The 278,955-nt window shown below is 52.2% G+C and overlaps 11 protein-coding genes and 2 non-coding genes across 27 annotated transcripts; 9 read left to right on the top strand and 4 right to left on the bottom strand.

The window, feature by feature from the left end:
* The first annotated feature begins 9,120 nt into the window (after nt 1-9,120).
* LOC114816787 lies at nt 9,121-9,258 on the top strand. Its single transcript, XR_003764594.1, has one exon. It is a non-coding gene; the product is annotated as a small nucleolar RNA SNORA7 (small nucleolar RNA).
* Nucleotides 9,259-36,279: 27,021 nt separating this feature from the next.
* CBX7 (chromobox 7) lies at nt 36,280-60,495 on the top strand. Of its 2 annotated transcripts, XM_039914024.1 has the most exons (8): nt 36,280-36,420; nt 40,000-40,043; nt 41,125-41,169; nt 49,874-49,939; nt 52,450-52,516; nt 52,909-53,275; nt 55,054-55,766; nt 60,144-60,495. In XM_039914024.1, exons 1-7 carry the CDS (start codon nt 36,352-36,354, stop codon nt 55,206-55,208), a joined length of 813 nt encoding a protein of 270 aa, XP_039769958.1. In that variant the 5' UTR covers nt 36,280-36,351; the 3' UTR covers nt 55,209-55,766; nt 60,144-60,495. The 2 variants fall into 2 exon arrangements, with proteins under 2 accessions (XP_039769958.1, XP_028934617.1); XM_029078784.1 differs by lacking the exons at nt 41,125-41,169; nt 60,144-60,495 and having other exon boundaries at nt 36,282-36,420; nt 55,054-55,232.
* Nucleotides 60,496-66,711: 6,216 nt separating this feature from the next.
* CBX6 (chromobox 6) lies at nt 66,712-84,865 on the top strand. Its single transcript, XM_029079199.2, has 7 exons — nt 66,712-66,874; nt 67,042-67,085; nt 67,263-67,328; nt 67,538-67,604; nt 77,352-77,541; nt 77,591-78,531; nt 84,616-84,865. The coding sequence occupies exons 1-7, from the start codon at nt 66,806-66,808 to the stop codon at nt 84,787-84,789; spliced, it is 1,551 nt and encodes a 516-aa protein (XP_028935032.1). The 5' UTR covers nt 66,712-66,805; the 3' UTR covers nt 84,790-84,865.
* Nucleotides 84,866-90,268: 5,403 nt separating this feature from the next.
* NPTXR (neuronal pentraxin receptor) lies at nt 90,269-108,232 on the top strand (the record flags this gene model as incomplete). The annotated part of the gene is made up of 5 exons (XM_029078682.1): nt 90,269-90,817; nt 102,309-102,531; nt 104,188-104,435; nt 105,217-105,396; nt 106,317-108,232. Coding segments are annotated over 5 exons (1,425 nt in total), but the record flags the coding sequence as incomplete, so codon positions are not given.
* Nucleotides 108,233-114,690: 6,458 nt separating this feature from the next.
* DNAL4 (dynein axonemal light chain 4) lies at nt 114,691-126,543 on the top strand. Of its 3 annotated transcripts, none has more exons than XM_029079518.2 (5): nt 114,691-114,750; nt 123,132-123,330; nt 124,127-124,210; nt 125,317-125,415; nt 125,876-126,543. In XM_029079518.2, exons 2-5 carry the CDS (start codon nt 123,259-123,261, stop codon nt 126,005-126,007), a joined length of 387 nt encoding a protein of 128 aa, XP_028935351.1. In that variant the 5' UTR covers nt 114,691-114,750; nt 123,132-123,258; the 3' UTR covers nt 126,008-126,543. The 3 variants fall into 3 exon arrangements, with proteins under 3 accessions (XP_028935351.1, XP_039770048.1, XP_028935352.1); XM_029079519.2 differs by lacking the exon at nt 114,691-114,750 and adding an exon at nt 118,560-118,624; XM_039914114.1 differs by having other exon boundaries at nt 114,693-114,750; nt 125,317-126,543.
* Nucleotides 126,544-134,496: 7,953 nt separating this feature from the next.
* Nucleotides 134,497-146,026, top strand: LOC100090261 (extracellular serine/threonine protein kinase FAM20C-like). Its single transcript, XM_029079539.1, has 9 exons — nt 134,497-134,667; nt 135,307-135,385; nt 137,989-138,081; nt 139,509-139,624; nt 140,831-141,011; nt 142,107-142,216; nt 142,805-142,886; nt 144,334-144,393; nt 145,563-146,026. The coding sequence occupies exons 1-9, from the start codon at nt 134,502-134,504 to the stop codon at nt 145,792-145,794; spliced, it is 1,119 nt and encodes a 372-aa protein (XP_028935372.1). The 5' UTR covers nt 134,497-134,501; the 3' UTR covers nt 145,795-146,026.
* Nucleotides 146,027-151,254: 5,228 nt separating this feature from the next.
* SUN2 (Sad1 and UNC84 domain containing 2) lies at nt 151,255-176,405 on the top strand. 5 transcript variants are annotated; one of them, XM_029079188.2, is made up of 18 exons: nt 151,255-151,434; nt 157,688-157,849; nt 158,626-158,819; nt 159,518-159,655; nt 160,016-160,078; nt 161,156-161,249; nt 161,996-162,066; nt 166,864-167,000; nt 168,538-168,807; nt 169,343-169,420; nt 169,895-169,938; nt 170,899-171,064; nt 171,489-171,710; nt 172,314-172,398; nt 172,806-172,921; nt 173,019-173,186; nt 174,338-174,430; nt 174,629-176,405. In XM_029079188.2, the coding sequence occupies exons 1-18, from the start codon at nt 151,382-151,384 to the stop codon at nt 174,740-174,742; spliced, it is 2,268 nt and encodes a 755-aa protein (XP_028935021.1). In that variant the 5' UTR covers nt 151,255-151,381; the 3' UTR covers nt 174,743-176,405. The 5 variants fall into 5 exon arrangements, with proteins under 5 accessions (XP_028935021.1, XP_028935020.1, XP_028935022.1 ...); XM_029079187.2 differs by having other exon boundaries at nt 151,257-151,434; nt 160,016-160,111; XM_029079189.2 differs by lacking the exon at nt 151,255-151,434 and adding an exon at nt 154,557-154,652 and having other exon boundaries at nt 160,016-160,111.
* Nucleotides 176,406-179,529: 3,124 nt separating this feature from the next.
* GTPBP1 (GTP binding protein 1) lies at nt 179,530-203,142 on the bottom strand. 2 transcript variants are annotated; one of them, XM_029078797.2, is made up of 13 exons: nt 202,902-203,142; nt 195,347-195,458; nt 191,945-192,125; nt 191,027-191,375; nt 189,631-189,754; nt 187,867-187,981; nt 186,485-186,629; nt 186,038-186,220; nt 184,960-185,095; nt 184,343-184,521; nt 182,090-182,293; nt 181,539-181,580; nt 179,530-181,313 (listed from the first exon to the last, which is right to left on the bottom strand). In XM_029078797.2, exons 1-13 carry the CDS (start codon nt 203,085-203,087, stop codon nt 181,221-181,223), a joined length of 2,049 nt encoding a protein of 682 aa, XP_028934630.1. In that variant the 5' UTR covers nt 203,088-203,142; the 3' UTR covers nt 179,530-181,220. The 2 variants fall into 2 exon arrangements, with proteins under 2 accessions (XP_028934630.1, XP_028934631.1); XM_029078798.2 differs by lacking the exon at nt 181,539-181,580 and having other exon boundaries at nt 202,902-203,141.
* Nucleotides 203,143-206,317: 3,175 nt separating this feature from the next.
* JOSD1 (Josephin domain containing 1) lies at nt 206,318-227,662 on the top strand. Of its 3 annotated transcripts, none has more exons than XM_029078800.2 (5): nt 206,318-206,565; nt 213,587-214,425; nt 223,794-223,922; nt 224,093-224,287; nt 225,345-227,662. In XM_029078800.2, exons 2-5 carry the CDS (start codon nt 214,241-214,243, stop codon nt 225,442-225,444), a joined length of 609 nt encoding a protein of 202 aa, XP_028934633.1. In that variant the 5' UTR covers nt 206,318-206,565; nt 213,587-214,240; the 3' UTR covers nt 225,445-227,662. The 3 variants fall into 3 exon arrangements, with proteins under 3 accessions (XP_028934633.1, XP_039769957.1, XP_028934632.1); XM_039914023.1 differs by lacking the exon at nt 206,318-206,565 and adding an exon at nt 211,614-211,633; XM_029078799.2 differs by lacking the exon at nt 206,318-206,565 and adding an exon at nt 211,699-211,879.
* Nucleotides 227,663-229,543: 1,881 nt separating this feature from the next.
* Nucleotides 229,544-233,600, bottom strand: TOMM22 (translocase of outer mitochondrial membrane 22). Of its 2 annotated transcripts, none has more exons than XM_029078472.2 (4): nt 233,450-233,600; nt 231,199-231,319; nt 230,874-230,991; nt 229,544-230,257 (listed from the first exon to the last, which is right to left on the bottom strand). In XM_029078472.2, the coding sequence occupies exons 1-4, from the start codon at nt 233,571-233,573 to the stop codon at nt 230,183-230,185; spliced, it is 438 nt and encodes a 145-aa protein (XP_028934305.1). In that variant the 5' UTR covers nt 233,574-233,600; the 3' UTR covers nt 229,544-230,182. The 2 variants fall into 2 exon arrangements, with proteins under 2 accessions (XP_028934305.1, XP_028934304.1); XM_029078471.2 differs by having other exon boundaries at nt 231,199-231,317; nt 233,445-233,599.
* Nucleotides 233,601-237,547: 3,947 nt separating this feature from the next.
* CBY1 (chibby family member 1, beta catenin antagonist) lies at nt 237,548-242,694 on the bottom strand. Its single transcript, XM_001509666.5, has 5 exons — nt 242,561-242,694; nt 240,973-241,090; nt 240,176-240,281; nt 239,964-240,082; nt 237,548-238,222 (listed from the first exon to the last, which is right to left on the bottom strand). The coding sequence occupies exons 2-5, from the start codon at nt 241,048-241,050 to the stop codon at nt 238,142-238,144; spliced, it is 384 nt and encodes a 127-aa protein (XP_001509716.1). The 5' UTR covers nt 241,051-241,090; nt 242,561-242,694; the 3' UTR covers nt 237,548-238,141.
* Nucleotides 242,695-243,082: 388 nt separating this feature from the next.
* Nucleotides 243,083-278,328, top strand: FAM227A (family with sequence similarity 227 member A). 4 transcript variants are annotated; one of them, XM_029079205.2, is made up of 18 exons: nt 243,084-243,229; nt 246,676-246,727; nt 249,917-250,074; nt 252,015-252,106; nt 253,750-253,819; nt 255,747-255,838; nt 257,716-257,862; nt 259,689-259,790; nt 260,937-261,041; nt 262,598-262,721; nt 264,546-264,653; nt 267,309-267,385; nt 271,669-271,783; nt 272,311-272,450; nt 272,686-272,843; nt 275,217-275,369; nt 276,928-277,045; nt 277,966-278,328. In XM_029079205.2, exons 3-17 carry the CDS (start codon nt 249,954-249,956, stop codon nt 277,037-277,039), a joined length of 1,716 nt encoding a protein of 571 aa, XP_028935038.1. In that variant the 5' UTR covers nt 243,084-243,229; nt 246,676-246,727; nt 249,917-249,953; the 3' UTR covers nt 277,040-277,045; nt 277,966-278,328. The 4 variants fall into 4 exon arrangements, with proteins under 4 accessions (XP_039770015.1, XP_028935038.1, XP_028935039.1 ...); XM_029079204.2 differs by having other exon boundaries at nt 243,085-243,229; nt 276,928-277,073; XM_029079206.2 differs by lacking the exon at nt 259,689-259,790 and having other exon boundaries at nt 276,928-277,073.
* Nucleotides 246,738-246,875, bottom strand: LOC114816860. Its single transcript, XR_003764665.1, has one exon. It is a non-coding gene; the product is annotated as a small nucleolar RNA SNORA7 (small nucleolar RNA).
* Nucleotides 278,329-278,955: the final 627 nt, after the last annotated feature.

Raw genomic sequence — 278,955 nt, 5'->3', positions numbered from 1 at the left:
TGAACCTGTCCCCTTAGACTGTGAGCCCAAGGGGGAGGGAGAACGGATACTGACTCCCCAGTTCATCCCCTTGATTCTATTTATTGCTACTGTTTTTGTCTGTCCGACTCCCCCGCTTAGACTGTAAGCCCATCAAAGGGCAGGGACCGTCTCTATCTGTTACCGATTTGTCCATTCCAAGCGCTTAGTACAGTGCTCTGCACATAGTAAGTGCTCAATAAATACTATTGAATGAATGAATGAATTTTACAGATGAGAAAATGGAGCCACAGAAAAGACATGTGACTTGCCCAAGGTCACACTGCGGGCAAGAGGTGGAACCTAGCTTAGAGCCCAGGTCCTCTGACTCCCACACTGCTTCTCTGATGGATGTCCATTTTAGCTGAAACCCTGTCTGGTGGCGAGGTGTTATCTCCTTACCCTCTTTTAAGTGGTAGTTTCCAGGCTCACCTCCTCCATGAAGTCTTCCTAGATTAATCCCACCATCAGTCAGTGGTAGAGCATTCTTGGACCCCTGCTGAGTGCTTGGCCAAGATAATATAATCCATAGACATGGGTGTTGTTGTCCTTTGTATTCGAAGAAGACTGACAGTGACTGACAGTGAAATTCACCTGTGAGTCCCTGAGCAGCTGAAAAGGCCTGTAATCTAGTGGGAAAAGACAGAAAGTATGTGTGTACACAGGTTAATGCTGAAATGAGTTAGAGCTTGGGTAATAGGGTATGTAAGATATAAGGTATGAAAGGTATGCATCAATCCTTCAGGTACTGCTTCTACTCCCCAAATCCTGCCCACTCCTCCCTGGTCAATTCAGTCTTGTACTTCCATATCTCTTGGACTTGGATCTCTACCCTTTGGGCACCTGGTATTCACCCCATCCTCAGACCCGAAGCACTTGTGTCCACATCCATAACATTTATTTTTATTAATGGTTGTCTCCCCCTCTAGACCGTAAGCTTCTTGTGGGTGGGAAACGTATCTATCAACTCTGTCGTTTTGTACCCTACTAGCAACTGGAGAGTTTCCAGTACTCTACCAAAATCAGCTATGGGAGGGAGAGTCAAGCAGAGGCCTATCCATTCCATTCCTAGCTTGAGCAGTGGCTAGAGAGTGGAAGGCCATCTGCTACAAGTCAAAACTCACCCGGGTTGGGCAGCAGCGGCACGGGAGAGAGTCATTCAATAGTATTTATTGAGCGCTTACTATGTGCAGAGCACTGTACTGAGCGCTTGGGATGAACAAGTCGGCAACAGATAGAGACAGTCCCTGCCGTTTGACGGGCTTACAGTCTAATCGGGGGAGACGGACAGACAAGAACGATGGCAATAAATAGAGTCAAGGGGAAGAACATCTCGTAAAAACAATGGCAACTAAATAGAATCGAGGCAATGTACAATTCATTAACAAAATAAATAGGGTAACGAAAATATATACAGTTGAGCAGACGAGTACAGTGCTGTGGGGATGGGAAGGGAGAGGTGGAGGAGCAGAGGGAAAAGGGGAAAATGAGGCTTTAGCTGCGGAGAGGTAAAGGGGGGGTGGCAGAGGGAGTAGAGGGAGAAGAGGAGCTCAGTCTGGGAAGGCCTCTTGGAGGAGGTGAGTTTTAAGTAGGGTTTTGAAGAGGGAAAGAGAATCAGTTTGGCGGAGGTGAGGAGGGAGGGTGTTCCGGGACCGCGGGAGGACGTGACCCAGGGGTCGACGGCGGGATGGGCGAGACCGAGGGACGGTGAGGAGGTGGGCGGCAGAGGAGCGGAGCGTGCGGGGTGGGTGGTAGAAAGAGAGACGAGGGTGGAGACTCAAGTTTACTGCGCAGAAGGAGGCGATGGTAAACCCCTTACTGATTTTGACCAAGAAAACTCTACGGATCCACTACCAGAACGCTTGCAGATGGAGAGCAGGGCGTTCTGGGAGAGATGTGACCGTGGTGTCGCTATGGACCGGAAACACTCGACGCAATAAGACAAGAACTTAATACAGTACTCTGCACGCAGTGAGTGATCAATAAATACCATTGATTGATTGATTGACCTAGGTATATGTAGATATGTGACTGTCCAGTCTCCCTTGTTGGCCCTTGAAGTCCCAAGGTACAGGGATGGAGTCTATGCTCCAACAGACCCCAAGTGCTCAGCCATGCTGTACTCTTGGGTGGAGAGTCAGGCCTGGGACTCAGGAGCCCTGCCTACTCCTCTTGACTCTACCTTGGACTGGGTGGTCTTGAATGAGTCATTTCTGTTTGCCTCAGTTTCCTCAGCTATACAATGAAAGGAAAAATTACCGCACCCTTCCCACTTTCCCCGTCTCTTCATCCCCTCCTAAACCCACCTCATGGGATTATTACAAGAAGGAATTAGATAAATATGGGGAGCGCTTTGGCCTCTTAGGGAGCGATAGGGTCTATTATTAATAATAATAACAATAATTGTGATATCTTTAATGTGCTTACTATGCATCAAGCACTGTGCTAACTACTTGGGTAGATTCTTGCCAACTGTGTGACCCTGGGCAAGTCACTTAATATCTCTGTGCCTCGGTTTCCTCATCTAAAATGGGGACGAAATGACCTGTTCTCCCTCCTGTGAGCCCTGAGCGAAACAGAGACTACATCCAACCTGGTTATGATGCTCTCTGTTGCCGAATTGTACATTCCAAGTGCTTGGTACAGTGCTCTGCACATAGTAAGTGCTCCATAAATACTATTGAATGAATGAATCTTGTATCTACCCCACTCTAGTGCAGAACTTGGCACGTAGTAAGGGCTTAACATGTCCCATCATCACCATTGTTCTTAATTTAGCAAGCACTTAAAAATACCACAGTTCTCATTATACAAGAAATTCAGATCAGATACAGTCTGATGGTGCTCACTGTATAAGGGGAAGGGAAAACAGATATTCAATTCCCATTGTATAGATGAGTTTAAAAGAAAGATCCTATCATGTTGAATGATTGATTTATTGATCTTGGAGTGTCCACAAGAATCCACTTGCCTTGCCCATGACTCATGGCTTCCTCTTAACAGTTCACGATCCCTCTAGACTGCAAGCTCATTATGGGCAGGGAATGTGTCTACCAACTCTGTTATAGTGGTTAGTACAGTGCTCTGCACACAGTAAGCGCTCAATAAATATGATTGACTGATAAACTCTTCATTGTGTAGCAGTAATAATGATTATTATTCATTCGTTCCTTCAAACGTATTTATTGAGCGCTTAGTGGTAGTAATAGTTATGCTTGAGCTGTGTGACTGTGGGCAAGTCACTTCACTTCTCTGTGCCTCAGTTTCCTCATCTGTAAAATGGGGGTGTACCCCAGCGCTTAGAACAGTGCTCTGCACGTAGTAAGTGCTAAACAAATACTAACATTATTATTATTATTTATTGAGCTCCCACTGAAGTAAGTCACTGCCCTAAGCATGTGGGAAAGCGAATCAAAGCAAAGGACACATTCCCCATCCACCGAGAGCTTCCATTCATTCATTCATTCATTCATTCATTCATTCAATTGTATTTATTGAGCACTTACTGTGTGCAGACCACTGTACTTAGCGTTTGGGAAGTACAGTTCAGCAACAGAGACAACCCCTGTTCACACTGGGCTCAAAGTTTAGAAGGGGGGAAACATCAAAACAAGTAAACAGGCATCAGTAGCATCATTATAAATAAATAGAATTATTGATATATACACATCATTAATAAAGATAAATAGAATTAAAATTATAAATATGTACATATATACTATGTATATTCCACTCGAATGGGGGAGAAAGCTGTGCATAATCGCCTCAGGTGATGATGGCCACAGGGGCCTCGGTGATGGTGCTGAGGGCCAGGTCTGGGCCAGCTCTATCCCCAGGAACAGCCAGGGTGACCTGCCCTATCAGTCAGTCAGTCAATCAGTCAATCAATTGTAGTTATTGAGCACTTACCGTGTGCAGAGCCCTGTACTAAGTGCTTGGAAGAGTACAGTGTAACAATAAAGAGACACATTCCTTGCCCATACGAGTTTACCGTCTAGAGGGAGAGACAGACATAAATATAAACCAGTAAATGACAGATATGGACATAAGTGCTGGGAGGCTGGGAGGGGTGATGAATAAAGGAAGCAAGTCAGGGTGAGGCAGAAGGAAGTGGGAGAAGAGGAAAGGAGGGTTTAGGCAGGGAAGGTCTCTTGGAGGAGATGGGCCTTCAATGAAACTTTGAAGTGGAGGAGAAACGACTGTATTCGTTCATTCAGTCGCATTTATTGAGCACTTGTATGGTTGGTGTGGGTGGGACTGCCTGTTCCCCATCAGCCTTTTCAGCCACGCTTGCATCCAGAGATGCACTTCACCACTGGTGGTAACAATAATAATAACTGTGGTATTTGTTAAGCACTTACTATGTGCCAAGCACTGTTCTAAGCACTGGAGTAGATACAAGGTAATCAGATCAGACACCGTCCCTGTCCCACATGAGGCTCACAGTCTTCATCCCCATTTTACAGATGAGGTAACTGAGGCTCAGAGAAGTGAGGTGCCTTGCCCCAAGCACACGGCAGACAGGTGGCAGAGCTGGGATTGGAGCCCAAATCCTTTAACTCGCAGGCCCATAATGGAGCCAGCGGTGACAATTCTGTGTGTCTGCACGTATGTGTGGGCATGTGGGTGTGGCTGCTTGTGAATGAGTAGTTCCCTTTTGGAAGGGGGAGGGATGGAATCCCCTTCTCCAGGGAGAAGAGGGGTTTCTAAACCAGAAAATATCTTCACCTGCCTTGCATGGGCTTGGGAAGGGAGAGTAAGAAGGCAGGGGGATGGACCACATAGTCTCTCAGGGCCCCTTAAGACCCAGAATTCTGGGGTTCAGACTCCCGTTCAGTGATTTCTCCTCTGGGCCCTGATACATCACTCTTCCTACCTCTCTCTTCCCCAGCTGTTTCTCCTTCTTCCACTAGCTGTTCAGGCACAATCAATCAATTAGTGGCACCTATAGAGCACTTACTGTGTGCAAGACACTGTACTAAGCGCTTGGGAGAGAACAAACAACAATTCGAGGTCCCTGAGACATCTTCCCTTCTTGGGTGTTGATCTCCTCTGAGGGCTCACCAGCCCTGGATGGGCATGGCCTTAGAATGGGCAGGAGGGTGGGTACTGTTTTATTAAAAATAATAATTGTGGCTTTTTTTAGAGTTTGCTATGTGCCAAATACCATTCTAGATGTAAGATAATTGGGTCGGACACAGCCTCTGTCCCACATGGGGCCCCTTAGTCTAGGGGTGATGGAGAACGGATATTCATTCAATAGTTCATTCAATAGTGTTTGTTGAGCGCTTACTATGTGCAGAGCACTGTACTAAGCGCTTGGAATGAACAAGTTGGCAACAGATAGAGACAGTCCCTGCCGTTTGATGGGCTTACAGTCTAATCTGGGGAGACGAACAGACAAGAACAATGGCAATAAATAGAGTAAAGGGGAAGAACATCTCGTAAAAAACAATATTTCATCCCCATTTTACAGATGAGGAAACCGAGGCCCAGAAAAGGGAACTGACTTCCCCAAGGTGACACAGCAGCCGAGTAACAGAGCCAGGACTATAACCCAGGTCTCCTGGCTCCCAGGCCCATGCTCTTTCCCCTAGATGATGTTGCTTCTCTGCATCTTGAAGATAGGGGAACTGAGGCAGGAGCCAAGAAAGGCAGCACATGCCTTAGTGGACAGAGCACGGGCCTGGTAGTCAGAAGAACCTGGGTTCTAGTCTCAGCTCTGCCACTTGTCTGCTCTGTGACCTTGGGCAAGTCACTTTACTTCCTCTGTGCCCCAGTTACATCATCTGCAAAATGGGGATGAAGATTGTGAGCCCCATGTGGGACAAGGACTGTGACCAATCTGATTAGCTTGTGTCTACCCCAGTGCTTAGTACAGTGCCTGGTATCTAGTATGTGCTTAACCAATACCATGAAAAAGTAAATTCAAATAAATATTTACTCAAAGCGACAGAGGGAGTCAGTGCTGGCTCCTGAGACCCCCTAAACGAGAACGTAGCCCCCCGCCCCCCCCCCAGACCAGAACTAAGGCTCCAGAACAGATTCTCTGCCTCTGAGCCCCTCTGGGTCATTCTGCTGGAGAAGCAGGCCTGGCAGCCTCTATTTCCGTTCTGTGTCCATCCCATGACATTCGCACAGGCCCTAGATCAGGTTTTTCCATCCCGCCAACCCCCAGTCTGGGCTCTGGGGAACGGGGAAGCATCTGGCAGACAGTGGGGTATTGTCTGGCCCAGCTGTGGCCAGATTCCCTGGCCATTTAGCTTGTCTGGGGCACCGGGTCTTGAGAACCAGCCCCGGGACACCCCGCCAGCCGCCTGGTTGCTCTGGGAGACCGTGTTGCCCTCGCCCTGTCGGGCCCCTGTGGGTGTCCCCGGAGTGGCCTCTGGAGCCCTGCCTGTCCAGCCCCACAGAGGAGGCTGAGGCCCCGAACTGTGCCATTGGACAGAATCATCATTTGGCCTCGGGGCTCTCCGTCTGCCTGAGGACAATAATAATAATAATAATAATAATAATGGTGTTTATTAAGTGCTTACTTTGTACCGGGGTACTGTACTAAGCTTAGTACAAGCAAATCGTGTTGGACACTGTCCCTGTCCCTCGTGGGGTCACCGTCTCAATCCCCGTTTTACAGATGAGGTAACTGAGGCCCACGGAAGTGAAGTGGCTTGCCCAAGGTCACACAGCTGACAAGTGGCGGAGACGGGATTAGAATCCACGACCTTCTGACTCCCAGGCCCATGCTCTATCCACTAAACCATGCTGCCTTGGTAGGACCCCGGAGCCAGTGTCCACACTGGGCGGCAAGAGGGGACCAGTCAACCCCTCTGCCAGGGAGCAACCCTTGGCTGTTTTTATTATTATAAGAAGATTTGAGTGGAAACCCCTGGCCAGGGTTACTGTGGGCCTGACCTCTATCCCACTGTCTCCAGCATCACAGGGAATCATCTCAGGATACCCAAACTGTGCCCTCTCTTCACCCCTAGAGCCCCAGCTGGGCAGGAAGGGGATTGGGCTCTGCTCCAGTATGGGATGTGGGTCTCACCCAGGTTAACATAATCCCAGTTTTGCCCTGCTTGTGCCCCCAGAGAGTCTGGCTCCCAGCTCCCAAACCTGCCCTGCAATCCCAGGCTTTGGCTTTGGCTCTCCTCTGGGGATGGCGGAGGGCAGTAGTGGGAGGGAGTGTTGATAAACAGCTCCCCTCACCACGCCACACTGAATGGACTTCAAAAACACCCCCTCTTTTTAATTTATTTTAAACTGGAAACCTTACACCTAGATTAAACCCATCAATGCCCTTGTAACCAGATTTCCAAAGGAAAAAAACCTGGGTATTGAAGTTCCAGGGAAAAGAGCGGGGAAGCAGACACTTTGACATCCTCCCCCACCACCTGCCCTCCTTCTCCCTCCACCAGTCCCCCCAGGGGCAAACCAGGCTCCGGCTGCCTCTCCCCTTCCCCCTAATCCCGACTCCAGCCCACCACCTGTTCTCCATGGCTCTGACCCGCATTTTAGAAAGAAGGCTGCCTAGAATTTTTTCTAAAGCTCTCCACAGGTGGCAACTGGGGGACCAGTTCCCAGTCCACTATTATACATTTCTATAAATAGCTTCCTAGAACATTTTGTCAGAGGTAAAATAATTTTAGTTCTCACCTTTCAACCGACAAAGAGGGAACAATTTTCTAGCAATTTGGTCCTCGACAATAGGAATTTTTCTAAATCAGAAAGAGAATCTGAAAGAGCTCAAAAAGAAAAGCAGCAGGATCTAGTAGAAAGAATGCAGGCCTGGGAGTCAGAGGACCCGGCTTCTAATGCCGGCTCTGCCACTTGCCTGCTGTGTGACCTTGGGTAAGCCACTTCACTTCTCTGTGCATCTATTACTTCATCTGTAGAATGGGAGTTAAATACCTGTTCTCCCTTCTACTTAGACTGTATGGCCCATGTGGGACGGGAACTGTGTCTGGCCTGCCTAAACTCTACCAGCTCCAGCACTTAGTACAGTGCTTGGCACAGACTAAGCCCTTAACAAAAATCAATCAATCAGTGGTATTTATCAAGCACTTACCGTGTGCAGAACACTGTACTCAGCTCTTGGGAAAGCACAAGGACTTTCCTTACTTTAGAGGACTGCGTGGCTCAGTGGAAAAGAGCCTGGGCTTCGGAGTCAGAGGTCATGAGTTCGACTCCCGGCTCTGCCACTTGTCAGCTATGTGACTGTGGGCAAGTCACTTAACTTCTCTGTGCCTCAGTTACCTCATCTGTAAAATGGGGATTAACTGTGAGCCTCACGTGGGACAACCTGATTACCCCGTATCTACCCCAGCGCTTAGAACAGTGCTCGGCACATAGTAAGCGCTTAACAAATACCAACATTATTATTACAATACAACAGAGTTGGTAGACAGGCTCACTGCCCATAAGGAACTTACAGTCTAGATGGATTGACAAGCATTAATATAAATAAATTACGGTTAAAAGTGCTTAAGTGCTGTGAGTCTGAGGATGGGTGAATATCATGTGCTCAAAGGGTACAAATTCAAGTGTATAGGCAATGCAGAAGGGAGAGGGAGTAGGGGAAAAGAGGGCTTAATCGGGGAAGGCCTCTCGGTGGAGATGCGACCACAGCGGTACGGTAGGAGCCGGTGAGCTGAATGAATGCTTGAAAACCGATGGTAAGGAGTTTCTGTCTGATGCGGAGGTGGACGGACAACCCCTGGATGTTCCTGAGGAGTGAGGAAACATGAACTGAAGGTTTTTTAGATAAATTATCTAGGCAGCAGAGAGAAGTATGGACTGGAAAGGGGAGAGACGGGAGGCAGAGAGGTCAGCAAGGCGGCTGATGCAGCAATCAAGGTGGGGTATAAGTGCTTGGATCCGGATCATAGCAGTTTGCATGGAGAGGAGAGCATGGATTTTAGTGATGTTGTGAAGTTAGCACTGAAAGGATTTGGTGATAGATTGAATATGTAGGTGGAATGAGAAAGATGAGTTGAGGACAATGCCAAGATGTTGATGATGATGAGAGTGGGGGTATTTGTTAAGCACTTACTATGTGTCAAGCACTGTTCTAAGCATTAATTATGGGCTTTTGAGAAAAGGACTCCCCTCTCAGGGTCACACCTGTAGAGTTTCCAGTACTCTACCTGTCTCGGCTATGAGAGGGAAAGTCAAGCAGAGGCCTACCTATTCCATTCCTAGCTTGGGCAGTGGCTAGCGAGTGGAAGGCCATCTGTCATAAGTCAAAAATCACCCATTCTGGGCAGCAGCAGCATAGGAAAGAGTTGAGGGCGGAGACTCAAGTTAACTCACAGAAGGAGGCAGTGGTAAACCACATCCATATTTTGACCAAGAAAACTCTATGGATCCACTACCAGAACGATTGCAGATGGAGAGCGGGGCGTTCTGGGAGAGATGTGTACATGGTGTCGCTATGGGTCGGAAATGACTCGATGGCATAAGACAGGACAAGACAAGGGAGAAGGAAAATAATGGTATTGTCTACAGTGATGGAAAAGACGGGAAATACAGGGTTTGGGTAGGAAGACAAGAAGTTCTGTTTTGGAAATGATTGGTTTGAGGTGTCATCAGGATATCCAGGTAGAGATGTCCTGAAGGCAAGAGGAAATGAGAGATTGCAGAGAAGAAAGAGAAGTCAGGGCTGGAGATTTGGGAAATTTGGGAATCAGGGGAATCAGAAAGAGAAGTCAGGGCTGTAAATTTGGGAATCATCCATGTAAAAAAAGTCTTGGAAGTGAATGAGTTCTCCAAGAGACTAGGTGTAGACTAGACTAAGACTAGAATTGAGCTTTGAGGAATTTCCAGTTAGAGGGTGGGAGGCAGAGGAGGAGCCTGCAAAAGAGGCTGAGAAGAAGCGGCCAGAAAGACAGGAGGAGAACTATGAGAGGACAGTGTCAGTAAAGCCAAGAATAGGTAGTGCTTCAAGGAGAAACCGCTGTGTCAAAGACAGCAGAGAAGTTGAGGATGATTAAGATGGAGTAGAGGCTGTCGGATTTAGCGAGATGAAGGTCATCGGTGACCTTAGAGAGGGCAGTTTCCTTGAGTGGAGGAGGCAGAAACCAGATTGGAGGGGGCAAAGGAGAAAATTGATGCCCTCAATTGATTCTCCCCATTCCCTCTCCAATTCGTGGACAGACAGGAATAAATCAGAAAAGCTTTTCAGCATAGGTTCCCCAAACTGCTCTGGAAGCCAAGCAGCAACCTGGCTTTCAAGGGATCGATTTACCCTTCGTATTTCTTGGTAATAAAAAGAATCGACTCGCCTATCGCATTAAAAGGCCAACCTGAGGGAGGTGAGAGGAGCTCTCAGCCGGTACCCACATTCAAAGCCCCTGGCCCAACGTGGCACTAAGAAAAAATCTTATAGACAACTTGTAGTAATAATAACAATAATAATGAATAATGGTATTTGTGTTAAGCACTTACTATGTGTCAAGTACTGTACTAAACACTGGGGCAGATACAAGTTGATAGGGTTGGATTCAGTCCCTGTCACATTTGGGGCCTACGGTGTAAGCCGGAGGAAGAACAGGCATTTCACCCCCATTTTACAGATGAGCAAACTGATTTCCCTGGCCTAGCAGATACTGCACGGGCCTGGGAGTCAAAGGACCTGGGTTCTAATTCATAGTAGTCATAGAAGTAATGGTAATAGTGAGGGAGTACAGAGTCATTCATTCATTCGTTCAGTCATATTTATTGAGTCCTTACCATGCGCAGAGCACTGTACTTAGCGCTTGGGAAAGTTCATTATAAAAATAAGCAGACACATTCCCTGCCCACAGCAAGCTTATGGTCTAGGGCAGGGGGCGGGGAAATGAAGCAGCCTGGCCTAATGGAATCAAGTCAAGGGAATCTGGGTTCGAATCCTAACTCCGACAATTTCCTGCTGTGTGACCTTGGACAAGTCAGTGCTTCAGTTCCATTATTTGTAAAATAGGGATTAAATAGCTGTTACCTACCCCGCTTAGACTGTGAGTTCCATGTGAGGCAGGAGCCGTGTCTGATCTAATTACACTGAACCTACCCAAGCACTTAATACAGCACTTAGCACATTGTAAACTTTTAAGTACCAGATTTATTAATTTTATTATTATTAGTAATAGTAGTAGGCAGTGTGGTGTAGTGGAAAGGGCAGGGATCTGGGCATTAAAGGACCAGGATTCTAGTCCCAGCTCTGCCAACTGACCCATTATGTGACCTTGGACAAGCAATCAATCAATCATATTTTTGAGCACTTAATGTGTGCAGAGCACTGTACTAAGCAGTTGGGAGAGTACAATATAACAGAGTTCTCTATTCTAAATCAAAATCTCAATCTATTCTCAAATGAAGCCACTTCCTCCTCTACACCTCATTTTTCCATCTGTAAAATGGGGATAATAATACCTACCTTTCCCTATCTCCCAGCCATTTTGTGAGGATGAAAGTGAGATAAGAAACACAAGAACACTTTGGAAACAAAAATTCTATATAAAATCAAGGTGACGGTAGAGTTGAGGAAGTGCATGGGACCGGAAGTCAGTGGACCTCGTTCTAACCCCTGCCCCACCACTTGCCTGCTTTGTGACCTAGGACAAGTCACTTCACTTCTTTGTGCCTCCATTTCCTCATTTTTAAAATGGGGATTCCATACCCCTTCTCCTTCCAGAATATGATCCCCTCTTGGGAGAGGGACTGTTCCTGACCTAATTATCTTGTATCTACCCCAGTGTTAAGACAGGAAACAGAGTACTGTGTCCAACCCAATTTTCTTGTTTCTACCCCTGTGCTTAGAAAAGTTCCTGGTGCATAGTAAGTCCTTAGTAAATGCCATAATGATTATTATTATTCTAGTAACAAATACCACAATTATTATGCTCGTTATCATTGTTCTTCCATGCAAAGGTGATGCCAACGACATGAGACCTTGTCCCTTTAAATGTGTGTCTTTGCATTTGCAAACTTACACACTTGGTCCATGAGAATGGAGCAGTGCACTGTTTCTGGAGATCAGGAGAGCACTGCTCAGACATCAGAGATTAAGAAGGAAGATATAAAGAAGCAGGCCACATGGTTCTCTGGCTGGCAGAAGCTCACAGTGGAATGGAAGAGAAAGACAGACAGCGACTATTTACACAGAGTGTGAGGAGCCGAGGGGAAGAATAAAGAGAGAAAAGGAAAAAGGACCAGGTTAAAATAGCTGAATGAATAATTGAATGACAGATGAAGGTACGGATAAGATTTGCGAGTATCAGGAGTGCAAGGGCCAGGGGCGGGGTGACTGCTGGGTTGGTGGGAGGAATGCTGTGGAAAACCCAGGGAAGACCGATCTGTTTTCATCAAACCATTCGATCAGTGGTATTTATTGAGCACCTACCATTCATTCATTCATTTATTCAAATGTATTTATTGAACATCCGTTCGTTCATTCAGTCACATTGTTGAGAGTTTACCATGTGCAAAGTACCATACTCAGATTTTGGGAGAGTGCAATATAACAGTAAACAGACACATTCCCTGCCCAATGTGCAGAGCTTTGTACTAAGCACTTGGGAGAGTATAATAGAACAATAAACAGACACATTCCCTCCCCACAGTGAGCTTACAGTCTAGAGGAGTGAGCAATCTGGTGAGAGGTGGCTGGAGCTTGTGCATTTTATTGAATTTTCCCTGGTAGGCAGAGCTTGGGGAGAGGTAACGGAAGTTCTCCACAGTGTTTGGGAGCTCGGTCTCTCTTCCCTTTTCCTCCCAAGCCGCCGAGATCTCAGTGGGGGAGGCTGTGGCTAAGAGTTGGGTTTGGAGGAAAGGGAAGGAGAGGGAGGGCCGGCCGATCAGATGTACTGTACTCTCCCAAGCACTTAGTAGAGCACTCTGCACACAGTAAGAGCTCAATAAAGATGAAAGAATGAATGTGGGTAGGAGGGACCTGCCTTTGGGGTCGGCGGGGAAGGAGATGGCACTGGAGCCACAGAGCGGCGTCTCCTCTGTCGGCTGGAGGGTGAGGAGTGCCGGGCCGGGGAGTGCCAGGCACCACGGCCTGGGCTGGGCGTGGAGGCCGGCCCGGCTGGACACTGGGCTTGGAGCCACCCGTTGGGACTGCAGGACCTGAAGAGTCAGGTCAGCCCCAACTCTCCCTGCCCACCCTCTCCTCCTCCTCTTCCTTCTCCTTCCTCTCATCTTCCTTCCCCTCCTCCTTATCCTTCCTACTCCCCTCCTCTCTTTTTCCTCCCTTTCCTTCCCCTCCGCTTTCTCCTCCCTACCCCTCTCCTCTTCCTTCTCCTTCCTCTCTTCTTCTTCTCCCTCCCTCTTTTCCTTCTCCCACTCCTCCTCTTCCTTCTTTTTCCTCTCACCTCCCTCCCTTTCCTTCTCCTCCTCTTTCTCCTTCCTCTCTTCTTTCTTTTCCCTCCTTCTCCTCTTTCTCCCCCTCCTCTATCTCTTCCTTCTTCCTCCCTTTCCTTTCCCTCCTCTTTCTCCTCCCTGCTCTTCCTTCTCCTTCCTCTTTTTCCTCTCCCACCTTCTCCTCCTTCTCCCCTCCTTCTTCTCCTCCTCTTCCTTCTCTTTTCTCTCTTCTTCCTCTCCCTCCTCCCTTTGCTCCTTCTCCTTCTCCTCCTCTTCCTTCTCCTTCCTCTCTTCTTCTCTCCCTCCTTCTCCTCCTTCTTCCTCTCCTCCTCCCCCACCTCCCCCTGTTCCTCTTCCTCCTCCTTCCTCTCTTCTCTCCTCCTCCTTCCTCCAGCCCCGGGTTACTCCCGAGGCCCGGGCCTGGCACCAGCAGTTTTGCCATCTGGAGCAAGTGTACTCATTCTAGGAAACGGTTGTGTAATCGAGAGGGGAAATCTCCATCCTCCATTGTTTGCAGCCCGGACGACCAGGCAGCGAACAGAGAGGCAGGTCAGGGGCGGTTGCAACATCTCCCCGGCCCGCGTGCTTTGTGGTACTTTTAATTTTAGCCACGGCGGCGGCGGCAGGAGGCAGGAGGGCGACTGGCCATGGAGCCCCGCCTGATTCAGAGGAAAGAGGAAATCTATCTTCTGACCATACAAGGAGAGGACTCAGGCAGAGGGGTTTCACCAGCTTTGGCTCCAGCCCCGGGTCTTCCAGGCCCTTCTGGGGAGTCTGCCCAGACCTCCCCGGGCCTGGGGGTCTATCTGGGGACTGGGGGCGAGCAGCTGAATGGTTTGTCAGGGAGCTATGAAAAAGCCTCTCAGGCTCGCCCCTCTTGGGTTCGGGACTTGCTAAGCTGTGGCATCCGTGAGTAGTGAATAGAGCATGGGCCTGGGAGTCAGAAGGTCTTGAATTCCAGTCCTGGCTCTGACACTTGTCTGTGTAACCTTGGGCTAGTCACTTCACTTCTCTGAGCCTCAGTTACTTTATCTGTAAAATGGAGATTGAGGCTGTGAACCCAATGTGGGACAGGGGCTGTGTCCAACGTGATTTGATTGTATTCATTCATTCATTCATTCAATCTTATTTATTGAGTGTTTACTGTGTGCAGAACACTGTACTAAACGCTTGGAAAGTACAATTTGGCAACAAACAGAGACAATCCCTACCCAACAACAGGCTCACAGTCTAGAAGGGGGGGAGACAGACAACAAAACAAAACAAGTAGACAGGCATCAATAGCATCAATATAAATAAATAGAATTATAGATACACACACATCATTAATAAAGTAAGTAGAATAGTAAATATGTACATATACGCGCAAGTGCTGTGGGGCTGTGTCCATCCCAGCACTGAGTATAGTGCCTGGCAAAAGTAAGCAATTAACAAATACCACAATTATTATTATTGTTATTATCATTATAAATAATATTACAGGGGGATTGGAGTCTCCACTCTATACTACTCCGCCATGATGGGGAGAGGGAGGCCGTGTGGTGTAAGTGTATATATGTGTGTAAGTGAGAAGAATTATTTTTTACGATTCTCATTAAGCAGTGTGGCCTAGTGGAAAGAGCACAGCCCTGAGAGTCAGGAGGACCTGGGTTCTAATCTCATCTCCACCATTTGTCTTGTCTTGACCTTGGGCAAGTCATTTAACTTCTTTGTGCCCATTACCTCATCTATAAAAATGGGGATTAAGACTGTGAGCCCCATGTGGGACAGGAACTGTGTCCAACCCTATTATGTTACATCTACCCCAGTGCTTAGAACAGTCCTGACACATAGTAAGCACTTAACAAAGACCACAATCGTTATAAATAATAATTATAATAATATTGATTATAGTATTTGTGAAGTGCTTACTATGTGCCAGGCATTGTACCAAGCCCTGGAGTGGATACAAACAAATCAGGTTGGACACAGTCCCTGTCACACATGGGGCTCACAGTTTCAATCCCCATTTTACAGATGAGGGAACTGTGTTACACAGTGGGCAAGGGGTGGAGCTGGGGTTAGAAGCCAGGTCCTCTGACTCCCAGGTCGGTGGTGTGAGTGTGCATGTGTGTCTGTGAGTGAGCGTGTGTGTCTGTGAATGAGAGAGAGATGTTGGAGAAAGACTCTTTCTTTGACCAGCACCCTTCCCCATGCCCACCCCAGCTACGCAGCAGGGTCAAGGAGGGAGGATACTTGAGGAGTTTGCCTCCATAATCCCCACATGCGCACACACACACACACACACACACACACACACAGAGTCTTCACCCTCACAGCACCCCGAGGTAGAGGGAGACCTTAAAGGAAAGGCCAAAGCAAGCTGAAACGATTGGCTGCTGCCCTTGTGCCACTGGGGAAACTGAGGCTCTGAATAGTACCAGGGCTAGAGGCAATCAGGGAGTAGGTGAGTCAGGCATCCTGATCCCTCCCACCTTGGGATCAGCCTAAGGCTTCTTGGGGGATGAGTGAGAGAGGGTGAGGAGAGGGATTGTGTATGTGGGAGTGGTTGGATGCTTGCTTAATTTGGCCCTGAGTGGCCTGGAACGTTCCTGGATCAACCAGGGAACAGCCTGGAACAGCCTGGAATGTTCCCAGAACAGCCAAGGAACAGCTCAGGAACAGCCCGGAACATCCCCAGAAGAGCTAGGGAACAGTCTGGAAAAGTAAGTCAACATCAGCTGCCTCTTAGCGCTTAATACAGTCCTCTAGACTGTAAACTCATCCTCTGGACTGTAAGCTCACTGTGGCAGGGAATGTATCTGTTATATTGTTGTGTTGCACAGTCTACCAACTCTGTTATATTGTACTCTCCCAAGTGCTTATTACAACAGCCTGCCCACAGTAAGCACTCAATAAATTCGAGTGACTGATCTATTGATCGATCTTGCCAGAGCCAGTGTGCTCCCCCTCTGCCATTCCCTGCCCCCTAGACATCAATCAATCAATGGTATTTATCAAGCACTAAATGCATGCGGAGCAGTGTAATAATACTAATGATGGTATTTGTTAAGCTCTTACTATGTGTGCCAAGCACTGTTCTAAGCACTGGGATAGGATACAAGCTAATCAGGTTGGACACAGTCCCTGTCCCACATGGGGCTCACAATCTTGATTCCCATTTTACAGATGAGGCAAATGAGGCACAGAGTAATGAAGTAACTTGCCCAAGGTCACACAGCAGACGTGTGGCAAAGCCAGGATTAGAACCCATGTCCTCTGACTCCCAAGCCTGTCCTCTTTCCATTAAGCCTCTGGCCTTTCTCTCCCCTCCGAGACCTAGTTCTAAACAGTCACCAATGGGCTGAGGCCTCGGGGGAGACCAGAAGGCAGAGACATTGGGGTTGCGGGGGGGGGGGGGACATCCAATGTTACAAGGGGGTCCCTCTGGTCCCAGGAGGGGACCGGAAAGCCTCCAGGCTCAGCAAGCTGACTAGGAACTTTGAGGAAGAGGTAAAGGGGTGAGGACTCCCAGAAGAGGGAGGTAGGCAAGGGGTGGGGGGCAGAGTGAAAAGGAATAGGCCAAGTTGGATGGATCCACAGGAAGGGGGCAAGATAGACATCTTCTGTTCCCATGAGGGGAGGAAGGGTGTGGTCTGGAAAGGCGGGCACGAGGTATCCATCAGGGCAGTCTCCTGGACAATCAAGGAGGTCAATCTTGTGGTCCAAAAACCTCATCTTCTCAGGCATAGGTGCAATCCAGAGGTTTTCAGACCAACCGTGAGCCCATTCAGAAAAATCTGCCATTTCCCGATCCCCTTTAATAATAATAAATGATAAATAGTTATGGTATTTGTTAATCCGCTTACTATGTGCTGAGCAGTTCTAAGCGGGGGGGTAGGAACAAGGTCATCAGGTTGTCCCATGGGGGACTCACATTTTATTCCCCATTTTACAGATGAGGTACCTGAGGCACAGAGAAGTTTAAGTGGCTTGCCCAAAGTCACACAGCAGTCAAGTGGCAGGGCCGGGATTAGAACCCATATCCTTTGACTCCCAAGCCCATGGTCTTTCCCCTAAGCCATGCTTTAGACTGACTAGGATGTGTCTTCTAAGAAAATCTCAGGGTTTGGGATTTCTACAGGAATTGAGTTAGTTTTGCCCTGGGCAGAGTGGCAGGTGAGCAGGTGGGTGGACAGGCAGGTAGATACATGGACAAGTAAAGGTGGGGGGGCAGGAGGTGCCATTCTTGGAGGTCGATCCATGGTATCACCCTAAGAGCCACCCTCCCACCCCCATCTACCCTGGCAAAACCCGGGTCAGCACCACTGCACCACAGGGGAGGAGCGGAGCCTCTTTCCTTGGGTTTGCGTGTTTCTGTGAAGGATTCACCCAACCGCAGGCCCAGCATCAGGAAGTGGCACATTGTGAAAGCGGAAAGCCTGGGTCTCGACAAAAAGGAAAGGGAAGAAGCTCGGTCTGGAGGCTCATCAGCCCTCTTAGACCTTCAGGTCCCCCAGGACGTCTGGCCCTCCAGTCCCCCCGACCCCCGGACTCTGGGCCTCTCCAGTCAGCTCTCAAGGGAGCTACTGGGAAGGAAGACCCGACTCCATGAGGGACTGCAGCTTTCTCCAGAAATGTCTCTGTGTTCTGTTTTCCTCATTTGTAGGTCATGGGTTCTAATCCCACCTCTGTCACTTGTCTGCTGGGTGACCTTGGGCAAGTCACTTCACTTCTCTGGGCCTCAGTTACCTCATCTGTTAAATGGGGATTAAGAGTGAGGTTCACATGGGACAGGGCCTGTGTCCCACCTGATGAACTTGTTTCTCTCCCAGCTCTTAGAAGAGTTCTTGGCACATAGCACTTAACAAGAACCATTATTATTATAATTATTATCATAGTAAATGCTTAGGAAACATAACAGAAAACCTAGGGGGAAAGGAAGGCCCAAAGATGCTCAGAGGCTTTAGAGTCCTCTAAAGCCCTTCCAGCCTCATCTCCCCCCTAGCCCCTAATAATAATGATGGTGGTATTTTTAAGCACTTACTATGTGCCAACCACTGGGGCAGATACCACACAATCCCTGGGCCACATGAGGAATTGCATTCTCATTTTACAGATGAGGAAACTAGGGGACAGAGAAGTGAAGTGACTGAGTTGAGGTCTCAAAGCAGGCAAGTGGCAGAGCTTGGGATTGAAACCCAGGTCTCCTGATTCCCAGTGTGGTGCTCTATCCACTAGGCAAGACTGCTTCTCCCATCCCTTCAGGTTCCCATTCTGGTTCCCAAGGTGGGCAAAGAAGCCTCAGTAGCCACTCATTCAGCTGCCTCCTGGCCAAAGCTGGAAATGGGATCACTGCCCTGAACGTGGGAACCCCAAGCCAGGAACTGGGGGAAGGAATTGGCCTGGATTCCCTGCATTGTTCAGCAACTGAGGGGGGCAGGGGGTGGGGACATGACCGTCGTCTCTGCACCCCATAAATCAGGGAAGGTTCCGTTCACCTTTCTACGAGGTCACTGGGGCTCGGTGCCAGGGTGCCCCCAGCAGCGCCAAGGTAGCTGGATGGGCCGGAGGTCAGGAATCCCAGGAATGCAAAAACGCTCAATGGTCCTCCCCGGGCCCCGGCCCCTGCCCCCCCTTCCCCCCCCCCCCCCCCCCCCCCCCCCGGGGAGAACAGGATATTCGCTATCCAGAGAGGCCGAGGTTTGGATTGTTATCAGACAAAAACACCCCGTCGTGGTCGTCGGTGTCTGGAGGGCAACGGCTGTGAACCCCGAGAGGCAGGGGCCGCTCCGTGTATGTGTGTACGGGGGAGGCCACAGGTTGCCCCACCCTAGGACTAGAGACCTAATGGCAGGGGGCTCTGGGCAGCAGTCCAAGAGAGAGACACTTGGGCAACGAGTCGGGCATAGAGGGTGCCAGTGAATGACCTGAGAGTCGGGCTGTCCCTTGGCCATCATTCGCTCCGTTCCCCTCCTGTCTTCCCCCACCACAATATGGCCGTGAATGACCTTGCCTGGTGGCTGACCACTTCCCCTTGGTTCCAATTCCCACTTCCTGTGTCGGGGTTTGAGCCCGGGGTCTGTGGCCGCCTGGCAGGGGAGACGGGATTGTGAAAGCTGCTGCTTGCGGCTCTAGCACGAAGAGAAGCCGAGTGGCCTAGTGGATAGAGCCCGGGCCGGGGCGTCAGGAGGACCTGGGTTATAATCCTGACTCCACCTCTTGTTTGCTGTGTGAGCTCAGGCAAGTCACTTCACTTTTCTCTGTCTCAATTCCCTCATCTGTAAAATGGGGATAAAGACTGTGAGCCCCATGTGGGGCATGAACTGTGTCCAACCCAACTTACTCGTATCTACCCCAGTGCTTAGAATAGAGTCTGACATATACTAAGCACTTAACAAACACCATAAAAAAATTGCATCTGGACATGTTTCTTTCTTTAGGGTCAGCCTGAGTTATCGCCCCATCACTCCACCCAAAAAATGACCACTGAGACCCACTAACACCCAACTCCGAGACCACAGGGCAGGAGCCAGGGCTGGATGGCTACAGCGGGTCTGTGGGCAGGCCTAGTGAATAGAACCCCAGCCTGGGCATCGGAAGGATCTGGTTCTAATCCCAGCTCCGCCACTTGTCTACTGTATGACCTTGGGCAAACCATTCACTTCTCTGTGCCTCCGTTACCTCACTGGTCAAATGGAGTCTGTGATCCCCAAGTGGGACAGGGAGTGTGTCCAAGCCAATTTGCTTGTCCTGATCCCAGAGCTTAGTGTAGTGCCTGGCACATAGTAAGCGCTAAACAAATATCACCATTATAATCAGGAGAGACAGGCAGGCTGAGCCCACCCTGGCACGGAGCCCCCCAGACTCTCAGGGAGGCCTTGTCTTACTGCTACGGGGGGGCCGGTGGGCTCCAGGATGGATGGCAGCCTGTTGTACCGCCCTGGAGCCTCAAAGAGCAACCTCAGGAGCTGAAGATGGTGGTGGTGTGGGGAACAGGGGGGCATATCCTGCTTCCCATCCACTCTGGCCTGCGGGGTTGGGCAAGGGGCCGCCCTCTCCCAAGCCCTTAGGTCATTCATTCAATCGTATTTATTGAGCACTAACTGTGTTCAGAGCACTGTACTAAGTGCTTAGTGCAATACTCTAGACTCTAAGCTCATCCCTCTAGACTGTAAGCTCACTGGGGGCAGGGAATGTGTCTGTTATACAGGGTGATTCAAAAAGAGTTGAACACATGTCTGAGGAAGCCGTGAATCGCATTCGTGTCACCACTCAGAGAAGTCCCAGGAATAACTGTGATAGTTCCTTCACCAATTGGTTTTGACTACATGTTCCTATATAACCTAGTTACTGAAAAATACATTTTTAAAAGTGTTCAACTCTCTTTGAATCACCCTGCATTTTTATATCGTTTTCTCCCAAGCACTAGGAATGGTGCTCTGCACACAGTAAGTGCTCAATAAATCCCATTGATTGATTGATGGTAGTCTAGTCTACCTCATCTGTAAAATGGGATTCAAGACAGTGAGCCCATGAGGGACAGGGGCTGTGTCCTTGTTACTACCTCAGCACTTAGTGCTTGGCACCTAATAATAATAAAAATTATGATATTTGTTAAGCGCTTATTATGTGCCAAGCACTGTTCTAAGCGCTGGGGTAGATACAAGGTCATCAGGTTGTCCCATGTGGGGCTCACGGTCTTAATCCCCATTTTTACAGATGAGGTAACTGAGGCCCAGAGAAGTTAAGTGCCTTGTCTAAGGTCACAGAGCAGACAAGTGGCGGAGCCGGGATTAGAATCCTTTTCCTCTGACTCCAAGCCAGGGCTCTTTCCCCTAAACCACACTGCTTCTAAACGCTTAACAAACACCGCAGTTATTATTGTCATGTCCAACTTGGAAAATCATCTGGTCAGCCAATCGGTGTGATTCTGGGCCCGCCCCTCTACCCGACTCCCTTCCTCTTCTTTTCTAGGGGTGAGGGTCTCTCCCAGTCTCTGCCTCTCCATCAGTGTCTCTGACATGCTCCTTGCTTTCTTTTTTGGCCCTGCCCCCGGATACTCCACCCTTGGCAGCCTAGCCCAGGCCCGGTTTTTTAAGGTTTCCGAGGGGCCATGGATCCTGATTAACCCAGACCCCTTGCGGGCCAGCATTAGCCCCAGCCCACCTAGCCCTGACCGGTCCAGCCAGGAACCTCCCCGCCCCCTCCCTCGGACTCCTCTTGTTTTGGAGTTTCTCCTGGGTTCCCATTCCCCCCCAGCGGGTCATTTCCAGGCGGTCAGTGGCTCTCAGGCTCATAGGTCAGGTAAACAGGATCCCGTTGCACTCTCTGACCTTGTTTACCTCCCTGAAAGAATGTGATTGGAATTTATTTTTTTTTTTACAAGCAGATGACTCAACCCTCAGAAATGCTCTGGCCTTTCCACACTGAGTCATTCCCATTAGCCTCTGCTCCCCCCACCAGCCCCCCAGCAAATACACACATCCTCCATACACCCACCCCCTACACACACTCTCTCTCCATCTCCCGGGCAGCCTCCGCCTTCTCTTCCTACCAGACGGTCAAGGCCGCCCGGGCTCCTCCGTCCCCCACCCCCGGCAGCCTGTCCGTCCGTCTGTCCGTCCGCCCCAGTGATGTCACACCCTCCCTCGGCCACCCCACCGAGGACCCTTGTTGTTGCTGTGGCGATTGTCGCCGTAACAGGAAGTGAGGCCTAGTGACCGGGCTTGTGCTTTTGTGCCAACACAGGAAGCTGGCTGAGCAATGACCATCGGCGGCATTGTCCAAAACAAAATAGAACAAAAAGACTTAATGAGAACAATTACCAAAAGAAAAAGAAAAAAAAAGCGCCAAAAAAACAAAGCCTAACGACCCAAAGCCGCCTGGACTGGCTAGAGGCCAAGGACCCCGTGTTTTTGCTTTTAGACACAATGCGCATTAAATAATACTTCCTTCTCGCAAGGAGGCTCCTGGTGTTTTGCTCGGTTGCTCCTCATGTCAGCAGGGGACCTACCGGAGCCAATGCCAAGGAGCTCCCAGCACCAGGAATCCAGTCTGAGAGTCAGAAGGAACTGGGTTCTAACTCTACTTGTCTGCTCTGTGACTTAGGGCAAATCATTTAACTCCTCTGTGCCTCAGTTATATTTATATGAACGTCTAGACTTTAAGCTCCTTTTGTGGGTAGGGAATGTGTTTATTGTTATATTGTACACTCCCAAACGCTTAGTAGGGTGCTCTGCTAAGAGTAAGTGCTCAGTAAATACAGTTGACTGACAGTTACCTCATCTATAAAATGGGAATTAATACGGTGAGACTCATGTAGGACAGGGACTGGGTTTAACCTGATTATCTTGTATCTACCCCGGGCACTCAGTACAATGGCTGGCACATAGTAAGCGACTCTAAGCCCTCCCATCCCCACGACCCTTCCAGGCTGTAAGCTCACAGTGGGGAGGGAATGTGTCTGTTTGTTGTTGTGTTGTACTCTCCTGAGCACTTAGTACAATGCTGTGCACACAGTGAGTGCTCAATAAATGTGATTGAGTGAATGAATAAGTGCTTAAATACTTGAGAAGCAGCATGGCTTAGTGTATAGAGCATGGGCGAGGGAGTCAGAAGGTCATGGATTCTAATCATGACCTCCTCACCTCCGCCAAACTGATTCTCTTCCCCTCTTCAAAACCCTACTTAAAACTCACCTCCTCCAAGAGGCCTTCCCAGACTGAGCTCCTCTTCTCCCTCTACTCCCTCTGCCACCCCCCCTTTACCTCTCCGCAGCTAAACCCTCTTTTCCCCTTTTCCCTCTGCTCCTCTACCTCTCCCTTCCCCTCCCCACAGCACCGTACTCATCCGCTCAACTGTATATATTTCCATTACCCTATTTATTTTGTTAATGAATTGTACATCGCCTTGATTCTATTTAGTTGCCATTGTTTTTACGAGATGTTCTTCCCCTCGACTCTATTTATTGCCATTGTTCTTGTCTGTCCGTCTCCCCCAATTAGACCGTAAGCCCGTCAAACGGCAGGGACTGTCTCTATCTGTTGCCGACCTGTTCATCCCAAGCGCTTAGTACAGTGCTCTGCACCTAGTAAGCGCTCAATAAATACTATTGAATGAATGAATGAATGAATGAATAATCCTGACTCTGCCGCTTGTCAGCTGTGTGACCTTGGGCAAGTCACTTAACTTCTCTATGCCTCATTTACCTTATCTGTAAAATGGGGGTGAAGACTGTGAGCCCTACGTGGGACAATCTGATTACCTTGTATTTACCCCAGCGCATAGAACAGTGTTTGGCACATAGTAAGAGCTTAACAAATACCAACATTATTATTATTATTATTATTAAATACCATAAAAAAGGGAAAATAGTTCTGACAACTTTATATTGGAGACCTGTTTTTCTATCTTGGCTCTGCCACACGCCTGCTGTGTGACCTCGGGCAAGTCACTTCACTTCTCTGGCCCTCAGCTTCCTCATCTGTAAAATGGGGATTCGATATCCATTCCCCTTCCCCGCTAAGAGTGAGAGCCCCATGTGGGACAAGGACTCAGCCGGATCTGGTTGCTTGTATCTGTCATAGCGCTTGGCCCATAGGAAGCACTTAACAAATAACACAATTATTATTATTTTTTAATTTTTAAAATTATTACTATGGAGAGTTCTGAAACCATCCCCATCTGCACTTCTCCTGCCCTTCTGACTTGGACTTCGAACCAGCCCTAGAGAGGTTTGTGTCCAAGGAAGCGGTTTGCAAAGTTAAAAGATAGAAGAAGATGAAGAAAAAGAGGAGCATTCATTTATTCATTCAATTGAATTTCTTGAGTGCTTACTGTGTGCAGAGCACTGTACTAAGCACGTGGGAAAGTACAACAGTAAACAGACGCAATCCCTGCCCACAAGGAGCTTACAGTCTAAAGGAGCAGCATGGCCTAGTGGAGTCAGAAGGACCTGGCTTCTAATCCTAGCTCCACCGCTTGTCTGCTGCGTGACCTTGGGTGAGTCACTTAACTTCTTCTGTGCCTCAGTGACCTCATCTGTTAAATGGGAATTAAGACTGGGAACCTTATGTGGGACATGGACTGTGTCCAATTTGGTTATTCATTCAATCGTATTTATTGAGCGCTTACTGTGTGCAGAGCGCTGTACTAAGCGCTTGGAAAGTACAATTCTGCAATAAAGAGAGACTTACAGGGCTTACAGTCTAGAAATTACCTTGTATCTACCCCAGCGTGGCTTAGTAGAGAAGCAGCGTGGCTTAGTGGCAAGAGCCCGGGCTTGGGAGTCAGAGGTCATGGGTTCTAATCCCAGCTCCGCCACTTGTCAGCTGTGGGACTTCGGGCAAGTCACTTCACTTCTCTGTGCCTCATTGACCTCATCTGTAAAATGGGGATTAAGACTCTGAGCTCCACGTGGGACAACCTGATTACCTTGTATCTACCCCAGTGCTTAGAACAGTGCTTTCCACATAGTAAGTGCTTAACAAATACCGACATTGTTATTATGACAGTGCTTGGCACATAGTAAGTGCTTAATGGGTACCATACAGTTCTCAAGACTGTAAACTCATTGTGGGCAGGGAACCTGTCACTAATTCTATTGTACTCTCCCAACGGCTCAGTACAGTGCTCTACACATAGAAAGAGCTCAATAAATATTACTGATCGACTACCAAGTACCATTTAAGAAATAAAGATGTGTCAGACTACTTCATTAATATCCATTTAAACCAGACGGGCTATCATCGTCAATACTTAGTGAGCCCTGACTTCTCTACTAAATGAGGCCCTGGGGAGCTCCCGATAAAAACAGACAATACATCTCTATCCTTGAGGAGCTTATTGCGATAAGTCAGTCAGTCGCATTTATTGAGCGTACACTGTGTGCAGAGCACCGTACTAAGGGCTTGGGAGAGTGCAATATAGCAATAAAACAATATAACAGACACAGTCACCACCCAGTGAGCTTCTCCCTCCCACTTAGCCCTGTGTGGAACAGGGGCTGTGCCCAAGCTGGTTATCTTGTGACGTCTTAGTGCTTGGCACAGTGCGTGACGCATCAGTCCGTAACAGATTTAAGCATTTACTTAAGTAAATGTAAGCACTTAATAAATATTATCATTAATAGTAATATATGTATTGGAAAGTGAAGGGTGCGTGATGAGAGAACCAGAGAAGTTGAGACAGAACAGAGTCATAATAATAATAATGACGGTATTTGTTAATGCTTACTACCTGCCAAGCACTGTTCTAAGCACTGGCGTAGAGACAAGGTAATCAGGTTGTCCCACGTGGGGTTCGCAGTTTTAATCCCCATTTTCCAGATGAGGTAACTGAGGCCCAGAGAAGTTTAGTGACTTACCCAAAGTCACACAACTGACAAGTGGCGGAGTCGGGATTAGAACCCACAACCTTTGACTCCCAAGCCCATGCTCTTTCCACTGAGCCACACTGCTTCTCTAATGGCAGCTAATGGCAGAGCCAAGGGAAGGGTTCTGACTAAGAAAAGGTTAGAACCCGGGCCCGGGACTCAGAGGATCCCCCATTGTCTGCTATGTGACCTTGGGCAAGTCACTTCACTTCTTTGTGCCTCAGATACCTCATCTGTAAAATGGGGATTAAGACTGTGAGCCCCAAATACCAACATTATTATTATTATTAAATGGGACGTGAACTGTTTCCCACCTGATTAGCTAGTACCTACCCCAGTGCTAAGAACAGTGCCTGGCACAAAGTAAGTGCTTAACAAATACCATTTAAAAACAAAACAAAAAACCTCTTGGAGGAGGAAGGGGAAAAAGAAAATATGCTCCAGAAGAAGTCAGGAAAAACCAAAGCGGTTCAGAGCCAGTGGCTAGTAACAAGGTATCTGAGAATGCTGTTTGGCAAGAGACAAGTGAAGGGCGATGGGAAAGTGCAAAGTTGCTGCCTTTTGACATTTTTCCAGATGGTGTAAGGGGGTGGCTGAAGGCATCATATGGTCTTGCAGCCAAGGCCTGCTGGCAATGAATGGCCTCTCAGGGATCGCAGAGAGTAGAGAAGCAGTGTGGCCTAGTGGATAGAGCACAGACCTGGGAGTCAGAAGGACCTGGGTTCTAATCCCGATTTGGCCACTTGTCTGCTGTGTGACTTCACTCACTTCACTCTGGGCCTCATTTACCTCACCTGTAAAATGGAAGTGATGACTGTGGGACAGGGACTGTATCCCACTGGATTTGCTTGTGTCCACTCCAGTGCTTAGTACGGTGCGTTGTAAGTGCTTAACAAATACCATCATTATTAGGAGGAGATGCTTAGGAGAAGCAGTGTGGCTCAGTGGAAAGAGGCTGGGCTTTGGAGTCAGAGGTCTTGGGTTCTAATCCTGGCTCTGCTGCTTGTCAGCTGTGTGACTTTGGACAAGTCACTTAACTTCTCTGGGCCTCAGTTCCCTCATCTGTAAAATGGGGATTAAGACCGTGAGCCACACGTGGGGCAACCTGATCACCTTGTATCCCCTCAGGGCTTAGAACAGTGCTTGGCACATAGTAAGCACTTAACAAGTACCGCTATTATTATTATTATTACATGGAGCCCGGCACCAAGGCCGCCATTTCTGTCCTTGCCCCTCCATCTTCCCTTCCCTCCAGCAAGGAGGTCCCAGAGCAGAAGCAAGGATCATTCAAATCCACCCTTCTACAGAGTCTTTGGGTCAACTGCCTTTGGGGACTCAACCAACTGGAGTGACCAACCAGGGACCGATCAATTTGACTTCTTTCCTCTTTCATATTCAAATAGAAGTCTTAACGAGGGGGAAAGAAGCTGAAAGATGAACCGTGGGAGGGAGGAGAAGGCAATAGCCTAAATATGCCCCAAAGTATAAAACAAGGCCCTGAATAATGGCCCATCAGTCTTCTTCTCTACCCTAACCAACTTCCTCTCTGCATGACAGTGCAGCGGTAAAACGGGAATTAGAAGGAGAGAAGAGATGGATAAGGGAGGAAGAGAAGCAGCCAGGTTGGCCTAATAGAAAGAGTCCGGGCCTGGGACTCAGAACTACCTAGCTTAAAATCCCAGCTCAAAATCCCGGCTCCTCCACTTGTCTGCTGCATGACCTTGAGCAGGTCGCTTCACTTCTCTGGGCCTCGGTTCCCACATCTGTAAAATGGGGATTAAGAGTTTGAGCCATTCCAAGCGCTTAGTACAATGATCTGCACATAGTAAGTGCTCATTAAATACTATTGAATGAATTAATGAATAGCCTGGGTTTCATGGTATGACTCCCGGGCTTGGGAGTCAGAGGTCATGGGTTCTAATCCTGGATCTGCAGCTTGCCAGCTGTGTGACATGGGGCAAGACACTTCACTTCTCTGTGCCTCAATTACCTCATCTGGAAAATGGGGATTAAAACTGTGAGGCCCCATGTGGGACAACCTGATCACCTTTTATCCCCCAAGTGCTTAGAACAGTGCTTTGCACATAGTAAGCGCTTAACAAATACCAACATTATTATGATAGGGACTTTGTCCAACCTGATTTGCTTGTATCTACCCCAGTGTTTAGTACAGTGCCTGGCACATAGTAAGCACTTAACTAATACCACAGTTATTAGAAGAGAAGTTATTAGAAGTTATTAGTTGGAGAAGCAGCGTGGCTCAGTGGAAAGAGCACAGGCTTTGGAGTCAGAAGTCATGAGTTCGAATCCCGGCTCTGCCACTTGTCAGCTGTGTGACTGTGGGCAAGTCACTTCACTTCTCTGGGCCTCAGTTCCCTCATCTGTAAAATGGGGATGAAGACTGTGAGCCCCACGTGGGACAACCTGATTCCCCTGTGTCTACCCCAGCGCTTAGAACAGTGCATGGCACATAGTAAGCGCTTAACAAATACCAACATTATTATAATTATTATAGTGTAGAGGGGTAGATAGACATGAATAGAAAGAAAAGCAGCATGACTTAGTGGAAAGAGCCCGGGCTTGGGAGTCAAGAAGTTGTGGGTTCTAATCCGGCTCCGCCATTTGTCAGCTGTGAGATCATGGGCAAGTCACTTCTCTCTGCCTCAGTGACCTCATCTGGAAAATGGGGATGAAGACTGTCTGACAATCTGATGACCTTGTATAATAATAATAATAATGTTGGTATTTGTTGAGTGCTTACTATGTGCCAAGCACTGTTCTAAGCACTGGGGTAGATACAAGGTTATTAGGGTGTCCCACGTAGGGCTTAGTCTTCATCCCCATTTTCCAGATGAGGGAACTGAGGCACAGAGAAATGAAGTGACTTGCCCAAGGTCACACAGCTGACAAGTGGCAGAGCCGGGATTAGAACCCATGACCTCTGACTCCCAAGCCCAGGCTCTTTCTACTGAGTCATGCTGCTTCACCAACAGTGTCTACCCCAGTCTCTACCCCAGCGCTTAGAACAGGGCTTGGAACATAGTAAGTGCTTATCAAATACCAACGTTATTATTATTACCACAATTATTATGCTGTGTTCAATAAATATGATCGATGGATTGACTGAGTGTTATTAAAAGTTGCCCTGATGGAAGTCGACCAGCTTGAGGGGGGAACTGCCCTGGGCAGCGAGAGGAGAAGCAGTGTGGCTCCGTAGAAAGAGCCCCGGCTTAGGAGTCAGAGGTCATGGCTTCTAATCCCGGCTCCGCAACTTGTCAGCAGTGTGACTTTGGGCAAGTCAATTCACTTTTCGGTGCCTCAGTTCCCTCATCTGTCTAATGGGGATGAAGACTGTAAGCCTCACGTGGGACAACCTAATTACCTTGTATCTACCCCAGTGCTTAGAACAGTGCTTGGCACATAGTAAGCGCTTAACAAATACCTATATTATTATTATTATTATGTGGGCACAGGTCGCCACCTGGTGGGCAGATGCCAGATGCCCACTCACGCACTAATTGGCACAGGCTCCAGTTGGCTCGTCCCTAATGCCATTCAGACACTGAGGAAAGCCAAGCTGAAGAAGGAGCACTGAATTAAGAAAGCAGCAGCACCACGCTTGCCAGGACCAGACCAGCAGAGCCATTCTGCCCTCTGAACCAGCCCCCCGCCTCCCAAGGAGGAGGAGAAGGCCCGTGGCCAGATGCTTAAGGGAGAGCGAGACCCCAGACTCTCACTCTCCCACCCGTGTCATCTTTCCCAAAGTGGCACGGGCTCCTTAGCTCTCACCCATGGACCGGCCACGGAGGTGCCTTCTCGCCTTGGCCCAGATGGGCCCAGGGGAAGTCCTCCCAGGGATGGAGGCTCAGGAGGCCTGGTCAGGAAGAGAAGCCGGAAAGAGGAACCCTGGAAGGCTGCCCTGCTGGATGCACCCAGAGGAACTCAGGACTAAGGGACCCGGTCCTGTAGGTGGGATGCAGGGGGCTGCGTTTTGAGTGGGTGAGGCCGGAAGGGGTGAGGGGACAGCTTGGGGGTGGAGCAGGGACGGGGTGAAAGAGTGCCGGCTCTGAGGGGATGTGGGATTGGATTCCAAGCTCCCATCCGAACCCGAGGTTCCTCTGGCCAACAGGGACCGGGTGGGTAGCTGGGTGGAGAGGAAAGCCCTCATGAGATCAATGGGATTTGGGTATGGAATTTCTGATTTCCTGTCTCCCCTGATTAGGCTGGGGTCAGATCAGGCCACTGAGAAGAGAGGCGAAGGGTTCCCTTCGGCTCATTCTCTCTCCTCGTCTCTCCCAGGGCTTTAACTGGTCCGGGAAGGTGCGTTCCATATTTCTGGTGTGTTTCGTACAATTTTTGGCGCACAGTGCACCCTCAACATGAATCCAGGGAACTGGAGTCTTCCCGCAGAGCTGGGACACAATGAGGTAAAGATGATGGGTCTTCTGGGAGGGATGTGACAGTTTCCCAGGAGGTAATCAAAAGATGAGGGGAAGGGTCCTCTCTGCCGGCTGATGAGACTCTGAATTGTGAGCCGCTCGCTTATGCTCCCTGATCCTACAGAATCTTCTCCACAGAGAGAACGGTGACTTCCTTAATCGATCAATGGTATTTATTGTGCCCTTATTGTGTGCGGAGAACTGTACTAAGCAGTTGGGAGAGTCCGATATAACAGAGTGGGTAGACGTGTTTCCAGCCACTGCCCTTGTGCTGGGGCAGTGTGGCCTGATGGATAGATCAGGGGCCTGGGAATCAGAAGGGCCTGGGTTTTAATCCACTTGTCTGCCGTGTGACCTGGGGCAAGCCACTAAGGTCCTCTTTGTCTCGGTTACCTCATCGGGACTACTGTGTTGTATCTCTAGATTGTAAGCTCCTTGTGGGCAGGGAGTTTTCTATGTGCCAGACACTGTACTAAGTGCTGGGGCAGATAGATATAAGCTAATCAGGTTAGGCACAGTCTCTGTCCCACATGGAGCTCACAGATGAGGTAAACTGAGTTCTCCCAAGCTCATGGTTTTTCCACTAGGTCATGTTACTTCTCTCTCCCTTTTCCTCTCGCTTTCTCTTTTCCTCTCTCTCTTCCTTTCTCTCTGACTGGCTGTAATAATATCAATCGATTGTATCTACTGAGCACTTACTGTGTGCAGAGCACTGTACTAAGCGCTTGGGAAAGTACTAATGATAGCGGTATTTTTTTAAGCCCTTACTATGTACCAAGAACCGTACTAAGTGCTGGGGTAAATACAGGATAAACACAGTAGGCCTGGGTTCTAATCACGGATGCTTCACTTATAATAATGATTATGGTGTTTGTTAAGCGCTTGCTATGTGCCAACCACTGTTCTAAGCACCGGGAAAGATACTAGGTAATCAGGTTGTCCCACGTGGGGCTCACAGTTTTAATCCCTATTTTACAGATGAGATAACTGAGGCACAGAGAAGTTAAGAGGCTTGCCCAAGGTCACACGCAGACAACTGGCAGAGCCAGGATTAGAACCCACATCCTCTGCTTCCTAAGCCCATGCTCTTTCCACACTGTTGCTGTGTGATCTTGGGTGAATCACTTCACTACTCTATGTCTCAGTTACCTCATCTGTAAAATGAGAATTAAGACTGTGAACCCTATTTGGGGCATGGACTGTATCCAACCTAAGCTTGAATCTACCCCAGTGCTTAGTACAGTTCCTGGCACATAGTAAACACTTAATAAATACCATTAAAAAAGAGAGGAGAGAGTGAGAGAGAGAGAGAGAGAGAGAGGGGAAGAGAGGGAGAGAAAAGGGGAGAGGGTAAGGAAGGGAGAGAGGGAGAGGAAGGGAGAGATATAGAGAGAAGAGGGAGAGGAAAGGAGAGAAAGAGAAGAGGGAGAGGAAGAGGAAGAGAGAAAAGAGTGAGAGAAGGGAAAAGGAGAAAGGGAGAAAAAAAGGGAGGAGAGAAAAAGAGAGAAAGGGAAGGAGGGTGAAATGAATAGAGGGAGAGGAAGAATGAGAAGGGAAGACTTGCTTCCTTTATTTAACTTGCTTCCCAGTCCCACAGCACTTATATACATATCTGTAATTTATTTATTTACGTTGGTGTCTGTCTCCCCCTTTAGACATGAGCGCGTCATAGGCAGGGGCTGTGTCTGGTTATTGTTTTATTGTACTCTCCCAAGGGCTTAGTACAGTGAGCGCTCAATAAATACGATTGAATGAATGAAAGAAGGAGAAAGGGAGGAAGAGAGGGAAAGAGAAGGTGCATGTGGTGCATGTGAGGATTTAGGAGTGTCTGATAATAATGTTGGTATTTGTTAAGCGCTTACTATGTGCCGAGCACTGTTCTAAGCGCTGGGGTAGACACAGGGGGAATCAGGTTGTCCCACGTGGGGCTCACAGTCTTAATCCCCATTTTACAGATGAGGTAACTGAGGCCCCGAGAAGTTAAGTGACTTGCCCAAAGTCACACAGCTGACAAGTGGCCGAGCAGGGATTCGAACCCATGACCTCTGACTCCAAAGCCCATGCTCTTTCCACTGAGCCACGCTACTGCCCATATGCTGGGCAGCATGGCCTAATGGACAGAGCATGGGCCTGGAAGTCAGAAGGCCCTGGGTTTTAATCCCAGCTCTGCCACTTAGGTCCTCTTTGTCTCAGTTACCTCATCTCTAAAATGATTAGGACTCTGAGCCCCATGTGGGTCATAACCTGTACCTAACCTGTTTACCTCATATCAATCTACCCCAGCACCTAGTACAGTGTCCGACATATAGAAAATTCCCTGCCCACAAGGAGCTTACAATCTAGAGATACAATATAGTAAGTGATCAATGAATACAATTGAATGAATGAATGATCACGATCATCATCACCATAGAGAAGCAGCGTGACTCAGTGGAAAGAGCACGGGCTTGGGAGTTAATAATAATAATGTTGGTATTTGTTAAGTGCTTACTATGTGCAGAGCACTGTTCTAAGCTCTGGGATAGATACAGGGTAATCAGGTTGTCCCAAGTGAGGCTCACAGTTAATCCCCATTTTACAGATGAGGTAACTGAGGCACAGAGAAGTTAAGTGACTTGCCCACAGTCACACAGCTGACAAGTGGCAGAGCCGGGATTCGAACCCATGACCTCTGACTCCCAAGCCCATGCTCTTTCCACTGAGCCACGCTGCTTCTCATAGCCACGGTCATGGGTTCGAATCCCAGCTCTGCCGCTTATCAGCTGTGTGATTGTGGGCAAGTCACTTAACTTCTCTGGGCCTCAGTTACCTCATCTGTAAAATGAGAAGCAGCGTGGCTCAGTGGAAAGAGCCCGGGCTTTGGAGTCAGAGGTCATGGGTTCGAATCCCTGCTCGGCCACTTGTCAGCTGTGTGACTTTGGGCAAGTCACTTAACTTCTCGGTGCCTCAGTTACCTCATCTGTAAAATGGGGATTAAGACTGTGAGCCCCAAGTGGGACAACCTGATTCCCCCGTGTCTCCCCCAGCGCTTAGAACAGTGCTCGGCACATAGTAAGCGCTTAACAAATACCAACATTATTATTATTATTAAAATAGGGATTAAGAGTGTGAGCCTCATGTGGGACAACCTGATTACCCTGTATCTATCCAAGCGCTTAGAACAGTGCTCTGCACATAGTAAGCGCTTAACAAATACCAACATTATTATTATTATTATAATCAATGCAGATCACTGTATTAAGTGCTTGGGAGAGTACAGTGCAACAAAAATTGGTAGGCACGTTCCCTGCTCACAAAGAGTTTAAAGTCTAGAGATACAGCAGACATGATCGTCATCATCAGTGGTGTTTATTGAGCACTTACTGTGTGCAGAGCACCATACTAAGTGCTTGAGAGTGCTTGACAGAGTCGGTAGACTTAATTCCCTGCCCACAAGGAGCTTACAGTCTAGAGATAAAAAGGACGTGATCATCATTATTAAATGTGTTTATTGAATACTTCCTGTTTTAAGTGGTTGGGTTTTGTGTTAAGTGGTTTTAAGTGCAGCATGTCATTGACAGGAGAATTAATCATTTGTATTTATTGAGTGTTTATTCTGGGCAGAGCACTGTACTAAGCACTTGGGAGAGTACTGTGGAGTTAATAGACACAATCCCTGCCATCAAGGAGCAGCTCCGCCACTTATCAGCTGTGTGACTTTGGGCAAGTCACTTCACTTCTCTGGGCCTCAGTTACCTCATCCGGAAAATGGGGATTAAGACTGTGAACCCCAAGTGGGACAACTTGCTTACCTTGTATCTACCCCAGTGCTTAGAACAGTGCTTGGCACATACTAAGCACTTAACAAATACCATTATTATTGCTATTATTATTATTAGACTCTGTCAAAGGAGAAAGATGTTAATAAATAACAGGTAGTAAGGAGCGACAGAGGTGAGATTCTGACACTGCTTCATTGGAGTGTGCATTGGTGGTGTCAAAGCAGAAGTGTAAAAGCTTGATGCTTTTGATACCTGTTTACTTGTTTTGATGTCTGTCTCCCCGTTTCTAGACTGTGAGCCTGTTGTTGGGCAGAGATTTTCTCTATTTGTTGCTGAATTGTACTTTCCAAGAGCTTAGTACAGTGCCTTGCACACAGTAAGCGCTCAATAAATACAATTGAATGAATGAATGAAAAGCTTCCGGTGGAATCCATTTCCCATTACCAGTGGGAAAAGGCAGGTTTGGATAAAAGACTCTGACCTGAACAGGACAAGGGACTTGCATCAGTTCATCCATCAGTGATATTTATTGAACACTTACTGTGTGCAGAAAACTGCGCTAAGAACTTGGAAGAGTAGTATAAATTATATATTATAAATTATTTGTATTAATGTCTGTCTCCCCCTCTAGACTCTATGCTCATTTTGGGCAGGGAACATGTCTACCGACTCTGTTGTACTCTCCCAAGCTCTTAGTACAGTGCTCTGCACACAGTAAGTGCTTAATAAATACCATTGTTGATGATGATGATGATGATGACACAACAGAGTAGGTAGATTTGACCCTTGCCGTCAAGGACCTTACAGTCTAGTGGATGTGGGTTTTTGAATACACCTCCCCCCACACACTTCTCTGGGAAGCTCTTCCAACTCAGCATGGTATAATGGATAGAGCCCGGGCTTGGGAGTCAGAAAGTCATGGGTTCTAATCCCAGCTCGGCCACTTGTCTACTGTATGACCTTGGGCAAGTCACTTCATTTCTCTGTGCCTGTTACCTCATCTGTAAAAGGGGACCATTACCGTGAGCCCCACATGGAACAGGGACTTTGTCCAACTTGATTTTCTTGTATCCACCCAATGCTTAGTATAGTGCCTGGCACATAGTAAATGCTTAACAAATGATATTATTATTATCATTATTAGTTTATGGGCATCATTCAAAATCCTAGAGATAGGGCAGTTCTATTGAGTGCTGTACTATATGCTCAGTAAATATAATTGATTGATTGTCTTTCAAGAGTTGCTAAATGCAGAAGAATGCACCCTAAGGGCATGCAGTCAAATAGACATGCAAACAAGAGTTAACTATTGGATTGAGGCAGATGAACAGATGAAAAATCTGAAGCAAATGAAGTAATGTACCAGCCTACACCAGAGAAAGCCTTACAGATGATCAAAGATCTTCATGGGCAACCTAGAGCTAAATGCCATTTTAAAATTCAGTTACATGGATAACTTGGGTAACGGGAGATGAGGAAGTAGAAAATGGAATCAGAAAGCCAGCACCTTTATTCTCCCCTCAATGCTCAATAAATACCACCGATGACGATGAACAGGGACTGTCCTTTGGCACATGGTGAATGTGTCGGGAACATTATTTGTTGTTATTGTTGGGGTCTTTTGGTGAATGTGTCAGGAACATTATTTGTTGTTATTGTTAAGGGTCTTTTGGTGAATGTGTCAGGAACATTATTTGTTATTGTGAAGGGTCTTTTGGTGAATGTGTCAGGAACATTGTTGTTATTGTTAAGGGTCTTTTGGATGCACACTGACAAAAAGGAAGCCGCCCCATTTGGCGAAGCCCTGTTGCTTTTTTTTTCCCCCGGGACTGCAGCACCGACTGTCATGATGTCATAGTCGAGGTTGACAAGTTGCACTGGCTCCAGCCGGTTCATTCACCCATCCATTCGACTGTATTTATTGAACGCCTACTGCAGGCAGCATCCCCCCATTCTTCCCTTCCTATCTATTTATTCCACGGAGCCCAACTGTCCCCCAGCGCCCCCTCACCCGCCCCGACTCCCCAACGTAGGCCCCACCGCCCCTCCTAAAAGTTAGCGCGCCAAATATGTCCCGGGGGGGGGGGGGGGTCCGTCGAGGGCGGGACTTATTTCACGCTCCCAAGGGGGCGGGGCTTCCTGTCGGAGGGGGCGTGGAGCGCGCGTGCGCGCGTGGAGGGGGTGGGGCGCGTCTCCACGGCAACCCTTCCCTCGGCCCCGCCTTTCCGCCTCGGCGCGCGCCCGGGAAAACGTTGCGCAGGTGCTAAAAGGGGACGGCGGCGGGAGGGCGCGCGTGAGGGGGTGTGTGTGTGTGCGCGCGCGCGCCTGTCAGTCAGTCAGTGTGTGCGCGCGCGCGCGCCCCGCCCGGGCCGCCTGAGCCGCAGCCGCCGCCGCCGCCGCCTCCTCCTCCTCAGCCGTCGCCTCAGCCGCCTTTCCCCTCATGGAGCTGTCGGCCATCGGGGAGCAGGTGTTCGCCGTGGAGAGCATCAGGAAGAAGCGCGTGAGGAAGGTAAACCCTTTCCCCCGCAGGAGGGGAGGGCGACCCTCGCCTGGGACGCGCTTCGGGGTCCATCCCTCCCCACCCCCTTCTGGAAGCAGGAGGGAAGGCCCTGCCTCCGCCCCCGCCCCGGGAAGGACGATGAAAACCGCCCCCCCCCCCCCCCCCCGGCAAGGGGATCCGACGGACAAATTGTTGGAATTTCTGCATTCATTCGGTGGTATTTAGAAAGCGCTTCTTAAGTGCAGAGCACTGGACTGAGCGCTTGGAATGGACAGTTGGGCCGTTGACCATCCCTGCCCCAGAGGCTCACGGTACCACCGCCCCCCCCCCCCCCCCGCCTCAGTGACTCAACCGCATTGTTGGAATTTATTCATTCAGTGGTATTTATTGAGCGCCTCTTAGGTGCAGAGCACTGGACTGAGCACCTGGATGGACAGTTGGGCCGTTGACCATCCCTGCCCCAGAGGCTCACGGTACCACCGCCCCCCCCCCCCGTGACTGTACCACACTGTGACCTTGAGGGAGTCTCCTCCTCCCTCGGTGCCTCAGTTTCTCTCCTTGGAGAAGAGAGGGCATCAACAGGATGACGATGATGATGGCATTAAGGGCCGGCTCCGTGGAAGGCCCTGGACCGAGCGCTGCGATGAATGCAAGCACGGCCGGTTGGACGCAGGCCCGGGTTGCGCGTGGGGCTGTCAGGGTTGGGCCCCGTTTTACAGATGAGGCAACTGAGGCGCAGCCTCATCATCATAATAATGATGACGGCGTTCGTTAAGCGCTTACTCTGTGCCCAGCACCTGTTCTGAGCGCTGGGGGAGATACAAGGTAGGCAGGTTGTCCCACGTGGGGCTCACATTTGTAATCCCCGTTTTACAGATGAGGCAACTGAGGCTCAGAGAGTCAATAATAATAATAATGGCAGCATTTGTTAAGCCCTTAGTAGGGGCCAAGCACTGTTCTAAGTGCTGGGGTAAATACAAGGTATGCAGGTTGTCCCACGTGGGGCTCACATTTGTAATCTCTGTTTTACAGGTGAGACAACTGAGGCTCAGAGAGTCATAATAATAATGATGATGATGGCATTTGTTAAGTCCTTAGTAGGGACCAAGCACAGTTCTAAGCGCTGGGGTATTTGTTAAGCGCTTACTAGGGGCCAAACACTGTTCTAAGAGCTGAGGTAGATACAAGGTAATTAGGTTGTCCCATGTGGGGCTCACAGTCTTAATCCCCACTTTTCAGATGAGGCAACTGAGGTACAGAGGAAGGGAAGCGACTTGGCCAAGATCACTCGGCAGACAAGTGGCAGAGCTGGAATTAGAACCCAGGACCTCCCGACTTCCAGGGTCTATCTGCTAGGCCATGCCACTTCTCTAGGACTTCTCTGGAGCCAGACACCAGTGGTGTCCAGTGCTTTGAGATCTGCGGGTGAATGGGGCCCCCAGGAAAATGACTTTTAAGTTGGTGCTGGAACTTGAAAAGAGTATAATCATTCGTTCTTTTTCATTTTCCTCCCTCTAACCAATCCCTCAAGCACCTCCTAATGCCAAGTGACTACTTGCTTCCTGAGCAAGCCAAGCATCTCAGGGGCCTGGTTTATGTTCTCTTAGGATTATCAGTTGGGATAACTCTGCTTTCCTGCCATCCCTCAAGCTCCATTTCCTCCTCCGAAATATTTGGAGGCATCTGCTTTTAGTTCCATTCAGAATGCAGCGCGTGGGAAATCTATAACCGGAAAGCATCTTGGCTTGTCTAACCCTCGACCTTTGCCCCCAGTGGCCCATAGCAGCCTTAAGGCCTGTAGTGTGTAAATTTGTGTATCCACGTGGAGCCCGGAGGAAATTTCAGGTTTCTTGGGAGTGGAGTGGAAGCAGGGGTCCTGTCTGTCAGAGTGCAGTCACTCAGTTGTATTTATGGAGTCCTTACTGTGTGCAGAGCACTGTACTAAGTGCTTGGGAGAGTACAGTATAATAGACGCATTCCCTCTCCACATTGAGCTTGCAGGTGGGGAGAGCCGGTGGCCAGGTAGCATAGTGGGTAGAAGACTGATCCACAAGGTCCTTTGACCTGTCCTGTTAGTCACAGGAAAGTTACGTTCTGAGACTATTTGGCCACAATTTACATTTGCCCTCTCCTACCCGTTAACTCCTAGGAGAAGAGTTGCACAACACCACTTACTTTTTCCCTCCCCTTTTCACTTGCGGCTCATCCAGGGGGACGAAATAAAACGGTACATTTTCCTTGGATTGTCGGCACGCTTCAGTTGACTCCTACCTGGGATTTGTAGGCTACACTTCACCCTCACGTCATCCCTTAGGGGTAGCAGCATGACCTAGTGGGTAGAACACGGGCCTGGGTTCTGATTCCGGCTCTGCCACCTCTCTGCTGTGTGACCTTGGGCAAGTCGCTTGACTTCTCTGGGCCTCGGTTTCCTCCTCTGTGAAATGGGGGTTTAACCTGGGAGCCCTCTGTGGAACAGGGACAGTGTCCAACCCGATTAGCTTGTATCTACCCCAGCACTTAATACAGTGCTTGGCACATGGTAAGGGCTTAACAAATACCACATATTTTTATTATGTTGTTGTTGTAGGGTGCAGGGGGGGCAAGTAAGTAGTTCTCTTACCAGGCCCAGAACTGGTAAGCCACTCGCTTGGCATTCATTTATTCAATCCTACTTACTGAGCGCTTACTGTGTGCAAAGCACTGTACTAAGCACTTGGGAGAGTACAATATAACAATAAACAGACACATTCCCTGTCCACAACGAGCTTAGAATGAACGGTGGCTATTTGGTTCCAGACCTCAGACCTCCAGCCACCTCCTAGCTCCATGCCCCTCAAATCCATAGGCCCAGATGTAGTCAGAGGAGGGCAGGATCCTCCTGAGAATGAGGATGGGGCAAACTCCTCTCTGGACCTGCTGCTCTGTCCCATCATCGAGCCCTCTAACGTTTCCGTTTCTTTCTGACAGAGAAATAACTTTGAAAGTACTGAACGCCTGGAGTGGGCTCTGTTGCCTCCCACTTCTGGCTTGGTTTTTGAAAGACTGCCTGGTCTTCCTCTGGCTCACTTCTTCACTACTTGGGCCCTCTAGATTATAAACTAATTGTGAGCGGGGAACGTGTCTATCAACTATGTTGATTGTCTTCTCCCAGGCGCTTAGTTCAGTGCTCTGCACATAGTAAGTGCTCGCTAAATGCCATTGATGATGAAGAGTGGTAGGGTTCTTGAGCCTTCAGTAAAGGGAATCCTTGTGAGCATCTTGTTGGCGAATTGGCTGAGTTGAAGGTACTTCAGGGTTATGGGTGTACCTCAAGTGGTTGGCATAAGGTTTGGGGGGAAGACGTGTGTGTGTGTGTGTGTGTGTGTGTGTGTGTGTGTGTCTGTGTGAGAGAGATGATCTTTCTACCCTGAGGGTTGCTAGAGTGGCATGAATAATGATGTCCCCTTATGCCCATTGGTGAGGTGTTGTGGGTGGGTCTTGGTTTGGTTTCACTCTAACGTAGGACTTATCTCTTGGTGCTCTCTTCTTTCTTTCTCTCTCTTCTCTCTTTCTCTCTCTCTCTCTATTTCTCTTGCTCTTCCTTCCTAGGGGAAAGTGGAATACCTGGTCAAGTGGAAAGGATGGCCCCCAAAGTAAGACCTATTTTATGTTTTTTCTCGAAGCAAAACCCGGACAATTTCCCATGCCCGACCCCCATTCTCACCCCCTCTTCCACCTTCCTCCCACTCCCCAACTGTATCCATCCATCTGTTGGCTTCACCTCATTTGTCAAACTTGGAGAAGCTCGGGGAGTGGCCCCTTCATCATGCTGCATCACTCGCCTGGCTTTCTGTATAGACCCATTCCCCCACCCCCACTAAAATGGTGGTCCTATTGCAAGCCGAGTAGGTCCTCAACTAGTGGTCCCTTTGGCCGAGTGGATCTTTGGGCTCTCGTTGCTTGTGGCCATTGATGCTTCCCACGGCAACAGGTGCACCGCGGCCACTAGTCTGCATCTCCATGTTTAACACGAGCCTGTCAGATCTCTCCTAGCCAACTGCAGTACATTGGCAGCCTCCCTGGGATACTGGCCGAGACCCCAAACGTCCGGACCCCGGTCAAGCCCTGAGAGCCACAAACAACAATTCCTGCAGCTGCTGTGACGATCCGTTCTGCTGCTGGATTTGGGACACTGGGGTTGGAGGAGGAGGGGAGACGAGATTGGGGAGAGGGGCTGTCTTAAGAGGACAGGGCTTACCCCAGTCTTCTGCACCCTGAGGGGGAGCTGAAATAATCATGTCTGCCTATGATTCGGGGCAAACCCACCAGTGGTATTTATTGAGCGCTTACTGCCTGCAGAGGACTGTACTATCAACTTGTTAGAGTACAGTGTAACAGAGCTGGTAGAAACGTTCTCTGCCTCCAAGGAATTTACAATCTAGAGGGGGAGTCGGACGTTACCATGAGTAAAATATGGATAGGTACCAAGTGCTGTGAGGAATTTCTGGTTCGTACAGTCTTAGACCAGTGAGCTCACGGGCTCAGCTCCTCTCAGTGCAGGCTCCCTCGAAGGTGAGGAGGAGGAGGGGGCTGGATCACCCTGATTGGCATCACCAGGTTGTAGGCCCCAGCCCTGCCCCGCCACCCCAGCCCCCAGATCTAAGTTCAGCCTCCTCCTCCCTCAGTTTCCCGAGGGGACCAGAAACCTAGTCACACAGGTCTCTGCTTTGACAGCTGCACAACACGGGGGCGGAGCCAGCAGAGTCTGCTGCTCCCGAGGTGAGTGTGATGTACTCGGCTGTTTCAGCTCCCCCGATTGGTCGGATTCTCCAGCCTTCCCTCCCCTTTTGTGCAGAGTGGTGGAGGACCTTGCATTTTTCCACCAAGCTCATCCTCCAGCGTGGCCTAGTGGAAAGAGCACGGGCCTGGGAGTAAGAGGACCTGGGTTCTAATTCCAGCTCTGCCTCATGTCTGCTGTGTGACCCTGGGGAAGTTACTTAGCTTCTCTGGGCCTCAGCTACCTCATCTGGAAAATGGAGGTTAAGAGTGAGAGCCCCGTTTGGGACAGGGACTGTGTCCAACCTGATTTGCTTGTATCCACCCCAGCACTTAGTACAGTGCCTGGCACACAGTAAATGTTTAACAAATGCCACAGTTATTATTATTATCATTATTATTATAATTATATTCACTTCTCTGCCTGTTACCCCATAAGTAAAATGGGGATTAAATCCCACTCCCTCCTACTTAACCTATGAGCCCATGTGGGACAGGGTTTGTGTCCAACCTGATTAGCCTGTATGTACTGCAGCGCTTAGAACAGTGCTTGGCTCATAAGTGCTTGATGATACTATTTTATCATTATTATTATCATCATCATCATCATCTCTGTAGGCCCTGGAGGGTGCAGCCAAGGACCTCAGAGTGCCCAGCTTCTGGCTGGTGATCCTTCCGCCAGGAGCTGCCTTGGAGGTGACTGGAGCCCTGGTAGTGGATGAGCGACCCTTGGATAAGGAGCATGTGTTCCAAACTCTTTTAAGTCTCCTCTGAGGTGATCGAGGGCTGCCCCCCAACTCCGTTTATCTTCCGGCTTCAATTCTCTGTTCCCAGGGAATGCCACCCTTCTCCTGCCCCCCTACTCTTACTATTATGATATCTGTGAAGCGTTTTCTCTGTGTCAAGGACTGTCCTAAGCTCCTCGGTGGATACAGTTTAATGAGGTTGTCCCACACGGGGTTTATGGGCTTCTAAAGGGTTGGGCGGGAGCCTCGGGCCGACTCCAGGTGGGCATGGGGACGGGGTCTCCAGCGGGAAGGCCACCGTCCCTCGGGCCAACTCCCCCCACGTTTCTTTTTCGGTGGGAACAGTCTTCGCTTGGATTTCCTCTGCCCTCATCTGCCTGCTAAGAGTGTGGGAGAAGAAGGCCAGCAGGAGAGGCTGAACAAAGATTTCTGAGTGGTAATAATAATAATCATGCTATTTGTTAGGTGCTTACCATATGTCTGGCTCTGGTTTGGATATAGGTAATGGATGGCCTTTTTTTTTAACGGTATTTGGTAAGCTCTCATGTTTCGAACATTGTGCTAAGCACAGGGGTAAATAGAAGTTAGACTGCAATACAGCCCCTATCCACATTGGGCTCACAATCTAAGTAATAAAAATAATAATCATGGTATTTGTAAAGTGCTTACTATGTGCCAAGCACTAAGTAGGAGGATCAACAGGGACTTCAATTTTTTTTAATGGTATTAAACGATTACTATGCGTCAGACACTGTTCTAAGCACTAGGATAGGTACAACTTAATTAGGTTGGACACAGTCCATGATCCAAATGAGGCTCACGGTCTAAGAGGGAGAACAGGGATTTGAAAACTCTTTTATGGTATTTGTTAAGCTCTTATTATGGGTAAAACACTCTTCTAGATGCTAGGGTAGGTACAATTAATTAGGTTGGACACAGTCCCTGACCACAGTCCCTTAGGTAAGGACTGAGGCTTACAGTCTAGGAGGGAAAACAGGTATTGAAATAAATAAAATTATGGTATTTGCTAAATGCATATTATAGGGTCAAACACTGTTCTTAGCAAGAGGGTAGGTACAAGTTAATTAGGTCAGACACAGTCTCTGACCCGCAAGAGACTAACAGTCTAAGTAGGAGGGAGAACAGGTATCGAATCCCCATTTTGCAGCTCATTCAATTGTATTAAGCACTTACTGTGTGCAGAGCACTGTACTAAGTGCTTGGGGGAGTACAGTATAACGGTAAGCTGATACATTCCATGTCTACAATAGTTTACAATCTAGAGGGAGAGACAAACATTACAATATAAATTACAACTACGTACATAAGTGCTGTGGAGCTGGGAGGGAACTGAATAGAGGGAGCAAATCAGGGTGATGCAGAGGGAGTGGGAGAAGAGGAAAGGAGGGCTTAGTCAGGGAAGTCCTCTTGGAGGAGTTGTGCTTTCAATAAGGTTTATAATAATAATAATAATGGTATGTTTTAAGTGCTTACTATGTACCAAGCACTGTTCTAAGCACCGGGATAGGTACAAGCTAATCAGGTTGTCCCACGTGGGGCTCACAGTCTTAATCCTCATTTTACAGATGAGGTAACTGAGGCACAGAGAAGTGAAGTGACTTGCTGGTAAGTGGCGGAGCTGGGATTAGAACCCATGACCTCTGACTCCCAAGCCCGGGCCCTTTCCACTGAGCCACGCTGCTTAGAAGGTGGGGAGAGTAATTGGTGGTTGTGAGGCGGGAGGGCGTTCCAGGCCAGAGGCAGGACGTGGGCAAGAGGTCGTCGGCCAGATAGACGAGATCGAAGTACAGTGAGGAGGTTAGCCAAGTGTGCCGGCTGGGTTGTAGTAGAGTAGTGCAGTGAGGTGGGGGGCCAAGGTGATAGAGACAACTGAGGCACAGAGAAGGGAATTGCCCAAGGTCTCACTCACAGGCAAGTGGCGGAGCTGGGATTAGAACCCAGGTCTTCCCTCTTTTCCCTAGCCTTTGCAGGAAGGTTTGCGTCTCTGCAGCCAGGATGGGGGCTGTGCCCTGGGCATGGGGAGAGGGGGGTTGCTATGCTCTGCTCCCCAGTATGACTCTGTGGGGTGCTTCATCTGGAGGGGAGAGGAGAATAAAGTACAGAAAAAAGGAGAGTTGGCAGGCCCCTTCCCTCCCTCCCTCTCTCCTTCCCTCCCCCTTGCCCCTGTGCAGGGAACATGTTCTTACTGATCAGATCTTCTCACCTCAGGGATCAGAATCCCATGGGCTGCAGTTCTGGCTCTTAGGATGAAAGGGAGTCAGGTCAACGTGCTCCCGGAGATTTGTGCGGGTGCAGTAGGGGGTGGGGGTGCCAGGGCGACAGACCGCCCCCCGCCACCAGCCGTATGTGCCTTCAGCCCGCTCTCCCTCTTTTCTCTCCCCTGCTTCTGCCCTTGCATCTCTCCTCACCTCCCAGTCCAGCCCAGGAGACCCTCCCCCCCACCCCACCCCGTGCCACTGTCCTTTGACCACCACCACACCACCCCAGCTTCTGTTCAAAGTGCGCTTTCTCCAAATGCCCGCCTCCTGCCCCCCCACCCCCGCCGCCTGGGCACTTGGAGCCAGCAGAGCTAAGGGTTATGGCTTCCAGTCAGCTACAAGCTTGTTTACAACTTCCTTTGAGCCAGCGAAGCGGGGGAGGGGAAAGCAAGGTCACGTGGCCTTCTGTTTTCCAGAGTTCGCTCAGCCTCTCTCCTCTCGATTCCTCCCCCCACACCCCCCCTTCCCCGCCTTTTCTCCTCTCATCACCTCCCCTCCTTTCCCATCCCCGGTTCTTTCCACAGAGTGTACGCGCACACAGGCCGGAGCAGCTCTGCACGTTTACATACGTTGCGTACATACGTTCTTTACATCCGTTCTGGTGGCGCGAGGCCCCAGCCGAGCAGGCAGGGTTTGCCTCTGCCAGGGCTGCAGCCCAGCCCCGTGCAATGCAGCAGGGGAGCTCTGGAGGGAAGATCAAGAATCCAGCATGCTCCCTCCTCGCCTCCCCTCTCCCCCCAAAACAAACGCAGCAGCTCCAGGCCTGCTCTGTATGCCCCTGTCAATCAGTCGATCGATCGCTTATATTTGAGCCCAGACTGTGTGCAGAGCACTGTATCTATTCATTCAATTGTATTTATTGAGTGTTTACTATGTGCAGAACACCGTGCTAAGCTCTCGGGAGAGTACAATACGACAGTAAAATAGACATGTTCCTAGCCCACATGAGCTAACGGTCTAGAAGGGGGAGATTACTAAACACACTATTACAGATTACTTGCCGTCTAGAAGGCGGAGATTACTATTACAGATAAATTTCCTGCCCACAGCGACCTCACAATCTAGAGGGGGAGACATTAATATAAATAAATGGTAGATTTGGGCACAAGTGCTCTGGGGCTGGGAAGGGGGATGAATAAAGGGAGCAAGGCAGGGTGACGCAGAAGGGAGTTGAAGGAAAGGAAGAGAGGGTTTAGGGAAGGCCTCTTGGAGGAGACATGCCTTCAGTAAGGCTTTGAAGTGGGGGAGAATTGTCATCTGTCGGATATGAGGAGGGAGGGACTTCTAGGTCAGAGGCAGGACGCGGGCAAGTGGTCGGCGGCGAGATAGACGGAGGTGCAGTGAGAAGGTTGGCATTAGAGGAGGGAAGTGTGCGGGCTGGGTTGCAGTAGAGTAGCGAGGTGAGGTAGGAGGGGGCGAGGGGATGGACGGCTGTATAGGCTCTGTGGGGGTCTGTGTCAGATTAAAAGACAGAGCAGCCCAGAGGGACCTCCCTCTACATCTGGCATCACGCATTGAGCCCCGGACAGGTTTGGGAGCAGAAGAGGGGAAGAAAGCAAAGGGTGGAGAGGCGGTCCGGTCCGGTCAGTTCATCGCGGATTGGTGCATCATGACTCATTCCTGTCTGCTTCATCCCTCCCTGCCCTGCAGGTGGGAAGAGGAAGCTATCTAGAACTATCTAGAAGAAGTACCAAGGCCTAGTGGGTAGAGCGCAGGCCTGGGAGTCAGAAAGGTCATGGTTCCGCCACTTGTCTGCTCCGTGACCTGGGCAAGTCACTCCACTTCTCTGTGCCTCAGTTACCTCATCTGTAAAACGGGGATTGAGCCAGTGAGCCCCACATGGGATGGGACTTGATTTGCTTGTGTCCACCCCAGCGCTTAGTACAGTGCCTGGCACATAGTAAGCGCTTAACAAGCATCATCATCACTATTATCAGAGCCTCCCTGGAACCTCGGGGGTCCTCTGAGAACCTCTGGGCCCCAGGCCACACCCACACCCCCTCCCCAACCCCCACTTGCCTTCCTAAGGCCCAGAGCTCTACTAGCATCTTTTACTCCTCTTCCTGGGGCTCCTTTTTAAAATCAGAATAATTGTGGTATTTGTGAAGTGTGACTGTGGGCAAGTCACTTAACTTCTCTGTGCCTCAGTTACCTCATCTGTAAAATGGGGATTAAGACTGTGAGCCTCATGTGGGACAATCTGATTACCCTGCATCTACCCCAGTGCTTAGAACAGTGCTCTGCACATAATAAGTACTTAACAAATGCCAACATTATTATTATTATTATTAATAAAGTGCTCACTATGTGTTAAACCCTAAAGCAAGCACTGAGGCTCTTCTCTCCCTCCCCTTCCCCTTGGGACACCTGTTGGCCCCGGGTCCCAACTGAACCTTTTTTCGTCCTGAAGATAAATTACTGGTAGCACCCTGTTCTAAAGCGTGGCTCAGTGGAAAGAGTATGGACTTGGGAGTCAGAGGTCATGGGTTCGAATCCAGCCTCTGCCACTTGTTAGCTGTGTGACTGTGGGCAAGTCACTTAACTTCTCTGTGCCTCAGTTCCCTCATCTGTAAAATGGGGATGAAGACTGTAAGCCTCACGTGGGACAACCTGATGACTCAGTATCCACCCCAGCACTTAGAACAGTGCTGTGCACATAATAAGCGCTTAACAAATACCAACATTATCATTATTATCATTACTATTATTATTATTATTAAAGGGGCTCCAAGCTTAGATGGTTTTCATGGTGGTCCAGACCACCCCAACCCCTCCATCCATCCCCACTCGCCTTACCCTCTGTCTTTCAAAACACTGAAAGGCCAAGTCTCCCCTTACTAATAAGGCCCTGAGTGCTAGAACAAGTAGAAACTGGGGTGGTTTCAAAGGGTGTCATCAGCTTAGTGTGGGCCTCAAAATGGCTTTCACCCTCAGTGTAACCGGATTCTCCTAAAGCTGGCGAGGGGTTGATGTGCAGTAGCTCGATCAGTGGTGTTTACTGAGCGTTTACTGTGTGCGGAGCACTCTACTGAGTGATTGGGAGAGGACGATACAACAGAGTTGGTAGACAGGTTCCCTGCCTGCAGTGAGTGTACAATCTAGAGGGGCTGCTGCTGTGAAGATGTGGAGCTGGACAGGAAATGGAAAATCAAGCTAAAGAAAGGGCTTGACTGCTCTACCCAAGCAAAGGATAATAGCACCTTAGTGAGAAAAAGCCATTCAGATTCAAGAACTCTCTTTGAGTCTCCTCAAGAATTACGGTACTTGTTAAGTGCACAGAATCATCAGCGTGGCTCAGGGGAAAGAGCATGGGCTTTGGAGTTAGAGGTCATGAGTTGGATTCCCAGCTCTGCCATTTGTCAGCTGTGTGACTTTGGGCAAGTCACTTAACTTCTCTGTGCCTCAGTTACCTCATCTGTAAAATGGGGATTAAGACTTTGAGCGGGGATTAAGACTGTGAGCCCCACGTGGGACGACCTGATTCCCCTGTGTCTACCCCAGCGCTTAGAACAGTGCTCTGCACATAGTAAGCGCTTTACAAATACCAACATGATGAATCATCAGGAGCTCATAGTCTAAGCAGGAAGGAGAACAGGCATCGATTGAATCCCCATATTGTAGATAAGGGAACTGAGACCCTGGGGAGTTGTGACTTGCCCAAGGTCACACAGCAGATAAGTAAAGCCAAGTCCAATGACTCCCAGGCCCTTTCTACTAGGTCGTGCTGCTGTTTGCTTCTAACTGACATCACTCCCGTGATTCCTTTACACAACAGACTCTCCGCGCTTCCTCTCATTCAATCATTCATTCAATAGTATTTATTGAGCGCTTACTATGTGCAGAGCACTGTACTAAGCGCTTGGAATGAACAAGTCGGCAACAGATAGAGACAGTCCCTGCCGTTTGACGGGCTTACAGTCTAATGGGGGGAGACAGACATACAAGAACAATGGCAGTAAATAGAGTCGAGGGGAAGAACATCTCGTAAAAACAATGGCAACTAAACCTTATTGCTTTCCATCTCATCTCTTGCCCTCTCCTAGGGTTGCTCATGTCTCCGGTTTTTGCCTCCAACAGGAACTTTGAGCCCCATGCGGGGCAGGGACTTGGGTCCATCCTGATTATCCTGTATCTACCCCAGCGCCTAGTAAAGTACCCAGTGCATAATAAGCACTTGAGTTCCAATAAAAAGAAATATATAGATATATGTATGCGTGTGTATATATATATATATATATATATCTGTATATATATGACATATATATAGATATGTATAGAACGGGAAGACTGAACTAATTTGTGCTCTGCAGCAGCTATCCTCCCTCCCACCCCATCTCCGCATCCATTGCCTGTTACAATATCATCATCATCCATGGTATTCAAGCACTTACTGTGTGCAGAACACTGAATACAATTCAGCGTAATACAGAGTCAGATTCTTGATTATCTCTGACTCTTCCTACCATTCCTGTCTCCCCTTCCTCCCCAAATCGCACACACACATACTCCCAGCTGGTATTAAAGCTACATCCCCCACCCTGCTCTTTATTAATAATAATAGTGGTATTTAAGTGCTCATGTGCCAGGCACTATTCTGAGCACTGGAGGTGGATATGAAAAAATCCAGTTGGACACAAACCCTGTCCCACATGGGGCTCACAAGTCTTCACTTCTCTGTGCCTCACTCACCTCATCTGTCAAATGGGGATGAAGTGGCTCTCTAATTACCAGAAGGTTCAAAGGATTACCAGAAGGTTCAAAGGATTTAACCTCTGAGCTTACAGTCTAGACCCTAACATAATTTAGAGACTGGAGGAAGGAGGAAGGGAAGAATCAGTCAATGGTCTTTTTTGAGCGCTTGCTGTGTGCAGAGCACTGTACTAAGCGCTTGGGAGAGTACAGTAGGACAGAGTCGTTAGAGATGTTCCCTGTCCACAGAGAGCTTACAGACTAGAGTGAGAGACAAATGTTGATATAAATAAATTACGGTTATAGACATAAGCGTGGCTTAGTGGCTTGGGAGTCAGAGGATGTGGGTTTGAATTTCGGCTCTGCCACTTGTCTGCTGTGGACCTTGGGCAAGCCACTTCACTTCTCTGTGCCTCATTTACCTCATCTATAACTGCGGGGCAGTTACCCCCATTTAGACTGTGAGCCAGTCATTGGGCAGGGATTGTCGCTATCTGTTGCCAAATTGACCATTCCAAGCGCTTAGTACAGTGCTCTGCACATAGTAAGCGCTCAATAAATACGATTGAATGAATGAATGAAATGGAGATGGAGAATGAGCCCCAGGTGGGACAACCTGATTTCCTTGTATCTACCCCAGTGCTTTGAACAGTGTTTGGCACATAGTAAGCACTTAAGTACCATAATTACTATTATTAAAAGTGCTGTGGGGCTGAGGGAGGGGTGAGAAAAAGGGGCAAAACTCAGTACAAGGATGACGCAGAAGGGAGCGGGAGAAGAGGAAATGGAGGGCTTAATTGGGGAAGGCCTCTTGGAGGAGATGGGATTTCAATAAGGCTTCGAAGGGAGGAGTTGGCAGCTGATGTTTAGGTGAGAAACGTGCTACCAGAGTGGCCTGAGCATCTCCAAAGTCGGTCCTTCCGGGCACCGAGCGGCAGGAGCACTGACCGCTGGAAACGAAGATGGGTGGTGACCTCTTGTTTCTCTCCCCAGGTACAGCACGTGGGAGCCGGAAGAGCACATCCTGGACCCCCGCCTTGTCATGGCCTATGAGGAGAAGTAAGGAGCCCCTTTCCGTGTGGACACTTTTGGGGCGGGGGTTGCCGGGCTCCCCTCCCTCCCTCCAAGAGTGGTTAGGACAGGCTGTCTTCCTCTCCTACAGGGTGGGCAAATGAGAAGGGCCCCAGTTCCATCTCTGACCAGGTGCCTGGATGCGGGCACCTCACCCCATCTGTGTCTCTCAGGGGTCTCCGGGCAGGTGCCACACCAGTCACGGTGAAGCCGGAGACCGCCCCCAGATGGGGTGGCTTGGGCGTAGAGAGCGTCGTGCGGTAGAGAAATCGGCCTCCTGAGTTTTAAGACCTTCTGGGTCCTTGGAAGCCAAGAAAATCGGTCGACGGTATTTAGCGAGCTCTTCCTGGGTGCAGAGCACTGTACTGAGCATTTGGGAGAAGACGGAAGAGTTGGTAGACCGGACCCCTGTCCTCCAGGGGCTTACAGTCTAAGTGCAGAAGAGTTTCCTAGCACGGGGAGGAATAAATCTAAAACACAGGCAGCTCCACAGCTCATCCCCAGCAGTCGGGCAGCAAAGGCTGTCGGACGGGCCGGAGCCTGAGAGACTGCCCCTTGAAGTTCAGACGTCCAGGTCTGTCATCTTCGCCTCCACCCTTGCCGCGGCCCAGTCCTTGCAGTTCCCACAGGGAGATCCTGCCTTCCCACCCTAAATTCTCTGGAGGTTCAGATGCCAATCGTGTCTCTTTCTGCTTTCTTTTACAAAGGATCATTCCTTCATTCACATGGAGCTCTTACTGTGTGCAAAGCACTGTACTAAGCGCTTGGGAGGGTACAATATAATAACAAACGGAGACATTCCTGCCCACGACGGTTCCCCTGCTTTCCCTTCCCAGCCTCTCCACGGAGGAGTGAAGGGCCCCTTCCCTTGTCCACAAGCTCCTCCTGGATGGGGCCGAGCCCCATCACAGGGAATTCCAGGCCCAGGACAGAGCATGGAGAAAGGTGCCGGAGAAGGGAAAGAGAATAAAAATAATCATCATCACGGTACTTGTCAGTCGCTTACTATGTGCCAAGCACTGTTCCGAGCCCTGGGGTAGATACAAGGAAATCAGGATGGTCACAGTCCATCCCACATGGGCCCCATAATCTTAATCCCATTTTACAGGTGAGGGAACCGAGGCACAGAGAAGTGATGACTTGCCCAAGGTTGTACAACAGATACGTGGCAAAGCTGGGATTAGAACCCAGGTCCTTCTGACACATAGGCCCTTGCTCTATCCACTGGACCATGCTGCTTCTCTGTGCCAGAATCAAGACCGGAGTTCTGTGAAAGCGGGAACCGCGCGCTGTTGAGAAAGCCAGAGGACGGGCCCGCCTTGGGTCCAGAGAGCCACCACTTGAGTTACGGGGCGGGGTGGGCAGGGCGCTTGATCGGGCAGGACCCCATCCTTTGTTTCCCACAGAGTGAGGTTAGAGCTGCCCCGGGCACCCGGTAGAGTGAGTGTGACTGCCAGAGCTCAGGCCAGCTTGATGCTGAGCCTCCTGGGCAATGCCACCCCACCAGGTACGTCCACCCAAGCCAGCCCCGTGGTTTCCGAAGGGGCACACGTAGTCTACACCCGGGAAGGGTCAGCCTCTCCCGGCGACCCGGCCGGCACCCTCCGCCGTTCTCGGGGAGGACACTGGGGGCTCCGCTTCCGACCGGGAGTGCCGTCGGGCCAGGCAGCTGGTGTCCGCCGGTGGCAGAGGGCGGTTTTGGGGGATCCTGGCCTGACTGAGCCCCAGACAGAAGTTCCAGAACGGGAACAGAGAGTGCCGAGGAGGCCACAACCTTCCGGCCTACGGCGTCTTTCCTGCCGCTCGGCGTATAGTAATGTTGGTATTTGCTAAGCGCTTACTATGTGCCGAGCACTGTTCTAAGCGCTGGGGTAGACACGGGAATCAGGTTGTCCCACGTGGGGCTCACAGTCTTAATCCCCATTTTACAGATGAGGTAACTGAGGCACCAAGAATTTAAGTGACTTGCCCAAAGTCACACAGCTGACGTATCCAGTGTAGCCGGATGCCGGGCGGCCGGGAACGCTGTGGTTTTCCTTGGTCCGGTCTCGGGGCCCGACGGGTCACCGTCGTGTCGCAGACCCCGTCTCTCGGGGTTTCCCCCTTGAGTGCGTGACGGGGGTGTGGTGCCCCCCGCCCCCCAACAATTCTCTCATTCCTCCAGCCGGGGCCTGAGCCAAGAGCCCAGCCTGATCCAAACCCAGACATCCGGGCCGAGGGCCTGCAGTCTCAGCCAGTCAGTCAGCCCCGGCGTGACCCCAGAGGGCAGCCGCCAAAGCAGCGCCTTCCCCTCACGCCCCCCTCCCAGGAAGAGGTGGGGCCGCAGCTCCTCGTTGCGGGGGCCGACCGGTTCCTCTCCCTCCTCTGAACCTCTAGGCGGGGGGGAAGGCGAGCGGGCCGCCCCCCGCCCCAGCCAGGGGGTTCTGTCCAGAGGGATGCTTGGCCCTCAGTCGTAACCGGCATTTCCTCTTTCTCTTCCCACCTACTCGGTTCCTCAGAGAAGAGCGAGATCGGGCCTCCGGGTATAGGAAGAGGGGGCCCAAGCCCAAGCGTCTCCTGCTGCAGGTAACGGTTTGCCCCTCGGCCCTGGCAGTGCCCTCTCTACCCCGTCCCCGATCCTGGAGATCTCACCCCAGAGATCTCCTGCCACCGCCGTGGCTCTCCGGTTGTACAGGGGTCGAGATCTCCTCCCCTCCCCCGGCCAGGACCGGCCCACCTCTCCCCTCCCTCTTCCCCTTGGAGATCCTAGAGCTCTGCGTTCATATTTATTGAGCGCTTACCGTGTGCAAAGCACTGTACTGAGCCCTTGGGAGAGTACAGTATAACCGTAAACACATTCCCTGCCCACGACGAGCTTCCAGTCTAGGGGAGATTGGGGGGCTGGCAAGAAGGAACCCTACGGTGACACTGACCCCCACCGGTCGTGTCCGCCCCCTTCCCTCCTCTCCCCGCTGCAGAGGCTGTACAGCATGGACCTGCGCAGCGCCCACAAGGTCAAGGGGAAGGAGAAGCTCTGCTTCTCCCTGTCGCGGCAGTTTGGCGGCGGCGGCGGAGGCGGGGGCGGCGGCGGGGCGGGGAAGGCGGGCCCGGCCGAGCTGGCCCCAGAGAAGAGCGGAGTGGGGCCGGCCCTGCCCTTCCCGTTGAGAAAGCAGCGCAAGTCCCAGAAGTACCTGCGGCTGTCCCGCAAGAAGTTCCCGCCCCGTGGGCCCAGCCTGGAGAGCCGCAGCCGGCGCCGGGAATTCTTCTTGAAGGAGCCGGCGGCCCGGGAGGCCCTGCAGGCCCCCGGCGAGTGGGAGCCCGCCGAGCCGCACCCCGGCAAGGAAGGTGAGGCAGAGCCGTGGCTCGGGGCCCCCTCCCCAATCTCACCTCTGCCCGGCAGCCCCAGTCCGCCCGCTGGCTCCGCTGGGGGAGGGGACCCTGCCGGTGGCCCCTCGGTGGGAGAGGGTGGGCCGGGACACTTCCGAACCGACCCGGCGGTCGACTAATTGTAATACTATCTGTGGCATTCGTTAAGCGCTTACTACGTGCCAGGCACTCTACCACGGTGGGTACAGGCAAATGGAGTTGGACGTAGTCCCTGTCCCATGTGGGGCTCACAGTCTTAAGCACCGTTTTACAGATGAGGGAACTGAGACTCAGTGAAGTGACCGGCCCCGGGTCACCCAGCAGTCTAGTGATGGAGGGAGCTGGGATTAGAACCCAGGTCCTTCTGTTTCCCAGGCCTGTGCTGTAGCCACTAGGCCACCCTGCTGCTCTACCGAGCGCCTACTGGAACAGAGCACTGGACCGAGCGCTGGGGTGAGGGGAGGCGATAGGGTTGGAAAGCACCTCCAGGAGCTGGCGAGCCAGGCCAGTCCAGCCTTTTCACCCCCACTGGAAGTTGATTTGGGGATTTGTTCCAGGTTGAAGGCTCTGTCTCCAATTTTGATAGGATGAGGTCAGCAACCCGCCCCCCGGGATGCAGGATGAAGAGAGGTGGGGTCCGGACCCCCGAATGGTCAAGTTAGCATTCAGTCAATCAGTGGTATTTATCGAGCGCTTACTGTGTGCAGAGCGCTGTACCGAGATTCCATTACAGCAGTCGGTAGGCACGTTCCCTGCCCAGTCTAGAGGGGTCAGAGGGGTCAAAAGTTGCCCTTCCCTCCGGACCCCTTGCAGGGTGGTGTTGGAAACGAGAGTGTGGAAGGCAGGCGAGACCTAGTAGAAAGAGCCACGGTCCCGGGAGGCCCGGGGCCTCGTCCCAGCTCTGCCCCTTGCCGGCTGGGCGACCTCAGGCAGGTCACTTGAGCCTTCTGGGCTTCGGTGTCCACATCTGTGAAATGGGGATAAGATCCCCGTCCCACTTCTCCCCGCACTCTTAGCTTGTAAGCGCTGGAGTGGGTCTGCGTCCAGCCTGGTCATCTGGTCAGAGTCAGGGCATAGCAAATGTCACGACTCAAGGGGACCCGCCCACCCCGCACAGGGCCGCCGGCGGTATTACTCCCCTCTCCGTGGCATCTCTGACCCGAGTCAGTCTGAAGAGTTTGCCACCTCGCCCGTGTCCTCTGTGCCGGAGTGGCCGAGGATCTCAAGTGCTTAGTACCGTGCTTTGCACACAGTAAGGGCTCAGTAAATACGATTGAACCCCCGTGTCAGATTGCACGGCACCCTCCCTTGCCGGTGGTCCCGGCACAGGTGCCGAACCAAGCGGGATAAATAGACGGGAGTCTACCATCTTGGCGGAGAAATAGTCGTGGGCCCACCGGTGACCGAGACCCAGCAACCAGAAGCAGCGTGGCTCAGTGGAAAGAGCACGGGCTTTGGAGTCAGAGGTCATGGGTTCGAATCCCGGCTCGGCCACTTGTCAGCTGTGTGAATTTGGGCAAGTCACTTAACTTCTCGGTGCCTCAGTTACCTCATCTGTAAAATGGGGATGAAGATTGTGAGCCCCAAGTGGGACATCCTGATTCCCCTGTGTCTACCCCAGCGTTTAGAACAGTGCTCGGCACATAGTAAGCGCTTAACAAATACCAACCCCCGCCGTCTCTCCCGCCCTCCGGGGTCCTGGCGATATCTGTACATTGCCCCCGTTCCTCTGTGTCTCCCTGGCGTGGGCCCGACAGGTGCGGACCTCCCTGAAGGCGGAGCCCCCTGGATCCCCGTGGTGCCCCCCAGCGAGGTGACCGTCACCGACATCACCGCCAACTCCATCACCGTCACCTTCCGAGAAGCACAGGCGGCCGAGGGCTTCTTCCGAGACCGGAGCGGGCAGTTCTGAATCACCGTTTTTACTCTTCTTAAACGGTTTTTCTTTTGGCTTGGGGAGGGGCTTGGGGCGGGGGAGGTGGTGTAATTATTTTATTTAAAAAAAAGAGAAAACACACACAAAAAGGGGGGAGGAAGAGAAGGAGAGGAGGAGTCAAGAAGGTCTCAGTTCCGGGCTCTGCCTCACTAGGAGGTTTTCGGGGAGGTTTGGGGCCCTCCGGGCGGATCGCCTTGTTTCACAGCCCTGGTTGGTTACCTGGCTCATCTGCCCTGAGCCACGGGAGGAGGGGCGGAGGCGGAAAGGAAGCGGGAGCGGACACTTCTCCGAGTCCGAGTTGGGGCTGTCTATTCCGTGGCCGTTTCCTCACAAGGGCTTCCCCCTCCACGCCCCCGTGGCCACACTGGGGCTTCGGTCGTTTTGGAGCGGGGGGTCTTGGGCACGGCAGACCGGACGAAGCTGCCATTTGAGGTTCCTCCCGTCCCTCCTCTCCCACCCTCTGCCCTCAAGATGCCATTGGTCCTTGCTGATCTGGCCCTTGCCAGAGAGTCCTCAACTCGGTTCCAGAATCAGGTATTTTTTCCAATTTTTTTTTTTTTGTTTTTTTCATTTTTTAAATTGGATTTGGAACACGCTTTGAGCTGTGCTATTTTAAAGAAGCAGAAACTTTAGACGTCCCACGCCTAACCCTCCCTCTTCCTCCCTCTCCTGTTGGGGGAGCCAGGAAGTAAAGCCGAAGAGCTGGATTTGACCAGCCCGAGTTTGGGAGCCGAAGTTATCCGCGTTAGGGGAAAAGTAGGAGGAGTTTTCCCTCCCTTTTCGGGGTCGAGGAGACGGTTCCTTTGGGGCGGCGTCTGAGCCCACCCCTTTTCAAACAACCTCTTACGGCTTCCTTCCTCTCACCCCATCCCCTGTCCCAGTTCCCCGGAATCCCTCATCTCTCCCCGCCTCTCGGTCTCTCCCTTGGAAGGGAGGCTGGCTATGGGTGGCGGGGTTGGGGGCAAGACAAGCCGGCTCCTCCCGTCCCGTGGAGTTGCCTTTTTGAGACCCAGGGGTGTGTGGAAGGAAAGTGCCCTCTAGTTCCGTTTGGGATACTGATTTCAAGTGTGTGTGTGTATTCACACGTGCGTGTGCACGCGTGCAAATTTGCCCCTGTAACGCACACATTCCCCGAATCAGTTTCCGTGACTGCTACATAGGGTCCCTTCCCCAAGCGGATTCTGTAATCTGGCTGCGGCATTTGGGGGAACATCCAAGCCTCCTGCTAACCGCTTACAAGTCCTCAGTGCGTGCGCACGAGCGTGAGAGAGAGGGAGAGCGAGATGGATGTGAGGTCCGTGATTACCCATGTTAATCACAGAATACAAGGATGGGTATATGTGTTTAGCTACCTGTACCGATCTACCTAGTGAAGTGTGACTGGAAGGAATTGTTCCCCCGGTTCTCCAGTATCTCAGAAAAGGGTCAATCGGGCAAGGGGGTTTTGCCCCCCCGGATCTCAGTGGCGGAGAGTCTGAGGTTCCGGCTCTCTATGGTAAGGGGCTGAGGGGGCCGCTACAGTTTCATCTCTTACCGGAGTGACTTTTGGGACTCCTCATCTCTCGTCCTCACCCGCTCTTAGGCCGGCCCGGCCTGGGTGGGCAGCAGCCTTGTGAGGGAGGATGGGTGCTGGGCGGAGCCAGAAAGGACGGGTGGTAGCCACCGTTCTCTTGTGCGGGGAGCTCACTGAGCTCTGGACTCGGTTTCCCCACCGGCCTACCTGCCCGCCTCCAGGCGGCGGCTCCTTGGGACCTGTCCTCCAGAGGCTTCTGGGAATACGGGGTGACTGGTGGCTGCTTTCCCCAGAAGAAGGGGTTAGGAAGACAGGGAGCTCCTGCCAGAGAAAGATGTACCAGCCCCCGAGGCCCCTTGGTCAGCCTCCCCGTACTAGGAGGCAGGATGGTCTCCTTGCCTCCCCAGGCTTGAGGGCTGGGAAAGCGAAGCAGGTTTGGGCGGAGGAGGTTCAGTAACTCTTTTCAACGTGCTTCCCCCCCAACACACACACCGTTTCCCCGTCTGGGCTGCCGTGGGTCCCCACAGGCCTGAAAGATGAGAGGCGGTGGACTTGTCTTGGGAGAAGGAAGAGTTAAATGCTCTTCTCCTCCCAGAGTGTCCCTCCTCCAGGATTTCCCAGACCAAAGAGGTTCAGATCAGCATCCAGTTTCCACCCCCAGCTGTTCCTCTTATTTTTCTTTTTCTTTTTTTGTTTTTCCTTGAGGCCTCCACATGCCAATCTATAACCCAGGACCTCTGGCCTTCTTCCCCGACGCCCCATCCCCACCAGCCTTGCTCACCCTCTGCTTTAACTCGTCCAACACCAGGGGAGATTGAGTGCTTCCATGACGAGGGTCCCTCCGCCTCCATCCCCAAGAGGGGTGCAGGAGAACTGACCAGCTCCGGCGGCGGGGGTGCAACGTCACCCAGGGCAGGGAATCCCGGGAGCGGCTGCGGGTGTCCCTCCAAGCTCCCCGGCCGTAGCCAACTCTGCACGTTTTGACGCTTCCTTTTCCTCGGATGTCATCCCTGTCAGGTGGGAAGAAGGGAGTCATTTCTTTTTTACTTCCGGGAGCCAGAGGGTGGCTCGTGACGGGGCAGACTCTTCCAGGACTTCTGACCCCGTCTCCGTTCTGACGTCACTGGCCCTCCATGTTACCCCTGACCCCCAGACCCGCTCAGACCTAGGCAGCGGGTCCTTCCAGAGCCTTGGCTCCGAGGAACCGAATTTCCATGGCGTGGGCAAGTGGGAGTGGGGGACTCGGGCTCCTCTTCTCCCCCTCAACTCTCCCCCTGTCCCATCCCCAGACTTGCTCAAGAGCTAATGTATTCTCAGGAGCGGGTCCCATCTGATGCATTGCCAAAAAAGTTAAGTCTTTAGCCAAGCGATGGGCTGGACTGGCTCGGGCAGATGGGCTCCAGGATGGCTGGAGATTGAGGGGATCGATCCCCAGGCTAGCGTGAGTGGGGCTCCCCTCCAGGGTCACGAGGGGAAGAGGGCAGGATGACAGAAACCCCTTTTGGGCTAACCGGCGAGCGACAGGATGGAACTGAAGGTTCCCGAGTAGGAGTGGGGGCTCTCTGTCCTGGGAGCCAGGGGGTAGGGTTGGGGTGGAGAAAGTGGGATCTGTGTCCTTCCTCCTGTCTGGTTGGTAGTGGGCCACTGGGATTAGGAAGAGGGTACCCCATTCTCCCCTGAAGGCTAGGGGTGGGCATTGAGCTACTGGGGTTGGGAAGGAGGATATCCCCTTCTCTCCTGGAGGCTGGTGGTGGCCTAGGCCGGGAGGTTGAGGCGGGCAGTGGGCCACTGGGGTTGGGATGGAGGGTACCCCTTTCTCCCCTGAAGGCCGGTGGTGACTCAGGACGGGGAGTCGATGTGTTTGGGGTGGGGGCACCCTGTCCCACAACCCAAGGGGAGGGGGGGCGGGAATTGGGACGATATAGCAGGGAAGTGATTTCCCCCACCTGGGGGTCTCGTGGGCCACGAGTGGTCCCTGAGGGGTGGGGGGAGGGTGGGGGGAGGCGGGGCGGGGGTGGGGGGTGGACCCCAGGCTGGGGTGGGATGGAGCTGTTGCATGTGCCAAACTGACTAGGGTGATGTGCGAGCTACAGACTGGAGGCCCGGCTGAGGTGGGGCTCACGGGGGACCGCAGTGGTGGGGAGGAGAGAGGAAACGGCTCCGCCCCGCCTTAACGGCTTGCCCTGCCGAGGCTCTTCCCCACCGTCGAGGGGTCGCCCCCCCCAACCCCCGAACAACGCTGCGGGAGCTTTGCTACGAGGCTCCGCTTAGGGAGCTCCCTCTTACAGCTCCGGGGAGAGAACCGGGCCCAGGCTCGAGAGCCGAGGGTACTTTACCTCTTCCTGCTTAGTAGCCACTTTAAAGAGAGGTGTTTGTGCTTTTTTTTTTTTTCAAAATAAGTGGTATCGGCGATGGCTGCTATGAGCGAGCACTTGTCTTTCTCTTATTTAGCACTTTATATTTTCTCAGCCCTTTCCCCCCGTGAGGTAGGGAGGGTGTCCGCATCGGGCTCCCAGTTGAGAGAGATGGGAGCCCAGAGGGGCTCGGAGACTTGCCCGGGGCCAGGCCCGAAGCCGTGCACATAGGACCCGCTCAGTTGCCTCTTCCTCGTCCTCGCCGGCCTGGCTGGCTTCGTAGGGTGATGTCCCCGCTCCCCCCGACAGGCTGGGCCACCCGCCTGGCAGGCGGGCGGGTCTTTTAGAGTTCACACCTCCCCGCGTCCCAGGGTCACGAGGCTGCCGGGTCTTCTGACTTTGGGTGAGAGCGTCTGCCCGAAGGAGAGGCATAAGATGCCACTGGGCCCCCAGAGGGCCTGGTCCTCGGGAGGCAGAAACGGGAGGCGCGCGAAGGATCAGCGGGACCCGACTGCGGAAGGGAGGGAGTCGAGACGAGGAAGAGGCCAGGCCGAGCGCAGGCAACTTCATCCTCGGGCCCGTTTGAATCAGGCCGACGGGATGTCATCCCGGCCCAGACCGTCGTCCGTTCCCGGCCAACTCGTCGACCCCGGGCGCTCCGCCGGCGTCCCGGCAGGGTGGGCGGGACGGCGGATCCTCCGTCCCCAAAGAGCGTGGAGTCGGAGGGGGATGCTCTCCTCCTCGCGTCGCTTGGGCCAGGGCAGGACCTCGCAGCACCTGTCTTCTCCGTCCCACGCAGGCTCTCATTTTGACTGTTGAGAGGCGGGTGGCTCTTGATTTTGCTGCAGCTGTGGGTGGGAGGGGAGGAGCGACAACTCCCCAGCATGGCCCGGTTCAGATGCCGTCGTGGTTCTGGTCTGGGTTTTTTTGTTTTGTTTTGTTTTAATTGCCTATTCTCCCTGCACACACCCCCCCCCACCCCCCGGCTTCCCAAGTCTCTTCTCCCGGAGAAGGGGACACGCGTTGTTTTCTTTTTTTCCCCAGTGCGATGGCGGAGGCAGGATAAAGCCCCCAGGTCTCAGCACAAGAAAGCTTCCTTTGCACAGAATGAGCTTCTAGCTTTTGTACAGACTAAATGAATGTATTAGGGGAGGGGGCTGAGGGTGCAAGTGGATTCCAAGCAGATGCCTTTTCAGAGTGAATGCCTGGGTAAACGGAGATTGTAATACAAGGGGGAGGGCGGGGGAGAGTTATAATCGACGCAAAGTGTGGTTTTATTTTTGTACTGATATCGGTAAGAGACTGTACAGCATCTATTTATTTAGATGATTTAACTGGTAAATGTGGCAAAAAAATCTAAAAAGAGAATATTAAAGATGATGATGAAGAATCTGGACATGGACTTCTTTTGTGTCCTTCGGGTCACTTTTAGATGTGGTCTTGGGCTCCAGGTGCGCTTCTGTTCCCGGCTGGAAAATTCTGCGGCCTCACCTCCCAGAGCCCTGGCCTGTCTGCTCTGGAACCTCTGAGCCTTCCAGATCCCTGCCTGGGCCCGTTCTGGAATCTCCACGGGGCCTCTGCTTCCACCCTACTCCGGGTCCGCAGCCTGAAGGAAATAAGAAAGAGAGAGGCTGGTGTGGCCTAGTGGGACGAGCAAGGGCCTGGGGGGCAGAAGACCTGGGTTCTATTCCCGGCTCTGCCGTTTGCCTGCCGTATGACCCCGGACAAGTCACTTCACTCTTCAGTTTCCTCATCTGTAAAATGGGGACTCAGTTGAAGCAGCCTGGTCTAGTGGAATGAACGTGGGCCTGGGAGTCAGAGGACCTGGGTTCCAATCCCAGTTCTGCCTGCTGTGTGAACTTGGTCAAGTCACTTAACTTTCTGTGCCTCAGTGCCCTCACCTGCAAAATAATAATCGTGGTATTTGTTAGGCACTTAATCTGTGCCAGGCACTGTACTCATGGGGATTCAAAACCTGTTCTCCCTCCTACTTAAACTCTGAGCCCCATGTGGGACCTGATTAGCATGTATCTACCCCAGTGCTTAATACAGCGCTTGACAAGTAGTAAGCTCTTCACAAATAATAATTATTAATAATACTAGTAATATCATTAATACCTGTTCTCCTTACTACTCAGACTGTGACCCCAAGTGGGACAAAGATTGGGTCGGACCGGATTATCTTGTAACTACCCCAGTGCATAATTTATAATGCTTGGCACCTGGTAAGCGATTAATAAATACCACAGTTGTGATTAGTGAAAGGCGACTATTGGACCTGCAGCTTGTTGCTGGGAGGTGGGGTGAGAGGTGGATGGAGATGACAAAAATGGTTTTGAGAAGAGAATATGTGTTTTTTTGTCTGGTCCGCTTTGCAGTATTTCTGCGTGGGCTTAAACAACAACCTCAGGGCCAGTTATTTCAGGTCTGACGCAGCTCGTAGGTTTCCTTGACTCCAGAACCGAGCGGTTGAAGTGCAGAAACGAGTCTGAAAACATACTCGCTGTTATGCCGAACCCGTAACCTATCCCTCACGCCCCACTCGGGACAACGAGAGGGGGAAGCGGAAGAATTCAAACCCTTCTCAACTGCAGTAGCGTGTCTAGAGCACTGTGTTAAGCATCGAGGAGCGTTTCAGGAAGGTAGAAGCCCTTTTGCACCCTTTCCTGGGTCCCCGTCCTCTAACTAGGGGTGGGTGGCTCCCAAATCGGGTGCCTGCAGGACACAAGTGAGAGCGGGGGACATTTTCGATTGAGCCCCAAGAATTTGGGGCCACTGCACGCTTTGATTTTTGTGAGCAGGTGGCTAAGCAGCCCGCCTTGTGTGTGATCGGTTAAATCCAAGATGGCAGCCCATTTAAATGCAGGCCTGGCCACCTTTAGCCATCTGGAAGGCCTGGTCATCTAGAGGCAGCCTCTGGATCCAGAAGGGAGGGTGGGCCCCCAGGTCATTTTTTAAGTTAGATGGCCTAACCGGGAAAGGGTGGGCGGCACGACTCCGAAGGAATCTCCGTCGCCTCCTTAAGACCAGGCAGATTGTCCACTCCCCCGTATCTTCCACTTCGTGCATCGAAGACACACCACCTCCCCCACGTGCCCAGAGCGCGCCCCAATTACGCCCCTCAGCTGGCGTTTTCTCATCGAGACTCCGCCTCGGGACCGTGAGCTCCCTGTGGGCAGGGAACGTGGCCGCCAACTCTGCCGTAGCGTGCCCTCCCAAGTGCTTAGTACAGTGCTCCGCACACAGCGTGGCCTAGTGGAAAGAGCATGGGCCAGGGAGTCGGAGGACCTGGGTTATAATCCCAGCTCGGCCACTTGTTCGCTGTGTGACCGTGGACGGGTCCGTGCCTGTGCCTCAGTTCCCGCATCAGTAAAATGGGGATTATGACCGTGAGCCCCACGTGAGACATGGACTGTGTCCAACCTGATTAGCTCATATCTATCCCAGTGTTCAGATCAGTGCCTGGCACATAGTAAGCACATAATAAATACCATGAATAAATAAGTGCGCAATAAAGATGATTAATTTATCTGGGCTTCAGACTGTTACTTGTCCTGACTCCCTTATTCCTCCCGCCCCCACTTCCCAGCCAGGCTGAGCCCCGGCTCTCACCTCTGGCTCGTGAAGTTGCCCCTAGAAATCGTTCTCTTCTTCTGCGCCTTCGAATCGCAGTTACCATACACAGTCTCTTCCAAATAAACAGAAAAGTCGCTCCCAGGCTTGCAGGATTATTTTGGGCTAAATGTTTTTCTAGAAGCCCTGGAGCTCTGTAGCGGTTGGAACTAAATATAGGGCGAGTTCATGTGCTTTATGGAGGGGCCTGCCACAGTTTTCCCCCCGGGGGGGCAGGATCAAGGAGCTGAGTGGCCTTGCTGAAAGGGGGATTTCCCCCTATCCCCCACCTCAACCAACCGACAACCCTCCCTTCTTAATAATAATGACCGTATTTGTTAAGTGCTGACTATGTGCAAAGCACTGTTCTAAGGGGGGGGGGGGGGTTCCTTGCCCAGATGGGGCAGGCAGTGGATAGTGGACACGGCACTAATCCTGGCTCCCCTGTCACCCTCCCCACCCCCACGAAGGGGGTGACGAGGGAACCATTCATTCGGATTTATTGAGCGCTTACTATGTGCAGAGCACTGTACTAAGCACTTGGAAAGCACAATTCAGCAACAGAGGCAATCCCTACCCAACAACGGGCTCACCAAGTTGAGGATGGCTGTAGTCTACCCTCTCTGTTGTATTGTTCTCTCCCTAGCACTTAGTACAGTGCTCTGCACAGACTAAGTGCTCGATAAATACAATCGACTGATGGACTGATTCCTTTCCTACAGAGAAGAAGCAGCGACCAAGTGGACGCGTGGCCTGGGAGTCAGAAGGACCTGGGTTCAAATCTCAGCTCCGCCACTCGCCTGCTGAGGGACCTTGGGCAAGACACTTCGCTTCTCTGAGCCTCAGTTTCCTCATCTGTAAAAGAGGGATTCAATACCCGTCCTCCCTCCCCCTTCGACCGTAAGGCCTGTGTGATAGAGGGACTGTGCCCGACCTGACGATCTCATATCTACAATGGGGCTCAGCAAATGCCACATTATATTATTTTATTTATTATCGCCACTTGGGTCAGCAGGTGAGGTGAAAACCCTTTGTCCCTATCACTCCAGCCAAGGGTTGAGAAGCAGCGTGGCTCAGTGGAAAGAGCCCGGGCTTGGGAATAACAGGCTGTGGGTTCTAATCCCAGCTCTGCCACTTGACTGCTGTGTGACCTTGGGCAAGTCACTTCACTTCTCTGTGCCTCGGTTACCTCATCAGTAAAAATGGGGATTAAAAAATGTGAGCCCCACGTGGGACAATCTGACTACCCTGTATCTACCCCAGCGCTTAGAACAGTGCTCGGCACATAGTAAGTGCTTAACAAATATCATAATAATTATGATTATTGTGTTCCATCTCCTTCTTCCCATTCCCCTAATCAAGATCCAAGACCTTGAGGAACGTAGTCTTCTTCTCAGGTCTGTTCCCCCCATTCCCCCAGAAAATCCTGGCGGCGGCATGGGCAGGACAGGAAGGGCGAGGGCCCCAAAGAGAACATCCTTTTTTTTTTTAAAGTGGTATTCTTCCCATTCCCCTAATCAAGATCCAAGACCTTGAGGAACGTAGTCTTCCTCTCAGGTCTGTTCCCCCCATTCCCCCAGAAAATCCTGGCGGCGGCATGGGCAGGACAGGAAGGGCGAGGGCCCCAAAGAGAACATCCTTTTTTTTTTAAAGTGGTATTTGTTAAGTGCTAACTATGTGCAAAGCACTGTTCTAAGCGCTGGGGGATACAAGGTGATCAGGTGGTCCCACGTGGGGTTCACAGTTTTAATCCCCATTTGGCAGATGAGGTAATTGAGGCACAGAGAAGTTAAGTGACTTGCCCGTGGTCACACAGCTCCATGACCAACTACGTGGGAATTCGAGGAATCATCTGGCGACACTGAAGGTGCTGGAAGGCCTCTCCATGGGGACCAGCCGTCCACGTCCGCACATAATAGAGAAGCAGCGTGGCTTAGTGGCAAGAGCAGGGGCTTGGGAGTCAGAGGTCGTGGGTTCTAATCCTGACTCCGCCACTTGTCAGCTGTGTGACTTTGGGCAAGTCACTTCTCTGGGCCTCGGTTACCTCATCTGTAAGCCGTACGTGAGCCAGGGACTGTGTCCGACCCGATTTGCTTGAATCTATCCCAGCGCTTAGTACGGTGCTTGGCACCTAGTAAGCCCTTAACAAATTCCATCATTATTATTATGATTAAAATGGGGGTTAAGGCGGTGAGCCCCACATGGGACAACCCGATCACCTTGCATAATAATAAAAATAATAATAATGTTGGTATTTGTTAAGCGCTTACTATGTGCAGAGCACTGTTCTAAGTGCTGGGGTAGACACAGGGGAATCAGGTTGTCCCACGTGGGGCTCAGTCTTCATCCCCATTTTACAGATGAGGTCACTGAGGCACAGAGAAGTTAAGTGATTTGCCCACAGTCACACAGCTGACAAGTGGCCGAGCTGGGATTCAAACCCATGACCTCTTACTCCAAAGCCCGTGCTCTTTCCACTGAGCCACGCTTGCATCTACCCTAGTGTTAATAATGTTGGTATTTGTTAAGCGCTTACTATGTGCCGAGCACTGTTCTAAGCGCTGGGGTAGACATAGGGGAATCAGGTTGTCCCACGTGGGGCTCACAGTCTTAATCCCCATTTGACAGATGAGGGAACTGAGGCACAGAGAAGTTAAGTGACTTGCCCACAGTCACACAGCCGCTTAGAACAGCGCTTGGAACATAGTAAGCGCTTAACAAACTCCATCATTAAAAGAGCCCGGGCTTGGTAGTCAGAGGTCATGGGTTCGAATCCCAGCTCCTCCAGTTGTCAGCTGTGTGACTGTGGGCAGGTCACTTCACTTCTCTGTGCCTCACTTACCTCATCTGTAAAATGGGGATTAAGACTGTGAGCCTCACGTGGGACAACTTGATGACCCTGTATCTACCCCGGCGTTTAGAACAGTGCTCTACACATAGGAAGCGCTTAGCAAATACCAACATTATTATTATTATGATCAAAATGGGGATTAAGGCGGTGAGCCCCGCGTGGCACAACCCGATTCCCTTGCATCTACCCCAGCGCTTAGAACACTGCTTGGCACATAGTAAGCGCTGAACAAATTCCATCATTATTAGGATTAAAATAGGGATTAAGACGGTGACCCCCCACAGCCCGATTCCCCTGCACCTACCCCAGCGCTTAGAATAATAATAATAATAATGTTGGTATTTGTTAAGCGCTTACTCTGTGCAGAGCACTGTTCTAAGCGCTGGGGGAGATACAGGGTCATCGGGTCGTCCCACGTGCTGCTTATCACCCGATAAGGGTTGAAGAAACCCCGTTATTATTATTATAACGGTCCTCAGGCCGAAACAGGTGGGGCCCGGCCCCCTTCCCCGCAATCAAAACCTAAATGTACCAGCGCCCCGGCCCCTTTCTCATCCCCCTCCCTCGCTGCTCCTGGGGCATTCTGCATTTGCTGTCCTCCCACCAGAAGAGAAAGGCAGAGAGGGGGGAGAAAAAAAAAATCAGTTCTGCAAAAACAAGCACCAAAAAAAAAAAAAGCAAAAAGCAGAATAACAAGGTCTGCGGGGAGTGGCCTAGCGGCAGCCAATTCATTTCTGCTGTATCACATTGAACTCTCTGCACAGGTCGCTCGGAGGAGGGAGGAGGCAGGAGGTGGGCGGCAGCTGCAGACCCTCAGACCCCCCCCCCCCGCCCCTCACTTTTCCCAGCCCCGGCGAGGAGGGGGCTTCCATCGGGGGGCCTGGGTCTCCCGGCGCTCCTCGCCCCCCACCCGCGACAGGCGACATGATTCATCCCGCTGCATTGCACCCCGAGCTCCCTTGCAAACATCCCCCCCCCCCCCCCCGAACCTTGGCCTGCAAACCCGCAGGCGACGGGGAGGGGTGTGTGTGGCCCTTTAAGCGCGCGCGCCTCGCCCTCCCTAGCAACCGCCCCCTCCCTGCCCTGGTAACGGCGCGGGGCCGGCGGTCACGTGGGGCGCGCGCGGGGGCGCGCGGGCGGGAGGGGGAGAGGGGGCTCGAGCCCCTGCGCAGGCGTGCGCGCGCGGTGCCGCACCAGCCGCGGGAGGAGGGAGTATTATGGGCTGTGGGTGCTGCTGAGCAAGATGGAGCTGTCTGCAGTGGGAGAGCGGGTCTTCGCCGCCGAATCCATCATCAAGCGGCGGATCCGAAAGGTGGGCCGCCCGCGCACCCCCGGCCCCGACCCCTCTGCCCTCTGACACCCCGGCCCGCAGCCCCCCTCCGCCCACCGCCACGCCTTTAACCGTCTCTTTTCTTGTTCTTCTGCTCCTCCCTCTGTGTCCCCCCCCCTCCCTTTTTTTTTTCCTGCGCTGTTTTGCAGGGACGCATCGAATACCTGGTGAAATGGAAAGGTTGGGCCATCAAGTAAGTGTCCCCCTCCCCTCCCCCCGGTGGAAATGGGGCTCCGGCCTCCCCCCGCCCCCCCCCCCCCCTTCCCGTGCCTGCACCGGGTGCCTGGGGCTCGCCTTTTTTGCCGGACGCATTCATCCCTCCCGGTGGGTGCATTTTTAGTTTTATTTTTCGGTGCGTGTGTCTCGGCAGGTACAGCACTTGGGAGCCGGAGGAGAACATCCTGGACTCCCGGCTGATCGCAGCCTTCGAACAGAAGTGAGCGAAGGGGGTGCGGCCGGGGGGCGGCGGGGGGCGCGGGGGGAGGGGAGCTGGGTTTCTTGGCGGGGGGGTGAGCAAGGAAGAACCCCGGCTTCGTTTGGAAAACGGTGCTGGAGGCGGGGAGGGGATTTGACAGGCGGTGGGTCGGGGAGGGGGGAGGCTGTGCTCTCGGAACGCTGTTTTATGTCTGCTTTTACCTCCATCAGAGAAAGGGAGCGGGAACTCTATGGGCCCAAGAAGAGGGGACCTAAGCCGAAAACTTTCCTCCTGAAGGTAATCTCTCCCTCTCTCTTTTCTCCCCACATCACCCTTCTCTCCCTTCTTTCCCTCTCCTCCTTTTCCCCTTCTCCCTTCTTTCCCTCTCTTCCTTTTCCCCCTCTCCCTTCTTTCCCTCTCTTCCTTTTCCCCCCTCCCTTCTTTCCCTCCCTTCCTTTTTACCCCCTCCCTTCTTTCCCTCTCTTCCTTTATACCCCCTCCCTTCTTTCCCTCTCTTCCTTTTTACCCCCTCCCTTCTTTCCCTCTCTTCCTTTTTACCCCTCTCCCTTCTTTCCCTCTCCTCTTCCCTCTCCCTTCTTTCCCTCTCCCCTTTCCCTCTCCTTTTCCCCCTCTCCCCCTCCTCCTTTTCCCCCTTCCCTCCTCCTCTCCCCCTTATTTCCTCCTTCCCCCCCTTCTTTCCCTCCTCCTTTTCCCCGTCCCTCTGCCTTTCTCCCTTCTTTCCTTCTCCTTTTCCCCTCTCCCTCCTCTCTCCCATCTTTCCCTCTCCTCCTTTCCCCCTCTCCCTCCCCTTCCTTCTTTCCCTCTCCTCCTTTTCCCCTCTCCCTTTCTCCTCCTTTTCCCCTCTCCCTTTCTCCTCCTCTTCCTTCTTTCTTCCCCCCCTCCCTTTCTCCCCCTCCTTCCTGCTCTTCCCTCTCTCTCCCTCTGTGCCCCTCACTTTTGCATGTGTTGGATTCCATCCCAGGCAGCCACCTTCTCCCCGCTGCCCCCTGGACTGCCCTGCTGGGAAGGGGAGGGGCACGAAGGGGTTGGATGGCTTTTTGGGAACCCAAGTTGCTGTCCCGGCCTGGAGGTGTCAACATCGGAGAGCCCTGACTGGGCCCCTTCCTCCTCCCCCACACCCCCAAGCTCCATGTCTGTGTGTGCGTGCGTACATGTGCGCACGTGTGGGTGCGTGCGTGCGTGTATCTCTTGGCCCGTGCCAAGAGAACAAGCCAGCCCTTTCCCTAACCTCCCTGCCAGCCCTGCTCAGTGCTCCGGACCCTGCCTCCCCCTCCCCCCGGCTAGTCCCCGAGCAGAATCGGCCCTGGACAACGCAGGCCCTCCCGGGCTCGGTGCCGGTCCCTGGCCGAAGGCGGGAGAAAGATGGAAGGGAGGGGAGAGGGCGGGCTGTCCATTGGACACGATTTTGTTTCCTCTCCGCTGTTGTCAGCGGACTGGTGACCGCCGAGACAGGTGTTCTGACCCCTCACGCCGAGAGGAAGCCACTTGCCCCGACAGGAAGCCCGTGGGTGTGAGGCTGGAGGATGGCCTTCTCCCCCACCCCGCACCCACTCTTCCACGCTTTTGGGCCCTCCCCCTTCAGAACACCCCCTCTCCTCCCCCCGGGCCGGCCTGCTTCCTCCCCCAGGCTGGTCGGGACCACCTCCCGCCTCAGCTTCTCTTGTCTTTTCTTGTGCTCTCCTTCTCCACCCTGCTCGTGCATACGCACTTCTGGACTTCTGGAAGTTCAGTCAGTCGTTCGTCTTTATTGAGCGCTCACCGTGTGCAGAGCACTGTTCTCAGCACTTGGGAGAGTATAAAATAATGTTGGTATTTGTTAAGTGCTTATTATGTGCAGAGCACTCTTCTAAGTGCTGGGGTAGATACAGGGTCATCAGGTTGTCCCATGGGAGGCTCACAGTTAATCCCCATTTTACAGAGGGAACTGAGGCACAGAGAAGCTAAGTGACTTGCCCACAGTCACACAGCTGACAAGTGGCGGAGCCGGGATTCGAACCAGTGACCTCTGACTCCCAAGGCCGGGCTCTTTCACCTGAGCCACGCTACTTCTATACTATACTATATTATAACAGTATAGTACAGAAATTCTAGGGTCTCCTGACTGCCCGTCACCCCTTCCCCCCAGAGAAGGGTATGTGTGTGTGTGTTGGGGTGGAGCTCATAAGTTTTGGTGCAGTTGCTGTCTTTGGGGTAAGCTGTCGGACCTGGCAGAATCTTGTCGGGGGAAGGAGTGAAGACTGCGGAAGTGGGGGTGGTGCAGATAATATATATTTTCATATAACAGAAGTAGAACTGGTATCTGTTAAGCATTCGCTTTGAGCTGAGCGCTGGGTTCGATAGAAGATAAAACAGGTCAAACACTACCCTCATCTCACATGGAGTTCCCAGTCCAATTTGGAGGAAGGGCAGGTATCGAATCCCCTCTTTACAGGTGAGAAAACAGAGGCCCGGAGAAGTGACTTGCACCAGGTCATACAGCAGACAAGTGGCAGAACTGGGATTGGAACCCAGGTCCTCTGGCTCCCAGCCTGTGGACTTTCCTCTTGGTCACGCTGCTTCTCATCTGGAGGGGAGTGCCGAGGGGGGAGGGTGCGGGATGGACAGGCAGCCGGTGAGCCCCAGAGGCAGGGTTAGGGGCGGTGTGTGAGCGTGGTACCTACCGTGCTTCCTCCGGGACAGTCAGTCCCCCCACCCCACCCCCAAATCTGGCCATTCGGACGTTTGCATGCACGAGCAGAGTGGAGGAGGAGAGCACATCAAACACATCAAGACAAGAAAAGCTGAGACGGAGCTGGCCGGAGTTTCTCAGGCCTCTCCCAGGGGACCGTCCCCTTCAGCTTTTCAGTCCTTGTTGACCCCAGAACGCTCTACTTCTGTGAAGTCAGGCCAGGGAGAAGCCAGTTGGGAGACGGCCGGGTGGACTGTCCTATGGCAGAGAGGCGTGAAGTCAGGCCGGGGAGAAGCCGGGAAGCCCCCCGGAAACAGGGCTGCTGGAATCTGGGGGAGCCCAGAGACGGAGGGACAAACTCTGACCCAACAAATGGAATTATTTTGTAAGACTCTTTGGGGTCCCTAAAGGAAAAGTGGAAAGTTCTGAGTCCTAGAGAATTGTGGTTTCAAAACCATGCTCTGCCCTCCACCCAGTTTCCCCAGTCCTGGTTCTTGGCTTTGCCCTGCCAGTCCTGGACCTCTTTTCTCCCCCACCCCCCCAAGTCCTGGCCCTCAATTCTCTCTCCCCTGCCCAGTCCTGGTCCTCAACTCTCCCCCCGCCACCACTCCTGGCCCTTAGTTTTCCCCCAGCCTCGTCCCGCCCCTCAGATGTCTTGACACCCATCCACCCCTGCCCGATTCCTGGCCCTCTGCTCTCCTCCCCGCAGTCCTGGCTTCCCCACCTCCTCCCTGCCCTGTCCTGCCCCTTAGATTCCATTTTGTTCCAGTCAGATGTCGTAGACATACAGAGGCTATTGGGGGGAGGAAGGGACCCATCAATCAATCAGTGCCATTTATTGAGCATTTATTTGTGTGCGGAGCACTGTAATACGCTCTTGGGGCAGTACTATGGAAGAGACTTGGTGGACATTTGTCCTGCCCACTGTTGCCTCTTCCTTTGAAAAGTTTTCCCCCAGGAGTCTGAGCAGACCTGGAGCGGGGCAGGGGTGGGTCCTTTAGGTGGATGGAGGATGGCAGGAGCTTGTCTTCGCCCCCCTCCGCCCTCTCCCCGCCCCCAGAGAGGCCAGGTGTGAGCTAGGCGGCCTCCCCCAGCTGTGGCAGGCAGCCCCTGGGCCCAGCTGCCCAGCGTGTAGCTCTGGGCTTCAGGATTGTGGTCCAGTTGGTTGACTTCTACCTCTTCTGGTCAGCGGTGCCAGTCACATACTTGGGACTGGGCTGCAGCGGGCAGATTCTGGGAGACGGCACGTTAGTCCCAGGGGCAGAGGCAGGCAGAGTGGTCTAGTAGCCTGAGGTGATGATGATGGCATTTGTTAAGCGCTTACTATGTGCCGAGCACCACCGTTCTAAGCGCTGGGGGAGATACAAGTTAATCAGGTCGTCCCAAGTGGGGCTCACAGGCTTTATCCCCATTTTACAGATGAGGTAACTGAGGCACAGAGAAGTTAAGTGATTTGTCCAAAGTCTCACAGCTGACAAGTGACGGAGTCAGGATTAGAACCCCTGACCTCCGGCTCCCAAGCCCGTGCTTTATCCAGTAAGCTACGCTGCTTCTGCAGTTTCTGAGAGCCTTGAGCTGGAAGCCAAGTCCCCTGCCCTGCCCCTGAACTGCAGCGTTAGGAGTATTCATTCATTCATTCAATAGTATTTATTGAGCGTTTACCATGTGCAGAGCACTGTACTAAGCGCTTGGAATGGACAGTTCGGCAACAGATAGAGACAGTCCTTGCCCAATGACGGGCTTACAATCTAATCGGGGGAGACGGACAAAAACAAGACAACACAATCAAGATAAATAGAATCCAGGGGACAGACACCTCATTAACAAAATAGGGTAATAAAAATATATACAAATGAGCAGGGTGCTGAGGGGAGAGGGGGAGGAGCAGAGGGAAAGGGGGCTTAGCTGAGGGGAGGTGAAGAGGGGAAGGGGGAGGGAGCAGAGAGGGAGCAGAGGGAAAAGGGGAAGCTCAGTATGGGAAGACCTCTTGGAGGAGGTGAGCTCAGGAGGAGTAAATGTCTACCGGCAGTTTTCCTGCTAGGGCTCGGTAACCACCGCCCTCCTCTTGGTGGATCGGATGGGGTTGAGAATTAGAGGAAGCCTGGCAGAGTGACCACAGAGCACTTACTGCCCTCATGGCCGCTTCTCCCAGGAGCCCTTCTGTGACTTTTCTTTTTAATGTATTTGTTAAGCGCTTTCTATGTGCCAGGCCGTGAACTAAGCACTGGGGTAGATACAAGCTAATCAGGTTGGACATGGTCCGTGTCCCACGTGGGGCTCTCAGTCTTAATCCCCATTTTACAGATGATGGAACTGAGACCCCCGGAAAGTGAAGCAACTTGCCCGGGGTCACAGAGCAGACAAGTAGAAGAGCCAGAATTAGAACCCAGGTCCTTCTGACTCCCAGATCCGGGCTCTTTCCACTAGGCCACACTGCTTCTCCTGGACAAGAGCAGAAGGGTGGAGGTTCCCTGGCTCACCAAGCTTCAGGCCTCTCTTCCTCTGCCTCGTCCTCCCCCTCAAACTTTATTTTTGAGGGAGAGAATGCTCCAGTTTCTACAGAGCAAAGCTAGCGTGATAAACTACAGTATCTGCTAAGTGCTTACTAGGTGCCAAGCACTGGGGCGGATGCAGTTAAATCAGCCTAGATGCAATCCCTGTTCCACATGGGGCTCACCCCCATCATCAATGGTAATAAAATAATTCGGTCCGAGGGGAGTTTTGGGCACGTGGCCTTGAGTCCAGAGGGGTGGGTGGGTGACCTGGAGCAAGTCACGTACCTTGGGAGGCCTCAGTGTCCTCCCCAGTAAAATGGGTTTCATAATATCTGCCTCCCTGGGTGGTCGTGAGGATAGAGTGAGGTGATCGAGGGGAAAATACTGTGCTCCTGAGGGAGGGGGCAAAATATGGGGGGATAGAAGGGGGTCAGGCAAAGACCCCACACTGGTGGGAGGAGGGAACCCCTCTGTGGTGACCCTCTGGACTCAGACTCTCAGAAACAGGGTCACCCTGATTCTGATTAAGATTCATGATTAAAATTAAACCTCTAAGAGGGAGGTTTCATCCCTGTTTTATAGGTGAGGTAACTGAGGGCCAAAGAAATCAAGTGACTTGCCTAAGATCACACTAGGCAAGTGGTGGAACTGGAATTGGAAGCCTGGACTTTTGATTCCCAGTCCTTTGCGCGTTCCACTAGGCAACACTCCTTCAGCATTATTATTATTATTACTTTTAATAAAATGCCTCATGTTTTAGCTGTCACGGTGTAAACCCAATGTAGGGGACCCAGGTTGGGAGTCATTTCTGCCGCAGGCTTGCAAGGCTCGAAAGCATCTGTTGAAGTTAGATGGACTTTCCCTCCACCCAAGACCCTCTCATTGGCCCCCAGATCTCCCTGATTTGACAGCTGCTGCCCAAGGACGGCAGACACATCCATACGGTTAATCAGGAGTCCCCCGTGGGGTGTTTCAAAGAGAGCCCTGGGCTGTCTGGTGGACGCCTGCGTGGGCCCAAGCTTGGACTGGGGCCTTTGGAAGGGTGGGTTGGTGGGAGCTGAGCTGGCCTCCTTTGACTGCAGAAGGCTAGGGAGCCCAGGCTCTCAGGGCAGCCGGGGCACACGCACACGAAGGGGACCTCGGTGTGTGCAACCTCCGTCCCCCCAGGGCAAGAAGTCCGGTCCCTGCTGGTCTCGGGCTGGCAGATGGGTGCAAGGACTCTCTGCCCCCTTGTCTGCCCCGGAGTGGCAGCCTGGGAGAGGTGGCCGGCAGCGCTGGCGTTTCTGGTTCGCTATGGGCTGAACCGGGTTGTGCCGGACGGAGTCAGTTGGATTTATCGAGCGCCTACTGCGTGCAAAGCACTGTACTAAACTCTTGGGAGAGCACAGTATAACAATAAGCAGCCACATTCCTTGCCCACAACGAGCTTACAGGCTAGAAGTCTGTTCAGTGGCCTGGGCAAGTCACTTCACTTCTCTGGGCTTCAGTTACCTCATTTGTAAAATGGGGATCAAGGCAGTGAGCCCCATGCGGGACAGGGACTGTGACCTTTCCGATTTGCTTGTATCCACCCCAGTGCTTAGTACAGTGCCTGGAACATAGTAAGTGCTTAACAAATACTACAATTATTACCATTTTTATTACCGTTGATGATGATGATGGGGGTGGGGATGATGTCGGGGCGCCCCCCTGGCGCTGCAGTTCAGCGGGCGCCCACCAGGGGGCAGGATTTTGGGGCTGGAGAGCGTTCATTCAATCGTATTTATTGAGCGCTTACTGTGTGCAGAGCACTGGACTAAGCGCTTGGAAAGTACAATTCAGCAACAGATAGAGACAATCCCTACCCATAACGGGCTCACAGTTTAGAAGGGGGGAGACGGGCATCAAAACAAGTAAACGGAACAGTAGCATCAGTAAAAATAATAATGTTGGTATTTGTTAAACGCTTACTGTGTGCAGAGCGCTGTTCTAAGCGCTGGGGTAGATACAGGGTCATCAGGTTGTCCCACGTGAGGCTCACAGTTAATCCCCATTTTACAGATGAGGTAACCGAGGCACAGAGAAGTTAAGTGACTCGTCCACAGTCACACAGCTGACAAGTGGCAGAGCCGGGAGTCAAACCCGTGACCTCTGACTCCGAAGCCCAGGCTCTTTCCACTGTAGATACATACACATCACTCATAGAATTATAAATATGTACGTATACACAAGTGCTGTTGGGGGGAAGGGCGTAGAGCAAAGGGAGCAAGTTGTGGGGAGGGGGAGCAGAGGAAAAGGGGGGCTTAGTCTAGGAAGGCCTCCTGGAGGAGGTGAGACTTCAGTAGAGCTTTGAAATGGGGGAAGTGTGTTCGCATGGCCTCGAGGAGTCCAGAGGGGTGGGTGGGTGACCTTGGGCAAGTCACGTACCTCGGGAGGCCTCAGCGTCCTCCCCAGTAAAATGGGTTTCATAATATCTGCCTCCCTGGGTGGTCGTGAGGATAGAGTGAGGTGATCGAGGGGAAAGTGCTGTGCTCCCGAGGGAGGGGGCAAAAGATAGGGGAGTGGAAGGGGGTCAGGAAAAGACCCCACGATGGTGGGAGGGGAACCCCTCTGTGGTGGCCCTCTGGACTCAGACTCTCAGAAACAGGGTCACCCGCCTCCCCGGGTGCCATCCCGGCCCCCGCCGCAGAGTCAGCATGAGAAGCGGTGAGGCCCAGCGGCTACAGCACGGTCCTGGGGGTCAGAAGGACCTGCCTTCCAATCCCGGATACACCGCTTGCCTACTGTGAGACTTTGGGCAAGTCGCTTCACTTCTCTGTGCCGCGGTGACCTTATATGTAAAGTGGGGTTTAAGACTGTGAGCGTCATGTGGGACATGGATTATGTTCAATATCTATTGAGCAGTTAACTGTGTGCAGAGCACCTGCTTGGGAGAGTGCACTGCTGCTGGGCTCTCCCCTTCTTATGGGCAGTTCAGACCATCAGCTCTTTGTGGGCAGGGAATGTCTGTTGTAGTCTCCCAAGCGCTTAGTACAGTGCCTTGCATGCAGTAAGTGCTCAATAAATATTGAATGAAGTCAGGAGACTCGCCAGGAGCTTGTGGTGTAGCGAAGCAGCATGGCTTAGTGGCAAAATCCTGGATTTGGGAGTCAGAGGATGTGGATTCTAAATCCCACCTCTGCCACTCGTCTGCTGTGTGACCTTGGGCAAGCCGCTTAACCCCTCTGTGCCTCTGTTCCCTCATCTGTAAAATGGGGACGAAGACGGTGAGCCCCACGTGGGACAACCTGATTACCTTGTATCAACCCCAGCGCTTAGAACAGTGCTCGGCACATAGTAAGCGCTTAGCAAATACCATCATAATAGTAAGCGCTTAACAAATACCATAATAATAATAATAATAACAAATAGTACCATAAAAAAATGTAGAGAGAGCTAGCCCCGAACCTTAGAGGAGCTGGGAGAGAGAAGAGTGAAACAGCGGGGCACCTAGTAAATCCTTAAATTCCATAATAATAATAATAATAATAATAATAATAATGTGCTTATGGGGATTAGGACTTTGAGCCCCAAGTGGGTCAACCTCATTACCTTGTATAAACCCCAATGCTTGGCACCTAGTAAGCACTTAACAAATACCATAATAATAAGAAGAAGAAGAAATAGTGCCATAAAAAAGTGTAGAGAGAGGTAGTCCAGAACGTCAGAGGAGTTGGGCAAGGGAAGAGCAAAGCAGTGGGGCACCTAGTAAGCGCTTAACAAATACCATCATAATAAAAAGAAATAATACCATAAAGTGTAGAGAGGGCTAGTCCAGAACCTCAGAGGAGCTGGGGGAGGGAAGAATGAAGCAGCAGGGCACCTAGTAAGCACTTAACAAATACCATAATAATAATAGTAAGCCCTTGACAAATACCATAATAATAATAATAAATAGTATCATAAAAGAATGTAGGGCGAGGTAGCCTAGAACATCCGAGGCGGTGGGAGAGGGCAGCGTGCAGCGGCTTGCCGTGTGTTAAGCGCTTAACAAATAGAGAAGTAGAGTGGCTCAGTGGAAAGAGCACAGGCGTGGGAGTCAGAGGTCATGGGTTCGAATTCCGGCTCTGCCCCTTATCAGCTGGGTGACTTTGGGCAAGTCACTTCACTTCTCTGGGCCTCAGTTCTCTTATCTGTACAATGGGGATGAAGCCTGGGGGCCCCAGGTGGAACAACCTGATGACCTCCAGTCTCCCTCAGTGCTTAGAACAGTGCTTGGCACATAGTAAGCGCTTAACAAATGCCACCATGATGATTTGGCCGGGGGGGGAGGCCAGTGGCTGGGTGTACCGTAATGCTTGTAGTAGTGCTCGTCGGCGGGCAGCGATTGGGGGTACCGTAATGATTATAGTGGGTGCGCCTCGGCGGGCAGCGGTTGGGGGGTACCGTAATGCTTGTAGTACAGGTGCGCTTCGGCGGGCAGCGGTTGGGGGGTACCGTAATGCTTGTAGTACAGGTGCGCTTCGGCGGGCAGCGGTGGGAGGTACCGTAATGCTTATAGTAGTGAGTGTGCCAAGATGGGCAGCGGTTGGGGGGTACCGTAATGCTTGCAGTACAGGTGCGCTTCGGCGGGCATTGGTGGTGGGTACCGTAATGCTTATAGTAGCGAGTGCGCCAAGGCGGGCAGCGGTGGAGGGGGGTACCGTAATGCTCGTATGAGTGCGCCTCGGCGGGCAGTGGTCGGGGGCACCGTAATGCCCGTAGTAGTGGGTGCGCCTCCCGTCGCGGGCGGCGGTCGAGGGGGTACCGTGAGGGGGGCAATAGTGGGTGCGCCCCGGCGGGCGTTGGTGGGGGGTACCGTAATGCTCGTAGTAGCGGGGGTGACTGGTGTTTCCCGCCCAGGCCCGGGCGCAGGCGGAGGCCCTGCGGCTGGGGGACGTGCACTTCGCCGTGAAGCCGGGCTCCAGCGGCTCGTCCCCGAAGCTGCACTCCAGCGCCGCCGTGCACCGCCTCAAGAAGGACATCCGCCGCTGCCACCGCATGTCGCGCCGGCCCCTGCCCCGCCCCGACCCGCACGGAGGCCCGCCCGGAGGCGGCGGCGCGGCCGGGGCGGCGGGGGGGCGGGGGGGCGGGGGCCGGGCCGCGCCCCCCCATCTCCCCCTTCTCGGAGACGGTGCGCATCCTCAACCGCAAGGTCAAGCCCCGCGAGCCCAAGCGCAGCCGCATCATCCTCAACCTCAAGGTCATCGAGAAGAGCGGGCGGGCGGGGGCCGGGGCCGGGGCGGGGGCGGGGCCGGGGCCGGCCGGGGGCGGGGCCGGGGCGGCGGGCGGGGGCGGGGCGCTGTCCCGCGCCAAGATCCCCTCCCGCAACCGCGTCATCGGCAAGAGCAAGAAGTTCAGCGAGAGCGTCCTGCGCACGCAGATCCGCCACATGAAGCTGGGGCCCGCCTTCTCCCTCTACAACAAGGCCCCGTCTGCGCCTGCGCCGCCCCAGGCCCCGCCCCCGGCCCCGCCCCCGAAGGCCAAGGAGCGGCCCGGCGCCTCCCAGGGCGCCCCCTGCCGGCCGCCCGCCGCCTCGGCGCCGCCCGCCGTCGCCGCTGGGACCGGCCCTGCCGCCGCCGCCGCCGCGGGCGGCTCCGGCTCCTCCGGCTGCCCGTCGCCGGCCCCGCAGTCGTCCTCCGACGCGGATGACTCGCCCCCCAAGCTGCTGCCCGAGCCCCCGAGCCCGGCGGGGCCCGACTGGCGCCAGGCCGAGGTGCTCGACCTGTCCGTGCCGCCGGAGCCGCCCGCCCGCGCCGCCGGGCAGCGCCCCCTCGCGGCCGCCGGGGACCGGGGCCAGGCCTCCCCTGCCCTCTCGTCCTCCTCCTCTGCCTCCTCTCCCTCCTCCTCCTCCTCCTCCTCCACCTCTTCCTCCTCCTCCTCCTCCTCCTCTCCGTCCTCCTCGTCCTCCGAGCCGGAGCAGGAGGCCGGGGATTGGCGCCCCGAGATGTCCCCCTGCTCCAACGTGGTGGTCACCGACGTCACCAGCAACCTCCTCACCGTCACCATCAAGGAGTTCTGCAACCCGGAGGATTTCGAGAAGGTGGCGGTGGCCGTGGGGGGCGGGGGCGCCGCCAAGTGAGGGCCCCGGGCTGGGGTGGGGGGGAGGAAGGCGGGGAGTCACCCCCCCCCCCATTCACACTTCAGGCCCGTGGCCTCGCCCGCGCTTCTCCCCGTCCTTCGTCCTCGACCCCTTGCCTGACCTTTGCTCTTTTTCTTTTGGCTCAGAGCACCCCCTCGGGGGTGCTTGGGGGAAGGGGGTGATCCTGCGGGGGTACCCCGACCCTAGGGGTAATCCCACCCCAACCCCGGGGGTGCCCGGCCCGGGCGGCGGCGGCCCTGGAAGTGTGAGCGCGTGTTTGGGGATGCCCCGTCGACGCCCTTCTCCGTCGTAATGTTGGCCGTTGTCTGTCAAGCGCTGACTAGGTGCTAAGCGCTAGGCCTCTCCCAGACACACGCACCCGTCTTGCCCAGGTGTGCCCTCTGTCCTTTCGGCCCCCCTACCCCCAGCTCCCCGGGCCGTAGGCCAGCTCCCCAGCAACCCCTCACCCCTCTGTGCACCGGGCTCGCTTCCTGCTCGCCTTTGTATCTATGGGTGCTAACTTGGCAGCTGATGGGCACTTCGAAACGTGCCCCCTCCCCCCTAAACCCCAGGTGCTCCTCCCTTTCTCCGTCCTCCCCGCCCCCCCCCCCCCAGATTTTGGGGGGCACCGCTTCCTGCCTTTTTCGAGGTGTGACTTGGCTGTGTTTTGGTCTGCGGGCAGAGAGACCCCTCCTCCCTCCCCCCGTGCCTATGACCCCTCTCTCCCTCCCTCTCTGGGTGTGCCCCGGTGGGGCGAGGGTTGGCAGGGAGAGCGAGTCCGTCCCTCGGCCCCCACGGCCTGTCCGGGGTGGGAGTGGGGTTGGTTGGCGGGTACCCCCGGCCCACATGCCAGCCGCGTGAATGTTGATGCGGGGGCCGCCGGCCTCTCCCTCCAGTCCCCCACCCCGGTTCTGGTTTGGAACCGCCCCCCCTCCAAAGACTTCCAGGATCTGAAGTGGCCCCTACAGTCATCAACCAAAGGTGCTATAAGAACCTGTTGTGGAAACTCTTCTTACTGTGTGTATCCGTCGTGTCTTGGTGTGTGGGTGTTGGCGGGGGGGGGCCGGTCCCCGAGAGGTCCTGCCCCCCCATCTCTAAAATATCCCTCTTTCCCTCCTCCCCCCCCATGTCTCCCCCAACCGGGGTCCCTCCGTGTGCCCCCCCACCTCCAGTTGTGGTTCTCAGCGCTGCCGTCCCCATCCCCTCCCCTATGGTTGCCGTGGAAGCCGCCTCCCTCACCCCCCCGGGAGTCGGGTTTTGTGGCCAGCCTTTTGCCTTTTATCTCCTTTCTTGGGGTACCTCCACTGTGTATAACTCGAATGAATCCCCCTCTCTCAGGAGGGGGCGTCATGGCCAGCCTCGTCCCGCCGACCTTCGAGGGGTCGGGGCCGGTGTTGGGGACCGGTGGAGGCCCAGACCTAAAGCTGTTCCTGGAGAGAGGAGGGCTGGTGAAGCCTCCGCCTCCTCCTCCTCCTCCTCCTCCTTCTCCTCCTCCTCCTCCTTCTCTTCTTTCTGAGGGTCTAGGATTTACTTCAGAAACAGTGAAATCATCAGTGTTCTGGGAGCAGGGACAGAGTCGGTTCATCTCTTTTCCTCTCCCACCTCCTCCGCCCTCCTCGTTCCCCCGTACTTCCCGGAGGGAGTTTGGGGGGTGACCGGTGCCCCCGGGCCCCCTGGTTGTAATGCTATAACCGTGGCCTCCGCTGGGTAGTTTGTGGCGAGACCCCAGAGGGGTCCTGAAACGCTAGAGGGTGGGGAGGAGGCCGCTCGTATTAAGGAGAAGAAATAAAAGCCTAGACGAGAGGAAAGATCATTTTATAGGCCGAGAAGGTCAGAGGAACTATTTTATGGGGCAGTTGCATTCTGGCAGGTCAGGTTTTCGTCGTGCGGTTCCTTTACGTTTCGTGTGTGCTGTTCGGGTGTGGCTTGGTTTGTGTTTTTCTGTGTGCGTGCGTGGGTGTATGTGGTACCGTGGCTCAGAAATTCAAAAGCGAAGTGGGGGAAGACTTAAAGGGAGTTGGTTCACGTGGCAGGCAATGGCTTCCTTTTCTTAGCGCCGTTCAGTGACCGTCTTTTGACCGTTGTCCGGGGTCCCGAGCGGGACTGTCCCCCGGGGGCCGGAGGCAAGTGAGGGCAGAGGAACCGGCCCTCCCCTCCGGTCATCTCGGGCAGAAAACCAAGTCCGCTCCCTGAACGGGGACTGTCGGCCTTCCGTCCGAACTCCCGAGAGAGCCTCGGCCCAGGGGTCCCCTAGTCCCGCGGCAACGTGTCCGCCGAGCGTCTGTGTCATTTGTGAGACTTTTTTTTTTTTGGAAGAAAAAAGTTGTGTTTTCAGAGGTGATTTTATGATGGAAAAGTGAAAGAACTAGTTTTGCAAAAAAAGAAAAAAAAAAGAAATAAAGAAAAAAAATATCGTGGAATTCCCACCTGGAGGGGGAGAAAGAGACAGAGATATTTAAAAAGAAATTTTTTAAAGTCCTAATAATGCAGTGATTGCACAAACTGTAGTGGCAAAGTAGGGGAGGCGGGGGCAGGGAGTGCAGGGGGTAAGGAAGGTGGCATTCCTTAGGCGGGGTCTGAGGGGACGCTGGTTTTCCAACTGCCCCCTCCACCCTCGACCCCGCTGCCCTCCCTGCCCCCGGTCGGGTGAGCGTGAAATCAGTGCAAGACACTAAATGGCCACCTTGGCACCCAAGGCAAAAAAGACCTCGGTGGGCATGGATCATTGACTCAGCCCGCGTGATCTGCTTTGGTAGAGTAAGGCAAGGCTGCTAACTGACCTAGGATTCGGCTACGTGACCCCTCCTTTCGCCCCCGTCCCCTTCCCTGACCCCCCCCCCTCCACCCCACCCCAACTTGCCAGGAGAACTCTTCTGGGTGGTCACTGTCCCCCTCACCCTCCTCCCGCCCTCACCCCTGCCCAAACCCCGCCCCCAGGGCCTGGCTATATGGCAGGGCCTGGTCGGGACGGGGAGAGTGGCCATTTTGAGGAGCAGGAGAGGCCCTGGCTGCAGTTATCGGCCCCCTCCAGCCCTGTGAGGAAAAGGCTGAAAGGAGGAGCCCCGGGCTGAGAGAGAGTTGTCCGGGCCCCAGTTTCGGGTTCCGGCTGATGGTTGCCTCTCCTTGCGGGGGTCCTGGTTTCTAGTTGCTCAGGCCTCCCCCCGCCTCTCCCCGGGCCCCCCCCTCTGCCCCTCCTGATGAAGACGGGCCCAGGCCTCATTGCAAGGGTAGTTGTGTGGGGGTCTCAGCCCCGGGTGTGCGGGGTTTGAAGCCGGCTTGGGATCAGGATCCGGAGCCGTCACGTCCCCTTCCTTTAGAAACAAGGTGCTACGTCCCACAGTGATATGATTTGGTCGGGTGCCCAGCCCCGGGGCAGAGGAGAATGGGGGGGGGGGTTTCCTCTTTCTCTCCGTCCTCTGCTGAGTAGCTTCTGTGTGGGCCCCCCAGCCCGCCCCCCCCCAAAGTTCTTGCTCTGGGGTGTCTCCCCGCTCTCCCGTGCCTCCGCTCTCGGCTGCTTTTCTGTCTGCCTACTAAGCTGCCACGCAAAAGCTGCAATCTGATTTCCTTTATTTTTATATGTAAAAGACCTCCGTGCCCCCTCTTATCCCCCCCCCCGACCCCCGATCGATCGCTGTGCTAGGGTCTCCTCCCTCATCTCCCCTGCATCATCCCTCCCACCAATCGCCCGCCACCCCCTGCCAAGGGAAGCCGAGTACGGCGGTCTAGGCCACCTGGGCCAGACTGGGTGTTAGGGTTTTCCGTCTTGGGGCTCGGCCGTGAGCCGCCTTGTCTGTGCCTCAGTTTCCCCAACCGCCACCCCAGAGTGGGAGAGTAGACTATGTTGGGAGGAATCCGGGAGCCATCTGGGTGGGAATGCAGCGTGAGAGGATTTGGGAGCTGAGTCCTGTCTGGGGACCCCTTCCCCCACAGGGTATCAAGCATAGGAAACCCCCCCGCCCAATTTCCTTTAAGCCCTGCCTAAGGGGGGTGGTCCCTGCTCCTTGCTCATCCAGCCCGCTCCAGTGATCTCAGGAGAGACCCATCTCCAGTTCCTAAGGGCTCCCCAGATCCTTCCACTTCTTGAGTTTAGGAGGGAAGGTGTCTGCCTTCTGGAATCTTCCTTCCCGGGAAGAGGAAGGCCGGGAAAAGCCAGGCTTCTCGGGGCCTATGGTTAATCAGTCAATAAATCAGTGGTATTTATTGAGTGCTTATTTTGTGCAGAGCTCTGTACTAAGCATTTGGGAGAGTAGTACATTACAGTTGGAAGACACGAACCCTGCTCTCCGGGAGCCTCCAGTCCAGTCGATCAATTAGTGGTCTTTTTTGAGCACTTACCGTGTGCAGAGCACTGCCCTAAGCACTTGGGAGAGTACAGTATGACAGAGCTGGTAGACACGTTCCCTATCCACAACGAACTTACAGTCTCATAGTCCCCAGGTCCTCCGCTGCCGGAGACGAGACCTTCCCCCATCCTCCCTCCCCCAGACCCTCTTGGGACCCTCCAAGACGATGGCTGGGATCGCCGCCCATTCCAATTGGTATTTATTGAGCTCCTCCTGCCCTCCGTCCAGCTGCAAGCGCAGGTCTGGCCAGGAGTGGGGGCCATCTCATCAGCCCCAAAAAGAGCTGCGATATGAGTTACCCGTGCCAGGGGTTCTTTAAAGCAGCTGGCACAAAGGTAACTGCTCATAAAGAAGTGACTTTCCAGGGACAGTGTCATATCAGACTGTTTTTTGTTTTTTTTTCTGGACTGGAGAGATGAGTGTTCTCCCATGTAATTGTGAATTCCTTGGGTTCATCCATCCCGGAGGAAAAGTATCCCTCTCCTCCACCTGGACCCCGCCCTCCATCTTCCTTCATTTACTTTTTTGCACTTCGCTCTCCTACGACGGGGGTACCAGATTGGGCACCCTCCTGCCCTCCTTCCTGCCATCACCCTAAGTTTCAGGTTCTCATGCACTTAGCCCTAGGCCCATGGGGTCTGGGACTTCTTTCCCCAGAGCTGTAGGAAGGAAATAAATAATTCTGGCAATTACAAACTTAAAAATACCCTCCCACCCCCCACCCCCCACAAAATCTCCCCTCCAACTGTGAGACGTTTTCTGAAAACTCTAAAATTTGAGGCCTGAGCTTTTTGGGTGGTGTCTTTCCTCCTGCCTTGGGCTCTCCCGGATCATCAGGATAGGATCGGAGAGTGAGGAGGTCCAGGGGAGGGGATGGGGTCCAGGGTAGACCCTTGGTTCCGCCTCTGGGGCCTTCACCCCTCTGGAGACCAGCTTAAGGGGGGCTCCGGGGCTGCTTTATCCTCCCCTGGGAATGGTGGCCCAGCCCCTCCCTTATAGGCTCTGCAGGATTTCCCTGGCTGGATGGTGTGGAGGTGGAGTTTTTTTTGGTTGCGGTTGTGTTTTTTGGGTTGGTTTTTTTTTCCATTTAAAAAAGTAAAAAAGCAAATCAGCCCTAAGGAAATTTGTAACTTCTTTATTATTTTTTTTAAAGGCACATTTAATGGAAAAAAACAATTGTGCACGGATGAATTCTATATAAACATATATATATATTATATATATCTATATTTTTTTTGCAGGGGCAGGGGGGGATCTTGTCATTTTCCTTTTCAAAATGAAGTGTGTTCGCTTTGTTCGTTCTGTTCGATGTTTGAACATCCAGCTCCCACAGCTGGCTAAACTTTGCTCCGGTGGATAAAGATGGGAAAAACGGCTGGAGGGTCCGGGGGGTGGTCCGGGGAGAAAGAAGGTAGACACCCTCCCCCCCCCCAACCCTGGCACCTTTGTCCACTGAACGTCCCCTTCCCCTCAACCTCCAGCTGATGTTTTGGGCCGAAAAGATGGTTTGTTCGGGGCTCGTCGCGGGGCGGGGAGGGAGGGGGGTTGTTTTTTTGTGCTAATTACTCTTGTATTCTTGTACATTTTGTTCCTTCTGCTGCTCTTGAATATTGTATCAATGCCAGGAACGGGGAGTTAAAAGCTTTTTTTACCCCCAATAAATTGTTACATTCCGACGTTTCTCTCTCTTTCTTTACCCCAGGGCCGGGGGTCCTGGATTCTGATTTCTTTGCCCTCTGTTGAGGTGCGACGGTGGGGGCTGTCGTGCCCCTCAGCGTCCTCACCACTTCCCCAGCACGGAGAAGACTGCATAGCAGCATCCACCGTCCGGTCTGGGCTGGTCTCGCTGGGGCCGCCATTCAATCGTATTTGTTGAGCGCTTATTTATGCAGAGTACTGTACTGAGCGCTTGGAAGAGTACAATACCACAATAAACAGACACGTTCCCTGACCACAACGAGCTTCTTCACCGGTCGGTGTCAGGCTTCTCCAGGGCCCTTGTTCTCAGAGGTGGTTACTGTTTTGGACCCCTGCTTTCCTCCTTCCCTCAATCAATCAATCAGTGTTATTTATGGAGCGCTTACTACATGCAGAGCACTGTAGAAAGCGCTTGAGATAATTAGTAAGCGCTCAATAAATACTAGTGAATGAATAATAGAACAGAATCAGTGGACATGTTCCCTGCCCTTAACTACTCTCAGTCTAGAGGGAGACGTTAATATAGTGTTGTGGGGTTGGGGGTGGAATGAATATCAAATGCCCAAAAGGTCACAGATCCAAGTTTGTTGATGAACTGTACTCTCCCAAGCGCTAGGTACAGTGCTCTGCACACAGTAAGCACTCAATAAATACGATTGAATAAATGAATGAAATCCAAGTACATAAATGAAGCAGGAGGGAGAGTGAGCTGGGGTAGGGGGGAAGGCCTGTTGGAGGAGATGTGACCTTAACAGTGCTTTGGAAGAGGAAAGAGTGGTGGTCTGGTGTATATGGAGGGAGAGGGAGTTCCGGGAGAGGGAGTTCCAGGCCAGGGGAGGATGTGGGAAAGGGGTCCCGGGCCTGACCTCACTGAGGGCCTCCCCTGGAAAGCAGGGGCCGGGTTTGGGAGGAGGTCGCCTGAGGAGGACCTCCCTTTCAGATTCAGAATAGTGTGAGCCAGACAGAGGGTCCCTGAGGGGTACTCATTTGCTCCAAGGCTGCCCTGGTATGGAAGAGGAGTTTGGGGGGCCTGAGGAGAGGAGACCTCAGACTTCTGGGGTGCACCTTCTACAGCAGTGACTTATTGGGGGCTACACAAGGGACAAGGAGGTCAAAGGGAAAACAGCCCCTAAGCGCGGCCACGCAACGAGGGACGGTCTTTTTGTGTGGCCAGCGTGACCGGAACCATGGATCCCGCATTGGCCTCTTCAGCTACACATGCACCCAGAAGGAACTTCTCCGTTGGCGGAGTCAATGCATCACTGGTATTTATTGAGCGCTTACTCTGAAGAGTATCGTATTCCAAGTGTTGGGGAGAGTTCGATAAAGACTGTGAGCCCCATGTGGGACAGGGACTGAGTCCGACCTGATTAGCTTGTATCTTCCCCAGCGCTTAGTATAGTTCCTGGTACACAGTAAGTGCTTAACAAATATCATTAAAAAAAATTAATAGAGTTGGTAGACACAATCCTTACCTGCCAGGAATTTACAGTGCAGTGGATTTACAGTCTAATAGAAATAGGAACGACAACTAAATTTGCCATTAAACTAAGTTCTGTCATTTATTTATATTAATGTCTGTCTCCCCCTCCAGACAGTAAGCTCATTGTGGACAAGGAATGTGCCTGGTTATTGATATTCTGTCCTCTCCCGAGTGCTTAGTTCCATGGTCTGCACACAGTATACACTCAATAAATACGATGGACTGCCTGACTAAATATTTGTGGGGTGGGAAGGGTGAGTGATGGGCTTGGATTGGCTGCATGTGGCCAGAGTCTGAGGGGAAGCTATTAGCCTGTTACAGGACGACGCCCGAGGTCCCCAGACTCACTCCGGGGCTCCGTCCAGACCAAGATTTTCTCTGACCGTGGCATCATTCACTCATTCAGTTGAGCACTTAGTGGGTGCAGAGCACGGTACTAAGCACTTGGGAGAGTACCATATAACACTAAACGGACACATTCAGAAGGCTGCCTTGCTGAGCCCGCATTTCCTCTTCTCCCATTCCCTTCTGTGTCACCTTGATTTGTTCCCTTTATCCACCACGCCCTCAGCCCCAAAGCACTCATGTACATATCCATAATTATTTCTGTTAATGCCTGTCTCCCCCGTCTAGACCTTAAGCTCATTGAGGGCAGGGAATATACCAATTCTGAAATCTTATACTCCACCAAGCGTTTCAGTACAGTAAGCGCTGTACACAGTAAGCGCTCAGTAAATATGAGTGAATGAATGAATGAATTTGCTCCTGGAGCTACACAGTGCCAGAACCCCTTTATTCCCACCCATCTCTGGGGGACAGTCCTCAATCCCCTCCTGGATCACCCACTGTCACCCATACGAGGCCCCAGCCCTACTAGGCTGGTCAGTAGTATTGCTTGGCCACTGGAATAATGTAGATCCCAGCTCCCCTGCATCAGTCCAGGACCGATTTCCCACCCCGTGGCCTAGCGTGGCCCCTGCTGACCAGCATGCCCTGCCCCGGTCCAGGTCACATTTCCCACCCAGCTCCTCCTCCTATCTCAGGAAGCTGAGGATGGATAATGTTCCCAGGAGAAGGGGGTGGTTGACAGTGTCATAGGCAGCTGAGAGGTGGAGGAGGATTAGGATGGAGTAGAGGCCATTGGATTTGTCAGGAGATTCATTCAATCGTATCTATTCGGCGCTACTATGTGGAGAGCACTGTACTAAGCGCTTGGAATGTACAATTCGGCAACAGAGACAATCCCTGCCCAACAACGGGCTCAGAGTCTAAAAGGGGGAGACAGCAAAACATTGGTGACCTTGGAGAGGGTGGTTTCTGTGGAACGAAGGGGACCAAAGCCAGATTGGAGAGGGTCAAGGGGAGAATTGGAGGAGGGGAACTTGAGACGACGGGAGTAGACAACTTGCTCAAGGAGTTTGGAAAGGAATGGTAGGAGGGAGATGGGGTGATAACTGGAGGGAGTAGTGGGGTCAAGGGAAAGGTTTTTTTCCTTAGAATGGGTGAGACATGAGTGTGTTTGAAAGCAGTGGGGAAGAAGAAATTGGAGAGCAAACTGTTTGAAAATGGCTGTCAGGGAGGGAAGGGGGTGGGGGCAATTGGTTTGATAAAGTGCAAAGGGATGGGATCGGAGGCACAGGTGGAGGGAGTGGATTTTGAGAGGAGGCAGGAGATCTCGAGATAAAGGCAGGAAATCTCTTGAAATACTGCTGGGAGAGATGGGAGAGTTGAAGAAGGGGCAGGAGGAGAGAGGGACCCGAGAGGAGCAGAGGAGATCTTTGGGAGGTCACTTCTGATCGTTTCAATTTTCTCAATAAAATAGGTGGCCAAATCATTAAGGGCAAGAGATGGGGGTTGCGGAGGTGGGAGACCGGGGGTTTTGAGGAGGGAGTTAAACATCTGGAACAACCGGCGAGGGTATCAGTAAGGTTGGGAAAATCATTTTGCCTGGCAAAGGAGAGGGCAGAGTTAAAGCACGCCAGGATGAAGTTGAGGTTGGACGAGGTGGGCCTGATATCTAGATTTCTGCCGGCAGCGCTCCGCGGCTTGGGCACAGGAGTGAAGGAAGCTGATTGGGGAGGTGATGATAATAATTATGGTACTTGTTAAGCTTTTACTAGGTGCCAAGCACTGTTCTCTAAGCGCTGGGTTAGATACAAGGTAATCTGATTGTCCCTCGTGAGGCTCACAGTCTTGATCCCGATCTTAAATATGAGGTAACCGAGGTACAGAGAAGTGAAGTAGCTTGCCCAAAGTCACACAGCAGACAAGTGGCAGAGCCGGGGTTAGAACCCACGACCTCTGACTCCCAAGCCCGGGCTCTTGCCACTAAGCCACTCTGATCCCAGGCTGTGGGCTTGTGGTACGAGATCGACGGAGGGATGGGGAGCCAGGAAATCGAGTTCAGTAGTTTGGGCTGAACTACCGAGCGAACTCTGCATTGAGTTGGGAATGGTCTCCCCGTCCCTTGGGGCCCACGCTCTTCCCTGACTCAGTTCCCCCACCTGAAATGGGGGGTAGGTAGATCCTTGGGGTCTAGGATACGTAAGGATGGATCTGTGGGGGGCGGGGGTCCAGGAAGGGGGTCCCCCGACAGGTGACAATCAGGGTGAGGATGCTGAGACGCTAGGTCCCCTTAGCCAGGGCGAGGTCCAGCCCCGGGGCGGGCAGAGGGAGGGTCTTTGTGCTCTTCTGCCCTGGGCAGCCCGGCCCAGCCTTTGCAGGGAAAGGGTAAAATAATCATTACGGTATTAAGTGCTTACTCTGTGCCAAGCACTGGCCTAAGCGCTGAGGTAGATACAAATCAATCAGGTTGGACCCAGCCCCTGTCCCACACGGGGCTCACACTCTCAAATCCCCCCACAGTGTTCTGCACACAGTAAGCGCTCAATAAATACGACTGAATGAGTGAACCCCCGTTTTCCAGAGGAGGGAACTGAGACCCAAAGAAGCGAAGTGACTGGCCCAAGGTCACCCGGCAGAGGCGGGGGGGGGGGGGGGTAGAACCCCTGACCTTCTGCCTCTCAGGCCCGGGCTCTATCCACTAAGCCACCCTGCTTCTCAAATAGGGGTCGGGTGGAGGCGGGCCCGCTTCCCTACCTCCCTCCGTCTCTCCCGGTTCACAGCGGCAGGAGCAGGAGCAGAAAAAGCAGGAGCAGGAGAAGTAAAGGGAGGAGGGAGAGGAGGAGGAGGGGCAGGATGAGGAGGAGGGAGAACCAGCAGGAGGAGGAGGAGCAGAAGAAGCGGGAGAAACAGGTTCAGGAGAAAGGATGAGCAGAAGGAGGGAATAGGAGCAGAAGTAGCGGGAAGAGCAGGTTGAGGAGGAGGGAGGAGCAGGAGAAGTAGCGGGAGGGGCAGGAGCAGGAGGAGGAGCAAAAGGGGGAGGGAGAAGGAGCAGGAGGAGCAAGTTGAGGAGGGAGGAGCAGTGGCAAGAACAGGAGGACCAGGAGAAGTAGCGGGAGGGGCGGGATCAGGAGGAGGGAGGGACAGGAGAAGGAGGAGGAGCAAGAGGGGGGAGGAGGAGGGAGAAGGAGCGGGAGGAGCAGGTTGAGGAGGAGGGAGGAGCAGGAGCAGGAGGGTAGGATCAGGAGGAGGGAGGGATAGGAGAAGGCGCAGAAGGAGGAGGAGCAAAAGGGGGGAGGAGAGGGAGCGGGAGCAGCAGAAGTAGCGGAGGAGCAGGAGGAGGAGCAGGAGAAATAGCGGGAGGGTAGGATCAGGAGGAGGGAGGGACAGGAGAAGGAGCAGGAGCGGGAGGAGCAGGAGCAGCAGAGGGAGGAGGATCAGGAGGAGGAGGAGGAGGAGCCGTTGCAGGCTGCGGGAGGAGCGGCGGCGGCGGCGGCTCGCAGGACCAGCCGCAGCCGGAGCCGCAGCGGGTCGGTGCCCCCCGGTCGGCGCCCCGTGCCCGGGCCGGTCCCCGCCGGTGGGTCGGAGGGTCCCCCGCGGGCGCGTCCGTGTCCCCGTATCCCCGTGTCCCCGTGCTCCCGTCCCCGCCCGGGCCTCGGCCCCCCGCGGGCGCTCCACGCTGAAGTTCCTGGCGGTGCTCCTGGCCGCGGGGATGCTGGCCTTCCTCGGTGCGGTCATCTGCATCATCGCCAGCGTGCACCCCGCGGCCAGCCCGGCCCGGGCCCGCCCGCCCCCGCCCTCCGGGCCGCCCCCCGGGCCCCCGCCGCCCCCGCCGCCCCCCGCCCCCGCCCTCGGCGCCGCCGGACGCCCCGGACACAACCGGTCGGCGGGGCCGGCGTCCGGCCTGCCGCCCCCGGGCCCGGCGCCCAGCCTCGGGGCCCTGCACGGGCCCGGGACCCCCGCCGGACCCCCGGGCCCGCCCCCGGACGGCCCCGGGGAGCCCCTCTTCGGCCGCTTCCTCTGCACCCCGCTGGCCGCCGCCTGCCCCGAGCCCCCCGACGACCCCCCGCCCCCGAGGAAGCAGCGGGAGCTGCAGGAGCTGCGGGAGCTGCGGGAGCTGCAGGAGCTGCAGAGCACGGCCGAGCAGCTGCGCCTGACGGCCCTGCAGCAGAAGGCGCGGATCCGGGCCGACCAGGAGACCATCGGGCAGCTGACCGCACAGCTGGGCCGCTGCGAGAGCGGCCTGCACCTCGCCCTCCAGGACGGACCCCCGGCCTGGGAACCCCCGGCCTGGGAACCCCCGGCCTGGGAACCCCCGCCCGCCGTCCGAAGGCTGCAGGAGGCCGTCGGCGCCCTCCAGGACCGGATCGAGAAGATCGAGGTGAGGGGCGACCCCCCCGTCACCCTCCCCATCGTCCTCGTCCTCGGCCTGTCGGTATCTGTTAAGCGCTTACTGTGTGCCCGGCACCCGTCTGAGCGCTGGGGGAGATGCGGGGGCAGCGGGTTGCCCCACGTGAGGCCCGCAGTCTTGGGCCCCGTTCGACAGACGAGGGAACCGAGGTGACCCTCATCGTCGTACTCGCCGAGCGCTTCCGAGGCGCCAAGCGCTGGGCGGCATTCCACTTTGTAACCATAACGAAGACCGTAACTGCCGTTATAGTCGGTATCGCTCGGTTCCTAGGTGCCAAGCGCCCTTCCAAGCGCTGGGCGTCGTACCAGATACTAACAATAACAAATACCGTCATTACTATTCTAGTTATTATGCCTCGGTTCCTCCGAGCGGCCTCGGTTGACGCAGAAATGGCTCTGCGGAGGGGTTTAGAACAAGTGGAAGTTCAACCAGTCATGGCATTTGTTAAGCGCTCGCTCTCTGCCAAGCACTCTTCCGAGCGCTGGGTTACATACGCGGTGATCAGCTTCGTCCCCATTTTTATAAACGAAGGAACTGAGGCACAGAGACTTGCCCAAAGTCACCCAGCTGACAAGTGGTAGAGGCGGGATTAGAACCCACGACCTCCGACTCCCAAGCCGGGGCTCTTTCCCCTGAGCCACGCTCCTTCTCTAATCGAGTTGTCCCGCGTGGAGCTCACAGTCTCCGTCCCCATTCTCCAGATGAGGGAACTGAGGCCCAGAGAGGCCAAGTGAGTGGCCCAAAGTCTCACAGCAGACAAGTGGCAGAGCCGGGATTAAAACCACGGCCCCCGACTCCCAAGCCCGGGCTCTTGCCACTGAGCCGCGCTGCTTCTCGTCAACGTGGTCATCATCGTAATGATGGTATTCGTTAAGCACTTACTATGTGCCAAGCACTGGGGTAGATACAAGGTAACCAGGTTGTCCCACGTGGGGCTCACCATCTTAATCCCCATTTTACAGATGAGGTAACTGAGGCACAGAGTTCCCCCCACCGCATCCCCACCCCTGAGGGTCCCCACCATCAGGACCCGCACCTCCTCCTCGTTCAGGGTAGGGAAGGTCCAGGCTGATTCTCCCCCTGCCCCCGCTCTGGTCATCACTCTGTGCGGAGCACTGTACTAAGCATAGGGAGGACCACAGTCAACTTAGAAGATACCTCTAGACTGTAAATTCATCACGGGTAAAGAACAGGTCTGCTGTGTTGTGGTGGTGTACTCTCCCAAGCGCTTAGTGCAGTGTCCTGCGCACAGTAAGCACTCAATAAATACAGCAATGGGGGAGACGGACGTCAGAAGAAACTACAGGCAGGGACGAGCAGCGGGGTTTATATAATAATAATTATGGTATTTGTTTTAAGCGCTTACTATGTGCCAGGCACTGTTTTTTTAAAGACATGTACATGAGATCCGGGGTGGGGGGTGGGGGGAGGTACCCCGAGGGCTTAGTGGGGGAGAAGTGCTGAGGTGGCAGTTCAGTGGATAAACTTGTGAGGCTTCGGCTCCTGTCTTAAGCTGCCCCGGCACCAGTGTGCAGCTCTCTCTTTCTCGGTACAGTGCTTACTATGTGCCAGGCACTGTACTAATCCCTGGGGGGTTGATATAAGTCCCTGTCCCACGTGGGGTCCACCGTCTTCATTCCCGTTTTACAGATGAGGCACTGCGACAGAGAAGTGAAGTAACTTGCCCAAGATCACACAGCAGACAAGTGGCAGAGCCAGAATTAGAACCCAGGTCCTTCTGACTCCCAGGCCCCTGGTTCTATCCGCCAGGCCACACTGCTTCTCAGTCTCGCTTATATTTGGTTTCCGTGAAGGTGGTCGCCTTAATTCCAGTCCCTGGAGGTCGCTCGGTGCAGGCGGGGGGTGAAAACGAGCGGCACTGCTGAAGGCCCCCGGGGTACTTCCCGGGGTCCGGTACCCCCAAAACAAGCGTCCCGTTTCCCTCTTCCTTGAAGAGCGAGGGTCAACACCCCCCTCTCCCCCTGGGGACCCCCCGTCTCTTCTCTCATGGGGCCGATGGAGTCCCGGATTGCCCTCCCCGCCAAGGGGCTTCCCTGGTTGTGGGGGGCAAGGGCCGGGCCGGGGGGAGCTAACTTAGACCCCAGACTGTGAGTCCCATGGGGGACACCGACGGTGTCCCTTCTTAAACACTTAATGCAGCGTTCTGCACACAGTAATCGCTCAATAAATGCAATTGAATGAACAAATGATTATCTTCCTTCTACCCCAGTGCTGAGCCCAAAGCGCAGTGTAAATGCTTACCGATTACCGCCGTTATTATTCTTTCTCCTTCCAGCCACCTGTGAGGTTGGAACAGCGGGAGTTTGCCTGAAGTCTAAGCGATCGGGGTCAAAGTCCCCTTGGGGCTGGGCCTGAAGATAGTGGGGAAGGTTCCCTACAAAAATCCTGCTTTCAGAAATCTGTAATCAGGAGCCAGGAAGGAGCAAAAGAAATATGTATGCGTGTGTGAGGGTGTGTGTGTTTCTGTCCAGCTTCCACTCTCCCAGCACTCAGAGAAATCAGAAGATAAAAACAACAAATAAGAGGATTTATCGGTGCTTTTTAGAAATCTCTCTATCTCTATTATTATTTTTTTTCCAAATTTGGGGAGGAGGGAGGGATTTGGTGGCGGCAAACGGGCAGCTCAGGAAACGGCTGCCCTAGGGCCGTGCCCAGAGTGAGACCAGGCTGGGCAGAGCTGACCCTGCTTTCCTCACTGCTTCTTCGGGCCCGGGTCTTGCCCAGCAGGAGCACACCTGGCAACAGAAATGGTTAGGGCCCTTCTCCAGGGACCTGAATTGTGGCAGGGGAGATCCTATGGGTAGCCACTGTTGGTGGCAACTTCCCGCTCTCTCCTCACGCCCCCCCAGCAGCCAGCAGGCAGTTCTCTTATGGGCTTCCTCCCATCCTGACTCTTCTCTCTGTTTCTCACCAGTCAAACACTAAGGGCTCGGGAGAGTGCACTATAACAAGAAGACAGATGCATTCCCCGCCCACAGTGAGCTTAGGGTCTAGAGGAGCAGATTGCTTGTCCAAATTGGGGCCAGTTTACACGTCTGGCCCCCTTTCTTGGTTTTCCACAAACAGTTAGGGTAGCCTAGGTAGTAACAGGTTCTAATCCTGGCTCCACCGCTTGTCTACTCTGTGACCTTGGATGACTCATGTCGCTTCTCTGGACCTCAGTTACCTCATCTCTAAAATGGGGAGTAAAAATGTGAGCCTCACATGGGACCTGGGCTGTACCCAACCTGATTAGCTTGTATCTATCCAGCGATTAGTACAGTGACTGGCATATAGTAAGCACTTAACGAATCCCATTTAAAAAAAAAAAAGGCGAGCGCAAGTTTATTCAGTTTCTCCAAACTTTAAGAGATTTGGCTAATCAATTTTAACCAATTCCCTTCCCACCTGTTCTAGGGGTGGGAGCATTTGAAAATTCTTGCAGCTGAGGGCCCAGACAAAATCCCTGCCTGTGATTTTAAAGCCTTTCCTGGCAGCCCTCAGCCTAACTTAGCCTATGGCAAAGGCTGCTGCAGTCACAATTCCGTCATGGCCGGGCCCACATGGCCTCCTCAAGGGGAGTTGGTTGATAAATCTTCTGAATTGTCAGCTAACTCTCCGTTATCTGGCTTGTGGATTATCCAGTTCACTCCTCCCCAACTTTCCCCTCCGGTCTGACCTGCTCCTCAAGCGCTCCTTGGGAGAGGAAACAGACCGGTCTGTTTTGTTGCTTGGGAAAGGTTGGGCAAGGGAGGAGGCTGTGGCTGGACAACTGGGGGAGGGTAGATTTGGGGCTTCTGGAAGGTTTCTAAGTGCCCCAGGTCAGAGCAGGGGGAGCCCCGGCTCTCAGCCTGCTGTTTCCACTCAAGCCCTCAGTCCCTTTGCCCCCTCCTACCTCACCTCGCTACTCTCCTACTACAACCTGGCCCTCATACTTCACTTCTCTATTGCTAACCTGCTCACCATACCTCCATCTCGGCTATCTCGCCACTGACCTCTCACCCACGTCCTGCCGCTTCGTATCCGACAATTACTCTCCCCGCTTCAGAGCCCTATTGAAGGCACATCTCCTCCTCCTTCTTTCCTCTTCTCTCACTCCCTGACTTGCCCCCTTTATTCATTCCCCCCCAAAACCCCACAGCACTTACGTATATATCTGTAATTTTATTTCTATTAATGTCTGTCTCCTCCTCTAGACTGAAAATTCTTTGAGGACAGGAAATGTCTGTTATATTGTTGTACTCTCCCATGTGCTTAGTAGAGTATCATGCACCTAGTAAGCGCTCAATAAATACGACTGACCGACTGACCCATCTATTATGGCCAACGGGCCTCAGTTCCATTTTGAAACTGGGTGGCTGGGCGAGGGAGAGCAATCTGGATTCCTTCCCCCACCACCTCACGACACATCTTGGAGAGGGTGAGACCAAGAAGGACGCTTCCCCAGGTGGTCTCTAGTCTGAAGGACCAATAGCCGGCCAAGAGAAAGCCCTCCCTCAGCCCCCCTCTCCTGGGGGCCAGCCTGGCTCTCAGGTCTACAGAGCTCTTAACCTGGAGGCTCACACTATGCCATTTTCCCTTCTACACCTCCCCTTCTCCAAATATCACCCTTCTTTGATGCTTTGGCTGATGGGGGTTGCAGATTGTTGTCCCTCCCCAAGATCTTTTCCCAGAATGTTTCAGGCCTCAGCTTTATGGCAGTGAAGTAATGGGGGGGGGGCTAATGGGGGAAGCCTTGCTGAGTGGGACCTCACTGAATCTGGCCCTTCTCTCCAGGCAAGCCCCCCACCAAAAAACAGTAGTGACGGGGGATCGCGGGGAGGGCATTTTGCCTCCATACCACCAGTGTCACCAGTGTCAGCAGGCCCAGAGACCACCCATTTGGCCCAGATTCTTCTTCCACCTTCCCTGGGAGAAACCAGTCGGGCTCCCTGGCTACGAATTTAGCCCGACAAGCCAGCTTGGGTCTCCTGGCATGGGACCTAGGAGAAATAAGCTGGGGGCAAGTAAGAATTCAACTTGGAATTAGAAATATCTTCTCCTTCTCCATCCCCAACGAGCCCCTGCTCAGGACTCCTCGAGGCTCCCGGTGTAGTGGACACGCTGTTGAGTACCAGGCGGCACTGACCCGCTTCCTGGTACCCTGCAGCTTTCCTGTCCGGTCATTCCCGACAAAGAGAAGTCTGGACTGGAAAAGCATCAGTCCCTGTGAGAGTCCGTTCAAGGGAAGGATTGGGGTCTGGGTGCTGCGGCTTAGGGATGGAGCGGGGACAAGCGGGAGAGGCCGGGAGAGATGAGCAGAGGAGAGAAAACCGATTTTCTGACCCATTAGGTGATGAGTTTGATGTTTTCCCATCCCTTTATCTCTTTAAATAAAGTGCAGTGGGCTCTCTTGGCAGCAAATCCCAAACTCAAAAATGCCAGCTTCCCCCCTGGGCTGGCAGATTGGGAAAGCGTTGGGGTCCCACTCCTTCTCCGATGCCTCTGTTCCGCGTGGGATGCCCGGGCTGGTTGAGCCACCAGGTGCCCCCCCACCCTGCCATGGCCCCTGCTGATCGGCAAACCTCCCCGACCCCCTCCCTCCCTCCCTCTCCTGCTCGGAGATCGCGGTGGGAGACAGAGCTCCTGTTCTCGCCCGCCTCATGACGCGCCGTCGCTCTTGCCCCACGCCTTCTTCCCGTGGCAGAGCCGCGCCTGGGGAAGTTCTGTGAGTGATTCAGTCCTGGGCGAAAGCGGGACAGGATGGCAGTGGGGGTGGCTGGGGGGGGTGGCGGTGGTGGGGTACTGAAGTCTGAGTTTCTGTGGGGGAGTTGCTTTGTAAACACTGTCATCTGTCTTCTCTTTGGCCCTCATCGGGAGGGGGGAGACTGAGGGTTTCTGAAAAACAGACAGCAAGTCAGTAGCCGAGCATGAACCTTGGAGGCTCAGCTGGGTCCCATCATGACTCTGCTTTGACATGAGAAACAGCGTGGCTCAGTGGAAAGAGCACCGGCTTGGGAGTCAGGGGTCGTGGGTTCTAATTCCGCCTCCGCCACTTGTCAGCTGTGTGACTTTGGGCAGTCAACTTCTCTTTGTGCCTCAGTAACCTCATCTGTAAAATGGGGATTAAGACTGTGAGCCCCACGTGGGACAACCTGATCACCTTGTATCTACCCTAGTGCTTAGAACAGTGCTTGGCACATAGTAAGTGCTTAACAAATGCCATCATCATTATTATTATTATTATTATTATTTGAACTCTCACTTGTTCTAAACCCATCAGCAGAGCCATTTCTGCATCAGACCAATGACCCGCCCAGCCCTGACAGTGGTAACAGGATAATAATAATAATAATAATGTTGGTATTTGTTAAGCGCTTACTATGTGCCGAGCACTGTTCTAAGCGCTGGGGTAGACATAGGGGAATCAGGTTGTCCCACGTGGGGCTCACAGTCTTAATCCCCATTTTACAGATGAGGGAACTGAGGCACAGAGAAGTTAAGTGACTTGCCCACAGTCACACAGCCGACAAGTGGCAGAGCTGGGATACGAACCCATGAGCCCTGACTCCAAAGCCCATGCTCTTTCCACTGCGCCACGCTGCTTCTCCGCAGCTTGGAGGAAACGAGAGGTAATAATTATAGAAATAATTATGGTATTTGTCGAGCGCTTACTATTTACCAAGCATTGTTACTAAGTGCTGGGGTAGATACAAGGTAATCAGGTTGTCCCATGTGGGGTCTGCCATCTTAATCCCGCTTTTTCAGATGAGGAAACTGAGGCACAGAGAAGTTAAGTGGCTTGCCCAGGGTCTCGCAGCAGAGAAGTGGCAGGGCCGAGAGATGGTTCCTGTCCTTAGCAACATCAGGATGCTTAGGGCTGGACCGCTTGATATCCCTAGTAATCCAGCGCGGACTGCTGGTCCATAGTCTGGGTCTGCCCGCCCGCCCATTCTGTATCCTCAGGCTGTTTGTCCTCTCTCCTCGACACTGACCATCTTCCCCCAAATAAGTCAATGCCAGGATGTCTATAAGTCAATGCCGGGTGTCCTGACTTTCTCCATCAGGAAAAGGTCCCAGGCCCCCGCCCTCTCAGTCAGGCAATCGTATTTATTGAGCACTCATTGTGTGCAGACCTCTGTACTAAGCGCTTGGGAGAGTGCGGTGCCACAGAGTCGGTAGGCAAGTTTCCTGCCCACAGAGAGGTCCTCCAGCACTTTCCGTCCTCGACCTCACATCTAGTGGGTAGAGAGTGCTGGCCTGGGAGACAGAAGGTTGTGGGTTCTAATGCCGCCTATGCTGTATGACCTTGGGCAAGTCACTTCACTTCTCTGAACCTCAGTTACCTCATCTGTAAAATGGGGAGTGAGACTTTGAGCCCCACATGGGAGGGGGACTGCATCCAACCCGATTTGCCTGTATCCATCCCAACGCTTAGTGCACAGTGTCTGGCACATAGTAAATGCTTAACAAATCTGACAATTATCATTATTATTACATAGCCCTACCGAGCGCACACCTCCTCCAGGAGGTCTTCCCAGACTGAGCCCTCCCTTTCCTTCTGCCCCTCCCCCTTCCCCCTCCTCCCTCCCTCTGCTGTACCCCCTTCCCTTCTCCGCAGCACTTGTGTCTATTTGTCTATATTATTTATTACTCTATTTCATTAATGACGTGTATATATCTATGATCCTATTTATCTTGATGGTATCGATGCCTACTTGTTTTGTTTTGCTGTGTGTCTCCCCCGTTTAGACTGTGAGCCCGTCGTTGGGCAGGGATTGTCTCTATCTGTTGCCAAATTGTAGATTCCAAGCACTCAGTACAGTGCTCGGCATACAGTAAGCGCTCAATAAATACGATTGAATGAATGAATGAATTTGATCTGCAGGCCAAGGGGCTGGGAGCTTAAAGTCCGTACTCTCTCCCATTCCTCCGCCCGCCTCGGTCTGGCTTCCTTTCCCCATCCCCCTCCTTGCCCCCACGCTACCTACACGCCTGGCTAGTTCTCTACAGGCCTCTAGCCGCCCCCGCGGAGGCACAGACGGTGGACCCTGGCGGGGAGGGGACAAGAAGCCTGCAGAAGCTGCCTCTCCATCCTCCTCTTCCTCCTCCGTGGCAGAGGACAATCTGGCTCCCCGGCTCACGCGGGGGTGGGCAACGGGGACGAAGACGTGTTCCCGGCTGTTCCCGTGGGAAGCGGCCATCTCGGGAGGAGGGGCGGAGCGGGGAGAGTTCTGATGGCCTTTCCGAGTTGGAGTCATCCCAACTGATCACCCCATTTTTCCAGTTTTTCGTCGTTGGGTTTTTTTAATGGTATCTGTCAAGCACTTACTATGTGCCAGGCACTGTACCTAGCATTGGGTTAGATACAAGTTAATCAGTTTGGACACAATCCCCGACCCTCATGGGGCTGACGGTCCCCATTTTACAGATAAGGGAACTGAGATGCAGAGAAGTGAAGTGACTTGCCCAAGGTCACACAGCGGACCAGTGGCGGAGCTGGGTTTAGCTGGGATTAGCCGGTTCTTCTGGTTCTCAGGCCTGTGCTCCATCTGCTAAGCCACGCTGCTTCCCTCGGAACTGAGCTGCCCCCAAGTCCTCTGAATGGGACGATGGAGGAGATGCCTTGGAGAAGCAGCGTGGCTCAGTGGAAAGAGCACGGGCTTTGGAGTCAGGGCTCATGAGTTCGAATCCCAGCTCTGCCACTTGTCGGCTGTGTGACTGTGGGCAAGTCACTTAACTTCTCTGTGCCTCAGTTCCCTCATCTGTAAAATGGGGATTAAGTCTGTGAGCCCCACGTGGGACAACCTGATTCCCCTATGTCTACCCCAGCGCTTAGAACAGTGCTCGGCACATAGTAAGCGCTTAACAAATACCAACATTATTATTATTATTATGCCAACCTAGAGCCCAGCAATCTGGAGACCCAGGTCTCCTCTCCCCTTCCTGCCCCACCTCCCCATTCAAACCAAGGAGGGAGAGGGCAGAGCGAAGAGCGGAGGACGCTCCCTGGATGAACCAACCCCTGACCCGGGTCTTCTAGCCCATTCTCCGGACTTCTCCGGAATCAGTCAATCCATCAGGGCTGTTTATTGAGCACTTACTCTGTGCCGAGCACTGTACTAAAGGTTTGGGAGAGTACAATACAACCACACCCAGATCCTTGCTTCCGACCTCTGCTTTGCCTCTCCAGCAGTAGAGGACTTGGAAGGTGGAGGAGAGGAAGGGAGAGAGGGAAAACAAAAAAATCAACTGACTGAAACACCTACAGCCAGACAGAATGTTAGCCGAGCCTGGCCCACGTGGGCTGGGAGAAGAGGGGGCTAAGCCAACTCTTGACCTCCTCCCTCCCCCGTCTCCTGCTTTCTATCTCGACACGTTCAATCAGTGGTATTTATTGAGCACTTACTGTGTGCAGAGCACGGTACTGAGTACTTGGGAGAGGACAGTACAACAGAGTTGGTAGACACCGTTCCCTGCCCACAACGAGCATACAGTCTAGAGGGGGAGACTGACCTTACTGTTAATCAATAAATTACGGCTATGGACGTAAATGCCGAGGGAGGGGTGAATAAAGAGTGCAAATCCAAGTAGAACACCAAGTCCCACCCCACCACCTCATTGCTTCTCTTTACCAGTCCATAGCCATGGTTGTGATCTCCTGGATTGGATCGCAGGCTCCACGAGGGCAGGGAGATCTCGCCCCCGGCTGTATCTCCTGTCCTGGACACACTTATCTCCCTGTGAGATGACCCCTGGGCAACCCAAGGCGGAGGCCTCAAAGTCCAGCTCGGGACCGCCCACTGAGCAGGGGAGCTTGCTGCCCTTGATAGGGCAGAGACCCGGGTCCAGGCTCTCCCTCAGTTTCCCGGCGGGGTGGGGGTCGTAAACCGGGGAAGGATGTCAGTATCTCCCCGGCAGCGGCGACTCCTCGGCGGGGCCAGATCCTTTCTCTGCTCCAGGCTCCCTGTTTTGCAGGATTCTGCTCCGTCCGTCTTCAGTCGGGAGACGGAGGCGGACGCCCGGGCCCGGATGTCGGGCTGGAGAAATCGCGTTGGGCCCGAGGGAGCCGTGCTGCAGGGTCGATGCCGGGCGGGAAGGCCCAGGGGATTCTGGGAAATGAGATAAAGCCGTAAAGCATATTAAACCTTTCGGGGAAGAGGTTATTAAGGAATATTCCGCGGCTTATCAGCCTGAGTATTACCCTTTATTGATAAAAAGTGTTGACAGTGTTGGCCCTGGGGTTCTAATTCCCTGGCTTATCGGCCCATTACCCTTTATTGATAAAAATTGTTGATAGCGCTTAGATTGCGAGTCCCATGCAGGACAGGGCTGTGTCCAACCTAATTGACTTGTATCTTCCCCAGCGCTTTGGACACATAGTAAGCGCTTAGCAAATACCACATAAGAGACAGTCTAGACCCAAGGAGGGACAGGAGGGAGGAGTTAATAGTAATAATGATGGTATCTGTTAAGCACTTACTGTGTGCCAGGCACTGTACTAAGCGCTGGGGTAGATACAAGGTAATCGGATTGGACATAGTTCCCACATAGGGCTCGCAGTCTTCATCCCCATTTTACAGATGAGGGAACTGAGGCATAGAGAAGTGAAGCGACTTGCCCCAGGTCACACGGCAGCCAAGTGGCAGAGCTGGGAGTAGAACCCAGGTTGTCCTTCACCTCCGCCAACTCCCCCGGACTCCTCTCCGGGTCCCCTCCCCTGGGATGCCTCGGGTGTGTCCTCCCCTTCCGATCTGGGGCCGGGCTAGGCTGTGAGCACCAGAGTCCAGACAGAGGGTTCTTGCCAGATGCCCCAAAGACTCTCCGGAACATTCCTCTTCTCTCTGTGGCCACCGGCAGCGTCCCCAAGGTTATCCGTCTCCCTGGCGACCTTCAGGTGCCGGGGGCGAGGCCGTACCCTTCCGGACACCAGGCGTTCTCGCGGCAGGCAGGGCCCATATTAACCCCGTCTCCTGGGGAGCAGACCTGGAGCTGATCCATCTCCCCGGGGTCAAACTGCACCAGGTTTGGGGGCGTATAATAATAGAGTTTGTAGACCCGATCCTGGTCCTCCAGGTGTTTACGAGCTGAACTTCCTGCTGGCCAGAATTAGCCCAACTGACCGAGCCTGGGTAGGGAGCAGGTCTCCGTTAGAGCTTTGTCCTTTAGGAAGTGTCCTTTCGTTGTCCACTCTTTCCAATCAGGCTGCTCAAGACTGGGATTAGGGTGGTGGGCAGAGCCTGGGGGAGATCTGTAGCCGGTGAATGGGCTTGGCGAGTGGTGGGGGGGCTCTCTGTGCTGTGGTGGAGAAGAGAAAGGTAGCCTCCCATCTTTATTAGTCAGGGAAGGCTTCCTAGAGGAGGAGGTGGGATTTGAGACTTTTTGAATGATGGTAGGGAGATCACGTGGCCCGCGGGAGACGGGGAGCAGAGGGAGGGCGGACCGGAGAGTGAGTCGGCCCCATTTCTCTCCCCGTCTCCAGCAGGAGCTACCGGCCCGCGGGAACGCCTCGTCCTCCACCCCGCCTCACCAGCCCCGGGATGCCCTTCACTCCAAGATGGAGGAGCTGGAGGGCCAGCTGCTGGCCAAGATCGAGGCCCTGGAGAAGGAACGCTCCTCCCTGAACAGCGACAACCATCAGCAACGCCAGGATTTGGAGAAGGAGCTGAACGCGCTTCAGAGCCGGGTGGCCGAACTGGAGCATGGTGGGTGGTCGGTGGGGGCGGGAACGGGGTGGGACAGGGCGGGATGCCTGGCCCGGCGGCATCCGAGCCGGGAGGTGCCCGTCGATCAAGAGTCAGAAAAGTAGCGTGGTTAGTACAGAGAGCACGAGGCTAGGAGCCGGAGGACCCGGGTTCTAATTCCGGCTTCGCTTCTTGCCTCCTGTGTGACCTCGGGCAAGTCCCTTTTTTTAAATGGTATTTGTTCAGCGATTACTATGTGCCAGGCACTGTACTAAGCACTGGGGTAGATACAAAAACTAATCAGGTTGGACACAGTCTCTGTCCCACATAGGGCTTACAATCTTCATCCCCATTTTTACAGGTGCGGTAACTGAAGCAGAGTTGAAGTTAAGTGTGGCTCACTGGAAAGAGCCCGGGCTTTGGAGTCAGAGGTCATGGGTTCGAACCCCGGCTCTGCCACTTGTCAGCTGTGTGACTTTGGGCAAGTCACTTAACTTTTCGGTGCCTCGGTTACCTCATCTGTAAAATGGGGATTAAGACTGTGAGCCCCACGTGGGATAACCTGATTCCCCTGTGTCTACCCCAGCGCTTAGAACAATGCTCGGCACATAGTAAGCGCTTAACAAATACCAACATTATTATTATTAAGTGTCTTGCCCAAGGTTACGCAGCAGACAAGTGGTGGAGCTGGGATTAGAACCCAGGTCCTTCTGACTTCCAGGCATCCACTAGGCCATGCTGCTTTCCTTCCCTTCCATTTGCCTCAGTTACCCTAACTGTAAAACGGGGACCAGTGTTCTCCCTCCCTGGGTCCCGCCTGATGATCTTGTAGTTACTCTAGCTCTTAGTCCAATGCTTGACATAATAGAGAAGCACCGTGGCTCAGTGGAAAGAGCCCGGGTTTGGGAGTCAGAGGTCATGAGTTCTAATCCCGCACCCTCCACTTGTCAGCTGTGTGGCTTTGGGCAAGTCACTTGACTTCTCGGTGCCTCAGTTCCCTCATCTGTAAAATGGGGATTAAGACCGTGAGCCCCATGTGGAACAACCTGATTACCCTGTATCCTCCCCAGTACTTAGAACAGTGCTCGGCACATAGTAAGCGCTTATCAAATACCAATATTGTTACCGTTAGTCATCAATCACTTGTATTAATCGAGCCTGAGAAGAGTGGGCTAAGCCCAGTTTGAAGTCTGGCCCCTCTCCCATAAACGCCCACCGCAATCAGCAGCTCCACCCCCTCCCCTCTCCCATCTCCAGCTCTCGCCCACTGGTGCTTGGAGGGAGGCGGCGGGCAGATGGCGGCCTCAGCGGGTGTCGGGAACGAGGGAACGGGCAAGGGTGGGCTGTGGCGGGTCCGTTCTTCTGAACGTAACGGCGGCCATCTCGGCGCAAGGAGTGGCGGTGGGGAGGGTGTCCCCCTCGGGGCTCCTCCGTCGCCGAGCCCAGAACCAAGGCTCACCCCAGTCTGTGCCAGATCCATCTCTCCTGGGCACCCTCTCTGCCCCTCACGTCCAAGATGTCACTGTGAACCCCGCCAGCTTCCTCAAAGAGCTGGTCTGGCGTCTGGCCCTTCCGGTGCCCCTTGCCCGGCCTTGCCCATCTGCCGGCTTGGAGGCCGCCGTGGCCCGGGAATTCCCGCTCATTTTCACCGTCCCCTCCTTGCTTTCCTCCTGCCAGAGGCCCCGGCCTTCAGCCCCCCGGATGCCTTCAAGGTCAACATCCCCGTGCGGAACAACTACATGTATGCCCGTGTGCGCAAGACGCTGCCCGAACTCTACTCCTTCACCATCTGCATGTGGCTCCGCTCCAAGTCCGGCGGGGCGGGGCTGGGCACCCCCTTCTCCTACTCGGTGCCCGGGCAGGCCAATGAGATCGTGCTGCTGGAATGGGGGCACAACCCCATGGAGCTGCTCATCAACGATAAGGTAGGTGGGCCTACCTCCCCAGACCTCCCCAGAGCTTCCTGCCTCCCAGCCCATCTCCCGGGCCCTCCCGCCCCCACATCCTTCCTCGCCAGGTCACCTAAGCGCTTAGCACGGTGCTCTGCACACAGTAAGCACTTAATAGATACGATTGACTGACCCGGAGAAGAGAGAAGGGGACGGGAGGAGACCTTCCACGCTTCGGTTTCCTGAATCACGGTGGTGGGCATGTTCTCCTCTGGCTTTCTTCAGAGGCAGACGACTCATCCCCTCCTCACGCCGGGCCAGGCAGTGAGTCCCAAACTTGGGACCGGGATGCCAGTTTTCCTTTGCCAGCGTGGGTTGCTGCTGCCCGCTGCCACCTCTTAAATCCGAGCGCCCCTCCTCACCCCTCCTCGCTCTTCCCCGCCCTAGGCAGCCGGCAGCCCCTAGGGCCCCTCCTGGGGCACGGCCACTGGGCCCCGGGATATTATAGAGGGTAGTGGGTGTGGAGGTTCCCCCTCCTTTCTCCTTCTCTTGCTCCTCTGCCAGTTTGTGGGGGATCCAGGATTGGATTTCCAACTCCGGATTGGAAAATGAGGTACCTGCTGTGGGGAGGGAGCTCCCTCTGAGGGAGGGAGGCTGCGGAGAGGGGCATCGGGCCCTGCCAGGGGACACTGAGAACCCCCAAACCCAGGGGTCCTCCCTTGGGTTCACCGGTTGGGTTTGACAGTCCTGAGGCGTGTGCCAGGTCCCGGGGCTTCTGGCTCAGGTGAGGCTGACAGCGGGTCTCGGGGGTTCCCAGGTGGCGCAGCTGCCCCTGAACCTGAAGGACGGAACTTGGCACCACATCTGCGTGGCCTGGACCACGCGGGACGGCCTGTGGTCAGCGTACCAGGACGGCGAGCTGCGCGGCTCCAGCGAGAACCTGGCCGCTTGGCATCCCATCAAGCCCCACGGGATCATGGTACTGGGCCAGGAGCAGGTGAGCCCCCTGCGCCGGGCCGGCCGGAGGGGAGGGGCCCGGTGGGCGGGGAGGGGGCCGACAGGCACGGCACCCCTCCTCCCCGGCATTGGGGACGATTTGTTGAACCATCAGATCGGACTCCGTGTCCTCCACTCCCCCACGGTCCGTGTGGTTTTCTTCTCAGGGCCAAACCGTCTACCTTCCCCTTCCCTACCAAGGGTCTCCTCACTCCCACGGGGATCTTTCTGTTTGAGCTGTGGGGGTACTTTCCCCACCTGCCAGAGGGAGGCTCAGCTCTCCCTCCTTTCTTCCTTCTCGACTTCTCTTTACCCTCCCCACTATTATTAATAATAATAATAATAATAATAATAATAATAATAATAATAATAAAAACAACAGTGGTGGTAATTATTAAGGACTTCCTCTATGTCAAGCGCTGTACTAAGTGCTGGGGTGGGTAGAAGATAATCCCACATGGGCTCACAGTTCTAAGGGAGAGGGAATATGAGTCTTTTACCCCCATTTTACAGAGGAGGAAATTGAGGCCCAGAAACGTGAAGCGACTGGTCCAAGGTCATACACCAGACAAGGGGTGGAGCGGGGATTAGAACCCGGATCCCCTGACTTCCTCTCTCCCTCCCTCGCAGCTCTGGGCGGTCTCATCTTTCTCCTCTAGCCAAAGCCTCACCCGAACTGCCAATCTGGGACTTGGCAAGGGGAGAGAAGGAAGGGGAGGTCCTCCCGGCAGGCAACAGTAGCGGTCACCCGGGGACCCCATAATGAGCTGGGGGCAGCCAGGGGCTGTTTGTTGACCACGTGTCTTCTCCTTTCTCTCCTCCTCCTCCTCTCTCTCTCTCTCTCTCTCTCTCTCTCTCTCCCTCTCCTCCCTGCCCCTCCTCGCCCCCCTTCACCCGCACCCTACCCCGTCTTGGGCACAGGACACCTTGGGCGGCCGGTTTGATGCCACCCAGGCTTTCGTGGGTGAGATTTCCCAGTTTAACCTGTGGGACCACATCCTGACCCCTGGCCAGGTCCTGGGCATCGCCAACTGCACAGCTCCCCTCCTGGGCAACGTCGTCGCCTGGGATGACAAGCTGGTGGAGGCCATTGGCGGGGCCACCAAGTCGGCCTTTGACGCCTGCAGCCGGAGAGTCGAGGCCTGAGGGGATCCTCCCCCGCCCCTTTCAGGGGGATCCCTCATCCACCTGGGTGAGTGGGATGGAGGCGCCTTCCCCTCTCCTGAGTCCCATCTCCTTCCCATCTCCCTCCAGGTGCCTGGGATCACCCTCTCTCCCCCAACTTCCTTTTCCAAGCGTCTCATGTCCTGTTTGTGGGGTGTGGGGGAGACCTTCGAACCTTAAATCGGGCCCGAGGGCAGGGAGTGGGAGGGAGGGTGGGGGGAAGGATGGCTGTGCGTCTTGCTCTTTCCTCGGGCATCCTGGCACTGCCCAAGGCCACGGCTCACCCTGGGGCAATGTTCCCGGCGGCTAAAGCTGGGGGAATTGAAGGTTTGGGGGGTGCTAGGTTTAGAAGAGCCCGAGTGGAGGCTTCTTGGGATCCTCTGCCCGTGCCTTGGTGCCAGCTCGGTCCGATGCTAGGGACCAGGTGGAGTGGCTAAAGCTCGGTGTGAGGGATGGGGTTGTGGCTGGGTCCCTCTACACGGGAAAAGACCTGGCCTGCTCATCCTATTCTGGATTCCTCCCGAGGACTTTCCCGTAGAACTGCCAGGGCCCTCCTCCCCTGCCCACCACCGGCTGTCATCACACCGTTTGGGAAAGGGGCAGCCGATGGCCCGGGCAGTCGGGTTTGCCCCGGGTGGCTCGAGGGACCAATGGCTCCCTTCTCCCATGAGCCGTGAGGGTGCTGAGCTCAGCCTCACATGAGGGTGCTGAGCCGAGGGCAGCTCGACCCCTGCTGGAAAGCTCTTCTCCCCCACCTCCCCTCCCCACTCCAGGCCCAGCCCTCCATGCCCCTGTATTATGTGTCTTTATCTATTTATTATTTATTCTATTTATTGGTTCTACTCATTGTTGGGGCTCCCGGGGATCCTGGGGATCGAAGCAGGAAGAAAACTGGATTTTCCTCCCTCAGTCCCAAAGCCCTGCCTGCCTCGCTCCTTACTCCCTCCTGCCACCCTCCTGCCTTCTACCTGCCACCCTCCTGCCACCCACTTGCCTCCTTCCACCCATCTTCCACCAGGTCCTCCTGTGGTTTCCACTCCCCGCCCCCACAGCTGCCATCTGCTCCCAAATCCGAAACAAGGGAGCCAGTGGTCAGGCCAGAAATTCAGCAGCCCAGAGAAGCAGCCAAGCCCGGAGAGAGGCCCATTCGTATGTTGTCGAGTCCGTTTCTTGCAAGTCCATTGTGGGGGAGCAGCGAGGGGAGAGGTCAAGTGACAGAAGCCCTCCCTGAGCCCCAGTCCTGCCCTTCCATTGCCTCGCTCAGCTCGGGGGTGGGGGGCGAACCCTCCAGTCGGGGCCCGGGCCACTGCCCACGTCAGGAGGTCGCTCGGTGGTCCCAGGATCCGGCCACTGGCTTCTCCTCCTGCCTTACAAAAACGTGGCTTCAGCTAGAGCTGAGCCACCAGGAACTCTTGGGTTTCCCAAAAGCTCCAGCCCCTTGGGAAGCGCCCCCCACCCCAGCCCCAGGAAAGGCCCCCCGCCCCGGCGACTCCCAGCGGCTCAGCCCGGCTCCAGCCGCCATCCCTGACACTGCCCGACTAATATCGCTCGTGGCCGAGCCGGAAACTGCTGGGTTCCGTCAGCCAGGGGACTCGTGACCAACATTTTCATCTTAGTACAGCAGCCCCCCAGCCCAGTCCCCCCTCCCCACCCTCTCCACCCGTCCCCCAGCCCCCCCTCCCCACCCTCTCCACCCGTCCCCCAGCCCCCCCTCCCCACCCTCTCCACCCGTCCCTTCCCCTCGGACAGCTCCGGGGTTCATCGGGCGGAAGCAGGCACAAGCCCCCGCCGGTCACCAGGGCCGAGGAGCGATCCCGAACCCACAAGGCCTCCTCCTCCACAGAGCTGGAGGCTGGCGTCCCAGGGGCCGGGCCGTTCGACTTGCCAAGTTTGGTTCTAGTTGCCGACACCGCAGACCGATTCTCCCTTCTATTCATCCCCACTTTTCCGCCCTCCCTGTCCCCTGGTCCTCAGCCTTTCATTGATCCAAGAGCCCCTCTGGGACTAGAGCTAGCGCGGGCCGGGCCCCGACTCCACAGTGGGGATTCCATGAGTCCGTCGTGCAGATGGATGTTTCAGTCAGTCAGTCGATCGCTTTTATTGAGCGCTTATCATGTGCAGGGCACTGTGCTTAACGCTTGAGAGAGTACAGTTTAACGATAAACAGACACATTCCTTCAAAATCACAAGTGCAGAGTTAGCCCCCCGTCCCCCATCCTCCCCATCCTGGACTACTCCACCCTCTTTGGCTCGTCCCGCTCCCTAAAATGGCTCCTTCCTTTAGCCAGAACCCACTGAACTTGGTGTCTCCCTGGCAACGGCTGATGACATCAGCGAGAACGCTGGGTTAAGTGCCTCGATGGCAAAGTCGCTTGCCGTTGCTATGGCGATGGCAGACTTTGGACCCTGGGTTTCTGGGAGGTTTTGAGAGAATAGCGGTCTTTCAATCTGGTTTAAAGGACAGAAGCTTCTGGGGCTAAAGATAGTCCAACGCCCCTATCCATTATCGAAACGGTGCGACGAGGCACCCCTGGTCCTCTCGTGCGTCCCAGGCTCCTGGGGACTGGAGACGCTCTGGGCCGGGGCTTCCAGCTCGGTAAAGCCACCGAGACTCACGGTCCCTGTGAGGTCCCAGCTTTGCCCGTCTGCTCAGCCACCCGGAGCGTCGAGTCTGTGGGGCGGAGGTGTCGCCGCGGCATTGCTGGTCCGTCTGGCCCCATTTAATTAATTGATGGCTAATCAATCAGTGGTATTTTCTGAGTGCTTACTATGCGCAGAGCACTGTAGTAAGTAATGATGGCATGGGCTAAGCGCTTACTATGCGTCAAACACCGTTTTAAGGGTCAGGGGAGGTACAAGTGCATCAGATGGGACCCACTTCTCCCTTCTCCCCCTCCTCCTGCTGCTCGTTCCAGGCTGTTGGGGGTGGGAGCCCTTCCCACTGGATCCTTCCATGCTGTCCCCCCTCCCCTCCCGGGGCTAAAAGGGGGAGCCAAGAGGAGCAGGGAGTGGTCTTTGGTGAAGCCCCCACGGGGGCCAGAGTTCTTCTTGTGTAAGCCCCTGGGAGCCCCATCAGAGAGAAGTCATGGACCCCTCCTTGAAGGAACTTGTCATCTTATTGGGGAGACCAGACTTGCTTCCCTGGAGAACACAGTCATGCCACCAGAAAGACTGTAAGCTTGTAATGGGCAGGGAACGCTCCTGCTAATTCTGTCGTATTGTGCTCTCCCAAGCGCTTAGTACAGTGTTCTGCCTATAGCAAGCGCTCAATAAATACCATTGATTGATCGGTTGAATCGGTCAATTGAGCTGGCAGTTTGGAGAATGGGTGAGGTGAACCAAGGAGGGCTTCCTGAAGGAGCTGGGCCTGGAGCCAAGTAAAAGGGAGAAAGATAGGCTGTTGCTCAGGCGCCCCCCCCCCCCCCCCCCCCGCACTGCCCCTGATTCATTCGGAGTGCCCATTTCCTGCTTGCTGGGTTGCAGGAGGATGGGCACAGCTGAATGGGTGCCATTGGGGCGGGAGGATTTAGGTTTCGTTGTTATTCTTATTACCAGCAAAGATTAAGCGTTGAGGCCAGGTACAACATCCCAGCTCCTCACCCACCAGGGGTTTATGCTGTAAATGTTGTGGGGAAGTCAGGCCCGGTGGAAAGAATCGGGTTCTCTTTCCTCATTCCCACCCCTGCCTCCTAGCCACCAGGGGCCTGAGGCCCGAGAGGAAGCAGCGGGCAGAGATCGGACTCCAGACGGGAGGGTGTACGAAGCCTTAGTTTCCCCTCCCTCCCCCGGGTGTGCCATCCTCCCTTCTCCCCCGCCTCAGGACACGGGCCCGGTTCTTTCGTCTCGGTCTTGTGATCGTCTGCGCCCTAACCCAGACTAGGCCCGTCCCGTGTCCCTTCCTCCCCGTTGACCGTTGAGTTGGTCGTGGCCAGTTAAGGCCGACACCCTCCCAGGGTGGGGGTTTCCCATTCCTGTCCTCATCAGCTCTGATCATCTCCTCGCCCCTCCATCTCCCCGGCCAAGCTCCCCCCTTTCTTCCCGCCTCGTCACGCTCGCGAATGCCAACAGACCCTGTCCTCTCCCGACCGCCCCCGTCCCCAGACGCCAGACCCCGGCAGGGCCTGGGGAGCCGAGGTTGAGCGATGATTGTGTTTGCGAGGTGAAACACTGTGATCCTGGGGCGCCCAAACCCAGGCAGCCCCCGGCTCCGAGCTGCTCTCTCTCCCTTCTCTTCCTCTCTCTCCTCCCCCACCCCCATTTTGTACATCTGTGATCTGAGATTGGAGATTTGACATTTAAGTGTGCGCGCGTGTGTGTGTATGTGTGTGTGTGTGTGTGCGCGCGTGTGGTATATGTCTTTTTCTGGAGCTACTGTGACCGTTGACAATAAACTTGATGTTTCCTTTGGACTCTTTTCGTGGCCAAGAGTGTGTGCGTTGGGGGTCGGGGGTTAGAAGGAAGTTGTGCAAATTGGCGCTAATCCTTCTTGGAACCGAAGCGTGCACGGTGGGGATCAGGTGGGGATCGGGAAAGGGCTGGGGCAAATTGCTGCTAATCCTTTGCAGAATCAGTCGTGGAAGGGGAAGGAAGGGAAGGCTTGGGGAGGGGAAGGGGGATAATGAAAAATAATTGTGGTATTAAGCGCTTAGTAAATGCTAAGATCTGCTGTAAGCACTGAGGTAGATACACTAAAAGTGCATCGGATATAGTCCCTGTCCCACACGAGGCTCACAGTCTAAGAGAGAGGGAGAATGGGCATCTTCTTCCTGTTTTACAGGTGAGGAAACTGAGGTCCAGTGAAGTGATGTGCCCAAGGGCAGAACAGCTGGCAAGTGGTAGAGCTTGGATTAGAGCTCCTGCCAAGGAGGTTTCCTGACTCCCACCGAGGAGTGCTTTTTCCACTAGGCTATGATGCTCCGTGCTATTTTTTTTTTAAAAAAGGACATAAAGCATCCGAAAGTGGACGGAAGGCAAGCCAGCTGAAAATCAATCAATCAATCAATGGTATTTATTGAGCGCTCACTGTGTGCAGAGCACTCTTCTAAGCACTTGAGAGAATTCAGTAGAACACAGTTGGTAGACACATTCCCTGCCCTTAAGGAGCTTACAATCCAGAGGAGGAGATAGATGTTAGTATAAATAAATGAATTATGGAGAAAACAGGACTGCCCAGTCTAAAACCAGTTGACCGGCCACCCTAAACATCACACGATGGCCAAGTCTGAAACTTCATTACTAAATTGCCCATCTCTTCCCCATCTCCTCACTTCATTCCCGTCCTTGTCCATCTGACCCACGCACGGCTCATCTGATGGGGTCCTGGATCTGGCACTAGTGGGAAGCCCAAAGCCCACCGTTCTCACCCAGGAGCTCCTCTCCCCTCCATCCTTGTCCTTGTGGTTCTGAACCTTCCCCTCTCCCCGCCAGCCCCTGAGGTTGGGGGATTTACAGTTGCCTGCTCTCCTGGGCTCTACATTCTGTTAGGCAACCCACTGGAAGCTGGCAGCTTCCACTCCCACTCCCTTCTGCGGCGTCCTTGCTCTTGAATTCACACCCTTTATTCACCCTCCCTCAGTCCCAAAGCACATATGTCCATAACAATAATTAATATTAACGTCTATCTATATTAATGCCTATCTTCCCTCTAGACTGTAAACTCACTGTGGGCAAGGAATATGTCTACCAACTCTGTTGGATGGTACTCTCCCGATGCATCTCATTTATTCAATCGTATTTATTGAGCGCTTACTGTGTGCAGAGCTCCGTACTAAGCGCTTGGAAAGTACAGTTGGGCAACAGAGACAATCCCTGCCCAACAGTGGTCTCACAGTTTCGAAATATGATCGACCGATTAAAGTCTAGAACTGGGGGATGGACATTATTCATTCATTCATTCAATAGTATTTATTGAGCGCTTACTATGTGCAGAGCACTGTACTAAGCGCTTGGGATGAACAAGTCGGCAACAGATAGAGACAGTCCCTGCCGTTTGACGGGCTTACAGTCTAATCGGGGGAGACGGACAGACAAGAACAATGGCACTAAACAGCGTCAAGGGGAAGAACATCTCATAAAAACCGATGGCAACTAAATAGAATCAAGGCGATGTACAATTCATTAACAAAATAAATAGGGTAACGAAAATATATACAGTTGAGCGGACGGGTACAGTGCTGTGGGGATGGGAAGGGAGAGGTGGAGGAGCAGAGGGAAAAGGGGAAAATGAGGCTTTAGCTGCGGAGAGGTAAAGGGGGGATGGCAGAGGGAGTAGAGGGGGAAGAGGAGCTCAGTCTGGGAAGGCCTCTTGGAGGAGGTGATTTTTAAGTAAGGTTTTGCAGAGGAGGTCACTGAGGCCCAGAGAAGGGAAGTGACTTGCCCACAGTCACCCAGCTGACAAGTGGCAGAGGCGGGATTCGAACCCAGGACCTCTGGCTCCCAAGCCCGGGCTCTTTCCACTGAGCCACGCTGCTTCTCTAGACTAATTCTCTTAGATTCTCTCAGATTAGATTAATTCTCTTACATTCTCTGAGATTAATGCCTGGCTTCCCCTCTGGAGTTAAGGTCCTCATGGGCGGGGAATGTGTCCTGTGCCTGGCGCAAAGTAAGTGCTTAACAAATACCATAATTATAACTATTATTATTATTCAATAAATGCAATTACCAAGGGGTATATATATTAAATAAATACAATTCTAGATATGTATGTAAGTGCAGTGGGACTGGGAGGAGGGATGAATAATAATAATAATAATGTTGGTATTTGTTAAGCGCTTACTATGTGCAAAGCACTGTTCTAAATGCCGGGGGAATACAAGGTGATCAGGTGGTCCCACGTGGGGCTTATAGTTTTAATCCCCATTTTACAGATGAGGTCACTGAGGCCCAGAGAAGTGAAGTGAGTTGCCCAAAGTCACACAGCTGGCAAGCGGCGGATTTGGATTAGAACCCATGACCTCTGACTCCCAAGCCTGGGCTCTTGCCACGGAGCCATGATGCTTCTCAAATAATGTTGGTATTTGTAAAGTGCTTACTATGTGCAGAGCACTGTTCTAATAATAATAATGTTGGTATTTGGTAAGTGCTTACTATGTGCAGAGCACTGTTCTAAGTGCTGGGGTAGATACAGGGTCATCAGGTGACGCTCCCAGTGTTCATCCCCATTTTACAGATGAGGTCATTGAGGCCCAGAGAAGTGAAGTGACTTGCCCACAGTCACACAGCTGCCAAGTGAGAAGCAGCGTGGCTCAGTGGAAAGAGCCAGGGCTCGGGAGTCAGAGGTCATGGGTTCGAATCCCTGCTCTGCCACTTGTCAACTGTGGGACTGTGTCTTCAGTGTCCTCACCTGGAAAATGGGGATTAACTGTGAGTCTCATGTGGGACAACCTGATGACCCAGTATCTCCCCCAGCGCTTAGAATAGTGCTCTGCACATAGTAAGCGCTTAACAAATACCAACATTATTAAGTGGCAGAGCGGGATTCGAACCCATGACCTCTGGCTCTTTCCATTGAACCACGCTGCTGTAAACCCGTCAATGGGCAGGGACTGTCTCTATCTGTGGCCGATTTGTCTATTATAAGCGCTTAGTCCATTGCTGTGCACACAGTGGAAAGAGCCTGGGCTTGGGGGTCCGAGGTCATGAGTTCGAATCCCAGCTCCGCCACTTGTCAGCTGTGGGACTGTGGGCAAGTCACTTCACTTCTCTGGGCCTCAGTTCCCTCATCTGTAAAACGGGGATTAACTGGGAGCCTCACTTGGGCCAACCTGATGACCCTGTATCTCCCCCAGCGCTTAGAACGGTGCTCTGCACATAGTAAGCCCTTAACAAATACCGACATTATTAATAAGCGCTCAATAAATACTAATGAGTGAATGCACAAAAGCGGCAAGTGAGGTGAACGAACAGGGTCCGCCGGCATGCCACCCTGCACGGAAAATAGCAGCAGCACCGAGCCCCATTTGGAGGGAAAAGGGGCAGAAATGGAAGATTTGCAGGCCTCGTGCAAGGCTCCGCCCCCTCGGGTGATTGACACTCCCTCGCCCCAATAGGCCTTAGGCCCCCGGGCCAATCGGGTGTCGAGTTTCGGGAGGGCGGGACTTCCTGCGCGGTTGCTAGGGGAAGCCGGTGTCCCCTCCTTGACAACCGAAGCGGGGCTGCGCTTCGGGCCCGGCCGCGGCCCCGGCGGGAGCAGGTGAGGCGCGCGCGCGCGCGCGGGGGGGGAGGCGGGGGCGCGCGCGGGGGGAGCCCCCTCCCCCCCCCCCCGCCACAGCGCTTTTGCTCATGTCTTTAAATGATGTACTTATTATCCATTCTTTAATAATAATAATATTGGTATTTGCTAAGCGCTTACTCTGGGCAGAGCACTGGTCTAAGCGCTGGGGGAGATCCAGGGTCATCAGGTGGTCCCACGTGAGGCTCCCAGCCTTCATCCCCATTTTGCAGAGGAGGTCACTGAGGCCCAGAGAAGGGAAGTGACTTGCCCACAGTCACCCAGCTGACAAGTGGCAGAGGCGGGATTCGAACCCAGGACCTCTGGCTCCCAAGCCCGGGCTCTTTCCACTGAGCCACGCTGCTTCTCTAGACTAATTCTCTTAGATTCTCTCAGATTAGATTAATTCTCTTACATTCTCTGAGATTAATGCCTGGCTTCCCCTCTGGAGTTAAGGTCCTCATGGGCGGGGAATGTGTCCATTAATTCTGCTGTATGGGAATAATAATAATAATGGTATTTGCTAAGCGCTTACTCTGTGTCAGGCCCTGTACTAAGCGCTGGGGTGGATCCCAGCAGATGGGGTTGGACCCAGCCCCCTCTCCCACTGTTTTACTCCCCATTTTGACAGATGAGGGAACTGAGGGCCAGAGAAGTAATAATAATAATGATAATGTTGGTATTTGTTTAGCGCTTACTATGTGCCGAGCACTGTTCTAAGCGCTGGGGTAGATACAGGGTCATCAGGTCGTCCCACGTGAGGCTCACGGTTAATCCCCATTTTACAGATGAAGTAACTGAGGCACAGAGAAGTGCTTCTCTAAGTGACTTTCAGTCATTCAGTCGTGTTTATGGAGCGCTTGTCGTGTGCAGAGCACTTTACTGAGCACCTGGAAAGTACAATTCGGCGACCAAGAGAGGCAGTCCCTGCCCACAGCGGGCTCACAGTCTAGAGTGGGGGTGGGGACTTGCCCAAAGCCAGTAGTGTGGCTTGGTGGAAAGAGCCCGGGCTTGGGTCAGAGGCTGTGGGTTCTAATCCCGGCTCCACCACTTGTCAGCTCAGTGACTTTGGGCCTTCTCTGTACCTCAGTGACCTCATCTATAAAATGGTGATGAAGACTGTGAGCCCCATGTGGGACAGCGCTTAGAACAGTGCTTGGCACATAGTAAATGCTTAACAAGTACCATCATTATACCCTCCCTCCTCACCTCCGCCAAACTAACTCGCTTCCCCTCTTCCAAGCCCTACTGAGAGCTCACCTCCTCCAGGAGGCCTTCCCAGACTGAGCCCTCCCTTTCCCTCCATTCCTTCTCCCCTCCCCATCCCCCCACACTCCCTCCCTCTGCTCTACCCCCTTCCCCTCCCCATAGCACTTGTGCCTATTTGTCTATAATATTTATTACTCCATTTTATTAATGATGTACATATCTCTGTGATTCTATTTATCAATTTTGATGGTATTGATGCCTGTCTGCTTGTTTTGTTTTGCTGTCTCCCCCTTTTCGACTGTGAGCCCATTGTTGGGCAGGGATTGTCTCTATCTGTTGCCGAATTGTCCTTTCCAAGCGCTTAGTACAGTGCTCTGCACACAGTAAGTGCTCAATTAATAGATTGAATGAATGACGAGTGGCGGAGCTGGGATTAGAACCCACAACCTTCTGACTCCCAGTCCCGTGCTCTGTCCGTTACGCCATGCCGCTTCCAAGCATAGAAGCAGCTTGGTACTCTCCCAAGCGCTTAGTACAGTGAGCTGCACATAGTAGGCGCTCAGTAAATACCATTGATTGATTGATTCCGTTTCTCCGGCACGGTCCCCGCATCCTGCCTCTTGCTTTTCATCCATTTATGACAGTTACTGAAGTCATCGTTCTAAATTTTTTATGGTCTCTGTAAAGTGCTTACAGGGTATCAAACACTGTTCTGAGCGCCAGGGCGGGTACAGGTTTAACGAGGTGATGTCCCTCCCGAGTAGCGTGGCCTAGCGGATAGAGTACGGACCTGGTTGTCAGAAGAACCTAGTTATCAGAAGGACCTGCGGCACAGAGAGGTTCGCTGCCTTGCCCAAGGTCACCCAGCAGGCCAGCAGCGGAGCCAGGATCGGAGAACCCAGGTCTCCCGACTTCCAGTCCTGTCCTCTGTCCACGCCACACTGCTTCTCCTATGTGGTGGTCATCACAGTGCCCTCTTCACTGCATCATCTGGACCTTCGCCAGCGGGCTCCCAATTCTAGTACAAGAAACCCAGGGACGCCGTGGGCAAGAAATCCATTTTAGAAGAGTCAAGCTGAGATGGCATTCAGTGAAACTGCAAGGAGCTCACACCCAAAGCTTTGGCGTCGTCCATGGTTTTGAGCCCGAATTGGGAGGGCGGAGAAGCTGAAAGCGGTCCGGTCGATCGATCAATCACTTTTATTGAGTGCTCTACTGTGGACAGAGCACGAACTGAGCGTTTAATAGAGTAGGTAGACACATTCCCTGCCCACAACAAGCTTCACAGGCTAGAGGGGGAGGCGGACTTTAATATAAACAAATAAATTACGGATACGTACATCGGCGCTGTGGGGCTGAAGGAGCGGTGAATAAAAGGTACGAATCCAAGTGCGGAAAGTCCAGAAGTTCATTCAGTCAATCAATCCATCATATTTATTGAGTGTGTAGAGCTGTGTGTTGAGAACCTGGAGGGGTACAGTATACTGGAGTTGGTAGACGAGGCCCCTACTCATAACGGACACAGAGTGAAGCAGTGTGGCCTAGTGGATAGAGCATGGGTCTGGGAGTCAGAAGGACCTGGGTTCTAATCCTGGCTCTGCTACTTGTCTGCTGTGTGACCTTGAGCAAGTCACCACTTCTCCGCGCCTCAGCTCCGTCATCTGTAAAAGGGGGATTAAGACTGTGAGCCACGTGGAACAGAGATCGGGTCCAACCTGATTAGCATGTATCTATTCCAGCGTTTAGAACAGTGCCTGGCACAAAGTAAGCGCTTTACAGTTACTCCTGAAGCGAGCCCAGTTTACAGTCTAGAAGGGCAGGCGGACATTAATGTAATAAAATATTTTAGAAGAGAAGCAGCGTGGCTCGGAAAGTAGCCTGGCTCAGTGGAAAGAGCACGGGCTTGGGAGTCAGAGGTCATGGGTTCGAATTCCGGCTCTGCCACTCGTCAGCTGTGTGACTGTGGGCAAGTCACTTAACTTCTCTGTGCCTCAGTTCCCTCATCTGTAAAATGGGGGTGAAGACTGTGAGCCTCATGTGGGACAACCTGATTCCCCTGTATCTACCCCAGTGCTTCGAACAGTTCTCTGCACATAGTAAGCGCTTAACAAATACCAACGTTATTATTATATAATAAGTAATATCCAGTCGACCCTCTCTACTTCAAGGAACTGAGTCCCTTCCGTTTTTTCCTCCAACTAATTTGGCTCTGAGCTGCAGCAACTCTCCCTAAACCTTCCTCTCCGAACAAACTTTGTGTAGCTAATTATAAAGAGTGGCGGCTGAGGTCAGAGATGCGCTGGAGTCAAAAGACGGAGCACCCACAATATGGAGAACTCCAGAAGGAGCCTGTTCTGTGTGATTCTTGTTGCCTAGGAGAAGTTCTTGCAACGCTGGTGAAGAGGCTACTGCTAGATGAAAGCAGTAAAGAAACAAAACCCGTGGGGCTGAATGAATCAAGGCCAGGCTTGGTTTGGGATTCTAGAAGGATATGAGGATTCTGGCTGTGAATGTCAAGGGCCTGTAGGTAAAACCGGTACTGGTGCTGAGGCTTATTGTCCGTTTAAATTAGAATTCCGTCTTGTCCGTTGCCCGATTTCTTTTTGGCGTGGCCTACTTCCTTTCAGGCCCGAAGTCTCTGGGCCGGGTGAGTTTGCATGGCTACCTGAGAAGGCTGCCAAGTCGGTTTCGCCAATTTTCGCCAATTTGGTCGTCAGTTATATTTATTGAGCACCTACCTTGTGCAGATCACTGCGCTGAGCACTCGGGAGAGTACCATATAACAAACACGGGATGAGTTTACAGTCTAGAAGGGGAGACAGATTTAACAAACACGTGATGAGTTTAGAGTTTAGAAGGGGAGACAGTAGTAGAAATAAAATCACAGATAGGTACCTATGTGCTGTAGGGCTGGGAGGGAACAATAAATAAAAGGAGCAAGTCAGGGTGACACTGACGGGAGTTGGAAGAAAAGGAAAAAAAGGCTTAGTCAGGGAAGGAGATGTCCCTTCAACAGGGCTTTGAAGGTGGGGAGAGTAACTGTCGGATATGAAGAGGGAGGGCGTTCCAGGCCAGCAGCAGGACGTGGGTGAGAGATCGGCGGTGAGATAGAAGAGATCGAGGTACGGTGAGTGGGTTGGCATTAGAGGAGTGAAGCGTGCGGGCTGGGTTGTAGTAGAAGAGTAGTAAAGTGAGATAGGAGGGGGCAAGGTGATTGAGTGTTTAAAAGCCAATTGTGAGGAGTTTCATTCATTCACTCAATTGTATTTATTGAGTGCCCACTGTGTGTACAGCACTGTACTAAGCGTTTGGATCAGTACAAAATAACAATAAACAGACACATTCCTTGCCCACAGTGAGCTTACAGACTATTTGATGCGGAGGCGGATGGGAAAGACTAGAGGTTCCTGAGGAGCGGGGAAACGTAGGCTGAACGTTTCTGTAGAAAAATGATCCGGGCCGCAAAGCCCAAGTATGGACTGGACTGGGGAGAGACAGGAGAGGCAGGGAGGTCAGCAAGGAGGCTGATAAAATAAAGGCAGAATTGGATAAATGCTTGGATTAACGTGGTAGCGTTTGGATGGAGAGGAAAGGGCGGAGTTTAGTGGTGTTGGGAAGGTCAAACCGACAGGATTTGGTGGTAGGTTCAGTATGCGCGTTGAATGAGAGAGAGGAGTCAAGGATAAACCCCAAAGTTATGAACTTGTGAGAGAGGAAGGATGGTGGACCGTCTACGGAGAAGCAGCTTGGCGTAGTGGATAGAGCACGGGCCTGGGAATCAGAAGGTCATGGATTCTATTCTCAGCTCTGCCATTTGTCTGCAGTGTGATCTTGGGCAAGTCACTTTACTTCTCTGGGCCTCAGTTACTTCATCTGTAAAATGGGGATTGAGACTGTGAGCCCCATGCGGGACAGGGACTGGGTCCAACCCAATTTGCTTGTATCCACCCCAGCGCTTAGTACAGTGTCTGGCACATAGTAAGCGCTTAACAAATACCATAATTATGATGATTATTATTACAGTGATGGGAAAGCAGGGGGAGGACAGGGTTTGCGTGGGAAGATTGTGAACTCTTCCCCCTTAGATTATCCTACAATAACAATAGCATTTATTAAGCTCTTCCTGTACGCTCAGCGCGGCGGCAGATACATGGTTATGAGGTAGGACACAGTCCCTACCCCACAAGGGGCTCGCAGTCTCAATCTCCATTTTATAGATGAGGAAACCGAGGCCCAGAACAGTAAAATGACATGCCCAAGGTCACCCAGCCGACCAGTGGCCGAGCTGGGACTCGAACCCGGGTCGCCCGACTTCCCGTCCCGTGCCCTTTCCGCTAGACCACGCTCAATCCCCAGTTTCATCGAGCGTGAACAAAACGTGTTTAAAGATGCTTACTGGGTAACACTGGAAGGTGCTGATGAAGGGCAGAGCGGGAGACCTGAAGTCTACCTCAAGTTGCAGTGCGTGACTCACACTTCTGTTGACTCCCTTTGTTCTGGTTGGTGCCGGCTTGTCACACCTTGATCTCTGGATTTTTCCCGGCCCACCGTGGTGCTTGTGGCATCTGGAAACGACTGCTTCCTTGTCCACGTTGCTGCTGACGGCCGGTATTCTGGGGTCTGACGGATCTGTCGAACCACTCACAAGACACCTTCAGATGTCTTCCTTTTTTTTTTTTTTACAGTATTTGTTAAGCGCTTATTATGTGCCAGGCACTGTACGAAGCGCTGTAGTAGATACGAGCTTATCCGGTTGGCTACATTCCCTGTCCCACATGGGGCTCAGTCTTAATCCCCATTTAACAGATGAAGGAACTGAGGCACAGAGAAGTGAAATGACCTGCCCGGGGACCCCCAGCAGACAAGCGGTGGAGCCGGGATTGGAACCCAGATCCTTCTGACTCCCAGGCCAGAGATCTGTCCATTAAGCCACACCGCTTCCTTCTCTGGGGGCCTCAAGTGAAGCCATTTCAATGTTCCGGCTGTCATCACCTCAGCTAGGATGGCCGTGTCCCTAGCAAGAGTTTGGAATATACCTGGCCTCTAGTCATCCGGGACTTTGGATTCCCTGTCTCTAAAATCAGGACTACCCTTCCCCCTTTCCATCTCACCGGAATGTTGTCAAGGTATATTTAATTTTCCTAAAAATCTGTAAATCTCTGAGCTCTTCAGTTGGGGGCGATGATATGGGGGTTGTGTTCACTGAAGCAGCGTGGCCTAGTGGAAAGAGCCCGGTCCTGTGAGTCCACTCCATCACTAGTCTGCTTGCGTGACCTTGGGCAAGTCACTTCACTTCTCTGTGCCTCAGTTACCTCACCTGTAAATGGGGGATTAAATCAAACTCCCTCCTATTTAGACTGGGGGCCCCATGTGGGTCAGGGACCACGTCCAACCCAATTATCTCATATCGAGCCCAGTGCTTATTACAATTCCTGGCACATAGTAAGCGCTTAATGAATGTCTAATGGTACCCACTGAGCCTGCGGTAAGTACAGCCCACCATTTAGTTGTCACGAAGCATTTCGAAGCTGCGATCACGTGCCCCACTGTCTCTTCCAAAGTCAGATTGAATTCCCTCTAGATAGACAAGGCTTCGTCAGAAGAAAGACCCGTAATTCCTTCAGCAGGTACGATCGGAAACATATCCTGCGATCATACACTGAGCAGAACTTGACTGTGGCACTTGTGTGCATCTCTTTAAATTATATATTATAAATTATTTACGAATTTATTCGTATTAAAGTCTATCTCCCCCTCTAGACCGTAAACTCGAATAGGGCAGGGGATGCATCTGCTAATTCTGTTGTCTCATCCCAAGCGTTTAGTACGGTACTCTGCACATAGCGCTCAATAAATACGGTCGGTTGATTGATAGATGTAAAACATGTTTCGATCATTTACCGATCGAGCCAGACGACATTTAACTTGCACATGAACTTCGGGAAGGCAGCTGTCAGAAATACGATGACCAAAGGGTAACGAATCCCGTCTTCAGTAGGTGCCGGACGGAAGGGATGCTCGGAGGTACTTAGGAAGCCCGGTCTTCTTTCCCTTTCGTTAATGAGCAGGAAGAGAGGAGAGAAGGGGATGATAAAGCTCGAAGACGGAGAAGAGGCCCAATCTCTAGGGAGAGGAAGGAAATGATCCAAATGGATTTTATAAGCGTGTGAAACATGAGCAGAAGCCCTAACGAGATTCTGCCCGGCCTGCCGACCGATCTATCAAAGGACTGCCAGCCGACCTAATTAGGGCCAAGCCCTCGGCCCCGTTATGGCGGGGGGGGAGGGTATGCCGAAAATCAGCGAAGCAACCGCAGAGCTCTCGTAGGCTCGGACCACGGATTAGAAGTTAGGAGGTTTGGAGACTCCCCTGGACCGTCAGCTCCTTTTGGGCAGGGACGGTATCGACTCCAATGAATTGCCCTCTCCCAGGTGCTTGGCACACAGTAAGCACCGATCGATCGATTGGTTGATCGTGCTAGGAGAAAGCCAGACAGTCTGTTTCCAAAGACCTCCGACTGGAGACTGAATGAATGGTCATCAGGTTGGACCCATTCCTGTCCTATCTAGGTAGGAGGGAGTAGGATTTAATCCTCATTTTACAGATGAGGAAACCGAGGTGCAGAGAAGGTAAGCGACTTGCCCACGGTCACACAGCAGACACGTGGCAGAGCCGGGGATAGAACCCAGGCCCTCTGATTCCCAGGCCCGGGCTCTTTCCACTAGGCCAGGCTGCGCCCCAACTTGTATGTGCTGGGAGATACAGGTGCGTACTTGCTCCTCGGTTTTGGAGACACATTTACGATGGCAACAGTTTATAGGAGAGCCTCAGCCCCTAAGACCGAGGCCTGGGCGCTGTTTTTCAAACGGGGTTTTCAGTACATTTGGCCTCTCCTCAAATCTGTTTCCCCTCCTTATAATAAGGGTATAAAAGCAGGGACTTGCTTTATAATGACAGGGTGTCTCACCAGGCACCCAAATGTCAAATTGACTCATCTCCCGTCTACAAATTAATTAGCCATTTGGAAAAGGAAGGCGGAGGCGTCAGCCACAAGTCGTGTCAGGTGGACACTGTGACCTTTCCAAATGTGACGGATGATTATTTTTTTTTTAAAAACAACAAAACCTTCTTCTGGTTCTTCTCGTTTTAAACAGCATCCCCTGCTGGGGAAGCGTTTCCCGCCGCCTCCGCCGAAGCCGGGCCTGCTTTCTCGATGCCCGGGGCCGACCGCTAGCCTCGGCTCCTTCCCGGAACCGCCCCGCCTGTCACCGTAAGAGGACCATGGGCGAACCGGCAGAGGGGAAAAAGGAAGAAGCGGATTATAAGAGAGTTCACACCTTCCCTCTGGTCAGGGTAAGATCTCGGCCGGGCGGGCCGGCGGCCGGCGGAGAGGCTCGTGGGCAGTGTCCTCTAGTCCTCCGGGCCCTGGAGGATGGGGAGAGGATGAGTCCGAGTGAGGACGCTGGGCTTTCCCACTCTCGGAAACGACAGGGATAGAGATGCCTCCGTCTCGGGCCTCCGGGGTCTGACTCAGAACCCGTCTGAAGATGGGCGTGAATCATCTCCACAGGCGGAATTCTGTCCGGCACTGGGCCCGGGGAAGTGGTGATTAAGATGGTGACCCCATGCGGGACATGGACCGGGTCCAACCTGACAACCTTTTAGCTACCCCGGCGCCTAGTACAGTGCCTGGCACGGTACAGTGGATAGAGCACAGACCTGGGAGTCAGAAGATCATGGGTTCTAAACCCAGCTCCACCATTTGTCTGCTGTGTGACCTTCTCTTCTCTGGGCTTCAGTTCCCTCATCTGTAAAATGGGGATTACGTCTGTGAGCCCCACGTGGGACGGGGGCCGTGTCCAACCTGATTTGCTTTATCCACTCCAGCGTTTAATGTGCCTGGCACATAGTAAGCGCTTTTCAAATATCGTAATTATTATTTTTAACCGTAAGTATTATCACGAACAAATATGACCATTATAATTATGATACTTTCTGGCCTGGAACCCAGCAAAACAAGAGCTGCTAGTGAAGGCCCCGGACCTCGCCCCCCCGCCCCATCCCCCGCCAGGCTCCGTCTGGTACCTGGTTCGTGCTGCTGAACCCCTCTCTCTGTCTGTCACACGCCTCCCCCCTCACCCCACCACAGCACACGGATATGCCGGAAGAGATGCGGGTGGAAGCCATGGAGCTGTGCGTCACGGCCTGCGAGAAGTTTGCCACCAACAACGAGGTACCGACTGTGGACAGGAAGGAGGCCTCAGGGGTCGGGAGAGCCATCGGTCCGTGCCCTCCTGAGCCATCGGGTAGCAGGAGTCAGAAGGTCATGGGTTCTAATCCCCGCTCTGCCACTTGTCTGCTGTGTGACTTTGGGCAAGTCACTTGGCTTCTCTAGGCCTCATGTGTAAAATGGGGGTTGAGATCGTGAGCCTCATATGGGACAGGGACCGTGTCCAACCCGATTATGATCATCTGTAAAATAGGGATTCCATACCTGTGCTCTCTCTCTCTCCCTTAGACTGTGAGCCCTGTATGGGACAGGGACTGTGACCTGGTTATCTTGTATCAACCCCAGCGCTAAGAACAGTGCTAGACACACAGTAGGCATTTAACAAATAATAATAATAATAACATCAAAGGACTGGGAGTCAGGAAACCCAGTTTCTAATCCTGGCTCCACCACCTGCCTGCTTTGTGACCTTGGTGAAGTCACTTTACTTATCTGTGTGTCTGTTTTCTTATCTGTTTAAATACCCCCTTCTCCCTCCCGCTTACACTGGGGGCCCCATGTGGCACAGGGATGGTTGATTGTAGTATATCTACCTCAGAGCTAGGGAGTAGATAGTAAGCACTTACAAATGCCATCATCGTCATCATCATTATTATTATTAGAGCCCGTGAGCTGAATCCAGCCCTCCAAGCGATCCCCTCCTGCCCCCAGGCTTGAATCCAAGCTGCCAGTTGATTTTTTTTAATGGTATTTGTTAAGCATTTACTCTGTGCCAGGCAGTGAACTAAACACTGGGGCAGATAGAAGCTAATCAGGTGTCCCACGTGGGCTCACAGTCTTAAATCCCATTTTACAGATGCGGGAACCGAGGTCCAGAGAAGTGAAGTGACTGGAGGACGTTGTAGGGGAGAGGCAGGTTCTCTTATCCCCATTTGACAGATGGAAAAACTAAAGCCCAGAGAGGTGAAGTGACTTGCCCAAAGTCACTCCGTGGGTTAGTGGTAGAGTTGGGATTAGAACCTAGATCCTCCAGGTGCTACTAGAGTGCCCCCACCGCCGCCCCGATCCTAATTTGCCTTTGCCCCCTGACCAGGACGTTTCCCTTTCAGAGTGCTGCCAAGATGATCAAAGAGACGATGGATAAGAAGTTTGGATCCTCCTGGCACGTGGTGATTGGCGAGGGCTTTGGCTTTGAAATCACCCACGAGGTGAAGAATCTTCTCTACATGTTCTTCGGAGGCAGCTTGGCTGTGTGTGTCTGGAAGTGTTCCTGATAGCCCCACCTCCCACACACTCAGTCCCACCCCCAAACCCCACTGCCCCCTTCAACCTGCAGCAGGGTGGAGAAGCAGCCTCAGGCAGGCCCTGGCTTTTAGAAGGGAAGTTAGGGTTTTTTTCTTTTTCTAGCATAGGGCCAGTTTTCTGGGTTACATGCGCTCTCTCTCTCCCTCTCTCTCTTCCCCACCTCCTGTGTGTATGTGTGTGTGTGTCTGTCCCCCCCCAATTTATGGACTATTTCACCCTGAGAATAGGGGCATTGGGGAGGGGCAGGTGGGGATTTATCCTTGAAAGGTGATTCCAGATTGAAAAGGAGGAGCAGGGAGCCCAGTAAACCCCACTCACTCCTCATCTCTGTCTTGTCTTCCCCCCGCACCCCGTCCCATCCAGGTGTCACAGTTTGGAATAACTCCGGGTGCTGGTCCCCTCCTCGTCCCCGCACCCGCTCACCATCCCACCCCCGGCACCTGGCTAGGTCTCTCCCTTTCTCCCCAGTGTAGGCAGGGACCACCTCTTGATTGACAGCTAAATGTTCTCCTGCCTCTCTTCTTTCCCTGCTCTCCCCAACACCCTCCCCCCACCACCCATAATGAATCGTCCCTATCATCTCCTCCATAACGGGACCATGTCTGAAAGGGGGTGGAAAACCGGCTTCTTAACCATTCACGTCCCTCAGCCACCGTGCAGCCCCACTACCCATTTTCACCCTTCTACCCCTTGCACAGCTGACAGCACACAGGGGCGGAGGGAAGGGGCTCTTCCCAGCTGGGGTACCTTAGCCTTGGACCGTCACCCATACCACTGCTGAGGTAAGAGGTCAAGACTCCCCCCACCCCCCAGCAACCCCCAATTCCAAACACTAACTTCCTCGGGGAGAGCTGGGTGGCCTCCACCTTATTCATCGGGAACCTCCTGTACGTTTGTACTTCTCAGTGGCGGTTTTTCTATTTTATTTTTAAGCGTTGCGGGAGGGAGTCGATCGGATGGACCGTATTTTACAGAACGATGTATTTATATGAACGTTTTGGGGTTTGACAATTAAAACGACCGAAACCAGACTCCACCGGGCATCCTTCTCCGGCCCACTCCTCCACAGGGGTCGATCCAATGCACCCAAGTTCGACCCTTCCCCCTCCCTGTGATGTCCTTGCAGATGGCGGGTCTCCATTGGCTCAGGTCCACTCGGTTGCCTGTTGAGTTAAGGCCTCGTTCTCGTCGACTCTCAGCTCCACTGGGGCCTGGCTCCCACGTTTAGCAGTCCCCGGAAGAGGAAGGGGGAAGCTAGTCCTGGGCCACGAGACTTCGTGTTTATGTACAGGGGTCACATCGATAGATGCGATCCCTACCCACAGAGAGCTTGTAGTCGACAGGGAACAGCTCACAAACCCACTGGAAGGTGAATTTAGTAATAATTAGGGTATTTGTTAAGCGCTTACTATATGCCAGGCACTGTTCTAAGCACTGGTGTAGAATCAAGGTAATCAGGTTCGACACAGTCCCTCCTTTCCACATTGGCGCTCACAGTCTTCATCCCCGTTTTACAGATGAGGTAACTGAGGCACAGAGAAGTGAAGTGACTTGCCCAAGGTCACACAGCGAACAAGTGGCGGAGCCGGGATTAGAACCCATGTCCTCTGACCCCCAAGCTCGTGTTCTTGCCACTAGGCCATGCTCAGTCCCAGAAAGCTCAGTCTGGAGATCAGGAGTCTGAAATGTGTTTCTTTTTCTCCCATTTTGGAGGTGCTCAGTGAGGAAGGAAATGCAGGTCACGCTTTTTTTTTCAATGCTATTTGTTAAGCAGCACGACTTAATGATAGAGCACAGCCCTGGGAGTGGGAAGGTCATGGGTTCTAATCCCAGTTCTCCTACATGTCCGCTGTGCGACCTTGGGCAAGTCACTTCACTTCTCTGTGCCTCACTTTCCTCAACTGTAAAATGGGGATTTCAATACCTGTTCTCCTTCCCGTTTAGACTATGAGCCCACTTGTGGAGCAGGGACTGGGTCCAACCTGATTAACTTCTATCTACCCCAGTGCTTGACACGTAGAAAGCACTTAACAAACACCAGAAAAAAAATTAAGATGTCAGAGGTGGGATTAGAACCCAGGTCCCCGGACTCCGAGGCATGGGTTGTTTCCACTAGGCCGTGTTGCTTCCCGGTTCAGGAGATATGGGGAAGGCGGATGGGGGATGAGCTTACCATAATGCCCCGCACGGACCAACGCCTTGTTGGCCACCGAGCCGTTCGTAGGAATACATGAGACGTGGTTTCTTAGCCAGGGGAGGGGTGATGAGGATAGAGTCGCCATCACTAGCCTACCTCCATTCCTTCTTTTCCAGTTGGTGAGTGAATAATTAACCTCATCTCTCCCCGTCCATCCCGTCTCTACCTCCCGCGCTCCGACTCCCACCCACACCCCCGCCATGACCTGATTGGTGCTTAGCCTAGGTCAAACCGACCTACTTTGCTGGCTCTGGGTTAGGGCAAGGTACGTTTGCTCAGAGATCCTCTTGGCTCTGGTTGTGTTTGTCCCCACTGTCCGACCCATGAGACTCCCCCCGGGTCACCATGACCTCTTGTGCCAGGCAGGGTACATCCAAACAAGCAGTTCTCAGGGAAAGTAGCGGGGCGCTGGCATCACTTCCCCTCCCACCCCTCCATTCGCTCGGTCATCGGGGCCCAAGAATCGGCCGGCAGAGAGGTGGCGTATTCCCTGGGCTCGGTGGCCGCTCCTGTCCTGAGCCCTTCTCGTTGCCCCCACCATCTCTGTGTCCATCTCTAGAGCACTTCCTGCTAGTGGCATCCCTAGAGGGAGTGGAGGCAGATGCGCCTTTTTCTAGGCCATCCATCAATGCTATCTATTTATTGAGCACTGACTATGGGCAGAACACCGTACTAAGCGGATCATTCATTCAAATGTATTTATTGAGCGCTGACTATGGGCAGAGCACTGTACTAAGTGCTTGGGAGAGTACAGTATAACAATGAACAGTCCCCTTCCCTGCTTGGGAGGGTACAATAATACCACAGAATGGGCAGACACCCTCTCTGCCCATGATGAGCTCCCTCTCTAGACCTATTCCATCACTGAAATAGTTACCAGCCCCAGGGTGTCTTTCTCCAAGCCGGGGAAGCAGCCTGGGAGAGAGGATGGGCCTGGGAGTCAGAAGACCTGGGTTCTAATCCTGCCACTCCCACTCATCTGCTGTGTGACCTTGGGCAAGTCACTTCACTTCTCTGTGCCGCAGTTCCCTCATCTGGAAAATGGGGATTCAGACGGTGAGCCCCATGCGGGACAGGGACTGTGTCCAACTGGATTAGTTTATATCTGCCCCAGCACTTAGAACAGTGCTTGACACATAGTAAGCACTTAACAAATATCATCATCATCCACTTCCACATCCATATTCATTCATTCAATCATATTTGTTGAGCACTGTGCAAAGCACTGTACGAAGTGCTCGGAAGAGTACAATATAACAATAAACAGACCCATTCCCTGCCCAAAATGAGCTTACAAAGATTGGGAGCCCCACGTGGGACAGGGACCGTGTCCAACCTAATTTGCTTGTATCCGCCCCGGCGCTTAGTACAGTGCCTGACACATAGTAAGGAACTTAAAAAATACCATAATGATTATTATTATTACAGTCTAGGCTGAAAGGGGTGGTTTGAAGGAGGCAGTTGTTGTTTTAAAGGCTACTGAATCACTCGCGGGGCTTTGACCAATTTGTCGAAGTTGAGTCTGAAAGTGTCGTGTGAAGGCCACTCTCTGGCCTGTGTCAAAGGTCTCAAGCCCAAGAGGCCTCCCAGTCGGATAAGGTCACCGCCATCTCATGGGGGGACACCGCCTGGGCCAGGGAGAACGGACGAGACGACGGAGCGTGGAACCGAGCGGAGCGATTGCAGAGACTCGAGCCTTTAATGAGCCAGAAAGGAGGAGGGAAGAGGACGAGGGGTGGGAGGGAAGTCGCCAGAAAGAAGAATGGGCGATGGGGTGTCATGGCAACAGGGGATGTTGGCATGGTGCCATTCGGGTCCGGTTGCCTTTGAAGCTCTCCGATTTGCGGGCAGGTTCAGACCTGACTGCCTGGAAACAGAAATCTTTTGGTGAATATTTAATGGTGCCTTTGAAACGACAGAAAACCCGAGGGTTCCAGAATTTCCCCCAACCTGCTTTCTGCCTCCCACGGGGCCACAAACTGCCCCCTGTTGGGGTTGGCAGCCCCCTTTTTGCCCCCGGCACGGGAAGGAAATGAGGCCCTTCTCAGCTTGAGTGACAGATGGGGAATGATCAATTAACCAATATCAAGGAGCAGAGCAGCCTAGTGGAAAGAGCACGGGACTGTCAGGAGACCCGGATTCTAGCCTTGGCCCTGCCTCAGTTTCCTCAGTGATAAAATGGGGCTGAAATACCCGTTCTCCTACCCCGTCTCCCTTAGATTGGGAGTCCCGGACGGGACGGGAACTGTATCTGACCTTGTCGACTTGAAACCAACCCAGAAATACTATCTTTATTATCCCGATTACTGTCTGGGCAGGACTTTTAGGGACGGGTGATGTTGATGTAAAAAGTTCATTATCCAAGTCACAGACCCAGCTAACTTCCCTTGCTCGTCATTATTACTATTATTTTACTACGACTACTATTATTGTTATCGTCGAGCGCTCGCAACGTGTCAACCGGTAGTATTTATCGAGCGCTTCCTGCGTGCGGAGCCCTGGCCTGGCGCAGCTACCAGATGTGAATTTTCTGGAAGATTCTGCCGACCCAGGCCCGCCCCCCCCCCCCCAGCGGTGGCTGAAAGGCTGATTTCTTCTGCACAATGAAAGAGGAAGGTGTGGGACCCAGCGCTGCCCCTGGCTGAGGGATGGCTTTGGCACGCGGAGGACAGCTAGCTCATTGTCAGAAGCTAGGGCAGCCGAAGGTGGCAGCGGGAGACGGTTGCTAGGGAACTGTTGCGCCGGCTAGGGGAAAACAGGCCACTTGCCATTCCCCGGCACCTGCGGGTGAAGCCACGGGGGCCGGTCAGGGCTCTCGCCGGCCTCCCCTTCGCTGCAGTCGGGAAGGGGGAGAGAGGGAGAGGACCCAGGGTTGATTTCTTATTTTTGAGCAGTCAAAAGCCCCTGGGAGAATGGAAATGGCTTCCCAGATCCTGAGGAGTCCTTAGCCTGGTTTCTCGCCTCCCTGGTGGCTCGGGCTGAGTTTCCAGGCCGTTAGAGACTGGGCTGGCGGAGGCGTCCCCCCGACCCTACCATTCTTTTCTTCTAATTTTTAAATGATATTTATTAAGTGCTTCTCCAAGAGACCCTCCCTTAAACCCTCCTTTTCTCTTCTGCCACTGCCTTCTGTGTTACCCTGACTTGCTCCCGTTATTCTTCCCCCCTCCCAACTCCACAGCGCTTAGGTCCAGATCTGTCATTTCTTATTTTATATTAATGTCTGTCTCCCTCTCTAGACTGTTTGCTTGCTGTGGGCAGGGAATGTGTCTGCTTATTATGTTGTATGCTCCCAAGCACTTAGTACAGTGCGCTGCGCACAGTAAGCGCTCAACAAATACGAATGAACGAATTAATACCCAGTACCTCAGGCCCGTGCTCTTTCGACTAGATCATCCTGCTTGGGGCACTGTGGGCCTCTGAAGGGAAAAATCTCTGGGCTGGGGTTTCATCACCACCCCCCTCAAGCACTATGGTCTAGTGGATAGAGCATGAGCCTGGAGTCAGAAGGACCTGGGTTCTATTTCTGGCTCCTCCACTTGTCCGCTGCATGACCTGGGACAAGTCATTTCACTTCTCTGTGCCTCAGTTATCTCATCTGTCAAATGGGGATTAAGACTGTGAGCCCCACGTGGGATAGAGACTGTGTCCAACCTGATTAGCTTGTATCTGCCCGAGCGCTTAGTACAGTACGTGGCACGTAGTAAGTGCTTAACAGATACCATAAAAAATTTTTAAAAAACAAGCGGCATTAGTGAGGGCATCCTGAAAGAGGGAGCGTGAACAGCAATTCCTTCATCACTCCAGAATGGGTGGCTTGACATCGGGAACTGTCCCCTGCCCTCTCCCTCTTGGCATGGACTCCTTGCCACTTATCAGCAGCGATAAAACCATCTGCTCCCTCGGCCCTCCCCCGTGCCCTCCCCTCGGCCTCTAGGTCTTCCCCGACGACAGTCCCGAGCGCGCCAGGGTCACGCCGGCCTCCCCGGTCGGCCTGCTTCCGCCTCCCGGAGGGCCACTCTCTGACCATTCCGGGGAGCCGGCTTTTCCACCCGGAGCCCTCCCAAGAGGGAAGAGAAATAAGGACGAGCGACTCTTCCCCGCCGCCTCGGCGCGGACAGCCTCCTCGCCTCGGCCTCCCCAGCGGGGCCGGCTCTGGAGACGATGTTCCTCCCTCTGCCTCAGAAGTGGCTCAAGCGGCAGTTCAAGGCCCTCTTCCTCCTGTTCGTCTCCGTGGCCTTCCTGCTCCACCTGGGCCTGAACCTGACCCTGCCCCGTAACCCTCACACCTGCTCCTGCCCCAGGCAGGGGGAAGCCGGGCCGGGTCCGGCCCCGGCTCCTCCGGCACACTCCGCACCTCACGGCCCCAAGCCCGGGAGCCGCCGGGAACTGCAGGACTTCAGCAGCGCCAAGGACTCCTTGGAGAGGGGCTCCCCTTTGCAGGATAGGGGACCCGGAGGGAGGGAGACCACCGAGGGGGCAGCGGGGAAGGAGCTGGCCCAAGCTGGGAAGAAGTCAAAGCTGGCCGCCCTCTTTGCTCACCCCCTGTACAACCCACCGCCCCGGGTGCTCGGAGAAGAGGACAGGCTGTTCACCGTCAACACTCAGGAGAAATTTATCCTGAAGGGCACCGGTAGTTCGGAATGGTGAGTCCAGGGACCTGACCTGTAGGCCCCAATCCCAGGATGCCTCGTCCCAGGGCCTGCAATCATGCCCCGTCAGCCCCTTGCTCGATCCCGCTCCCTAGGTCTCTTCCATCCCGCATCCCGGACCCTCCCGGCCTCTCTCTTCACGCTGGAAAGGAGGGCCTTCTCAGGTTCCAGAGTCTCAGTACTGATCCCGGGGGTCGGGGGGCAAAGACTCAGCCAGGACCCCTGAGTTCTAGTTCAGCCTATAAGCCGATGACTTCAGGGTCTGTGGCAGGGCGAGAGGTAGCGTTTGTCCTTGTTTCACAGGATAGGGAAGGAGAAAGTGGGCCAAGGGCTAGGGTAGGGAGTTTAGCTAATTCCAGTGCCGCGGGCAAATCTACTGAGACACTGATTAGTTCCACTCTGTCCCTTATCTCCCTCTTTTTTTTCTTCTTTTTTTTCTGGTGTTTTTTAAGCGCTTACTGTGTGCCGAGTTCTAAGCGCTGGGATAAATACAAGGTTATCAGGTTGGACACGTGTTCCGCATGGGGCTCAAAGTCTAGGTAAGAGGGAGTGGGATTTAATCCCCATTTTAAAGATGAGGGAACTGAGGCCCAGAGAAGTGAAGTGACTTGCCCAGGGTCACGCGGCAGACAAGTAGCAGAGCTGGGATTAGAACCAGGTCCTCTGATTCCCAGGCCTGTGCTCTTTCCACTGGACCACGCTCTTCCCTCTGTCCCCTCAAGCCTCCTACACTCCCATGTATTTGTCTGTTTAGATATTGATTGACCTACTCATTTGTGTTTAGCTTTCGTTTATAAGAATTCTCATGCCCTTTTAAATATTGTACATTTGTCAGTTAAGTCAGCTTGTCTTCCCCAGTAGATTGTAAGACCCTTGAGGTCTTTGGTTTCTTTTGTATTTTCCTCACCCACCTGCAGTGCTCTGCATCCGATAGCTCAATTGATGCTATTGATCGTACTATCATTATAATAATAGCGTTATGTACATACTAGAAGCCAAGCACTGTGCTAAGCCCTGAGTAGATCAAGATCATTAGACCCAGTCCCTGTCCCCGTCAGGGATCAAGATCTAAAGAGGAGAGGCAGCGGGGCCTAGTGGACAGAGCACGGGCCTGGGAGTCAGAAGCACCTGGGTTTTCATCTCGACTCTGTCACTTGTCTGCTATGTGACCTTGGGCAAGTCACTTCACTTTTCTGGGCCTCATCTGAAAAATGGGGATGGAGACTGTGAGCCCATGAGGGACATGGACTGGGTCCAATCTGATTAGCTTATATCTACCCCAGCGTTTAGTATAGCACCTGGCACATAGTAAACGCTTAACAAATACCATTTGAGAAGAAAAAAGAGGGAGAATGTGTATTTGATTCCCATTTTGCAGAGGAGACAGCTGAGGCACAGAGAGATGAAGTGACTTGCCCTAGGTCCCACAGCAGGCAAGTCGAGGAGCCAGGATGAGAACCCGGGCTCCAGATTCCCCGGGCTGGGGTTTTTTCCACGAGATTGGCGTCAATCAGTCAATCAGTCGTATCTATTGAACGCTTACTGTTTGCAGAACACTGAACTCAGCACTTGGGAGAGTACAATAAAACAATATAATAGACACATTCCCTGCCCACATTGATCTTACAGACTAGAGGAGGAGACAGATATTGATACAAATAAATAAAATTACAGATAAGTACATAAATGCTGTGGGGCTGAGAAGGGGGATGAATAAAGGGAGCAAGTCAAGTGGTGCAGAAGGGAGTGGGAGAAGAGGAAAGGGGGGCTTAGTCAGGGAAGGCCTCTTGGAGGAGATGGGCCTTCAAGAAGACTTTGAAGGAGGGGAGAGAAATTGTCTGTGGGATATGAGGAGGGAGGGCATTCCAGGCCATAGGCAGAAGGTGGGCGAGAGTTTGGCGATGAGACAGATGAGATGGAGGGACAGGGAGTATGTGGGCATTAGAGGAGAGAAGTGCGTGGGCTGGGTTACGGTAGGAGGCTAGTGAGGGGAGGTAGGAGAGGGCCGGGGGATTGAACGCTTTAAAAGGGATGAGCAATCCCTTCTCAGAGCCTCCGGGAAGATAAGGTGGAGGGGAAGGATGGGTAGAGGGATGGGGCCGACCAGGACCGGGCCCCTGCCTCTCGGGGCCTCAGGGTAGCGATGACCGAGACAGAAGGCGGACCCGCCGGGGACACGGCCTACGCCACCTACCCCACCTGGCTGCGATTCCACATCGGCATCAACCGCTATGAGCTCTACCCCCGCCATGACACGCTGGGCCCCGTCCTCCTGCAGGAGTTGGCCACGCACAAGATCGTCGGCGCAGGTACCAACCCAGACCCGCCCCAAGCCCGGCCCAGACCCGGCCCAGGACACGGGCCCTGTGCATAGAGTCCGAGCTGGGAGTCAGAAGGACCCGGGTTCTAGTCCCAGCTCCTCCACTTGTCTGCTGTGTCTCTCGAGGCCGTAGTCTCGTTAAGGGTGGGGAATGTGTCAGTCAATCGTATTTATGGAGCACTGTGTGCAAAACACTGTACTAAGCACTAATAGAACAACAAACAGACACATTCCCTGCCCACAGCGAGCTCTCAGTCTAGAGTAGGAGACAGACGTAAACAGAAATAAATAAATTACAGATATGGACATAAGTGCCGAGTGGCCGGGAGGGGGGAAATGAATAAAATTATATTGTTATAGCGTACTATCCCAAGCTCTTAGTACAGTGCTCTGCACACAGTGAGCGCTCAATAAATACGATTGACTGTGTGACCTCGGGCAAGTCACTTCACTTTTCAGTGCTTCCGTTACCTCATCTGTAAAATGGGGATTACAGCTGTGAGCCCCAGGTAGGACATGAACTGATTACCTCGTATCTACCCCAACGCTTAGGACAGTACCTGGTAAGCGCTTAACAGATACCATAAAAAAAAAGGATCCCGTCTGACGCGCACCTCTATCCTTCCAGTCCAGAAGTCCGGGGGGACCCAGCTGAAGCTCATCATGACCTTCCCGAACTACGGGCAAGCGCTCTTCAAGCCTATGAAGTGAGTAAGGACCACGGGAAGCCGGGGCGATGGGGTCCTCGCTGGGGTCCCACCCGCTCGCCCTGGGGCTCCAAGTCGCTCACCCCCTGGAATTCCCACATTGTGGGGTGCTGGGGGTGTGGGGTAGAGAAGCCATTCCATTCCATTCAATCTCATTTATCAAGCACTCAGTGTGCGCAAAGCACTGTCCTAAGCACTTGGGAGACTGCCATCTAACAATAAACACTCCCTGCCCCCAGTGAGCTTACAGTCTAGAGGGGGAGACAGACATGAATAGAAATATATAAATTACAGAAATGTACAGCAACAGGGCCCTAGTGGCACTGTGAGTCTGAGAGCTCTGCCACTTTCCTGCTGGGTGGCCTTGGGCACGTCACTTCCCTGTGCCTCAGTTTCTTCATCTGTAAAATGGGGACAGACCCCTGTTCTCCCTCCCTCTTTGATTGTGAGCTCCATATGGGCCAAGGACTTCCTGCGATCTGCTTATCTACCCCAGCGCTTTGTTCAGCGCTTGGTACCTAGTAAGCACTTACTATCTATCAATCGAATTTATTGAGCACTCTTGTGCTGTGCACTGTACTAAGCACTTGGGAGAGTACAATAAAACAGAGTCGGTAGACACGTTCTCTGCCCGCAACGAGCTCCCGGTCGCCCATCCCCGCACTCCTGTGAGCAGGGGATCCCCTTGTCATTCCCACGAGTCCCGGGGCTGGGGCTGGGGGGCTCACCCCCACACCCCCGTGAGCGGGGGGTCCCCTTGTCATTCCCACCAGCCCCTGGGCCCGGGGACTGACCCCAGCAACTCTGTGAGCAGGGGATCCTCTCGTCATTCCCATGAGTCCCTGAGCCAGGGTCAGGGGCCTCATCCCCGCACCCCCGTGAGCAGGGCATCCCCTTGTCGTTCCCACGAGTCCCTGGGCCCGGGGACTGACCCCAACTACTGTGTGAGCAGGGGGATCCCCTCGTCACTCCCATGAGCCCCTGACGCTTCATCCCCATACCCCTGGGAGTAGGGGGTCCCCTTGTCATTCCCATGAGTCCTTGGACCTGGGGACTGACCCCAGCAGCTCTGTGAGCAGGGGAGCCCCTTGACGTTCCCGCGAGTCCCAGGGCTGGGGCGGGGGGGTTCGCCCCCATCCCTGTGAGCTGGGGGTCCCCTGAACCGCATGGAACGGGGCTGGATTTCCCCACTCGGCTGGGGGCGTTGGGTGGTGCAGGCCGACCTCTTGTGGCCGGCAGAAGCAGCGTGCCCAGCTCCGTTGGCGATGGAGGTGGGCGGGAGGTGGGCAGGAGGAGGGCAGGAACTGGGCGGGGGGGGGGGGGGGGGGCCCTGAGCTGGGCCAGCCCCACCCGTGCCCCGATGCTTCCACGGAGGACACCCAGTCTCCCCACCCGACCCACCTCAGCTCCAGAGGAAGGAGCTCTTTCCGTCAAACAGTCGCACTGCCGGCCCCACGGCATTTTTGTCCATACCTGTAATTTCATTTATTTGTTTTGCCCACTCTAGACTGCAAGCTCACTGTGGGCAGGGAATGTGGCTGTACGTTGAGAAGCAGCGTGGCGCGGTGGAAAGAGCCCGGGCTTTGGAGTCGGAGGTCATGGGTGCGAATGCCGGCTCCGCCGCTTGTCAGCTGGGTGACTGTGGGCAAGTCACTTCACTTCTCTGGGCCTCGGTTCCCTCATCTGTAAAATGGGGATTAAGACTGTGAGCCCCACGTGGGACAACCTGATTCCCCTGTGTCTACCCCAGCGCTTAGAACAGTGCTCTGCACATAGTAAGCACTTAACAAATACCAACGTTATTACTATTGTACTCTTCCAAGCACTTAGTACAGTGCTCTGCACTAGTAAGTGCCCAATAAATACGATTGAAGGATTTATTGAGCGCCCTAAGCGTGTAGCACACTGTAGGGAATCAGAATGGTTTGGTTTGGGGTTGGTGGGTCACAGGTCACTCACCTCACACCCGGTAGCCAATCTCCCTGTGAGCTGGCCCCATTTATTGTCTGTTCACAGTTTTTGTTAAGCCCTTACTATCTGCCAGGCACTGGGAAGCAGCATGGCCTGGTGGCGAGACCATGGACTTGGGAATCAGAGGTCGTGGGTTCTAATCCGGGCTTTGCCACTTGTCTGCTGGGTGACCTTGGGCTACTCACTTCACTTCTCTGTGCCTCAGTGACCTCATCCGGAAAATGGGGATTAAGACTGTGAGTCCCATGTGGGACGGGGACTGATTACCTTATATCTACCCCAGTGCTTAGAACAGTGCTTGGCACATAGTCAGGGCTTAACAAATACCATAATTATTACTATTATTACTAAGCGCTGGGGTAATACAAGATAAACAGCTGGGACACAGTCCATGTCCCAAATGGGGCTCACAGTCTTAACCCCCATTTTAGAGGTGAGGTAGCTGAGGCCCAGAGAAGTGAAGTGGCTTGCCCAAGGTCACACAGCAGACATGTGGGCGGAGCTGGGTTTAGAACCCAGGTCCTTCTGACTCCCAGTTCTACCCACTATCCTGGAACTGGGGGTGGGGGTGGGGGGTCTGTGTCAGGCCCCGAGGGAGCACAGCCCCAACCCCTCTCCCCACTTGGTTCCAGGCAGACCCGAGACCAGGAGACCCCGGCAGATTTCTTCTACTTCTCTGACTTTGAGCGACACAATTCGGAAATCGCAGCTTTTCACCTGGACAGGTGAGTCATCCCCCTCATCATCAGTGGTATTTATGGAGCGCTTTCTGAGTGCAGAGCATTGTACTAAGCGCTTGGGGTAGTCATCTGCAAAACGGGGATTCAATCCCTGTTCTTCCTTTTTGGACTGTGAGCCCCATGTGGGACCTGATTATTTTGTATCTACCCCAGTGCTTAGTACAGAGCTAAGCACATAGTAAGGGCTTAACAAATACCACAATTATTAACAGAGTTGGTAGACATGTTCCCTGCCCACAACGAGCTTACACTCCCACCCAGAAAAACCCTAATCCTCAGTCCCAAGACACATTCCCCCAGGGCTGCAGGAGACAACTAGAGCAAGCCAGAAAGAGGCCACTGCTAGTCACAAGCACTTGGACCACTGGATCTTGCCCTGAAGTTCTCCTTGCTCCGATCCTTTCTCTGAGGGGAAGTAGATTCCCACTTTCATATTTAAAGGACGGATTTCTCCCGTTGAGAAGTAATGTACTTCAGGGTTTTTAAAAAGCGTGATTAAATATCAGGGTTTAAATTTCAAAACCTTCTGGTTTATTTTAACTTTGCAATTCGTCACCGTAACGTCTGCATGGCAAGAGTTTCTTCAGTAATATTGCTCCTTTCTGGCATCTGCAAGTGACCCATGGGTCTAAACAAGTGCGCAACAGTGCAACTACATGTTTTTTTAAGCAGTATTTGTCAAGTACTTATTTTGTGCTAGGCACTGTACTAAGCACTGGGCTAGATATGAGATCATCAGATCGATTACAGTCCATGTCCCATACGGGACTGACAGTCTTAATCCCCATTTTACAGATGAGGTAACTGAGAAAGAGAGAGGTTAAGTGACTTCTAAGCGCTGGGAAAGAGTAAACAGGTTGGGGAAGCAACATGGCCAAATGGAAACAGCATGAGCCTGGGAATCAGAGGACCTGGATTCTAATCCTGGCTCAGCCAATTGCCTGCTGTGTAACCTGGGCAAGTCACTTCACTTCTCTGTGCCTCAGTTGCCTCAACTGTAAAATGGGGATTCAATCCTACTCCCTCCTACATAGACTATGAGCCCCATGTGGGACAGGGACTGTGTCCAACCCAATTAACTTGTATCTACCCCAGAGCTTAGAAAAGTGATTGACACGTAGTGAGCGCTCAACAAATACCACGGGGCCTGCCGGAGTCGGGCCTGCAGTTTGTGGGCGGCGTCCTCACAGTCCCCAGTCTCTGGCCATCCGCTGGTCTGTGGTGTCCAGCACGGGCCCCTTCCGTCAGTCCATTACCCAGGCTCCAGCCACCGGATTAGAGCGTGGGTCGGTGTCTCTGGTCCTCTGGCCCCCATCTTTTTGGTGCCCCCTCTGCCTCTGGCCTCTTGTCGCCCGCTTCCCCACTGCCATTTCTGGACCTGGGCGAGGGTCCCTGGGGTCTCTCCCGGGCAGGATCCTGGACTTCCGCAGAATCCCCCCTGCAGCCGGCCGCATAGTGAACCTCACCAAGGAGGTCCGGGACATCACCACTGACAGGAAGCTGCGGAAAACCTTCTTCATCTCCCCAGGTGGGACCCCCGTCCCCCTCGCCCCCACACACACACCTCCCCTGGGCCAACCACCCCCAAGATGGGGTCCTCACCAAATATTGGAGCAAGTATAATACTACCCTGCTAATAATGAGAATAATAATTATTATTATGATATTTAAGTATTTACATGTCAAACTCTGTCTCAAAGCAGCATGGCCAAAGGAGAAGGAATGTAGGCTAGTGGGCAGATTCTAGACCTGGGAGTCGGAAGGATCTGGGTTCTAATGCTGACTGCTGCGTGACCTTGGGCAAGTCGCTTTACTTCTCTGAGCCTCGGTTACCTCATCTGTAAAATGGAGATTAAGACTTAGAGCCCCATGTGGGACATAGAATGTGTTCAACCCGACTGTCTTGTATCTACCCAAGCACTTAGAACAGAGCTTGGCACATAGTAAAAAGTCAACAGAGACCATTAAAAAAAAAAAAACATTCTCATGGTGTTCAGTCTGCTGGATTGGTTAAGGCGAGGAATCCCAGCAATATCCAGCAGTATCCTCTGGCCAGGGATTCTGCTTCCTCACCTCTCTCCACCCAACGGGCCTGAGCCGGTAGGCGTCGGTGGAGGGATTGGTCCCTCAGTATCCGGTTTGCCCCAGGCTGACTGGCTCTGTCCGGCTCCATCCGGCTCTGACTCACGTGCCACAAGGAAGGAAGGCCTCTGGCTCACAGGGCCCAGGGCAGCTGGGGCCCCGAGGGGGGATCATGCCAAGAACACCCCCTCCTTCCCTCCCTCACTCCCCACCATCTTCATCCGCCTACAGCAGCTTAGTTCTAAGCCAGCCTGGCGGGGCAACAGGATCAAGGGGGTGACTGGTTCCAGCAGATGCTTGGGAACCTTACTGGGCTGTGGGATGGAGAGGGTTAGACAAGTTGGAGGCTCCAGCTGGGACATTCCAGTTCCATGGATTTTGCGGAATTGTTCCTTTTTGAGTCAAGGTGCGGGGGTGGAGCTGGTGCCCGGGAAGCTCAGTCAGGTCTGGGGAAGCCGGAAGGGCCAGAGATGGGAGACTCAGGAAGCTGGAAGGAGCGGAAATTTGGGGCTCAGCTGTGCCGGCTCGGCCCGGCGGGTGGGAGCCGGGTGAGGTCCAAGGGATCCTGGCTCTGGTCCCCTTGGGTCACCCCGGGTCTGTGGGGAGGGGCTCCCCATCTCCCGCTCACCTGCAGTTTTCTCCGCCTCCCCAGCGGGCAACGTGTGCTTCTTTGGCGTGTGCTCCTACTACTGCTCCACGGAGCACGCCCTGTGCGGGAAGCCCGACCTGCTGGAGGGCTCCCTGGCCACCTTCCTGCCCGACCCCGCTCTGGCCAAACGTCACAGTTGGCGCAGCCCCTGGAGACGTTCCTACAGCAAGAGCAAGAAAGCGGCGTGAGCAGCGGATCTGGGGGGCGGGGTGCAGGAGGGCCGGGAGGGGCCCCGGAGGGGTGGGATAGAGGGACAAGGGGATGGGAGCCTGTCAGTCACCTGGTGCTCCACAGTTCAATTCAATCACTGACCGTATTTATCGAGTACTTGTGTGCAGAGCACTGTACTAAGCATTTGGGAGAGTATTCAATCTTGTTTATTGAACACTTACTGTGTGCAGAGCACTATACTAAGCGCTTGGGAGAGTACAATATAATAATAAACAGCCACGTTCCCTGCCACAACAAGCTTCCAGTATAACAGAGTCGATAAACACGTCCCCTGCCCCCAACGAGCTTACAGTCTAGAGGGGGAAACGGACGTTAAAATAAATGAATAAAATTACAGATATGGACTGTTGGGGGGTGAATAAAGGGAACAAATCAGGGTGGCACAGAAGGGAGAGGGAGAAGAGGGAATGAAGCTTCAGTCAGGGTGGGCCTCTTGGAGGAGATGCGCCTTCAAGGTGGAATGCTTCACGAATTAGGAAGACAGCCCCTGTCCCTGCCCTCTGGGAGTTTACCACCTCCAGGTTAAAGAAAGAGGTTGGGGCTCCCAGCAAGTCCATCCGGGGGTGGGGCGGGGGACCCTGGCACTGACCTGGTACCCGCTCCTCAGAACGGCCCCATCCTGACTGCCTAACTAAGAGCCCAGGACTGGCAGGCAAGACACCAGGGTTCTAATCCCGGCTCTGCCCCTGGCCTGCTCTGAGACCTTGGGCAAGATACTTAATATCTCGTTATCCCAGTTTCTTCCCCTGTAAAATGGGGATCAAATCCCTGCTTCATTCATTCATTCATTCAATAGTATTTTTTCAGCGCTTACTGTGTGCAGAGCACTGTACTAAGCACCTGGGAAAGTACAATACAGCAATAAAGAGAGACAATCCCTGCCCACAGTGAGCTCACAGTAGACTGGGAACCCCATGTGGGACAGGGACTGTGTCCCATCTGCTTATATCATCTCTACCCCAGGGCTTAGTGCAGCGCATAGCTCTTAGTAAGTGCTTAACAAGTGACATTATTATCATTACTATTGTTTTTTTATTCTTACTATTAGGTGGGAAGGGAACCCAGATTACTGTGCCCGTGTGAGGCAAACGCCGCCCTATGACAAGGGTTCCCGCCTGCTCAACCTCATCGACATGACCATCCTGGACTTCCTCATGGGTGAGGGCAGTGGTCCCAGCGGGGAGGGGGCTCTGGGAGGAGGGGGAGGGGAAGGAGACACCATTAGCATCTCAACCATCTGGCTGGGACTCCTCCCCCTGACTAAGCTCTTCCCCAGCATGGCTCAATGCAAAGAGCCCGAGCTTGGGAGTTGGAGGTCATGGGTTCTAATTCGGCCTGCGCCATTTGTCAGCTGTGTGATTTGGGGCAAGTCACTTCGCTTCTCTGTGCCTCAGTGACCTCATCTGTAAAATGGGGATAAGACTGTGAGGCCCACGTGCGATAACCTGATTACCTTGTATATACCCCAGCACTTAGAACAGTGCTTGGCATATAGTATACGCTTTACAAATACCATTATTATCATTGCTATCTAAGCTCCTCCCCCTGAGCAGCCTCCTCCCCCTGTACTTCCTCCCTCCCTTTGCTAGATCCTCTTCCCACTTGGGGTCTGATGGCCCCCAGCCAGCCCCTCCCCAGATAAGCCAGAGACCCACCCCCTCCTACCAACCCTTCCACCCACAACCCTCCCAGAGGGGCTCCCCTGTTCATTTTCTCCCTTTTCCGACCCTCCTCTCTGCCTTCCAGGGAACCTGGACCGACATCACTATGAAACCTTTGAGAAGTTTGGCAACGAGACCTTCCTGCTCCACCTGGACAATGGGCGGGGGTGAGGCTGGGGGTGAAGCCGTGGGGATGAGTCTGGGGGTGAAGCCGTGGGGTGAGGCTTCAGAGGTGAGTCTAGGGAGGAGAAAGCCTCCTCTCTCGGGGGAGGGGGCTGCCCAATGGAGGGGGTTTTGAATGCTATCTATTAAGCACTTACTATGTGTCATGCCCTGTTCTGAGCTCTGGGGTAGCCACAGCTTTTTCAGGTTGGGCAGAGTCCCTGCCCACATGGCAATCTAAGTAGGAGGGAGAAGGATTTAATCCCCATTTTACAGTTGAGGACAAGTTGGCACAGAGCAGTTAAATGAAGAAGTTAAGTGACTTGCCCAAGGTCCCACTGCAAGCCAATGTCAGAGTCAGGCTTAGAACCCGAGTCCTCTGACTCTCAGCCCTGGGCTCTTTCCAGTAGGCCATCCTGCTTCCCGATTGACCTGAATATAGCCAGTTCTCTGCCCAGCACAGATGTCAGGGATTGAGAGGTTGAGTCTTGCCTGGAGTCAGTCCACGAGGCCCTGGGGGCCAGGCAGAGGACTGTGCCATCCCCCAGGACACCCCACTCCTCTTCCTCTTCCTCCCTGCCACCCCTGTGGTTAACCAGGCTCGAGCAGGGTCAAAGTCCCTGGGGTTGGCATCCCAGAAAAGGTTCAAAACACCTGGCATCTGCCCGCAAGGTTTCTGTAACTGTCCTTGCTTGGTACCTCCCAGGCCTCTGTCACGGTCAGAGAGGGAAATTCAGAGGGAGGAAAAAGGCGGGTCTTCTCTCTAAAAGAGAAATTTTAGGGAAAGTTAATACTCGCATGACATTTGAGTTCCCCTTGAATGAAGAGATGCAGGCCCGTGTTTTATTTGAACAGTAGCACAGATGCCCGTTTACAGAGAGAAGCAGTGTGGCCTAAGAGATAGAGCATGGGCCTGGGAGTCAGAAGGACCTGGGTTCTGATCCCGGCTCTGCCGCTTAACTGCTGTGTGATGTTGAGTGAGTCAGTTAACATCTCTGTGCCTCAGTTACCTCATCTGTAAAATGGGTTTAAGACGGTGTGCACTATATGGGACAGGGACTGTGTCCAACCTGATTAGCTTGTATCTATCAAGTTGTTGCCAACTTGTTCATCCCAAGCGCTTAGTACACTGCTCTGCACATAGTAAGCGCTCAATAAATACTATTGAATGAATGAATGAATGAATGAATACCCCAGCACTTAGAACAGTGCCTGGCCCTAAGTAAGTGCTTAACAAATACCACTGAAAAAAAAAGTTCCCAATTTCAGGCCCGGTTTGACCCAGCAAGGAATCCAGTCCCAGTCTCTTGCCTGCACCTCTGTAAACTCATTGTGCACAAGGAAAGTGTCTATTGTTCTATTGTATTTTCCCAAGAGCTTAGAACAACACTGTGCACACGATAGGTGCTCAATAAATACGATTGACTGACTCCTCCTCTTCCCCCTCCTCAGGTTTGGCCGTCACTCTCACGATGAGTTTTCCATCCTGGCTCCCCTGGAACAGTGCTGCAGGTGAGACTCTCCCGGTCCCACCCTCTTCCTGGAGAAGCAGCGTGGCTCAGTGGAAAGAGCCTGGGCTTTGGAGTCAGGGCACATGAGTTCGAATCCCAGCTCTGCCCCTTGTTGGCTGTGTGACTGTGGGCAAGTCACTTAACTTCTCTGTGCCTCAGTTCCCTCATCTGTAAAATGGGGATTAAGACTGTGAGCCCCACGTGGGACAACCTGATTCCCCTATGTCTACCCCAGCACTTAGAACAGTGCTCAGTACATAGTAAGCGCTTAACAAATACCAACATTATTCTTCCCTCCTTCTTGCCCGCTGCTTCAGAACTCAGCCAGCCCGGGACCCAGTTTGGACAATTCCCTTCCCCCCTTCCCTGGCGTGGCTCCCAGCAGCTGCAGCAGAGCTCTGGGCTGGTCAGAGGGGGATACCAGCAGAGGCAGGCTAAGCCTTAAATGAGGATGGGGGAGCAGAGAAAGAAGGCTGAATGCCAAGGAGTCTCTGGGACCGGAGCCTTTTCTGAGAATGGTCGGCGGGATTGGGAGAGAGGGGATTCAGAAGAACTCGGCTGTCCCTCTATGCGGGAGTGGAGTGCAAAAAAAGAGTCCCCAGGGCAGGAGAGAGGATTGACAACTGGTATGATTGGCAGGGGGGAGGGTGAAGCCAATGGAGAGGGAAAGGGGAGGTTGGAAGCAGGCTGGGGAGAGATGAGAGGGAAGGAGGTGGGGAGGAGGAGAACTGAGAGAGAGGGAGAAGAAAGGAAGGTTCCCGGGAAAGGCTTGGATTTTCCCTTGAAGAAGCCTGGGAGAGAGAGGTTGGGAGATGGGGTCATTGGCGGGAGGCCGGGGCGGGAGTCGAGAATCGAGGACCAGGGTAGAGTGGAGGATTGGGCTGAGATTTCCCAGAAACCGGTGTGGAGGGAGGCAGCTGCCAAGCCTGGCCTCAGACCGCCCAGTCGACCCTTCAGAGAGTGACCGTAAGCTCGTTGTGGGCAGGGAACGTGTCTGTTTATCGTTATAACTTATTCTCCCAAGTGCTTAGAATAGTGCTCCGCACATTGTAAGTGCTCGATAAATACAATCGACTGACTGACTCCAGTAAACCGGGGCAGCTGGGGGCTGTAGGAACCGGGTGAGGAAAACGCCCCGGTAACGGCTCCCTCGGCCTGCCTGCCGTCCAGGATCAAGAAGTCGACCTTTGTGCGCCTCCAGCTTCTGGCCACGGAGCCCTACCGCCTCAGCGACGTCATGCGTGAGTCCCTGGCCTCCGACCGGCTGAGCCCACTGCTGACCGAGCCCCACCTGGCCGCCCTGGACCGACGGCTGCGGGCCGTGCTGGCCCTGGTGGAGCGCTGCGTGGCCCGGGCCGGGCCGGACGAGGTGCTGGCCGACGACCCCAGCGGGCCGAGCTGAGGACTCCCCCATGGCCTCCCCTCCCACTGCCTCTGTCCCCAATAAGCCCTTGGCTCCAGGGCCCCTGGTGGGATGGGCGCAGGAGGAGGGACACATGAGGAGCTGCTACATCTCCTCCTTCATGAGCATCAAGGAAGCCTGCCTATGAGACTTTCTGGTGGTGATGATAATGATGAGGATGATGATGATGATACGGTATTTGTTAAATTTTTACCACGTGTCAAGCAGCGTGGCCTAGTAGATGAGACATGGGTCTGGGAGTCAGAATGACCTGGGTTCTAATCCCAGCTCCACCACTGGAAATTTCACTTCTCTGTGCCTCAGTTACCTCATCTGTAAAATGGGAATTAAGACTGTGAGCCCCCTGTGGAACTTGGGCTGTATCCCAGTGCTTAGTACTGTACTTAGCACTTACTTTGTACCATTCTAACTATGGGGGTAGATTCAAGTTAATGACAATGGATACAGTCCCTGTCCCACATGGGTCTCACAGTCAAAGTAATAATAAAAAATTGTACTTGTTAAGGATTTACTATATGCCAAGCAGTGTTCTAAGCACTGGGGTAGATCGGACACAGTCCCTGTCCCACAGGGGTCTCACAGTCTAAAGATAAAAATAATAGTGCTTGTTAAGTACTATGTTTCTTTTTTGTTGTTGTTGTTCTAAGCACTAGGGAAGATACAAGTTAATAACATTGGACACTATCCCTGTCCCACATGGGGCTCACAGTCTATATAATAGTAAAAATAATAGTACTTGTTAAGTGTTTACCATGTGTCAAATATTGGGGTAGATACAAGTGGATGACATTGGACACAATCCCTATATCACATGGGGCTCACGCTTTGTGTGGGAGGGAGAAAAGAAGGACTTTATGTTTCCTGCATCCCCCTCCTCAATTTCCCCCCTGCCCCTCCCATGCCACTACAAACAGGCCCGCGGGACAAGGAGGGCTGGAGTTAGAGGTGAAAATGCAGGGTCTGGATCATCCTTGAAGTCTCGCAGGTGAGCTTGGAGCTGATGCAGGGGAAATGGCTGGGACCAGAGGATGGGCACCTGGGATCGAGTGGCCAATCCTGGAGCCAAGACCGACCCTGAGAGAAATAATCAATCAGTCAATCAATGGTATTTAAGGAGCGCTTCCGGGAGGGAGAACTCTGTTGTGAGCAGTGAGGAAAAGTACAATGCAACAAAGTTAGTAGATAAAATCCTTGCTCATAAGGAGTTTACAAACAGAGACAGGTGTTAAAATAAATTGCACATAGGGGAAGTAGTAAAGTAGGAGTTGTATTTAAGTGCTGGGGGCTAGGGTAAGTATCAAAGTGCTTGAGGTATGGGTTTAGTTGATGCAGAGGAGAGGGTGCTTAGGGGAAATGAGGGTGTAGGGAAGGCTTCTTGGTGGAAATTTTTTTTTAATTTTATTTTTTGGTTAGGAGGGTTTTGAAGGTGAAAGGGTATGCAGTAGATTGTTGGATATGAAGAGGGAGGGAGTGCCAGGCCTGAGGGACGATATGGGCAAGGGGTTGGTGGGGGGGAGTTTTTGTTTGCTAAAGAGGTGGTTGGGCAACTACTGGAGGCTTGTGAGGAGTTGGGAGACACAGAAGATAGTAAGAATGAAGCTGGGCCTTGGAAGAGCCAAAGAAAAATATACAAACTGCCCATCCGGGTAAGAGGGTGACCAACCAGTTCCAAGAGTGCTGTTCCCCTTCCCTGGCAGGGATCCAGCAGTGAGCAAAGCAAAAACACAGGCTGGGTGGCAGTCCATTCTAGGAGGAAAGGAGGTCAGGTGGAATCACAAGAAGGGTAGAAGTCAGGGCTCCTAAGGTCACAGATGAAGCTGATCTGACTTAATGGATGGAAATCCTCCTGTTTCCAAACAATCCACTGAAAGTGTTTTCTTGGAAGCCTTTCATTTGTGGTGGGAATTATAGATTAGAAAGCCTCTCCTGAGTTGGTCTGTTTTTGTTTAGGAGTTGGGTTTTTTTTTTTTTTGGTAAATGGTATTTAAATGCTTATGTGCCAGACACTGCATTCATTCAACTGCATTTGAGTGCTTACTTTGTGCAAAGCACTGTACTAAGCACTTGGGAGAGTACAATATAACAGACACGTGTCTGCCCACAATGAGCTCGCAGTCTGGTCAGGTTGGATCCAGTCCCTGTCCTACATAAGGGCTCATAATCTTAATCCCCATTTTACAGATGAGGTAACCGAGGCCCAGAGAAATGAAGTAACTTGCCCTAGATCACACAGCAGACAAGTGATGGAGCTGAGATCTGAACCCAGGTCCTTTGATGCCCAGGCTCTTTCCACTAGGCCATGCTGCTTCCAGCTCTACTTCCAGTTCCTTCTCTGGCCCTCGTCATGACCTTGGGCAAGTCTTCCCTCCCCTGGACTGGGATTTCTCCCACCATCAAATGGGGCTATGATGCTTGCCACAGGGAAATACCTGGCTTTGAGCTCTCCCCATGAGAAAGCCAATAAATAGACTGGCTCCAGAGGAAAACTGGGTGGGGTGGGGTGACGATTCCAAGTCTGTCCCAGGGAGCAGAGATGAAGGGAGTTGAGAGAGGGGGAAGGTAAAGGAAATCTCTCATGATTCTCAACAGTGCCCACAATTTCTCTGTGGGTGGCGGTCCACAGGTAACTGAGACCTGCCTTACCTGGCTTGATTCACCTGCGTTGCCTGGGGGAAGAAGCATGTCATTAAAATCCCCCACGCTGCATCCACTGATGAATCTGCACTGCTGGTTTTTAAATGATAGACGCCAGGGCAGGCTGAGGTGCTGCTGATGCTGGGGGATAAGACAGGGGTTTGTCTGACAACAGTTGTTCACCTTAGGCCCTGCTTTCCTTCCCTCAGATTTGCCCACCAGCCTAGATTAGGCCCGGGCTTACTCTGGGGGCACACCCTGGGGTCGTTCTGGGTGTCCAGACTGGATTCTCAGCTTGGAACCTCTAACTTTTCCCCACTCCTGCAGACTAGGGGCAGTTTTGGCCCACTCTGGCCAGGTCCTGTATCCCTGGGGATCTGCCAAGACTGGACAGGCCTTCACTGTTCAAGGGAAGGACCAGAGCTTTGGGAGACTGTCCATTTGCCTCACTGCCCCCTGTTCTATGTTGTCCCTCAGGGGTGGTGAAGGGACACGTAGCCCTCTGCTTTCTCTGTCACCGGAGAAAACTGGGCACCCGGGTTAGGGGCCAAGTACCTAGTTCAGTGTAATACTCCTAGTGAGCACTCAATATATCCTATTGTTTGTGTGTGAGAGAGAGAAGAGGAGAGCATTTAGTCAAGGGAAGGGTCACACAGGTGGAAATGCCGATGGATTTTCCTGAAGATCCCTGCAGCAGGATAGGGGTCTCTAGGAGGGAAAGAGAAAGTCCAGGGGGAAATAAGGAAAGGATCAGAGATGGGATGGGAAAGAGCATACAGGAAGAACAGCCCAAGTAAATGGTGAAGAGGAGTCAATGAAGATTCGACTAAGGGGAAATAGAATTGCCACAGAGAAGCTGCTAAAAACCTCTCTTCAGAGGCCGCCATTAGGGAAGGTTCTTCTTGCTCTCTGGGCCAACCAGACAAAACACAGGTGATACCAGTTAGAGAAACTCCAGCTAGGAAACAGCTGCATTGCCTGAGGAACTTGTCTTCTGTCTCTTGAATGCCTAGTGGACCCTATAGAGTCGACTGCCAGTCTGGGGTGAGATGAAACGTTACCATAACTAGTAACTTGCAGGTGCCAAATTCAACAACCTTAAACCTGGCTTTGAGGTTAGAGGGGCAGAGAAATGGATTTCCCCCAAAGGGCAGGGTCCCACGAATTGCTGGCTGGAATTCTTTCCCGGCCAAGAGGAAACTTCTAGTCTTGGTAGGACAGAGGCACTTCATGGGCTGGTCATGCTGCTGGTCTTTTAAGGGAAGAAACTAAAGTCCTGAAAGGGATCACTCAGTTGAAATGGGCCAGAGGGGAGACTAAAACCCTTAAACGCACCCTCAGAGCCTTGTGGAGGAGAGTTAAGTGATTGTGTCAGTCTTACATCATTTTTGTGGGGCCCTGAGACTACAAGAGTAAAACAATCTCACTGCATTTTCTCCTTCCATTGGAGGAACTGGTCCCAGCTGAACAGACCCGGAGCTGGTGTGGTGATTCTTCCGCCACCAAGAAAAATGGTTGACTACAAGTTGTGCTGATCTAGAATATTCAGCAGCCGGGAGGCTCTGTGGGGCTTGGGAGTCTCCTATATGAGATCTGGGTGGACAGAGAATAAGACTTGAAGATAATATGTTTGAGGCCTTCTATCTGGGAGACAGACTGTGAGCCCGTTGTTGGGTAGGGATTGTCTCTATTGCTGAATTGTACTTTCCAAGCGCTTAGTACAGTGCTCTGCACACAGTAAATGCTCAATAAATATAACTGAATGAATGATGGCACTACATGGACTCTCCCCATTTTGCAGAGGAGGGGAAGTGATTTACTAGTCATCCCAAGGAGATTAGCACAACCTCAGGAAAAGAACCCGGGAGTCATTGACTTCCAGCCCTAAGACCGTGCTACCCCCAAGCAAGCAACTGAGGTACTGGACCGAGTAAGCCTAGTTCAAAACCAACTAGATGGGAAAGCCAAAGCCATTCTGTAGATGCGCTTCTGAAGAGAGCTCTGAAGGCAGCAAGAGATCCCAGCAGCGGATACTAGGGGAGAGGTAGAGAAAGCAGCAAGCCTCCATCAAGGGTACAAATTCCTCTAAGCATGGTAAATACTGTCTACTCAAGCAAATGCGGTGCCTGGGGGGCGGAGGATGAAAGCAAGGAGAGTAGATTTCCAGAAAGTACAAGGAAAAATCTCGAGGGGGAAGACGGTGGTTTGGCATTCGAGGAAGGAAGGTGGGAGAGCAGAACAGTTGAGTGCAAGCTGAGGTTTAACTCCCCAACCTCATCATCAAACCAAGACTAGTATCTAGGTGCCAACTTTTAATTCTGCATGGCAGGGAAGAGAATAGGACAGGGATTTTAGGAGGTCTGGGTAGGGGATTTGCTTCGAAGAGTTGAAATTGGGGCTTCTTGAAACCACCTCTCGGAGCTTGTCAGAGACCTGGGATGAGGGAGGCTTGGAGCCCTATACAAAAAGCTGTGAAGGCCACCGGCTCCATGGAGCTGGCCCCTTGGGCCAGAGAATATTGGGCAATAGAAAGAGGTAGGGAATGGGAAGCTGAGAACAGCTGCAACAAGAGTTAATGACAGGAAATTTCACCATTTGGGAGCGTGGGTGCTTAGGTCATCACAATTCCCAGAGGGAAGAGATGGGAACCTGGGCCGGATTGGCTCCCGAAGAGCTGTGTGTGGAAGGGAAAGGTGTGAGGGATGGCAGTCCCTCTGCTTCCATTCATCTCAGTGCCCACCTACCTGGTTCCAACCTGCCCCCTTCTTGCTTGCTCGGAGCAAACAAGTTGCCACTTGGAGCCAATTAAGAGAGAGGCACCGCAAGGCCAGTAGTAAAGGAGCTTTTTGTGGGCGGCTCTGAGCCACACTGGGCCTACGCTAACACTTGCCCAAGAGATCTAAGGGGGCCTGTCTGATCTGGGGGAAGCCCCATGGCTAGGGTCTCGGGCTCTTCTGGCTCTACTAAAGAGCCATTTACCACCAGGTAAGTTGCTTTCTGGGGGATGGATTCTGGGCCCAGGACCAGAGTCGTCGTATAATAAACTCCTTGTCCCCCTTCACCGTGGCTTGAGAAGCAGCATGGGTTAACGGGCAGGGCATGGGCCCGGAAGTCAGAAGGACTTGGGTTCTAAACCTGACTCTGTTACTTGTCTGCTGGTTGACCTTGGGCAAGTAGCTTCCCTTCTCTGGGCCTCAGTTTCCTCATTTGTAAAATGGGAATTAAGACTGTGAGACCCCTATGGGACAGGGACTATGTCCAACTTGTATCTACCCCAATATCCCACGAGAAGCAGCGTGGCTTAGTGGAAAGAGCCCGGGCTTGGGAGTCAGAAGACATGGTTTTAATCCTGGCTCTGCCACTCATCTGCTGTGTGACCAGGGCAAGCCACTTCACTTCTCTGTGCCTCAGGTACCTCATCTGGAAAATGGGGATTAAGACTGAGCCCCACGTGGGACAACCTGAGTGCCTCGTATCTACCCCAATGCTTAGAGTGGAGCTAGCACATAGTAAGTGTTTAACAGATACCATAATTGTTATTATTACTTAGAACAGTGCTTGGCACATAGTAAGTGCTTAATAATAATAATGGTATTTGTTAAGCACTTACTAAGTGCCAAGCACTGTTCTAAACGATGGATGAGTATTAGGATTATGATTATTATTCCCAGGGGGTTTAGTGACAGTGCAGTGAGTAGAGGGGATGTCTGCCCAGGGCTTTGAAATCCTCAGAGGGAAGGGCTCAGTGTGGAAAGCGGTTTGTCCACTCAGAGTCCCAACATCCCTCCCTCTCTGTCTGGGTCTGGATTCTGAGCCGACCAGGAGAGGCTAGGAGTTTACTGTGGGCAGGGAACGTGTTTACCAACTCTGGTATATTGTACTCTCCTGAGCGCTTAGTACAGTGCTCTGCACACAGTAAGCGCTCAATAAATATAATTGAGTGAGTGCACGGCTGTAGGGAGAAGCTCTGCCGAAAAGAAGCAGGGGGAAAGGGGGAGGGAGAGTGCCAAACTAGCTAACTTCCCCCCTTCAAAGCCCTACTGAAAGTTCCCCTCCTCCAGGAGGCCTTCCCAGACTGAGCCCCCCCTTTTTCTCTGCTCTACCTCCCTCCCCCGCCACAGCACTTATGTATATATGTACATATTTATCATTCTTTTTATTTTATAATGATGTGTACATATTCAATAGTATTTATTGAGTGCTTACTATGTGCAGAGCACTCTACTAAGCACTTGGAAAGGACAATTCTGCAACAGAGACAATCCCTGCCCAGTGACGGGCTCACAGTTTAAGCATGAGAAGCAGCGTGGCGCAGTGGAAAGAGCACGGGCTTTGGAGTCAGGGCTCATGAGTTTGAATCCCAGCTCTGCCACTTGTCAGCTGTGTGACTGTGGGCAAGTCACTTCACTTCTCTGTGCCTCAGTTCCCTCATCTGTAAAATGGGGATGAAGACTGTGAGCCCCACGTGGGACAACCTGATTCCCCTGTGTCTACCCCAGCGCTTAGAACAGTGCTCTGCACATAGTAAGCACTTAACAAATGCCAACATTATTATTATTATCTATAATTCTATTTATTTATATGGATACTATTGATACCTGTCTACTTGTTTTGCTGTCTGTCTCCCCCTTCTAGACTGTGAGCCCGTCGTTGGGGAGGGATTGTCTCTGTTGCTGAATTGAACTCTCCCAAGCGCTTAGTACAGTGGTCTGCACACAGTAAGCGCTCAGTAAATACGATTGAACCAATCAGTGAAAGGAGAGGCAAAGAGGGAGGGATGATGATGATGGTATTTGTTAAACTCTTATTTTGTGCCAAGCACTGTCCTAAGCGCTGGGGTCGATCCAAGGTAATAATAATAATAATGTTGGTATTTGTTAAGCGCTTACTATGTGCCGAGCACTGTTCTAAGCGTTGGGGTAGATACAGGGTAATCAGGTTGTCCCACGTGAGGCTCACAGTTAATCCCCATTTTACAGATGAGGGAACTGAGGCCCAGAGAAGTGAAGTGACTTGCTCAGAGTCACACAGCTGACAAGTGGCAGAGCCGGGATTCGAACCCATGACCTCTGACTCCCAAGCCCGGGCTGTTTCCCCTGAGCCACAAATCAAGTTGTCCCTCGTGGGGCTCACGGTTTTAAACCCCATTTTCCAGATGAGGTAACGGAGGCACAGAGAAGTAAAGCGACTTGCCCAAAGTCACACAGCTAAGCGGTGGAGTCGGGATTAGAACTCAGGACCTCTGACTCCCAAACCCGGGCTCTTTCCACTGAGCCACGCTGCTTGGAAAGAGCACGGGCTTTGGAGTCAGAGGTCATGGGTTCGAACCCCGGCTCTACCACTTGTCAGCTGTGTGACTTTGGGCAAGTCACTTCACTTTTCGGTGCCTCAGTTCCCTCATCTGTAAAATGGGGATTAAGACTGTGAGCCCCACGTGGGACAACCTGATTCCCCTGTGTCTACCCCAGCGCTTAGAACAGTGCTCGGCACATAGTAAGCGCTTAACAAATACCAACATTATTATTATTGGGAGAGGAGAGGGAGACTATTCATTCATTCATTCAATCGTATTTATTGAGCGCTTACTATGTGCCGAGCACTGGACTAAGCGTTTGGAAAGTACAATTGGGCACCGGGTAGAGACAATCCCTGCCCAACGACGGGCTCATGAATATGAATGAGGGGGAGCTTTTTGTTCAAACCTACCAATGGGAGACAGCGGTGAGCGGTGACAGACAGGGGGACCGGCCCAATGGGCGGCGGCGGTGGGCGGTGACGGGCGGGAGCGCCGGACCAATGGGCGGCGGCGTCGAGTGACGGACAGGAGGTCCCGGCCCAATGGGCGGCGCCGGCGGTTGACAGGCGGGAGGTCCCCGCCCGAAGGGCGGTGTCGGGGGGGCGGAGTCGGGGGGGAGCGCCGGCCCAATGGGCGGCGGCGAGGAGTGACGGGCAGGAGGGTCCGGACCAATGAGCGGCCGCCTGTCAGCGTTGACAGCCCCCCCCCCATTGGTGCGCGCCGGGGTCGCGCGCGCGCTCGCTCCCTACTTTGTCCCGGGCGTCCGCGGGGCCGCGCGCGCGCCACCGAGCCAGGCAGGCTGCGGCGGGGCCGCGCGCGCGCGCTCCCGCCTGGGTCCCAAACGTTCGGGCGGTTGGAGCGGAGCGGAGCGTCGCGTCGCGGAGCGTCGAGCCCCGCCAGGAAGGAGGTAACGGAGGGGGGAGAAGCGGGGCCCGTTTTCTTTCCCTGGTGCAGAGGGTGCAGCACGCCTCACCCGCCCTGCTGACACCCAAACTTCAGCTCCCCCGGGCCAGGGCCGATGCTCGGGGGCCCAGGCCTCAGATGCCCAGCTGATCCCCTCCTTGCCGGGCTCCAACTGCCCCAGGTCGGTCACCCCCGTGCCGGGCCTGAGCTGCCCAGGCTTGCTCCCCTCCGGGCCGGGGTCCGGCGGCCCCAGGCTGCTCTCCTCTGGGCCGGGGCCAGGGACAGGGCGTTCCCCCTCTGTGCCAGGCTCCAGCTGCCTCAGGCCGTTACTCCTGTGCCCAGGCTGATCCCCCTCTGTGCCAGGGCCCAGCTGCCCCAGGTCGGTTACTCCAGTGCCCGGGCCTGAGCTGCTCAGGCCGATCCACTCCGTGCCAGGGTCCAGCTGCCCCAGGCTGGTCTCCTCTGAGCCAGGATGTCCCCCCTCCGTGCCAGGGTCCAGCTGCCCCAGGTCGGTTACCCCTGTGCCAGCCCTGAGCTGCCCAGGCTGATCCCCTCCATGCCAGAGTCCAGCTGCCCAGGCTGGTCTCCTCTGGGCCAGGATGTTCCCCCCTGTGCCAGGGTCCAGCTGCCTCAGGCCGGTCACCGCTGTGCCCAGGGCCGAGATGCCCAGACGGATCCCCTCCGTGCTAGGGTCCAGCTGCCCCAGGCTGGTCTCCTCTGGGCCAGGGCCAGGACATTCACCATCTGTGCCAGGGTCTAACTGCCCGAAGATGGGCTCCTCTGGGCCAAGACTAGGCCGTTCCCCCTCCGTTCCGGTGTCCAACTGCCCCAGGCCGCTGAGCCCAGGCCTGAGCTGCCCAGACTGATCCCCTCTGTGCCAGGGTCCAGCTGCTCCAGGCTCGTCTCCTCTGTACCAAGGCTGGGCCGTTCCCCGCTGGGCCGGGGTCCAGATGCCCCAAGCCGGAAATCTCTGCCAGGCCCGAACTGGCCAGGCCGATCCCCCTCTGTGCCCAGGGTCCAGCTGCCCCAGGTCGGTCTCCTCTGTGTCGGGGCCCAGCTGTCTCAGGCCGGTAGCCTCGGTGCCGGGCCTGAGCTGGCCAGGCTGATTTCCCTCTGTGCCCGGGGTCCAGCTGCCCCAGGCCGGTAACGTCTGTGCCAGGGCTGAGTTGCCCTAGGCTTGGTCCCAGTGCTGTTCCGCTCCGTGCTGGGAAAAACATCAGACGACTCAGAGCTGAAGTCCCCTGAACTATTCTGAGCTGTTGTCTTGTGTGTAGGAGCTGGGCAGGGCCAATCTGTCAGCACCGAGCCAAGTGAGGGCCAGGTGGTCCCAAGCCAGACTGGACCTTTCTAGTTTGGGGGGATCAGACCATTTCCTTAGGGTCTTTGTTCAGAAACCTGGGTGTCTGCCACCAATCGTGGCTCTGTTGACAGAGCTGGAGGGCAGGATGTAGCACGCTAATATCCAGCGGCGCTGGGCAACGGGGAGGTCCCCATAGGAAAATGCCCCGGAGAGAACCGGGCATCTGTTTGGATCCTGGCAGATGATAGGGGAGGAAGGTCGCTGTGGTACTCTCAGTCGTCGGCAGGTTCAGCGTGCGGAGATCAAAATGGAAAGCTTTCGAGGGTAACGCGTGTTATTTCAGAGTGCGGGAGTTCAGACGCCAATGTGAAGAAGCAGGCGTGAAATGTGGGTCCCTGGAAAACGTAAGAATTCTAGACAGAGTCTGAAGAGTGGCCGACGGGGAAGTTGTGAAGGGTTTTAGGAGAGGAGGTGTCGGAGTCGGGGAGTTAATGGGAAAGAGAGAGCTGGCGGGTCCTTGCCGTACCCGCGTGGTTTAGTTTGAGTGACTTTTGGTCTTCCGGGTGGATTTCTGGGCAATAGTTTTTCTGATTGGTGAACTATTTAGGTTCCTAGAAACTGGGCTAGTGCACATGGCTTCAGGGTGGGACTTTCTTCTTTTCCGCCCTCATAGCGCTGTTTTGTGACTCTCACTTCAGTGATGCTATTGGTGGGACAGCGGGGTGAGGGCCGGGTTTAGGAGCTCCCTCCCCCATCCCCTCCCCACACCGTCCCATCCCCATCTCGGGTCAGCTCAGCGCCTCTGTGGAGAGTCCCGAGGTTCCCTCTAGTGAAAGTGAGTGTACTGCTTTGTTCCAGGTCTCAGGGGAGGGCTCCAGCAGGGCGGGGGTTAAAGCGAATGTTGATGGCAGTGTGGGTGGGCTCTGAGAGTTTTTCGGGGGGGGGGGGGGGAGCAGGAAAGGGGGAGCTCGCGACCTTATAAGGGGTGGAACATGGAAAGGGACAGGAGCCAATTTGGCCTGGGCTACCGATTGGCCTTGTTGGTTGGCAACATGTGGGAAGGTGGGGGAGACGTGCCAAGTGGGCATCCCAACCGGGATGACTCCAGGAAGATCAAGAGGGCCTTTTTCCCAAGGAAGACATGTGGCCGCTTGTCTTCGCAGAGCGGTCTCGCCGGAACCCTCTCTGCCGGCCGAACCAGACCTTCTGGTTTTCAGAACCCAGGGAGCACCGCGCTCGGGGCAGCCGCCTCTCTTCCCAAGAGACACACAGTGGGTTCCAGTCACGACGGAGGCCGTGGGTCCCGAGAGGCAGGAACCCCACCCGCCTCAGTTCTCTCGGGGCCTCTCCCAACCAGCTCTCGAGCTCTAGCCGCGCTTTAGGGCCCTGTTTCTCCAGAATGGGAATGGGCCTGAATGACGAATTTGTAACGTGGGGCAGAAGGCCAGACCGAGACCCCCGCAAGCTCTCCTGAGTTGAGATTGGTTAGTGGCGTCTTTGGAGGTAGAAGGCTAGCACATCTGCGTGGAAGCGGTGGGTCCCTTCCTCAGTAAGTTTCTTCACTTTGGGTCTCCCTGGTCCCGTGGGTCCCTGGCTACCACCCCACACCCCCTAGGGATTCATTTAAGGAAGAGGTCTGGACCCCCAACCTCTCTCTAGGAGCCGTCAAGGAGGGAACCCCTGACTACGGACCGGCCTTCACGCGCCTAACTTCTTCTTCCACTTCTCGGTCCCCCCAGGTCCCTCTGGAGCGGAAGGGACTCCTCCTCGTCCAACATGTCTCGACGCAGCCAGCGCCTGAAGCGCTATTCCCAGGGGGATGACGATGGCGGGAGCAGCAGCAGTGGAGGAAGCTCCCTAGTAGGCAGTCAGCACTCCCTCTTTAAGGACAGTCCCATCAGGTAAGAACTACCGCCAGGGTCTCAGAGGGCCCACGGGCCTCTCCCCTGAAGAGGGTTGGGGGGACCCCCCGAGGAACGAGAAACGAGCTCCCCGGCGGCTTCGCTGGGCAGAACCGGCCCCCTCTCGGGACCCGCCGCTTCGCGTCCCGAGGCCGGAGGCTGGCGGCGGAGGCCGGGCCTCCCCCAAACGGGTTAGGGCTTCCTGTCCTCGGCCCCGGCTCTTCCCCTCGCACCGCAGACCAGAACTGCCAGCGGCTCACTCAGACAACAGGAAACGGGGAGGGGCAGCTCCGTGCACCAGCCGGGCCGGAAGCCCCACGGCTCGTAGTGAGGCTCAGGGGAACCCCACCTGCACTGGCTGAAGGCCACCACCCCCCCCCCCCCCGGCTCCCAGCAGACGCTCGGGGATCTGGAAGCCTCCAGTGGCAGAGGGAAGAGCGGGAAGGGAGGAAGAAGGGCACCCGGGCCCATCCCAGGCTGCTCTGTGGCTGCTTGCCTGGAAGAGATGGGGCCTGTGGAAGAGGCCTAAATTCCGTTTAGCCGAGGCAGATGGCTACGGCTGGGGAAGTAACGAAACTTTATAGGGAAATACTTAAAAAAATCGGGCTTTCTACCTATTAGCTTTTGTGAAGGTGTTGCTTTATTTTTTCCCCTTGACCAGCTACCCTCCTCCCAAAAAGGGTGTGTGCTTCTCCTTCTTCTCCCCTGCCCCCCCGCCCATTTGTCCTCCCCTTCTTGCTGGCCCTTGACTCCTCCCCCACGTCTGTGCCCCACAGGACTCTGAAGAGGAAATCCAGCAACGTGAAGCGGCTCTCTCCGGCCCCTCACCTGGGCACCTCCTCGAATACCCACACCACCTACTACAGCGAATCCATGGTCAGCGAGTCATACGTAGGGGGTCCCCGGTCATCCCCCTTGGCTCGAAGCTCCATCCTCCATGACCATCAGCAGGACAGTGATCTCTACTGGAGTGAGTGCCCTGAACCTATCCCTCTCCCCTCGGCTTCACCTTTCTGGGGTTCCGGGGAAGCGCGCGACCTCTTAGCTTAATGATTATTGTTATCATTGTATCCGTTAAGCACTTAACTGTATCAAGCACTATTCTAAGCGCCTGGGTAGATAATAAAAATAATAATAATCATGGTATTTGTTAAGCGCTTACTCTGTGCCAGGCACTGTACTGAGCCCTGGAGTGGATAATACAAGAAAACAGTTAAACAGGTTGGACACAGTCCCTGTCCCACATGGGACTCACTATCTTAGTAGGAGGGAGAACAGGCATTGAATCCTCATTTTACAGATGAGAAAACTTGGGCCCAGAGAAGTCGCGACTTACCCGAGGTCACACAGTAGGCAGGTCCTCCGACTCCCGGGCCCGTGCTCTTTTCTCTAGATCACGCTGCTCCTCCGTCGTGGTTTTTGTTAAACACTTACTACGTGCCGAGCACCGTTCTAAGTCCCTTATGGGATGGGGATTGTATCCAACCTGATTATCCTGCATGGACCTCAGCGTTTAGTATAGTAAGCATTTAGTAAAAACCGTTATTGTTATTATTATTATTCTATACAATCACATCAAGCACAGCCCTATCCAGGCTGGTGAGGGGATCTGAACTGGGAAGAGGGGTCCCGACCCGCTGCTTAAAAGGTTCTGTGTCCGGCTGTCAGACGAGGACCTGCTAGTGAGAAGAAGAAGAGACACGGGCGGTACGGAAAGCAGTAAGATCAACGGGCTGACGGAGAACAAAGTGACGTATGACACTTACGGCTCTTCCTCCGGCTACTCTTCCGAAGATGACTACGCGGGTAGGAATCCCTCCGGCACCGTCCCTCGAAGGCCACCGTCCTGGGAACGGTCCCCGCAGCCAGGGGTGGGACTTGAGGTCCCTTCTCTTGGGGCTGAGGAGGAATACCTCCCCCCAACCCCGACCAGGCCCCTACACACACACAACGCCCACGGCCAGGTCGTGGAACGGGCTGAGAGGCTCTGTAAAGTGCTGGAGTCCCACCTCCTATCAATCGATCGATGGTATTTACTGGGAGCTTACTCCGCGCAGACCACTGTACTAAGCACTTGGGAGAATACCCTGAAATAGAGTTGGCGGACACGTTCCCCGCCCCAGCGAAACCCATCCATTGTCTACCTGTTTGCTACTTCCCCCGCAGGACACCTGGACGAGGACCAGTACAGTTCTGGATCACGGTTAAAGAAAGCTGCCTCGCGAGCAGGTTCGTTCCTTTGGATGGTGGTTACTTCTCCAGGTGGGTGCTGCCTCTCCCCACTCCGTGAGCTCCAACTGGGCGGCCCGAGCGAGTCTTTCTAACCCGCCCAGCAGGCAATGTGGGGCATTTATTGAGCGCTTACTGTGTGCAGAGCACTGTACTAAGCACTTGGAGAGTACAAAATAGCAGATTTGGTAATATTGATAATAATAATGATGGTATTTGTTAAGCGCTTCCAATGTGCCCAGCACTGTTCTAAGTGCTGGGGTAGATACAAAGTAATCAGGTTGTCTCACGAGGGGCTCACAGTTTTAATGCCCACTTTACAGATGAGGTAACTGAGGCACAGAGAAGTTAAGTGACTTGCCCAAAGTCACGCAGCTGACGAGTGGCGGAGCCGGGATTAGAACCCACAATCTCTGACTCCCAAACCCATTGCTTCTCTAGATGCGGCCCCCTGCCTCCAAGGAGCTAGAGACTATTGATTAACAGTGTGAACGAATCCAGCAAGTAATGGTGTTTTTTGAGTGCTTACTATGTGCAGAGCACTGTTCTAAGCGCTCGGGAGAGTGCAGTACAACAGAATCAGTAGATACGTTCCTTGCCCACAATGAGCTCACAGTCTAGGGACCTGTGGAATGGAGGAAGAACTTAGACTAGGACTGTGGGGCAGGGGGAGGCCCAGTATGCGAATATTCCAAGCCGTGGGATGAGATAAATGGGCCTCGGCAGAACTCGTCAGGTTGAGAGCCCGCCCGGGGAGTCAGTCGGCAGGGATCGACGGAGAGGTCTCGGCAGAATCGAGAGGAAAGCCCGGGACAGTTTCAAGGCAGGACGAAGGCAAGAATTGGGGTTGGAGTGTCGGCTCATTCGCCTGTATATCCAACTTCATTTATTTTTGACTAGCCGTAAGTCGGTGGGGGTTTTTCCTGCCCGTCTCCCCGGTTAGAGTATCAGCTCCTCGGGGGCAGAGAATGCGTCCCTCCTTTATTCTGTACTAGCTAAGCGTACGCGTCAAGTGCACCGCTCCAGGTAGGCGCTCAGCGAATGCTAACCGTCGTCCCCGGGGGTGGGGTTTTCCAGGTCAACTCTTTGGACTCTGCTATTGGTGGATCGGCACCACCTGGTACCGCCTGACCACAAATGCGTCCCTCCTGGATGTCTTTGTCTTAACCAGGTCAGTGTGGGATTCCTCCCGCTCGCCCTCAGGAGCTCAGGGCCCTGGTGGGGGGCAGTGGGTGTGTGTGTGTCTCTGACTGGACCGACCGGGTGAACCCTGGGTCCGCCCGAGTCCCAGGGTGAGGAGGTTCTGAGCTCGTGTCAACTGCCTGTCAAACAGCTCCCCGGTGGAGGTGGGGCAGGCCCTCCATCAGGTCCGCTCCTGGCGTGGGGTGAATCGGAGCCCTCGCTCCCAGTGTTGATCCTAGATGAGGGCGGTAAAGAAGAATTTCTTCTCCCCCGTCTGCTCCGAGGTCGCGTTCCCGAATGGGTTGAGCGGCCTCGGCCTCGCCGGCCTGCGGGCCTGGGATGCCCGGGGGCGATGGTCCTCGTCTCTCGGCTGGAGCCAGGCTCTCCCCTCCCCATCCTGACCATTTTGCGCTTTGCCTACAAAGTCCTCCCCGCACCACCATACTGTACTCACGCAGCAGGGGGTGAAGTTGATAGACGCTCGCTGTGCCAGGGCTCCTTGCATCAGGCCCCCTTAGAGCCCGGCAGAAAGACGACAGTCGGGGGGAAGAGTGGAATTAAGGAAGTGGCCAGCATCACTCCCTGCTGACATGTCCGGGTTTGGGAGGTAGCCCCTCTCCTCCAGGCACCTCCTCTGGGAGAGAATCTCAAGAGAAATGCCTGGGGGAAAGAACGGGACCTGGGGGCCTATTCTAAGACCTACCCCCCCCCAAACTCTTCTTCTCTTCTCATCAGGCGTTTTCCATCCCTGAAGAAACTTCTCCTGCTCCTTCTGATGCTCCTCCTCCTGGCCTCCCTTGCTTACGGTGAGTCCAGCTTGGTCTCTGACACTGGTCCCAGGGACCCTGGGGGTCCAAAGGGGCTGTGACTACCCTGATTTTGTGGTATTTGTTAAGCACTTACTATGTGCCAGGCATTGTACAAAACACTGGGGTAGATACAAAATGATCACATTGGACACGGTCCCCGTCCTACGTGCGGCTCCCAGCCTTCATCCCCATTTTAAGATGACGTAACAGGCACAGAGGAGCGAAGTGAGTTTCCCAAGGTCACCCAGCAGACAGGTGGCAGAGTCGGGATTAGAATCCAGGTCCTTCTGACTCCCAGGCCCGGGCTCCATCCACTAGGTCACGCCGCTTCTTACGCTGCCTTGAGATAGTGACGGTCATTCATTCAATAGTATTTATTGAGCGCTTACTATGTGCAGAGCACTGTACTAAGCGCTTGGGATGAACAAGTCGGCAACAGATAGAGACAGTCCCTGCCGTTTGACGGGCTTACAGTCTAATCGGGGGAGACGGACAGACGAGAACAATGGCACTAAACAGCGTCAAGGGGAAGAACATCTCGTAAAACAATGGCAAATAAATAGAATCAAGGCGATGTACAATTCATTAACAAAATAAATAGGGTAACGAAAATATATACAGTTGAGCGGACGAGTACAGTGCTGTGGGGATGGGAAGGGAGAGGTGGAGGAGCAGAGGGAAAAGGGGAAAATGAGGCTTTAGCTGCGGAGAGGTAAAGGGGGGATGGCAGAGGGAGTAGAGGGGGAAGAGGAGCTCAGTCTGGGAACGCCTCTAGGAGGAGGTGATTTTTAAGTAAGGTTTTGAAGAGGGAAAGAGAATCAGTTTGGCGGAGGTGAGGAGGGAGGGCGTTCCAGGACCGCGGGAGGACGTGACCCAGGGGTCGACGGCGGGATAGGCGAGACCGAGGGACGGCGAGGAGGTGGGCGGCAGAGGAGCGGAGCGTGCGGGGTGGGCGGTAGAAGGAGAGAAGGGAGGAGAGGTAGGAAGGGGCAAGGTGATGGAGAGCCTTGAAGCCTAGAGTGAGGAGTTTTTGTTTGGAGCGGAGGTCGATAGGCAACCGCTCGATAGGTCGATAGGTCATAACAGTAGGGATATATGTTAAGTCCTTACTGTGTGGCAAGCACCGTTCTCAACACTGGAGCAAATGCGAGATGATCAGGTTGGACACAGGAAAAATCGCTCAATAAATACAATTGAATGCATATCCTTATACTCTGCCTTTTCCCCTAGCCGTAATTTGTTTTAATCTCTTTTAATTATTGATATTTGTTAAGTCCTTACTGTGTGCCAGGCACTGTACTAAACACTGGTGTGGACACAAGCAAATGGGGTCGGACGCAGTCCCTGTCCCGCGTAGGGCTCACAGTCTTAATCCCCAATTTACAGAGGAGGTAACTGAGGCACAGAGAAGCCAAGTTATTGGCCCAAGGCCACTCAGCAGACAAGTGCAGAGCCTGGATTAGAACCCATGAGCTTCTGACTCACTAGCCCGTTTCTGAAGGCACAGTCACGTAGCGGTGGCTTTGGAGGTGGGAAGGAGCAGAAGCCGTCTCGTGCAGAGGGAAAAGTTCCCTGCCTCTCTGGCTAGTGCAAGGGAGTGTCACTGAGCTTCACTGCTCAGCATGCCTGCTCCTCTCTACCCGCTCATCCATCAGTTGAATTCTTACTGTGTGCAGAGCACTGTACTAAGCACTGGGGAGAGCACATTACAGTAGGGTGGGTCGACGTGATCCCTGCCCACGAGATGCGTACCATTCGGTAGGAGGGGAAAGGCGTTGAAATAAATTACAGCTAGGGGAAATGGCAGAATCTAAGGATAAATGTTGTAGCCCTGGGGTTGGGATGAGCATCAGAGCGCTTAAGGGCTACTTTCCCAAGAGCGTAGGAGATGTAGAGGGGAAGGTGAATAAGCTGGGGAAATGAGGAATTAGTTAGGAAAGACCTCTTGGAGGAAATGGGAAGCAGCGTGGCGTAGTGGAAACAGCCCGGGCTTGGGAGTCAGAGGTCGTGGGTTCTAATCCCTGCTCTGTCACTTGTCAGCTCTGTGACCTTGGGGAAGTCACTTAATTTCTCTGTGCCTCTGTGACCTCATCTGGAAAATGGGGATGAAGACTGTGAGCCCTATGTGGGACAGCCTGATTACCCTGTATCTACCCCAGTGCTTAGAACAGTGCTTGGCACATAGTAAATGCTTAACAAATACCAACATCATTATTATTATTATTATTATTATTAAATGTGATTTTTTAGTAGTACTTTGAAGAGGGGGAGAGCCAGGGTCTGTCACCGTTTGGCTGCTCTGGCGCCCTCTAGTGAAGACCTTCCTTCATTCAATAGTATTTATTGAGCGCTTACTGTGTACAGAGCACTGTACTAAGCACTTGGAATGTACAATTCGGCAACAGATAGAGACAATCCCTGCCCGATGACAGACTCAACCCAGCAGGTGTAGCTTCTAATAATAATAATAATGTTAGTATTTGTGTAGCGCTTACTATGTGCAGAGCACTGTTGTAAGCACTGGAGTAGATACAGGGTCATCAGGTTGTCCCACGTGAGGCTCACAGTCTTCATCCCCAATTTCCAAATGAGGTCACCGAGGCACCGAGAAGTGAAGTGACCTGCCTAAAGTTACACAGCTGACAGGTGGCAGAGCCGGGATGAGAACCCATGACCTCTGACTCCTAAGCCCGGTCTCTTTCCACTGAAGCCTAATAATAATAATGATGATGGTATTTGTTAAGTGCTTACTATGTGCAAAGCACTGGTCTAAGCGCTGGAGGGGATACAAGATGATCAGGTTGTCCCGTGCGGGGCTCAGTTTTCATCCCCATTTTACAGATGAGGGAAAAGAGGCACAGAGAAGTTAAGTAACTTGCCCAAAGTCACACAGCTGACAAGTGGTGGAGCCGGTATGAGAACCCATGACCTCTGACTCCCAAGCGCGGTCTCTTTCCACTGCGCTACGAAAAATAATAATGGTATTTGTTAAACGCTTACTATACGCCGAGCACTGTACTAAGCACTGGGTCCCAGCTCTGCTGCTTGGCCTGCTGTGTGACCTCGGGCAAGGTACTTAACCCCCCTGTGCCTCATCTGTAAAATAACGATAAAATAAACTGTGAGTCCTGCGTGGGGCGGGGTCTGGTCCCAGCTGACCCTTGGTAACTGTTTAATAACTTCCATAATTCTTAGAGAAACAGCCCTAGAGTTTATAACAGCAACCTCCCCCCGTCCCCGCTCTGGCTATATTTAGTCAATGAGCGTTTTGTTGAGTTTTCTGGCGCTTAAGGAGCTTTGACCGTCATGGGTCCGGGACAAGGAAGGTCTATGTTTAAACTCAGCCCGACAATGTCACGAGATCACCGCGGGTACTAGGGATTCCAGCGTGAAATGATGACCTCAAAGCAGAAGATCTCCCAGGTCTAGAGACGGGGCTATCCCGAACAGCCCCAACTGTTCTCATCATATTACCGTAGGAAGCTTGGCTTCCTACCTGCCTCCGGACCTTTTGGGTGACAGCCAACCCTCATAAATAGGCCCGGCCCCTCCAGCAGCTTATTTTTTGGGGGTGATAGTTCTCCTACAAAGTTCAGTCGAGCAGCCGATTAGTCCCTGCCATTCAGAGCCCTGCCATTTTTGGATGATAGTAATAATAATAATTTTGGTATTTCATTCATTTATTGAGCCCTTACTGTGTGCAGAACACTGTACTAAGCACTTGGGAGTACAGTATAACAGTAAACAGACACATTCCCTGCCCACAGCGAGCTGGTATTTGTTAAGCACCTACTATATTCCTAAGCACTGTACTAAGCACTGGGGTGGAGACAAGATAATCAGGTTCCGCATGGGGCTCACAGGCTGAAGAGAGAGAACGGGTACTGAATCCCCATTTTGCAGCTGAAGGAACCGAGGCACAGAGAAGTGAACTGACGGGCCCCTGGGCATAGCGGGTATGTAGCAGAGCCAGCATTAGAACCCAGATCGTTAGGATTTGAGTGAACGTGAGTAGTCACAAAACCCATGCGTGAACACTGAAATCCAAGATGGCCAGATCAAAGACAGGAGGTTCTCCACTTGCTCCGGAGTGTTGAGGCCTGTTGGGAAACCACAGGGTTCAAGTAGGGAATGAAGAGTCAGGACGTCTCAGACCGTTACAGATTGAAGTAATGTGGCCTAGTGGAAAGAGCTCAGGCCTGGGAGTCAGAGGACTTGGGTTCTAATCCTGGCTCTGCCAACTGCCTGCTGTGTGACCTTGGGTAGGTCTATGTAACTCAGTGACCTCATCTGTAAAGTGAGGATTCGGTACCCATTCTCCTTCTTATTTAGACTGTGAGCCCTAAGTGGGACGGGGACCGTATCCAACCCGAGTGTTTTGTTTGTACCCCTGTGCTTAGTGTACTTCACGACACATAGTAAGCACATAACAAATAACCATTTTAAAAAAAGAAAATCCCCTATGGAGCCCGGAGCAGGGGTCCTAGGCCTCACTTTCACCATCTCCATTGTGGAGGCTAATGGCCTTTCAGTCAACCAATCAGTCGTATTTATCGAGCACTTACTGTAGGCAGAGCACTGTACTAAACGTTTGAGGAGGTTGTGATCCTGGAAGCGACCAGCCGGTCTACCCTTTTGCCTTCCGGTTGTACCGCGCCCAGGAGAGTCGATGTTCCCCAAGATACCCCGGGGGTCCCCATCCCTTGGCGAAAAGCCGCCTCCCTGCCGCTCAACCTCTAGCCACCCTAACCGCCCCTCTCCCCATCCCCTCTCTGTCTCTCTCGGACCCACCAGGTGCTTGGTATTTCTACCCCTACGGGCTGCAGACGCTCTATCCGGCTGTGTTATCCTGGTGGGCAGGAAGAGCCTCTGTGGACAGCAGCAAGAGAGACGTGATGTGGGAATCTGGACGTCCCACCGCACGCATCCAGGTGAGGGACTGCAGGGTTTGGGCCTCAGCTCGCTCCTCTCCTTGTTGGTAGTCGCCCCCGACTTGCCCCTCCCTAGAAAACCAGGATCCCCTGGGTCACAGGGAAACAAGGAACCCCCTTTTTCCAGCCTCCATGTAGTCAGTTTCCATCGGTCAGTCCCCTTCCTAGGTCCGACCTCCTTCTATACCACAACGAGCTCAGGATGACCTGATAAGTAGCCCTCACCTGACTCCTGGGGGAGTAAGTGAAAGTTTGTGTGTGTGTGTGTGTGTATACATACACACCCAGTTCCTAAGGGTCATTTGTTCTAAGGAACCCCTGAGAAACCCCCCTTTGTCCATCCACCTGCCATTAACTGTAAAAATTACAGGTAGGAGAAGACTCGAGAACATCTTGTCCGTATTTTACTCCAAAAAGGAGTGTTTAGTACGACTTATTTTATCGTAAAATCTCAATCGACCGAAAAGTAAAGGACCCAAAATACCTGGATGTTGAATGACCCGGGTTCAGAACAGTAAAGAGGACGTCTGGTTGACAGAAGGACAGAACAGTCTTCCCAGTTATCCCCATTTGAAATAAACCCATTTCAACTCTGAAAGGGTTTAGTTATAAATTATTGAGCCCCAGTTGCTTGAATAGTTTCTAGAAAGTTTTGATGCGAGATGGTTTTACCCAGTGAGCTTTTATTTAAGCGGCACACTCAAAGCTTAATTTAACTTTGGCCGTGTTTCTAAACACCATTTAATTTGCATTGTCTTTCTGGATCATTTTACTTTTGCATGCAGTAGAAATATACAGTTTTGTCATCTACCGTTTTCCCTTTGTGAATCACAAGTTAAAGATACGAAGTGAAACTTATCCTATTCCCCAGACCAATCTGCGCAGCTCAGTAGATGCTTCCTATAACTTAATACGCTGTCTTCTCTTACCCCTCTTGGCTTACTCTTCATGTTGTTATTCAATCCACTGTCAACAAGCTCTGCTAATTGCACGAAGCACTACCAAATGGTAGATTAGAGTCTTTGAAGCTTTTATATCACTCTCGTTGTCAGCTGTGGAGAAATATTTTTTTTCTCCGTATGATTTTAGTTGCAAGTGACTTGCCCAGTGTGACACAGCTGATGTGTAATGGAACCGGGATTAGAAGCCATGACCTTCTGACTCCCAGCCCCGTGCTCTATCCACTAGGCCATGCTGCTTCTCACTGCGTGCTGTGTGTCTGGGCTGGCTGAGAGGCCGAGCTGAATATTTGCCTGCCATAGTAGGAGGATTAATAGTATCGATCAGTTATTGGCATTGGTATTTATTGAGCGCTTACTCTCATTCAGTTGCATTTATTGAGTGCAGAGCACTGAAGGAAACGCCTGGGAGAGTACAAGACAACCATAAACAGACACATTCCCTGCCCACAATGAGCTTACACTCTAGAGGCAACCGAGTCAGGGCTCCCGGCGGGGTCAGAACTGTCCAGGGTCACCGAGGAAACCCGCTCACGGCTGTGTTTTCTTCCCCGCCGCCCCCTGCCCCAACCATCTAGGACGAGCAGCTCGTCCTGTCTCAAGTGCACGGCTTGGAGCGGCGGCTGGAAGCCCTGGCGGCCGAATTCTCCTCCCACTGGCAGAAGGAAGCGCTCCGACTGGAGCGGCTGGAGCTGTGGCAAGGGGCGGCGACGGCGGCCGGGGGCGGCGGCGGCGGCGGGGACGGCCTGAGCCACGAGGCCACCCTGACGCTCCTGGAGGGGCTGGTGAGCCGGCGGGAAGCCGTGCTGCGGGAGGACTTCCGCGTGGGCCTCGCCAATCGTATCCAGGTGAGAGGAAGAGGAACTGCTCTAGAATCTGTCTCCCTTCCCCTCCCCCCGATCCCCGCAACTCCCAGTGCTCTCCCAATCCACCTCCTGCACGCGAGGGGTAATGATAATAATTGGGGTATGCGTTGTGCTTATTATGTGCCAAGCACTCTACTCAGTGCTGGGGTAAATTCGAGATCATCAGGGTGGACACAGTCCCTGCCCGACGCGAGGTTCACCGGCTAAAGGGGAGGGAGAACAGGTTCCGAATCACCGTTTTACAGATGAGGAAACTGCGGCACAGATAAGCGAAGTGACTTGCCCCAGGTCTCACAGCTGGCAAGTGGCAGAGCTGAGATTAGCACCCAGGGCCCCTGGCTCCCTGGCCCGTGCGCTTTCCACCAGGCCACACACTTCTCTCCTGGTCGATGAAAGCGGGGCGGCTGGAGGCTGGGACTATGGGTTCGGTTCAGCCGGATGGTGGATGGGGCCCCGGGGCGGCCGGCGGTCGAGAGTTACCGTTTAGTGATATCTCCTTCGCCTGTTCGGTTGGCAGGACGAGCTGGCCACCCTGAGGGCCGAGCAGCGCCGAGATATGGATGAGATCCTCAAGAAGATGGCTCGAGCATCGCACGTAGGAATTTTGGAGTTGGAAACTGGGGAAACCAGTGGGGCGGGCGGCGGTTTAGCAGCGCTCTCCTGGCCGGGAGGAAGGCGGGGGCCTTGGGGCAGGGGGAGTTGGGGTCCTCCCGGGCCTTTCGGGGACAAATTCCTCCACTTCTGTGGGGCTTCTGGGACTGGGACGCCTCCTCTGATCCCTTCAGAGAAGACGTCGGCTAAACGGGGGCCCGGACGAGGGGAGCGTGGGCGGCCTTTTGGGTGTGAGGTACCGGGGACCTGGCTGGACTCGAAGCTCATTTGGTGAGAAAGCTCGCCTCCCCCGGCTGTAGCGAGAAAGGGCAGGGAGTGAGAACAGAAGCCATTCAGAGGCCCCTCTTCCAGGCGGAGAGAAGCCGGGGTCGAGGCGCGGTTCACCTAGGACCCGCTTTTCCTCCCGGACGCCAGGTCTCAGAGCTGATCCCCGTTTCTCTTCCCGTTCCACTTCCAGGAGACCGAGGCGCGGATGGTGCAGCTGAAGTCAGAGTGGCAGAGGTAACCCTCAATCGCTCCCTAGCGCTTCCACTGCCCTTGATTGGCAGGGAGAGGGAGGGCATCCCCAGAGCATCAATCTAAAGGGTGAAAGAGCCAAATCGGAAAGGTTAGATCATCGCCGACCCCTGGCCCACATCCTACATTTGGCCTGGAACGCCCTCCCTCCTCAAATCTGACAGACGGTGACTCTCCCCCTCCTTCCAAGCCTCAGTGAAGGCCCGTCTCCTCCAAGAGGCCTTCCCAGACGAAGCCCCGCTTTTCCTCATCTCCCACTCCCTTCTGCGTCTCCCTGACTCGCTCCCTTTGCTCTTCCCCCGTCCCTGCCCCGCGCCACTCATGTCTATATCTGTAATTTTAATTATTTATATCGAAGTCTGTTTATTTGTATTGAGGTCTGCTTCCCCGCTTCTAGACTGTGAGCTCGTTGTGGGCAGGGATTGTCACTCTTTAGTGCCGTATTGTACTTTCCCAAGCGCTTAGTACCGTGCTACGCACACAGTGAGCGCTTAATAAATACTAGTGAATAAGTGAATGAAGTCTGGAACCTAACTTCATTCAAAGTAAAACTGGGCTCGTTTCCCACCGACTCACTTTGCCCTGCCTTTGTTTCCTCATCGTTGTCACGATCCGTCGACCGCAGTCCCCCGATGGCCTACTTTGTGCCCCGTGGGGGAAGCCAGAAGGAGACTAAGATACGACCCCTGTCCTTGAAGAGTTTAATATTTAACGAGGGAGGCAGAGATTAGACGAGAACCCCACAGACACAACCCCAGTGGAGAGGAAGGCCCTCGGGGACTCGAAGGGTCCGGGCGTCAGGGCCCGGGGAAGGAACCGGGTGACGGTCGTTGCTTGCGGATGGGAAGTTAGGATTAGAAGAGAGAGACCAGCTTTGACAGACAGGCTCCTTCATCTCCTTTCTCGACTCTAAAGCCAACTCTTCTCTGCCTTCTGGTCTACCAGTTCAACCCAAGAAGCCCTGCGGGCGAGCATGCTACAGGAGTTGGGGAGGCTGGAGGGGCAGTTGGCCGACCTGAGGCAAGAGCTGGCCACCCTGACCCTGAAGCAGGCCACTGTGGCAGAGCAAGTGGAGGGGTTTCCCCAGAAGATCCAGGCCGTGCAGGATGAGGTGAGTTGGAGGTACCCGGCCTCCCCGAAGGGCCTCCGGCACCCCTGGGCCACGGGAGGCCATCCCTCGAGGCCCAGGCTGTCGGCTCTGCCCCCTGCTAGAGCCGGGCTCCCCTGGGGACCACGTGCCCGGGCATCCAGGTGGCAGGGGCTTCTAATTCCCCAGGCTGGGCAACCTCTGGGCCCCTCCTTCCCTATACCCCGAGCTCAAGCGTTGGCTTCTACACCCGGAGATTTCCTCCCGTTGAGCTGGCCTGTCCGTGCCAGGTTCCTCCCCTCGGGCAGCTCCCTTCTTGGCACCAGCTGGGCACGAGGCTCGCGCCCTCCTTTCCCGCTAGCCGAGCCAAGCGCTTCTACCCTCTTCTCCACCTCCTTCAGCCTCAGGATCTCTGGGCAGGCTGAACTCTTCTCTTCTGGGTTTCCAGGTGGAGAGTCAGTTCCCCGGCTGGATCAGCCGATTCCTCCTGCGCGACGAGGCCGTCGGGACCAAGCTCCTTCAGCGAGAGGAGCTGCACGATCAGCTGCAGAAGCTGGAGCACAAGATCCTCGCCCACCTGGCCCAGGAGCGGGGGAAGTCGGCACAGGAGGCCGCGGCCGGCCTGGGGGTGGTCCTGCGGAAGGAAGGGGTGACGGGAGTGACGGAGGAGGTGAGAGCTCCAGGTCCCCCTTAGCCTCCTGAGCCCGGGGTTGAGGTCGGTCTGCCCGGCGGGCATCCGCGGGAAAGGTTGGGGGGGGGGTTAAAATCGATCAATCAATGGTATTTACTGAGCACTTACTATGGGCGGAACACTGGACTAAGCCTGTGGGTGAGTACGATAAAATAGAGTTAAGTAGACGTGATCCCTGCCCACGAGGGCCGACAGTCTGTAGGGGAGTTGGACCTTGAAAGGTGGCTGGGTGGGTGGGGTGTGTAATTTATTTAAGTCTATTAATATCTGTCTCCCCTTCTAGACTGTGAGCTCACTGTGGGAAGGGAATGTGTCTGTTGTATCGTACTCTCCCAAACACTTAGTACAGTGCTTTGCACGCAGTAAGCGCTCGATAGATACGATCATATGAAAGAACGAATGAATGTGAGTGGATGCCGGTCACGTGGATCACGTGTGCCAGGCTGGGCTGTGAACAGGAGCGGCCCGGCCAGGGGCCAAGAGAGGAATGGGGCATTTGGCTTAAAAGAGCTGGGAGAGGCTCAGCGGGCCGCTCTTCCTCGCCTCCCCCGGGGGTCTGACCCTCTCTGATCTGTGTTTCAGCAAGTCCACCACATTGTGAGCCAGGCCCTGAAGCGCTATAGTGAAGACCAAATCGGGCTTGTGGACTACGCCCTCGAGTCAGGAGGTAAGGGGTGGGGGCAGCCACGTGGGTGGGTGGGTGGGTGGGCACTCGGCTGGTTAGCAACAGCTCTATCAGGAGGGGTTAGAACAGTCAGGCAAGTTAGTCCAGGCCCCCGGTCCCTCCCGTCTATCAGCCCTTGGCCCCCAGGCCCGAAAGATACGAAGCGTCCCACAAGGAACAGCTTCAATGAACGATGGCCCCCTCCCGGCTCCCCAAGCGTCACCAGCGGCTCGGGCCCCGGTAGCCTGGGCAAGGAAGGGATTTCTTGAGCTTTTCTACTAGCCAGGGTGAGCCCAGGGCAAACGGGTGGGTGGCCGTCTTGACCTGAACCCACGGAGCCACTCCCGCTACCTGGGGCTCTAGCCAGCTGCTCCCCAGCCACCCTTCCCTCCTCCCGTTCCCATCTTCAGGGGCCAGCGTCATCAACACCCGCTGCTCGGAGACCTATGAGACCAAGACGGCCCTCCTCAGCCTGTTTGGCATTCCCTTGTGGTACCATTCTCAGTCCCCCCGGACCATCCTTCACGTAAGCCCGGCAACGGGGGGCCCGGGGGAGAGCGAGGGGAGGTTCACAGTGCGACTCCCTCCCTACCTGACCCTGTCTGGGGCCCTTCCTCCTCCAGCCGGACGTGTACCCGGGAAACTGCTGGGCGTTCCGGGGGCCGCAAGGCTTTGCCGTGGTGCGTCTGTCGGCCCGCATCCGCCCCACAGCCGTCACCCTGGAGCACGTGTCCAAATCCCTGCTGCCCAGCAGCACCCTCCTCAGCGCCCCCAAGGACTTCGTCATCTTGGTGAGTGCTCTGCCCGGGAGAATCGGGGACCCAAGAACCCCAGGGGAGGCGGTGGGACCCGAGGACTTGGGAAGGAGCTCTGGGAGGGAGGAGGTGGGGTGACTTTAAAAAAAAAAAAAGGTATTTAAGTATTTACTATGTGTCAAGCACTGTTCTAAGCACTGGGGTAGAATCAGCATGGCCTAGTGGATGAAGCACGAGCGTTAGACCTGGGGTCTAATCTTGAGTCTGCCACTTGTCTGCTGTGTGACCTTGGGTAAGCCACTTCGCTTCTCTGGGCCTCATTTACCTCCTCTGTAAAATGAAGATCAAGACTGGGAGCCCCATGGGGGAAAGGTACTGTGTCCAACTGGATTTACTTGTATCCACAGTGCCCGGAGCATATTAAATGCTTAACAAATACCACAGTTATTACTATTGCAAGTTAATCCGGTCGGGTCTAGTCCCTGTCTCACATGGGGCTCACAGTCAAGTAGGAGGAAGAAGGTATTTTGCACGTGAGGTAACTGAGGCACAGAGAAGTGACTTTCCCAAGGTCACACAGGCACAGGGCGAAACTGGGATTAAAACGTGAGGTCCTCTGGCTCCTAGGCCCATGCTTTATCCACTAGGTCCTGTCTTGGGAAATAGAAGAGGGAAATTGGAAGCCAAGTTGGGACTAATGAAGAGGATGGGAAATAGTGACACCTCAGTGCCCGTGATCCCATTATAGGGGCCCAAAGCAGGGAACACTGATTTGCCCAGGGCCACTTAAATGGGATCGGTAAACTCGTTGCAGGCAGGGCATGTGTCTACCGACTCTTGCGTTGTAGTCTCTCAGACGCTTAGTACAGTGCTTTGCCTTCAGTAAATGCTCAGTAACCGCCACTGATGATGATGATCAGGCAACTGGGCCAACACGTGGCCCACATCTCTTGATGGGTTTCCAGAAGGGTCAACTGGGTGAGAAGGTGAAGGGCAAGTTGGGGGTAGCCAGAAAAGGTGTGTAGGAGTGGGAGGGGGGAAGTGAATATAGTGAATACCCACTGCAGGCTGTCGGTTGCCCTCCCGCATCTTCTCTGGTCCTTCACCGTAGCCCCGAGGGCTTGAGTGTAACAGCCTGCCCTTTATCCTCTTTTTCCTACCTTTCCCGGCGCTCTCCGAATCTTCAGGGCCTGGATGAAGAAACGCAACAGGAGGGGACACCCATGGGGAGGTTCACCTACGATCGGCACGGAGACCCCATCCAGACATTCCAGCTGGAGGTACCGGGGAGAGGGGACGCTGCGGGGGGGAAAGGAGGGAGGGTGGTCGGCGGGCTGGTCGGCCCTTCCGTCCACTCTCCCGAGCCGGGGCCGGGTCCGGGTCCAGGCTTCTGCCATTTAGTAGACGAAATTAAACCAACGAGGAGGGAGTCGTCGGATCGCGCCAGAAACTGACGGCAGCCTTTCCCCCTCTGCCAGGACACCCAGTCGACCACGTACCAGGTGGTGGAGCTCCGCATCCTGAGCAACTGGGGACACCCAGAATACACCTGCATCTATCGCTTCCGTGTGCACGGGGAGCCCCAGGCATAGCCCCGCTCCCCTGGCTGCTACCTCAGGGTCTGACTCGCTGGCCCGGGGGGGCAGTTCCCTCCTGGCCAGCTGTGCGCCCGCCCCCCTCCCCCCTCCCGCCCCCCAAGGCACGTATAACCTACCAGCTCGCCATCACATCCCTTTACGCTTGATATCTTGTAGGTGCTGCGGCTTCTGGGTGGGAGGGAGGAGTGGGCTTCAGCCACAGTGGGAGAGGGGGAAATGTGGAAACAGTTCTGTGTGTTCTCCCCTCCCTAGCTGATCTCCTCCTCCTCCTCCTGCTGTCAGAGCTCAGGGCTCCCTGGCGGGTGGTCTGCCCCTCCGGAAGGGTGTATATATGTATTATAATTGTGGGGGGCAGATAAAATATTTATTGCACTCTACAATGGCCAAGTGGAACCTGATTGGTGACTCCAGCTTGCCTGGCTCAAGTCACAGGGGAGGGGTGGGGTGGTGCAGGGCCCAGTTCCACTGGGACGGGGGAGCAGGGGCGTGAGATTAGGGAAACGGGAACCCTGGGCCGAGCTCTGCTGTAGGGATCGGGATGCCCTCCCGTACCCACGTTTTCCCACAGAGAGGCCCAGACGGGAACCTCGGTAAGGTGCCTCACATCTAATGGGGTTGGGGATGCGGGGGCGCGCTGCCCACCCCTGAGGCACCCGCTCTTATTAGTCACTAGTCTTCATTCTGGAATGCTTAGCTCTAGGCTGCGCTAGGGCTGGATTTATACACTGTATTTCCCCCACGTGTAAATGAGACTGGGGTGGCTCCTTGCCCTCCCGACCCACCCCACCTCCAGCCAGAGGGGGTGATGTGTGTCAGTCTGTAAGTAGAAGAGGGGCCGGCCGCCTGCTTGCCGGGGGAGTGGGGATGCAGTATTAGACGGGCCTCCCCGGCCCACTGTTAGAGAACCCTCACTGGGTCTGGATTGAAGTCCCAGACTCCCGGCTCCCCCCGGGGGGCCCGTACTCACCCCGACGCCATCGCCCCGTCTCGGCCCCCGGGAAGGGTGGGCCCCATCTCTCGGCAGCCCCCACCAGGACTCCGGCATGTCGCTGGCTTATCTGCACACGGGAGGGACCCTTAGACTGCGTTGGGAAAAGACAGGGTTGTGGGGGAGGGAGGGTGGGATGGTAACTCTTCGGCCCTGAGGGTCTGACTTCTGTATATATGGTTTTCAAAGTTGGTTGTTTTTTTTAACCCGGGAGGAAAAAGAAAAAAAAGGCTAAGGGCTTAATCCCTAGCCTTTTCCTGTGGTCTCCATCTGGCATCCTGCCACCTGTCACCCTTCCATCACCTTCGTCTTTGGGCCGGGGTCTGGGCGGGAGGGTCAGGTGCTCCCGGCCCAAGGGGCTCCGAAGACACCTCGTTTGGCTCCCTGACCACTCGGCCCTTGGCTGCAAATAGGCGGGAAGGGTGGACGCTTAGCCCGGCTTCGCTCCCCGGAGGGCTACGTGGTCTTCCTCGCTCTCCTACCCCTTCCCCAGCTCTGTCCCCCCAACCTCCCTTCAACCTCCGGCCACTGGCACGGCAGACGGGAGCCAGGTGGGAGGGAGACAGGCATGGAGAACTGCAATACTGCACTGTCTTGTTCTTTTATTTTTTAAACCTACAGATTGTTATTTATGCCTATGCAAAAAAAAAACAAAAAACCCAACTCCAAGACTGGTGTGATTATTGCTGCAGCTTTCTCTTGCTTCTGTCCTCAGAGGGAGAGTTGGCACCTGAGGATGGTTCCCTAAACATCTGCCAACTGACTCGGGGGACGGGGGAGAGCCCTGAGGGTCTCGGCTCCCCACTATACCCCGACCATTAGTGCTGGCTGTTCTCCGAGCCCGGGAGTTTCCGAAGCAAGGGTGCGGGACCTCCTGCTCTCCAGCGGAAACATGGCCTTCGCTCAGCCTCGTCTCTACCAATGCGGCGGCCCCCCAGAGCAGCGGAAACAGCTGCGGCGAGAACCTCTCTGTGTGGCCTGATGGGACGGCGGGATTCTGTCCTAACCCGCAAGGAGGAGGCTCAGGTCCATCTTCTTCCTTCTGCCCTCCTTTCCCTACCGCTGCTGTCCTCTCCTAAGGTTGCTGTGGCAAACTAGTAGCCAAGTGTGGGCTAGTGGAAAGAGTTTGGGAGCCAGGGGGGAGCTGGAGGTGCTGGGGGATGTGGGGGGGTGGTCAGCGGGCTGGTCGGCCCGTCCGTCCACTCTCCCGAGGCGGGGCCGGCCCTGGGTCCAGGCTTCTTCCGCTGGCTCCTAGGCCCAGCTCTTAGGCCTGCTGGGTGACTGTGGCCTGAGTTTCCTCACCTGTAAAAAGTGGGGTCTAGTGGAACGAGCACGGGCCTGGGGAGTCTGAGGACCTGCATTCTAATCCCTGCTCTGACAACTGCCTGCTATGTGGCCTTGGGCATGTCACTTAATTGCCCTGGGCCTTGGTTACCTCATCTGTAAAATGGGGATTAAGACTGACCCCCCCACACACATAGGAAATAGACTGTGTCTAATCTGATTAAGTTGTATCCATCTTGGATCTTAGTACAGAGCCTAGCCCATAGTAAGCAATACCATTAAAAACAAAACAAAAGAAACAAAAGCCAGCCTCTCCCTATCCCAGAAAGATAGTCAATAAAGTATTTTGTCAACATGAACTATCCCTCTAGACTGTAAACTCACTGGGGGGCAGATAATGGGTCTACCAACTGTTATATTGTACTCCACAATATAACAAGTGCTTAGTACAATACTCTGCACAGTTAAGCACTCCATCAGAACCACTGATGCTTTGCAGGGATCAAACACTTTTGCATTGAGAGAACATAAATAACCAACACTCCAGCGCTTAAATCAATTCTTGGCACGTATTAAGTGCTTAACCAATGTCATTCTCAGGATCAGAACTTTCAAACTGAGCACAGGACCCACGGCCTCTCGGCCCAGGTCCGGTATCACCCTTTACCCAAGCAGCCGGACCTAGGATGAGCGGACTCCTGCTGGGATTTCTCCTAAGGATGGGGAGGAGGGAAGAAGGAATTGGGGGTGTCACCAGGTGGCGGTTGGAAACAGTGAGGGTACGAGGGGTGAGGGTTCTCTGACACACTAGAATGAGCCCACTCAGCTTCTCCGCTCCTACATCCACTCCAACCAGCTTATACCCAATCGCCCCTCGAGAGCAGCGAAATCATGTAATACTGGATATCTGTTGATGGTATGTGCTAAACACTTACTATGTGCCAAGCCCTGTATTAGGCACTGTGGTAGATCCAGGCTAATCAGGTTGGATCACTCACTGGTCCCATGGGGGGCTCCTATTCCAAGGAGAGAAATAGTATGGAATCTCCATTTTACACCAGAAAGAACTGAGAACTGGAGAAGTTGAGGAACTCACCTAAGGTCACACAGCAGGTAAGTGGCAGAGCAGAGTCAAGTTAGAACCCAGGTCTTTAGACTCCCAGGCCTGGGTTCTTTCCCTTAGGAGGCCTGCAAGGCAACAAGCAAGGTGGGAGGAGATAGTTCAAGGAGCTAGAGAAGTCGGGCAGAAGGAGATGAGCAGTTTACTCCACAAAGACTACAGTGGCTGGAATGTTTTGATCCTCATTAGAGATTTAGGACTAATCCCCCACTGATGACTTTAAGGCCTCCTTCAACCAAAGAAGAGGAAAGCACAAATCCCAAGCCTGGGTGTGAAAAAGCAGACAGAAGGGGAATGAGCCCCCGAGCGATTATTATAGTCTCCTCAAGGAAGGGGATAAAGTGCTGAAGAGGCAAAGAAAGTATTAATCAGATGTGATCAAGAATGGGAAGCAGCTGGGGTCCGAGAGTCAGAGGACCTGGGTTCTAATCCCAGCTCTGCCACTTGTCTGCTGTGTGACCTGGGGCAAATCACTTCACTTCTCTCTGCCTGACCGGTTTCCTCATCTATAAAACGGAGATTGAGAGAACACCTGTTCTCCTTCCTACTTAGCTTGTTGAGCCCCGTGTGTCTGAATTGATTCTCTTGTATCTATTCCAGTGCTTTGCACACAGTGCTAAACAAATACCACATTATTAACACTACTATTATTATCAACAACAAGATGGAGACGACACCCACTAACAGAACCACTATCAAGAGGCCACAACTCCAGCCCGTCGGCTGTTGTTGAGGTGTGAGGGCACAGCTTCGAGCCAAGCGAACCACAAACGCAAGAGGACACAATGTAAGTGCTTAACAAATTCCATTAAGAAAAAAAAAGGTGGGGGGCCATGACCCAGACTGATGGCCACCCAGGCCGATGCCTCTGCGTGTCCTCAGCCGGAATAGCGAGGTGAGGGAGGGTCTCCTCTGCTCACGGTCTTTTCAGAAAGGTCGGCCGGCCGGAGGGAACTCAGAAGAGAGCAGTGAGGGAGGTAGGAGGCAGGGAGGAAGGCTGACTGCTGGGAGAAGCCCGTGGCTGCTGACGCCTGTCTGTCGCCTACCGGGCCGCGGCCCATCTCTCTACCCGAGGACCCCGGCGCCACAGAGGGAAGATGGGAGGGTCTGATCTGTGTGGCCACAAACTTAGGGACCACGAGGACGAAGAGGCTGGCTTCACCAGGATCCGAACGCAACCGTGGCAGGTGTGGGCAGGTCAGACCGTCTCGGGGGCCAGGAGAGCTAGGGATGGGAGGAAGCAGGGGAAAGTGATCAGAGCCCCACACCGCACTGACCTGTTGCTCGCCGACTCTCCGACCACTGCCTCTCTGCCAGCCCGGAGCCAGGATCCCTCCGGAACGGCAGCCCCTTTCCCCGGAAGGGCCGCTTACAAGTCACCAGAAGCCATTCGATTTGAAACCATCTTTTATTTCGAACGCCGGGCTGGTCGGCCCTTGGACACTGGTCAGTTCTGGTCACAGAGAAACAGCAGCCAGCGTGTGGGAGGGAAACACGGGCCGGTCCCCTGAGGGTAGACAGGTGGGGAGTCTCTCCAGGGAGGAGTAGTGGGCAGGGGCCGGGGGGGGAAGGGCAGGGCCAGCCTGGAGCCGGAGCCATTTGGGGGCTCCTCGCCCCTGAAGGGAGCGCACACCCCTGACCGCCCACTGCTCTGTGCGGCCATCCGAGGCTGGCTCCGTCCCCAGCCTGGACCCCGAAGATTCTGTGGCTTTGGAGATAACCCAGTTACCAGCTCCGGTGGCGGAGGCCTCTCCCGCCCATCTCTCTGGAAACAAACAGGTAAAGGGGAGAGATGATGCGGGAAAGGAGAGAGTCTGGCTTGGGCCCTCCTAGGCCTGACCAACCCCATTCTCCCTCCACCATCTCCTCCCCTCTTTCTCCTGGCGAACTGGAATGAGGCCCCCGGGAGCCGACTACTGACCTCATCCTGAGCAAACCAAAGGTATGGCACCGGGGTGGGGAATTTCACAGAGAACCCAGCCAAGTGCCAAAATACTAGATGGCCGGCGGTTTCGGGAGCCAAAGGCAACTCCCAGCTTCCCGCTGCCCCAGGCGACTGGGGGAGATTGAGATGGGGGAGGAATGCAGAATCACCCACCCTGCTGGTGGGAGGTTGGGGGGTGGGGGGACAGGACTTAAGGATTGTCTCTAAGGAGGGAAAACTGACACCCATCTTTGGGTCATATGGTAAGGAGTGGGATGGGGGGGTGATGGGGGTGTCAGTCTCCCCACCCTCACATCTACTGATTTAAAATTTTAAGAGCTTTTGGCATCCCCAGGTCCTGGGGTGAGGAGAAAAGGGGGCCGGGGGGCCAGGGTGGAGAACCCACAGTTTACTCTCTCTGTCCCCTTTAAAATACAGTGTGGATCTGTCCCCGACCCCCACCTCTCCACAGCAGCTGCTGTTTTCCCTCCCGGCTCTCCGCTCCTCGACCCCTGGCCCAGTCCTCTAGGATCGGCCCGGGCCCCTGGGTTTTCAAAGAAATGGAGAATGGGAGAGTTGGGAGCCAAGAGGGCCACCCCCTTCCTGCCCACCCCCAGCTCCATGCCTCCCGCATCCCACTGAGGATGTGGACAGACAGGCATCTGGTCAGGGCCCAGATGTGGGGTGACCGTGGGGGGGATGGTGGAGAGGGGAAGAGGGGGAGAGAGAGAGGGAAAGAAACTGACCATCGTTTCTCTGCCCGGCCTAGCCTCCATCTTCACGCACACACACAATATACATATATAATAAGAAGAATAAAAACTAAGGACCCAAGATGTACAAAAAGATGTGTCAGGGAGCAGAGGGGAAGGAGGAAGGTGGTGGGGCTGGCAGTCCCAGGTTCATCTGGCCACCTTCGTTAGCTTATAAATTACAACCCCGCCGGTCACGGCGGGGTGGGGGGTGGAAAGGGGGAACAAGATGGGGAAGGGGGACAACCGGGGTGGGGGGGACTCCAGTCACGGCAGGGGAGCTGGTGGATTTTGGTTAAAGCTGCTCTGGACCGTCTTTTGGACGACAAACGGAGTGGGCGGGTGGGCACGGAAAACCCGCCGGGCGGTGGAGGCGGGGTGGATCGGGGGTGGGTGAGGGGCGCTCAGCAGCCGCTGGCCGGAGTCCCGCAGGCCCCTTGGGACTTGACCTTATGACGCTGGCCCCCTCGTCGCCGGCCCCCGCCGCTGACCTTGGGCTGCAACAGAGAATGGAGGAGCATGAGTTGGGGGGGTAGGGGAGAGACTGAGGGGATTCTCAGAGCACCTGTGGGGGTGGGAAGCTGGGGGGACGGGGAGGACGGGGACAGCCCCAGCAAGGGTCGTGGGGGCAGGAGGGAGGATTTCTCCTAGCGTTGGGGGAGGGAGAAGAATGGTGGGGAGGAGACCTTTGGGGGACAGACCCCCCAGAAAGCCCAGAATACCTTGCTGCCCTCACGGCCGTGGGGCTCCTCGTCCAGTGCCGTCTGACGGGAAGGAGCAGAGGGGGCGAGAGGGAGAGCACGAGTGAGCAGGAGGTCGAGGCAGAGAAGAGAGAAGCGGGGTTCGTGTGAGGACATTCTACCTCGGAATGGTGGTGGGGAGGCAGGGAGAGGAAGCGGCTTCGGGGAGAAAATGGAGGCCCAGATCCAGGAGGGCAAGACCGCTGCAAACCTCCTCTCTGAGGCAGCGGCCAGAGGGAGTAGTCGGGGGAGCGGAGAGGGGAAAAGGCGAGGAGGGAAAGGAGGAGACGGCAGGCCCGGGGGCGAAGGGTTTCCTGAGTAAGAGCAGCATAGATGGAAGAGCTCCCCCATGCCCGCGGTGTGAAGCGGGGATCCCATGCTGCCCCCCGTTTTCCAGAAGAGCGCAGGGGAAGGGGGTGGCTACTGGAGCAGAGGCCTGGGCCAGGCCCCGAGGAGGGTCTGCTGCGGGGGATCGGGTTGCCATCGCGTGGCTCTAGGGTGGAGCGGGGGACAGGGACGGCCACACCACTCACCTGTGGCTGGAGGGCTCCAGAGGGAGCCGGCTGAGCGGCCCCCAGGGGGGGAGCCTCCTCCCCGACGGCGGGGCCCCCGGCCGCCAGCCCGCTCGGCAGGCCCCCGTCCTCCCGCTTGCTCAGGGGCGGCCCCTTTTTCGTGGGCTGCATCTTGATCTGCTGGGGTTTGGAGTTCATCGGCGAGTGATTGGACGTCTGGAGGAGCTGGCAAAGGACCGAGAGGAGCAAGGTGAGCCCAGCGGGGAGACCGGGCGGGGAGCCGAGAGGGTAGAGCCGGGTGCGAAAGCAGGATGGTGAGAGCCAAGCGGGGAGTTGGTCTGGGAGAGTAGGATGGGGAAGCGGGTCGGGCGGGAAGTGCAGGGAGGGAAGAGCTGAGAGGAGCCGGGCTGGGAGAGGGGAGGGGAGCCGGGAGAGGAGAGCCTGCGGTAGAGCGAAGCCGAGAGGGGATCTGGGAGAGGAGCTGGGCAGCGGGAGTCGGGGTTGGGGGGAGCCGGGGTCTCCCTCCAGCACAGCAGGACAGGCTGACCCATCTCCGGGCTTTCCCCCCAAGCCTCGCTCCTCCCAGGCCCCTCTGGCGGCAGATGCCGCTTGTCCGTCCCAGGCCGTTCTGAGGGAGAGGAAGGTTAATTGAGGGCCGGCAGGGTGGGCTTTCTAGTAAGCCCAACCCCTCCCACTGAACCAAAAAGGCTGCCTCCACTTCCCCTTCATCAACTCTAGATCCATCCTCTTCACTCTTGGGGTCGCCCTCCCTTAGACCTCCGAAGATCTCCATTCGGCTGGACTGAACGAGCTCCGTTCTGTCCTCATCCTCCTCGACTCCAGCCGCCTGTGACGCCGACGACCACTCTCTCCCTAGAGACTCCGGTCCTTGGTTTTCCAGTCCCGGGCCTCCCTGGTTCTCTTTCCATCTCTCCGATTGCTCCTTCTCAGTTTCCCGGGTTGGCTCTCTGTCCTTCCCTTAGCCCTTAACTGGGGGTGACCCACAGTGCTTGTATATACCCCAGAATGTATAACGGTGCTTGACGCATAGTAAGCACTTGATACCATTTGGGGGGGGACAAAAAAAAAGCCCCACCAAAAATCCCCATTGTGAGCACTTATTCTCTCTTTTGCTCAGATTTTTCAGTTTCGCTTGGCTTCGGCTCCAACCTCTAGGTGTTCGACTCCCTAAATCTCCATCTCCGACCCTTGTTTTTTTGCCTAAGAACCGGACACAGGAATTGGTGCTCTGGAGGAGTAGGATGAGGTGGAGGACGAGGGGGAAGAGGTGGAGGAGGAGGGGGAGGAGGGCAGTGACACAGCCTGTCTTCCTCCCCACCCCGGGCACCCCGTAACTGCAGCACAGCCCCCAGCTCTGTCCACTCAGTCCTGGTGCCACCCTCTTAATGGCTCCCCTTCTCCTGTTCTGACTCTCCGGAGCAGGAGCCAACCGAGTCCTGGCTTCCCCGTCCCAGGCTGGCTCTTCCAGACATGGCACAATCCACCCTGGGTGAGAACGTCAACCCTAATGAAGCTGGACCCTGAGAACTACAGCGCAAGGTGGCAATGCCAATCCGCTGTGTCTAGCGTGGGCACCAACGGGGGCTGGGAGGAACCATGTGAAAGTTGCCCCTTGACATCAACCACCACAATATATTTAAGCCCTTCTCAATCCAACCCCCATGCCTAGGAGTGGGCTGAAAGTGCACGGACTAGCGGAGGGAGGAGGATGGGATCCGCAAACCCGGATTCTAGTTCTGGCTCGGCCAGTGGCCTGCTGGGTGACCTTGGAGAGGTCACGACCACTCTGGGCCTCAGTTACTCTCCTCCTTACAATGGAGACAAGGCAGACTGTGAGCCCTGTGAGGGAGGGGGACCGAGTATGATCCGACAACCTTAGGGCTTAATAAATGCCATCACTACTGAATGCTGTGGTTGTAGAACTCAGTCCAGAAAAATCACAGATACACACACACCCCCCCCCACCTCCCCATTACCACCCCCCACCGCCCAGGGAATAGACACTATCTGGGCACAGAGCCCCTAAGGGCGCTTATCCCATGACCTCCAGGGCGGCGGCAGGGAATGGGGAGGTGGTACCGAGAGTCAAGCCCACAATAAAGCCACCTGCCCTGCGAAGCACTTCCTGGGAGATGAGGAGCAAGAGACTGGCGGAGGAGGGGCCTCCCGGGCACCTGGCAGGGGCAGACAATGGGTATGGGGCCCCGGGTGGGGCAGAAACCAGCCGGGCCGAGACCGCCGAGGGGGTTCTACCTTGGTGATGGTGCCCACGGCCTTGGTGCGGCCTTCCCGGAAGACGAGCCGCTGGTCTATGTGCAGGTACTCGGGGGTCTTGATGAAGCGGAAGTGCACGGCGGCCTTGTCCCCCGTGCGGAGGCAGTCCTTGTCCATGCTCAGGATGGTGGCCGTCTGGCGGATGCTCCCGCAGTGCACTACCGGGGGCGAGGCGGAGGGTCGGCGGGGTCACCGGGGGCACCGGCCCCGCCAGCCCGACCGCCGCCTTCCGGGGTCCCGAGGCCGGGCGACTACCAAGTCGGTCCAGGCCTCGCTCCGGCCCAGAAAACGGTTCAGCAAGTGGATGGAGCCCACCCCTCAAGAAGGGCGGGGGCCCGAGGGGCTTCCGCCCTCCGCTAGCCCGGTCCCGAGCACTTTCCTTTGTCGTCGCCCCCAAACCCGCCCGCTCTGCCAACGCTTCTCTGATCCACAGCTGATCTCCAACCTCCGCGGCGAGGAGCAGACACCCTCACCCGGGACCCGTTCTCGCGACCCCGGGTCTGGACCGAGAGAGAAGTCGCCGGGGCCAGAGGGCCTCAGCGGCTTCTGGGGACGGTTGGGGTCCGGGTCGGCGGAAGGAGCCGCTTGTCACCTACCCATGGCCTGGTAGCGGGGGCTGATGGTTGTGGGGTGATGGAGGACCAGGATCTCCGCCTCAAACTCCCAGGAGGCTTGGGGGTTCAGCCGTGGGGACACCATCACCATCCCTTTCCGAATGGAGGAGCGCTTGATCTAGGAGGCCCGGAGGAAGCGAGACCGTGGGCACAATCCCGCTTCCCAGCACCGCCCGACACTTGGGGCAGCGCCCCCGGGGTTTCCCCTTCTTCGTCCCGCGCGGTGCCCCTCCTCGGCCCACGGCTGTCTGCCAGCCAAGCCTTCGCAGAGGGGTCGGGACGCGGTTGCTTAGGACGGTTGGCGCTTCACTCCCGGAAGGCCTTTGACTTTGCGGAGGTAGAACTGTCGGGATGGGCAGGGTGCCCGGATCCCGCTGGAGCCCAAGGGGGCCAGGGCGCTGGCCAGGCCCGAGTACCCACACGCGCATCAATATCCCCCGGCCCCCAAGAGCACCCCAACCTGCTGGACCAAGCCAGCGAGCCACAGACAACTCCCAGGCCCCAAGGGGCCACGGGAGGCCCGGAAGCTACAGGGAAAGAAGGAGGTGCGAGGGAGTGGTAGACCCAGGCCCTAGGGGACTTCCAGCAGCTGCCTTCCTCCCCCCCGGCAAGTTGGCTGGCAAATTCCCCAATCCCAGTGCCCACTGACCCCTACCCTCCACGGACCCCGGCTGCAGCTCCCATTCGAAAAGATGGGACTTAGAATCAGGAAGCCCAAGTTCAAATCCCGGCTCTGCCACTTGCCGGCTGTGAGACCCCGAGCAAGACACTTCTCTGGGCCTCGGTTTCCTCATCTGTAAAATGGGGATTCAATACCCATCCTTCTCTCTTGGACTGTGAGTCTTGTGAGGGACAGGGACTGTATTCGACCTGACCGCGTGCTAACCGTAGCTCTTGGCTTATAGTAAGCCCTTCACTACCGCCATTTCCATCTTCGATCGTATTTACTGAGCGCTTACAATGGGCAGAGCACTGTACTAAGCGCTTGGGAGAGGACCACACCACAGAGCTGGTAGATCCGTTCTCTTCCCCCAGAGAGCTTAGTGGTGATAAGACTCACCTTCTTCAGGGCGAAAGAGGCGGTCTGGCCCCCGCGCACCTCCTTGACAGGCATGCGCTTGCGGTGGATGGATTTGACGGCGATGGAGAGGAAATTGCCGAGGGGATCGGGGCCCAGGAGCAGTGTGTCATTCAGCTTGATCAGGCCCCTCAGGGTTGTACCGGACACCACGGTCCCCACACCCTGAGGGGAGGGAGGGATACAGAGGGCAAGGAGAGTCATGCAGCAGACACCCAGCCGTACTCGACGGACACGTGCTTGCGGAGGATGGATCTGATGGCGATGGTTGCCGAGGGGATCGGGGCTCGGGGTTGTCCCCGACACCACGGCCCCCACACCCCGAGGGGGGGGACGGGATTCACGGGGCAGGGAGGGTCGCGGCGTGGCCACCCCGCCACCCCCCCGCACCGACCCGAGCCCGTTCCCTTGGTCGGGCCGGGGCCTCACCGGGACAGAGTACGTGTCGTCGATCTGGAACTCGGCCGGCTCTTCTTCCCGGTAGCTGGTGCGTGGGGATAGGAGGTTGAGGAACATCTTGAGCAGCTCCAGGTTCTCGCCCGTGACGTTGGAGATCTGGAAGATCGGGCACATCCTGAAGGGGGGGGTGGGGAGAGGAGGGAAGTGAGCAGAGACAGCCTAAAAGCGGGAGGGGAGAAGGCGAGCTCTCGGGCGGCTGCAGAGGGAGGTGGGGTGCCCTTTGCTGGCCGACGAGTCAAACTGCCCTGGACCTGGCAGGGCCCGGGTCAGACGCGACCAAAACCAGAAGCCGGATTTTCCAACCGGGCGGACCCGTCGAGGGAGGGCACGGTGGGCCCTGAGGGGGCTCTACCGACTGACCCCGACAGAGCTGAGTCGGATGGGGTTTAGTTGAGACGGCACCCCCAGTCGCCACAGCAACGACTGACCGCAGCGGCGCCAGAGACCTAGAGCACTTGGGGGGAGGGAGAAAGAGGTTGGGGACTCTGTAAAGGTGGACCGGTGCCCGTATCCCAGGCGGCCCCAGGTGCCAGCTTCCCCCCATCTGGGGGCCCATTCTAGGCTTTTCAAGACAGGGGGTACCGCCACAAGTTTCTCTCACTCTCCTGGGCCAGTTCTGGCAGCCCTGGGGTTAGAAGTGCTTAGAACAGTGCCTGGCACATAGTAAGCACTAAATAAATACCATTCCAAAAAAAACCCACAAAAAACCAACAACCAAAAAGCCCCCCCAAAAAATCAGCAGCAGCTTGGCCAAGCAGAAAGAGTACGGGCCTAGGGGATCAGAGGACTTGGGTTCTAAGTCCAGCTCTGCCACTTACCTGCTGCGTGACCCTGGGCAAGTCACTTCACTGAGCTGCAGTTTCTTCATCATAAAATGGGGATGAAATACCTGTTCTCCCTCCCACTTAGACTTTCAGCCCCATGTTGGGCAGGGACTGTGTCCAACCTAATTATCTTGTACCTACCCCGGCTCTTAGTCCAAGAACTTGGCAAATGGTAAGTGTTCTACAAAACAACACAATGATTATTACTATGATGTGGTTTTTTTATGGTATTTGCTTAGTGCTTATTTTGTGCCAGGCACTATTCTAAGTGCTGGGGTAGATGCAAGGTAATCAGTTTGGACTGTCCCTCACAGACTTAATTCCCATTTTACAGACAAAGTAACTGAGGCCCAGAAAAGTGAAGTGACTTGCCCAAGGTTACACAGAAGAGGGGCAGAGCCAGGACTAGAACCCAGGACCTTCTGACTCCCAGGCCCATGCTCAATCCACTAGGCCGCACTGCCAACCTCGAGTCCATCCTGCTTAACCGCCCCTTCCCCACGCTCTTCTCGCTCCCCTCCCCGATACCTTTCCGAGCTGAAGTTGGAGGCCGTCACGATCACGTCATCCTTGCTCTGGACCAACACGGGGATCTTCCGGCAGCCGGGGGACTTCAGCAGCCGCTGCAAAAGCTTCAGGGTCTCTAAAAAGGGGGAAACGGGGAAGGGTGAGAACCGCTCGCGCTGTGTCTGGCCCGGCTTCCACACTCATCACTAAGGAAAGCCTGGAGGACCGGGGTTAAACAGGAACTGAAAAACAGGATCCCGGCTTCCTTGAGCCAAAGGAGAGAGGGGTCACGGGACTTGCAGAGGAGGCCGCCCCAGAGCCGCAGGACTCAAGCCAACCCCTCAGCCCAGGGCAATGTCGGGACTTATAGTCCCCACAGGCAGGTGTGAATTCGGGGATGGGCGACGTAGTCCCGGCCAGGAGCCCCGCGTGGGTGTGCCGGGAGAATATGGCCAAGCAGGCACGGACGGGGTGGCACCCAAGTCCATAAATCCCCGTGGGCCAATGGGACTTGAAGTGATGGCAGCCTCCCCGGTCCCCCTCATCGCCGAAGACCAACAGGGCCCAAGACGCCCCACCGCCACATCCCGAGCCGCTCACCCCGGCCTCTAGCTCCTTCCAGAGCTTGGGCGGGGTCCTTCGGGGGCTCTGTTTCAAGGACACCACTGCTAGATGACAGCCGTGACCGTGACGGCGCGCCTCCTCCACGAGGCCTTCCCAGACTAAGCCCGTTTCCTCAGCTCCCCCTCCCTTCCACGTCACCTCGACTGGCTCCCTTTGTCCTTCCCCTACCTGCTCCACAGCACTAAGTATATATCTATAATTCTATTTACTTATATTGAGGCCTGTTTGCTTGTTCTGATGTCTGCCTCCCCCTCCTCAGATTGTAAGCCCTTTGTGGGCAGAGACTGTCTCTCTTTATAATAATAATAATGTTGGTATTTGTTAAGCGCTTACTATGTGCCGAGCATTGTTCTAAGCGCTGGGGGAGATACAGGGTAATCAGGTTGTCCCATGTGAGGCTCACAGTTAATCCCCATTTTACAGATGAGATGAGGCCCAGTGAAGTGACTTGCCCACAGTCACACAGCTGACAAGTGGCAGAGCCGGGAGTCGAACCCATGACCTATGACTCCGAAGCCCAGGCTCTTTCCACTGAGCCATGCTGCTTCCCCTGCTTTATTGCTGTATTGTACTTTCCAAGCGCTTAATACAGTGCTCTGCACACAGTAAGCGCTCAATACATACGACTGAATGAATGAGTCAGGGAAGGAGGCTGGACGGGGAGGGCATGCTGACAGACACTGGGCAGGTTAAAGGACCAAGTCTTTTTTCCTATCCATCTGCTCCCCAAATCCAACTGACATCTCCCTCTTAGCCGGTCCCCAGGCCCAGCCTGCCTTCATCCTGTAGAGGGAAGAGAGGTTCCTCCTCCTCCTCCTCCTCCTCCTCCTCCTCCTCCTCCTCCTCCTCCTCCTCCACTGGATCAAACGGCATTTTCATCCCCTTCCACCCTGGGTCCAGTTCTGCAAAAAGGAGCCGGCTGTGGGACCCCGGACGATCCCCGCAAAGCAGGATTGAGGGAACAAGGATTTGTGGGACGGGCGGTTCTAGACTGGGTCCCTGAGCCCTGATCCAAGAGAGACAAGGGAAGGCAGGAGGCCCCAGGCCAGTGGACAGAAATTCTCAGAGCCCCATCCTGAGGAGACCAGGTGGACAGGGTCAGGGAGACCGGCTCGAATAAGGAAGATGCCACTCTCCCGTTCCCCCCTCCCCGCCGTTTACCTTGCAGGATGTTGGCGGGACACATGTCGATCTTGGTGACCACCACAAAGACGGGAACATTGAGGGCCAGCGCCAGGCCCAGGTGCTCCTTGGTCATCCCCACGATCCCTGCGTTGCTGCCCACCTGTCCTCAGCACAGAAGAGAACCGTCAGGGAGGACAGCGGGAGAACACGTAAGCCCTTGGCAGGTGGGACCCGGGGAGGGGGGAAGGGGCTGCCATCCCCATCTGGGAGCTTCGATGGGCGGTGGGGAGAGGGTGGGCACACACTCCCAGTCGTTAGAGGGCATAAGCTCCCGAGCGCCCGAACCGGTTCGCTGACAAGCGAGCTTCCCCTAATTCGGGAGAAAGTCCCGTGTTCGTCCCAGGAGAACCGGGGGGACGATGAGTCTGGGGTGGGGAGGAGGAAATAGGAGCTGGTGATATTTAACCCGAGAGAAGGAGGGGGAGGGGAGGCTGCTGTCAACAGCTGAACTTGTGAATCAAAATTTCCGCTGAGGAGAGGATGAGGAGAGCAGCTCTCGTGGCTGAGGCGCACCTACTTGGACAAGTGGTGCTGCCGATATGAGCCACTGGGATTTGGGGTGTTCACGGGCCAGTTCAGGGGCACAGCCTGTCACCGGGCCCTGGGCTAGCCCATCACTGTCAGTCAAGCAAGGGGAGAAGAGGGCGGTAGATAGATCGAAACCAATTATACCATTATTAAGAATAGTAATTCTTAAAGAATTTGGTCAAGGCCTATGTATTGGAAGACACCTGGTTACTTCCAGGCAAGTGAAGTAAGAGCAGCAGCTGCCGACCTAGTGGAAAGAGCATGGGCCTGGAAGTCAGAAGACATGGGTTCTAATCCCAGCTTCGCCAACTGCTTGCTGTGTGACCAGGCTGCCTGCCTTTTTTCTTTAAATGGTATTTGTTAAGCGCTTTCTATGTGCCAAACACCATGCTGAAGTCTGGGGTACATACAAGGTAATCAGGTTGGACACAGTCCCCGTCCCACACGGGGCTCGCAGTCTTAATCCCCATTTTACCGATGAGGTAACCGAGGCACAGAGAAGTGAAGTGACTCGCCCGGGCAAGTGGGCAGGCAGCAGACAAGTGGCAGAGCCGGGATTAGAATCCAGATCCTTCTGACTCCCAGGCCCGTGCTCTATCCACTAGGCCGTGCCGCTTCCCCCAGAGGGTAGAGATCCGGGCATCCGCTTGGGTCGACCCCGGTGGGGTCCAGGGGTGAGGGGCTGGACCTCGCTTACCTTCGGCCCAGTTTCCAAACCCCGAGGGTGCGGAAAACCCGGCTCGGGCCCGTCGAGATCGAGTCTCGACGAGCTACAGCCCTCACGGCGTCCACGCGTCTACTCCTCGGGGCCTTCCCCCAGCCCCCGGCCCCCGCCCCCAATTACCATGAGCATGCAAAAGTCCGGCAGGTGGCCGGTCATGCCGAAGACGGTGGTCTTCAGGTACTTCTCGTGGCCGGCCAGGTCGATGAAGGTGATGACTTTGGTGGACTTCTCGCAGATCTTGGTCCACTCCAGGCTGCCGCCGTGGCTGTCGGGCTTGTTCACCACGTTGCCCTCGCTGTCGAAGCCCAGGATGTCGTTGCCCACGCTGCTGGTGCGGCCGGACTCGATCTCGTGCTTGTGGCGGAACAGCTTCTGCCGGGCAAAGCCCCGGCCGTTGTCCAGTTCCCCGTGAGTCAGGACGCCCAGCAGGGTGCTCTTGCCCGCGTCCACGTTGCCCACGACTGCTACCCTGTGTGCGTGCGGGCGCGTGCGTATGTGCGCGTACGGGGATGCGGGAGCGGGTAGGCGTGTTGAGCGGGGGAGGTGCGTGTGGGCGTGTTGTGGGAGGGAAGAGACAGAACACCCGTGAGTGGTAGGTATAAAGCAGTTGTTCCCCTCGCCCCTGCTTACGCCGCACCACCCGCCCCGACCCCCGGCCTCTGCTTGGTCAGCGATGAGGCGGACGGGTTTTCCCGGCCTTACGGGGCAGAGTGCAGAAAGGGACACGGGGGCTGACCGGCCACTCCGCAAACTCTCGTCCAACCAGGCGAGCGGCCACGCAAAACCCCAGGCGAGCACCCCAAGGGCCCCCCCGCGGTGGTCCATCACCTCGGACACCCCACCCCCTTCCCTAACAGCAACCTCGGTCTTGCTCGCCAGACCCGGCCGTGCACTCCCACAGAGATGGAAAGCCTTGGGGGTCCCGCAGGAGGAAGGCGCCGAAGGCCACAGCGAGGCCCTGGTGGTCTCGGCCCCCAGGCCATCCCAACCGCGGCGGGGACCGACCCGGGCCATCGTGCTGCCCGGCCCCCGCCTCACCTGACCTCCAGGAAGTCATTGTCCCCGACCCGTTTCCGGACGAGGTAGTCGCGGACCCGGCCCCCGGCTTCCAGGTGCTCCCTCAGGAGGATGACGTCTGCCTCGATCTGCTCCGCCATGCTCTTCACCGTGGCGTAGGATGCCTCCATGTCCGCCTCGCTCAGCCCGTACTCTGTGCCATCTGACAGGGAGAGGTCCCCCGGTCAGGGGGTGGGGGGCCAAGCGAAGGGCAGTTTCCCCAGGGGCACTTTCATTCATTTGTTGAATTGTATTTATTAAGCACCAACTGTGTGCAGAGAACTCTACAGAGCGCTTGGGGAGTACAAGAGAACACGAAACGTCCGCGGCACCACCTGGGGAACCCCTGTGGGAAGAGACAGCCAACACCGTCCACGATCCGGGAGAAGGCCGACAGGCTCGGCAGGACAGGGATGGGACTCCTCACTCACGGGGGCCTCAACGGGAACGGTGGTGGGGAGAGAGTGGGGAGGAGATGCAGGCAGGGAAATGTAGCCTTTTGCCTCTGAAATGCTCTTAACTCTTCCACTCTCAGGACGACTCCAAATTCACTCATTCGCCCTTCTCTCCAAGTGCCTTCGAACTCTGGCGGAGAGGAGTTACTCAAGTGCTTGGTATTATATTCATCAAATAGGGTCAAAAGCCCCCAAATGGTGGCCACTCAAAAACCTCCCCAGAAAAGCCTGCCAAGCGGCTCGGATGGCGTCATGGAGGACGGGCGCCAGCAGCTAGGCCGAGGCCCCATTTCCACCCCGCCGCTGGTTGACCCTCTTCCACCCATCGACGGCCGCCCCTGGGTCAGGCCCGGTCCTACGGAGGAGTCTTGTGTGGAGTCAAATCAGACTGAGGACCCCGGGAAGACTAAGGTAGGGGAGAGGCTCGAGACCTTGTCCAGGGTCACCCGGTGAGACGGTGAGGGAACACGGGTGATCGGAGTGCTAGAGGGGGTGCCAACCTCACGTGGAGCTTCCAAAAAGCCGTCCAACGAAGCTCTGGGAAGACCTTCGGGTCTATAACAGAAAGGACCTGATGGCGGACTTCCCCAAGACGGCGACGCTGGGGGCTCAGGCCACCAAGCTCCGGTGAGCTCAGATGCCCTGCAGGTGCCATGCCAGGGAGCACCCACCCTCTCTCACTTCCTTCTTGGCTGGGAGAGTAAGTGGCTCTCTGACGACTGCTCTGCCTGCCTCTGGCAGAGGCTCACCTCACCTGACCCTGACCACCCAAAGGTCACCCCATTCAATCCGAGTCCATCAGTCGGACGTATTTACTGAGTGCTTACTGAGTGCAGAGCATTGTATTAACAACGCTTGGGCCAGGACTGGGTCACGTTCTGCTGGACTCATTTTTCAAGTGTGGAAATCGAGTCTAGCAAAACGTGACCTGATCCTAACCATTAGTAATAGTGATAATTGTGACATTCGTTAAGTGCTTCCTAGGTCCTATAATACACGCTGGAGTACATACAATTGGACAATTACTATTAAAGCCTGCAATATGGACCCGGCCACCCAGAAATGGGGAGTTTTCTCAAAGTCTCCTGAAAGATCTGTTCTAACTTGGGATCCTTACAGATGACTAGTACAAAGGGGGAAAAAAAAAAAGACTGTCTTGACGGAATAACTTCCTAAGGAACACGCCTTCCTTGGAAATGCTTACAGCATTCGGAAAACATTGTTTAATCTAATCTTGCAAACCCTCTGGGGTTTGCCCAGTGGAGGATGGCCCAGTGGAGAGAGAAGGGGCCCGGGAGTCAGAAGGACCGGGGTTCTAATCCCAGCTCAGGCACTTGTCTGCTGTGTGGCCTTGGGCAAGTCATTTCACGTCTCTGGGCCTCAGTTACCTCACCTGTAAAATGAGGATTGAGACCGTGAGTCCCGTGTGGGACATGGACTGGATCCGCCCTGATTACTCTATATCTTCCCCAGCGCTTAGAGAACAGTGCCTGGCACAGAGTAAGCACTTAAATACCATTTAAAAAAAGAAAAAAAGATATTACATTTCAAGACAAAGGAAAACGGAGGCCCAGAGAAGAGACAAGATCCCAGGGGTCCCTCGCCCTGCGACTCTTCCACGGTCAGGACGACTCCAAGCTCAATTACCGCCTAGCTCTTAAAATGCCTTCGGCACTCTGGCAGGGCAGAGTTACTCAAGTGTTTGGCATTAATGTTACTAATCTCATAGGGTCCAACTGGCAGTGGCGAGGGTGGTCCGTGTCCGAGACGTGCCGATCAGGTTTTGTATGGCCTCCGGAGTTTTAGGGTGACAGGATTAGCCGGGTGTCAACTGGTCACGGCTGGACTGGCAAGCCATTAAAGGGAGGGGACAGGGAGAGACTCGGAGAGTACCCGGTCTTCAAAGGGTTCTCCAAGCGCAGGAAGGTTTGGATGGCTTGCTCTGCGGGTCATAGTGAGTCACGTGCTTTTTCCACCTCCTGACTCTCAGCTCTGAGACCGCATGGCCCCCCGGCTTCTCTGCTCGCAGGGGGCCGTTGCTAGCTCCAGGTGTTTCGAGGGAAGCAAATTCAGAAGAGAAAAACGCTCCTTGTCCGAAGCTGCCAGTCGCATCCCAAACTGGCTTGTCCTGACTGGTGGGACAAGTGTAACTGAGGGCCACGTCCCCTGCTGATCATCAGCAACAATCACTGCCAGCTCAGTGAAGACCTAATGATGTAATTTATTTATTTATACTGGTGTCTGTCTTCCCCTCTAGACCAGTTCACCATCCCTACGAAGCAGCGTGGCCTACCGGATAGAGCAGGGGCCCGGGAGTCAGAAGGTCATGGCTTCTAATCCCGGCTCCACCACATGCGTGCTGTGTGATCTTGAGCAAGTCACTTTACTTCTCCGGGCCTCAGTTCCCTCCTCTGTAAAATGGGGATGAAGACTGTGAGCCCCATATGGGACCGGGACTGTGTCCTACCTGATGACATTGTATCTACCCCAGTGCTTAGAACACTACTTGGCATATAGTAAGCACTTAATACCACAACTGTAATTATTATTATTATGGGGAAAGTTCTTTACAAGCTGGGGGCGCTGGGGGCAGGGATCTCACCACCTCCCGTTATCGTTGACGGGGTTTGGGGGCCAGGGGCGGGGAAGGGGGGCAGTCAGTTATGTGATGTTTGGAAGGGGATGTGAGATCCTGGGAGAAAAAGAGGCGTCGCTTCTAAACAACCAGCCGACCAGATGTGGAGAACTGTCAGATCCATCACCGCCGACAAATGGCACACGCCTCAGGGTAGCTCGGGGCCCTCCCATCCGACAAGGAGTCCTGCCACTGTATTTTCTCAGAGAGGAAAGCTGAGAAGCGCTCCGGGGGGATTCTTCTTTTCGCTCTTTCTTCCTTGCCTAGAAAGGGTGAAAGAGGAACCATGCTCACCTGATCCCTGTCCGATGACGTATATCGTCTCCCCACAGCCCTCGTCCATCCTCTCCCACATCTGCCGAAGGAGGCTGTCGTACTGCTCGGACGTGGGGCTCACCAGCACCAGCTACAAGAGAAAACCGACCGCTTTAAGGACCGCAGCTCTCCCCCCGTCGGCTTCGGAGCCCTCGGGAAATCACCTCTAGATGGTATGTTCCTTGGGGGCAGGGAATGTGTCTACCAAGTCTGGGGTAGCGCTGGGTACTGTACTCTGAACACAGTAAGCGGCGTGCCTGGCACATAGTCGGCGCTTAACAAATACCATAATTATTATTATTACTACTAGTAAGCGCTCAGTAAATACCACTGATTAACTGATCTCCTCCGGGAGACCTTGCTCAGTTCACGTTTCCTCTCCCCTAGCACCAGCTCTCAAGCCACCTGTACAGTCGCCCCGAGCCCTTGTGTGCATCTTACGTAGTCTATTACCTAAGCACTAATAATAATAATGATAATAATTATGATACTTTGTTTTGTGCTTACTATGTGTGGGTGCTGGGGTGAAGTGTTATTCTAAGTGCTGAGGTAAATACAAAGCTAATCCTGTTGGACACAGTCTTTGTCCCACGTGGGACTTACACTATTAATCCCCATTTTGCAGATCAGGGAACTGAGGCACAGAGAAGTGAGTTTCGCTTGCCCAAGGTCGCCCAGCCGATGAGTGGCGGAGCCAGGATCAGAACCCAGGTCCTCTGACTCCCAGGCCCGTGCTCTTTCCACTGAGCCACGCTGCTTCTCGGAGCTAAATACTGGAGCTTCTCATGTCCTCAAAGTCTGCACCGTTCTCGATATCTGCAATCTTGTCTCCCCTCTCTGTATTGCTTGGTCCATCTTCCCTTATAAGCACCCAAGCCCTCGACATCTGTCAGTGTGTTTTTTTCCCAGTGCTTCCTATAATGTTCCTACAGCTTTTAGGTACTGAAGTATCTCAAGAGTGTCCTGGGTAAGAGCCTAGCAGATGCTCAGGAAAGGAGAAACACCTTCCTGTTCTAAGCCACTCCTAGCCCACATTCCTAGGGAATGAATTGTTTTTATGGTACTTGTTAAGTACTTACTAGGTACCAGGCACTGTACTAAGCCCTGGGGTAGATACACGATGACCACACTCCAAACTCACCTGCGATTTGCTCCCAGACATCACACTCCGGATTTCCCACAGTGTTGCCAAGATTCTCCTGCCCCCTGAAGATCATCGTTAACGGTATTTACTGAGCGCTTACCATGTGCAAACATGTTGCCGGCCGACAGCACGGTAAGCACACAATATCCGCGAGTAACTGAAATACATCCTGTCTGCAGTGAAGTCAGGTATATTTATTTGCAATTTACGGAGTTGATTCTATTATTCTCTCCCTCTGCTAATAACCTCTCTTCTTCGGACCTTTGATGTAAATGGCAGGACCATTTGATATGCCTAAACTGTCAATCACCTCCCCCCTCAGACCTCTCCTCCATCCTCACCCTGCCTCTGTGAAAACTGCAATCTAAGTGCCTCGCTGCAGGATGTGTGAGATAAGAAGAGGGTTCACTCCCTTCCACGTGGCTGGAGAGATACTTCCACTCAGAGTACCACCCCACGGTTGGAGGATGAGGAAGAGAAAGAGCCAGAGTCCCAGGAGGATAAGGCTTGCACAAGTCTGCATCCTTCTGTCATTCTATTTCCCAGGCACAAATCTACCACTTTTCAAAACGGTGATCTTTCGGTCCACCAGTCAATCGTATTTTCTGAGCTCTTACTGTGTGCAGAGTACTGTACTAAGTGCTTGGGAGAGTACAACAGACACATTCCCTGCCAACAGCGAGCTTACAGTCTAGAGGGGGAGACAGATATTAATATAAATAAATGACAGATACGCACATAAGTGCCGTGCAGTCGGGAGGGGGGATGAATAAAGGGCAGACCAGAGGTGGGGGTGAGGAAGCTGGAGTCTGTTCCTCCCTATTTCCGCTACGATAATCTAGCCAGTGAAGGTCGTTGTGGGCAGGGAATGGGTCTGTTTATTGTTGTGTTGTACTCTCCCAAGCGCTTAATACGGTAAGCAGTCAGCGCTCGATAAACACGATTGAAAAGATGAAAGGAAGTCAGGATGCGGGCTCAGGGCTGACTGAGCAAGAAGGCACTAAATGCCACGTATGGGGATGTCGAAGAGGGCAGGGTTAGGGTGGAGGCCCAGATTGAAACCAAGGCCATGGCCCTGAAGTCCATTCGTTCTCTCCTGGGAGATGCGGGGATGAGGTGACCTCAAAAAGCCTTAATTATCAATCAATCACTCTGTCATTATGAGTCCGTGTGCAGGCTCAAGGCAAAACGACTTAAGTCACGCTAATGTGTTCCAAACCCACAGAATTTCTCCATTCTGACCCAAAGTCACTGTGGCCTTCTCAGGCTACTTCCCTCTCTAATGTGCTTTGCCCTCCCCTGCCCACCTGTTTATAGCATTTTTTAAGTGCTTATTATGTGCCAGGGACTGTATACTAAGCACTGAGGTAGATAGAAGCTAATCAGGTTTGACAAAGTTCATGCCCCACGTGGCGTTCATAGTCTTAATTCCCACTGTATAGATGAGGTAACCAAAGCACAGAGAAGTGACTTGCCCATGGTCATAAAGCAGATGTATGGCGGAGGCAGGATTGGAATAATAATAATAATAGTTATGGTGTTTGTTAAGCCCTTAATACATGCCGAGCACTGGTCTAAGCACTGGGGTAGATACAGGGTAATCAGATTGTCCCAGGTGGGGCTCACGCTTTTAATCCCCATTTTACAGGTGAGGTAAATGAGGCCCAGAGAGGTGAAGTGACTTGCCCAAGGTCACACAGCAGACACGTGGCAGAGTCAGGATTGGAACCCACATCCACTGACTCCCGAGCCCGCGCTCTTTCCACTAGGCCACGCTGCTTCCCCCACTGTCTTTCCAAGAACAGTTCCTCGGGTGGTTGGTTCCTCGGGAGTCAGGCATTGGCCTGACTCAGCCACGTTGGCTGATCGTCTGACAGGCCAGTTTGGCCAGACCCTTCCCTTTTTCGGCTCCCTTCCCCCGCTTACACACTTTCGTTTTCCAGGGCACTGTGAGCCCCACGGGGGACGGGGACTGTGTCCAACCAGATCTGCCTGGATCCACCTCAGCGCTTAGTACAGTTCCTGGCCCATGGCAAGTGCTGAACAAATACCATTATTATTAATAACCACCAAGTCTACCCCCCCACCCGCCCAGCCTCCAGAGGTCTTCCGAGGCCCAACATAAACCCCCTCCTCCCTCTTGTCTCTCCCCGCCATGCCAAGCTGTCCAGGGGTTAATAATAATAATGTTGGTATTTGTTAAGCGCTTACTATGTGCCGAGCACTGTTCTAAGCGCTGGGGTAGACACAAGGGAATCAGGTTGTCCCACGTGGGGCTCACATTCACATTTACAGATGAGGTAACTGAGGCACCGAGAAGTTAAGTGACTTGCCCAAAGTCACACAGCTGACAAATGGCCGAGCCGGGATTTGAACCCATGACCTCTGACTCCAAAGCCCGTGCTCTTTCCACTGAGCCACGCTGCTTCTCTACAGTGTCTTCATTCCAGTGCTTAGAACAGTGTCAGCGCTTAGGACAGTTTCTAACGCATAGTAAGTACTTAAACGCCCCAATTATTATTATTCATTCCCACACACCCCCAGAGGGAAACCACCACCTGCCTCTTTTTTTTCCCTTTTCTATGGTATTTAAGCGCTTACTATGCGCCAGGGGGTAGATACAAGGTAATCAGGTTGGCCACCATCCTGTTCCCACATGGGATGAGGGACGACGAGTTGTATTTATTGAGCGCTTACTGGGAACAGTGCACTGTACGACCATTTGGGAGAATACAGAATAACAATATAACAGAATTGATGGGCACGTTCCCTGCCCACAGACAGCTTGCAGTCTAGAGGGGGAGAGAGACACAAATATAGATTCCAGATAGAGTAAGGTGCCTGCCATATAGTAACCGCTCAACAAATATCACAAAAAGGTGCTGGGGAGCTGAGGGCGGAGTGAATAAAGGAAGCAGACACAAGTGCAGTGGGTGACATGGAAGGGAACGGGAGAGTAGGAAATCAGAGTTTAGGCAGGGAAGGCCTCCTGGAGGAGATGTGCCTTCAACAAGGTTTTGAAGGTGGGGAGAGTCGCTGTCGGATCACAGTCTTCACCCCCATTTTACAGATGAGGTAACTGAGGCCCAGAGCAGTGAACTGGCTCGCCCAAGATCACCCAGCAGACAAGTGGTGGAGTTGGGGGTAGAACCCAGGTCCTCTGACTCCCAGGCCCGTGCTCCAAACACTGGTGGGCAGGGATTGTCTCTACTGCTGAACTGTACTTTCCAAGTGCTTAGTACAGTGATCTGCACCCAGTAAGAGCTCAATAAATATGATTCAATGAATGAATGACAACTTCATTACCCGGTATTTACTCCAGAGCTTTGAACACTGCACGGCACATAGTAACTGCCTAACAGATACTATAATTATTATTATTAGAGTGCTTGGCACATAGTAAGTGCTTAACAAATACCATGATTATTATTATTAATATTAACATGCTTGGCACATAATAGGTATTATATTATATAATAGGTATAATAATATTATTATTATGAAAGTGCTTGGTACATAGTAAGCGGCTAACAGATACCATAAGTATTATTATTATGAGAGTGCTTGGCACATAGTAAGCGCCTAACATATATCATAAGGATTATTATTAAGAGAGTGCTTGGCGCATAGTATGCGCTTAACAAATGCCATAATTATTATGATCGATATTAACATTAACAGATACCATAATTATGATTATTATGAGAGGGCTTGGCACATAGTAAGTGCCTAACAGATACCATAAGTATTATTATTATGAGAGTGCTTGGCGCATAGTAAGCGCCTAACAGATACCATAAGTAGTATTATTATGATGAGAGTGTTTGGCACATAGTAAGCGTCTAACGGATACCACAATTATTATTACGAGAGTGCATGGCACATAGTAAGCGTCTAACAGATACCCTAAGTATTATTATGATGATGAGAGTGCGTGGCACATAGTAAGTGCCTAACAGACACCATAATTATGATGATGAGAGTGCGTGGCACATAGTAAGCGCTTAACAGATACCATAATTATTATGACGAGAGCGTCTGGCACATAGTAAGCGCTTAACAGATACCAAAATTAGTATTATGAGGGTGCATGGCACATAGTAAGCGTCTAATAGATACCGTAATTATGATGATGAGAGTGTGTGGCACATAGTAAGCCCTTAACAGATACCACAATTATTATGATGAGAGTGCGTGGCACATAGTAAGCGCTTAACAGATCCCATAATTAGTATTATGAAGGTGCATGGCACATAGTAAGTGTCTAATAGATACCATAATTATGATGAGAGTGCGTGGCACATAGTAAGCGCTTAACAGATCCCGTAATTAGTATTATGAGGGTGCATGGCACATAGTAAGCGTCTAATAGATACCATAATTATTATGATGAGAGTGCGTGGCACACAGTAAGCGCTTAACAGATACCAAAATTAGTATTATGAGGGTGCATGGCACATAGTAAGCATCTAATAGATACCATAATTATGATGATGAGAGTGCGTGGCATAGTAAGCACTTAACAGATACCACAATTATTATGATGAGAGTGCGTGGCACATAGTAAGCGCTTAAAAGATCCCATAGTTAGTATTATGAGGGTGCATGGCACATAGTAAGCGTCTAACAGATACCAACATTATTATGATGAGAGTGCATGGCACACAGTAAGCGCTTAACAGATACCAAAATTAGTATTATGAGGGTGCATGGCACATAGTAAGTGTCTAATAGATACCATAATTATTATGATGAAAGTGCATGGCACATAGTAAGAGTTTAACAGATCCCAAAATTAGTATTATGAGGGTGCATGGCACATAGTAAGGGTCTCACAGATACCGTAATTATGATGATGAGAGTGCGTGGCACATAGTAAGCGCCTAACAGATACCTTAAGTATTATGATGAGAGTGCATGGCACATAGTAACCGCTTAACAGATACCGTAATTATTATGATGAGAGTGCGTAGCACAGTAAGCGCTTAACAGATCCCAAAATTAGTATTATGAGGGCGCATGGCACATAGTAAGGGTCTCATAGATACCGTAATTATGATGATGAGAGTGCGTGGCACATAGTAAGCGCCTAACAGATACCTTAAGTATTATGATGAGAGTGCATGGCACATAGTAAGCGCTTAACAGATACCGTAATTATTATGATGAGAGTGTGTAGCACATAGTAAGCGCTTAACAGATCCCAAAATTAGTATTATGAGGGTGCATGGCACATCGTAAGGGTCTCACAGATACCGTAATTATGATGATGAGAGTGCGTGGCACATAGTAAGCGCCTAACAGATACCTTAAGTATTATGATGAGAGTGCATGGCACATAGTAAGCGCTTAACAGATACCGTAATTATTATGATGAGAGTGCGTAGCACATAGTAAGCGCTTAACAGATCCCAAAATTAGTATTATGAGGGCGCATGGCACATAGTAAGGGTCTCATAGATACCGTAATTATGATGATGAGAGTGCGTGGCACATAGTAAGCGCCTAACAGATACCTTAAGTATTATGATGAGAGTGCATGGCACATAGTAAGCGCTTAACAGATACCGTAATTATTATGATGAGAGTGTGTAGCACATAGTAAGCGCTTAACAGATCCCAAAATTAGTATTATGAGGGTGCATGGCACATCGTAAGGGTCTCACAGATACCGTAATTATGATGATGAGAGTGCGTGGCACATAGTAAGCGCCTAACAGATACCTTAAGTATTATGATGAGAGTGCATGGCACATAGTAAGCGCTTAACAGATACCGTAATTATTATGATGAGAGTGCGTAGCACATAGTAAGCGCTTAACAGATCCCAAAATTAGTATTATGAGGGCGCATGGCACATAGTAAGGGTCTCATAGATACCGTAATTATGATGATGAGAGTGCGTGGCACATAGTAAGCGCCTAACAGATACCTTAAGTATTATGATGAGAGTGCATGGCACATAGTAAGCGCTTAACAGATACCGTAATTATTATGATGAGAGTGTGTAGCACATAGTAAGCGCTTAACAGATCCCAAAATTAGTATTATGAGGGCGCATGGCACATCGTAAGGGTCTCATAGATACCGTAATTATGATGATGAGAGTGCGTGGCACATAGTAAGCGCTTAACAGATACCGTAATTATGATGATGAGAGTGCGTGGCGCTTAGGAAGCGCCTACCAGATAGCATACTTCTGATGATGAGTGCCTGGCACACAGGAAGCGCTCAGCAGATGCGGTCATTATTGTCCTGCAGGTGAGCGTGGCGGGAGCGGCGCTGAGGGCGTCCGAGGAGGGTGGACACAGGCCCCAGGCCCGCCCTTTGCCCCCTGCCCTCTGCCCCCCGCGCCTCACGGCCTGCGGCCCCGGCGGGGCGTCGGCCTACCTTGCTGGTGAGGTCCAGCTCGGGCTCTCCGTTGAGCGGCTCCCCGTCCTCGCTGCAGTCCGACTCCAAGGCCGAGGGGAGGCGGGAGGCCCCGGGCCCGGCGGCGGGCGGAGAGCCGGGCTCCGGCGCGAACATACAGGCCGGGACCGGCGAGCCCAGCGGGGAGCGACTCCGCTCCGCCGCCATCTTTAATCACTTTCCCTCACGCGCGCGCGCCTCCCCCCGAGCCTCATTACCCTAACCCCGCCCCCTCTCGTTTGAATAATCGATGCGCCGCTCTCCCTCTCCCCCACCAATGGCGGCGGAGGGGCGACGATTTAAAAAAAAAAAGTCACGGAGAAGGGGGCGGGGCCGGAGGTTGCCCCGCGACGTGTCTCCCCTCCAATGGGAAGCGAGGGAGGGATGATTGGCGTCGACTTTCCTCCAATGCGGAGCGGAGAGGGCGGGACATAACGCGAAAGTGGGCGGGCGATCGTCACTCCGAAGGGGGCGTGGCCGGAGGTTGCCCCGCGACGTGTCTCCTCCAATGGGAAGCGAGGGAGGGATGATTGGCGTCGACTTTCCTCCAATGCGGAGCGGAGAGGGCGGGACATAACGCGAAAGTGGGCGGGCGATCGTCACTCCGAAGGGGGCGGGGCCGGAGGTTGCCCCGCGACGTGTCTCCTCCAATGGGAAGCGAGGGAGGGATGATTGGCGTCGACTTTCCTCCAATGCGGAGCGGAGAGGGCGGGACATAACGCGAAAGTGGGCGGGCGATCGTCACTCCGAAGGGGGCGGGGCCGGAGGTTGCCCCGCGACGTGTCTCCTCCAATGGGAAGCGAGGGAGGGATGATTGGCGTCGACTTTCCTCCAATGCGGAGCGAGGGAGGGGGCGCGACTTAACGCCGAAAGTGGGCGGGCGCTCCTTTATTAATGATATTTGTTACGCGATGGGGAGCATACACAGGTTGTCCCTCATGGGGCTCACAGTCTTCATCCCCATTTTACAGATGAGGGAACTGAGGCCCAGAGAAGTGAAGTGACTTGCCCACAGTCACACAGCTGACAAGGGGCAGAGGCGGGATTCGAACCCATGACCTCTGACTCCCAAGCCTGGGCTCTTTCCAGTGAGCCACGCTGCTGCTTACCAACTAACCGATAGGCCTAAGGCGGAGGTTGGATTGACAAGTCCGAGAGCCAAGAGGGTCGCCTCACAGATCCTAATAAGAATAATAATGATGGCATTTCTTAAGCGCTTCCTCTATGGCAAGCACTCTTCTAAGCGCTGGGGAGGATACAAGGTCATAATAATCATGTTGGTATTTGTTAAGCGCTTACTATGTGCAGAGCACTGTTCTAAGTGCTGGGGTAGATACAGGGTAATCAGTTTGTCCCACGTGAGGCTCACAGTTAATCCCCATTTTACAGATGAGGTAACTGAGGCACAGAGAAGTGAAGTGACTTACCCACAGTCACACAGCTGCCAAGTGGTCATCAGGTTGTCCCACGTGGGGCTCACCGTCTTAATGCCCATTTTACACATGAGGTAACTGAGGCCCAGAGAAGTGAAGGGACTTGCCCAAAGTCACACAGCTGACAAGTGGTGGAGGCAAGATTAGAACCCACGACCTCTGACTCCCCAGCCCGGGCTCTTTCCACTGAGCCACGCTGTGGAAACCCTAATAATAATAATGATGATAATAATTTCGGAGCGGTTACTCTGTGCCAAGCTCTATATTATTGAAGCAGTGTGGCTCAGTGGAAAGAGCCCGGGCTGGGGAGTCAGAGGTCGTGGGTTCTAATCTAATCCAGAGGTAATCCCGCCTCTGCCTCTTGCCAGCTGCATGACTTTGGGCAAGTTACTTCACTTCTCTGGGCCTCAGTTCCCTCATCTGTAAAATGGGTATTAAAACTGTGAGGCCCACATGGGGCAACCTAATCACCTTGTATCACCCAGCGCTTAGAACAGTGCTTTCCACATAGTAAGCGCTTAACAAATACCACCATGTATTGTATTTTACTAAGCACTGGGGGTAGATACAATGTAATAGAGAAGTAGCTTGGCTCAGTGGAAAGAGCACGGGCTTCGGAGTCAGAGGTCATGGGTTCAAATCCCGGCTCTGCCACGTCAGCTGTGTGACTGTAGGCAAGTCACTTAACTTCTCTGTGCCTCAGTTACCTCATCTGTAAAATGGGGATGAAGACCATGAGCCTCACGTGGGACAACCTGATGACCCTGTATCTATCCCGGTGCTTAGAACAGTGCTCTGCACATAGTAAGCGCTTAACAAATACCAACATTATTAACAGACCCTCCCCCACATGGGGCTCACAGTCTAAGTAGAAGTGAGAAGAGGTACTGAATCCCCATTTTGCAGATGAGGGAACTGAGATACAGAGAATTTAAGTGAATTGCTCAAGGGCATATGTGGCAGGCAAGTAGCAGATGAATACCGATATGATAGCGCTACAAAGCAAATATACATAGTAACTGTGATATTCGTTAAATGCTTACTACTTGCCAAGCACCATACCGAGAGCTCAGATAGATACAATGCAATCGGGTCCCTGTCCCTCACAGCTTAAGTGGGAGAAAGAACAGATATTTATTTCATCCCCATCTTACAGATGCACAGCTAGGTTAAGTGATTTGCCCAAAGTCCCACAGCAAGCGAGTGGTGGAGACAGGATTAGAACTCAGATCTCTTGACTCCCACAGCTGTGCTCTTTCCACTAGGCCACACTGCTTCGTCGAAGACATTGATTTGTAAAAGGGCAAACAAGTAGGAAAAGCAGGAACCAAGCCATGTAAACGGGCCTCACCACATTCCTGGTTGGCCGTCTACCTCAGAATATGGCGTTTTCTCAAGAGGTGTATTTTTCCAGAGTTGCAGGAGGCCTCCTTAGAAGAACTACAAGAAGGAAAGACTTCCACTCCCCCAGAATAAAGCTTCAATTTCAAATTTCTGGAAAATCCAAGTCTAAGCCCTTACTTTCCAGTGAAAAAGTAAAAGGTGTGGGAAAATTCCCAGGTCTCCTACTCTCTGCTCAATTATCAAAGCAAGAAACACAATAATAATTATGGTTTTGGTTAAGCGCTTACTATGTGCCAGGCACTATATTAAACGCTGAGGTGGATACAGCAAACGGGTTGGATGCAGTCCCTGTCCCACATGGGGCTCACAGTCTCAATCCCCATGTTACAGATGAGGTAACTGAGGCACAGAGAAGTGAAGTGAGGAGCCCAAGGTCATACAGCAGACAGGTGGCCGAGCCGGGATTAGAACCCATGACCTTCTGACTCCCGGGCATTGTGCCATAAGGAACTGCAATGTCACCTAGTATTACAAATACTCTCAGAACAGAGTTTTCTGATTTGGGAAATCCCTCTATCTTTACTTGAAATTATCCCTTTATCTTCATTAGAGCTGCTGAATTATCCCTCCTGCGCTGTTACTTCCTGCTACAAAGGGACGGGTATCCTATCTGGAATGAGAATTAATTGGCCTGAGGCACTACAATAGCAGCTCCGGGGAAGCATGACTTTCTGCAGCGCATGAGTATTACAACACTAAATAAATGTTAAGGAACGATGTACGAAGATCAAGCTTGATGGCTTTTCAATCTCTCGTTTTCTCCACGTTCAAGGAAGTGCCCAAAGGCAATCACCAAAACTTGAATTAAGGTAAGATCCCTTGGCTGTCAGTCTGCCTGTTCTGAGATGAAGTGCTGAAAAAGCCCTCTTCTCTGACCTACCTAACTCAGTTACCGCATTTTGAGAGAATGAGGCTAGACGATAGGTCTGTAAATCCTAAAGTACCTAGATTGGGTTGCAGGACGAAGGGAGAAAACAAAGTACCTTCAGTCAAGTCAAGGCAAGTCGCTTAACTTCACTGTGCCTCAGTTTCCTTATCTGTAAAGCGTGGATAAAATGTCCGCTCTCCCCCCAACCCCCTGTCTTAGAGTGTTGTCTTATCATCATCATCAAAATAATATTTACTGAGCGCTTACTGTATTCAGAGCACTGTACTAACCATTTGGGAGAGTACAACACAGTCGGTGGACACATTCCCTACCCACAACAAGCTCATAATCTCTTGTCTTTTGTGAGAGAGGGACTGGGCCTGATCTGTCTGCATGGTGTGCGCCCCGGCAGTTAGCATAGTGTTTAGCCTTTTGACTGTGAGATGATTGCGGGCAGGGAGTGCCTGCTAACTCTTATGTCGTACTCTCCCAAGCGCTTAGTACAGTAATCCCTAGATAAGTACAGTTGAATTAAGTGCTTAAGAATTCATCATCATCATAATAATGTTGGTGTTTGTTAAGCGCTTACTATGTGCAGACCACTGTTCTAAGTGCTGGGGTAGATACAGGGTAATCAGGTTGTCCCACGTGAGGTTCACAGTTAATCCCCATTTTACAGATGAGGTAACTGAGGCACAGAGAAGTGAAGTGACTTGCCCACAGTCACACAGTTGACAAGTGGCAGAGCTGGGGTTCGAACCCAGGATCTCTGACTCCCATCATCATCACTCTTAGACTGTGAGCTCCGTTAGGCCAGGGTCAGCCTGCAGCAGCATATTTTTAATGCCTCAGTGCCGTGCTTGGCACTGTGGATGATGATGACGATGGCTCCCACTGGACAACCCAAATAGTAGCATGGACTGTGTCCACCTTGATTATCTTGTGTCCTCCCAGTGCTTAGTTCAGTGCCTGGAACATAGGAAGGGCTTAACAAATACCATCTAAAAAAAAATACTCCCAACTGTGAGAAGCCGTCCAAAAATCGGTTTGCACAGAGCCATTCTGGGAGAATATGGATTTGAAAAGCATCCTCGGAGCCCTGAAAACTGGAGATATTGGGAGCAGGGAGCAGCGGGGCTCAGTGGAAAGAGCACGGGCTTGGGAGTCAGAAGTCATGAGTTTGAATGCCGGCTCTGCCATGTCAGCTGTGTGACTGTGGGCAAGTCACTTCACTTCTCTGTGCCTCAGTTACCTCTTCTGTAAAATGGTGATTAACTGTGAGCCTCACGTGGGACAACCTGATTACCCTGTATCTACCCCAGCGCTTAGAACAGTGCTCGGCACATAGTAAGCGCTTAACAAATACCAAAAAAAACCCCAAAACTCCACCGGCCAAGGCAAAGGGAGATAGGAGTTGAGCCCCCCTTTTCCTCTGCTCCTCCTCCCCTCCCCATCTCCCCGACTGCCTCCCTCTGCTCTACCTCCTTCCCCACCCCACAGCACTTGTGTATAGTTGTACATATTTATTATTCCATTTATTTTATTAATGATGTGTCTATATCTATAATTCTATTCATCTATTTTGATGCTACTGATGCGTATCTACTTGTTTTGTTGTCTGTCTCCCCCTTCTAGACTGGGAGTCCGGTGTTGGGTGGGGATTGTCTATCTGTTGCCCGAATTGTACTTTCTAAGCGCTTAGTCCAGTGCTCTGCACACAGTAAGCGCTCAATATATATGATTGAATGAGTGAATGAATGAGTTGCTTTTAAAAAAAAATGTTGGTATTTGTTAAGCGCTTACTATGTGCACGGCACTGTTCTAAGCGCTGGGATATACAGGATAATCAGGTTGTTCCACATGAGGCTCACAGTCTTCATCCCCATTTTACAGATGAGGGAACTGAGGCACAGAGAAGTGAAGTGACTTGCCCACAGTCACACAGCTGACAAGTGGCAGAGTCGGGATGCGAACCCATGACCTCTGACTCCCAAGCCCGGGCTCTTTCCACTGAGCCATGCTGCTTTATTGTTTGTTTGTTTTAGGATATTTGTTAAGCGTTTACTTTACGCCAGGCAGTGTACCTAGCCTTGGGATAGATACAGATTAATCAGGCTCGTTCATTCAGTCTTATTTGTTGAGCTCTTACTGTGTGCAGAGCACTGTACTAAGCGCTTGGGAAGTACAATTCAGCAACAAATAGAGACAGTCTCTGTCCCACATACGGCTCGTAGTCTTTATCCCCATTTTATAGATAAGGGAATTGAAGCACAGAGAAATGAAGCCACTTATTAATAATAATAATAATAATAATAATAACGTTGGTATTTGTTAGAGCTTACTGTGTGGCAAGCACTGTTCTAAGCGCTGGGGGAGATGCAAGGTAATCAGGTTGACCCACACGGGGCTCACAGTCTTCATCCCCGTTTTACAGATCAGGTAACTGAGGCACAAAGAAGTAAGTGACTTGCCCAAGGTCACACAGCAGACAAGTGGCAGAGGTCAGTCAATCAGTTGTATTTATTGAGCTCTTACTGTGTGCAGAGCACTGTACTAAGTGCTTGGGAGAGGACGATATAATAATAGACGCATTCCCTGCCCACGACGAGTTTAATAATAATGTATTTAAGCACTTACGGTGTGTCAAGCACTGTTCTGGGATTAGAACGGGAGATAGACATTAATATAAATAAATTACAGCTATGTACAGAGCAGACGGGTGGAAGAGTCAGGATCAGAACCCAGGTCTGCCGAGTCCCAGGCCCATTCTCTGTCCATCAGTCTACCACGCTCTTTCCACTAGCAGAGGGTGCCTGGGCCTGGGAGTCAGAGCATATGGGTTCGAATTCCGACTCTGCCATGTGGAGAAGCAGCGCGGCTCAGTGGAAAGAGCCCGGGCTTGGGAGTCAGAGGGCGTGAGTTCTAATCCCAGCTTCCGCCACTTGTCCTCTGTGTGACTTTGGGCAGGTCACGTCACTTCTCTGGGCCTCAGTTCCCTCATCTGTAAAATGGGGACTAAGACTGTGAGCCCCACTGGGACAACCTGATCACCTTGTATCTCCCCCAGCGCTTAGAACAGTGCTTGGCACATAGTAAGCGACGGGCTTTGGAGTCAGGGCTCCTGAGTTCGAATCCCAGCTCTGCCACTTGTCAGCTGTGTGACTGTGGGCAAGTCACTTAACTTCTCTGTGCCTCAGTTCCCTCATCTGTAAAATGGGGATTAAGACTGTGAGCCCCACGTGGGACAACCTGATTCCCCTGTGTCTACCCCAGCGCTTAGAACAGTGCTCTGCACATAGTAAGCGCTTAACAAATACCAACATTATAACAAATACCATCATTATTATTATCATTATTATGCGGCCCTCCGGCTGAGCTATTCAGTGCTCAGATCAGTGCTTCGCTAATAGTATGCGCGGCTCAGTGGAAAGAGCCGGGCTTGGGAGTCAGAGGTCATGGGTTCGAATCCCTGCTCTGCTACTTGTCAGCTGTGTGACTGTGGGCAAGTCACTTCACTTCTCTGGGCCTCAGTGACCTCATCTGGAAAATGGGGATGAAGACTGGGAGCCTCACGTGGGACCACCTGATGACCCTGTATCTCCTCCAGCACTTAGAACAGTGCTCTGCACTTAGTAAGCGCTTAACAAATACCCACATTATTATAGTAAGTGCTTAAGAAATGCCGCCATTATTATAGAGAAGCAGCGTGGCTCAGAGAAGCAGTGTGGCTCAATGGAAAGAGCCCGGACTTGGGAGTCAGAGGTCATGGGTTCGAATCCCAGCCCTGCCACTTGTCTGCTGACTGGGGGCAAGTCACTTCGCTTCTCTGGGCCTCAGTTCCCTCATCTGGAAAATGGGGATGAAGACTGTGAGCCTCACGTGGGACAACCTGATGATCCTGTATCTCCCCCAGCTTTTAGAACAGTGCTCTGCACATAGTAAGCACTTCATACCAACTTCACTTCTCTGGGCCTCAGTTCCCTCATCTGGAAAATGGGGATGAAGACCGTGAGCCTCACGTGGGACAACCTGATGATCCTGTAACTCCCCCAGCGCTTAGAACAGTGCTCTGCACAGAGTAAGCGCTTAATACCCACATTATTATAGTAAGCTCTTCAGAAATGCCGTCATTATTATTATTATACATCTACTGGGGCACATGGGGCGAATCGCTTCACCTCTCCGTGCCTCAGTTCCCTCATCTGCAAAACGGGGCTCGAAACTGGGGGACGGGGACTGTGTTTTATTATGCATTCATTCAATCGCATTTATTGAGGGCTTACTATGAGCAGAGCACTGTACTAAGCGCTTGGAATGGGCAATTCGGCAACAGAGGGAGACCATCCCTTGCCCAATGATAATAATGTTGGTATTTGTTAAGCGCTTACTATGGGCCAAGCACTGTTCTAAGCGCTGGGGTAGACATAGGGGAATCAGGTTGTCCCACGTGGGGCTCCCAGTCTTCATCCCCATTTTACAGATGAGGGAACTGAGGCCCGGAGAAGTGAAGTGACTTGCCCACAGTCACCCAGCTGACAAGCGGCAGAGCTGGGATTCGAACTCATGACCTCTGACTCCCAAGCCCGGGCTCTTTCCACTGAGCCACGCTGCTTCTCACGGTCTCACGGTCTAATATAATTATATTATTATATCTACCCCAGCGGTGAGAACAGGGCTTGGCGCATGGGAAACGTTTAATAGCACAGTTATTGTTATTATAAGTAGTAATGAGAACTACGGGCAAGAGGCTGAGTCGGGGGGCCGGGCCCAGGCCGCACATGGGGGGGGGGGCGCGCGCATGCGCACCCGCACCGCAGCCCGCCCCCCCCCCCCGGCCCCGACTTGGTTGATCCCGCCAACGGCCGTCCTCGCGCCGCCGCTTTGGGTGACGTCAGCGCCCCCCCTCCCCTCCGCGTGACGCGCGCGAGGGGGCGGGGCCGAGCGGGGGGAGGGGCGGGAGGGCGGCTCCGGAGCACGCGCCGAGCCACGGGCCGTGACGTCGGGCGCAGGTGCGCGTGCCCGCCCTGGCGCCCGCCCTCGCCCCCGCCCCCTCCCCTCCCCTCCCGGCCGCGCGCGCGCGCCCCCGCCCTCCGTCAGGCCGGACGCTCGGACGCTGCTGCCCCTGTGCCTGTCCGTGTCCCTGGGCCTGTCCGTGTCCCTGTCCGTGTCCCTGTGTGTCCCGTGTCCCGGCCGAGCGGTGTGTGTGTCGGGGTGTGTGCGGGCCCCGGCCCCCGCGGAGGTGGGGCTGGCGGCGGGTGAGTCCGCGGCGGACGGACGGACGGACGGGCGAGGGAGGGACGGAGGGAGGGAGGGACGGAGGGAGGGAGGGGAGCCGTGCGGCCCAACGGGAGGAAGCTGCCCTCTCCGCTCCCTCCCCCCATCCCGTCCCGTCCCGTCCCGTCCCGTCCCGTCCCGTCCCGTCCTTTCCCTTCCCTTCCCCCACCGGCCGGCCGGGAGCCCCCCCGCTCCGGGAATCCCGGCCCCACACCCAGCCCCTCCCTCTCCTTCCCCCATCCCCTACCTCCCCCTCCCCCTACCTCCCCATCCCCGCATCCCCTACACCCCCTCCCCCCATCCCCTCCATCCCCTCACTCCTATTCCCCCATCCCCTACACCCTCTCACCCCTATCCCCCCATCCCTCCACCCTCTCTTACCCATCCCCCAGACCCTACACTCTTTCACCCCATCCCCAGCCCTCTCACTCTCATCCCTACACCCTCCCATCCCATCCCCATCCCTACATGCTCTTTACCCATTCCCCAGACCCAACACCTTCTCACCCCCATCCCCACGCCCTCTCACCCTAATCCCTACACCCTCTCTTACCCATCCCCCCAGACCCTTCACCCTCTCACCCCTATCCCCACGCCCTCTCATCCTCATCCCTACACCCTCCCACCCCTATCCCCCATCCCTACATCCTCTTTCCCCATCCCCCAGACCCTACACCCCCTCACCCCCACTCTCCAGACCCTATACCATCTCACCCCATCCGCTGTCCCTACACCCTCTCCCCCTCATCCCTACATCCTCTTTCCCCATCCCCCAGACCCTACACTCTCTCACCCTTATTCCCTGTCCCTACAGCCTCTCGACCCCACCCCTACAACCTCGCAGCCCCAACCCTACATCCTCTTAGCCCCTACCCAACACCCTCTCACTCCCATTCCCTCTTCCCTAAACCCTCTCACCCCTATTCCCACATCCCTAAACCCTCTCAGCACATCCCCCAGACCCTACACCCTCTCACCCCCATCCCCTCCATTCCTCTGTCCCCCATCCCTACACCCTCTCACCCCTATCCCCCCACTTCCCTCTACCCTCTCACCCTCATCCCTTCTGTCGCTACCCCTCCTCACCCCCATCCCTGCCACCCCATCCACGCTTCCTTTGAAAAGGACTTTCTCCATGCTGTTCCCTCCCCCCCCCCCGCCCCTCCACAAACCCTCCTGGGCCTTGTTTCTGCCAACCACAGGCTTAGCATAAAAACCTCTCCTAGGGGCAAGACCAGGATTTGCTTAATGAAAGCAGCCAGGCCCTAGGAAGTCTCTCCCAGTTCTCCCTCTTCCCTGCAAGCTGACCATACCTGCTAAGAATAATGATGGTGGAATTTGGGGAGCGCTTACTCTGTGCCAAGCACTGTACTAAGCACTGGGGTAGTTACAAGGGGTCTTTCAGGTAAAATAGAGTCCCTGGCCCCCATGGGTCTCCCAGATTTAAGGGGAAGGGAGAAGAGGAATTTAATCCCCATTGTACAGTTGGGGAAACTGGAGCCCCGAGAAGTTAAATGGCTCGGTCAAGGTCACCCATCGGTCAAGTGGCGGATCTGGGATTAGGATCCAGGCCCCTGCCCTTTCCACTAGGCCACGGGGCTTTCTCCAGGGCCGGATCTGCATCCTCATATTTTTGTCATTTAAAACAGAAAAGATATGAAAGCTGATTGTGGTTTTCTCATTGACAGGGACCGAAAATGAGGCATTGAAGTGCTTGAAGTGCTGGTACCGTGCGCCCCGTTTCCAGGAACGTGGCATGAACTCAGCAGGGTGCTCCGGACCCTCCTTGCCAAGGGGATGGAGAATGAACGTCCCCTGAGGCGTCCCTGAGGCTGCCTCGCCCTTTGCCACCTGGAGTCAGTCCCGGGGGTCAGTTTTTATCAGCCACGTTGGCGCCTTCACCAGAGTTGCAGACCGAAAGAGATGGAAGAAAAGGAACGATGTGATTTATTCCACTTTGACCTGTCCCGCTAGGGAAGTATGGTCGTCACGTGTGAAGCGGGAAAACCATCGAGAAAAAACGTGTCTCTGGAGGGAGGCGGGCGGGGAGGAGAGGGAAAAATGCCCCCGCGTTTTTTATGACCTTTTCGATGTCCGGCACTTTGGCAGCAGAGACGGTGGCAAAATAAAACGGAAGCACAAAAGTTATTCTGTGTCGGGACAATAGGGAAGGGGGATTCGTTCTGTCGTCTTCATTTCCAACCTCTCCGGTGACAAAGCGTACACCATGGACCCCTTGGAGTAAGGTGAACCACGCTCATCCCGTAAGACTGAAAACATTGCCTGCTTCCTCCAGAGGAAGGGGGAGGGCATTTCAGACATCCGTCTCTGGAAGAAACACCATGAGTTGTGTGCCATGGAAAGGCGACAAGACCAAGTCGGAATCCTTGGAGCTGCCCCAGCCAGCGGTACCCCGGATCTACCATGAGAAGCAGCGCCGAGAGTTGTGTGCCCTCCACGCACTGAACAACGTCTTCCAGGACGGCAGCGCCTTTACCCGGGAAACACTGCAAGAGATTTTCCAGAGGTAGGGAAACGGCACCTGACCTTTATATTTGACGCTTTGACACTTAGCTCTTTCGTGGGGGGGCGGGGAGGCCAGAGAGAGTGATAATAGTACTAGTGATGATGATAATGGTTTTCGTTAAGCGCTTCCTCTGTGCCAAGCACTGTTCAAAAACGCTATGGTAAATACAAGCTAATCAAGTTGGACACAGTCCTTGTCCCATGTGGGGCTCACAGTCCTAATTCCCATTTTACAAATGAGGGAACTGAGGCACAGAGGAAGTGGAATGACTTGCCCGAAGTCACAGCAGAGCACTCACTATGTGCCAAGCACCGTTCTAAGGACCGGAGTAGTTACGGTTTAATCGGGCGGACTGTTCCACGTGGGCTTACAGTTTTAAGGAGGAGGGAGTAGGATTTAATCTCCATTTTCCAGATGAGGTAACTGAGGAACAGTGAAGTTAGGTGATTTGCTCAAGATCCCACAGCAGACCAGTGGCAGAGCCAGGATTAGAACCCGCGTCCTCTGATTCCCAGGCCCATGGTCTTTCCACTAGGCCACGCTGCTTCCCAGAGATGGAGACGCCATGAATCCCTTTATCTTTTTAAGGGTAATACAGATTTTTGGGGGGGGCTGAGGAGCAGTTCTTGGGTGAGGCCAGAACCTCTTGTTGGGATCCTGTCAGATTTTCACCCCTTAGAGAAAGGTGGGCACCGCTCATACTGAAGAGAAGCAGCGTGGCCTGGCAGATAGAGCACAGGTTCAGAAGTCAGAAGGACCTGGGTTCTAGTCCCAGCTTTGCCTCTGATCCACTGCGTGATCTTGGGCAACTCACTTCACTTCTCTGTGCTTTAGCCAGCTTGTCTGTGGGGATTAAGACTGTGAACCCTAGGTGGGACATGGCCTGTGTCCAACATGATTATTTTAACAAATACCATAAAGAAAGAGAGAGAAAACAGAGGACTATTCAGAATGCTGGGAGAAAGCAGTGTGGGTGAGTCAAGTGACTGGTCCCCTTCCCTTTGAGCCGGGCTTGTCCAGCATGAAGGTGATATAGAGCTGACCACATCTCCTTTCGGGTGTGAGGCCTGGGTGACGAAAACCCATTCTTTAAAAAAAATATATATATATATAGGCCTTTGATTGAGATGATGCCAATCCTGGGAATGCTGACTAAATTTTTATAGGAGTGCTTGTTTTCCTAATGGAAATGAGATCGACTCACATTCCGAGGATGTAAAAGCCGTGGTTCATGAAGTAGGGGCGATGTCTTTCTGTCTACCAGACTCGCCCCGTGCCGACCATCAGAGCCGGGGGGCGGTTTTCAGGATTCAAACTGCAAAATTGGGTTCGCTTTATTTAAAGGGGTGACTTTGTGAGGTCTTTCCAAGCCGTCTTTCAGTATTGATGAGGAGTAGCTCTCCATTTGAGTACAAATGAAATCACATCTCCTCCACAAATCCTTCCTGATTCATCCCGCATCTCCCCACCCTCGTTCCTCCCCACGCCCATTTCAGCCTCGATACTGTAAACTCCCCCTCTAGACTTGTGAGCTCCCTGTGGGCAGGGAATGTATCTACCAACCCTGCTGTATTGTACCCTCCCAAGCACTTAGCACAGTGCTTCACACCCAGTAAGAGCTCAGTAAGTCCCACTGACTTATTGATAGTTGAGGATCGCCCCGTGCTTCTGCCGGTGGGAGTAGAGAGCAAGCTGCGTGGCCTGTCCACTGGCCTGTCTCTTCGTCCAGTCGTTAAAAGGTTGTCGTCCATTGTTTCAGCTGGACACAATTAGTTGCCTCCCGGTCATGGCTTTGTAAATAAGCACCGTCTGCCCGTCTTCGACCAGTGACACCACTCTCCTCAGGGGGACGTAGCTGGGGAAAGCAGTTAATCCCTTTATTTTCCGAAATCAAAAATCAGTTGTTTCTACTCAAGGGGCAATTATCTGTTGCAGGCAAGGGCCTTGAGGCTAGATTTCCCAAACCACCGTGGCCCTGCATTTTTTAAGATGCCACCGGGTTCCATTCCAGGCGGAGAGTGTGGGCCAGTGACTCAGACTCAGGACCGAAAGGATATTTTGAACGCGTCTGTTCTCCAGCAATCAGCAGGAAGTAGTCTCCGAGGGCCCTTCCAGGCCCTTTTTTTCCGTAGCTGGAAGGCTAGATTCCCTGCCCGATTGAACCAAAAAGATAACAGGCGTGGGTTCCGCTCTCCGTCCACCGACGGCTATCCCTTAGTTTCCCCGGCTGTAAAAGGCCTCGGGTGGCCGTTAAAAAAAAGGGCTCCCTTGACAGAGCAAAGGAATACCCAAATCCCCGTTCCAAAGAACTTGCCGTTGAACTGCGAACAAAGTACTGTAAGAGAAGCAGGAGCGGGGACAACCGCAGTGTGGAAAATGGAAAGGTCAGCGGTGGAAGGATTGATGCAATTTGAAGTAAGATCCCCTGGTGCCCAGGATATGGAAGGCACAGATGAGTACATCATAAGAGGAAGTAGCATGCCGGATGGAGAAGGAGAAGTCAAGAGAGCTGAGCTGGAAGAGAATAAGGGGTGAGAGGTGAAGATGAAATAAAAGCAGAGAAGGGCTGCCCTTAGAACTTCCTAGATAAGAGGATAAGATTGGACTGAATATAAAGAGGAGCGAGGACTTTGATGTAAAAGGTAAGAGGAGCTGAAGAAAGATTTCCCCTTCTCCCTCCCTCCCTTTCTGTTTCAATCCCTTTCTCCCTTGCTCTCTCAATCCATCAGTGGTATCTATTGAGCACGTACTGTGTACTAAGCACTTGGGAAAGTACAGGCTCCCTTCCTGTGGTTCATTCATTCAATAGTATTTATTGAGCGCTTACTATGTGCAGAGCACTCGCCCATCCAGCCTTTTCTCTCTTTGCCGCAGGTGGGTTTGGGTTACACCAGAGAGAGTGCTGAGGAGAAGGTTTAATAATAATAATAATAATAATTATGGTATTCATTCATTCATTCAATAGTATTTATTGAGCGCTTACTATGTGCAGAGCACTGTACTAAGCGCTTGGAATGTACAAATCGGCAACAGATAGAGACAGTCCCTGCCCTTTGACGGGCTTACAGTCTAATCGGAGGAGACAGACAGACAAGAACAATGGCAATAAATAGAGTCAAGGGGAAGAACATCTCATAAAAACAATGGCAAATAGAATCAGGGTGATGTACATCTCATTAAACAAAATAAATAGGGTGATGAAGATATATACAGAGACGAGTACAGTGCTGAGGGGGTGGGACGGGAGTGGGGAGGAGGAGAGGGAAAGAGGGGAGAAGAGGGTTTAGCTGTGGAGAGGTGCTTACTATGTGCTGAGCACTGTTCTAAGCGCTGGGGTAGATAGAGGGTAATCAGATTGTCCCCTGTGGGGTTCACATTTTTTAATCCCCATTTTTACAGATGAGGTAACTGAGGCACAGAGAAGTCAAGTGACTTGCTCAAGGGCACCCAGCAGACAAGAGGCAGGGTGGGCATTAGAACCCACGTCCTCTGACCCCCAAGCCCGGGCTCTTTCCACTAAGCCACACCACTTCTCTCAGGGGTTGATGTAAGAGGACAAGTATTGGGAATAAAGACACGTAAAACCTGTAGAGAAAGAGAAATAATCTCCTGCACTTGAGCATTCAATTCAATCTGACAGCGAGAAGAGGTCACATGGGGATTAGTTTTCAATCTAGGAAATGCAAGGTCTTGGGGAAAGGACCAAGCGAGAGACAAGAGTGGATGGAAGGTTGAAATTATGGAATGCTAGAGTACGATCTGCCTAGGAGTAATGTTTATTGGTGTTTGTTTAAAGGTTTACTGTGTGCCGAGCAGCCTATCAGGCCCTGGGGTAGGTAGAAGGTAAGCACAGGGATACAGTCCCTGTCCCACGTGGGGCTTGTAGTCCAGTGAAAGTCTTGAGAGAAAAGCAGAAGGAAATAGAGTATCAAGGTGGCCTAGATGTGTCAAATGTTTCGCCAGCCTCATCTACATTCTTTGCTGTTGTTTTTTGAAATGGTACTTGTTAAGCGCTCTCTGCCAAGTAACATAACATGCGCCGGGGTAGATACAAGATAATCGGGTTGGACACCGTCCATGTCCCACACTGGGCTCCCAGCCTAAGAGGGAGGGAGAACTGGTATCTTATCCCCATTTCACAGACGAGGTAACTGGGGCACAGAGAAGTGACTTGCCCACGGTCACACAGCAGACGAGCGGCGGAGCCGGGACCAGAACCCGGGTCCTCCAACCCCCAGGCCTGGGCTCCACCCACTTAGGCCGTGCTGTTTCTCATTTATGCCCGAAAAGGAGACCCAAGTTCAACCCAGTCGCAGCAAAATGTAGCATTCCCACACAAATACAAATGCCCATGCAAATCTAAAAATAAGCCAGAGGAAGAAAAGGCAGAGATTATGATATTTTCAGCTTCGCCGTTATTTCTTGTAGGTTGTAGACATGTGCTGGTTACATTTGCACCGTGGGAGAGTCAGCTGAGTCAGAGGAGAGAGTATGGGGGAATCGGCGTTCTGGGGAAAGGCGGCAGGCGGTGCTAGGTCAGAAGAAGCTTTTTAGAGTGACCAGTGGCCAGTTCCACCCGTGGGCATTCGGTGTCGAGGCCGATGAGACCAGGAGGATGGTAGGGGCATCCTGGAAAGGTTCAAAAATAATTAGGAAACGCGTTAACGGGACAGGTAGGAGCCGAGCGCGACTGGCAGAGTGAGTTCTGAGCCTGGGTTATTTGGTGATCTTCTCCGCCCCGCCCTCGGGGTGCAGAAGTGTCAGAGTGGGTGAAGTTGTCTCCTGTGTGACCGTGGGCAAGTCATTGAACTTTCCTGAGCCCCAGTTACCTCGTCTGTAAAATGGGGATTAAGACTATGAGCCCCATGTGGGGCAGAGACAGTGTCCAACTTGATTAGCCTGTATCTACCTCAGCGCTTAGAACAGCGCCTGACACATAGTATTCCCAGCTCTGCCACTGGCCTGCCGTAGGCTCTGCAGGGAGTCGCCGTAGCCCTTTGGGCTTCTGTCTTCTCATCTCATCATGAGGACAAAATAGATTTTGGGCCCTAGGTGGGACAGAAACTGTCCAATCTGTTGATTTTGTAATCTCCCTCGGCACTTAGCAGATAGCGCTTTATAGACATCAAAATGATGAAACATCAGTTGTGTGAAGAAGGGAGAAAATGGTAAGAAAATGTGAGAAAAACACACATATTCCCCCAAGCCTCAAATATATATATGTGTGTATATATATTTGTGTGTATATATATATATATATTTGTGTGTATATATACATACTTAAATATGGACATATATAAATTGAGAGTTTATAGTGTGCAGAGCACTGTATTAAGTGGTTGGGAGAGTTAAATGGAGTTGGTAGATAGATTTCCTGTCCACAAGGATCTTACAGTCAGGAGGGGGAGACAGGTATTAATAGAAATAAATTACGGATATGTGCATAAGAGATGTGGGACTGAGGGTGGGGTGAATATCATGTGCTTCGTTACCCTATTTATTTTGTTAATGAATTGTACATCGCCTTGATTCTATTTAGTTGCCATTGTTTTTACGAGATGTTCTTCCCCTTGACGCTGTTTATTGCCATTGTTCTTGTCTGTCCGTCTCCCCGGATTAGACCGTAAGCCCGTCAAACGGCAGGGACTGTCTCTATCTGTTGCCGACTTGTTCATCCCAAGCGCTTAGTACAGTGCTCTGCACATAGTAAGCGCTCAATAAATACTATTGAATGAATGAATGAATGAATGTGCTTGAAGGTACAGATCCAAGTGTATAGGTGATGCATAAAGCAGAGGGAGTCGGGGAAAAGGAGGCTTAATCAGGGAAGGCCTCTTGGAGATGGGGTCTGAATAAGGTTTTGAAGGTGGGGAGACTGGTGGTCTGATGTATATGGAGGGGGGAGGGAGTTCTGGGACAGAAGGAGCATGGCTCAGTGGATAGAGCACGAGCCTGGGAGTCAGAAAGTCGTGGGTTCTAATCCTGGCTCCTCCACTCGTCTGCTGTGTGATCTTGGGCAAGTCATTTCACTTTTCTGGGCCTCAGTTACCTCATCCGTAAAGTGGGTATAGACACTGTGAGCCCCACATAGGACAGGGACTGTGTCCAACCCGATTTACTTGTATCCACCGCAGCTCTTAGTAAGGTGCCTGGCGCATAGTAAGTGCTTAACAGATGCCACAATTATTAATTTACCATTATTAAGGAGGACATGGGAAAGGGAGCAGGGCAAAATCGAGGCACAGTGAGCAAGACCCCCCTCCCTGCCCCAAGCAGAATTGGGTTGGATTCCTCCCCCGCCCCTCCAACCCCATACTAGGCTCCGGTTTGGATCTCAGAGCAGAGAACCTTCAAGCAGAGAACCTTCACCCTTGTTAGATTCTCTCTCCGAAGCTTCCCTGGCTTCCCTCTCTTCCTGAAATCGGCACTGGAACGTGGCAGAAGATTTAGTGGAGAAGCTAACGAGTCTAATTCCTCCTTGCAGACTCTGGCTGAGACCCAGTGCCTTCCTCCCTGCAGGCATCTCACTGGAAAGGGACATCCTCCAACCCCACCTTTTAGCATTAGCAACACACTTCTTCAGTTACACACCATCCACAGGATCTCTGAGCTGGAAGGAAACAGGAGGATCTTCCTGAATGGGGCCCTAGGGCTGGCGACATTTAGGTGGAGTTAGTGGTTTTTAGTTGGCAACAGCTATCAGGTTGCTCTCCATGTCAGATCCAGCCCCAAGGGGGAAGTACCAGTCATCGCTTAAGCTCTGCCTCCCTCTAACGCATCCCCACCCTGAGGGGAAGAAGGGAAATCTTGCGAGAAGGGCCAGAGGAAGTTATCCCTCCTTCAACAGTCGTATTTATTGAGTACTTACCGTGTGCAGAGCACTGTACGAAGCGCCTGGGAGGATACAACATAACAGTTTGCCCGCAGTGAGCTAGGATTGCAGCTCTGGGCTTGCTACCTGGTGATGGGCTGGGAGAGGCCAGGGTTGCCTCTGTCCCTTCTCCTCCGCCTCCCCTCACGCCCAACTTCACTCACCCTTACACTTCTGCACCCCGAGGGGTGGCAGGGAAGGTCACCAAATTGGGCCGAAGTCTCCCCCAGCCAATGTCTGGTATCGGATTCAACCTAGGCATCCATGCGGAAAGCAGAGCGCTGTCTTTATTGACCCTGCTGGCTTGATTCACCTGGCCACTTGGCTCTGTAGAGCTCAGTATAAAGCTTCCTCCCCCGACCCTTGTTCTGTGTAGATAATAATAATAATGTTGGTATTTAAGCGCTTACTGTTTGCAGAGCACTGTTCTAAGCACTGGATTCTAATAATTAATTCTTATTAATTCTAAGATTTCCCCCATCGGTGAAAAGCTCAACTTACCAGCAGCGGTGCCATCTTGTAGGGCCTCATGGTCTGACTGTAAGCCCCTTGAGGACAGGAATCTTGGCCGTTAACCCTACTGTACTCTCCCGAGCACTTAAAACAGTACTCTGCACACAGTGAGCGCTCAGTAAATACTGTTGGTGGATGGCACTGTCCTGGGTCCCAAGATTTGCCCTCCGAAGTCAGGTGGCCTTAAATTTCCCCTGAACTTTGAATCAGGGTGGAAGTATGTTTCGCTCCTGATCCCAACTTGGAGTGGTCGGGGGGAAGCAGCGTGGCATATAGGATAGAGCATGGGCCTGGCAGTCAGAAGGTCATGGGTTCTAATCCCAGTCTGCCACTTGTTTGCTAAGTGACCTCGGGCAAGTCACTTCACTTCTCTGGACCTCAGTTCCCTCATTTGTAAAATGGGGACACTGTGAGCCCCACTTGGGACAGGGATTGCGTCCAACCCGATTCGCCTGTATCCACCCCAGTGTTTAGTACGTGTACGTTGCCCGGCACATAGTAAGCGCTTAAGAAATACCATCAAAGGGAGTAGGGGGGGACCCCTTTCCCTCTCCCTCCCCCCCCCCCGCCCCATCCCACCCCCTCAGCACTGTACTCATCCGCTCAACTGTATATATCTTCATCACCCTATTTATTTTGTTTAATGAGATGTACATTACCCTGATTCTATTTATTTGCCACCGTTTTTACGAGATGTTCTTCCCCTTGACTCTATTTATTGCCACTGTTCTTGTCTGCCCGTCTCCCCCGATTAGACAGTAAGCCCGTCAAAGGGCAGGGACTGTCTCTATCTGTTGCCGACTTGTCCATTCCAAGCGCTTAGTACAGTGCTCTGCACATAGTAAGCACTCAATAAATACTATTGAATGAACCTTAGGCAGCGCACCCCCTCCCCGCCAGTCTCAGGCCTCAGGGTGGTTCTTTTCCTGGGGTCGGAGAGCGTGGCCACTGAAACACAACGGGAGCGGCTTGCCTCCCTGAGTTGTATTTATTCAGTCCACGCCAGTGCACCCTTTGGACTTAAGCTGCCCAAAGGTACAGGTCCCAAATCCAAAAGAACCACGGAGCTAAAACGCAGAAAACAAAGGACCAGTCCTCCCCAGCAGAGGTTGAAACACCCCCCTCAGCAAACCGACGGAAAAGGATGTGTTGCCCCACACCCTGAGCTCAGCAGCCCGAGGCTGGCAGGCACTTCCCCAGAGAAGGTGCTCCCAAAGACTCCATTTCCCGATAGGAAGGGGGTCCGCACCGTGAGGAGGAATCCCTTGGGGTGGCCTTAAAGGTCACGGTGGTGCAGGCACAAGGAAAGAGATTCTCTCGGCGGTAACTGGCGTGAATCTAGCGAAGCAAAATTAGAACCCATGACCTTCTGACTCCCAGGTGCCTGTGCTCTAACCACTACGCCAGGTTGCTCCTCAAGATAATAAATACCAACATTATTATCTTGAGGAGCAACCTGGCGTAGTGGTTAGAGCACAGGCCTGGGAGTCAGAAGGTCATGGGCTCTAATTCCGGCTCCACCACGTGGCTGCTGTGTGACCTGGGTTAAGTCACTTCACTTCTGTGTGCCTCAGTTACCTCCTCTGTAAAATGGGGGTTGAGACTGTGAGCCCCATGTGGGACAGGGACTGTGTCCAATCCAGTTGGCTTGTATCCACCCCAGCGGTCAGTACAGTGCCTGGCATCATAGTAAGCGCTTAACAAATACCATAATTAAATACCATCATTAATTAGGGACCATTTAGGGCATCGGAGACCGTAATGGACAGGCTGAATCGCACTCTGAGGCAAAGGGAGGGGTTTTGAAGCTAAGATGAGGGGTAGACAAGCGTAAAAGGAGCAGGGGGAACCCTCTCGGGCTGCACCAGGATGGCACTTGAGCTGTCGGGAAGCTTTGCAAAGGGCCAACGCGGATCGGTGGCCGGGAGGGACGAAGGAGGTTCAGAAACCCTGGCAACCGGCCCCCCCTCGGCATGTTTTGCAGGCTGTCTCCGAGCACCATGGTGACCCCCCACAAGAAGAGCATGCTGGGGAACGGGAACTATGACGTGAACGTCATCATGGCGGCACTTCAGACCAAAGGCTATGAGGCGGTCTGGTGGGACAAACGCAGGTAATCCAGACCGGGCTGGTCCGGGTGGGGGCTTTGGGCCTGGGAGTGAAAAGCCACTTCCCTGTGTAGTCGGGGGACTGGTGGGAACTGCCCAGGCAGGGTGCCGGGACCCACTCACTAACACACATTCTTTTTCTCTCTCTCTCTCTCTCTCTCTCCACCTCCCTCAGGGATGTCAACGTCATCGCCCTCTCGAACGTCACGGGCTTCATCATGAACCTGCCGTCCAGCCTGTGCTGGGGCCCGCTGAAGCTCCCCCTCAAAAGGCAGCACTGGATCTGCGTCCGCGAGGTGGGAGGCGCTTACTACAACCTCGACTCTAAACTCAAGCTTCCTGAGTGGATCGGAGGCGAGACCGAGCTCAGGTAGGTCCCGGCCCTCCCCACTCCCCGCCTGGGGCCCCAGTTTGGCCTGTCGACGGGATTGGACCTCCCAGTTCTTGGTCTGGGAGTCCTCTGACCTGGGGAACTTGCGTCTATCCCAGTGTTTAGTTCGGTGCCTGGCACGCAGTAAGCGCTTAACCAATACCGTCATTAAAATGATAGTAAGGGGGAATGGGGCTTAGTTTTTACCCAGGCTATAAATACTCGAAGATGGCCCACACGAGGGCAGGGAACACATCTACCAACTCTCCCGGTATTTGTTAAGCGCTTACTATGGACCAGCCACTGTAGTAAGCACCAGGGTAGATGCAAGCCAGTCAGGTCCATGTCCCTTGTGGGGCTCACAGTCTTCATCACAGTCTTCATAGAGAAGCAGCGTGGCTTAGTGGAAAGAGCCCGGGCTTGGGAGTCAGAGGTCGTAGGTTCTAATCCCGGCTCTGCCACTTTTCTGCTGTGTGACCTTGGGTAAGTCACTTCACTTCTCTGTGTCTCAGTTACCTCATCTGTAAAAATGGGGATTAAAAAAATGTGAGCCCCAAGTGGGGCAATCTGATTACCCTGTATCTCCCCCAGCGCTGAGAACAGTGCTCTGCACATAGTAAGCGCTTACAAATACCATCATTATTATTATTATTATTCATCCCCGATTTACAGATGAGATAACTGAGGCCTAGGGAAGTTCATTCATTCATTCAATAGTATTTATTGAGCGCTTACTATGTGCAGAGCACTGTACTAAGCGCTTGGAATGAACAAGTCGGCAACAGATACAGTCCCTGCCGTTTGACGGGCTTACAATCTAATCGGGGGAGACGGACAGAATCGGGGGAGACGGACAGAATCGGCAGGGTCACACATCAGACAGGCGGCGGAGCGGAGATTAGAACCCAGGTCCTTCTGACTCCCAGGCCCGTGCTCCATCCACTAGGCCGGACTCTCCCAAGCGCTTACTACAGTGCTCTGCACACAGTAAACGCTCAGTCAGTACGACTGACTGACCATCATGATTCTTATTATCACCTCCGCCTTCTCCCCACAGGAAATTTTTGAATCACCAGCTGCGAGGAAAGAACTGTGAACTGCTGCTGGTGGTGCCGGAAGAGGTGGAGGCCCAGCAGAGCTGGAGGGCTGACGTGTGAGCCAGCTCCGCCTTTGCTCCCCTCCCTCCCTCCCTCCCTCCCACTTCAGCCCCTCTCCCCCGGGCCCGGGCTCACCTGCCTCTTCGCAGTGGGGGTTCTCGCCCTTCCCAGCTCGTTCAGCCGCGAGGAGGACCCCGAGGGCCCGCTTCCCGCCTCCGGTCGGCTCTCCTTGGAAGGCTCCGCGCTCCTAGGTCGAGCGAGCAGCCGAGGGAGCAGAACCCTCCGCCGATTTCTAAGAGGGGCTGAGACGGGGAAAGGGTGATCCCGGCAGAGACGTCCTCCCCCCCGCCCCCGGCCCCCTCTGTGAAGGCCTCACGTCGGACTGGACACGACCTCCCCTGGAATTCACCACCGCCGCCCCACCCCGCCACAGCCTGGGGTCCGCCCAGAGATGCTGCCTCCACTTTCCCTTCCCTGTTAAAGCGGTGGGTCTGAAGACGTTCGCCGAGCCCAGGCCACCGGCCGGAAAGGGCCCGGAGTCCAAGGGTCTCTCCTCAGGAATCCATCTCTGATGAAACCGTAGCAACGATACAGCTCGCTGACTCAGAGCCGCCCCCCGCCACCGATAGCATTGATCTGTGCAGAGATTTGACGAGGGGGGTGACAGACAGTCCATCACAAGAAAAAGAACAATCTTGAAGGAGGTTTGATATAACTCTGTTAAAAAAAAAAAAATCAAACGGCACTAATCGGATCCGCAGAGCTCAGGAGCGATGGGGCGGAAGGGTGAATATTCAAAGCCAAGCTTCACCCGACCCTCCGGTGGCTCAGTGTCAGTAGTTCCTCGCCCCAGCCTTCGTCCCCCACCCTCGGCCCCCCCACCCCCCTCTATATCACTACATTGCTTCGGAAGCTCCTAGGGGAGAAAGGAACCACCGAACTTGTCTCTTGGAGAAACACATCCCTGAAGGGCGTCGGGCACATCCGCCCTTCAAAAACCAACCGATCGAGAACGGTTTTTGTAAGTGTCAGAAAGTACAGCTCCAGGAGTGGCTGGACTAGAGGATGAACGGGGAGGGTCTGAGGCACTACAGAGAGCAGGCCTCCCCCCCCCCCGCCCTCCCCCGCGCTGTGGGAAGAGGACGTGTGTGTCACTGGGGCAGAGTTTAATGACGAGTCTCCCGGGTGAATCAGCTGTGGATCGGCTTCCGCCCGGCTCCGGCCGACGGTCGTCGGGCCCGGCTCCCGTAAATCGGGGCAGGCGAGGAGGGCAAGGACCGATCATTTGGTCCGTCGCCCCCCCAAGCGCAATCGCGGCTGCCCCGGGCGAGGAAGGCGGTAGGAACCCGGGCCTCTCCGGCCGGCCCTTAAAATCCAGGAGCGCTGGCGGGCGGACGGACGCGTGAACCTTGGGCCAGCCTCTCTCCGGCAACCTTGCCCACCCGGAGCCCGAGCCGGCTGGCGGGACGGAGCCGGCGATGGCGGCGGCGGCCCTCCCCGCCCCGCGACCGGAGCGCATGTTTACACACCAGCACTCTCTGCACATGTATCTTCAAGCCAACAAGGCCTCTTGACGCGGAGGAAGGGGAGTAGGGGGGAAGACCGGAATGGCCGGAGCCCCCCAGCGCCCCCGCCTCCCGACCGGCGGCCGCAACGTCTCTCACGCGGTCCTCCGCGCGCCGGACCCGCTGCTTGCGCCACAGGACCGCCTCCCTCCCCGCCCCGGCCCCACCCTGCACGCTAACATTCCAAGCCACCATCACCAGCCGGAGGGCACGGCCACCCTCGGTGACCTCACGGACGGAGCCGCGGGACCCCCAGTTCCGTCCACGAGAGCAAGCCATCTCTCCCGGGCCGGAGCCCGCCGGGGCCCCGACCACGGAGCCCGTGAGCCAGTGGAATATGCAAAGACACTCTACAAACCTTTCAGGGCTGGTTCCTCCGTTCACATCCAACTCTGGTGCTCAGGGACAGGGAGTCGGGGACGGGGCTGACGCCCGAGGGCAGGGAGCCTCGGTCCCCCGAGAGGAAGGGAGACCGCCCGGCCCTGCCTCCCGCCAGCGGCCTAAAGCCAACCGCTTATCCCTTCGTACTTTTCTCGCTTTGCCCCCGCCTTCCGTTGGCCTCGTGCTGGGTCTGTTTACAAAAAAGATGTATTTTGTTTAACCAAATATTAAACCCGGACTCTCCGTCTATGTCCCGTTACTCATCTGTCCACCTGAGTTCTGTAAGTATGTAAAGGAAAAAAAATAAATAAACCTCTTTTTCTTTAGTACAACGGCGCTGCCTTTGTGAAGGGTGCTGGATTCGCAGGCTAGAGGCCTCCCACCCAACATCAGACCCAAGCTTGGGTCTGCATCTTGGGGAGAATCGGCTTCGACGCCCCTGCGGGGTGATAGCCTAAGGTTGGACAACTTTCTCAGAGCCCTTAACCGGATGATTTAGAAGCTTTTAGCAGACATCGGTGGCTAACACACCCCCTGGTAAATCGGAAAGGTGAATGTGAGCTGGATTGGGGCCAGGGCTTGCTTAGTCACAATCCAGAAGGTCTTGGAATAGGGTGAATTCTCCAGTTCAAGAGCCATACTGGGAGTTGGACTTTTTTTGAGGGCTGCCCGCTCTAGAACTTTACAGATAAGACCGTAGCAGCCCACTGAGACTCCACACACTTCCTCCGGGAGACAGGTATGTATACCGGCAGTAAGGTAATAATAATAAATATGGTATTTAAGTGCTTACTTTTGTGCCAGGGTGGATTATAAGCAAATCGGGTTGGATACAGTTCCCGTCCCCCGTGGGGCTCACAGTCTCAATCGCCTCTTACAGATGAGGTAACTGAGGCCCAGACTTGCCCAGGGTCACACAACAGACAAGGGACGGAGCTGGAATTAGAACCCCTGACCTTCTGCCTTCCAGGCCCGTACTCTATCCAGTACGCCAGGCTGCGGAAGTACAATCAGTACTGATCAAAACCCCAACTTCAAGCGGGGTTGACCTTTGGCAGGACGGTTGCCTGCCCCATGTTATTTTTCCCTCCAAACTTCTCCCGACACTTGCAGTCTTAATGCACAACAGGGAATTCGTCACACCATTCGGTTGCTTGTCCTACAGCTTGTCCACGGCATGAGGAAAGCAGCGTGGCCTAGTGGAGAGAGCACGGGGCCCGGGAGTCAGAAGGACCTGATTTCTAATCCCCGGCTCCGCCGCTTGTCTGCTGCGTGACCTTGGGTAAGTCGCTTCACTTCCCCGTGCCTCAGTCTTCTGTAAAACGAGGATTGAGACTCTGATTCCAATGTGGGCCAGGGACTGCGTCAACCCAATTCCTTTGTATCGATTCCAGCGTTTAGTGCAGTGCTTAGCATATAGTAAGCGCTTAAATATCACTTCTTATGGGGTCTGGCACTTCCTGCTGCTTTTGGGTCTCCACTCCTGCATTTATTTTTCTCTCCCATTTATTTTTAATAACGTTTCTCTCCCCCTTTAGACTTTAAGTTCGCAGTGGGCAGGAAGTATGTCTATTATATTATACTGTTCTCTCCCGAGCGCCTAGTAGAGTGGTCTGCTCATAGTAAGCGCTCACAAAAAACAACTGACTGGCTGACTCTTGCTGTGGGAAGACCATGGAGGGACTCGAGCCCCTAAAGGCAGGCTGAGGCAGGGAGGTAGCGTGGTGGCCAACTGATGCATTGTACCCTCCCAAGCGCTTAGTACAGTGTTCTGCATTCATTCAATCATATTTATTGAGCGCTTACTGTGTGCAGAGCACTGTCCCGAGCGCTTGGAAAGTATAATTCGGCAACCGATTCTGCGCATAGTAAGTGCTCAGTAAATGCCATTAACAATGAGTTGGAGGTAAGCTTCAATTGCTGAGGCTACCCCCGGTCCCTGCTCAAAATGCAAGTTGGCTTGAACTTAGGCCAGGCATAAGCAGGAATCACGCCGACTCAAGCGCTCTGCGCACAGTAAGCACTCAAATATGACGGACTGATCTGCCTTGTGTATTGGGAAACTTCTGATTTCTGTTCCAACTTCACTGGGATTGAGGAGAATCCCAAGCCTGCCCCGCCCCCACCATCCCCCCTCCCGGGCGACAACCCAGCTCTACAAAACCCCCCGTTGATGGCAACGAGGAGTGGGCTACAAGCACGTGGCCACGGCCTTACGGTGGAATTGTTTTAATATTTAATACAAAAAGTTAGCACTGACTTTTTATACACACATCGCTTTAGAGATCCAACAAAGAGCCAGCACATCTGGAGGAAATAAATTACTGCTGGCACCCCCATTCTCCTCCTGCGGTGAGTTTTTTGGCCCGTTCTCTTCTTCGGGACCCTCGTGGATTCACAGTGATTGTTAAGTCACTGCTCTATTGGTTGTATGTGTACGTTTCCCTGCCCCCGAGTGAACTTTCTCATAAAACAAAACAAGGCGAACAAAACAAAATGTAGTTCTTAATGGCCGGAGGCCTCTTCCCCTCCGACCTGGGAGAGGGGGTGTTCCCTGGTGGCCGCCGGTGGTGGGGGGAGCCCGAGCTGGAGTAACCGTCTGATTGCCGCGCTCCCCTATCAGAGGGGGGACGAGGAGGAAGATCACGACAGCGAGAAACGCGGACCCAGAAACCGGGAGCCTCCTGGGGGAGGGACGGGGTTCTCTTCCCTTCGTGTCAGATGGGTCAGTGTGCCAAAGTGTAAAAAAAAACCAAAACCCAAACCCCAACCTAAAAACCAGACCCCCAAATAACAGTTCAAACGGTTCAAACTCTTCCCCCAGGAGTCAGATCCGAGGCAGCGGTCGCAGATCAGATCTTCCCTGTCAGCGGCGGCAGGGCTCCAGGCACCCCGCCCGACAGCCCCGTGTTGGGTCCTAGGAGGATCTGAAAAAGAAAAGTCAGGGTCAACCGGGGGCCTTCTGATATTTCGCCCAAAGGTTCCCAGGGGCTCAATCCAGGTTTCGAACCACCTCATCTACTACAATAATTATCATCATGCCAAGCATCGCTGCTCGCCAGGGTCGAGACAGATGACCAGAGTGTAGAGGTGAGAGTCCTCATTTCTGCTTCTCCCACTCCCTTCTGTGACATCTCTCTATTTGGATTTGCATCCTTTATTCACCCCTCCCTCAGCCCCACGGCACTTCTGTCCATATCCATCTTCATTTATATTAACGTCCGTCTCCCCCTCCAGACTGAAAACTCATCAAAGGCAAGGAACACGTCTACCGACTCTGCTGTACTGTACTCTCCCGAGTGCTCAGTACAGTGCTCTGCACACAGTAAGTGCTCAAATGATACCAATGACTGATTGAGAAGACTCTGGCAAAACTGAAGCGTTGCCAAGTTCCCTGATTCGCGGAAGGTTCTCCCAAAGGAAGTTCCCGCTCGTCGGCCACACGCGACGAGATCCCTCCGTTACATGGACTCTGGGTCCGCCCAAAGGTAGGATGAGGTTGGATCATACGGGTGGCCGAGGAGCCCGGGGCCCCAGACCCACCTGACGTTGCTGCAGTTGCTGCTGTTGTTCCATCTGCAATTTCTCAGTCTCGAAGACCACAGGAAGAACCAGGATCATGAAGGAGGTGGTCCCGATCCACAGAGCCGCCCTCGAAAACCTGGATCGGCAGAGCAAGGGGCGGGGAAAGAGGAGACGTCGGAAAAGGCGGTCTGGCAGCTCGACGCCCTTTCGGTAACTTCCGGCCGGCACGTCCCCTCCTTAGTGGGGCCCAAAACTCACCCACAGACCCATGCCCGCTCCAAGTCCTTCCACCCCAGGCCTCTCCAGTGGCCTGCACCTTTCCCTGCGGCCCTCCCCCTCTCACCTGTACATTTTCTGGGCCACGGAGAGGGACAGGTCGAAGGTGGCTCCGGCCGCGGTTCGGACTCTCTCGGGGAACATCTCGGTCAGGCCCCACAGCCTCTCTGCGATGGTTTCATCTAACTGTGAGGGAGATAAAAACGCTATCCAAACGGTCGCTGCCCTGACCGTCACCGTGGTACTCGTTAAGCGTTCACCATGTGCCCAGCCCCGTGCTTCGTTCAAGACAGGTTGGACACAGTCCCACATGGGGTTTGCCGTCTAAGGGGCAGGGACAACAGGTATTTCACCTCCATTCTGCAGCGGGGGAATCTTGACGCACAGGGGAGGTAAATGACCTCTTCAAGGTCAAAGAACAGGCCAGTGTGAGAAGCAGCAGAAAGAGGCCGGGCTTGGGAATCGGAGGTCGTGGATTCTAATCCCGGATTCGCCACTTGTCAGCTGTGTGACTTTGGGTACGTCACTTCAGTTCTCTGTGCCTCATTTATAAAATGGGAGTTAAAACTGTGAGCCCCGTGTGGGACAACCTGATTACCTTATGTCTACCCCAGCGCTTAGACCGGTGCCTGGCAGAGTCAGCGCTTAAACACCATCGTTACAATTATTTTAAGTGGTGGTGCTGGGATTAGAACCAGGGTCTTTTGACTGCCAGCCCGTGCTCTACCCACTATTCATTCATTTGATGGTATTTACTGAGCACTTACTGTGTGCAGAGCACTGTACTAAGCGTTTGGAAAGTACATTTCAGCAAAAAAGAGAGACAATCCCTGCCCAACAACAGGCTCGCAGTCTAGAAGGAACCCACTAATAATGATAATTATGGTATTTGTTAAGCGCTTACTATGTGGTGAGCATCGTGGTAGATACAGGCTAATCAGCTTGTCCCTTGTGGGGCTCACATTTTTTAATCCCCAATATTCCAGATGAGGGAACTGAGGCCCAGAGAAGCGAAGTGACTTGCCCAAGGTCACACAGCAGACAAACGGCGGAGCCGGGATTGGAACCCAGGTCCTCTGACTCCCAAGCCCGGGCTCTTTCCATTGAGCCAAGCTGTTCTGTTAAGCCCTTCCTCTGGGCCGAGCACTGTTCTAAGTGCTGAAGCAGCGTGGCTCAGTGGAAAGCGCCCGGGCTTGGGAGTCAGAGGTCATGGGTTTGAATCCCGGCTCTGCCACTTGTCAGCTGGGTGACTGTGGGTAAGTCACTTCACTTCTCTGGGCCTCAGTTCCCTCATCTGTAAAATGGGGATGAAGACTGTGAGCCTCACGTGGGACACCTTTATGACCCTGTATCTCCCCCAGCGCTCAGAACAGTGCTCGGCACATAGTAAGCGCTTAACAAATACCAACGTGATTATTATTATTGTCTGTGACCTTGAGCAAGTCACTTCACTTCTCTGTGCCTCAGTTCCCTCATCTGTCAAATGGGGATTAACTGGGAGCCTCACGTGGATCAACCTGATGTCCCTGTCTCTCCCCCAGCGCTTAGAACAGTGCTCTGCACCTAGTAAGCGCTTAACAAATACCAACATGATTATTATTACATTATTATGGGTTCGAATCCCGGCTCTGCCCCTTGTCAGCTGTGTGACTGTGGGCGAGTCCCTTCACTTCTCTGGGCCTCAGTTCCCTCACCTGTCAAATGGAGATTAACAGGGAGCCTCCCGTGGGACCACCTGATGACCCTGTCTCTCCCCTAGCGCTTAGAACAGCGCTCTGCACATAGTAAACACAACAAATACCAACATAATTATTAAAATGGGGATGAAGACTGAGCCTCCCGTGGGACCACCTGATGACCCTGTCTCTCCCCCAGCGCTTAGAACAGCGCTCTGCACATAGTAAGCTGTGCATTTTATTTTATTGCCATTTTATTGCCATTGTTCTTGTCTGTCCGTCTCCCCCGATTAGACTGTAAGCCCGTCAAACGGCAGGGACCGTCTCTATCTGTTGCCGACTTGTTCATTCCAAGCGCTTAGTACAGTGCTCTGCACATAGTAAGCGCTCAAAAAATACTATGGAATGAATAGTAAGCGCTGAGCAAATACCAACACGATTATTAATCGGGGGAGGTGATGGGGTGGCCCCACCCCCCATTTTGCAGAGGGGGGGGTGTCGCTGGGGCCCGGGGAAGTTGACGTGGAGGATTAGAACCCAGGGCCTGTGCCTGGCATGCACGTGCTCTTTCGAGGCTGCTGCATGTGGGGGAGGGGGGCGTCCTGCTCCTCGTCCCCTCCCCCACGGCCGCCGCTACCTCGTCGTCGTCGTCGTCGTCCTCCTCGTCGTCGTCGTCCTCCAGCTCCTCCTCGGCCTTCTCGGCGCCGCCCTTGGGGACCGGCTCGTCCGGGGACAGCGGGGACCCGGCGGTGACGACGGCGGCCATGGCGGCGGCGGCGGCGGAGGCGGGGAGGGGGAGACCAGGACGGGACGCCGGAACCGGAAGAGAGCCGGCGAGACGGCGGCCGGAGAGAGCGCCGCCAGCAGGGGAGCCGGGAGCCGCCGCCGCCGCCGACAGCGCCCCCCCGAGGCCGGGAGGATCCGCGGCGGCTGTGGGCCCTGCGCGTCTCCGGCACGTATCTAAAAACCGTCATTTTCGTAGTAATTATAATAATAATAATAATGTTGGTATTTGTTAAGCGCTTACTATGTGCCGAGCACTGTACTAAGCGCTTGGGATGAACAAGTCGGCAACAGATAGAGACAGTCCCTGCCGTTTGACGGGCTTACAGTCTAATCGGGGGAGACGGACAGACAAGAACAATATTTGTTAAGCGCTTACTATGTGCCGAGCACTGTTCTAAGCGCTGGGGTAGACATAGGGGAATCAGGTTGTCCCACGTGGGGCTCACGGTCTTAATCCCCATTTTACAGATGAGGGAACTGAGGCCCAGAGAAGTGAAGTGACTTGCCCACAGTCACACAGCCAACAAGTGGCAGAGCTGGGATTCGAACTCATGAGCCCTGACTCCAAAGCCCGTGCTCTTTCCACTGAGCCACGCTGCTTCTCCTCGGTATTGTTAAGCGCTTACTCTGTGCAGAGCACTGTTCCAAACACTGGGGGAGATCCAGGGTCATCAGGTGGTCCCACGTCAGGCTCCCCGTCTTCATCCCCGTTTTGCAGATGAGGGAACTGAGGCCCAGAGAAGTGACTTGCTCCAGGTCACACTGCAGACAATAATAATAATCATGTTGGTATTGGGTAAGCGCTTACTCTGTGCAGAGCACTGTTCTAAGCGCTGGGGGAGATCCAGGGTCATCAGGTGGTCCCATGTGAGGCTCACTGTTAATCCTCATTTGACAGAAGAGGGAACTGAGGCCCAGAGAATAATAATGTTGGTATTTGGTATTTGTTAAGCGCTTACTATGTGCAGAGCACTGTTCTAAGCGCTGGGGTAGATCCAGGGTCATCAGGTGGCCCCACGTGAGGCTCAGTTAATCCCCATTTGACAGATGAGGGAACTGAGGCCCAGAGAAGTGAAGTGACTTGCCCACAGTCACCCAGCTGATAAGTGGCAGAGCCGGGAGTCGAACCCATGAGTTCTGACTTCAAAGCCCGTGCTCTTTCCACTGAGCCACACCGCTTCTCTATGTGGGGAGCGACCGTTTCCACCAATGCTGGTATGGACTCTCCCCAAGCGCTCAGCACAGTAAGCGCTCAATAAATACCATTAATTCATTAATTAATCTGGGAGTCCCAGAGTGAATCCAGACCAAACTGAAGAGGGTCAATGCTACGCGTCATTTTTGTGTAGAGCAGACTCTCCCTCTCCCCCACCTATTACACCACTCTTCTTTTTAGCATTTTTTTCATGCCAGTGCTAGTGAATGTTGATGTTTTATTAGAATATTATTTGGTTTTCTGGCAGGGAACAGGGCAAGAGTGAAGATGGATAATAATAATAATTCATTCAATAGTCTTTATTGAGCACTTACTATGTGCAGAGCACTGTACTAAGCGCTTGGAATGTACAATTCGGCAACAGATGGAGACAATCCCTGCCCAATGATGGGCTCACAGTCTAATCAATAGACTAACAGTCTAATCAATCATTATGATACTTAAGTGCTTACTATGTGCCAAGCATTCTTCTAAGCACTGAGGTAGATACAAGTTGATCAGGTTGGACACAGTCAGGTGGGGCTCACACCCAGCATATAGTAAGCCCTTAACAAATGGCAACATAATAATTATTATTATTAGTTATTAATCCCCATTTTAGAGATGAGTTAGCCAAGGCACATAGACTTGCCCGAGGTCATGGAGAGACGAGGGACCGGGGGGGCAGGACAGCAACACCAGGGTACTTTTTGCTTGTATCCACCCCAACACTCAATACAGAGCCTGGAACATAGTAAGTGCCTAACAAATACCATCATAATTATTATTTCCAGTAGCTTTAGAGGAGCAGCGTGGCTCAGTGGAAAGAGCCCAGGCTTGGGAGTCAGGGGTCATGGGTTCAAATCCCAGCTCCGCCACTTGTTAGCTGTGTGACTGTGGGCAAGTCACTTCTCTTCTCTGTGCCTCAGTTACCTCATCTGTCAAATGGGGATGAAGACTGTGAGCGTCATGTGGGACAACCTGATGACCTTGAATCTACCCCAGCGCTTAGAACAGTGCTCTGCACATAGTAAGCGCTTAACAAATACCAACATTATTAAAGGGTTTCCAGACTGGGTAGTGGAGCAGGTTGGGGCTGGGACTGGAGCAGTTCAGCTGGGAAAAAGTGGGGGGAAGACAGAGACTGCAACTTGAACCAGGGACCTCTAACTTAGGGGAGGGGGACAGATGGGGGATGTGGTTCCCGTTTATCTGCTACCGATTCCCCCTCCTCCGGTGCCACTGATCCGCCCCCATCGGCCCCTGCTACGGCCGGGAAAGGACCGGTTCCTACGCTGCTGGTGTTCCCCTCCATCTGGAGAATTCGGGGGAAGGCCGAGACCGAAGGGCGACATCTGCCCGTGAGTGTTGATCTGAGCCTTGAGGAGCTCCAAATTCTGCTCTCCTACCAGTGCCCTAACCCTAACCCATCCTAATGTTCCCGTCAGATTTATCGTCACCATCATCTTTTATATTTTTGTTCTACCTTTCGTCGTACCTGTCGCCAACCTCTTGGAATGTAAGCCCCTTGGGGATGGGGACCACATTTCTTTTCTCACCTGGCGTGGCCTAGTGGAAAGAGCATGGGCTTGGGAGTCAGACGACCTGGGTTCTAATTCAGCTTTGCCACTTGCCTGCTTTGTGACCTTAGGCAAGTCACTTGACTTCTCTGTGCCTCTTTCCTCATCTGTAAAATGGGAGTGAAATACCGGTCCTTCTGCCTACTTACACTGTGATCCCCATGTGGGATAGGGACCGTCTCCAACCTGATTATCTACCCCAATGCTTAGAACAGTGTTTGCACATAAGCGCTTAACAAATAGCATTGCGATTATTATTGTTACGCTTCTTTCCCAGAGCTCACTCTCATGCTTTACGCACAGTAGGTTCTTAATGACTATTATTACTTTTACACTACTACAGATTTGTGACACAATGGGAATTTGTTAATGCAATTTACATGATTTCTTGTGGAAAACTACACTTTAGTGCTTTTTGCTTAATCTTCAGGGAACCAATTAAGATTAATTGGGGAATCTTGATGTTGTGGTCCCAGTGGGACTTGTAGCTACTGCAGCCCACTAGACACTTGTGAACAAGAGAAGCATCGGGACCTAATGGAAAAAGCACAGGCCTGGGAGTCAAAAGGACCTGGGTTCTAATCCCAGCTCCACCTCTCGCCTGCTCTGTGACCTTGGGCAGGTCACTTAACACTTCTGTGCCTCCATTACCTCATCCATCCATCAATGGTATTTATTGAAACCTTATTTTTCTATACTGTTCAACCTTATTTTTCTATACTGTTCTAAGCGCTTGGGAGAGTACAACAGAATCAGCAGACACGGTTCCCTGCCCATAATGAGCTTATCTCATCTGTGAAGTGGAGATTAAGACCATGAGCCCTGTGGGACAGGGACTGTATCCAACCCGATGAGCTTCAATCTACCCCAGTGCTTAGTACAGTGCCTGCGCATAGTAAGCGCTTACCAAAATACCATTTAAAAAAATAAAATCAAATCTACCGTGACTTCAACTATTCCCTGACAACCCTTCCACAAATCAATGGGGTGGGTGCCCGCCCTCGCACCTTCTTTTACGCCCACAGGGACCCACCACTTCCCTGTTCGACCAAGATAAGTGGCTCTCAGATAGTGGAAGACAGACTTGGGGCTCCCTATATCTTTTGGGAACCAACTTTACTACTCTTCTCCCCACAGATGATGGTTCAGATGGGTTCGGGGAGCAATCACCGCAGTGGCAAGCTTTACTTAATCTCGTTTAATAAAAAAGGAAACTAAAAAATTGGAAATTGCACTAACAGGAGAAGGGCAGGGGGAGCTGGTACCGAGGAAAAGAAGGCTGGGCGGATTCCCCGTCCCTCTCCTCTGCTTGTGGCTATCCAGGGGAAATCCTCCAAGAACAAGTAAGAGGAAGTGGGGGCTTAACTGGAGTCAGACATACAGAGAACGTGGCAGCTGGGGTGAAGCGGTTTACCCGCACACTTGCTCCCTTACAGGAGGAAGTTAGCTAGTTACCTATGGACCAGGCCTGCAACGAGCCTAAAGTCGGGGTAGGGATGAGTGTGAAGAACACAACGGGGTTGATCGCGGTAGCCGCCGGACCGCTGCATTCGTGAAGGACGTTATGCGTAAGCCGGGTCATGTACTCCCCTCGCCCGGAGATTCCTTCCGTATTTTACAAGTCCGTCTCCTAGGCCGAAGCGAGGAGAAAGCCCCGTGTTCTACCGACTTCTCCCTCCCTGACTCCAATCCGCCGCCTCGGCTGAACGATCGTATCGAGTCCTTCTGTGCCGGAAAGGGGAGATTTCTCTCCTCTGCCGCCCTCTCTGGCCTTCACTTCCTCCTCCGGACATGACTCTTCAGTTCATCCAGCTCCTTCTCCATGAGGTGGGACTCGGCCGTCGTCTCGGAGAGCTGTAAGCAGGGTAAGGAGGCGGGTGATGACGGAGAAGCGTCCCAGGTGGCTCTAGGCTACCACCTTTGCCGAATTATTTGCCCCATCTTAGCTAAAACAGAGCTCAACGTTTCCATGCTGCAAGACCTTGAAGCTCTTAGCGGGTCATGTGCTTTGCCGGTTTAAATAAACCGCACTTGGGCCGCTTTGAAATAGGTCTACTCTAGAGGAGATGCACCTCTTCTCTCCTAGAGGTAGCGTCTTCCAAATCCCCTAGGTTGATTGATGGATTTTGGCAGTCGAAAGGGGAAACACTAAGAAGAATATGGGTCGGGGAGGCAGAGTCTAAGGCAGAATGGAAAGAAACTCTGCTGGAATTTGGGGCACACAACCCCGCCAGTGTTTTGGGGGGTCTAGCTGGTAGGTTTTTCATTCCCCTCCACACAGAGAAGCAGCATGGCTGAGTGGAAAGAGCACGGGCTTGGGAGTCAGAGGTCATGGGTTTGAATCCCCGCTCTGCCACTTGTCAACTGTGAGACTGTGGGCAAGTCACTTAACTTCTCTGTGCCTCAGTTACCTCATCTGTAAAATGGGGATTAAGACTGTGAGTCTCACGTGGGACAACCTGATTTACCCTGTCTACCCCAGTGCTTAGAACAGTGCTCTGCACATAGTAAGTGCTTAACAAATGCCAACATTATTATCAAGCCCAAACCCCCGACCACTAGGCACTCAATCAGCTCCCTCCCCTCAACTGATTCTTTCTCTTCTACCTTCACCCTCAGCTCAAGCTCTTCACCCCCTTCAAGCTAACCCCCAGAGAAGCAGCGTGGCTCAGTGGAAAGAGCCCGGGCTTGGGAGTCAGAGGTCAAGGGTTCAAATCCCAGCTCTGCCACCTGTCAGCTGTGTGACTGTAGGCAAGTCACTTAACTTCTCTGTGCCTCAGTTACCTCAGCTGTAAAATGGGGATTAAGACTGTGAGCCTCATGTGGGACAACCTGATGATCTTGTATCTACCCCAGCACTTAGAACAGTGCTCTGCACATAGTAAGCGCTTAACGAATACCAACATTATCATTATTATTGTGTTTCCTTCTTGTCTCTTTGGTCACTGACCTCTTGCTCACATCCTCCCTTGGCCTCCCTCCCTGCTTCATATCCAGACCCCAGTCTCCCCATCTTCAAAGCCCTTCTGAAATCACTTCTCCTCCAGGAGGCCCTCCTTGTTTTCATCTCCCCAACTCCCACCCCTGCACTTTTTCTTTTTAATTGGTATTTGCTAAGTGCCTACTATATGCCAGGCATAAGCGATGGGAGGATACTAGCTCATCAGGTTGGATTTAGTCCATGACCCCATTTTGCAGGTGAGGTAACTGAGGCCCGGAGAAGTTAAGTGATAGGCCCAAGGCCACGCAGCAGACAAGTGGCAGCGCCGGAATTTGAATTTAGGTCCTCTGACTTCCAGGCCAGTGCTCTACCCACTAGGCCACAATGCTTCTCTATGTCCCTAGAGCACTTCATACCCACCCTATCACTGAACCCCTCACCTTAACAACCTCTTTCCTCCTTCTTTCTATCTGCGGATTGTGTTAGTGTCTATCTCCCACACTAGACTGTAAACTGTTCGAGGTCAGGGATCGTACTATTATATTCTGCCATGCATTTAGTACAGCGTTATGCAAAATACCCAGTAAAATCTGCTGATGGATGGCTGTCCACTGAAGATGACAGCAGTCCCAGACACACCCACCCCATCCTCACCATGTCCAGCAAGATGTCCACTTTGAGTCTCAGGAGATTGTTCTCTTCTTCCAGCTGCTGGTTCCGCTTGCGCAGGCGCTGGGCCTCTCTGCGGTCCCCGCCTCCGCTGCCCCCGATCTCTGGATGAGGAGGAAGAGGGAAGCGAAATGGGTCAAGCCGCTCGACAGCCGCTCAACAGCCAGCCCGAGCGGAAAACGCGATGGTTTCCCCACCTGCTATCCACTGGCCATTTTCAAACTTCAGGCTCTGGCCAGCCAGGTTCATGGTGGGAGTGCCATAGTCGAGGCCCAGCTCAACTTCTCGGGTGGATCTGTCCAGCTGTGGGAGAAAAGGCAGCTTTTCAACGTTCAGGGAGATGAGGGCCTGTAGCCGACCAGAGAGCGCAGTGGTCTGGAAGGTAAATCCCGAGCGCTTCCGACGACAGAATAAGGATGTGAGTGAAGAACCCGCCCTTCGTTTCTACAAAGCACAGCCATCAATTCAGTCAATCATATTTATTGCACGCTTACTGTGTGGAGACCGCTGTACTAAGCCCTTGGCAGAGTACGATACAGCAGCGTTGGTAGACATGTTCCCTGCCCACATGAGTTTACAATCTAGAGTGGGGAAGACAGACCTTAATACAAATGAATAAATCACAGATGGCTATATAAGGACGGTGGGGTTGAGGGAGGGGTGCATTCATTCACTTAATCGTATTTATTGAGCGCTTACTGTGTGCAGAGCACTGTACTAAGCACTTGGAAAGGACAATTCAGCAACAGATAGAGGCAATCCCTACCCAACAATCGGCTCACAGTTTAGAAGTGAATAAAGGGAGCAAATCCAAATGGAAGGGCCATGCAGAAGGGAGTGGGAGAGGAGAGAAAATGAGGGCTTAGTCACGGAAGACCACTTGGAGGAGATGGGCCTTCAGTACGCCTTGCAAGCTGGGGAGAGTGATCGTCTGTTGGGTAGGAGGAGGGAGGGCGTTCCAGGGCAGAGGCAGGCCCGGGTCCCTCACACTCACCGAGTGCAGATTGGAGAGGGAGGCGGACTTCCGAGGTGGCGTCTTTTTGGGACTGAATGTACTCCCGAAGAGTGGCATCTCCCACCTGCTCCCTGAGCTGCTCTCTCACCTGCCAAACCTAAGACAGGGTGGCAAAAAAGATGCGTTAGGACGGGGCTTGGGAGATGCTTCTGCTTGCCCCTCTGGCTCCCAAGCCTGTGCTCTTGCCACTAGGCCACACTGCTTCTCATTCTTAGCCGGATCCCGGGGCTCGGAGCTGCCGGGCCTTCGGAGAAGCAGCGTGACTTAGTGGCAAAAAAACACAGGCTCGGGAGTCGGGTCGTGGGTTCTAATCCCGACTCCGCCACCTGTCAGCTGTGTGGCTTCGAGCAAGTCACTTCACTCCTCTGGGCCTCCGTTCCCTCAGCTGGAAAATGGGGATGAAGACTGTGCGCCCCACGTGAGACAATCTTGTAACAATAATAATCATCATCATGACGGTGTTTGTTAGGCGCTTACTATGTGCCCAGCACTGTTCTAAGCGCTGGGGGAGATACAAGGTCATCAGGTTGTCCCTCGGGGGCTCACAGTCTTCATCCCCGTTATACAGATGAGGCCCAGAAAAGTGAAGTGGGGAGAGTCATTCATTCAATAGTATTTATTGAGCACTTACTCTGTGCAGAGCAGTGTACTAAGCGCTTAGAATGGACAATTCGACAACAGATAGAGACAATCCCTGCCCAGTGACGGACTCACAGTCTAAGCACGGGCTGGGAAGTCAGAGGTCATGGGTTCAAATCCCGGCTCCACCGCTTGTCAGCCGTGTGACTTTGGGCAAGTCACTTCACTGGGCCTCAGTTCCCTCAACTGTAAAATGGGGATTAGACTGTGATCCCCACGTGGGACAACCTGATCACCTTGTATCCTCCCCAGTACTTTGCACATAGTAAGCGCTTAACAAATGCCATCATCATTATTATTACTATTAATCGGGGGGATGCAAGGGCATCAGGTGGTCCCACGTGGGGCTCCCAGTCTTCACCCCCATTTGAGGTCACTGAGGCCCAGAGACGTCAAGAGAGTTGCCCGAAGTCACACGGCTGACAAGTGGTGGGGGGTGGGATTAGAACCCACGACCTCTCACTCCCAGGCCCGTGCTCTTGCCACTGAGTCACGATTCTTCTCTATCTACCCCAGCACTTAGAACAGGATTCGAATCCCGGCTCTGCCAGTTGTCAGCTGTGTGACTGTGGGCACGTCACTTCACTTCTCTGGGCCTCTGTGACCTCACCTGTAAAATGGGGATGGTGACTGTGAGCCTCATGTGGGATAAACTGATGATTCTGTATCTACCCCAGCATTAAGATCAGTGCTCTGCACATAGTAAGCGCTTATCAAATACCAACATTATTATGTGGGACAACCTGATGACCCTGTATCTCTCCCAGCGCTTAGATCAGTGCTCTGCACATAGTAAGCGCTTACCAAATACAAACATGATTATTACTATTAACAGTGCTCGGCACCTAATAAGCGCTTAACAAATACCATTATTCTTATTCGGGGATGGAGACATGAAGGGCCAGCTGCCTGGGGCAAGGAGCCATACCCGCTCCGGTTCCCTGGGAGCATCGATGGCGATGGATGACGACGGACGGAAACGGATGAATGCGGATGGGATGAGATGGGCCAAACCGCCCTCCTCCCCTCGCCCCGACGGCCGCCGCTCGCACGCAGGCGCACTGCCGCCTCGGACCCTACCACTCCACCCCAGGGGTTGTCTTTCTTCCTGAAAAAGAGAAAACGGAGAAAAACCTCCTTCCTTTCCAGATCCTCCACTAAGAGAAATCCCACCGAATTTATCCCTCTCCAGAACATCTCCGAAGCCAGCCCCTTATTAGTGCCGAAGGGGGTGGGGAAAGGAAGCGACGTTGAAGGGACCCCCCCCCTTTTCTGTCTTCCCTCAGTGGAAACAGCCGCGTTCAGCTCCATAGCAACGGCGGTGGGGCGGTGCCGGGCTGCGCCGCTGGGGGGCCCCCGCGCGCCGCCTCGCTCCCCCTTCCCGGCGCCGTACGTGATTGGCTGAGAGCCGTAGGCGAGGATAATGGCTGCGGTTGTCATGGAGACCGGCACCTCCTCTCCTCTCCATCCTCCCCATCGGGGAGGGCAAAGGGGTCCCCCCGCCTGGGGTCCGGCGTGGAGAAGCATCCTGTGCTTGGATCTTTGAGGGGCAAATGGTGGGTCCCATCACTGTGCCAGCTAATCCCCTCCCACTCAGGTAAGCCTGAATAATAATAATGTCGGTATTTGTTCAGCGCTTACTCTGTGTAGAGCACTGTTCTAAGCGCTGGGGGAGAGACAGGGTCATCAGATTTCCCACATGAGGCTCGCTGTCTTCATCCCCATTTTACAGATGAGGGGACGGAGGCCCAGAGAAGTGAAGTGACTTGCCCACAGTCACACTGCTGACAAGTGGCAGAGCTGGGATTCGAACCCATGACCTTTGACTCCCAAGCCCGGGCTCTTTCCACTGAGCCACGCTGCTTCCCTGAAGGAAGTCAGTCATTCGTTCATATTTAGTGGTATTTATTGAGCACTTACTGTGGGTACTAAATGCTTGGAAAGTACAGTTCAGCCATGAAGAGAGACAATCCTTGCCCATGCAGGGCTTACGGTCTAGAAGGTGGGGAGACAGACATCCAAACAAGTAAACAGATATCAATATAAAAAAATAGAATTATAGATCTATAGAGATAATAATAAATTATAATGATGGTATTTGTTAAGCACCTACTATGGGCAAAGCACCGTTCTAAGCGCTGGGGGGCTACAACGTGATCAGGTTGTCCCACGTGGGGCTCACAGTCTTCATCCCCATTTTACAGATGAGGGAACTGAGGCCCAGAGAAGTTAAGTGACTTGCCCGAAGTCACACAGTTGACAAGTGGTGGGGCTGGGATTTGAACCCATGACCTCTGACTCCCAAGCCCGGGCTCTTTCCACTGGGCCACAATGTGAAATATCACTGAGGGCCTTCTGGGTGCCTGGCACCATCCTAAAGTTGGCTTATGCCACCTCTCTAGACTGTAAGCTCATTATGGACAGGTAAGGTGTCAAATTCTGTTGTACTCTCCCAGATGCTCAGTACAGTGTTCTGCACAGAGTAAGTGCTCAGTAAATACCAGTGATTGATTCATTGATTATGCAAGTGGAGGAGGGTGGAACCCAGCTGCCCCCATTCCTGCCATTTAGCAGGACACTATAGCTAGAGAGGCTTCCTATCTGGGGAATGGAAAGGAGGGAACCAGAAGGTAACCCATTCTTCCTTCAAGGTGGCAACTCTTCCAAGAGGTCTTCCCTGATTAAGCCCTCTCTTCCTGGTTCCCTCTCCCTCCTGCATCATCTGTGCACTTGAATCTGTGACTTTTGAGCATTTGATATTTGATCTTCCTGCAATCCCACGGCACTTAGGTACATATATTTAAATTTTGTAGTATAAACTATTTATATTAATATCCGTCTCCCCCACCTGCCCCCAGACTGTAAGCTTGTTGGAGGCAGGAAATGTGTCTTCCAACTCTGTTGTACTGTACTCTCACAAGTTCTTAGTACAATGCTCTCTATATAGAAAGCGTTCAATAAATTCCATTGAATGCTTTGCACACAGTAAATGCTTATAAATATCACAGATGATGACCCAGATCAAAATAGAAAGGATCAAATCAAGATTCTATGCCTACTTAGGGCGAAGACTCGTTGAATGATTTGCTTTCAAATCAGTTAACCACTCTGGCCCTCTCTTCCCCACCTGAAATAGGGAAAGAAAATAGGAGAATCATTATACCGACTGACCACACTGGGGTGCCTAATTTAGAAAATGTCCAAATCCTCCAATTATCCCACTTCCTCACGATGTCCATTTTACTTCCTGGGCAGACCCGGCCCTCGAGAAGAGTTTTATGTGTGAACCCGCTTGGCGGCCTTTGAAAGATGCCACTGGAGAAAGGATGTAATGAGGGGGGAAAGGTTAGCAAAGCACCAAAATGAAGAGGTGGGAGAGAAGGAGGGAGGAAAAGTCGATCTGAAATCTTTTTTATTAAGGAGCATAAAGCACGAGTCATCATTGGTGAATGAGTAACTGCATTAACCCAGCTTATGAAGCTCCCTTAGCCGAGCTCACTGCGGGGGTGGGCTTGGGTTTGGCTTTCCACATCGTGCTGGAAGGCGGGTGGGAGGGAAGATCCTGCACTGTCACCCTGGGGCCTGGAGTTGGGGGTGTGGAACCTTTGCCCAGGCCAGGGTGTAAAGGGAAGAAACTCACCCCTTTCAGTTTAAGCAGTCAGTTTAGGAGCCTGCCAGATTCGCTCAATGATATTTATTTAGCGCTTACTATGTGCAGAGCAGGAGACAGGATGCAGGAGAGCTCTTATGGTATTTAAGTGCTTATTATATGTCAAACCCTGGGTTAGATAGAAGTCAGGTCCGAGACAGTCCTGTCCCATACGTCCGGCCTCTGGCCTGGAACGCCCTCCCTCTTCAAATCCAACTCTCTCCCCCTTCAAAGTCTTATTGAAGGCACATTTCTTCCAAGAGGTTTTCCCTGACTAAGCCCTCCTTTCCACTTCTTCCTCTCCCTTCTGAGTCACCCTGACTTGGTGCCTTCATTCATCCCCCCTCCCAGTCCCACAGCATTTATGTAAACAACTGTAATGTATTCATATTAACGTCTGTCTCCCACTCTTGACTGTAAACTCGTTGTGGGTAGGGAATGTGTCTAGCTATTGTTATGTTGTACTCTCCCAAGCCCTTAGTACAGTGTCTTGCACACAGTAAATTCTCTATAAATATGATTGAATGAATGAAGGAAAGTAGGAGGAACAGGTAGGGAGGCAGCATGGCCTAGTGGAAAGGACACGGGCCTGGAAGTCAGAGGACAGGGTTTCTAATCCTGGCTCCGCCTCGCGTCTGCAGTGTGACCTTGGCAACTCACCTCCCTTCCCTGTGCCTCAGTAAATGGGGATTAAGACTGTGAGCCCCATGTGGGAGAGGGACTGTGTCCAACCTGATTACCCTGTATCTACACCAGCACTTAGAACAGTGCTTGGCACATAGTAAGCACTTAAATACCATATTTATTATTATTGTTATTAGGTTCTGAATCTCCATTTTACAGGTGAGGTAATCGAGGTGCAGGGAAGTTAAGTGACTTGTCCTAGTCACACAGCAGAAAAGTGACAGAGCCCAGATTAGAACCCTGGTCTGCTGACTCCTGGAGCTAGGATCTGTCCACTAATCCAGGCCGCTTCCACATTGCTTATGATTAGAAGAAAATCTTGTCAGGGGTAAAAGTGTTGCTCCCTGACCTACATTCCCTTCATCTTTTGGGGGACTTCAGGCTTCAGTTTCCCCAACTTGAAAACCAGGATCAGATCGAGGGGTATTAGAGAATTTAAGGAGTACCTTTAAGTGGTTTTTACACACAGGCATTCAATCAATGCTAATAAATCAATCAGTAGCATTTATCGAGTTTCTCCCGTGTGCTCAGCATTGTCCCAAAGGTTGTGGTTGTCTTATGCTGTCGAGTCGTGTCCGACCCATGGCGACGCCATGGACGCATCTGTTCCAGAACGCCCCACTTCCATCCGCAATCGTTCTGGTAGTGGATCCGTAGAGTTTTTTTGGTAAAAATGCGGAAGCGGTTTACCATTGTCTCCTTCCACGCAGTTAACCTGAGGCTCCGCCCTCGACTCTCCCATGCCGCCGCTGCCCAGTACAGGTGAGTTTTGACTTGTGGCCGATGGCCTTCCACTCGCTAGCCACTGCCCAAGCTAGGAATGGAATGGACAGGCCTCTGCTTGACTCTCCCTCCCATAGCCGAGACTGGTAGAGGACTGGGAACTCTCCAGGTGCGACCCTGAGAGGGGATCCCAAATGATAAATTATTAATTATTAATGATAAATTAATGGGGGAAGGCCTCCTGGAGGAGATGTGATTTTGGTAGGGCTTTGAAGATGGGAAGAGCTGTGATCTGTCAGATGTGAAGTGGGGAGAGAATCCCACACAAGAGGGAAGGCGTGAGCAAGAGGTTGGTGGTGGGAGAGACGAGAACAAGGCACAGTGAGTAGGTTAGTTTGAGAAGAATGAAGCATGTGAGCTCGGGTGTTGTGGGGAAAGAGATTGGAGAAGTAGGCGGGAGAGAGCAGATTGTGTGCCTTAAAACTGATGCTCAGGAGTTTCTGCTCGATATGGGGAATGGGGAACCATTGACAGTTTTTGAAGAATGGAAAGATGCGTATAGAACGAACTTTTAGAAAAATGATCTGAACGATCAATCAAGATTGTATTTATTGAGCACTAAGTCTGTGCGGAGCACTGGACTGAGCGTTGCCTGCCCACAAGGAGCTTACAGCCTAGGAGGAGACAGACATTAACAGACCTAAATGAGTTACAGATATAATAATAATAATTATGGTACTTGTTAAGCGCTTACTATGTGCCATGCACTGTTCTAAATACTGGAGTAGATACAAGTTAGTCGGGTTGGACACAGTCCCTGTCCCACGTAGGGCTCACTCTCTTAATCCCCATTTTACAGATGAGGTAACGGAGGCTCAGAGAAGTGAAGTGACTTGCTCAAGGTCACAGGGCAGACATGGGGCAGAGCTGGGATTAGAACCCATGACCTTCTTACTCCTGTGCTCTAGCCACTGAGCCACACTGCTTCTCAGTACATAAGTGCTTTGGGACCGAGGGTGGATTGAATAAAGGCGACAAATCCAAATTCTAGGGTGACGCAAAAGGGAGTGGGAGAAGAGGGAATGAGGGCTTTGTCGGGGTATGAAGCGTGGACCGGAGAAGAAAGAAACTTGGGGAAGGGAGGTCAGCAAGACAACTGATGCAGTAGGCAAGTTACGATGTGATAAACACCTGGACTGACCGGACTAGTGGCCATATGAACGGAGAAGACGGAACAGATTCTGAAAATGTTGTGAAGAAAGAACTGACAGGATTTGATGAAAGACTGAATATGGAGATTGAAAGAAAGGGAAGAGTTAAGGAAAATAACCTGGTTGTGGACAGGAAGGATGGTGGTATTGCCAACTGTGATGGGAAAGTTGTATTTTTTAAAAAATAGCATTTAAGCACTTTTTATGTGCCAGACACTGTTCTAAGCACAGGGTTCGGGACAAGGTTATCCGGTTGGACACAGTCGCTGTCCCAATCTAAGTAGAAGAGAGTATGGTTTAATCCCCATTTTACAGTTCATTAAACTGAGGCACAGGGAAACTTACCCAATGTCACATGGCGTGTCATAGCTGTGTGACTTTGGGCAAGTCACTTAATGTCTCTGTGCTTCTGTTGCTTCATCTGTAAAATGGGGATTAAGACTGTGAGCCCCACGTGGGACAACCTGATTACCTTGTATCTCCCCCAGTGCTTGGAACAGTGCTTGGCACATAATAAGCTTTTAATAAATATCATTATAATTATTTATAGCAAGCACCTGATAGAACTGGGATTAGAACCCAGGTCCTCTGATCCCCAGGTCTCTGCTCTTTCCACTGGACCACACTGCTAGTTAGATGGAGGAGAGGATTTGAAAGGGAAGAAGAGGAGTTCAGTTTTGGATTTGTTGAAATTAGAGGACATTCAGATATTCTGTAAAGATGTATCCCAATTGATGGGTTAAATGCATCCTTCTAAGTCTTGGAGGGGTCGAACAGAGAGGACTCTAAAGATACGTTTTTTGACGTTGGGGAGCTCACAATCCAAGTGGGAGGAGGGGACAGTACATTGAGAGGAAAAATACAAATCACAAAAACACACCCTGGGAGAGTTAGAACAGTAATTGAAATTTAAGACCACTCCCTGGAGGAAATCAGTGACACAGAAAAATGGCAACTGGTTTAGGATACGCAAACTCTCCCGATCCCAAAGGGTGTCCCTAAATCTTAACAGCTCGTACTCCAGACTGTAAGCTCCTTATGGACACGGACGTGTCTGCTAATTCTGTTGTACTCTCTCAAGCACCTAATACAGTGCTCTGCCCATAGTAGGCGCTCAGTAAATACCAATGATTAATTATACAGTGCCCGGTACGTAGTAATAATAATGTTGGTATTTGTTAAGCGCTTACTATGTGCAGACCACTGTTCTAAGCACCGGGCTCACTGGAAAGAGCACGGGCTTTGGAGTCAGAGGTCATGGGTTCAAACCCCGGCTCTGCCACTTGCCAGCTGTGTGACTTTGGGCAAGTCACTTAACTTCTCGGTGCCTCAGTTCCCTCATCTGTAAAATGGGGACTAAGACTGTGAGCCCCACGTGGGACAACCTGATTCCCCTGTGTCTACCCCAGCGCTTAGAACAGTGCTCGGCACATAGTAAGCGCTTAACAAATACCAACATTATTATTATTATTATAAAGGGTAATCAGGTTGTCCCACTTGAGGCTCACAGTCTTAATCCCCATTTTACAGATGAGGAAACTGAGGCACAGAGAAGTTAAGTGACTTGCCACAGTCACACAGCTGACAAGTGGCAGAGCCGGGATTTGAACCCATGAGCTCTGACTCCCAAGCCCGGGCTCTTTTCCACTGAGCCACGCTAGTAAGCGCTTAACAAATACCACTGTATATTATCGGTTAATAGCTGACAACCCCTAGACTGTGAGTTCTCCTCTAGACTGTAAGCTCGCTGTGGGCAGGGACTATGTCTACTCTACTGAGCGCTTAGTACAGTGCTCTGCCCACAGTAAGTGCTCAGTAAATACGACTGGCTGATTCTGCCTGGGGAATCTGCCAGAGCTGGACTTAACAGATGGACCTGGATGGACTCTTTCCCACTCCCTGATTTTCACAGAGAGGCTACGGTATTTGTGACTCCTATTAAGTCGCCGATCAGAGAATAAAGTGGGGGTGGGAAATATCTAATTGTTTTTAAAGAAAAGTTGTGGTTCGTTATCAGCTTTCCAAGAATCCGGCTCACCCCCTGAGTGGGGAAGATGGAGGTTATTAATTATAACGCCTTACCGATGCTCTGCTTGGAAGAAAACCCCGCCGTCCTTCCCTGGGTGCAAGCCAAGAAAATGGAGGCTTTGAAGAAAAGCTTACAGAACCCGGCGTGTATCTTTTGTGATGTTCGTCAACCGCTTACTATAATCCAGGCATTATACTTAAGTGCTGGGGATTAAAACTGTGAGTCCCAAGTGGAACAACGACTGTGTCCAACCGATTTGCTTGTATCCATCCAGTACTTAGTACAGTGCTTGGCACATAATAATAATGTTGGTATTTGTTAAGCGCTTACTATGTGCCGAGCACTGTTCTAAGCGCTGGGGTAGACACAGGGGAATCAGGTTGTCCCATGTGGGGCTCACAGTCTTAATCGCCATTTTACAGATGAGGGAACTGAGGCACCGAGAAGTTAAGTGACTTGCCCAAAGTCACACAGCTGGCAAGTGGCAGAGCCAGTGTTCGAACCCATGACCTCTGACTCCAAAGCCCGTGCTCTTTCCAGTGAGCCAAGCGCTTAATAAATACCACAGTTATTAGTATTACTGGGGTAGATATAACATGCGAAGCAGCGTGGGCTCAGTGGAAAAGTGCCCGGGCTTGGGAGTCCGAGGTCATGGGTTCGAATCCCGACTCCGCCCCTTGCCTCAGTTCCGTGGCTCACTGGAAAGAGCCCGGGCTTTGGATTCAGAGGTGATGGGTTCGAACCCCGGCTCTACCACTTGTCAGCTGTGTGACTTTGGGCAAGTCACTTCACTTCTCTGGGCCTCAGTTCCCTCATCTGTAAAATGGGGATGAAGACTGTGAGCCCCACGTGGGACAACCTGATTCCCTTGTGTCTACCCCAGCGCTTAGAACAGTGCTCGGCACATAGTAAGCGCTTAACAAATACCAACATTATTATAGCGAGGGGCCTGAGAGTCAGAGATCATGGGTTTTAATCCCAGCTCCGCCACCTGTCTGCTGTGTGACCTTGGGTGAGTCACTTCACTTCTCTGTGCCTCAGTCACCTCATCTGTAAAATGGGGATTGAGACTGTGAACCCCATGTGGGACAGGGACTGTGTCCAACCCAACTTGCTTGTACCCACACCAGTGCTTAGAACAGTGCCTGGCACAAAGTAAGCACTTAACAAATGCCATAATAATAATTATTATTATTATACAAGGTTATTGTTTTGGACACAGTCGATGTCCCACATGAGGTTCACAGTTCTTCAAAGAGTAGGAGTTCAATAAATATCATTGATTGAAGTGACTGCAAGTGAGAGATGGTGTGTGGGGTTTTGGAGCCCATTGTTGGGCAGGGATTGGCTCTATATGTTGCTGAATTGTACATTCCAAGCGTTTAGTACAGTGCTCTGCACACAGTAAGCGCCCAATAAATCCGAATGAAAGAATGAATGTCAGAGACTGAGTTTTGAAGCAAGGGGAGATGGACAGAAAAAAATAAGAAGCAAAGAGGCACTGTCAATTAATCAATGTATTCATTGAGGGCGTACTGTATGAAGAACACTGTGCTAAGCTCTTGGGAGTACATAGACGTGACCCCGCCCCCAAAGAGCTTACAGTCTAACAAGGAAGAAAGCCATTAAAATAAATGACAAAAAGGGGAGAGCAATGACCAGAAATTAGTAGAATGATCAAACGGGGGAAAAAAACCCCATAGGGCTTCTGGTCAGAGACATTGCAGGTAACGTTAGAGAAGTAGTGTGGCCCAGTGGATAGAGCAGAGGCCCGGGGCACCTGAGTTCTAATGCCGGCTCTGCCATTTGTCTGCTGTGTGACTTTGGGCAAATCACTTCACTTCTCTGTGCCTCAGTGCTCTCACCTGAAAAACGGGGATTCAAACGGCGGGGGCCCATGTGGGACAGGAGCGGTGTCCAACCTGATTACCTTGCATCTACCTCAGCACTTAGTGTGGTGCCTGGCACAGAGTAAGTGCTTTACAAATAGTATATGTTAAAAAAAAAAAAGGTGAGCTCCCCCCCCCCGCACTTTTTTCTGTTCCTGAAAGCCATCCAAAGACGCTCTTTAACGGATACTCCTCAGCATGTATCATCGGCTCCATGGATAGAGTGAACCAAAAGATTGCTCACATGAAACCAGCCATGTTTAGGTGCAGCAGTCAGAAAAACAACCTGGTGAGAAGCCCCCTCCTCGCCTCCCCATTCCCCTTACTCCCTCCCTCTGCTCTACCCCCTTCCCCTCCCCACAGCACTTGTATATATTTGTATATATTATTTATTACTCTATTTTATTAATGCTATCTATATATCTGTGATTTTATCTTGACGGTACTGATGCCTGACTACTTGTTTTGTTTTGTTGTCTGGCTCCCCCTTGTAGACTGCGAGACTGTTGTTGGGCAGGGATTGCCTCTATCTGTTGCCTAATTGTACCTTCCAAGCGCTTAGTACGGTGCTCTGCACACAGTAAGCGCTCAATAAATACGATTGAATAAATGAATGAGGGTGGAGAGGTGGGGAGGGGTCCGGGCAAGTGAGGGGTGGAGAGAAACCCCTGATGGCACATTTGGGGAAAGCATCAGCCCCACAGTGGAAACAGCACATCAGGGGGGCCTTTTAGTAACTTGGGAGCTACCCTTATTGATTATTATTTTTTTAATTGCCCTCAGTGTTTTAAGCATACTTGTCTGTTGTATGACCTTAGGCAAGTCATTTCCCTTTCTCTGTGCCTTGCTTACCTCATCTGTAAAATGGGGAATAAGACTGTGATCCCCTCGTGGGACACGAATTGTGTCCATCCTGATTATTTTGTACCTACCCCAGGGCTTAGTACGGTGCCAAAAAGAAGTAATAAAGAAGCCCGAAGGCACAAAACCGGGACAATACGTAATAAAGCCAGTTACAAGCTGCACCCAAATTATGAAATATCCAACTGAAGCTCATTCATTCAAGCATATTTATTGTGAGCTTACTGTGTGCAAAGCACTGTACTAGGTGCTTGAAGTGGCCAGCAATCCCATCATGCTTCCCCTGCCGGCGTGTACTTCCCCGACTACCTAGTCTATGCACTGCGCTAGGTAGGTATTCCACTAATATTCTTACTGCCACTCTAGATTTAAAAGCTAAGTTAAAGGTTTGACCAACTCTGTCATAATGTACCCTTCTAAGTGCTTAGTACAGTGCACGGCACACAATAAGCTCTCAGTAACTATGATTGACTGAATGTCAGAATAAGGCAGGTAGTGACTTCCAAATATGGGGAGTTTTCTTCCTATTAACCCCCATCTGGCCAAGGGGCATATTTTTTTACTAGGCCCCGAAGGGAATAACAGTGAGTGATTAGGGTACTTGCCTTTTTAATGGTATTTGTTAAGTATTTACTACGTGCCAGGGATTATACTGGTTGGACACAGTCCCTGTCCCACATAGTGCTCACATTCTTTGTCCCCATTTTACAGCTGAGGAAACAGGCCCAGAGAAGTGAAGAGACTTGTCCAAGGTCTCACAGCAGAGAAGTGGCAGAATTGGGATTAGAACCAGGTCTTTCTGATTCCCAAGCTCATGCTCTATCCAGGGGGGCTGCTTTCCATTCATTCATTCTGTCATTCATCTGATGGTTGGGTTACAATGGGATTGATTAGCAGCAGGGCAAAGGGTGATGGAGGGCAGAAGGGTGGCAGAAATGGAGAATAAAACAGCAGCTGCTGCAATCAGACTTTCCTCCATATTTGTTGAATGCTGGGAACAGGCATGGTCTTTTATGCCCCCTCTTTCAGGATGTTAATTCCCAATGCTCTATTATTCTGTTGTTTTTGAAGGCGATTGAGAAGGTGGAATTGGAAAAGAGGCACTTAAGAGAGCACCTCCGCAGCATCGAAGGAGACCGAGGCAAACCTACTTTCTAATAGCATTACTTTGGGGATTTATTTTTTGTAATACATAACTGAGTGTGGCACTGGGGACTCTACATAAGTAATTTCTTGGCTTTCTAAAATGAAGGGGCAGGCCTTGTTGTCCCCTTCCAAAAGAGCCCAAGGTCAGAATCTCTTCTGGCAGTGAGCCCCGGATCCTATTATCAGTAAGATTTCAAGTAGTGCTCTGCCTGGCCTGGCACAGTGTAATCTTATACAGTGTAGTAATAATAATAATAATGATAATAATTGTGATACTTGTTCAGCACTTACTCTGTGCCAAGCACTGTTCTAAGCACTGGAGTAGATACAAGGTAATAAAGTTGGACATAATACCTGTCCCACCTAGGGCTCACACTCTTAATCCCCATTTTGCAGATGAGGGAGCTGAGGACCAGAGAAATGATAATAATAATAACAATAGTGGTATTTGTTAAGCTCTTACTAGGTACCAAGCACTGTTCTAAGCACTGGGGTAGATACAAGGTAATCAGATCATCCCACGCGGGGCTCACGGTCTTAATCCCCATTTTACAGATGAGGTAACTGAGGCCCAGAGAAGTTAAGTGACTTGCCCAAAGTCACACAGCTGACAGTGGCAGAGTCAGGATTAGAACCCACAACCCCTGACTCCCAAGCCCAGGCTCTTTCCACCAAGCCACGCTGTTTCTCTAGTGGTTTGATGTGGGCAAGTGACTTGTCCTAGGTCACACAGCAGACATATGGCAGAGCGGGGATTAGTACCTAGGTCCTTCTGATCCCTGGGCCCGGGTTTTACCCGCTAAGCCACACTCCTCCGAATGGCTGAATGGCATCGTGGGCAGGGAATGTGTCAATTTATTGTTGTAGTGTGCTTTCCCAAGCGCTTAGAATAGTGCTCTGCACACCGTAAGCGCTCATTAAATACGATTGAATGAAATCCCTGGATTTCCACATATATGCTCCCGTGGGCTTAATAACAAGGCTGAAACTCCTCATCTCCAAGTTTGGTAAAATTGTCCTAATGTCAGGAGGCAGCAGTAAACTCCATTACATATAACTTGTTTTTCTCTCTCCCCATTTTCAAAACCTTATTGAGGTCACATCCCCTCCAAGAGACCTTCCCCAATCAAGCCCTTTTTCCCACTCCCTTTCCCTTCTGGGTCTATGACCCTTGGACATTTGATTGTTTGCCCCACCCTCAACCCCACAGCACTAATGTACGTAGCTTTAAGTCCCCCCTTTAGCTGTAAGCTTGTGGGCAGGGAGCGTGTCTGCCAATTCTGTTGTATTGAACTCTCCCAAGCACTTAGTAAGTGCTCTGCAAACAGTAAATGCTCAGTAAATACAAATGATTGATGGATTGGTAGACTGTAAACTCATTGTAGGCAGGGAACGTATCTACCGCAAAAGATATTGCAAAGTGGCTAGAGGACGGGCCTGGGAGTCAGAAGGTCATGGTTCTAATCGCGGCTCCGCCACTTGTCTGCTATGTGACCTTGGACAAGTCACTTCACTTTTCTGTACCTCAGTTACCTCATCTGTAAAATGGGGATTGAGACTGCAAGCCCCATGTGGGACAGGGACTGGGTCCAACCCGATTTACTTGTCTTCACCCCAGCTCTTAGTATAGTGCCTGGCACAGAGTAAGCACTTAAAAATACCATCATTATTATTAATATTATTACCAACTCTGTTGTACTCTCCCAACTGCTTAGTATAGAGTTCTGTACACAGGAAGCACTCATTAAATGTGATTGTGTGATTGATTGATAGATGTAATCTCCTTGCAGGCAGGGAAGATGTCTACCAACTCTTTTGTATTGTATTCTCCCAAGTGCTTAGAAGAGTGCTCTGCACACAGTAAGCGCTTAATAAATACTAATGATGATGATGATGATGATGAGCTACTTTGCCTCCTGCAGGCAAGGGCAAAAGGAAATCAGGTGGGCAGAAGCTAAGCAGGAGGCCGATCTTCTCGGACCAATCATCTCGGAGAAAGATCACCGCTAAGAGGGTAAGGCGGCTAAGCCATCCCATAGAGTAGTTTCCCCCCCTTTTTATAGTATTTTTAAAGTGCTTACTATAATAATAATAATAATGGTATTTGTTAAGCGCTTACTATGTGCCAAGCACTGTTCTAAGCACAGGGGTCGACACAAGGTTATCAGGTTGTCCCACATGGGGCTCACAGTCTTAACCCCCATTTTACAGATGAGGTAACTGAGGCATCGAGAAATTAAGTGATTTACCTAAAGTCACACAGCTGACAAGTGGCGGAGCCGGGATTAGAACCCATGTCCTCTGACTATGTACTATGTGCTAGGCACTTTTCTAACCACTGGGGGAGATACAAGGTAATCAGTTTGGACACAGCCCATGTTCCACATGGGGCTCACATTTGTAATCCCCTCTTGACAGATGAGAAAACTGAGACACAGAGTGATGAAGTGACTTCCCCAAGGTCACATAGCAGACAAGTGGAGGAGCCGATACTAGAACCCAGGTCCTTCTGACTCCCAGGCCCATGCTCTATCCACAAACACTTCCCCTGAATTTTCTCTTAGGGGTGTGGATTGATTTTCACTCTTTGACGTTGGAGACACTTGACTCGCCGGTAAATTTTATCCTGGAATAGGCGGAGAGGAATGGAGGAGTCATTGACATTTTAGATAGCAAAGCCCCTTTTAAACAGAAGCCTAAATGAATACTGTGTCATTTCACTTACTCGCCTCCATCCTTCTGATGCATGAATTGGCAGATACTCTCATTCCCATTTTTACTAATGAGAGGGACAAGACACAGAGGTTTATAGGCCTGCTGAGGTTTGAGCCACCTGAAGGGGACTTCAGTACGCATCTCGTACCCTATTGGTAAGGCAGTAAGGATCTACGGAGAGCAAGCTGGCAGGCTATTGCACTAGTTTTTTTTTGTTTGTTTTATGGTATTTGTAAAGCACTTACTATGTGCCAGCACTGGTATGGATACCAGACAGTTAGATGGAGCTCACAGTCAATCCCCCATTTTACAGATGAGGTAACTGACACTAATCCTAGGAAAAGTCCAGGGAAAATGTGGACGAGGGAGACCCGCAGCTAAGTGGATAGAAACCACTTCCAGTGGTGAAGGAAGAACTGTTAGCAAGGTTACCGATAAGGACAGAAGACAGGATGTTCTGGAGAAAATATATCCATAGAGTCGCTGTGAGTCAGAAATGACTCGGCCCTTGATAATAATAATGATAATAATCCGGTAACATATGCTTATATTTGGAGAAGTCTAGTGGGGGGATCATTTAATTTAGATCTTAGGTTGTAAAATGCAAACAGATCCTGATAGGTAATTTATTTAGGAAATTTTACAAATGGATCCTGATAGGTAATTTATTTAGGAAATTTTACAAGTGCTCTTAGATTCTTCAGACCCTTATGGTAGTCAAAGATAGTAATAGGAGGCCTTCCCAAACTAAGCCCCTCTTTTCCTCTGCTCCTCCTCCCCTCCCCATTGCCCTGACTCCCTCCCTCTGCTCTACCCCCCCCGCCCCACAGAACTTGTATATATATGTACATGTATATTATTATTATATATTATGATTCTATTTATTAATGATGTGTATATATCTATAATTATATTTATTTATATTGATGCTGTTGATGCCTGTTTACTTGTTTTGATATCCATCTCCCCCCTTCTAGACTGTGAGCCCGCTGTCGGGTAGGGATTGTCTCTATCTGTTGCCGAATTGTACTTTCCAAGTGCTTAGTACGGGGCTCTACACACAGTAAGCTCTCAATAAATACGACTGAATGAATGAATATTCTAAAAAGGTCTTATTTTAGCCCTCTTTAATGCTCTTTTCTTCTCTGCCATCCCCCTTTGTCCTTCCTTCCTTAGAACATAGAGGTGAAGAAACAGCTGGCCGAACTTTACCAGTACCCAGGATACCAGAAAGACAAGCCGACAGAACTGCCCAATGAGGTGGCCTTGTTCGATATGGTGGCCAATGTAGTCCGGGCCCAAAGAAATACAGCCTGTGGCAAGGTATTTGAGGCCTCAGGTGAGGCTGAGTCTCACCATGGCACATGCCCAGTGCAGTTTGTGAGTCACATCTGGACAAATTATCTATCTATCTATCATCTATCTATCTATCTATCTATCTATCTATCTATCTATCTATCTATCTATCTACTTATCTATTTCTATAGAGAGAGATAGATAGATAGATATAGATCTATGTATTTGCCCAGATTTATATACATATCATACATATCATATACACATATATGAATCGTTTCCAATTCATAGTGACACTATGGATATATTTTCTCCAGAATATCCTGTCTTCTGCCCTAATCGGTAACTTTGCTAATGGTTCTTCCTTCATCGTTGTTATGGTTTCTATCGTCTAGCTGCAGGTCTGCCTCTTCCACATTTTCCCTGGACTTTTCCTAGCATTAGTGTCAGTTACCTCATCCGTAAAATGGGGGATTGATTGTGAGCCCCATCTAACTGTCTGGTACCCACACCAGTGCTTAGTATAGTGCCTGGCATATCATATATATATATATATATATTTGTGCCACAGATAGGAAAGTACGCCTGATAAGGAGTTGAATGTGTATGGTCTATTAACTTATTTCTTCTGATCCCACTGCCGGTAAATCCATTCTTTCAGTCGTATTTATTGAGCACTTACAGTGTGCAGAGCACTGTACTAAGCGCTTGGAAAGTACAATTCAGCAACAGAGGCAATCCCTTCCCACAACGGGCTCACAGTCTAGAAGGGGGGAGGCAGACAGCAAAACAAGTAAAAAGTTATCTATAGCATTAATACTTCATAAATATTTCACATAAGTCTTTCCCCATTAGAGTGTAAGTTCCTTGCGGGTGGGGAATGGGTCTTGGGTTTCTCTTACCCTTTTCCAAGTGCTTAGTACAGTACCTTGCATTCAGTAGGTGCTCAGGTAATGCCAGTGCGGCTTTAGGAGGTGTCACTGTGAGCGTCATTAAGGGTGCATTATGGAGTTAAAGAGAAAGAGAGAGAGAGAAAATGGGATAAAACAACCTAAGGAATATTGAGCTCACTTCAGGTCTCTTAAACTAGGCCTACCCCAAACCTTGACTCAGAGATAGTCACCCACTCGATCCCAGGATGTTCTCCCTGCCCCATCTTGCTCCCCAAGAGTCACAATCAAGGGATGTTGTTTGAAGAATTTTTTGTTTATTTGCTTTTTAATGGTAGTGGTTAAGCACTATGTGCCAGGCACTGTACTAAGTGTTAGATACAAGATAATCAGATTAGACAAAGCCCCTTTCCCACATGGATCTCAGTGTAAATTGGAGAGAGGAATATTTAATCCTCATTTTACAGATGCGAAGTAACTGAGGCACACAGTAGGCAAATGGCCGAGTGGGATCAGAACCCAATTTCTTTGACTCCCAGGCCTGTACATGAGGAAGTGGAAAGAGCCCCGGCCTGGGAGTCAGAGAACCTGGATTCTAGTCCCGGCTCTGCCGTTTGCCTGCAGGGTGACCTTGGGCAAGTCACTTCACTTCTCTGTGTCTCACTTTCCTCAGCTGTAACCTGTTCTCCCTCCTACTTAGACTGTGAGTCCCATGTAGGACAGGGATTGTGTTAGGTCTGATGATCTTTTACTTACCCTAGCGCTCAGTACAGTGCTTGGAACATAGTAAGCACTTAACAGATACCACTATTATTAGTAGTAGTAATATTATTTCCACTGTGACTCAGGATGCCCTTTAACTATTTTTTCTGCCTTTTCAGAGGCCCCATTGCAATTCACCATTCAGTAATTGGCCAGCACAAAACCATAACGTGGTTCTTGGGTTTTGTTTTTTTTTGTCAGCCCTCCATGTCCCCAAGGGAACTGCAGAAATTTCTCACCTCTCCTGGCCCCAAAGCCATCCTCCTGGATACCTTCTGGTGGATATTTCTGGAAAGGTATCAGGTAGGCGGGATGGTGATTTTCTTTCTCTTTTGTGTAATACCCTTAATTCAGTCCTTGAGCAAATAAAAACACCATTAGGGCAAAATAGCTCTCCTGTGTTGGTTTCTAGGTCAATGGAAATGTCCCTCCAACCACTGATTCTCCAGATCGAAAGGCTCTGGGTTGCTTCCTTTATTCTCATCTATGTTGCTTCCTATGGCTGAAAATCCTCAAGCTGATAGAACTCATCATTGGAGGTTTAATTAGCTGTTCTCCCTCCCCCTTATATTCTGAGTCCCATATGGGGCAGGGACTGTGTTTAATCTGATTATTTGAAATCTGCCCCAGTACTTAACACAGTGGTTGGTAGATGGTGCTTAAACATTATTGTTATTAATAGGATTTATTGTTAGCAAGGCATTGATTGGTAGATAGTGCTTTACATACTATTATTATATTATTAGATAGTGTTTAACAAATACTACTTCTATCATTATTAGTATTATTCATATTAGAAATAATTATAATTACAGATGCATTGTTTGGTAGACAGTGCTAATTTATAATTAGAGGCATTGATTGGTAGATAGTACTTAACATACTATGATTATATTATCATTAGATAGTGTTCAATGAATACAACTACATTACTACCGTTATTATTAGAGAAGCAGCATAGCCTAATGGCAAGAGCCCGGGCTTGGGAGTCAGAGGTCGTGGGTTCTAATCCCGGCTCCGCCATTTGTCTGCTGTGTGACCTCAGGCAAGCCACTTCATTTCTCTGTGCCTCAGTTACCTCGTCTGTAAAAATGGGGATTAAGACTGTGAGCCCCATGTGGGACAACCTGATTACCTTGAATATTCCCCGGTGCTTAGTACAGTGCTTGATACATAGTAAGCACTTAACAAATACCATTATTATTGTTATTGATAATACTAATAGAAATAATAATTATAATTCGAAAGTCATTGTTTGATAGTGCTTAACTATTATTATAATAATTATTATTATTACATTAAATAGACCCCAGGCTTATCCTCCAGGTCATGCTTCTTTGAGGAAATGACTGTCCTTGCTTTCTGCCTTTCTATCACCAGATCTTCAGGCTGTTGGGTGGGCCTACAGAGAGGTATTTGTAATTATTTATTCTTCACTTTTTTTGGTAGCCAAACAAAGAGATCCAGAGCCAGCTGTTTGATCGCATTGCCAGAAATTACACCATCCTCCTACTTAACATTCCCAGGACTCACTATACAGAGACCCTCTTGAAAGTGAGTATTGAAAAGGATTACTTTTCAATATGACCTCAAGGGTAACCTCTCAATCAATCAGTCAGTCATTTATTGAGCCATTTATTGACTATTTATTGAGTCATTTATTTATTTGCCCTTACTGTGTGCAAAGTACTGTACTAAGAACTTTAGAGAGTACAATGTAACGGAGTTGGTAGATATGTTCCCTGTCCACAACAAGCTTACAGTCTGGAAAGGGAGAGACAGACATGAATATAAATAAATAAAATAAAATTACATATATGCTATGATGCTGAGGAAAGAGTCAAAAAAGGGTGAAAATCCTAGAGAAGCAGTGTGGCCTAGTTGAGAGAGTGTGGGCCTGGGTTGTAAGAAGAACCTGGATTCTAATCCCAGCTCTGCTGTCTGCTCTGTGACCTCGATCAAGTCGCTTAATTACTCTGTGCCTCAGTTACCTAATCTGTAAAATGGGGATTAAGACTTTAAAGCCCACGTGGGACATTAGACATTGGACTGTGTCTAACCTGATTATTTTGTTTCTATTTCAGCGCTTACTACAGTGCCTGGCACGTAGTAAGCACCTAACAGATACCATAATAATAATAATAATAATGTTGGTATTTGTTAAGCGCTTACTATGTGCCAAACACTGTTCTAAGTGCTGGGGTAGACACAGGGGAATCAGGTTGTCCCACGTGGGGTTCACAGTCTTAATCCCCATTTTACAGATGAGGTAACTCAGGCACCGAGAAGTTAAGTGGCTTGCCCAAAGTCACACAGCTGACAAGTGGCCGAGCCAGGATTCGAACCCATGACCTCTGACTCCAAAGCCCAGGCTCTTTCCACTGAGCCATGCTGCTTCTCATTAAAAAATTGTGCCATTAAATTAATGTGCAAGGCAGACCCAGTAGGGAGTGGTTGCACAATATAATAATAACGTTGGTATTTGTTAAGCGCTTACTTAACTTCTCTGTGTTTCAGTTACCTCATCTGTAAAATGGGGATGAAGACTGTGAGCCCTACGTGGGACAACCTGACCCACCTTGTATCTACCCTAGTGCTTAAGAACAGTGCTTGACACATAGAGAAGTAGCGTGGCTCAGTAGAAAGAGCACGGGCTTTGGAGTCAGAGATCATGAGTTTGAATCCCAGCTCTGCCACTTGTCAGCTGTGTGACTGTGGGCAAGTCACTTAACTTCTCTGGGCCTCAGTTACCTCATCTGTAAAATGGGGATTAAGACTGTGAGCCCCATGTGGGACAACCTGATTCCCCTATGTCTACCCCATCGCTTAGAACAGTGCTCTGCACCTAGTAAGTGCTTAACAAATACCAACATTATTATTATTATTATAGTAAGTGCTTAACAAATACCAACATTATTATTATATTGTGCTCTCCCAAGTGCTTAGTACAGTGCTCTGCACATAGTAAACCCTTAGTAAGTACGAATGATTGATTAGCCCAGTAGAATTTTTTTTTTTAGTGAGAACAGGTCATCGGTTTCTGGGGTTTGTTGCCCCCCCTTGACCTCTGTTCCAAGTTTGGACTTTGATTTCATGTGCTTTATCCTCAGAGGTTCCCATTATTATTGAGCCAAGCCTTGTACACCAGCTTCTGTGCATGCTTCCCACAGTCTTGGTTTGACAACCACGAATTCAAGTCTCATATCTGTAACACAACGATGGAGTGGATTGGAGGTGAGAGGAGTTTCTCTCTCTCTCTATTTCTCTTTCTCTCTCTCTGAGGAAATATTCATTTAGCCACCTAGGTTACTCAAATAAGTGTCTTTGCCTTCACTTAGTGTCACTTTAGCCTCTTCTCCTCCCCTAATGTTTAAAGCGATAAGCCCCCTATTCCCTCTCAATCCATTGATCAGTGGTATTTATTGAGGACTTATTGTGTGCAGAGCACTGTACTAAGCCCTTGGGAGAGTACAGTGGAACAGAGTTGGTAGAAATGTTCCCTTCTCTCAAAGAGCTCAGTCTAAGGTGGGTAACATTCATGAACTTGGATCTACCCAGTACCCAATGCTACCCAGTAAGCATTGATATCTACCCAACCCTCAGCCCCACAGCACTTATGTACGTATCCATAATAACTCGGAGGAGTTGGAGGAGTCCGGCTGCCCGCAGCACAGCGTCTTGATGACAGTATTAGGTGATCCTTGGCGGCAATGCCGTAGGCTCTCAGCCTGGGTCTCAGGTGGTCTTTGCCGCCATGTGGGTGACCGCCTTGTTTCAGTTGCTCAGCCGCTTTGTCTTAGGTGGTACGGTTGTTTTGGGGGGTCGCAGTGGGTCCTGATTCGCTCTTTTTGCCTTAAGCCTATTATCGGATAAAGCTGGAGAGACAGCTACTCCATCCTGCCGCGCCCACCCCACGGGCTGCTTTCTGCAGGATAGCTTATCTCCTGTATCTCCGGCAGTCTTTCTTCTGCCCTATGGCTAGACGGTTTAATGTCTCTTCAGGGTCCTCCTTCTATGTTGTCAGTTCCTCCTCAAATTCCTCCTTCTATGTTGTTGTTCATCAAGGTCAGAAGACGGTCACTCGTAAAATGGTTTCTCTGTTACAAAATGGAGTCCCTCTTGCTCACCACGCATAGTAGCAGTTTGGATGGAAATAAAATGGCGGATTTTAGCAGTGCTGTGAAGGTAGAACCAACAGGATTTGGTGACAGATTGAATATGTGGGTTGAATGAGAGAGATGAGTCAAGCATTTGATATTCATCCCACCCTCAGCTCCACAGCACTTATGTATATATCCATAATTTATTTTAATGTCTGTCTCCCTCCCTAGACTGTAAGATCCTTATGGGCAGGGAATGTGTCTTGCCAACTCTGTTGTATTGAACTTTTCCAAACGCTTGATATGTTACTGTGCACCTAGTCAGTGCTCAATAAATACAATTGATTGTTTGATTGATTAACCTCCTTGTGGGCAGGAAATGAGTCTATCAACTCTGTTGTACTCTTACAAACACTTAGGACAGTGCTCTGCACACTTTAAGCACTCAGTAAATACCATTGATAGTATTCAGGACCTCACTGAATTTTATTGTTATTTTTAAAACTACTAACACTAGTGGTATTTGTTGTGCACTTAATCATGTGCCAAGCACTGTGCTAAGCACCAGGGTAACCAGACTGGGCACAGTCCCTGGCCTACATTGGGTTCTTGTAGCTCCTTGAAAAGATTTAAAGTCTTTCTCTCTCTGATACACACATGACATTCCTGGCTCTAAGATGGATCCCCTTCTGATAAATGGCCCTGTTAAGCCAATTTTGTTTTGGAGAACCCCAGGAAGCTCCCTGAAAGGAAAATCATCATCATCCTCATCATCATCAAACACTTACTGAGCACTACAGGGAACATGGAACTGTGTAAGGTTTGCTCCGAGGTGTACACTATTTCCCTGCTTTCAAGGAGGTCATAAAGGTATTGCTGAATTGCTGTTCCTTTCCATGTGTTTATCTGGGACTTTTTTTTTTACCAACTTCTTTTTCCCTCTTTTACTTTTTCTTAGGCATTTTTCCTTGTCAAAATAGTTATGCTTGCTGGAACTACTCTGAACTGGACCCTGTGAGATCGAGGAGAGAAAAATTCATGACAGTAAAAGGAAAACAGAAGAGGGGTAAAAACATTAACTCAGATTCATTTTTCTCTTCACTTCCTTTCCTGGTCTCATCATGTCATTAAATATCATCTAGGTTAAGGGTCTTCATATTTGAGGCACTGTGCTAGATATTACATGGAACAATATTAATAACAATTATTATTCTTATGGTATTTGTTAAGCATTTACTAAGTGCCAAGTACTGAAGTAGGAATTGGGGAAGATACAAGATTAAAAGGTCAGGCAGTTTCTATCTCACATAGGCCTCACAATCTAAAAGGGAGTGAGAACCAGTATTTCTTCTCCATTTTACAGCTGAGAAAACTGAGGCCCAGAGAAGGTAGCGACCTCCCAAAGTTACCCAGCAGGCAAGTGGCAGAGTCAGGATTAGAACCCAGATCCCGTGACTCTCAAGCCCATGTTCTTTCCACTAGAACACGCTGTTTAATACCAACCTGGTCCTGGAGCTGATATGCTAAAGAGTCAACATAAGTGAGATTAAAGATGATAAATTATAAAATGAGTATAACTTGACACCAGAGAAGATTTAACATAGCTATAAGGAAAATCTTCCTGACTGAAAGTTGTTGAATATGGATTAGGTAATTGAGGGAAGCAGCGAAACCTGCATATCCAATTTTAAGGGTAGAGAAGAAGGATGAATGCCCTTCTGTTTGGGGATTCTGCCAGAATTCTGCCAATACTGCCAGAATGCAGAGGAAAGGTAGAAATCTCTTTCAGTCTTTTTTTTAAAATGGTATTTCTTAAGCACTTACTATATCCAGGCACCTTTTTAAGCACTGGCTTACATACAAGGTAATCAGGTTGGTCACAGTCCATGTTCCACATGGGACTCACAGTTTTAATCCCCATTTTTTAGATGAGATAACTGAGGCCCAGAGAAATTAAGTGATATGCGTAAGGTCACACAGCAGACAAGTGGCAGAGCTGGAATTAGAACCCAGGTCCTTCTGACTCCCAGACTCTTCGTATCCATTATTCTCCCCACTTTCAAAGCCCTGCCAAAATCATATCTCCTCCAAGAGACTTTCCCTAATTGATCTTTCTTCTCCCCACCCTATTCATTTATTCATTCAATCATATTTACTGAGCGCTTACTGTGTGAAGAGTACTGCAGTAAGCGCTTGGAAAGTACAATTCGGCAACAAACAAACAGAGACAACCCCTACCCAACAGCGGGTTCACAGTCTAGAAGCGGGGAGACAGACAACAGAACAAAACAAAACAAACAGACAAGCATCAAGAGCATCAGTATAAATAAATAGAATTATATATATCTTATACCCTATCTCTTCCACTACTAAAGCACCTATGCATTTGAGTTCTCACCCCTAAGCACTTAGTTACTCATTATTAGGTACTCAAAAGGATTTAGTACAACGCCCTGCACACAATAAGCGCTCAATACATACCACTGATTGATCACCACCCTGCCACAGCATGTAAGTACATACTTTCAAACGCTGCTGCTTCTCCCTACCTGTCATTTATTTTAATGTCAGTCTCCCCCACTAGATTAATTCTTTGAGAATCGGGACCATGTCGAACTAACTCTACTGTACTCTCCCAAGAACATAGTATTGAAACATTATGGGCTATTGGAAAGATCAATGGGCTTGGGAGTCAGAGAAGCTGGGTTCTAATTTCTGCTGTCACCTGCTGAGTGATCTTCGCCAAGTCAGTTCATGCTCTGTGCCTCAGTTTCCTCATCTGCAGAATGGGAGTTCAGTATCTGTTCTCCCTCCTACTTAGACTGTGAGCCCCGTGTGGGAACTCATTATCTTATATCCACCCCAACACGTAGTACAGTGCTAGGAACATGATAAGTTCATTCATTCAGTAGTATTTATTGAGCGCTTACTGTGTGCAAAGCACTGTACTAAGCACTTGGGAGAGTATTAAGTACTTAAAAAAATACTTTATTGTTATTACTCTGCTCTACACAGAGTAAATGTTCAAATAAGTATGATTGATTTATTGATTGATTGGCTCTCTTGATTGGAAGGTTGGTCCTAAAGATGCTGAAACTAATGCAGAAGAAAAAGGACTTTCCAAAGAAGAAAAATAATAATAATGTTGGTATTTGTTAAGCGCTTACTATATCCCGAGCACTGTTCTAAGCGCTGGGGTAGATACAGGGTAATCAGGTTGTCCCACATGAGGGTCACAGTCTTAACCCCCATTTTACAGATGAGGTAACTGAGGCACCGAGAAGTTAAGTGACAGCAAACCAAAATGTCTACAACAAAATGGATAAAACCAATAAATATGGGTCCCAAATCTTAACCAGGGATGCAGCATAGTCTAGTGGAAAGAGCACGGGCCTCAGGATCAGAGGATCTGGATTTGAATCCTGGCTCTGCCACTTGTCTGTTCTGTGACCTAGGCCAAGTCCCTTAACTTCTCTTGGCCTCAGTTACCTCATCTATAAAACGGGGTTTAAGGTTGTGAGCCCAAGTGGGACATGGACTGTGTCCAATCTGACTAGATTGTATCTGCCTCAGTGCTTAGCGCTCAATGTGCCTGGCATATTGTAAGTGCTTAACAAACAATACCATTAAAAAACTGACCCCCATATTAAGAGGGCAGGGCCTGCAGAGAGGTTTTAATTACCCAGACTTTAGTTTCAACTGAGTTTTCTTTCTTTTTAAGGATCCCTTCCAGATTTCTCATTCAAGAGCTCCATCAATCAAAGCAACATTTCCCATTCCTCCACCCAATCAAGCCAGGTAAAGAGCAGAACTGGGGATGGGGGGCGGGAGTTACAGTGGTAAGCAGGCTCTGTGCCCAGGCTCTTTGCCAGAAGGCCCAGAGTCGTCGCATGCCCAATCAGGCTCAGCCTCAGGACCGAGTTAGTGGAATAGAGCAATAAAAGATGAGAACGTTGGCATCCAATTCTAGGAGTCACAATCAATCAGTTGTACTAATAAATCGACTGGAGAAGCAGAATGGCCTAGTGGATAGAGCACGATTCTGGGAGTGATCTTGGGTAAGTCGCTTAACTTCTTTGTGCCTCAGGTACCTCATCTGTAAAACAGGGATTAATAATGTGAGCCCTATTTGGGACATGGACTGTGTCAACCTGATTAGCTTGTATCTCCCCCAGCACTTAGTACAGTGCCTGGCACTTAGCAAATACCATAAAAAATGCACTGAGCACTTACGGGGTGCAGAGCACTGTACTAAGCGCTTTGGAGAGTACAATATAACAGAGGCGATAGACACGTTCCCTGACCAAAGGTGTTCAATGTCCTCTTGATGAAGTTCCCAATATCCTCTTGTTAGTTCAGATCCATGCTCTGCCCTCAGTGAAAAAAGTGTTCAAAAGACTGCTTGTATCTGAAAGGCCACCTGCCTGAAAAGTTGAATTTCCTTAGTGTGGAAGTAGACTATCAAGGATCTGCATTCAAAGTTGCTTTTTTGGTCAAATAGCAGGTGGTCTCCTCAAGCAGGTTTCACTGAATTACGTGACCTCCACTGTGGGATTTCTGCAGCCTTCTCCCTGACAAAAGAATTCTCCAACCAAAAAATACTTTTGAGATCTATTTGCAGTCTCGTTTTGCAGTGGTTCATCACGTTTCTTTGCCGTTTTCTCCCTTATCTCTGTCCATATAGGGATGTGAGGTAAAGGAGGGATGGGTAAAAGTGGGGCAGTCTCTGGAATATGAGGTGCATTTGAAGTTGGCAGAGGCCAGCGTAAGAAAGAGAGGACTCCAAGAGGGAAGCAGGCAGACCCTCAGCCAACATCTATAAATGGCGTACTAGGGACGGGTGCCCCTATCTCTCTCATTATCGGTGCTTCAGGAGCTAAAAAACCCCCACCCTCTCAGCAAAGAATCTCCTTTTCTCCTGTGGGAAGCTCACTGAGCTTCAGTGCTCTGGAATAAATAATAATGATTATTAATAGTCGTAATTGTGATATTTGTTGAGCACTTACCATTTGCCAGGCACTATACTAAGCACTGGGGTGGATACAAGCAAATTGGGTTGGACACGGTCCCTGTCCCTTGTGGGGCTCACAGTCTCATTCCCCATTTTACCGTTAAGTGAGGCCCAGAGAAAAGTGACTTGACCAAGGTCATATATCAGATAAGTGGTGGAGCCAGGATTAGAACCCTTGACTTTCTGACTCCCAGGTCCATGCTCTACCCCCTACGCCATGCTGCTTCTCCGGATTGGGAGCAGAGATCCCTTAGATCAGTTCAGGGCCGTGGAGACCATTTGGGAAACCATCACGGTAGAGCTTGGCGTGGTCTGGACTTGTTCTGTGTGTGGGACTCAGACCAGACAACAGGCTGAGGTGGGAATTTCCCGAGTGCTCCTCCCTGCTTCCCTCCACACCCCATCAGGAAGGGCTGGAAGTTCGACCCTCAACAGAGCTTGTGCAGGACCAGGTTCATCCCTCCAAGCAGGATTGTCCAATGGGGCAGGGGAATCGCTGGTCATTAACAGCCTCTTTCCTGAAGTCACTGGAACCCGATAGCCACCTCAGGCAGTAGCACGTATCACCTAACGTTCTGCTCTAAATTCCCCAACTCTGTATCAGGGGCCACATTCTTCTGTCATTTTCCTCCACCATAGTAGGCAGAGTTTCCCTTAGAAGGAATGGGAGCACTCCATTCCAAAGAGAGTTAAGTTACAGGTGTCATTCAAAAACTTACTAACGCAAGCCTGGAGACTGGTTATCAGACAGCGTTAGCCTGAGGAGGAATTTCAGGGAGAAAAGGCAGAGAAACCAGGAGCAATCCAGTCATGGGAAGCTGCAGGAGGCCAGATCTCTTAATGAAGTAGCATGGCCTAGTGAATAGAGGACGGGCCTGGGAGTCAGAAAGACCTGAGTTCTAATTCCAGCTCCACCACTTGTCTGTTGTGTGACCTTGAGCAAGTCTCTTCACTTCTCATTGCCTCAGTTATCTCATCTGTCAAATGGAGATTAAGACTGTGAGCCCCTTGGTGGACGGTGACTGTGTCCAACCCTATTTGCTTGTATCCACCCCAGCGCTTAGTACAGTGCCCGGCACATAGTAAGTGCCCAATACATCTCTTGCTAACTGAGGAGAGGGCTGCGGTAGAAGCTCTCTCAGTGGGCTCTGCTCAGCCAGATTACTAGCCCGTCCTCCAAGCCCCCCCAAGGCAGCTCTCCCAGGACCCCCTCAGCAGCTGCCCCTCACTACCACAGACCTCCACGCCCACTTTACTGCCACTGTCTGCTATTTGATGAGGCCCTTATAGGCAAAGGTTTCCTAGGAACTGAAGTTCAAGTTTAAATCTCTAGGGAACTCCTCAAACAATTGGTGTAGCCTGGCAAAATGCAAGAGACAAGAGCTCTGCCAGGATAGCTCCTGCTTGAAGACCCAGATCCAAATATTAGATGTTGTTATTGTACTGCCTGTCACAACTATGGAAGTAAATGACTTTTCTTGGCGTTTAAATATTAAAGTTGACCACTGTGTCAAAAATTCGCCTAAGGAATTTGGCCTTATTGCCTCCGGAACTGAAACAGTCATAAATTTCAGGGTCTCCTGTGGTAGACTTTTTTTTTTGCCAAATTGGAATGGAAAGTTGGAAGCATAGTATCTGTGACATAGGACAGCAAACGACCTCTTTCCTGGAAGCGGTTCATTTGTGTCTCCCCCAGAGAGAGAACAGACTGCTGTGTTCAAAATATCTTTCTTTAGCAGAAGCAACCCATATTTGAAACTCAGACTTAGTAATCAAACCACTTTGATTTTGTTTGAGGCCTGTCAGTTTGCCCTTTATTTTTTTTTTTGTATTTGTTAAGCAGTTACTATGTGTCAAACACTATTCAAATTCATTTAACGTCCCTAATTTCCCCTATAAGATCTAATTTTTTCTCTAGTAAGTTAGGGATCCATCAACCCTGAATTCATCCAATCCTTTCTCGAATGTTTTGGTATTTCTATCTACCCACTTATTGTGAGAAATGTTTTGTGCTTACAACCTGCTCAGTGAAAAATCTTTTCTTTTGTTTGACTTGAACCTATCTTCAGGATTCAGTGGGTGCTCCCTACCTTTGCCATGTGGGATTTGGGAAAAGTAATTCCATGCTCACACAGTCTTCAGACTTATTATTCAGTTGTAAAATTTTTCCCATCTAGACTTTCGTGGCATTGTCAAGCCCCAACCAAACTGTAGCACTTCAGCGCGGCAGAGTGAGAGAGTCAGTGAAAAATAGACATTTTTAATGACTTTGTAATGCATGGGCAAAATTATTTGCATCCAGTTATTGGGGACTCAGCCTGGCCTGGTGGAAATAGTACAGGCCTGGGAGTCAGGGAACCTGGGTTCTAATCCTGGCTCTGCCTCTTGTTACAACCTTAGGCAAATCGCTTCTTTCTCTGGGCCTCAGTTATCTTGCCTCAGTTATCTCATCTGTAAAATGGAAATTATATACCAGTTTGTCCTCCCCTCTAGACTATGAGTCCCATGTGGGACAGAAACCGTGTTCCACCTTATTGTCTTGATTCTGTCTTCGTGTTTGGTACATAGTAAGTGTTTAAGTATTATTATTATTTTGATAATGATGATGTTCAAGTCTGCTTCTGTCCACACTCCTAAATCCCCTTGCATTTTCATGTCCCTGGAAACACTGCATGAAGCGGCAATGCCTGATAGTGAGATGGCAGGTCTACAGTGTAATAAACTAGCATTTTTTACAAGAAATCCAGAAATCTGCTTTCATCTCTCAGTGGGAACGTCCTGTATACTATGTAATGGGAGGGCTCTGATGAGGGCACAGTGCAGATGAGGTTTGTGAATGTTTAACTTTGTTTTTGTTTTCTGGGCCAGAGAATAACCACTCTGTTCTACTTCTTAGAAGAGTGAAGAGCTTGGGTTCCAATGAAACGTTCTGGACTGTGCAGTGCAAAAACTCTAAGTATCTTTGGGATCTTGGAAGGAGGCTAAAGTTGCCAAAGGAATCGCAGTACTGTACAGTTCAGGACTCTGGGCTTTTATTCCCACTATTAACCTTTTCTCTTTCTCCTTGAAGTCTCAAAGCACACTGCCTTCCGTCAACATCAACCTTGGGAACTGCAATCAAATAAGTCAAGGTTCAGGCTTTCTAACCAATAATTCAAGCTCATCCAAAATGAAGTCACTCAAAGGTACAGGAAACGATAAGGGAACAGTCAATCAATCAATTGTATTTATTAAGCACTCACTCTAGACAGACCACTGTACTAAGTGCTTGGGGGAGTATATTATGTCAAAGTTGGGAGACATGTTCCCTGCCCACAACGAGCTGACAGCCAAGAGATGGAGACATACGTTAATATAAATAATGACAAATACGTACACAAGTGCTGGGGCTGAGGGCGGGGTGAATAAAGGGTACAAATCCAAATGCCAGGACAATAACAGAAGGGAGTGGGAGAAGGGGGAATGAGGGTTAATCGGGGAAGACCTCTGGGAGGAGATGTACTTTGAACAGTGTTATTTTTTCCCCTCAGCCACTATGTTTAGAAACCTTCTGCATTTCAAATCCATTTTCAGAAAGAATTTATATCCGCATGGAATGTGTGTGCACACCCACCCACGCCTCATTGCTCCCACTAGTGTCCTCTCATGTTAGTCGTGGATATTTATAAATCAAGGTGAGGAGGAACCCGAGTTCAACTGTTTCTTTTCTTAGATTTCAAGCACCTGTGTTCATTTAAGTCTCCCATGTCAGTGCTGGAGTCGCAGTTAAGCAAAGTGACTCTGAAATCGACTGCTAAATCGACCAAAGGAATACCAGAAATGAAGGTGAAGGAGAGAACTGCTTCCAAAGAGGTGCGCAGATAAAATGAGAGGCAACGGATATGAGGCGGGAAGCCGGAAATGTTCCCTTATCGATTCATCCGGAATTAATGGCGTTTTACCCTAAAAGGTGTAAAGTTCACTAGCGATCAATCGAGAGGGCTTATCAGTGAGAGTGGAATGGGATGGTAGGGGATGCTGCACGGGGTATCGGTTGGATCTGTTTTTGATTCTGGTTGAATGTGGATCTCCATTTTTCTTTCCCCAGTCCCACCCTGCCTGCAAGGGCCCTGAGTTCGGTCGGAGTCTTTTTAACCTCTATGGAAACAGCCCGCTGGTTCAGCACTTCCTCCAGACCCATCAAGCTGAACTGAAGGTTGGCTGGAACATCCTGGTGAGCCGGACGGAAATCACCAAGACCATACCATATCTTTACAAGTGGAAATCAGAGGCAGAAAGATCGATGCCACACCTCACTTTAGCTGTCTGCTTCTTACTCTGACTCCTTCCTATGTAAAATCTCTCCCTACCAAGGTGAACAGCTTAGGCGGTTTCAGTCACCATGGGCTTGGTGAACAGGGACCTTTGTGTTCCTTTTCTAGAACTGTCACTGCCTGGTTATCTGATTTTTTTCTATCTGTAAAGTGGGAATAATAATACTGACCTCATTTCCTCTTTTCCCACTCTCTTCTGCATCGCCCTTGCACTGAGATTTGCTCCCTTTATTCATCCCTCCCTCAAGCCCCCAGTATTTATGTTCATATCTGTAATTTATTTATATTAATGTCTGTCTCCCCCTCTAAAACTGTAAGCTAACTGTGGGCAGGGAACATGTCTGGGAACTCTGTTATATTGTTATTCTGTACTCTTCCGAGCACTCAGTACAGTGATCTACTCAGAATGTGTCTGCTTATTGTTATATTGTACTCTCCCAATTACTTAAAAACAGTGCTCTGAACACAGTAAGCACTCAGTAATTACGACTGAATAAATATGATTGAATAACAGTAAGAGCTTAATAAATATGATTGATTGATTGGTGTCAACTGTGATAGGAAAGTGAGGTGGAAGAGTAAGGGTTAGGAGAGAAGACGAGAAGTTCGGTTTTTGAACGTACTGATTGAGAAGTGCTGAAAGGATATGCGGGTGAAAATGAGGTGGAGGCAGGAGACAATGCAAGATTATAGAGAACGAGAGAGAAGGATCGGTTGGAACAGTATGATTTCAGAACTAGTGCTGAGAGAGTGATGTGAAGCTGTGAGAAAATCAACTTGAGGACTTATATTGAGTCTTGAGACTGAATTCAAGGGGAAAAGTACAGGTACATTGGTGCTTGTTTATTAGTTCATGGCGTCAATGTTTAGGAGTGGTTCTTCAAAATGAGAGGAATAAGACATGAACACTTCGCACCCAAATAATCAATCAATTAATCATATTTGAGCACTTACTGTGTGCAGAGCACTGTACTAAAAACTTGGGAGAGTATACTATAACAGAGTTGGAAGACACGTTCACTGCCCACAGTGAGCTTAGAGTCTAGAGGGGGAGACAGACATTAATATGAAATAAATAAATTATGGGTATGTACATAAGTGCTATGAGGCTGAGGGAGGGGTGAATAAAGGAAGCAAGTCCGAGTGCAAGGGCGAAATAAGAATTTTTGTGTCTGGCTTTACTGCTCACTGGAACGCTGGCTTGTATATTGGCTCTTATTTAGACAGAAGCAGGGTGCCCTAGTGGAAAGAGCATGGGCCTGAGAGTCAGAGGTCTTGGGTTCTAATCCTAGGTCTGCCGCTTGTCTGCTGTGTCACCTTGGGCAAATCACTCAACTTCTCTTTGCCTCAGTTACCTCATCTGTAAAGTAGGGATTAAGATTATGTGGGACAGGGACTGTGTCCAACCTGATTATCTTCTGTCTACACCAGCACTTACGATAGCCTACCACCTAGTACGTGCTTAAAAAATACAATTTAAAACATAAATTTGGGATATAAACAGGAGATATGGCCATGGGAGGACAATCAATAGGGGAGTATGAAATATGGCCCTTCCCCAGTATTATCTAATCACTGGGGGACAGACTGGAAATTTATGATTGAGTATTCCAGGGACTGACAGTTAAAGCATTTCTTTCAGTCAAAAAAGGTAAAAGGCAATTACGGGAAGCCGCATGGCCTATTAGATAAAGCACTGGCCTGGGATCCAGAAGATCTGGGTTTTAATCCCAGCTGTACCACTTGCCTGCTGTGTGACCTTGGGTAAGTCACTTAACTTCTCAGTTCTTCAGTAGCCTCAACAGCAAAATGGGCTTCAATGGCTGTTCTCCCTCCTGCTTAGACTGTGACCCCCACCCCCCGCCATGTGATCCAGCCCGATAACTTGTATCTACCCCAGCTCTTAGAGCAGTGTTTGACACATAGAAAGCGCTTAACAAATACCATTAAAAAAAAAAAGGACAAGGGAAGCAGCCCAAGAATCAAGAAAGGGAAATCCACCTTTTCCAAATTAGATTAGTAACAAAGGCAGAAGATGTTCTTAAAAACTTTACTGCTTAAATATTAATGGTAGAAATTATTTATGCATATGCAAGATATTTTACATACCCCAGAGTCTTGCTGTAGAAACTGAAAACAATTCCCTATTTTCTCAGGCCTGCATTCCCTCCTCCTCTTCTCCACCTCTATACATCCTCTGCTCTGCCCTGCTAAACTCTATTAATTTCCTACATTTTTGCCTCGCTAAGGCAAAGGGTATGATGTACCCAGACAATTTTGAATTTTCTTTTACATTTAAATCCACCGAGTCCTCCCCAACTTATGCAGACGTGATTCGTCAGGCTTTGCGGAACCTAAAACAGCTAGACCACGATGTCAAAGCTGTATATCAGGATCACTGGAGAGAAATAAAAGCTTTCGAGACGAGCCAGCAGAAGGCAAAGCAGGAATTCCTCAGGTATTCAAGGGATCACTTTGTGGGTGGTTTAATGGCAGCATATCCTTGCCAATCAGAATTGTAACTGAAAATCAGAATAATTTTGGAGTGAAGGATATATAGTTGGTTTCAAATCAGTGTCACCTAGTGAAAACAGTACAGGCCTGGGAGTCAGAGGACCAGGGTTCTGTTCCTGGCTCTGCCACTTGCCTGCTGAGTGACCTCGGGCAAGTCACTTCACTTCCCTGTGCCTCTGTTTCCTCAACTGTAAAATGGGATTAAATACCTGTTCTCCCCCGCAACCTCAGCCCATGAGTCTCATGTGGGACAGGAATAGTGTCTGACCTGATACGGTGCTTGACACATAGTAAGTCTTTAACAAGTAGCCTAATTATCTTTATTATGATTATTGTTTTGGGATGGTAGGGTTTTGGCAAGAGTTGGGAAAACAGGACCTTTTAGATACAGAAGTGGCTTTAAAAGTCAGCTTCAGAAATATCAAACCTATATTCCATTATCCTCCTCATGGTAAATAAACTCTATTTACTGAGCTTTTACTGTAGTAACTCTTTACAACAGTTCGATAGAAGTAAAAGGCATAGTCTCTACCCTCAAGGATTTTGCAGTTTAACAGGGGAGACAGAAAAGAAATGATTTCAAACAGATCTAGGTGAATAACAGCACTTAAAAACATTTTGAAATCATTGCAAGATAGGTGTTAGATACTTCTGCCAAACTTGGAACCGATTCACCTAGTACAAGCCAGGATTAAGCTTGTAAGATTCATAGCAGCTTACGCAACTAACACTCAATGTCCAAGGGTCCTGGTGGCTTTATCTTCCCCTGTACTTGCCCATCAGTGGTGGCCCATTTAGAGAAGGGGGTCCTTATAGCAGTCGAGCAGTGTATACTTAGGTCTACAACCCCAAGCCCATCTTCTCCCAACATAATAATACTATTGTGGTATTTTTTAAGCGATTACTATGTGCCAGGTACTCTATTAAACACTGGGGTAGAAGTAGTGTGACCCAGTGGTTAGAACACGGACCTGGGAGTCAGAAAAACCTGTGTTCTAATCCCGACTCTGCCACTTGTCTGCTGTGTGACCTTGGGCAAGTCACTTTACTTCTCTAGGCCTCAGTTACCTCATCTGTAAAATGGGGATTAAGAATGTGAGTCCCTTGTGGTACAAGGACTGTGTCCAACTGATTAACATGTATCTACCCCAGCACTTAGAACAGTGCTCGGCACATAGTAAGTGCTTAAACAAGTACTATAATTATTATAATTATTTGGACAGAGTCCATTTCCCTTTTCCCCAAACTTCCAGAGTTTCTTTTAGACATTTCTGTGGCATAGCAGAGGGGTCAGAGTGATGTGGGAGTGGTGTTAACTGGTAAAACCCCTGAAGGGCCTGGTGAATCTCTGCTGGCGATGAACCCCAAGAAACCATCCATTTTGTGTAGAAGTTGGTCACCCCTGCATCTCCTTGAAAAAGCATGCTGGTTAATGAATTATTTCCTCTCGAAATTTAGGAGGCTTTTCAACAGACCGCATCTCTCTTTTCTGATTCTTCCAGGAAAGAGAAGCAAATCCTGTGGAAGGAAAAAGAAACAAAGAAGTTGAATCAGTTTCTATCCCCAGCTCCACTTGCCTCTGAAGAAAATCATGCCGAATCCCCTTGCAGCTGAGAGAAGGCAGGAGTCCAGAAATGTCTCCGTTCAGGTTTGACCAAAGAGATCTGCCAGTATGCAGATCTCCCCAGTATTATATAACTAAGGATTAGCTAACGTGTGCAGCTCACTGGAAAGTGTCTCCCATTGATCGGCCTTTCCAGGCTTTTCATATTAAGCAAACCCGGAAGTCGGGTTTCTCATGGTAAGGGCTTGCACCCTAATTTTTATTGCCAAATTGAGAAGCGGCATGGCCTAGTGGAAAAAATACAGTCCTGGGAGGCAAAGGATCTGCGTTCTAATCGCAGTTCTGCCATTTGCTTGCTGTGTGACCTTGGGCAAGTCACCTAACTTATCTGTGCCTCAGTTTTCTCAGTTGTAAAAATAATAATAATAATAATGTTGGTATTTGTTAAGCGCTTACTATGTGCAGAGCACTGTTCTAAGCTCTGGGGTAGACAGGGTAATCAGGTTGTCCCACGTGAGGCTCACAGTCTTCATCCCCATTTTACAGATGAGGTAACTGAGGCACAGAGAAGTTAAGTGACTTGCCCACAGTCACACAGCTGACTCATGGATTTGAACCCATGACCTCTGACTCCCAAGCCCATGCTTTTTCCACTGAGCCACATTACTTCTCATAGACAGTCGATAGACAAAATAGACAGTCAATACCTGCTCTCCTTCCAACTTAGACTGTGGACCCCGTGTAGGACAGGGATTGTGTCTGACCCAATTAGCTTGTATCTACTCCAGCGCTTAAAACAGTACTTGATGCATAGTAAGAGCTTAACCAATACCATTACAATAATGGAGATTTCTTGAAGACCCTTGGCGAGTGTGAGCCTGCCAAAAGTTTTAAACACTGGGTGGAATGGACTGAATTCCTGATCAATGGAATGTCATTACAGTTTCAGAAAATGCCATCTCTTATTTCCTTTTAGCTTTTGACGAAAAACGAAAGGCCAAGTAGTGAAAAGACCTCAGCTTGGAAGGAGACCTCCCTGGTTCCTGTGCCACCCATTCAACCTGTGTCCCACACAAATAGAGAATCATGTAGTGTCTGTCATCTTGGACCTAATTTCAGCAAATCACTCATCTTCAACCATCTGCCGATTCACTGATTAACGGTGTTGACATTACTATCATGTTCTATGGGTGCTTTCCTTCTTGTCCTAGTTCCCTCTTTACTCATTTCCTCCTTGTTCCTCTGCCTTCTAAAGAATGAATATGAATCTTTTGAAATCGTGGATCATCTGATTTTAATCTCTACTATGTAAGAAATTAAAGTTCCAGATTGAAAATTATGCAATTTGGTACTTGAATTATTTTCCCATGGTAACAATTTGGGTTTCTCTTCTGACAATATCTCTTTTTACTACCACTGAAAAAAACACCCCAAATAATGATAATACTACCAATACCGATAATAATAATTACAGTCCTTGTTAAGTGCTTATTATGTCCCAAATACTGAACTGAGCGCTAGGATAAACACAGTACAGAACCTTTTTTCCTAGCAAAGTCCACTGAAATGTAATTCCTGGAATAATAATTATGGTATTTGTTAAGCGCTTACTATGTGTCAAGCACTGTTCTAAGGGACCCCATGTAATTCTGTCAGTTAACCACATTCGAATCCTGTTTCTCCATTGCAATTTCAATCCAGGATTTTCTTAAATGTCTGTAAATGCACTCCTTCTCAGCCTTTCTGTTTTTGTTCAACTGTTATGGCTTTGCTGAGTTTGCCATTATTCTTTTTCTTTGGGTCTGTCCTTTGGATCGTGAGCTTCCTGAGAACCAGGGACTCTGAATCAGTATTCTTTTGTATTTCTCCCCGGTGTTTAGTACATGCTTCAGATAATGTAGGTGCTTAGTAAATGTCATTTCTCCTACAGTACATAACCCCAGTGCTTCGATGGCATGCTCCTGAA

The sequence above is a fragment of the Ornithorhynchus anatinus genome, chromosome 14, assembly GCF_004115215.2.
Source record: "Ornithorhynchus anatinus isolate Pmale09 chromosome 14, mOrnAna1.pri.v4, whole genome shotgun sequence".
NCBI lineage: Eukaryota > Metazoa > Chordata > Mammalia > Monotremata > Ornithorhynchidae > Ornithorhynchus > Ornithorhynchus anatinus.
This window is presented reverse-complemented; position numbering and strand designations above follow the sequence as displayed.

Excerpts from the sequence above, each read along its gene's own strand:
- CBX7 (XM_039914024.1), top strand. The coding sequence starts at position 36,352 with ATGGAGCTGTCGGCCATCGGGGAGCAGGTGTTCGCCGTGGAGAGCATC. Across the intron at positions 40,044-41,124 it reads TGGAAAGGATGGCCCCCAAA|CTGCACAACACGGGGGCGGA; the intron begins GTAAGACCTATT and ends CTGCTTTGACAG. Across the intron at positions 49,940-52,449 it reads GTCATGGCCTATGAGGAGAA|AGAAGAGCGAGATCGGGCCT; the intron begins GTAAGGAGCCCC and ends TCGGTTCCTCAG.
- CBX6 (XM_029079199.2), top strand. The coding sequence starts at position 66,806 with ATGGAGCTGTCTGCAGTGGGAGAGCGGGTCTTCGCCGCCGAATCCATC. Across the intron at positions 66,875-67,041 it reads TCAAGCGGCGGATCCGAAAG|GGACGCATCGAATACCTGGT; the intron begins GTGGGCCGCCCG and ends GCTGTTTTGCAG. Across the intron at positions 77,542-77,590 it reads GCACGGAGGCCCGCCCGGAG|CGCGCCCCCCCATCTCCCCC; the intron begins GCGGCGGCGCGG and ends CGGGGGCCGGGC.
- DNAL4 (XM_029079518.2), top strand. The coding sequence starts at position 123,259 with ATGGGCGAACCGGCAGAGGGGAAAAAGGAAGAAGCGGATTATAAGAGA. Across the intron at positions 123,331-124,126 it reads ACACCTTCCCTCTGGTCAGG|CACACGGATATGCCGGAAGA; the intron begins GTAAGATCTCGG and ends ACCCCACCACAG. Across the intron at positions 124,211-125,316 it reads AGTTTGCCACCAACAACGAG|AGTGCTGCCAAGATGATCAA; the intron begins GTACCGACTGTG and ends TTTCCCTTTCAG.
- LOC100090261 (XM_029079539.1), top strand. The coding sequence starts at position 134,502 with ATGACCGAGACAGAAGGCGGACCCGCCGGGGACACGGCCTACGCCACC. Across the intron at positions 134,668-135,306 it reads GCACAAGATCGTCGGCGCAG|TCCAGAAGTCCGGGGGGACC; the intron begins GTACCAACCCAG and ends CTATCCTTCCAG. Across the intron at positions 144,394-145,562 it reads CCCCTGGAACAGTGCTGCAG|GATCAAGAAGTCGACCTTTG; the intron begins GTGAGACTCTCC and ends CCTGCCGTCCAG.
- SUN2 (XM_029079187.2), top strand. The coding sequence starts at position 151,382 with ATGGCTAGGGTCTCGGGCTCTTCTGGCTCTACTAAAGAGCCATTTACC. Across the intron at positions 158,820-159,517 it reads GGACAGTGATCTCTACTGGA|ACGAGGACCTGCTAGTGAGA; the intron begins GTGAGTGCCCTG and ends TCCGGCTGTCAG. Across the intron at positions 168,808-169,342 it reads GCCTCGCCAATCGTATCCAG|GACGAGCTGGCCACCCTGAG; the intron begins GTGAGAGGAAGA and ends TTCGGTTGGCAG.
- GTPBP1 (XM_029078797.2), bottom strand. The coding sequence starts at position 203,087 with ATGGCGGCGGAGCGGAGTCGCTCCCCGCTGGGCTCGCCGGTCCCGGCC. Across the intron at positions 181,581-182,089 it reads CTGGAGCCCTCCAGCCACAG|ACGGCACTGGACGAGGAGCC; the intron begins GTGAGTGGTGTG and ends CCTTCCCGTCAG. Across the intron at positions 181,314-181,538 it reads ACGGCCGTGAGGGCAGCAAG|CCCAAGGTCAGCGGCGGGGG; the intron begins GTATTCTGGGCT and ends TCTCTGTTGCAG.
- JOSD1 (XM_029078800.2), top strand. The coding sequence starts at position 214,241 with ATGAGTTGTGTGCCATGGAAAGGCGACAAGACCAAGTCGGAATCCTTG. Across the intron at positions 214,426-223,793 it reads CTGCAAGAGATTTTCCAGAG|GCTGTCTCCGAGCACCATGG; the intron begins GTAGGGAAACGG and ends CATGTTTTGCAG. Across the intron at positions 223,923-224,092 it reads GTCTGGTGGGACAAACGCAG|GGATGTCAACGTCATCGCCC; the intron begins GTAATCCAGACC and ends CACCTCCCTCAG.
- TOMM22 (XM_029078471.2), bottom strand. The coding sequence starts at position 233,573 with ATGGCCGCCGTCGTCACCGCCGGGTCCCCGCTGTCCCCGGACGAGCCG. Across the intron at positions 231,318-233,444 it reads ACGACGACGACGACGACGAG|TTAGATGAAACCATCGCAGA; the intron begins GTAGCGGCGGCC and ends TCTCCCTCACAG. Across the intron at positions 230,992-231,198 it reads GTGGCCCAGAAAATGTACAG|GTTTTCGAGGGCGGCTCTGT; the intron begins GTGAGAGGGGGA and ends CTGCCGATCCAG.
- CBY1 (XM_001509666.5), bottom strand. The coding sequence starts at position 241,050 with ATGCCACTCTTCGGGAGTACATTCAGTCCCAAAAAGACGCCACCTCGG. Across the intron at positions 240,083-240,175 it reads AAATGGCCAGTGGATAGCAG|AGATCGGGGGCAGCGGAGGC; the intron begins GTGGGGAAACCA and ends CTCCTCATCCAG. Across the intron at positions 238,223-239,963 it reads TGGACATCTTGCTGGACATG|CTCTCCGAGACGACGGCCGA; the intron begins GTGAGGATGGGG and ends CCCTGCTTACAG.
- FAM227A (XM_029079205.2), top strand. The coding sequence starts at position 249,954 with ATGGAGGTTATTAATTATAACGCCTTACCGATGCTCTGCTTGGAAGAA. Across the intron at positions 252,107-253,749 it reads GCAGTCAGAAAAACAACCTG|GCGATTGAGAAGGTGGAATT; the intron begins GTGAGAAGCCCC and ends TTGTTTTTGAAG. Across the intron at positions 253,820-255,746 it reads CAGCATCGAAGGAGACCGAG|GCAAGGGCAAAAGGAAATCA; the intron begins GCAAACCTACTT and ends TGCCTCCTGCAG.